We start from the raw sequence: 288,358 nt of genomic DNA, 5'->3' as shown, positions 1-288,358 counted from the left end.
ACATTTTAATAAAAGGGTTGTTTTTTCAAATATTCTTCTATTTTTTCTTTCTTTCTTCTTTTCTTTGATGCCCCACTTATATTAATGGTAAAATGATGGCTATTATCTGTAAAAACTATGTTCTCACCTTTCAGTTTTTACTCTCTTTGACTGACAATGACCCATTTTCAGTGCCTCTGATGATTCTGGAGTGGGGTTGCTGTTATGCTTCCTGCCCTAGAAGTGCTATATCAAAAATATTTTTGGCCTTGGACTCCATTTAGTCCTTTTAAAGACTTCAAATAATTTCCTAAAATTCTCTGCCTTCACACACCACACTCTTACTTTTCTGTAGGTCTCTATAGATACCTAACATGTTATTATGTATATTATGTTATTACATGTGTCGTTGTGACTATTTTAAAATTTTTATTTAATAACATCCATCTCTATCATCTGTGTATTTGTATTTTAAGACAAATATATGGCTTTAATTGTAAGTTATTTTGCTGTTTTGAGTGTCCTTTAATATTTTAGTTATGTTTTGGATACTGTGTTGACAAAATATGTGGGGGGAGGGCGGTGTCGGTGTGTACAGACATAGGTATTTACACACTGAAGTATTTACATAGAATTTACACACATGACCAAATATGCCCATTGCTGTTTCCTTGATCTCTTAGTTGAAAATGCCTAGAAGTAATTATAAGCTCTCTCTCTGTCTCTCTCTCTGTCTCTCTCTCTCTGTCTCTCTCTCTCTGTCTCTCTCTCTCTGTCTCTCTCTCTCTGTCTCTCTCTCTCTCTCTCTCTCTCTCTCTCTCTCTCTCTCTCTCTCTCTCTCTCTCTCTCTCCCTCTCCCTCTCCCTCTCCCTCTCTCTCCTGCCCCTTACTCCTTATGTTCTCTCTCCTTCTCTCCATCATGAGTTTGTGTGCTTCTTTTATGTTGCTGTGCTAGCAGACCTGGCTTAATTGGTGACCCTCAAGCAACACAGAAACCCCAACTCATAAAAACCAAAATGAGTGCTCCGAACCATATCTCTGAGTTTGGCCTCTGGTCTCCCAGACACCTACACACATGTGCACACAAAAAGACATAAAAAAAACATGTCAAAAACACTATTTGAAAAAACACAAAATAACACTGTGCTGTGTCTCAGTGTTTGGTTAGGGTGATTACAACCAGGGGGTCAGGCTGGTCTGGATGCTGTGTCTGTCACTCCTCTGTGACAACCTTGAAGTTAGAACATCATGAGTTTGTGTGAGCTCTCTCTCCTCTGAAGACCTTCTTCTTCTGTCACAGAATCTATGCTCATCTCCAGCTGAACTGGGAGAGGATTATCAACTAGATAAGATTTGTTTACTTGATGACTTGCAATGGTTTTAAGTAGACTGAGTCCTCCCCCTCCATTCAGATCCTGTGACCAAATCACAAGACCAGGAGACATCCAAGCTGCAGGTGTAAGGAGACACGAGGCACGGGACTGGAGGAATGCAGATTACAAGGTGGCAGGTAAGGATGGAGACTCTGCACTTCTTCCTGCTCTCCAGCCTCTTCTCCAGCTCTGGGTCTCATCAGGTCCTCCTGTCAGGGAATTAGCTGACAGAGCCATCTGTGGAGGCCTCTGTGGGTTCAAATCCAGGCTGCCTGGGTCATTTGAAATGTGACTGCTTTCTCCTTGGTCAAGCATAGCCCTACCCTCTCCAAGCGCTGCCACCCCCTCCACATTCATGCCCGAGTATGAAAAGATCAGCTGTCCCTCACTTATGCAGGAGACTCACCCATCCAGGCCTTAGACCTTTTAGGACTCTTTCTTTCCACAGCTCCTCATTAACTTTAAAGAATTTTAACTAAATTTTTTGTTGAGTTGTTAGCTGATGACTTCTTGTTTCAGATATGACTCATAAATACAGTATGTTTACTCAGTACACACAAATGCTATTGTGAAAGGACCATGTAATAAAATTCCAACAAGTTAATTTAAAAGCAAAAACAGACTATAATGATTAGTGTTCCATTCTCCTGTTTTTAGGTATTAATATTAGGAAAAATGATTTTTTTTAACTTCAGATGCCAGAGGTAATCATTACTTATACTTTGACAGATATAATTAAATATATTTTATCATTAGAAATTTGCTACATTCATAGTCATGGTCATATGTTGCCTGCATTTTTATTTTTAAAATAGAGTAAAAAGCCCATATCACTTTGCAATGTGTTTTCCAAACAAAATACATGGAATCTTATTCTTTGCCATTGTTCTGGAGAATATTTTTCTGTTTGGTAAACTTTATATTTACTGACAGTCCTAACTGATATCCATTTAGGTTGCTTCCATTTTAGGTACATTAAAGATTTTTATATTCATATCTTTAAATGTTAAAAGAGTACTTTATAAGGCATGAAATATATCAGAATATCACAAGTGCAGAATCTAGCAAATAATATATGTACATCTAGATAAACAAATGTGCATGTGGGTACAGTATAACATAAGAAAAGAGCAATAAAGGCTTGTCATTCAGGACTGAGGGAGGACTGAGGGCTGGTAATAGATATGAGCTATGAAAGGGGAGCTAAAGCTAACTGCTTTTCTAGTTCTAATTCTGTTGTGGAATTTTTTGTTTTTAGTAATGGATAAGTAAATAAAATATATTCAATACTAAAAGTGTAAAATCTAATGTGAAGCTCCACAGTTTTCATTCTGAATGCCAATTCTCACTGTGTAGAAGTTCATTAAGTTGTATTGACTTTGGGTCTGGTTAATTTGATGTGTGATGTTTTTCAATTCATTTTCAGGGTGTTTTTATAATAAAGTTAATAAAATTTTAAAAAGAAAAGAAGTACAGGTTTAGTAGCTATACAGACAGTTGGGCAAGTTCTAAAATTGTTAAAAATACTGCACTAGATCAAAGGGCTTAACCTTTGGTTTTTCCACGTAGGGGTCATTCACAGTCTTCTTATTCACTGTTTACATGCCTGCCAAAACATGAGTATAAATATACATAAAATAGATGAGCCCTAGATTAATGAAGTATTTTCTAAAGGAGTCAAACTCAACAAGAAGGAAGTAGGGCTGAAACATGATGTTCTCATTATTTAATCTTGAGCAGGACCATGTAGAATCATAGCTCCTATATCAAAGGTGTTATGAAAAATAGGTTCAAAAGAGTATTATTCATTTTTTTGGTAAATTACTAAACAAATGATACCTTTCTGTATAGAGTTTTTTCCTCTGTAAATATCAAACACTAAACATTGAGGACGCTCTATCTCTGTTGCATATTGAATGTATCAGTCAAGGTGGAGAAAACTAAACCCAAACCATTTCCATTCTGTGCTCATTCTCCAACACATTAGTACTACAGTCAGAGTCATTTTCTGGCAGAATCATGCCTGTTCAAACATTTATTGCTGCAACTGTTTGTACAGAGATATAATGACCAGGGAATGAAATTGGCTGGCATGATGATCTTGGGAGACTACGTAACACAAATGTAGATGGTAGCAAGCTCCAGTAACTCACCAGCAAGCCCTATCAAGTAAAGAAGTCACCTTAGATTTTTAGTCGATTCTGTGACCTCTGGAAATGCTTGTTTTTAAAATGCACCTGCCAGGACTGAATGGTGTGAAGATGTCTGAGCAAGGTAAAAAGTTGAAAGTTTCCTCCCGCTGGCCTCAGTACTGCATGCAGAATGTCCATTATGATTGACATTGTATAAGCAGGTGAAGTGATTACAGAGGCTACAAGCTGAGCCAGAGTGGTAGAAGAAAAAAAAAAAAAAGAAGAGAAGGTAGTGGCTGGGAAGACGGCCCTGTGGGTAAGATGTATGTTGTGCAAACAGGATCCCCATAACCCACATAAAAAGCCAGGTGCTATGGCACACATCTACAACCCCAGTCTGGGGAGGTGGAGACAGGGGAATGCCTGAGCATACCAGCCCCCTGAAACCAGGGTGCTCCAGGTTCAGTGAGAAACCTTGTCTCACCAAACAAGGTAGAGAATGACAAAAGAAGACAACCTCTGACCTTCACACGCACAAACATAAGCAACAGCACTGCACACAGAGATGTGTACACATAAGAACATGCTCACCCCCACATACAAGCGCGCGCGCACACACACACACACACACACACACACACACACTGGGGAGAGAGAGAGGGGGGTGGGGTAAAAGGCCTACTGAGATTCTGTAGTAAGAACAAAAGAAAGAATGTTAAAACCTACTCTGTCACTTTCATCAAATGCAAATCTACACACAGGCAAATGCCATGATACCCTCCCCCAGCCCCCACTGTCCCATTCTGTGTACAGAAACACAGTGACTACTCCCCTGAGACTGACCATGCTATTGCTGATCTTGTCTGTACACAGAGGATAAACAGCTAAACCATCGGGAACCACAGAAATAAAGGCTGACACTTGAGTTAATCTGTTCCTTCTATGTAAGGCTCAGCATTTCCTATTGTCCTAGGAAGGGCTCCCTCTCTGCTCCACCACTCCTCTCCAGCCTAATTGCCTGTAACTCCAGGTACAACAGCTGTAATGAAGCTAGATTGCAGTGTTTCCTTAGGGAGTCCTGCTTAAGGTGTCTGGAGCTTCTCAAACAAAGCAGGCAGCTCTATCACCTTTGTTCACTAAGTCCTGAAGGCTACCTACGAGTTTGGTGATAACCCATACTTGCAAAATTGATCCCAAAATTCGAAAGAACAACATTCAGTTATGTTACCCAGTGATACTCCTATAGACAAGCTGTTTGATTTCTTCTTCATACTGGACTTTTTATTTATACAGTTATGGAAGAAATGGAATAGGAAAGGTTGCCGGGTTACTGGAGACCTCTGCTAAGAAATTTCCATAAACAAGTCAGTTACTAAGGTTCTCACTAAGACTTTCTTCATTTCTTCATATTTTATCTTTAATTCTTATTATTTTATTGTTGTATAACATTGTATATTGCACTGAGTTTCATATGAAATTTTTATTTTAAATTACAGAATACTAAGTGTTGTAGAATTACCTTAATTAAAATGCTCATTTATTTAACAGGTCAATCAGCAAACAGAAGGAAGAGAGAAAGAGAGGGAGGGAGGAAGGGAGAGAGGGACAGGGGAGGGACAGAGAGACAGATGGACAGAAACAGAGAGAGGAAGAAGGAAAGAAAATAGACTGTAGCATCTCATTATAACTGTCACCCACAATTATGATGCGATGCTGGTTTTTCTGTCATAAACCAAACCCACAGTTAGATTTATGACTTAGAATCTGTTAATATAAGCAGTAGAGCTCAGAGATGTGAAATCATTTGAGGCACACTCAGATTTCAGATGAGAAGGATGAATGTCTCTCAATCCAAAGTACAGGCTCCTGGTAAGCACAGCACACAGCTTCTACCAGGAGAACCCAGGAGGTAAACAGATGGCTCCAGATAGCCTGAGCCACAAAAGGCAGACTTCTCTAACACAGGGGTGTATTTCTTTCTCCTTTTAAAAGGCCATGGCCTGCTAATCAGGAGGAAAGTCAATATGTGACTGCTTGTTCTATTTCTGCCTGATAATGCAGATAAAAGGCTTTCATTCTGGATATCTAGGAGAACACAAAGCCTGGGAGCGCTGAAGCATCGATTCGGTAGTGCTGCTAATTAAATAGTTTAATAGGCAATCTGTACCTCGCAAGATTGATGAGAATTTCACCTAGGCTCAGCGCCCACCACTTCATTCTCAGATGGTCATGTTCTGCCCAGCAGGAGAAAACTGACTCATTCAGTGTAGCCTGGTATTCTATCCATAATGCAGCCTCCAACTTCAATCCGTATCACACAGACCCATCAGCAACAAATATCCCTGCTCTCTGGCGATCACCTTTTCTTTGGTTCTTTTTCCCTGGTATGTGTTCATTTTCCTGTGTCCTCAACATATCTCCACCCTGGTTGAAAAATGTTCTTTCTGAAAGCATACTGAAGACCACTATTCCAAACTAAAACCGAGCAACACAGAAACCACACAAGGTCATCTTGACCAACCTTGCCTCCAACTAAGTATGTGTAGTGTTCAGTCCCTGACTTTCAGTCACCATAACTCAATTGCTTGTTTGTGGACCCTGACCTGTCAAAAACTGATTTACTGAAAAGCTTCACTTCCTGTGGCACATTTAATTTATGAACCATAAACTGAAAATTCTAAGGTGCACGATTCCAGACCCACAGGGTGCCCTTGCATCCCAACCAACACCCTTAGATACTCTTGCTGGAACACTTGCGTGCTGGCACATTTCACCCAACTCCTCTTCCTAAGCCATTACTTCTTTTCACCTATGTTCACACTCATCCATTCTACCTGAATAACATACAGATTTCCCAGAATTCCATCTTCATCCTTCAGTTTGTTCATTTGATGTATACTACACAGGCACACTCTCGTGCTCATGAAGTTCAAGGGTCTGAATCACTGATAAGCAGATGGCATTGCAATATTTATCTTCAGCTCAAATAGTTTCCCAAAGTTTCAGAACTGCTTGTTCATCTATTGTCTGTGATTCCAGTTTAGATCTCCCATGGGCATACCAAACTCAATGATTCAACAAAATTTCGTACCATTCCCGCATGGTAATTCTCTCCTTTGTGTGATACTTTTAAGTATTGGTGCCTTTATAAGCATAACATTGAAAATTTAGGGTTATCCTAAACTCATTCTTTCTTGCCCAACTACACACACACACACACACACACACACACACACACACACACACACACACACACACACAGAGAGAGAGAGAGAGAGAGAGAGAGAGAGAGAGAGAGAGAGAGAGAGAAAGAGAGAGAGGCAACAACCCCCCAAAAGTAGTTTATTCATATACATAGATATCTCTTGACCCTGTCTACATCATCTCTGCAGTTAGATTAGATCTCTTAACAAACTGTTGCCATCATCTCCTCAAGGGTAATTCTGTCTAATGTCTGTTTCTTGCCTGGCTTTCCTTGTTCTAGACAGTGACATCAAGATAGTATCTACAAAACATAATGACATTTCTGTCAAAGTCCCTCAAAATTTCAGTGTCTCTATTGGCGAGGGCTCACATTCTTCATGTGACAGGATCCTGGCTCATCTAGCCCTGCTTTCTTTCTACCACCTACTTATATTTTATGCTTCTGCGGCTGTTGCTGCTTAACAGCTCCTGTCTGTGCCATGCTCACATAGATTACCACTCATCATCTTCTTAGGATATTTATCATCATTTTATTTGCTTAAATAAGTTTAAATTAATAATCAAGAAACAAAGTCTGTAAGGATTTTTAAAAGACTGAACTTTTAATGTGTGTGTAAAGATTGTGGGACTTTTTAAGTTACGTTTTATATTGTGTTGTTAATATTAGCATGCCATTTGGGGATAAATGGGCATGTCAAGGTTCTAACTGTAAAGTGATGTGTTTGTGTGTGAAATTGAAAGGAATCAGTTATGCTGGTTAGTTTTTTGTCAACTTGACACAAGCTAGAGTTATCTGAAAGGAATCTCAATTGAGAAAATGCCATCATAAGTACAATCTGGTATTGATGTAACCAACCGTCTTATTAAATAAGAAACACAGAAACAATGTAAAAGAGAAAGCCAAGAGGTCAGAGCTCAGAGCTAAAATCTCACCCTTCCTCCTGCTGTCCCAGCTTCGCGAAAAAAAGACCTACTTCCTGTCCGCTCATTTTTTTATAGTATGTTGTTCTGCCTTCTCATTGGTTGTAAACCCAAACACATGACTGCCTCGTCACTGTCTGAATGTACAGCCCCCTAGGTCTTAAAGGCATATGTCTCCAATGCTGGCTGTATCCCTGAACACACAGAGATCTTATGGGATTAAAGGCGTGTGCCACCACCGCCACACTCTTGCTATGGCTCTAATAGCTCTGACCCTGAACACACAGATATCTATGGGATTAAAGGCGTGTGCCATCACCGCCACACTCTTGCTATGGCTCTAATAGCTCTGACCCCCAGACAACTTTATTTATTAACATACAATCAAAATAATAATTCTGTACAATTAGATTACCACCACATTTCCCCTTTTCTATTTTAATAAAAAGAAAAAGAAAGCAAAAGGTTATAACTAACAAAGGAAAACTATATACAAAAGTACAATAACTATATACAATATATACAAGTAATAAATACCTAAACAGGTATTTGACAAATCAGAGAAAATAATTCCATTATCTATCCTACTTTGGTAAATCCAAGATGTATCTAATGCATTTTCTATCCTAATTAATTTTCAACTATAACTAACTAATCTTCAACCATAACTAACTAATCTTCAACTCCCTCAGAGACCCAAGAAGGGAATAATATTAGCTAACAAAAATAAAAACAGGAAGTGCATGCAAGCAACTTCCCAAAAATTTTGTGAGTTGACAGAAACAGCCAGCTGCCTGGGCAGTCACCTGAGGTTTCTCCGCAGTGTTGGGGCATCATCTTCAGCCTATAGGCTTAGTGTATCTGACAGACTCATTTGTGAAGTAGGATGTACACAAGGTCAACAGTTCAACCTCACATTGGGTGAGAGCAGTCCACATACCAGAAACACCTGAATTCCACTAGTGTCCTGTCATGATTCAGGATTTTAAATTCTGGAAATTGTTGACAGTTTTTAAATTCAGCTGTCCATTCTTCTTGGCTGTGTATATATGGCTTCATCTCAGCATCCCCTTCTTCTCCACATCCCTCTATTAAATGCCAGTCTACTTTCGAGAGGCATGAGCTTTCAGCTGCTGTTCCATTGTACAACAGAATCCATCGGCCCTCTGCCTGTTAAGCTGCTTTGAAGAAAAGGGCACCGTACCTTTTCCGGATGCGAAGGCCATTTCAGGGATGGGGCCGTATTGTCCTGGCCTCAGAAGATGCCTTTTGATAAAGCCATAATCACACTTGTTTTGGCAAGAATCAGTAGTCCCTTGTTTCGTGTTCTGTCTGTCCATTTTGTCCTGTTGATTCGAGGATACTTTGTTGTCCAGTGGCTAACTTTTGCCAGAATGAAAGTTGACTCCATATGCAGTTTCTTCAATGCCCATATTTTCTCTAAAGTAGATTGGTACTGCCAGGAGCCGACATGTCTCAAAAAAGAAAAATTTTCTAAGTTATTAAAACATTTTAAATGCCATATTCTGTAGATCTCTGAAGGGTTTGAAGATGACCTGTCTAAAACATCTCTGCTCAATTTTTAAAACATATCTAATATGACTACAAGTTCTATGATAATGTCTAACTACTAGCTTTCATTTCTTTATATCCTAATAGTTGATAATAATAACATTCAAGGATCAGAAATTTGCATTACATTGTTAAATGGATGGAATAAATACAATTAGAAATATACATATAGCATTTTCTAACAATATCAATTTCAAATTTGTATACAATATAAAACAATCCAATCCAATGTAAAGTATTTAAAATTAGTAATTGTCTTTTTCTTTTCTTTCTTTCTTTTTTTTTTTTTTTTTTAAACAAGAACCTTAAATCTAATCTCCTTTGCTTAGCCTTTTTCCTAACCCTTGACAATAACTTGTAACCAACCCCCCTAAATACTGAAAATTATCCCAGACCCAAAACCCATTAAAAAGACCAAAAAATCACCCGCCCCACACCACCTCTTTGGGAATGTGGGCGTCGTATTCTTAAAATTGCTTCCTGCTGGGTATGGGCGAAGTTTTCTTTATCCTGAAAGAAAGATTTTAGGTTAATTGTCAAATTCTAGGAGAGGTAACTATATCCTTCATTATCCAGTCTGTATATAATGCCAAAGTTCAGGGTTTATCTCAAGTCCTTATTCAAGTAGTCTTTGAGACTGGATCATCTCAGCTAGTCATCTCAAATTTGCTCTGAGCACCTTGTCGTTCAAAGCTGATCTGTGGATGATGTTTGTCAGCTTAATGATATTATTATTGTCCACGTGGAATTGTTGTTGTTGTGGGGCCCCATCTTCTTTCTGGAGACTTCAGTTGATGTTAGGCCTGGCCGTGATTTCCTGCAGAAAACTGATAAGAGACTCGAACACAAAAACATATATGCAGCTAGCCTTTTTTCTAGAATTAGTTAGTACTCTATGTGACCATTCATATCTTAACAAAGTTTAAAATGTATATATATATTAATCTTGTAAATTTTGATATAAAATTTATACTTTGAGAAAAGTTTAAAGAATCAGAATAGAATCAAAGAGTTGAGATTAGTAATAAAATAGTCCCTTAATTAATTTTGCTTTTGTCCTGTACCATAGCAGAAGATGGCTCTTATTCTGGCATGATACAGGGAGTTTGCATTTTCCTTTTAACAACATGCTTGATTTTAAAGAAGGAGAGAGCCATTCTCCAACTCCAAAGTCAGCTTTAAATTTTAATTGAACTGGGACTGTTAAAAGACCAATAGTGTTAAATCTTTAAAGAAAAGCAGAAACAAACATTTAGGAAGACATAAAATTTTTTTTTAGATAATATATACCCATACACCGTTTCACTCTGTTTCTTGGGATAGATGATTTGTCCCTTTTCTTCAGTTGTCTCATTTGTCCAGTGTTCTTTAGATTCCTTAACCTTCATTCTCCTAAAAGACAAAAACAAAAACCTTTCCCAAGACTAATTTTGGGGATGTTCCTTTTTGGCAAGTTATTATCTGATTAAATGAAAAGGCATGTTTTATTGATACAAGTTAGTTTAAATTGAATGTTCATGCTGGTTGATGAACTATCACCTCCTCTAATTAAGAGGTCTCTCTTGTTCAAATCGAACCTTTATCAATTTTGATGGTACCCACAGCTTATCTTCTCCTGTAGAAACAAAAGCAAAACCACGTCCCCAATGTAATACATACCCTGGTTTCCATTCTGAGGTCAGCACATCCTTAAAGTATATAGGCTGATTTAATTCTGTAGTTTTTTCTATTATCCAATGTCTCTCTGCAGCTGTTGTTCCTTTCTCATTGGCATTCAGAAAATTCAAAGTTAGAAGAGCATTATGCAGTCTATTTCTGGGGGTTTTTGTTACCCATTTCTGTTTATTTAGCATATCCTTTAGAGTTCTGTTTGATCTTTCTATAACTGCTTGACCTGTAGGATTATGTGGTATGCCTGTAATATGCTTTATATTGTAATAAGCAAAAAACTGTTTCATTTTAACAGAGACATATGATGGAGCATTGTCAGTTTTGATTTGTGCAGGTATACCCATGATGGCCATAACTTCTAGCAAATGAGTGATTACAGAATCAGCTTTTTCAGAACTCAAAGCAGTTGCCCATTGAAATCCTGAATAAGTATCGATAGTGTGGTGTACATATTTCAATTTTCCAAATTCTGCAAAGTGAAACACGTCCATCTGCCAGATCTCATTTCTCTGAGTACCCTTTGGGTTACATCCTGCTGGTAATGGCGTCTGATTGTAGAAGGAACAAGTAGGACATTTCTTTACTATTTCTTTGGCTTGTTGCCAGGTTATGGAAAAATCCTTTTTTAAACCTTTACTATTAACGTGATGTTTTTTATGAAATTCTGAGGCCTCCAGCACATTTCCTATCAATAATTTATCAATCTCATCATTGCCTTGTGCTAGAGGGCCTGGCAGACCAGTATGGGATCGAATGTGAGTTATATATAAAGGATGATCCCTTTTCCTGATTGTATCTTGTAATTGAATAAATAGTGAAGTTAATTCTGAAGCATCAGGGATAAATTCTGCAGTCTCAATATGTAACACCACTCTTTCAGCATACTGAGAGTCAGTTACTATGTTGAGAGGTTCTGAAAAATCCATTAATACCAATAGAATAGCATACAATTCTGATTTTTGAACTGAATTATACGGACTTTGAACCACTTTACTTAAATTTTCTGATTTGTAACCTGCCTTTCCTTCTTTGTTGGCATCTGTATAAAATGTACGAACTCCAGATATGGATTTTGCCGTACAATTCGAGGCAAGATCCATTCAGCTCTCTTTATAAGATCAATTCTATTGCTTTTGGGATATTTGCTGTTAATTTCTCCCAAAAAATTACTGCAAGCTCTTTGCCAAGGTTCACTTTCTGTCCATAATTTTTCAATGTCCTCCTTAGTTAATGGTACGACAATTTCTGCTGGGTCTATGCCTGCTAATTGACGAAGTCTCAATTTTCCTTTGTAAATCAAGTCAGAGATTTTTTCCACATAAGTTTTTAATTTTTTATTTGGTTTATTTGGTAAAAATATCCATTCCAATATAATATCTTCCCTCTGCATTAATATTCCAGTAGGAGAACGCCTAGAAGGTAAAATAACCAAAATGCAATCCATCTTTGGATCAATACGATCCACGTGTCCTTCATGCACTTTCTTTTCTACCAAGGCCAATTCTTTCTCAGCTTCAGGTGATAATTCTCTTGGACTATTTAAGTCCTTGTCACCTTCTAAGGTTCTGAACAAATTAGTCAGTTCATCATTTTTTACCCCAACAATAGTTCGTAGATGAGAAATATCTCCAAATAATCTTTGAAAGTCATTAAGAGTCTGTAGTCTATCTCTTCGAATTTGCACCTTTTGGGGTCTAATTTTTTGTAGCTCTATTTTATATCCTAAATAATTAATAGAATCTCCTCTTTGTATCTTTTCAGGAGCAATTTGTAATCCCCAGCAAGGCAAAATTTTCTTTACTTCTTCAAATATTATTTCTAAAGTATCTGCATTTGAGTCAGCTAGTAAAATATCATCCATATAATGATAAATTATAGATTTAGGAAATTTTTTACGTATCACTTCCAATGGCTGTTGTACAAAATATTGGCACAGAGTTGGGCTATTCAACATTCCCTGTGGGAGGACCCTCCATTGAAATCTTTTAACCGGTTGAGAATTATTATAAGTAGGCACTGTAAAAGCAAATCTTTCTTTGTCTTTTTCTTGTAAGGGTATTGAAAAGAAACAGTCTTTTAAATCAATAACTATGAGAGGCCATCCTTTTGGTAACAGAGTAGGCAAAGGCATCCCAGATTGTAGAGAGCCCATTGGCTGAATTACTTTGTTAATTGCTCTAAGGTCTGTTACCATTCTCCATTTACCAGATTTCTTTTTAATAACAAATACAGGAGAATTCCAAGGGCTGGTTGATTCTTCAATATGCTGAGCATTTAACTGTTCTTCTACCAGCTCTTCTAAAGCCTGGAGTTTCTCTGTTGTTAAAGGCCATTGCTGGACCCATACAGGCTTGTCTGTTAACCATTTTAAAGGTAGAGCTGTTGGTGTCTTTGGAAGATCATCAGTTATTGTGCCCTGTTCTTGTATAATATGGATGGCTGGTGACCACTCATTAGAACAATATCTTCTAATATTTCTCTCAGTAACATGTACTGGTTTATGATTTGTTTCTGAGATTGGAGGGATGTTAATCTGAGTATTCCATTGTTGCAACAAGTCTCGACCCCACAGGTTCATAGTTATGTTAGCCACATATGGTTTTAATTTTCCTCTCTGTCCTTCTGGACCTATACATTCGAGCCATCTTGCACTCTGTTTCACCTGAGATAATGTCCCAATTCCTAACAGTTGAACGTTTACCTCCTGAAGAGGCCAAGTTGGATGCCAAAATTCTGGTGCAATTATGGTAACGTCCGCACCTGTGTCTACCAGACCAGACAACAAAACACCATTTATTTTTATTGTTAATTTTGGTCTTTGTTCATTAATAGAAGTTTGCCAAAAAATTTTCTTTATGTTTTCTCCTGAATTTTCTATTCTCTCTGTTTCATCATCCTGACCAGCATGATTTATTCCAATAGGCATTTGGTTATTTAATCGCTCTCCAGAGCAGGCATTTCCTCTATGGCTGCAGGAAAGGTTTGAACTGGATTTGCACTGGGGGCCTGCACGAGGCCCCTCTGGGAGTTTCCCGAAGACTGAGGCAAAGGATTACCCTGTCTGTCCTTTGTTGATCTACATTCGTTGGTCCAGTGTTTTCCCTTACCACACCTTCTGCATACTCCAGAAGGAAGGGGCCTTCTGTTGCCGTTGTTCCTTGAAGAAACATTGTTTCTGGGAATGACCTGTCTACAGTCCCTTTTCAAATGTCCTTGCTTTCCACATCCAAAACATCTAACACTCCTCAAACCTTTTGAAATTACTTCTCCTACCCATGTATCATCATGCTCATCAGCTTCAACATTAATTGTTTCTCTAATCCAATCTTCCATAGGTGCAGATCTTGCCCTTAATGGCCTGATTATTGTTTTGCATGCTGCATTCGCATTCTCAAAGGCCAAAGATTCAATTATTGCCTTACTAGCTTCTGAATCCGAGACCATTCTCTTTACTGCTGAAGCCAGTCTTTGTAAAAAATCTGTAAAAGACTCTTTTGGGCCTTGCTTCACCTTTGTAAATGACTCAGATTTTTTTCCTGGTTCCTCAACTTTGTCCCATGCATTCAAGGCTGCCGTTCGACATAAAATTAGGGTTTGGACATCATATAAACATTGTGTTTGTGCTGAAGCATATTGGCCTTCGCCCATAAGCTGATCCTGGCAAACTTGTATTCCTTTATCCCTCCATTGTTTTTCTATGTTTTTAGCCTCCTCCTTAAACCAAGTCAGAAATTGAAGTCTCTGGCTGGGTTCCAGAACACCTTGTGCGAGGTCCCGCCAGTCCTGTGGTACTATCCTATTATATGTTGACCAAGAGTTTAACATTTGCTTTACATATGGGGAATGCATGCCATAAGATACTATTGCCTCCTTAAACCTTTTTAAATCCAACATTTCAATTGGAGCCCAAGTATTTTGTGTAGCCATTTGATCAGGCATCTGCTGTACGGTTACAGGATAAATTAAGGGTGACTGTGTGAAAACAGGCTTTCTTTCTGCAACCTTATGATCCGACTTAAAACAACTTCACTGTTAATTTCTTCTGTCTGAATTTTTACAGGTTTAACAAGTTCTTCTAAAGCTGTTATCCTGGCACTTAAATTGACTATCTTTTTAAATATTAAAATGTGGATTATTATAGTGATAAGGTGCATAATTCCACCAATACTAATATTATATAGTTGTTCCATTGCCAGACTGCCTAAAATTTCGAACAAAAACCAATTTTCTTCCAATGTACACATAAAACCCATTTGTTTTTTAATGTGGAAAAAAATTCTCTTTTAGATAGTTTCCTTTAAAATATCTGATATATTATGACTTACCAAATCTGCGTAGAACAGTAGAAATCCGAGGGGATTTTCAAAGCAGCCACCTAGTGTCCCAGGTGTAAATCCAAAGAGAAAGAGAGAGAGAGAGAGAGAGAGAGAGAGAGAGAGAGAGAGAGAGAGAGAGCAAGAAAGCGTAGCTGGCTAAAGTTTAAATGCAGCCACGTGTTCCCTCTTGTGCCGAGTCAAGGCTTGGGTCTGGCTTCCTTAAGCTCCGACCACGTGCGTTGGCTTTACAGGCAGGGCCCTGTTCGGCAGGGCAGGTCTGAGTTGTTTGTAGCACCGGCTTTAAGCAAGCAGGATTTAAGCAAGCAGCTCACCGATAGTCCAGCCTGCTAAGAAGCCGATTGCCGCCGGCCGCCGCGTGCCGCCGCCGCCGCGGGCCGCCTGCCGCCCTTGCGGGAAAGCAGACCTGCCGCCAAGCCAAGCAGTTTTTAATGGATTCTTGTCACGTTGGGCGCCAGATATTGATGTAACCAACCGTCTTATTAAATAAGAAACACAGAAACAATGTAAAAGAGAAAGCCAAGAGGTCAGAGCTCAGAGCTAAAATCTCACCCTTCCTCCTGCTGTCCCAGCTTCGCGAAAAAAAGACCTACTTCCTGTCTGCTCATTTTTTTATAGTATGTTGTTCTGCCTTCTCATTGGTTGTAAACCCAAACACATGACTGCCTCGTCACTGTCTGAATGTACAGCCCCCTAGGTCTTAAAGGCATATGTCTCCAATGCTGGCTGTATCCCTGAACACACAGAGATCTTATGGGATTAAAGGCGTGTGCCACCACCGCCACACTCTTGCTATGGCTCTAATAGCTCTGACCCTGAACACACAGATATCTATGGGATTAAAGGCGTGTGCCATCACCGCCACACTCTTGCTATGGCTCTAATAGCTCTGACCCCCAGACAACTTTATTTATTAACATACAATCAAAATAATAATTCTGTACAATTAGATTACCACCACAATCTGGTTGTATTTTCTTAATTAGTGATTGATGGGGAGGGCCTAGTTCATTGTGGGAGGTGCCATCCCTGGTTTGGTTTCTATAAAGAAGCAGGCTGAACAAGCATATGGAGCAAGTCAATAGACAGGACACCTTCATGTCAGCTGTGGCATCTCTGGTCTCCAGGTTCCTGCCCTGTTTGAGTTTCTTCCCTGACTTCCCTCAGTGATAGACCTGGAAGTATAAACTGAAATAAGCTCTCCCCCATCAAAAAAGAAATAAAGAAAGGAAGAAGAGGGTGAGGGAGGGAGGGAGAAGGAGGGGGAGTGTTGCTGGAGAGCTTCTCTCCAGGTTCCCCAAGCCCCGCAGTCCCACAATCCACTTATAAAATAATCACTCAGACGCTTATATCACTTATAAACTGTATGGCCATGGCAGGCTTCTTGTTAACTGTTCTTTTATCTTAAATTAACCCATTTCTATAAATCTATACCTTGCCATGTGGCTGGTGGCTTACCAGCGTCTTCACATGCTGCTTGTCCTGGCGGTGGTTGCAGTGTCTCCTCCTCAGCCTTCCGCTTCCCAGAATTCTCCTCTCTCCTTGTCCCACCTACTTCCTGCCTGGCCACCTACTTCCTGCCTGGTCACTGGCCATCAGTGTTTTATTTATATAGAATGATATCCACAGCAGGGGAGGGAGAAAGGGAGGGAAGGAGGGAGGAATGAAAGAAAGAAAGAAAGAAAGAAAGAAAGAAAGAAAGAAAGAAAGAAAGAAAGAAAGAAAGAAAGAAAGAAAGAAAAACACAGAGTCTACAAAGGCTTTTTCCAAGACTTTTATTTTGTCTTGTTTTTATATTTACTTACTCGTTTTGTGGGGTGTGGAACATGTCACGTCATAGGACAACTTGTGGCAGCTGGTTCTCTCTCCTATGTGGGTCCTGGGGATCAAAATCAAGTCAGTAAGTGTGGGGGTATTGTGTCCCCCAAAATATTGTGTATTCTAATAAATTTATCTGGGGTCAGAGAACAGACAGCCACTAGATACAAATGCTAGAAAATGGTGGCACTCACACCTTTAATCCTAGCATTCCAGAGATAGAAATCCCTCTGGATCTCTGTGAGTTCAAGGCCACATTGGAAACAGCCAAGCATGGTGACACGCCTTTAATCCCAGAAAGCCAGCCTTTAATCCCAGGGAGTGGTGGTAGAAAGTAGAAAGATATATAAGGCGTGAGAACCAGAAACTAGAAGCATTTGGCTAGAAGATTTTGGCTGGTTCAGCATGGGGCTGGTTAAGCATTCAGGCTTTCGAGCAGTAATTCAGCTGAGACCCATTCCGGATGAGGACTCAGAGGCCTCCAGTCTGAGGAGACAAGACCAGCTGAGGATCCGGCGAGGTGAGATAGTTGTGGCTTATTCTGTCTCTCTGATCAACCAGCATGGACCCCAATAACTGGCCTCGGGTTTGATTTTATTAATAAGAACTTTTAAGATTCCTGCAACAAGTAAGCTTGGTGGCAAGTGCATTTATCTACTGAGCCATCTTGTCTGCTACCTAAAAGACAACTTTTAGCTGTGTCTCTGACCTGCATGATGAGTCTCTGTGCTCCTGTAGCTACTTGTGTCTTAGTCTCTATCACATTATTATAAATTTTCTGCTTAGAGATCATCTTCCCAGCAAATCTATAAGATTGTTATAATAACAACCACTCTTAATTAATAGTCATTTCTTCAGCCAGTCCCAAGGCGTTGCCTGTAAAAAAGTCCAGCTCAACTCTGCAGAGATTTCCACAGAACATATGGTGACATGTTCAGTGCATTCACTGTTTTAAACGAGTCTAGTTCTGCATTGCAGATAAGTCAGGTGGGAGGTTCCTAGCATTCTCTAGACAGCATACTGCTCTATTATTACTTTCGAGTGATAAACAAATGGGTGGTTATGAGTTTCCTGTTGGGATCTTCAACTTCTCCCCCCAATAGTATTTTGGGGTGTCTTAAGGAATGCTTCTTGGGCAGAGGGAGTTGTTTTGAGGGAAAACAACGAACCTGATAGTTAGGCATAGATTAAAATAACATTGAAATAACTCTCTTATATTTACCATACTCCTTTTCTTTCATTAAATTAGCCAACATAGGAGTTTTCAACAGTTGAAAATCTAGCTTCTTTGATGGACATTTACCATTTTTGTTTTAGCTGTACCTGCTAGTACAGCTAAAGTACCTATACTTCCAACTACTCAGGAGGCTGAGGCAAGAGACTCTCAGAATAAAAAAAAAGTGCAATATTATGAATTTAAATGTTATACCCCCAAATTAAAGTATTAGTGCTTCCACTATGACAGTGATAGCAAAATAATAATAAAATTTGCTTTTACATAATGAATAAAATTTTTCAAGTGATTTACAAATAATTTCCAAATCTTGAAAGAACTATGCGATAAATACTAATGCATATACTTTATATTTTGAGAACTTTAATTATATTAAACTTAGACATTTTATTCCCAACATTCAGTCATCTCTCTGCCAACTCTTTGTCATCATAATCTCCATAAAAAGGTGAACGAAATCACTGGAGAGAAGAGAGTACAGAGCTGGGTAAAACCGTGGCAGAAAGGGGCCAGCAAGGACGGTTCATCATGCTTGGCCCAAAGTAGTTCCTAAGATAAAGAAACAAAGTTTCAAAGTTTGTGAGGACACAAGGTTGTCACGATTCTTCCTTTGAGGTAAAGTTCCAAAGGGAAAAAGACACTGAAACCAGAATTAAAAGCAGGGATGGTTTCCCCATTGAGCAGTTGGGAATCTGACTCTCAGAATGGCCCCCTGCCCAGGTGAGGAGTTACATAAAGGATGATCACAGGCAGACTAGACGGGCTGCCTTGAAACTGTAAGACTGTGCCTCTTCAGCAAGGTCAAAAAGTGCTGCATAAACAGAAAAACTACAAGAGGGAGGAGATAAAAGGCCTTTTATCAGTAGCTACAGAACTCAGCAACAGACTCTGGCTGAGCAAACACTAGCCTGATCTGCGAATACCACCTTTGGGGAAGACCCTGGAAGATGCCCTCTAGGAGGCCAGTAGAAGGGGTCCTTCCAACCCAGAGACCTATGAGACCTCAGGTCCCTTTCTCCTATTGCTCAGGGCATCTGTGTCAAAAGGAGGGTAACCAGAAGGCAAGGCTGAGATGGAGAAAGCTAGTTTAATAATTATGTTAGATTCCTGAAATCAGTCCTGGTGCATGAAAAGTTGTGAAGTCACTTACCCCACCTTAAAGCAACATGCACAACATGGAACAAAGATTTAATACTTTTCACGAGTCCATGGAATGGCAATTGGAGAGGGCATATCCCCTGCCCCCACAACAGGAAGAGGGGGGGTCAAAAAGAAACGCAGCTGGGCTGGATAATCACCAATGCCATCTTAGTTGGGCTAAGAAATATGTGGGAAACTATCTAGGCACACTTTTGAATGTTTGTGAGGGCTTTTCCAAAAGAGATTGAGACCCATCCCAGTTATAGACTTTACCATCCCATGGGCCTGGACCAGCACCGAGGAAAGGAGGGGAGGAGCTTTACCAGCTGAGCATAGAAAGCCCCCTTGTGTATGCTTCCCGATCTGCTGTGGAAAGACTTCCCACCCCAGCAGCCAGCCACTAGAAAATCTACCTTCCCCGCCGCGCCCCGTTCCTTGAAATGGACTCTTGCGGTATGTTTGGTCATGGTAAGGAGAAAATTAACTACTCATCAAAATCTGTACAGCTTGGGTGTTCACAGGTGCCAGAAGCTGATGAGAACACTGAAATGACAATTTTAACAGTTTTCTCAGTGCTGAGTGTTGAGTGAGTGTGCATATGAGAAGTTCCCAGCAGACTCAGTCTTGGGTGAATTCACACTTTCAAAGTTTTACACAAAGGATTTATATATTATATTATATTATGTTATGTTATGTTATGTTATGTTGTGTTATATTATTATATTATATTATTATATCATATTATTTATTTATTTGTTTGTTTTGCAGTGCTGGGACTCAAACCCACAGCATGCTATACATACATGTCCTTATGAGCTACATCCTTAGTATGGAAGAGACTCATAGTAAGCAGCCAAGAAAAATCCATCTCCTGTGTATATCAAAAGGAGAAGAATTTGAAATGGTCTCTGTACATTGTCCACAATAAAGGTGCCTGTCCAGGAAAGACCAGAAGACTTTACCAGAGGCTTCTCTGAGATAGACAGAACACGATCTCTGTTTGAGATTTTGGAATTAGTTGTTTTTCTGTTACTGTGGCAAAGTACCTACCAGAAGGAACTCCAGAGAAGGAGGAAGCTGTAGTTTGGATGACAGCAGGGAAGGTATGGTGACTGGGGTGGCTGGTGGTGCACCTGGGTCCATGACAGTCTGCGATGTGACTTTACATAAGGTGTCAACAAGAAGAAGGAAGTCCAGATATGGAGTGGGATGACTCCTCACCCAAATAAGGCTTCCTCTGGCTAGGCCCTACCTGATTAAGGCCCCACAACCTCTCAACACAGCATGTTCCCCTGGGGACGGAACATTTAAAGATAGGAGCCTGTGAAACATTTATTCACCTTCCAGCCATGACAAATCCAGATACGTGTAAAACCTAAGAAAGAGAGCAGGAGGATACATAGTCTGAAAGGGATTAAGCATATTATAACACAGGATCTCAAGCCCACTTAAGTAAAGCAATTCACTCCCTAATTTTAGACTATTTACCTACAGGGCTCCTTATAGCCCCGCCAACAATGCTCTAGCAAAATAACGGATTCTAGTTGAAGCACTGATAACATTCAGGTAGTTCTTTGGGAAGCTCAAAGATAGAGAAACTAAACTGTGGGATTAGAGGGCTAGAAAGGCATCTCAGTAGTTAAGAGTACTTACTCTCTTGAAGACAACCTGGATTCAGTTCCCAGAACCCACACAGTGGCTCCCAAACATTTGTAACTCCTATTCCCCGGAAATCTGGCACCCTCTTCTGGCCTCCATGCAAGTATAACACTCATGCACATAAATAAAAATTAATATATTTTTTAAAAATGCCAGGATTAGGAAATTTTCAAGTTCTTGGTACATAGAGCTGTAGGAAAAGATCAATTCAGTAAAACACCTAAGCCACATTAACCCAAAACTCACACTCTGAGGTCCTATTACTTAAAATGGAATCATCAACACAAAATATTAATAAATGAAAGATGGTGAATTCTACCAATCATTAAGAGAAGACACGTTTTCTATTATCTACGATATCTTTCAAAATGAAATATTTGAAATTTCCTACCTAGTTCTGTAAGAGTGACATTACTTAATGCCAAATGCAAAGACTTTATAAGAAAGGATAATACACACCAATATTTCTCAATGGTGTAGGTACCAAATTCCAAAGGGAAGTGTTAGCAACTATAACCCAACAGAAAAATAAAGAATTTTGCCTGCTGAACAAGTGAGGTATATTCTGTGTAGCAAAATTGGTTTAAAATCTAATAATAAATTATTGTAGCCCATATCATAAAGCTAAATGAAAATAGCATGCAATCATATCAAATGGCACAAGAAAAAGTTTGACAAAAGTCTGGTTCTTCTTTGTGATAAAATTTCTTAACACACTAAGAGCCAAGGGGGATTGTTCAAGTTGAACAAACTTCTCCAAGTAATCCACAACTAAAATCATACTTCCCTGTTGCTATGATAAAACACCATGACCAAAAGCAATTTAGGGTGAAAATGGCTTATTTGAACTTACAGCAGTTTCAGAGGGAGACAGCTCATAGTGTCCAAAAGGCATGACAGCCGGAGCAAGGGCCCACCCAGCCTGTAGTCAGGAAGTAGAGAAATGACATATTCTCCACACACAGAAAGCAGAGAGAGAGAGAGGACCGGACATAGAGGTAATCTATAAAACCTCTAATCCTGCCCTAGAGACATATTTTCTACTCAAGGCTCAACCTACTAAAGTGCCCATCACCCTCCCAAACTGCATCACCTACTGGGAACTAAGCATCAAAAAACATCTGCTCATTTGGGCATTTTCTCTTCATACCACCATGCCAGGTTACAACACAAGGCAGTTGCTTATCTACACACCATCAACGAGCAATTGGAATTTAGAACTGAAAGCACAATGTCACTAACAGTAGGAATAAAGTAATTATATATAAATCTAACAAAATACAAGGAGGATGTATATAAAATCACCAGACTCAGATTTTAAAAATATCTAAGCAGATTTAAGTGGAGGTATGTTTCCTGTTCATGGGCTGGAAGTTTAATATTATTGCCATTTCTTGCCAGCTTGGTCTATAGGTTCAATTTAAACTCGGTCATGATCCCAACATGCTGATTTGTAGATACTGGCAAACTTATTGAAAGTTTATATGGAAACTCAGAAGACCCAAAGGAGCCAATACAGCATTGACAAAGAACAGAAACACAAAACAGGCGTTATCTGACTTGAAGGCATTTTGTAAAATTAATAACCAAGGCAGCATGGCATTGGAAAGAGAAGAGACACGTTGATCAATAGAACGAAGTAAGAAGTCCAAAAATAGACCCACACAATAAAATCAGCTAACCTTTGACAGCTTAGTGAAGCAAGGCAATGGAGAAACGACCCACTAACAAAGGCTATTAAAACAATTGAGTGTATGAACAGCAAACTAGACACAGACCTTTTATCTCATTGAAAATTAACTCAAAATCAATGATATACCTTAATATAAAAATTAAAAGTGTTAAAATTACAAAATTTTACAAAGATTACATAGAAGTGAACCTTCCAATAAGCCTTTGGTTGTTGGGGAAGTTCCAGAAACAACAAGAAGAACACTATCCATGAAAGGCAAAACAAGTCAAATTTTACCAGCAAATTTGTGCTCTGCAAAATATACAATGAGAGAAGTAAAACAGAAGCAAAGGTTTTTGGAGGAAATACATGAAAAATACAAATTTATAAATTGTATGTGTCCAAAATACAAAAGCAGCTCACTTATGTGTGTACATGCATGCAGAAGGGTGTGTGTGTGTGTGTGTGTGTGTGTGTGTGTGTGTGTGTGTGTGTGTGTATGTGTGTACGCATGCATGTGCACACATGCTAGACATAAACCTTGAGCATTTTCCTTAGGCACCACCCATGTTTTGTGAGTTGGGCTTATTCCTTAGCCTGGAACTTGCTAATTACCCTAGATTTGGTGGTCAGCAAACCCTGGGATCTGCTTGTGTCTGCCTCCTCAATGCTAGGATTGTAAGCAAACACCACTATACCCAGTTTTTCACTGTTCTTGGTTGGTTTTACATTTATATATTTTAATTTTGAATTATTAAATATTTGAGAACTTTATACCTGTGTACAATATATTTAGCTCATATATAACTTCCACCTCTCCACCTAACTCATCTCTATCTTTACCCCTCACAGCTTCATGTACTTCCTCTCTCTTGTTCTCACACCCCATAAACCAGGGAGTTCAATTTGTGCAGCCCATGTACTTGTGGATGTAGGGCCTAACACTAGAACATGGCTGACCTACAAGGAGCCACACTCTTAAAGAAAACTGACTCCTCCCTCAGCAACCATCAATGGTCAATAGCCAAGGGTGATGGCTCATGAGTATCTCTTTCCTGTATGCTGGAAAGCTGACTGCCTCTTATAATCTTCCCACCCATCTCTTGAGATGGGCTATAAGCCTTAGAGGGTATATATGTGATATGGTGTCCCATTTGTGACTAAATACTCCACATTCATTTATTCTCTGCATTGTGACCAGTTGTGAGTTTCCATCTTAATCGTTTTCCACAAAGAGCTGTCTCTGATGGGGTCTGGCAGCTGGAATCCTCTGGAATTCATGGGTGTTCTGAGGAGCTGAACTCAAGTCCTCGGGCTTGCACAGTAAGCACTTTACTGATCCAACTATTGTCCCAAGCCTAAAACCACTCTTAAGTTTCCACAATAGGAAAGCAGTTGTGAAAACTGGAGCAAAGGTCTTCACAGAAGACTCATGGAGAGAGATGACGAAGAGACAGAAGGGACAATATCAACTGCCTTTTCAAGGGTTGAAAGTTAAAACAGTAATAAGGTATCAACAAATAGATGGCCAACCTCAGACAGCAATAAGGTACCAACACACATAGATGGTTAACCTCAGACAGCAATAAGGTACCAACACACATAGATGGCCAACCTCAGACAGCAATTAGGTACCAACACACATAGATGGCCAACCTCAGACAGCAATAAGGTACCAACACACATAGATGGCCAACCTCAGACAGCAATAAGGTACCAACACACATAGATGGCCAACCTCAGACAGCAATAAGGTACCAACACACATAGATGGCCAACCTCAGACAGCAATAAGGTACCAACACACATAGATGGCCAACCTCAGACAGCAATGGCAATACTGATGAGGAGACAAAGATGCAACCCTTCTCAGTCCTTGTAAATGGAAACCCAAGTGCCACAACCATTTGGAAGACAGTTTGGCAGTTTCTAATAAGACCAGGCACATTTTTATTCAATGCAACAGTTACAACCTATGGTATTTATCCAACTTACTTTAACACTTCCTTTCACAAAAACCTTGCAATGAATGTCCTTCAGCTGTGAATGGTTATGTTAGTTTTCATATATCAGACCACTGGCATATTAACAAAAGTTGTTAAAAAAAAAAGAGCATAAATGTGGGAAGGTAAGAGGATGGGAGTGCATCTTGCTAGGCAAAGCTAAGCATTCTGGGAAAAATGCATACTACATGATTCTGATTCCATGGAAGTCTCAGAAAGGCATATGCCTGGAGACAGGTTATGGTCATGCCCATAATCCCCAGCACTTGGAACAGTAATGAAAGAAGAAAGTAAGTTTGTGGCCAATCTGGCTGATCTAGTGAGTGTTAGTCTAATACGAGCTACACATCAGGATGTAATCTCAAACACAAAAATAAAGACCAAAGAAAAACTAAAAAAAACTAAAAAAAAAAAAATGGAGCCAGTAAAAAGTTGTGATTTCTAAGAAATTTGGGGATGGAGAAAGAATTTAATAGATAAGTCATGAGACGTAGGGTAATGAAATTATTTTACGTGACACTACTGACAGGTACTTCATAATCTTCATTGTCAAAACCTGTAGAATTTTACAATAATAATTGATATTAAGAGATTTTTTTGTCTTGTTTGTTCATTTTTGTTTTTTTCTTTTAGAAAAATGTAACTTCGTGTATCTCAGAAACCTTTCTATTTTTTTTTTTTTTTTTTTTTTTTTTTTTAGTCTGTACTAGCAAAAGCTAAATCTACTATGCAGTGTGCTGCATGGCATGGAGATGCCTCTGTGTATGGTGGTGGGAATCCACCATGCTGTGCTCAAGCTCAAATGCCTCAATGTCTCTCTGCCATGGCCCACACGAAAGACACAAACTAGAAAGTTGCTCTTGGCTCCATTTTAGAACCCCTTTTTAAAGCTTTCTCAGGTTTTAGGTGGAAATTCTCACCCTACTTTGGAGTGCCAGATGTATTGATAAATCCACGGAATCTGCTTAAAGGGTAAAAGAATTTATTAGGTAGAAAAACTCACTACAGCATGAGAGATTTATCGTAGGGTCCTGGAAGGCCGAGTTACAGTCCCATGCTGTTCTTCTGCCTGGTCTGTCTCAACATCTAAGTCCACGAGGGAGAAAATAGAGCAGCATACTTGTGTCTCAGGTCTTAAGGGTAACCCTGAGCCATGTCCCAAGGGCAGGTACTTCAAGCTCATAGGTATATAGGACCGGCTACATCTATAGGGACAGTGCTTAAAGGTCATAGGTACAACAGTTATCCACTACGGAGATTCAAGAGATCTGACTGAGTACACATCTGTGAAGTAACCTCATGGTAGGGATTAGGTGCTGACTTGAGCCATTTGGAAAGTGAATGAAATGCTAGACTAAAGGCAGTCAAAGCTTCACCCATGCTGCAGATTCCAGTTGATTAAGCATTAGTCTCACTTTAGCACAGCCTTTCACAAAAGGCAAGTGTTAACACTTCTGCTACTACATGGTATATAAATGAAATGGAAAAATTAGATAGTTGGAGGGCAGATGGTGAGAACCAGCTGTCATGGTGGAGTTAGAATGTAGTTGTGGAAAGGGAGGAGAGTAGGTTAATCCCTACAGTAGTGAAGGACAATCTAGGAAGAGTTGGGAGGGGGTGAATATGATCAAAACACAACAAAAACATCAAAGCAATACGTGTGTGTGTGTGTGTGTGTGTGTGTGTGTGTGTGTGTGTGTGTGTACAGACATAGGTATTTACACACTGAAGTATTTACATAGAATTTACACACATGACCAAATATGCCCATGGCTGTTTCCTTGATCTCTTAGTTGAAAATGCCTAGATGTAATTATAAGCTCTCTCTCGATCTCTCTCTCTCTCTCTCTCTCTCTCTCTCTCTCTCTCTCTCTCTCTCTCCCCACCTCCCTCTCTCTTCTGCCCCTTACTCCTGTTCTCTCTTCTTCTCCCCATCATGAGTTTGTGTGTTTCTTTTATGTTGCTGTACCTTTCCATTGTTATGTTCCAGAATACCCTATCAAATCCAATGTAGGGGAGAAATGATTAATTTTGTCTTCCAGTTACAGAAAAGGACATAGAGCATCATGATGTGAAAATATGACAGTGAGCAGGAAAGGCTTAGAGGCAGGAGCAGGAAGGTGATATACATCTTCCAGCAAGGATCCACCCCCTCAAGGTTCTTTAACCTTCCCAAAGAGCAGCACCAGCTAAGGAAGAAGCATGCAAATATATGAGTCTATGGGAAAATTACAGATACATGTACTTGTATATATAAACATTTCACTTTTTTTTGACCCTCTTTGAAATTGGAGACTTTATTCAAGATTATTGCAGTGGAGTATTGTGATAAGGATTGAAGAATCGCCTCAACTTCAAAGATTTATTCCACTCTACAAATAAAAGACTGGGGATATGGTTTTTTTTGTATTTATTTATTTATTTATTTATTTATTTATTTATTTATTTATTTATTTATATGCCAAATGCCATTTATTGAAGGAGGAAGGAGGTCTTAAATATAGGCTTACAGCACAGTGGGAAAACCCTGGAGGGCAGAAGTTTGCTACCGATGTTTTCCAATCTTGTATCTAAGCTGTTAACGCCCAATATACAGTGTGTTTATATACATACATCAGTCGTCAGGTGCCCAGTCCCACAACTTCTGTGCCACGTTTACCCCAGCACATTTTGCAGGAAGGACTAATTGAATGTTGATGGTTTTGTAGCTGGATTGGTGTCCCAGTCCCGCCACTGGAAGATTTACCTGGTTACAGAAGATGGTCAGTTTAGGTTCCTTACCCCCCATTGCTAGGAGTGATCACTAGGTACACCTTTGTGGATTTCTGGGAGTTTCCATTGCACCAGCTTTCTACCTTGTTTCTGAAATGTCCCCCAATTCCAGTCCTCTCTCAGTACTCTCTCCCTCCACCATCCCTATCTAATCTATCCCGTTCCCATTTCCACTGGCCCCAAGTCTACCTACAAAAACTATTCTAGGTTGCCTTTGCAGGGAGATCCAGTTGTCTCTTTGTTACTGAGCCTCTCTGGGTCTGTAATAGCCATTTATAAGTGAGTATATACCACATTTGAAGCGTGAACTTAGTCTTACCAATAAAAACCAGGAGTCAAATACTGGGGTAATGACTTAAAAGATCAGAGGAGCAGAGGAGCAGCCAGCACAAGTGACTTCTTATCTCTCCAGATCCTCAGACTGAAAGGGCCAAGATCCTGTCTCAGTCCTACCTTATCACTTCCTCTCTCTGCCTCTCAAGTGCTGGGATTAAAGGCATGAGTGCTTGGCCTTTATGGTTAACTAGTGGCTAGCTTCATCCTCTGATATCTAGGCAAGCTTTATTTGTCAGAACACAAACAGAGTATCATATACTTCCCTCTTTTTGTCTAAATAAAAGCAAAGATTTTAACTAACATAGAAAAACTATATACAATAAGTACAATAACTATATACAAATATATATATATATATACATATATATAGGCAATAATTACATTAATAATGTCTAGTCCATTAGCAATTGACAAATTCAGAGAAAATATTCCATTATCTACCCTATCTTGGTGAGTCTAAAGTCTTATACCTAATTCACTTTCTATCCCAACTTGCAATGTTTGTCTTTTGGGTTCTGGGTTGTCCTACTCAGGATTATTTTTTATAGTTCTATCTATTTGCCTGCAAATTTCATGATGCTATTTTAATGACTTCTTCTATTTCCTTGGGAGTTATAGGTCTATTTAAATTGTTTATCTGATATTTATTTAACTTTGGTAAGTGGTATCTATTAAGAAAATTGTCCATTTCCTTTAGATTTACCACTTTTTTTTTTTTTTTTGGTTTTTCGAGACAGGGTTTCTCTGTGTAGCTTTGCGCCTTTCCTGGAACTCACTTGGTAGCCCAGGCTGGCCTCGAACTCACAGAGATCCGCCTGGCTTTGCCTCCCAAGTGCTGGGATTAAGGGCTTGCGCCACCACCGCCCGGCTAGATTTACCACTTTTATTGGGCTACAGGTTTTTAAAGTATGACCTAATGATTTCCTCTGTGTCTGTTTTTATGTCCTGCTTTTCATTTCTGATTTTGATAACTCAGATATTCTCTCTCTGCCTTTTAGTTAGTTTGGATAAGTGTTTTATATCTTTTTGATATTCTCAAGGTACCAACTCTTTGTTTCATTGATTCTTTGTATTCTATTTTAGTGTTGATTGACTCTTTTGTTTCTATTTTATTTCTTTCAGCCCTCAGTTTATTTCCTGTCTTCTATTCTTAATGGAAGTGTCTGTTTCTTTTTGTTCTAGAGGTTTCAGGTGAGCTGTTAAGATTCTAGTATGAAATCTCACCAAGTTCTTTACAAAGGCACTTAGTGCTATGAACTTTTCTCTTAACACTGCTTTCATTGTGCCCTGTAAGTTTGGGTGTGTTGTATATTCATTATCATTGAATTCTAGGAAGTCTTTAATTTCTTTTTTTATTTCTTCCTTAACACAGTCGTTATTTAGTAGAGACTGGTTTAATTTTATAAGTTTATGAGACTGTCCTTTGTTTCTGTTGTTGAAATCCAGCTTTATTCATGGTAGTCTGGTAGGGTGCAGGGTGTTCTTTCAAATTTCTTGTATCTGTTCAGACTTTTTGACTGAGTATATGGTCAATTTTGGAGAATGTTCTGTGAGGTGCTGAGAAGAAAATGTATTCTTTTGTGTTTGATAAAATTTTCTGTAGATACGTTCAGTCCATTTGGTTGATAACATCTCTTAATGCCAGTATTTTTTAGGTTTTGTCTGGATGACCTCTCTATTGGTGAGATTGGGGTATTGAAGTCTCCCACTATAAATATGTGGAAGTCAAGGTTGATGTGTGATTTAAGCTTTAGTAGTGTTTCCTTTATAAACATGGATGTCCTTGTGTTTGGGGCATAGATGTTAAGTATTGAAAAATCACCTTAGTTGATTTTTTTTTCCTTTGATGAGTATAAAGTGTCCTTCTCTGCCTCTTTTGATTGGTTTTGGTTTGAAGTATATTTTCTTAGATATTAGAATGGCTACACAAGCTTGGTTCTTAGGTTCAGTTGCTTGGGATATCTTTTTCCAGCCTTTTACTTTGATGTAGTGTCTATCTTTGATGTTGAGGTGTCTTTCTTGTACACAGTAGAAGGATCCTGTTTTTAAATCCAATCTGTTAGTCTGTGTTTTTTTATTGAGTAATTGAGCCCATTGATATTGAAAGATATTAATGACCAATGATTCTCAATTCCTACTATTTTGTTGTTGTTATTGGTGGTGGTGGTATTGTGTGTGTGTGTGTGTGTTTCCAATTGTAGGATTTTGTTGGTGTAAGATTATTATTTCCTGTATTTGTGTGTGTGAGTGTGTGTGTGTGTGTGTGTGTGTGTGTAGCTCATCTTCTTAGGTTGGAGTTTTCCTTCTAGTAACATGTTATGTCTGGATTTGTGGATACATATTGTTTAAATTGGACTTTATCATGGAATATCTTGTTTTCTTCATCTGTGGTGATTGAAATCTTTGCTGGGCATAATAGTCTGGACTGGCATCTCTAGTCTCTTAGAGTCTCCAGACATCTTTGTTGGCCCTTCTGGTTCTTGGAGTCCCCATTGAGAAGTCAGATGAAATTTTATTAGGTCTGTCATTATATATCACTTGGCCTTTTTCCTTTATAGATTTTAATATTCTTTATTTGTTCTGTGTGTTTAGTGTTTTAATTATTATGCCCTTGTTGCACACTGTAGAAGGGAGTTAACCCCATGTCTTTGATGCATACTGTAGAGGGGAGTTAACCCCATGCCTTTCTTGCACACTATGACAACCTTCACAGGGAGTGTGGGGTGGAAATGGGGGGAGCTATGGAGTAAAATTTTAGCAGAAAATTCTTGCAAATACAACTTCAAGCAGGATAAGATCAACATCAATAAGGTCACATCATGCTGATGGGATGAAAATGGTACTTTAACTCTCCTCTTCCTCCCCAGACCCCACACCCTCAGTCTAGTCATCAGAGAGACATTGCACAAACTCTAGCAGTAACTTATGCCAATGAATACTTAATATACTCCTTGAAATCATTACAGTCATCAGAACCAAGGAGAGTTGGGGAAAGTTGCAGAATCAATAGGACTCAAAAAGGGATGATAGGAAAAGCATGGGATCATGGGACAGAAAAGAACATTAGACAAAGCAAGACAAATCTGAAGAAACTAGGGCTTTAGTTACTAATGGGCCTGTGTTACTTTATTAATTCCAACAGAGAGCTGACTCATGAATGGATGATAGTGAAAGAGAAACAGTACAAAGTGTGTGAGAGATCCTTTGACTATTTCTTTAACTTTATAACTGTTTATAAAGGTTATAAAGGTTAATGTGATTTTTTTAAACATACAATCGTGTGAAATATCAGGAACTGTCTACTCCAGTGTGCCATTAACACGACTATCTCTGAGGGATGAGATAGCTTTCTAGCTGCTCACCAACATGCTCATCGGTCATTTCTGGTTCTCTTCACAGAATACATATTGTTTGTAACAGTGTCTTTAGCAATAAAAGGAGATTTCTTTAGTGTCAAAACTATAAAATATGAAGGTTATTATTATAAAAGTTGTCACATTAAGACTAGCTTTGAGATACTACATCATATTTGACTAAATTTAATATTTGAATTCCCCTCCAGCTAGCTCTCCTCCACTTAAACATAAATACTTATTTTTGCTGCACTTCTGGGTACAGTGCACAAAAACTGTCCATGTAAATAAAGAAATGAGTCATACAGTGAGTGGTAAAGCTCAAATCCTAGGTATCAGACTGCAAAGTCCACGCTACACTGTAGGAGGCTGACCAAAATATAACACTGTGGCTTGTAGCTGGAGAGTTTTCTCTCCGGGTCCCACCAATCCCCAGTAGTCCAACAGCCCACTTATAAAATAAACACACAGATGCTTATATTATTTAAACTGTTTTCCCTAATGGCTCAGGCTTCTAGCTATCTAGTTCTTACATCTTAAATTAATCCATTTCTATAAATCTATACCTTGCCACATGGCTCATGGCGTACTGGCATCTTCACATGCTGCTTGTCCTGGCTGCAGCTGGCAGTGTCTCCCTCTGCCTTCCTGTTCTCTCAGTCCTCCTCTCTGTTAGTCCTGCCTATACTTCCTGCCTGGCTACTGGCCAATCAGTGTTTTATTTATTGACCAATCAGAGCAACACATTTGACATACAGACCATCCCACAGCAGTGGCTTCCAGGCAAGCTACAGGACTCTCATGGCACATTCACTTGAGCACCTGAAATAACAAATTTCAGACAGTCTGACACATTCAGACCCCAATCAAGGAAACAGCACCGACAAGATCATAGCAGAAAAACACATGGTTCTACACAGTCATGGGATGAACACAAGTGGTATGAACATAGGGTAAATTTCTACATAAATGGAAGGAATGAGTTAAATTCCTTTTTAGTAGCTCAGAAAGACTATACAGAGAGATGAAATAAAGACAAAGTTAAATTATCCACATCAAAATAATTATTGGTGTGTCTTTTATGACCTTTGCCCGGAGCATTCTGGTAGATGTGGGCCAAAAACTTAATTACTATCTGGGTGTTCTAATTTATTATGGCTTGCTGCTAATTCTTAATCCTAGGATAAGGAGGATGGGACTGGTTCATTTATAATAGTCCATCTTTAACACTGTGGCAGTTAATTATCTAGTATCTGAAAGTACTCTTTCAAAAACTGGATCCCTAAGTGCTTCTTCTAACCTTCCCCTTCCTCTCTCCCTCTCCCTCTGTTTTTTTTCCTTCCATCCTTCCTTCCTTCCTCCCTTCATTCCTTCCTTCCTTTCTTTTTTTTTTGTGAGACACGGTCTCACTGTGTAGCTCTGGCTGACCTGAAATTTGCAATATGGACCAGGGTAGCCTTGAACAAACTCACAAAGATGTGCCTGCCTCTGCTTCCCAAGTGTGGAGATTAAAAGGCATGGACTTTTCCATGCTGAGTATCTATTTTCATTTCCAAACACAAGTAATAAAAATAGAGGAATAAAAGCTGAATATTGCTGAGTTATGAGTGAGTGAGTGTACTAGGGTTGTACAATTAGCCAGAAGCCTTTAGCAATTAGCTAAAAACTCAAATTGTTTCTGAAGGGCAAGAACATAATATTAAACAACTCAAATGTGATAATGTTAATTTACCACAAATATGTAGCATATAGTCATATGCTATACTGTATGGAATTAACTAAACTAACAACATTCAGAATGAAGCATACTTGTTACATGATGAGGCTATAGCTCAAGAAATGTACATTCCTGCATTTTACAATAAGAAAAAAAATAGGCATAACGCTAGTTGATTCAGCATAAGAGAAAGTACCAAAATGGAAAATAAATTAAAGCTCGAAAGCTTTACTTTTAACCAGTAGGAAACATTTTCTTTTTAAGTCAGATGCTCTTAGTGAAAATCCTAACAGAAAATAATTATTAAGTACATTAAAATTCATAAGGTTGATTTTAATTCATCAAAAATTTGCTTTTATCCCCTTACTCAAATAGCTTCTGTGGAGAACAGCCGAATAGATTTAAAAGGAAAAATGGAAAAGAAAGAACCCAGAAGCTGACAATAAGTTTAAAAGGTAAGAGAAAGGGGAAAACATCATTGACCTGGATGAAAACCTGGGAACTGAACTAAGTGTATGTGTTTGCAGAGACCCAGAGCACATCCTCTCCCACACATCAGACAAGCCTTCTACCCTCTGTGCACGTCTGTCTGTGCACAGGTACTCATGCAGCAGCTTTTCAACATACTGTTCTCCAGAATTATCTATGCCTGAGGTAGTACTAGAGTTAGGCCACATTAGGATGAGGGGCAGCCATGACACTCACATCCTCTTGTTCTCTGCACCATGTGTGTCAGAATCCTTGGAGCTATCAATAATGTGTGCAGCTTCTGAGTCTCATTTCTCATGTGTCATTTCAGATGGCAGAAACTCAGGATCCTCCAAGGTGAATCTCAGCACCCTAGAGAAAGTCTGATCCAGACCACAATGGTTAATTACAGTGTAAGATGTACAGTTACCAAGACACAGTAGTTAAGGTTATTTGCTTCTCTTGCAGAGGATTTGCATTCAGTCCTCAGCTCCCATGTTGCAGCTCACAACCATCTGCAACACCAGATTCAGCAGGATATGATGCCCTCTTTTAACCTCCACAGGTATCGCGTGCACATAGTTGCAAAACATTCACACACATAAAATAAAAATAAATAAATGTTCTTTAAAAGGTATGCCACTACTGAATGTAAAACTTAGAACAAGGCATAATAACACCTGAATTTGTTAACTTACAAATTTAGATTAAAAAATGCCTAAAAATATCACAATATAAATAAAATATTTAGCAGTATTGGATCAATTTCAAGTGGGTTTTAGTATTGTCTAAAATACTTTGTTTGCAAATTATTCTCTCTCTCTCTCTCTCTCTCTCTCTCTCTCTCTCTCTCTCTCTCTCTCTCTCTCCAAAACAACCATGACTGGTGGTGAATTCAAGATAAAAATATGAAAACACGGTATTGTCTTTTTCCAGGCGATTGTTGTGCTTTTATTCTCACCCCAAGTCATTCTCCAAGCTTTTTCTTTAATAAAGATAATTCCCTGGATAAAAGTAAAGAGGATAAAAGGAACAGAAATAGAAGAGTGGAGAAGCCTGTTGTATGCGGGGATCAGCAAGTACTTACTCTCACATGACAGAATGAACACTTCTATTGTTCAGCATATCTCCTGATTTGTTCGTACACAATTAGTACGCCATCATTAAATCTGAATGAACTGCTACTGATCTAGAACTGCAAAATCAAATTTTGGTTCACTGATTTAGTATCATTCAAGAACATAACTCAGGTGAACATAAAGTAGGCTGTTTTATACATTCTTAATTTAACACTATAAAAAAATCACACATCTCCGAATAAGTCAATAGAGGGGAAATAAAGGTTTACTCCTTCTAATTTACTCCTGTAGCTGATTCCATAAGAGAAAAACAAGGAAGAGATCTCCACTTACTCTGAGAGTTACCCCCCTCGAAAGTCAAAGTCTGACCGAAAACCTTGTTATCAAAGAATGGTGATAAAAGGACAGTGTGGACATGGAAGACCCCAATCCTCCACCCTAACTTCCGTTGTCCTCTCTCTAAGTAGGCCCTCCCAAGCTCACTTTGCTCCTTCAGAATTAATGGCCCCACAGTTACCCTTGGGCTTCCAAGTCTGTCCTTTTGGTAGCCATTGGTGTTCAGTCTCCCGATATTAAGTGGTAAATTCACATTTCTACATTGGAAAGAACACGGAGATGTCTTCAGTCCTCTGAACAGAATCTTTCTGCTTGGGACCACTTAAGAGCAGCGAACTTTGCCAGGTCGTTTGAGAACCACAGAACCAGTCTGAGTCTGGCTTCAAATGCATCCTCCCAGGCACTGCTGTTTGTCATTTAGCTGAATGAACAGACTGTACAACAAAGGGATCCGCCACTGGGTGGCAGCAGAAATTTGATAAATACACTGCATAAGGATAATTTTTACTGCCTCTGTCTCTGTTTGCTTAGCACATTAAAAAACAGCATTATTGTCATCAATTTATCTTTTGATAGATGATGCTCATGAAATTTATTGCTATGATGAAAACAGGATACTCAGTTTTGAGAAAAAGAAGCAAAAGAAACAATAAACTTTACAACTCAATCCTCTGTGAATACAGTATAAATGTTAATACTACTCAAGATGACTTCAGAGTTGAGCAAACATTAATTCCTAAATGTTAAAGATTTCCATTACTTTATATTTTGCTCAAAAAATTCACGTGTATTTAGAGAATAAACACTGAAGAATTCATAGAGAACAGAGTAAAATTATTTAAGATCTCTAAACTGACATTTAAATGTCAATAATCACTTGCTACTTTAGATAATGCCATGCTAAGAGTTGGTAAGGTGAGGTTGGCTGTGGCTTGTTCTATTCTTCTGATCTCTAAGCTTTTACCCCAATATCTGGCTCCTGGTTTTTTTATTAATAAGACCGTTTAGCAATTTGTCTTACAGCCATGTTCACTACATAATTATTGAAGTTAGTCTTACATAGTCTTTGGTTGTTTAATGTATTACAAATTATAGCCTTTGCCATTAATTATCCTGTCATAATTTTATTTAATGACTATATAATATTTCCTCCCACAGCTAAATCAATTTAAATAACTAATTTCTTTTTGTTAAATATTTGCCAATTTTTCAAATATTGACTCTTACAGAAAAACGTTGGTTTTGAAGGACAGGTAGTTGGGGGTGTTTAGTCTTCCAATGAGGAGTGGTAAATTCATATCACTATGTTGGAGTCTTTCTGACCTGTGCCTTCATACCTTTCTGATGGCCACCTTTTGCTTAGAATCACTAAGAGTGGCCCCATGTCACACCCTGAGGTCCAGGATTCTGAATCTTAACAAGCTGGCTGGGCCGTTTCAATGCAATGAAATTTCAGAGTCAATATTATGCTGAATAACATCATATATTCGAGGAACTCAGTGGTCATAGTAAAAAGGAATGCACACATGTAGGAAAACGTGTACACTGAAGTTATCTCAGTTTCTTTTAGTAAATGATGATGTGTCTTGAAGCTAGAGTCATGTTAAAGGGATGCTAGCAGTTATCAATAATTCATTTCTAAGTTTTGAAATCCAATTGGTGCTTTTATATACACTTTGATCTTATTCTTTTTTTTTTCTCCTGTCCCCTCCCACTCCCTTCCAACTGGTTGGAACCCTTCCTTGACTTAACACCCCACTTCTGCTGTCAAGTCTCAGGCATTCTAGTTTGTTCTTTATTTTCTTATCATTTCACCTTTCCCCTTCTCATTATACTCTTCCCAGTTCCATGACCCCATATTTATAGATACAGAAACCATATGGCCACCTCAGTAGGTGCAAAAAGTGTATTTGACAAAGTTTTATACACCCCCATGATTAAAGTCCTAAAAAAATAAGGCTGTATAGTCAACATACTAATAAATGGGAAAAAATTGAGAGTATTTGCTTTAAAGTACAGACCTGCTCAAAGGATCCTATTGTCTCCGCCCTCCTCCAATACAGTGCTTGAAATCTTGTCCATAAATATATGGGATCATTTACTACATATATTTTTTTATTTAATATATTACTATATCTAATATACAGTAATATGTAAGTACATACCAATTAATATATTAAACTTTAATATGTATTAATATATGTACATATTGATAGTTATTAATTTATTGCTATTAAATTAATTGTATCAAATATATCATTTAATATATATTAATTTTTTATCATACCTGTGTATTAAAGAATACATGAGGTATGTAGCTTTCTGAGTCTGAATGAGTTTTCTTAATATGATGCTCTTGAGTTTTAAGTTCCCTGAACATGCCATGATTCTATTTTGTGTGGCAGCTAAATAAAATTCACTATTGTAGCTGAAGTTTTCTCTGGTTCTGCCCAGCCCAATGGACCCCACCGCCGATTATAAAACAATCACTCAGAAGCCTGGTTCTGTTTCTCTGATCTTCCAGCGTTCACCCCAACACCTGGCTCCAGGTTTGTCTTTATTAATAAGACCTTCTAACAATTCGTGCTACACACTATACAGATGTACCACCTCTTTTCTTTTCCTTGTAAAGATTTGTTTGTTTTATTATGTGTATGTGTGCCTGAATGTGTAGATGACTGCTCCATACATGCAGGTGCTCCCAGGGCCAGAAGAGGGCATCAGATCTTTAGAACTGAAGCAGAATTCACTAGATCACTTTTTGTAAGTGAGCCGTTTTCACAATATTCATTATGTAAAGCCATGGGTATGAAAGTTACCTCCACTTTCTGCTACCTTTTCAAATTCTTTAGTGTCTTAAAGTTTTGCTGAGGTCCTTCACCGACTTGGTTACATTTATTTCAAAATATTTTATTTTTTGAAACTTTTATTTTTTTCTGATTTCTTTCTTTCTTTTTTCCTTTCTTTCTCCTTTCTTTCTTCTTGTGAGCATAGGCCATCTATATACAGGAAAGCTACTGATTTTTGTAAGTTGACTTTGTATCCTATATTCTACTGAAATTATCAGATCTAAGAGTTTTCTGGTAGAATCTTTGGGTTCTGTTATGTTTAGGATCATGTCATATGCAAACATGGATAATTTGATTTCTCCTTTTTCATTTGGAATCCTTTATATTTCCTTCTCTTGTTTTATTGCGATGGACAAGATTTCAAGCACTATATTGAATAAGGGTGGAGATTTTCAGGACTTTAATCATAGGGGCATATAAATCTTTGTGAAATACATTTTTTGCACCTACTGAGATGACCACATAATTTCTCTCCTTATGTCTATCTATATGTTGTATTACATTGATTCTTTCCTGTATGTTGAAATTACCTTCCATTCTGGGATGAAAACAACTTACTAATGAGGTTTGATCTTACTATGATCTCAAAAATATATTTGAAAGTATTTTGTTGAGAAATTTTGCATCTCAACATAATGGTCCGTAGTTTTATGTTTTTGCTATTTTTTTCTTCCAATTTGGATGTCAATAATACTTTTTCTTCTAAGTTCTATTTGGGTTTGGATGACTACATCTTTCTTAGGTTTGGAATTTTTTCTAGTATAATTTTACTCACTAGATTGTTTATGCCATTAGATTTTTGTTACATTTGATCTTTGAAATACCCCTCAGCTGTTGTAAGTTTGGGGCATATTTACTTATATTTTGTTGTTCCTACATGCACATGAAAATATCATTATGGACCTTATCATTCAACCTGAATTTTATTCTTCTGATTGATCTTGTCTGTTGATGATGATTTCTACTGTGCTTTTTTATTTGTTTGACTGATTCTCATTGCCAACATTTCCATTTTGTTCTTTTTAAATTTCCTTGTTGAAATTCTCCTTCACATTTGAATGTTTCTGTTCCAAATTGCTGAAATCATCCACTTTGCTAACTTCCTCTCTAAATTGATTTCCTTCCTTCATCCATCTGCTTTTCTGAGTCCTCTAAGTAGTCATTGATCCTTTAAAAGTAGGTCTCTGCCATATTCATCTAGCTTTCAGCTCTCCCAATGCCTTCTGTTTCTAGAACTGAGGGGCTTTGAGACTATGGGGCTTTGTATTGGCTTGTCTCACACTATTTGTGTTTCTCTGTTCTATCTTGTACATCTGCTAGGAAAGACGTGTCCTCCAGTTTTGATCTGTCCCCCTTCACCATTCTTTCTGTTTATTTTATTTTCTGTAGATCCTCTTGGTGTGTGGCAGGAATCTTAGAAGGTCTTATTAATAAAACAAACCCGAGGCCAGTTATTGGGGTCAATGCTGGTAGATCAGAGAGACAGAACAAGCCACAGCTACCTCACCTCGCTGGATCCTCAGTTGGTCTTGTCTCCTCAGACTGGAGGCCTCTGAGTCCTCATCCAGAATGGGTCTCAGCTCAAAAGCCTGAATGCTTAACCAGCCAAATGCTTCTAGTTTCTGGTCCTCACGCCTTATGTACCTTTCTGCTTTCTACCACCACTCCCTGGGATTAAAGGCTTGCTTTCTGGGATTAAAGGCGTGATGAGTCACCATGCCTGTCTGTGTCCTTGAACACATGGATTTCTGCCTCTGGAATGCTAGGATTAAAGGCGTGTGCTACCATTGCCTATCTTTTATGTTTAATATTGTGGCTGCTCTGTCTCTGACCCCAGATAAGTTTATTAGCATGCACAATATTTGGGGGAATACAATACCACATTGGTGAGTGAATTTTTATTTTCCATTTACATTTAAGGGAGATGTCAACTATAGAAAACAGATAGGTATGGTGATTTGATTGCAGTCCTTACATTAATTTACAGTAGAAGACACTCATACAGTTCTCTTGTATAAATAATTTCAGACACAGCAACACTATGGTCCTACTTGGGGTAATGTAGTTCATAAAGAACTAAAGGTATCAATATTAAAGTGGTGAAGAGAGGGAAGTCCTAAAAGCCTAAGCAGAAGAGAAACAAAATGAACACAATAGAACAACAGAAGTACAAAAATTAAATAAAACTGAAAATAGTAAGATGAAATGATAAAAATGGGTGGCCCGATGAAACTGACCTCATTGCTACTTAAGTATGTATATTCTCCACGTGGGATGGCATGTCTATCCCTTTCAATTGTCTTCCCTCTAAGATCCCACAAGTGGTAGAGGGGAGCTGCTAATCTCAGTACTTCAAACAAGTTAAGCTTGTGTGGCTTTTAAGACACTGGCATTTTTAGGTCAGAGTCCACTTTCTGCTGGAATTTCCTAGTCTGAGGCACTGACTGCCAGTTACAGCTGATGGTTGAGGCTGTTTATTTTTTATGTATAGCCCTAACAGGGATTCTGAGAGATATGAAAGGCCCACCTCTCTCTCTGTTTACCTTTGTCAGTTGGAGCTCTCTCCCACAGCCACCATGCCCCTCAGGGAACTACCAAGTCCTGTAATGCGCTCTCACAATTGTATGCAGGCTCCTGTGCCACACACTGCCTCTTTCTCTGCAGCCTACTCTGCTACAGCCATAGCTCCACATATACTGTACTCAGCTCCGTTCTGTCTGTCCTTCCCTGGTGGCACCTGTTTTCTGGATATGAGATCATTCCTGGACAGGCACCTCTGACTCTGGAGGAACACAGCATGGCTAGGCATGGGATTCACTGTTTGTGTGTAGAGAAAATCCCACTTAAGATTATTGATTTTTTTTTTTAGCTCTTTTTGTTATATGAATAGGATCTAGTACCTGCCTTTTACCCAGTCACACAGAAGTGGCTTAAAATCTGGCATCTTACCCGAAAGTCTTCATTTCCAATTGTACAATTCCATCTTGAGGGACACAGTAGAGATGATATTACTCTGTCAACACTAGAGATGATTTCTTGTAAGAATAAAAACCTAAGCATCATGCTAGACAGTTTACAATTGTTGTCTGTTTTACAGGGGTATTTGAAAATTGCCCTGCTACCGTCTTCACAGACAAGCTCCCGAGGTTAAAGAACACAGTATTGCAAACGTCGAAGTCTGCATTCAGAGGAGTCATTCTGGCGCTATGGTCTGCTGGGCTCTATGCAGAAACCTAGAAGTCTATAGAAGGTAGAAGAGTGTCTTCCTTGTTCAACACAGGGAGCATTTCAGAGCTGACACTGGTGCATACCACAGCATGCGCTGCGAGGCATTCAACTCAAGTGTTCTTTAGATTTTAAGCTTTTGCAATTTGAGATTGTTGACCACAGTGTACACATACCATTAAATAGTTTGGGGGGGAAATGTAATAAAATGCTCCACCAAACAAAAAATAAACCCTCTAACAAGTTTGTTAACATTTTCAGCTATTCCTATTTAGAAGGGGGGACTGCATGTTAGAGACTAAATCTGGATCACTTGGTGCCTGTGGTAATTTACCCAGAACTTCTTGGAAACAGTGAGTCCTTTTTCACTTACTGTGTTTCTCTCTTTCTTTTTTTTTTTAATTAATTTATTTATTTAATATGGAGATGCCTCTTTTCTTAGTCTCAGAGGTAGATGTAGACTCAAAGACTTGAGATGATGTGACACACAGGCCCTTTCAATACCTTACCTGATGGACAAGTAGTCAAATATTTATTAGAAGTCTAATGATGTATACATAGGACAAAGACTTGATTTTAAACATTCACAGGGAAAGTTTAGATTTTTTTGTTCTCAAGTTGGACCTTTGGAAATAGTTGGTCATTATTTTGCTATGTGTAAGATCCTTCTCCTCTTAGAGATTCTGGGAATTAAAAATAAAATTATGGGTCCAGAGAGACAGCTCAGTAGTTTAGGAGCACAGATTCTTCTTTTAGAAGACTTGGATTCCATTCCAGCACCCACATGAAGGGCTTGCAACCATTGGTAACTCTAGTTCAAGAGGATCAGATGTTTTCTGGTCTCCATAGGTACTACACACACACACACACACACACACACACACACACACACACACACACACACACACACACGGTATACTTACATGCATGCAAGAAAAATACTCATACACCTAAGACAAAAATAAAGGAATCCTAAAATCAAACTTGCATAAATTATCTATTATGAATCTGTACTGCTCCCGCTGTCTCATGTGTTAAAAGCTAAGTTCTCAGTGTAAGAAGTGAGTTTGAAGACTGGCCGTCCTTTCAGAGGTAAGGCCTGGCTTGAAATGGGTTCGTAGGGCAGACCTTTAAAAGTTATATCTGATCCTAGTCCTGCTATTATTTTTGCTTCCTTGTCTCCAGCTGTCTCTGTTAGCATTTCTATTGTTGTGAAGAGATGCCATGACCAAGGCAACTGTTATAAAGGAAAACATTTAACTGGGGCTGGTTCAGAGGTTTAGTCCATTGTCATCATGGCAGGTGGCATGCAGCAGGCACAGTGCTGGAGAAGGAGCCGAGAGTTCTACATCTTGGTCTACAGGTAACAGGAAGTGAACTATCCATGTACCACACTGGGCATAGCTGGAACATGGGAGACCCCAAAGTCTGCCCCCCCCTCCCAGTGATACACTTTCTCCAATGAGGCCACACCAACTCCAGCAAGGCTGTATCTCCTAATAGTGCCACTCCCTGTGAGCTTATGGGGGCCAATTACATTCAAACTACAACACCAGCTATGTGCAGAACACTTGCCACACAATGCTTCTGTCCTGGACCAAGTACCCATGCCTGTGTTGCTATATTGACTTACCATCCCTCTAAAATATTGAGCCAAATGAACCGTTACACACTTAAGGTTTGGGCATTATGTCACAATGAGAAACATCTATGACAAACAGCATATTGAGATAGAGGACATTTCCTTTGCTTTAGCCTCTGTCCAGCATATGCCATCATTGCTGTCTGTTGAACACATTTCTGTACCTTCAGGCCATAAGTATCTGGGCTGATTTAAATGAGAAATATCTCCCCTAAGCTCAGTTATATGAACTCTTGATCCTCAGTTGGTGGCACTGCTTTGGAAGGTTTAGGATGTGCTGCCTTACCACAGGAAGTGGGTCTTGATAGTTCATAGCTTCACCTTACTTCCAGCTCACTCTGAAGAAGCCTGGATATACTCTCACTGATGCCATGACTCGGGGAGACTCTTTTGATGCCTGAGTTCCCTCTCAGGGTCAGAATCACACAAGGGCCCTGTCCTTTGCCTCCAGTTCTACCTGCGAGACAGGCTCACCTTCTGGCTTACTGATTGCTTGATGCCCCATCCACCACTGGCAATTGGGTAAATCAACCTCTTGGTTGGTATAAATGCATCCCTGAGTCTGAGGAAGTCCTGCACTACTCTGGTACTCTTGGAGGCAGAGGTACCTCTAGCCAAGGTCTTTATGGCTACATCTAGCTCTCTACACAGGCCTTGCTCCTGATCCTTTCCCTTGGGTGAGATCTTATTCTTGAGCTTGGTCTTTTGCCTTTTCTCAAAAACCCTGGTACCAGGTACTGAGTCTCCTTAGGCTATCCGTCCTGATCCCTGTTAAGTGTGGTGATAATCCACTAATTGGTTGGTCTTACCTCAGTCCTCCCTGAGTTTTGGTGACACCCTGGGCTACAGGTTATTACTTTTTTCTCTTACCTATACTGTCATCCATACCTTCTGATTCTCCCCTTGGGATGTCTCTTAGAAAACCTCCAGCCCCTCCACCTGGCACCTGACCTAGAGGCTCCTAAACTTATCACTTTTATGACCAAATCTGACCTCAATACCCCTTTGATAACCACTCCTAATGGCACATGGATCCCAATGTTATTCAGGATCTTTGCAACTACTATAAGCAATCAGGAAAATGGAAAGAGATTCCTTATGAGAAAGTAGGCATTCTCTTACTTCCACTTTAGGCCTTCTGTCTGTGCTGGCCACTTGTCAAAGCCCAAATGTTGGACTGACTCTTCCTCTACCACTTTCAACTCTGCTGACTAACCTCCTTCCTACAGACCTCAAAACACAGCACCTTCACCATCACTACCTCTATCACCACCATATAGCCCTCCAATCACCTGCTCCTGTACTGTCCCAGTTCCTTCCTCTCAGCCTACTCCAGCCTCTGTCCTTCCTTTATGTGAAGTGGCCAGAGCTGATGACCTAGTGAGAGTTCATATGCCTTTCTCTCCGAGTAAACGCTCTTTCCCTCCTAATGGTAGCAACTTGTACCCATTCCCATCCTGGGAAGAGACCTTCTAGATAAAGTAGATATCCTTCACTCCTCACACATACACAAAGGCATATTACCTCAGGCCATCTACACTTAGTACACAGATGGCAGTTCCTTCTGACACAAGGGAGTCCAAAAAGCAGAATACACCATTGTCTTGGACACCAAGGTAATTGACACACAGGCCATTCCAGCCTGGACCACAAATCAACAGGCTGAACTAATACCCTTGACCTATATCTTTCAACCAACACAGTAGCAATCCCTAAACCTTTAAAGAGACTCCAAGTATGCCTTTCATATCCTTCGGTCACATGCAGTCCTTTGGACAGAATGTGAACTAGTAGTAACTGTTAGGATTCTGCCACGCTCCAGCTGCATGACCAAACATGTGCAGTTCAGAAGCTAGACAAGGGGTCTTGCGTCTTACATCATCAGTGTGTGTTGGTGATCTTGTATGCAGGGCATGGTCAGGCAACCTGCGCATGTATGGTGTGGCTCTGTAAACCCACCTGCACCTTAAAGAGCCTGACTTAGACTCCACCCTCTCTGTTCTGTTCTGTCTCCCCCAGACCTGGTTCTTCTCCCTCCACACCTCCTCCTCCTAATAAAGCTCTACTACTAGGTAGTCATGGCCATGCCTAGTGACCTTTCCATACAGCAACCAGCACTGCCACCAGAGCCATTTATCATTCATTTCAGTAACACCAGGAGAATCAATAACCAACTCAGACCAAATCAAGGCCATGCTGAAGACCCCTCATCTCCCCACAGCCATAGGAATTGTCCACTGCTGATCCCACCAAACTGACAGTTCCGTCATTCCTAAGGGAAATAAATGAGTTGACAAGATGGCTAGAGCTGCAGCCCTTGGAGGTCTGGATCCATCTCACCCTCCACAAGACATCCTTGCTTTACAACCCACATCTTTGCTATCATCCCCCAACACTTGACAAATTCTGTCCTATCTACACCAGATCTTTCATTCTAAGAGTCAAGCTTTGTCTTGCTTTGTTAAGATCCATCTTCAGCCCACTCCTGAGGAATTGTCTTTCTTAAGGCCATCAGTGTTTCCTGCAAAATCTGTCAAATGTCTAATGTAGTGAGTCACAAGAATATATTATATTCACCTGTGTATTAAAGCTATACTTTGACTAGCCAACGGTCTGTCAAAAGGCAAGCCATTTATTATGAATATTTGGTGTTATCCAGCATTTAATATTTCAGCTATCCTCTGCTATGAAATTCTTGCATGTCCAAATATTCCCAGACCATTTGAGAAACAGTTCAGCTCCTCAGACTTGCTGAACTTCTAAGTAACTAGCCCCCTCCAGCCTAGGAGACAAGCTGGCTGGAGAGGCATAGCTTTGTTTCTTGTGCTAATGAAGCTCAGGCCATGCCCTTGCCTTGAGGCCTAGTGGCTCTCCAGAGCAATTGACTCAGAGCAAAGGAGGTTTTATGTATCAAGATGGAAGGTAGGGTGGAGCAACATTCCTGAGGAGGCAGAGATTCACATGGTTGGGAGGGGGCATGTTAGAAGAAACAGGAAGTTTCTGTAGAGCCAAACAGAACAGCATGACCAGGGAGAAGGGAAGAAAGCAGAGGTTTCATAAACTTAAGGTAGAACTCTTGTAGAGTTCCTCAGAGCCAGGACTAGAGAGCAAGTAAAGATGGAGGGCAAAGAAACAGAGGATGAAGATGAGGCTGGAAGCATAAGAGATTAGTAGTTAACAGGACTATACAGCAGTAGAAGAGGACAAAGAGGAACTGAATGTCAGGGCAGAACTGAAGCTACATAGACAGGATTTCATCCCAGAGAAATATAGTAGATAGACAAAGAGCTTGGTGTGTATAGATATATTCCTGCCCTGAATGCCTGATGGAGCTGCAGCTATAAAGATAGAATTTTGTCTTAGAGGAATAAAGTTAACAGACATAAGAGCATAGTGTACATAGATTTTTTTTCCCCTCAGTTATCCCACACCGGACATAGTGTCTGACCTGAATGAACCCTGGGTAATCTACAGTCTAACCCTAACTCCAGTTACCATATCCCCCCTCTTCTACTTACCAGGCCAAGGGGTCTCTCTGAGGAACCAATGGGAAACTTGATTTTACTTATATGCTGACTGTCAAAGGCTCAGGTACTACCTGGTCTATGTGGACACCTTCTCAGGGTGGGTGGAAGCATTTCTTATCAACAAAAAAATTGGCACAAACTGTCATCTCTGACCCTTTCCTCCTAGAGATCATCTCTGGTTTCAGAGTCCCTACCTTCCTCCTATTAGATAATGGGCCTGAATTTACATCCCATATCTCCCAAATCCTATCCAAAGCCCTTAATATACCTTGGTATTTCCATAACCCATACCATCCCCAGTACTCAGGAAAGGTTGAATTAACTAATTGCTCTCAAAAACACCTTATTAAACTCTCACAAGAGCTTCACCTAGACCAGGTGAAACTGTCCATTAACCATTCTCAGGTTAAGAGTCCTGCCCAATATACCCAAGGAATGCTCAATCATACCATAAGGACACATGCTCAACTATGTTCATAGCAGCATTATTTGTAATAGCCAGAACCTGGAAACAGCCAAGATGTCCCTCAACTGAAGAACTGATAAAGAAATTGTGGTACATATACACAATGGAGTATGACTCAGCAGAGAAAAACAATGACATCATGAGGTTCGAAGGCAAATGGAAGGAACTAGAAAATATCCTGAGTGAGGTAACCCAGACTCAGAAAGACAAACATGGTATGTACTCACTCATAAGTGAATACTATATGTAAATCAAAGGATAACCAGACTGTAACCCAAAGCTCCAGGGAGGCTAGGTAATAAGGAGGACCCTAGGAAAGACACAGGGACCACCCAGTGATGGAGAAATGGATAAGATCTACATGAGCAAACTAGGGGTAAGGAGGGTAATGGAGGGCAAGAGTCAGGGAAAAGAGAGCTTAGGGGAATGGGAGGTTCTAGCTGGATCAAGAACAGAGTGGGAGAACAAGGAAAGAGATACCATGATAAATGAAGACACCATAGGAATAGTAAGAAGCAGAGTGCTAGATAGGTCCCCAGGAATCCACAATGATGAATCCACCATAATCTACTGGCAATGGTTGAGAGGGTGCCTAAGCTGACCTACTCTGGTGATTGGATGGCTAAATACCCTAACTGTCATCACAGAACCCTCATCCAGTGACTGATGGAACCAGATGCAGAGATTCATGACCGGCTCCCAGGTGGAGCTCCAGGAGTCTAATCGGTGAGAGAGAGGAGGGATTCTATGAGCAAGAGATACCAAGACCATGACTGGAAAAAGTACAGAGACAACTAGCCAAAATAGTGGAAACACATAAACTGTGGACCAATAGCTGAGGAGCCCCCATGGTAATGGACTAGGTCCTCTGAATAAGTGAGACAGTTGTTTAGCTTGAACTGTTTAGGGGGTCCCCAGGCAGTGGGACTGGGACTTGTCCCTAGTGCTTGACCAGGCTTTTTGGAACCTAGTGCCTATGGTGAGACACTTTGCGCAGCCTTGGCATACAGGGAGGAGCGGCTTGGACCTCCCTCAACTGAATGTGCCAGGCTCTGTTGACTCCCCATGGAAGACCTTTCCTTGGAGGAGGTAGGAATAGGCGGTGGCCAGGGGGGTTGCTGGAGGGTAGGAGGAGGGAGGACAGGGGAATCTGTGACTGATAACATGGGATGAATGGAAAAAATAAAATATTTTTAAAGTTAAAGAAAGATAAAAAAGAAATGTATGTGATAAAAATTGAGAAGTATAATATATTTTGAATACTAATAAAGATGATACAAAAAGAAAAAAAGAGCCCTGCCCAAATGGCCTCTGTCTGTCCTTCTTAGGTCATGTATGATGCCCGATACTGGCCCTGTCTTTCACCACAACCTCCCAACCAAAGTCTCTCCCTGCCCACTTACTCAGTCCTTTACTCTGTCATATTTGCTTCCTGCCATGGAACTTTACAGACAAGCACCTACCCAAGCCACACACTGACTCCTGTTCCTCTCTAGTTAACATCAGTGATTTAGTCCTCCTCTCTCCCATTGACCAACAACTTTCAGAACTTCCCACAAATGGAAGGGCTGCTTCAGAGTGATACTAACCACCCCCACTGCCACAAAGCTGAATCAGTTCCTCCACTTGGTTCATCTATCTCATCTTAAACCCTTTACAGTACCTCCTGAAAATGAGCACCCATTATACTCATCAATCCCAAGAGGAAGGTCATCCATCTACCTCTTATCTCCGAAGATATTTGAGATGAGTGAATAGTCACTCATTTCTCCTATTTTCTCTTCTTTTTCTCATTCTTCCTCCCTTCTCCTAAGCCTCCCAGGGGTTAACCTCCCTGGATTCCTCTGTGTTATACCCTGCCCCTCAGACCAACTCCTGTCTTCTAGCCCTCCAGTTGTTACAGCTACTGTTTCAGTCCCTGAACTTTGCCTACCAAATCTTATGCTGGTTTTGTGTATCAGCTCATCCAAGATTCCCAACTGGTAGAGCATCCTTACTCTTCAGAGTCTCAGAGTCAGATAGACTGTCTCACTGCTATGGTCCTACAAACCTGAAGGGGACTAGAGGAAGGACTCTGCTTATTCTTCCAGGAGCACTGCTGTTAAAACTAATGGAGCTTCAACAGACCCCTACAGCAAAGGATGCTTCCCTTCCTAACCCCTCTCCTTACTTATAACCCCTTGCCTGGACAACTCCCTACCACCCACTTTCCACCAAACCAAAGGCCCGTGATTCCTAGATTGCTTGGACCCTGGATGGTGGGAACCAACCTTACTCCGATTATATTTAATATCCCTAAACAACAGGAAGTAGCTCAAGGAGTATGCCATCATCTGTCCTGTCCCCATCAGCCTTCAATTTGACCTTCCTCTTCTAATTAATGAACAAAAAAGGGAGAAATGTTGAGCAAATCGAAAGTTTCTAGGCCCTGACCTTTGCTTAACTCCAGAACTAGGCTTCAGGAAATTCCCTTATTCCAACCCTCCCCCACTCAATGACTCAACCACAAATGCTGTATTTTTTTAAGCTTTTCTTTTTTTATTAAGGAAATGTTTATTCATTTTAGATACCAAACCCAGATACCCCTCTCTTCCCTCCTCCTGCCCTTTTGGCCTACCCCCCACATTCCCTCCTCCAACAAAGTAAGCCTCTCATGGGGAGTCAGCAGAGCTTGGTCCAATCAGTAGAGGTCCAGTTTCCTTCTCCTACATGAAGGTTGTGCAAGGTGTCCTACCATAGGTATTGGGCTCCAAAGAGCCAGCTCATGTGCCAGGGATGGATACTGATCTCAAGCAGATCAAGATGAACAACTGTCACACTTATGTAGATGACCTAGTCCAGTCGCATGCAAGCTCCACTATAGTGATATTTTATTTGTACTAAAATGTGATTTGTATGTTAATAAATAAAGTTGTCCTGGGGTCAGAGCTATTAGTACCATAGCAAAAGCTGGGTGGTGGTGGTGGTGGTGGTGGTGGTGGTGGTGGTGGTGGTGGTGGTGGTGGTGGTGGTGGTGCATGCCTTTAATCCCAGTACTTGGTAGGCAGAGCTAGGTAGATCTCTATGTGTTCAAGGATACAGCTAGCATTGGAGACACACACCTTTAATCTCAATACCAACTACAGAAAACCTAGAGGTCTGTACAGACAGGCAGTGATGAGGCAGTCATGTGGTTGGGTTTAGAACCAATGAGAAGGCAGAACAGAAAGTCTATATAAAGACAAAAACACAGGAAGTAGGTCTCTTGGCTGAAGTGGCTAGCTGCAACAGATGGGTAAGGCTCTTAGCTCTGATCTCTTGGCTTTTTTCTTTGCATTGGTTCTGTGTTTCTTATTTAATAAGATGGTTGGTTACATCTACATTTGGCACCCAACATGACAAGAATCCATTAAAAACCACTTGGCATCCCAGCACTCGGGAGGCAGAGCGAGGTGGATTTCTGTGAGTTCGAGGCCAGCCTGGACTACCAAGTGAGTTCCAGGAAAGGCACAAAGCTACACAGAGAAACCCTGTCTCGAAAAACCAAATAATAATAATAATAATAATAATAATAATAATAATAATAAATAATAAATAATAAATAAAAACCACTTGGCTTGGCTTGGCGGCAGGTCCAGTTTCTGGCCTGGGCAGCCTGCCTCTCTAGCTTGGGCCCATGTCGGCTTGGTCTCAGGCCAGACTGACCGTAGCCCCAAACGGTTACATACAGCTGTTGCTACTCATTTAAAGCTGGTGCTATAAACAACTTAGGCCTGCCCTGCCGAACAGGGCCACTGCCTATAAAGCCAGTGCATGGTCAGAGCTTAAGGAAGCCAGAGCCCAAGCTTGACTCGGCTCAAGTGGGAACACGTTGCTGGATTTAAGCTTTTAGCCAGAACTTGTGGCTGTGCTTTCTTGCTCTCTCTCTCTCTCTCTCTCTCTCTCTCTCTCTCTCTCTCTCTCTCTCTGGATTCACACCTTGGACACTAGGTGACTGTTTTGAAATTCCCTCGGATTTCTACTGTTCTACACAGATTTGGTAAGTCAATTAAGATATTAAATATTTTCAAGAAAACTATTTAAAAGAGATTTTTTTCCAACATTAAAAAAAATGGGTTTTCTGTGTACATTGGAAGAAAATTGGGCTTTGTTTGAAATTTTAGGCAGTCTGACAATGGAACAACTGTATGAGAAGATTAATATTGATCGAATTATGCAGTTCATTACTTTTCGTATCCTCATTTTACTATTTAAAAAGATAGTCAATTTAAGTGCCAGGATAATAGCTTTAGAAAAACCTGTTAAACCTGTAAAAATGAATTACAGAGAAATTCAAATTCAGACAGAAGAAATTAGCAGTCAAGTTGTTTCAAAATTGGATCATAAGGTTACAGCTACTGGATAAATTAAGGGTGATTGTGTGAAAACAGGCTTTCTTTCTGTAACCTTATGATCTTGGTGACGAGAATGGACAAAATACTTGGATTCCAATTGAAGTGTTAGATTTACAAAGATTTAAGGAGGTAATAGCATCTTATGGCATGCATTCCCTATATGTAAAGCAAATGTTAAACACCTGGTCAACTTGTAATAGGATTCTACCACAGGACTGGCTGGAGCTGGCACAGGCGGTTCTGGAACCCTGACAAAAGCTCCAGTGGCAAATGTGGTTCAAGTAGGAGGCTAAAAATAAAGAAAAACAATGGAGGGATAAAGGAACACAAGTCTGCCAGGATCAGCTTATTGGAGAAGGCCAATATACTTCAGTATAAACACAATGTTTATATGATGTCCAAACCCTAATTTTATGTTGAACGGCAGCCTTGAATGCATGGGACAGAGTTGAGGAACCAGGAAAAAAAAACTGAGTCATTTACAAAGGTTATACAGGGCCCAAAAGAATCTTTCACAGATTTCTTACAAAGATTGACTTCAGCAGTAAAGAGAATGGTCCCGAATTCAGGAGCCACTCAGATAATAATCGAATCTTTGGCTTTTGAGAATGCAAATGCAGCATGCAAGAGAATAATCAGGCCATAAAAGGCAAGATCTGCACCCTGGAAAGATTGGATTAGAGACACGGTTAATGTTGAGGCTCATGACCATGATGATATGTGGGTAGGAGAAGCAATTTCAAAAGGTTTGAGAAAAGGTTACATGTTTTGGATGTGGAAAGCAAGGACATTTGAAAAGGGACTGTAAACAGGTCATTCCTAGAAACAATGTTTCTTCACGGAACACTGGCAACAGAATACCCCTTCCTTCTGGATTATGCAGAAGGTGTGGTAAGGGAAAACACTGGACCAATGAATGTAGATAAACAAGGGACAGGCAAGGTAATCCTTTGCCTCAGGCTTTGGGAAACTCCCAGAGGGGCCTCAGGCAGGCCCCCATAGCAAATCCAGTTCAAATCTTTCCTGCAGTTGTAGAGGAAACCCCTGCTCAGAGCAACTAAGTAACCAAATGCCTATTGGAATAAATCATGCTGGTCGATGAGGAAACAGAGAGAATAGAAAATTCAGGAAAAAACATAAAGAAAAAATTTTGACAAACTTCTATTAATGAACAAAGACCAAAATTAACAATAAAAATAAATGGTGTTTTGTTGTCTGGTCTAGGAGACACAGGTGCGGATGTTACCATAATTGCATCAGAATTTTGGCATCCAACTTGGCCTCTTCAGGAGGTAAATGTTCAGCTGTTAGGAATTGGGACATTATCTCGAGTGAAACAGAGTGCAAGATGGATTGAATGTATAGGTCTAGAAGGACAGAGAGGAAAATTAAAACCATATGTGGCTAACATAACTATGAACCTGTGGGGTCGAGACTTGTTGCAACAATGGAATACTCAGATTAACATCCCTCCAATCAAGAAAAAAATCATAAACTAGCACATGTTTCTGATAGAAATATTAGAAGGCATTATTCTGAGTGGTCACCAGTCATCCATATTATACAAGAATCAGGGCACAACAACTGATGATCTCCCAAAGACACCAACAGCTCTACCTTTAAAATGGTTAACAGACAAGCCTGTATGGGTCCAGCAATGGCCTTTAATAACAGAGAAACTCCAGGGTTTAGAAGAGATGGTAGAAGAACAGTTAAATGCTCAGCATATTGAAGAATCAACCAGCCCTTGGAATTCTCCTGTATTTGTTATTAAAAAGAAATCTGGTAAATGGAGAATGGTAATAGACCTTAGAGCAATTAACAAAGTAATTCAGCCAATGGGCTCTCTACAATCTGGAATTCCTTTGCCTACTCTGTTACCAAAAGGATGGCCTCTCATAGTTATTGATTTAAAAGACTGTATCTTTTCAATACCCTTACAAGAAAAAGACAGAGAAAGATTTGCTTTCACAGTGCCTACTTATAATAATTCTCAACCAGTTAAAAGATGTCAATGGAGGGTCCTCCCACAGGGAATGTTGAATAGACCAACCCTGTGCCAATATTTTGTACAACAGCCATTGGAAATGATACGTAAAAAATTTCCTAAATCTATAATTTATCATTATATGGATGATATTTTACTAGCTGACTCAAATGCAGATACTTTAGAAAGAATGTTTGAAGAAGTAAAGAAAAATTTGCCTTGCTGGGATTACAAATTACTCCTGAAAAGATACAAAGAGGAGATTCTATTAATTATTTAGGATATAAAATAGAGCTATAAAAAATTAGACCCCAAAAGGTGCAAATTAGGAAGCTGCTTGCATGTACTTCCTGTTTTTATTTTTTATTAGGTAATATTATTTTCCTTCTTGGATCTCTGAGAGAGTTGAAGATTAGTTAATTATAGTTGAAGATTAATTAGGATAGAAAGTGAATTAGATACATTTTGGACTTACCAAAATAGGATAGATAATGGAATTATTTTCTCTGAATTTGACAAATACAAATGGACTAGACATTGTTTAGGTATTTATTACTTGAATATATTGTATATAGTTATTGTACTTTTGTATATAGTTTTTTTGTATGTTAGTTATAACATTTTTCCTTTTTATTAAAATAGGAAAGGGGAAATATAATGATATTTTATTTGTACTGAAATGTGATTTGTATGTTAATAAATAAACTTGCTATTAGCTATAAGGCTCTTAGCTCTGATCTCTTGGTTTTCTTCTTTGCATTGGTTCTGCGTTTCTTACTTAATAAGATGGTTGGTTACATCTACACTCCACAGCTGTTGATCTAAATTTCATGAGTTCCCACTAGTTTGGTTTGGTTGTCTCTGTAGGTTACCCAATCATGGTCTTGATGTCCCTTGCTCATAGAATCCCTCTTCCCTCTCTTCCATTGGACTCCTGAAGCTTGACCTGGTGCTTGGCTGTGTATCTCTGGATCTGCTTCCATCAGTCACTGGATGAAGGCTCTATGATGACAGTTATGGTATTCACTGATCTGATTATTAGGGTAGGCCAGTTCAGGCACCCTCTCCATTATTACTAGTAGTCTAAGCTGGAGTCACCCTTGTGGACTCCTGGGAACTTCCCTAGCACCTGTTTTCTCCCTATCCTCATGATGTCTCACTCTATAATGTTATCTCTTTCATTGATCATCTACTCCATCCCTGTTCCAACTCAATCATCCTGTTCCCTTATGTTCTCTTCCTGCATCTCCTACCCTCCATTGCCCCTCCTCCCCAGTTTACTCATGGAGACCTCATATATTTCTCCTTCCCAGAGTGATCCATATATGTCCCTCTTAGGGTCCTCCTTGTTAGCTGGCTTCTCTGGAGCTGTGGGTTATAGTCTGGTTATCCTTTGCTTTGCATCTAGCTTCCACTTATGAGTGAGTACATACCATGTTTGTCTTTCTGAGTCTGGGTTACCTCACTCAGGATGGTATTTTCTAGTTCCTTCCATTTGCCTGCAAATTTCACAATGTCATTGTTTTTTACTGTTGAGTAGTACTCCATTGTGTATGTATACCACAATTTCTTTAGCCATTCTTCAGTTGAGTGACATCTAGGTTTTTTCCAGGTTCTGGCTATTACAAATAATATTGCTATGGCCATAGTTGAGCATGTGTCCTTGTGGTATGATTGAGCATTCCTTGGCAATATGCCCAAGAGTGGTATAGCTGGGTCTGGAGGAAGATTAATTTCCAATTTCCTGAGAAACCACCATACTGATTTCCAAAGTGACTGTATAAGTTTGCACTCTGACCAGCACTGGAGGAGTGTTTCCCTTGCTCCACACCCTCTCCAACACAAGCTGCTATCAGTGTTTTTTATCTTAGCCATTCTGTCAGGTATAAAATGGTATCTCAGAGTTGTTTTGATTTACATATCCCTGATGACTAAGGATGTTGAGCAATTCCTTAAATGTCTTTCAGCCACTTTAAATTCTTCTGTTTAGAATTCTCTGTTTAGCTCTGCAACCTATTTTTTAATTGGACTGTTTGATATTTTGATGTCTGGTTTCTTGAGTTCTTTATATATTTTGGAGATCAGTCCTCTGTCAGATGTGGGGTTGGTGAAGATCTTTTTCCATTCTGTAGGACGCTGTTTTGTCTTATTTACGGTGTCCTTCACCTTACAGAAGCTTCTCAGTTTCAGAAGGTCCCATTTATTAATTGTTGCTCCCAGTGTCTGTGCTACTGGTGTTACATTTAGGAAGTGTTCTCCTGTGCCAATGCATTAAAGACTATGTCCTACTTTCTCTTCTATCAGGTTCAGTGTAACTGGATTTATGTTGAAGTCTTTGATTCACTTGGACTTGAGTTTGTGCATGGTGATACATATGAATCTATTTGCAATCTTCTATGTATTGACATCCAGTTATGCCAGAACCATTTGTTGAAGATGCTTTATTTTTTTCCATTGTACAGTTTTGACTTCTTTGTCAAAAATCAGGTGTTTATAGGTGTGTGGATTAATGGCAGGGTCTTCATTTCAATTCCATTGATCCACATGTCAGTTTTTATGCCAATACCAAGCTGTTTTTAATTACTATATCTCTATAGTAGAGCTTGAGGTCAGTGATGGTGATGCCTCCAGAGGTTGCTTCATTGTACAGGATTGTTTATGTGTCCTGTTTTTTTTTTGTTGTTGTTGTTTTATTTTTCCATATGAAGTTGAGTATTGTTCTTTCCAAGTCTGTGAAGAATTATGTTGGGATTTTGATGAGGATTGCATTGAGTCTGTAGATTGCTTTTTGGTAAAATTGTTGTTTTTACTGTTAATCCTACATATCTGTGAGCATGGGAGATCATTCTATTTTTTGATATCTTCTTCAATTTCTTTCTTCAGAGACTTAAAGTTCTTGTCATACAGGTCTTTCACTTGCTTAGTTAGAGTTACCCCAAGGTATTTTATGTTATTTGTGGCTATTATAAAGGGTGATGTTTCTCTGAATTCTTTCTCAGTCCATTTATCATTTGTATATAGGAGAGCTACTGATTTTTTTTTAAGTTAATCTTGTATCTTACCACATTACTAAAGATGATTATCAGTAATAAGAAATCCCTCATAGAATTTTTGGGGTCACTTATATATACTATCATATTATCTGCAAATAGCAAAAGTTTGACTTCTCCCTTTGCAATTTATATCCCCTTGATCTCCTTATGTTGTCTTAGTTCTCTAGCTAGGACTTTGAGTACTAGATTGAATAGATATGGGGGAGAGTGGACAGCTTTGTTTCATTTCTGATTTTAGTGGAATCCCCTTGATTTTCTCTCCATTTAATTTGATGTTGCTGTCCACCTGCTGTAATTGCCTTTATTATGTTTAGGTATTCCTGATCTTTCCAAGACCTTCATCTTGAAGAGATGCTAGATTTTGCCAAAGGCTTTTTCAGCATCTAATGAGATGACCATGTGTTTTTTTTTCTTTTCTGTTTGTTTATATGGTGTGTTACATTGACAGATTTTCATGTGTTGAACCATCATTGCATCCCTTGGATGAAGCCTAGTTGGTCATGGTGGATAATTTTTTGATGTGTTCTTGGATTTGCTTTGCTTATATTTTATTGAATATTTTTGCATTAATGTTCATGAAGGAGATTGGTCTGTAATCCTCTTTCCTTGTTTCATCTTTGTGTGGTTTGGGTATCTTGGTAACTGTAGCCTCATAAAAAGAGTTTGGTAAAGTTCTTACGTTTCTTTTGTATGGAATATTTTGAAGAGTTTAATTGCTTTTTCTTGTCTTTCTTTAAGTGACTTATTGATTTCTTCTAATTTTTGTTTGTTTTTTCCTCAATTTTTTTAAATGGAATTTTTCATTTCCTCTTAAATGCCTCTATCATCTTCATAAAGTTACTTTTAAAGTTGCTTTCTTATACTTCTTCTATGTTGTGATGTTCAGGTCTTGCTGTTGTAGAACCACTGGGTTCTAGTGATGCCATATTGCTCTTTATGTTATTGTATGTATTTTTGCACTGGTGTCTACCCATCTCTTCCTCTAATAGGTGCAAGAGGTGCCAGTGTCTGAGTGAGCTTCTATTGGTCCAATCTGTACTTGCTGTGTCTGTGTTTCAGGGGGGTCACTCTTGATCCAATTGTCACTCTTAGTCTAATTGGAGCTGGGGGATTCTGTGTCTTACGGAGCTGCTCTTGGTCCAATTTGAGCTGGCAGATTCCATGTCTCAGGGAGCAGCTGAGGTTACAAGGGGATGGGTGGGCTTGGGATAAGGAGTGGGTCTTGTAGATTGTAGGTCTGATGGGGGCTCTTGGTGGGGAAGCCTACCTGCAGGAGTCTTCCCTGCTGGCTGGTAACTGTGGTGGCAATGAGTGGGGGTTCTGGGACATGGGTTGTTCCTCATGGCCTAGGTCCTAGAGGTAGGGCTCTTTGGATGGTGGAAGAGTAACTCATCTCTCGGTCCAATCAGAGCAAGGGCAGTGATGTGGGGGGGTTCTCAGGCATTTGTTGTGCAGTGCACAAGTTGTACCCAGGGTCTAGGTCCTAGAGGCAGGACTCTCTATAACTGCTATACCTTTCCACCTCTATGTATGCATGCTCCAACTCATCTTATATAAACCACCACCATGTCTCAACTCACTATTGTCTCTTACTCTTGCTGAGAGGTAGCCATTTTGGTGTCTTGGCTTAATGTCTCTAGTCTCAAGTGAGAACTTGCTGTGTGATGTGATTTTGTGGTTAACTCTCATGCTACCAAAAAGCCTGGGTACCATTTCACTCTCTGCTTCATACTTGTAGGTTAAAATATAATTGCTCAGCTCCTTTTTCCTGTCACTATGCCTGCTGCTTGCTGCCATGCCTCCCTGCCATCATGGACCCTTATCCTTTTAGAATCACAAGTCAAAATAAATTCTGTCTCCCTTAAGTTCCCTTAGTCATGCTGTTTGATCACAGAAGCATAAAGTAATGAATATATAATTCTAGCTGTATCACAACAAAGTATCTCAGACCAGGTGGGTACAGCAAAATGAAAATTACATTTTCATAGTTCTGGAGGGTGGCCATTCAAGTGCTGGGTTCAAGGGTTTCTGATGAAGGATCTCTTCCTGCCTTGTAGATAAAGATCTTCTCAATGCATCTTGATATGACGGGTCCTGCTGTGGGATGGTATGTATGTCAAATTGCTCTGATTGGTAAATAAATAAAACACTGGCCAGTAGCCAGGCAGGAAGTATAGGTGGGACTAACAGAGAGGAGAACAGAGAAAACAGGAAGGTGGAGGGAGTCACTGCCAGCCACCACCATGACAAGCAGCATGTGAAGATGCCAGTAAGCCATGAGCCACTTGGCAAGGTATAGATTTATGGAAATAGATTAATTTAAGATATAAGAACAGTTAGCAAGAAGTCTGCCATGGCCATACAGTTTGTAAGCAATATAAGTCTCTGTGCTTACTTGGTTGGGTCTGAGTGGCTGTTGGACTGGTGGGTGACAGAGATTTGTACTGACTGTGGGCAAGGCAGAAAAATTCTAGCTACACTGGTCCTTTCTGCTCATGTAGAGAAACAGGTGTGTATCTCTTCCTCTTCCTATCAGATTTACAGTTCTGCATTAATCTAACCCTTAACTCTTAGCAAATGCCTATTTTTTCCTATTGGTACACATCTCAGATACATTGTGGGGTAGGAACAGAAACAATTCTGTCCTAAAAAAGTCTCAGTGAGAAAAGTCTCAGTGAGTTCTGCCTTGAGAACCTTCTGTACATTCACAACTTCCATACCTCTGTATAAAATTCCCTGGGCTCCAGTGCCACTTTGAGATCTTTGGCAGCAGTTAACTCTGCAGCTCACAGATGATTGATCCTGTATGATAATGAGTATTCAGATGGGTAATACCTGGAGGGTGCTCACCAACCTAAGACAGAGCTCCTGTGTGGCCTGGGCAGGTGTCTCCATGACTGGTAAGGTGACCTGCTGACATCCCACGCAACCTAAGTCAGAAGCTCATTTTTTAATAAAAGGGAGACCTGTAGGGACCTGTGTTGTCCCCGTCCCCCCCCCCCCCCCGTCGTCCCCCCCCCCCCCCCGTCGTTCCCCCCCCCCCCCCCCCCCCGTTTTGGGTAACTGTTGCCTTGCTTGCTGACCTTGATATCCTCCCTATGCTAATTCCCTGCTGGGTTCCACCCTCCTGAATGCTTAAGGGAAGTTCCTTGTTTGTGCATCCTGCATAATGGGCATTAACAGCTTAAATGCAAGATTGTAAAACATCTGTAGCGAACTTCTGCCCTCCGGGGTTCTCCCATTTTACTGTAAGCCTATATTGAAGACCTCCTCCCTCCTTCAATAAATGGCACTCAGCATAAAAAAAAAATCCAAAACTCATGTGCCTCCCAATGGGAGGCCTTGCCTTCTTGTGTGTGTGGGGGATGGTGAGTGAGTTGGGAGGTAGGCTGGGGGGGTGGGAGGAGGGAAGAGTGGAACCTTTAATTGGTGTATAAAATGAATGAAAAATTTTTCTTACTAAAAAAAAAAAATTTCCCTGGGCTCTTATTGTATTTCCTTTTCCTCTTTAGCACTTAACATTTTCAAAATTATTGTCTGTGTTATGTATTTAATAAAACACTCATTGCTTTGCTCTCCTTCTCTAGTAAAGCAGAAACTCGGGGTTTTTACTGTTCATTGCTGTATCCATGGCATTTTTGATAGAGACTGCTACTGAAGAAAACATAGCATCAATATTTACTGTGTACAGCAATGTTGACTGTGTTACACCTGATGGAAGCTGCTTGAGATGTCAAATTAGGTGAGATTCCAGGCCTGTTCCTGAGTTCTTTCTGTTCATTGACATTTATAGGTCACTGTAAATAAATGGTAGATCTCTAAAACAGTAAAAGATGACTCAGGGCATTATCAAAGACAAAACAGAGGTCTCTATTATGCACAATCGAGGGAGACATTTGCTTTCCACACAAACCTCATCAGATTTGGATAAATCTACTTGTTGAACTACAAGTTGGGAAATCAGAGTTTTCATTATTAAAATTATTGTGCATTCTTGGCAATATTTATACAATCCAACTGTAAATCAGGAAAACAGTTAATCTTTGTGTTGAAATATATTTTGAACATTAATCCTCACAGACATGAGGTAAACAGCATCAACCCTTCTGACAATATTTTAACACAGAATCTTGCTAAGAACAATCACTTACCCAGACCTGTTTTTCCTTTCTGACATATTAGTTTTGTATGCATTTCAAAAAATATTTACTATGTCTTGGCCATAGAGATTTCTAAGTCAAGAAGTGTCACATTTAATTAAGCAGCTAATGGTTTTTTGTTTGCTTGTTTTTAGGTTTTTTTAGCATCATCTTGTTAATTTGAATGGAAAATTATAGGAAAAAGACCATCTTTATTTAGAAAATCACATTAATTTTTTTGCTTGGAGTCTAGAAACAAAAGAGAGAAAATGCATATTGCTGCCTGCTAGTACAATAGTGAACACAAAATGTAATAAGCAGATGCTGGTTTACCTTCTTGGGTGCTGCATCATGCATGGCGTGAAACCACAGTCCTGAAGCAAGCTCGACCATCTGTGCTGTTTGCTCCAGATGGGTTGAAAGAGATGACAAAACCATTCTCTATACACAAGGGCCTTCTCTCTTTCCATTTTTCCACTTTAAATGAGAAAAGTCTAATTAGACACTGAAGAGATTGTTCTTGCTTATACGACATTGCTAGTTTTGCTTTGAACCCAGAAATTAAATTGTAATTTCAAAGCAGACTCATTACAGTAGTTGCTGTTATCTCCATTGACCAAACATGGCAGACAAAGACTTAAGAGAAGATTTACCTCATCTCAGTGTCAGTGGGTCTAGATTATGGCTGTTTGGACTCCAATTCTTAGGAGGACATCATGGCAGTAGTAGCTGGTTGAGGCTTCTCAATTCCTTGATGGATGGGAAGCAGAGAAACAGGGAACACAGGAAGGGGCCAAGGCAGGGCACAGTGTCAAGAACACACCCTCAGTGATTCATTTCCACAAAGTAGCCCACACCTCCTACCTTGTACCAAGTTACAATAATGTAGTCATGCTCTGAACTCATTGGGGGATTGGTCCATAGATCAATCAGAGCTCCTGGGATCTATTTGCCTGGAGGCACCATGACAAACAACCTCAGAGCTGAACTTCTCGGATAATATCAGAGTTTCTTTTTCTTTTTTTTTTCTAACAAGACAAGGTTTCTCTGTGTAGCCTTGACTGTCTTGGAATGCACTCTGTAGATCAGGATGGCCTTGAACTTAGAGATCTAGCAAGAACATCATTTTATTTTATTTTATTTTATTTTATTTTGATTTTTCGAGACAGGGTTTCTCTGGGTAGCTTTGTGCCTCTCCTGGAGCTCACTTGGTAGCCCAGGCTGGCCTCGAACTCACAGAGATCCGCCTGGCTCTGCCTCCCGAGTGCTGGGATTAAAGGCGTGTGCCACCACCGCCCGGCAAGAACATCATTTTAGTATACTTAATGTTTAAAGATCATCAGTTCTTCTCCTCCATTATTATTATTATTATTATTTATGTGATGCTAGAGATTGAACCCAGGGTCTCCTACACACTATATAGGCACTCTAACACTGAACTACAACTCTGATTTTATAGAAAAATCCATTTTTAATATTACTAATGTCTAAATAATTTGTATATTTATGAAAAAAGGGTTTGAGGAACTCTGGTTTATGAAAAGGTCTTAACCCTTAAAGAGAGATTGCTATATGATCAATGATCTGGGGTGTATTCGGAAGCTGACAGAGAATCTATCATCACCATCCATGGGACTGGCCATTCAATCTGTCAGGTGTGGAGCTCATGACCTTCAAGGGTAACCTGAAAAGGTCTCACATATTTACTTTCTTCTTTTCCTAAAGCTCACTGGACACATTTTATTTATATTTCTGCACATAAAATTAAAGTTATTTTATTGTCATCATACTAGCCTGCATCATTTCATGATTACAGATTTTTAGATTTTTCTTAGAATCCATAGAGCCTGCCAGAACCGGTATAACACCGATGGAGTCTTGGAGCAAGTAAGAAACTGGGTTTGGGTCTCTGAAAAGCCTTTGAGTTCCAAGGCATTGTGGAATGTTCTGCAAGCCCCTGAGTCCTTATTACATATGTATTAAAGTACTGTTCTACATAACATTTGTAGGGACAAATGTGATAAATGTGTACTTCCTTACACGTGATATAAAGAATGCCAGTCACCATTGTATAATTTGGTTTTTAAAAATAAAATACAGTGACTACCTGCAAACACACTGGCCACTCCAGCCAGGAAAACAGGAAGGCTGACTGCAGATCTTAACTTCTCCTTCTGCTTCTCCAAATCCGATCCCTCAGTCTGCAGCAGAACACCTGGTACAGCCTCTCTTTCTCCCATCCTGCTCTCATCTCCAGAAATGCACATCACTGTTTCTTCTCCTCCAAACTCCCCCTCCCATTGCTTCACTCCATCCTTTAACAGCAGTAGGCACTCCCTGGAAATCTGCAGGCCACTAGTACCAAGGAAGCAAGCAGGCTAAAAGCAGATCTTCATTTCTCCCTCCATTCCTCCAAGTTCAAACCCCAGCTCTAGAATAGACCTTTTGCTGTGGACTCTTCTCACTCCCTGGGCCCCCCATTCCTAGGTGACTAAGGAAATTCTGGTGAAACACCTGCTTTCCTCCTTTATGTGAAGCCCCTCAACCACCCCCAGGCCATGCCCATCCCTAAGTGTCAGGTCCCAATGTCTAAAAACACATTTTACCTGGAGCCTTAAGTGCCCAACCCTATCAGGACCACAGAAGATTTCCTACAAGGCAACACATAGACACCACACCTTCCTAAGAACCAGAAAGGAAATGCAAATCCAGGAACATCTGTCCCCCACAACAAACCCAAGACCATATTTCAGCAACCAGAATTAAAATCTTCCCAATCCCTGGTGCTTCCAGATACCAGCATAAAAATATAACCAAAACAGCCAGAACAATATGTGTCCAGTAAAGCTCAGCAATCCTACCACAGGAATCCCTGAATATTCCAACGTAGTTGAAGCACAAGAAAAGACTTAAAACAGCATTTACGAATATGATAGATGTACTTAAAGAGGAAAAGAATGAATCCCTTAAGGAAATCTATGAAAACATAAATAAACAATGGAAGGGAAAGAATAAAACCATTCAGGACCTGAAAGTAGAAATAGTATCAGTAAAGAAAACCCACACTGAGGGAAATCTGGAGGTGAAAACCTTATGAACTCAAACAGGAACCACAGTGGCAAGCTTCACTAACAGAACAGAAGAGATAGAAGAGAGAATCTTAGGAGTTGAAGATACGATAGAAAAAAAAATAAATGCATCTGTCAAAGAAAATGACAAATCTAAAAATCTCCTGGCACAAAATAACCAGAAACCTAGAACACAATGAAAAGACCAAGTTTAAGAATAATAGAAATAGAGGGAGGAGAAGAAATCTAGGTCAGAGGCACAAAAATATTTTCATTAAAATCATAGAAAAGATTTCTAACCTAAAGACAGAATTGCCTATCAAAAGTACATGAAGCATACAGAACATCAAATAGATTGGATTAAAAAAGAAAGTCTCATTGCCACATAATAATCAAAACACTAAATGTACAGAACAAAGAAGGAATATTAAAATCTGCAAGGGAAAAAGACCAAGTAACATACAAAGGCAGACATATTAGAATTACACATAGTTCTCTCTCTCTCTCTCTCTCTCTCTCTCTCTCTCTCTCTCTCTCTCTCTCTCTCTCCTCTCTCTCTCTCTCTCTCTCTGATTTTTTTATACATTGAAAACAATTTTTTTTCTCATGTAATATATCTTGATAATAGTTTCCCCTCCCTCCATTCTATCCAGTCCCTCCCAAACTCCTCTCCCCTCCAGATTCACCCCTTTCCTGCCTTTCATTAGAAAAGAACAGGCTTCAAGGATATAACTACCAAACATGACAAAATAAAATAAAACAAATACCATCACATCAAAGCTGGAAAGAGAAACCCAACAGCAGGATAAGAGCTCCAAGAGCAGGCACAGAATCAGAGACCCACTCATTCTCATACTCAGGATTCCTATAAAAATCCTAAACTAGCCGGGCGGTGGTGGCGCACGCCTTTAATCCCAGCACTCGGGAGGCAGAGCCAGGCAGATCTCTGTGAGTTCGAGGCCAGCCTGGGCTACCAAGTGAGCTCCAGGAGAGGCACAAAGCTACACAGAGAAACCCTGTCTCGAAAAACCAAAAAAAAAAAAAAAAAATCCTAAGCTAAAAGCTGCAATGTATATGTAGAGGACCTGGTACAGACATATTAGGCCCTGTGCTTACTGCTTTAGTGTCTGTGGGTTCATATGAGTCTTGCTTAGTTGATTCAGAGGACCTTGTTCTTCTGTGTCTTTCATACCCTTATACTATTTCTTCCTCTTCTTCTGCAGGCGTCCATGAGCTATAAAGAGAAGGCTTTGATGGAGACATCCCATTTAGAACTATGTGTCCCAAGGTCTCTCTATCTGTCTCTCTGTCTCTCTGTCTGTCTCTCTGTCTCTGTCTCTCCCTCCCTCTCTGCATAATGTCTGGCTGTGGGTCTCTGTATTTCTTCCCATCTGCTGCAGGAAGAAGTCTCTCTGATGATGACTCAATAAGACACCTATGCATACATATTGCAGAATATCATTAGGAGTCATTTTATTGTTACTTTTTTTCTTTTAGACTAGTAATATTTGGTTTTACCTACAGTCTCTGTGCTATCTAGTCTCTGCTTCCTGGTCACTCAAACAGTACCAGGTATGGGTTCCTTCTCATGGAGGGAGTGTGCCTTAAGTCAAATCAGACATTGGCTGTCTACTCCCACAAGATTTGTGCTACATTGTCCTAGCATATATTGCAGACAGGACATAGTGTAGGTCAAAGTTTTTTTGTGGCTGGGTTGCTGTTTACATTTTTTCTTTTGGTAGCCTGCAGAGTACCTTCCCACACTAAAAACACCAGAACCTAGAGGTGAACACTCCATGTAGGCTCCAGTTTGACTTCTCCATGAGAAGTTCAATGAGTTGGGTGGGTGTTGTCCTCAGCAATAAAACCCTGCAGCCAGTTTGCTAATAGCAACCCACTGTCTTAATAACAGCCAAGGTTGTTTGGGGATTTTCATGGAGCCCTCTTGGCCAACAACTCAACTGAATGCAACTCAGTCCTGGTACTGGAAGACTCCTTTGGTGACAAGAGTTAGACAGTTGGGACTTTGTTACCCCATTATTAGGAGTCCTCATTAGGACACCTTCATATACTTTAGGGAGATTCCACAGCACTAGGTTTCCATACCGTCCCTCATATGTCCCTCAATTCTAGATGCTTATACCAGGCTTTTTCTTTTTGGCCACCAAGCAGTTCCCAAATCATTATGTGGAGACTTATTATTAGTTTTGAATCCTCAGCCTTGCTTAGGCTCATTTCTTGAGAGCTCTTCTAACTTAAATTAACCTGCTTCTCTTTATCTCCCTTCTGCCTTGGGGCTTTTTACTTTTCTTCCCTTCAGTATATTTTACTTTCACTGCTTCTTGTGAGAGAAGAATGGCTGCTGGCTGGCAGCTGCAGCTTCTGGCCTGTGGCATTTCTCATCCTCTCCCCCTCCTTTTCTTCTTCCTCTCTTATTTATTCTCTCTTCCCAGCAGCCCTGCCTATCCCTCTCCTGCCTACCTATTGGCCATTCAGCTTTTTATTAGACCAATCAGGTGCCTTAGGCAGGCAAGGGGAAACAGATGCAGCACATCTTTACATAATTAAACACAGATCCTTATATCATTAAACAAATGCAGCAGAAACAATGTAACACACTTTTACATAATTGAAGTAATATTCCACAGCATAAACAAATGTAACATATCTTTACCCAATTAAAACAATATTCCATAACACCTGCCTCTCCCCACATACCCTCCCCCAACTCTATATCCCCTCCCCCTTCCCACCTGATTATCTTATTTGCATTCTGCCCTGCCCCTACTCCACCCATAAAAATCTATTCTAATTCTCCTTTCCAGGGAGACACATGTGTCTCTCCTATTCCCCTCCTCTACACCTAATCAATGAAACAAAGAGTTAGTTCTTTGTGAACATCAACAAGACTGACAACCCTTATCTAAACTAACTAAAAACCAGAGAGAGGATGCCCAAATTAACAAAATCTGAAATGAAAAGGGGGACATAACAGACAGCAAGGAAATCCAAAGAATTGTAAGGACATACTTTAAAAACCTATACTCCACAAAATTGGAAAAAACTAAAAGAAATGGGGAATTTTCTTGGTAGATACCACTTATCAAAGTTAAAGCAGGAGCAGGATCAGAAAAGCAATTTGAATAGATCTATCACCACCACCACCACCCTGAGAAATAGAAGCAATCATTAAAAGTCTTCCAACAACAACAAAAAGCCCAAGGCCATAAAGTTTTATGGCAGAATTCAACCAGATTTTCAAATAAGACTTGCCATTAATACTATTTAAATTATTCTACAAAATAGAAACAGAAGAAGTATTTCCAAATTCATTTCATGAGGACATAGTTACCCTGATACCTAAACCCAACAAAGAAAGAAAATTACACCAATTTCTCATATAGACATAGGTGTAGAAAAATTCAATAAAATGTTTGTAAACTGGATCCTGGAACACATCAAAAAGACCATCCACCATAATCAAGTAGGTTTCATCTCAGAGATTCAGGGATGGTTCAATATATGGAAATCAATAAATGTAATCTAGCAAATAAACATTTCTTGAAATGAAAATTTCTTGAAAATGAAAGAAAAGAAATGTGAACATGTAGATGTAACCATCTTATTAAATAAGAAACACAGAGCCATTTGCAGAGTTAAAAGCCCAAAAGGTCAGAGCAATACCTAAGAGCTAAAAACCCTTTCTTACCCTTCACTGCTGCTGCTGTCCTTCCTCTCAGCAAGAGACCTACTTCCTGTCTGTCTGTCCTTTTATTGACTTTCTGTTCTGCCTTCTCATTGGTTGTAAACCTAACACATAACCTCCTCATCACTGCCTGTCTGTACAGACCTCCTGGCCTTCTATGGTTGGTATTGAGATTAAAGGCATATGTCTCCATGCTGGCTGTATCCTTGAACACACAGAGATCTGCCTAGCTCTGCCTCCCAAGTGCTGGGATTAAAGGCGTGTACCACTACTGCCCAGCTTCTGCTATGGCTTGCTATTAGCTCTGACCCCCAGGCAACTTTATTTATTAACATACAAATAAAATCACATTTCAATACAAATAAAATATCACCATAGGATCATCTCATTAGATGCAGGAAAAGCTTTTGACAAAAATCCAACACTCCATCATAAAAATCCAAAAGAGGTTAGAGATACAAAGGACACACTTAAATATAATAAAGGCATTTTACAGCAAGTCCATAGCCAACATCAAATTAAATGGAGAGAAACTCAAAGCATTTCCACTAAAATCAGGAACTAGAAAAGTCAGCTCTCTCTGTATCTCTTCAACATAATACTTGAAGTTTTAGCCAGAGCAATAAAATAACTGAAGGAGATCAAAAGGATACAAATTGGAAAGGAAGAAGTCAAAGTGTCTTTATTTGTAGATTATATGATAATATGCACAAATCACCCTAAAAGTTCCACCAGGGAATGCCTACAGCTGATATACACCTTCAGCAAAGTAGCTGGATACAAGATTAAATAACAAATATCAGTAGTTCTCATATATACAAAGGACAAACAGACTGAGAAGGAAATCAGGGAAACAACACCTTTCACAATATGCTGAAATAATAGAAAATATCTTGTAGTAACTCTAACCAAGTAAGTAAAAAATTGAGTGATTAAAAACTTCAAGTTATTGAAGAAAGAGATTCAAGAAATCAGAAGATGAAAAGATCACCCATGTGCATGCATAGGTAGGATTAACATAGTAAAAATGTTCACCCTACCGAAAACAATCTACAGATTCAATGTAATCCACGTCAAAATTCCAACACAATTCTTCACAGACCTTGAACAGACAATACTCAACTTCATATGGAAACACAAAACATCCAGGATAGCTAAAACAATCCTGAACAATAAAAGAACTTCTGGAGTTATCACCATCCCTGATTTCAAGCTGTACTGCAGAACTATAATAGTTAAAACAGATTAGTATTGGCCAAAACCAGAAACAATGAAATTGAACTGAAGACCCAGAAATATATCCAAATGCCTATAGACACCTGATTTTTGATAAAGAAGCCAGAAACACATACTTGAAATAAGACGGCATCTTCAACAAATGGTGCTGCTCAAACTGGATGGCTGTGTGTAGAAGAATGCAAACCTTGCACAAAACACAAATGCAAATGGATCAAAGTCCTCAGCATAAAACCAGATATACTGAATCTGATAGAAGTGAAGGTGGAGAATAGCCTTGAACTCATTGGCACAGAAGACTTTCTGAACAGAACACTGATAGCACAGGCACGAAGATCAATAATTAATAAATGAGACCTCATGCAACCGAAATGCTTCTGTAAGGCAAGGGGCACCTCAGTTGGACAAAGCAGCAGCCTATAGAATGGGAAAATATTTTTACCAGCTCTACATCCAATAGAGGACTAATATCCAAAATATGTAAAGAACTCAAGAAGCTAGATATCAAAAAACAAATAATCTAATTTTATAAAATGTGGTGCATATCTAAATAGAGAATTCTCAATAGAGGAATCTCAAATGTCTGAAGAACACTTAAAGACATGTGTTCAACATTCTTAGCCATACGGGAATTACAAATACAAATTACTTTGAGATTCCATCCCACACCTGTTAGAATGGCTAAGATCACTAACACAGGTGACAGCTCATGTTGGCAAAGATATGGAGCAAGTAGAATACTCCTTCATTGTTGGTGGGAATGTAAACTTGTACAACCACTAAAGAAACCAATGTGGAAGTTCCTCAGAAAGAAGGAAACAGATCTTTCTCAAGACCCAGATATACCATTCTTGGGAGTATACCCAAATATGCTCAATCCTATCACAAGGACATTTGCTCAGCCATGTTCATTGTGAACTTATTCATAATAGCCAGAAACTGGAAACAACTTAGATGTCCCTCAACAGAAGAATGGGTAAACAAAATGTGGTATATTTACACAATGGATTATTACTCAATGTAGTTGTTTAAAAATGGCCCCCATAGGCCCACAGGGAGTAGCACTATTAGAAAGTATGTCCTTGTTGGTATAGGTATGGCTTTGTCTGAGGAAGTGTGTCACTGAGGGATGGGTTTTGAGATTTCAGAAGCTCAAGCCAGGCCTAGTGTCTTACTGTATCTTCCTGCTGCCTAGAGATTCAGATATAGAACTTTTTGCTACCTCTCCAGCACCATGTCTTCTTGTATGCCACCATGCTTCCTTCCATGATGATAATGGACTAAACCTCTGAATTGTAAGCCAGCCAGGGGTAGTTTGAATATAATTGGCTCTCATAAGCTCATAGGGAGTGGCACTATTAGAAGGTGTGACTTTGTTGGAGTGGGTATGACCTTGTTGGAGGAATTGTGTCATTGTGGGGGTGAGCTTTGAGGTCTCATATATGCTCAAGCCATGCCTTGTATCTCAATTTACTTCCTGTTGCCTGTAGATCAAAGATGCAGAATTCTCAGCTTCTTCTCCAGCACCATGTCTGCCTGCATGATGCCATGTAGGTAGGCCATGATGATAAAGGACTAAACCTCTGAACTGTAAATCACTCAATTAAATGTTTTCTCTTATAAGAGTTGCTGTGGTCATGCTGTCTCTTCACAGCAATAGAAACCCTAACTAAAACTGGAGTTGGGGCCGGGCGGTGGTGGCACACGCCTTTAATCCCAGCACTCGGGAGGCAGAGGCAGGCGGATCTCTGTGAGTTCGAGGCCAGCCTGGGCTACCAAGTGAGTTCCAGGAAAGGCGCAAAGCTACACAGAGAAACCTTGTCTCGAGAAAAAAAAAAAAAAAACAACTCTACCAGGGACTGGAATATTGTGGTGATAGGCCAGACCATGCTTTTGTTTGGAGGAATGTGGAAGTTGAATACTTTAAGTGGGGCTTAAGGGCCATCCTAAGTATGAACATGGAAGACAGTGGTGCTGAGGTTGATTTGAAATGTGGGGGAATGACTTAAAAGGTTTCAGAAGAGAATTTCAGTATGTGTTCTAGAGACTGTTCTTGTGATATTTTGGCAAAGAATATGGCTGCTTTCTGCCCTTGTTCAAAAGATCTGCCTGAGGCTAAGTTGAATAATTATAGACTAACAGCTTGGACAGAAGAGATTTCCAAACATCCTAGCATTGACTGTGCTACATGGCTATTTGTAGCCAGTCTTATGCAGATCTATAATGAAAAGGAGCAAGCTGAGCAAGGAAAAATACAAAATGTACACTTAGAGGAGAAAAGGAGCACCAGGAAGTGTAAACAGACTAAAGAAAAGCTTGATGCTAAGTGGAAAAAAGGGAGTGGTGACCTCAGAGCATGACCCCATCCAGCTAAGCTTCAAAGTTGTGAAAAGGAATTAAGGAACAGCTTAGGATCAGGAGTGGTGGTACACTCCTTTAATTCCCAGCACTCAGTACTTGGGAGATGAGCCAGTGGATCTCTGAGTTCAAGGCCAGCCTGATCTACAGATCCAGTTCCAGACAGCTAAGCTTAGGCAGTAAGGAAGCTATCAAAAACAGAACGCTTGTGAACATATAATTGAATGAGGGGTCCATGTTCCAGCCCCAGGAAACAGCAAAACTTGGCAGCTTCAGCCAAGTGGTTCTGGCTTTAGAGTCAAGGATAGAAGAAAGGGGGTACATAATCTCCCTCTACTGCTTAGGAAAGCCACTGAGTCTAGGCATGTGCCAGAGGTGTCCCTGTATGGAGGCCTAGAGAGGCCATTGTATGAAGCTGTGAAGGTTAGGCCTGGATTGCCTTGAAGATCCCAAAATGTTAAAGATGTCAGAATTATGGGATACCTGCCAAGGAAAGCTGCTCATGGGGAGTGGAGCCAGTCCAAGAGAAAGAAGTGTGTTATAGTCAACAAAGCTGAAAAGCATCTCTTCATAGCAATAAAAACTGTGGGGGGCCCAAAACAGCTTGACCACACAGCTGCCCTGACAAGTTTAGAGGCCCAGACACAGCTGCTATGACAGGCTTGCTAGCAGGCAACATCCAGAGTCAGGAAAAGCCATAAGCTGACCCCACCCAAAGAGGGCCTACATCTAAGGGGAAGTACCTGACATTCCAAACATTCCAACCATTAGATAAGGTTAGATAAGATGGCCAAATGTCCCTGAGTCTAGCACACACCTATTTTCTGTTTAACCGATACCCCTAGACAAATGTCAACCAATCAAGGTCTTGAACCCTGGAAATTTCCTTACTCCAACCTCTGCTATGATAAAAACTCTACCCCACCTGTGCTCAGGGCTTTCTGTTCTTGCCTCTGCATTGGACAGACAGAGAGACCAAGCTCAGAGCTTGAAAATAAAGGCTCTTTGCTTTTACATATAGGATTTGGTCTTTTGGGGGTCACAGTGATCTGGGCATAACAATCATGAAATTTGCAAGTAAGTGGATGGAACTAGAAAAAAAATCTTTCTGACTGAGATATCACAGACCTAGAAAGACAAATATGTTATGTATTAACTTGTATGCACGCATTAGCTGTTAATCCAATGATATCTAAGCTATAATCAATAGAATCAAAGAGGGTAGGTATAGAATAAGGGACTAGAGGAAATAGATAGATCTCATTAGAAAAGAGAAATGGAACAGATAATTATGGATGGACTGGGAACAGGGGAGCCTGGAATGGGAGGATCAAATGGGGAGAAGGAGGAGAGGAGGCTGTAGGAGGAAATACTGAAAGAGACAGCTAAAATTAAGGGACATTTGAGGAGTAGTATGGATACCTAATAGAGTAGAAACTTGTTAAAATAAACACTTATATGAAGGTGATCTAAATGAAATCACCAAATAATAGGGGAGACAGAGGCTCAGTGGCCATCTCCTGTCACCAAACAAACCTTCTACATCCAGGATTGGGTTATATTGTTAGCCAAAGGTGCCCCATGGGAATCCTCAAACCATCCAAGCTGTTGCCAAGACCATAGGTTGCTCTCCACAAACTCATGGCAAAGCCCAGTTGCTGAAGATATAATACACAACTCACTGGATATGGAGAAGTTGATCTGGAGCCTACACAGAGCCTTCATCCCTATGCTCTAGTGTTTTAGGTACAGAAAGGCATTCTGAAAGCTATAAAAGAGAAAACTAAACACCAACCCAGCCACAAAAACTTTGACCTACAATATGTCCTGTCTGCAAGATATGCTAAGGCAATGGTGGCACAAAGCTCATAGGAGCAATCAACCAACATCTGATTTGACTTAAGGTGCCCTTTGTGAGATGAGACCCATACCCAACAATGCTTAAATGACCAAGAACATGAGACTAGATAGCCAAGGGACCTAAGGTTAGACCAAATAATCCTAGTTTAAAAGCAGAAAAGGAAAATGTTGTGACAAATGATTTCTAATGACATTCTGCTACACTCATAGATCAGATCATTGTTCAGCCACCATCAGAGAAGCTTCCTCCTGCATCAGATGGGAACAAATACAGAGACCCACAGTCAGACATTATGCAGAGAGTGAGAGACTTTGGAACACTCAGACTTAATGGGATGTTTCTGTCAAACCCCTATCCTCAGAGCTCAGGGAACCCTAGAGAAAAAGAAGCTAAAAGAATGTAAGGGCCATAGGGCATGGAGGACACCAAGAAAAACAAGGCCCTCTAAATCAACATGAGCAGAGCTCAGGTGAACTCACAGAGACTGAAGCAGTATGCACAGGGCCTGCATGGGTCTGTTCCAGGTCTCCTGGGTATATATTATGGCTTCCAGTTTGATGTTTTTTTGTGGGACTCCTGAGTGAATGAACAAGTGGGTCTCTGATGCCTATGCCTTCTCTTGGGCTTTTTTTCTTTCGTTGTTTGGTCATGTCCAACCTTGATGTGATACTTTTGTTTTATCTTATATTTTATTTTCTTATATTTTTAAAAATGAAGGAAGGAAGGAGGGAAGGAGGGAAGGAAGAAAGGAAGGAAGGAAGGAAGGAAGGAAGGAAGGAAGGAAGGAAGGAAGGAAGGAAGGAAGGAAGGAAGACCTAGCCAGTAAGGTAAAGGTTAGCAACTGAACTATCAGTTATACCTGCTGTGAGAGGGAACATCTGTTTTCTTCAGTGGAGTGGCCCTGGGTATGTCAACCCCTCCAGGACAGGTTCAGGAGTAGTTGACCAACATATAATGGACTCCACAGATTTTGTATGCTTTTATTTAGTTACAGGTTTTTGTGTTGTTGTTGTTTTCTTTACCTGTGGGTGTTGTTTTATTTTGTTTTCTTGGTTTTGGGAGTTTTGTTGCTGTGTTTTTTTCTTTCTTTCTTTTTTCCTTCCTTCTTCTCTTCCTTTTTTACTTCTTTTCTTGTTTTTGAGAAACAACTTAAAGTTGGGTGGGTAGGGAGGGGAAGAGGATCTGGAAGGACTTGGAGGAGGGAAAGAATATGAGCAACATATATTTAAAATTTAAAATTGTTAACTATCCATGACCCACTGGGCACTTTCCAGGCCTGAGCAGAGGAAGACACAGATGGCTCCTCTCTGCACCTTGTGGTCTAGAGGGGCCGTAACTATCCAGGAGCCTTTGGTGCTGGGCAGTCCATCACCATCATCCCAAGCCTGTGGTTTCTAGACCCAAGCACACAAGAGAGGAAAAACAACATCTCTGTGCCATGCCTTGAGGCTGGGGTGGGCAGGACTAAACCAAGTGCCACTTGAGACTCAATCAGGAGCCCATCAGGCATCAGGGGACCATATGGTGAGCCAGTATAGGGTGGAGAAATAGAAGAGAGACAGAGGCAGAACTGTTCTTGGGCTGGGGAGGGAGGCATATCTGAAGAGGTGAAGGTGGTGAGGAACAGGCTGATGTAAATGACCTTCTTACCACCTGAGTCCAGGATGAGGTACAGGCCCTATTTCCAAGAGCCAAGTCTTGCTTCGAGATGCTGAAGCAGCCAAGAGTCTCGGGTGAAGTTGAAGTCTGTGGCTCCTGTCACAAATGAAGGTAGTGCAGAGCCTGTAGTCTGGGCAGCAGCCTGGGGCTATGGGTATTCAAGGGCCACATGGCTGTGGGGGCCATGCCAATCTGGATAGTCTGTGCTTCTTCCCAGGGCCACAGTGGCATCTGGGCTTGGGCTACTGCAGAGGATCATGTCTGGCACAGCTGAGGTCTATGTTGATGTCCAGTGGCCCATGTGACCATCAAAGGCCACATGGATACCAGAGGGTCTAAGCTACAACCTGTGACCATGATGGTGTCCGGGGCTGAGCCACTACTGGAGCCATGCTGATTTGTTTTGCCAGCACGGTCATCTGGGACCATGGTGTCATCCAGGCCAGGGCTGTTGCCAAGGGCCGTGTCAGGGTCTATAGCCCTACCATAGCCAGGGTCTGTGTTGATGTCCATGACTTCTGAATACCACTGAAGGCCATGCTGATAACAAGGGTGTGGTGATATATTAGTTGTGCTGAAATGTGGTGGTACTTTATTTGCATGTTAATAAAAGTTTGCCTGGAGATCAGAGGAAATAGCAAGCCATTTTAAGTAAACACAAAAGTCAGGCAGTGGGGGCACAGACCCTTGTTCTGATCACTTGGCAGGCAGGGTCTCTGTGTATTCACAGTTATACTAGGGAACAGAGCCAAGCCTGGTGACACATGCCTTTAATTCCAGTACCAACCATAGAGACCTGGAGGTCTGTATAGACAGGCAATGACAAGGAAGTGAGGTAGCTGGGCTAAGAGCTAATGAGAGGGCAGAATAGCAAGGCAATAAGGCACAGGTTAGATAGGAAGTAGCTCACTTTTGGTAGCTGCAGAGCTGGAGAGGTAAGGTTGGTGGCTACCACTATTTCCCTAATCTCTAAGGCTTTCATATATATAATTTTAGAACATTGCTGTCTTCAATTTCATATACACATATACTATATGGTGTTTACATTCCACCTTACTTTTTAAATGAATATAATATTTGCAATTGTAACCATTTTTAAGTTCACAATTCAGCGGCATGAACTACTTTCAAGATACTAATTACACTCATGATATTCATTACATTTGTTCAACCCTATATTTGGCTCTGTATTTTTTATTTAATAAGACCGTTTAGAAATTCATCTACACAGGGGTCTGGGCCACAACCTGGAACCATGTTGGTGTCCAAAGGCCATGCTGTCACGGGGAGGCATGCCAATCTGGGTGGTCTGTGCTACCACCTGGGATCATGGCGATATCAGAGCCTGGACCACTACCTAAGACTGCTGTGGGATCTGTGGGATGTCTTTCTGTATGCTGTGAATATGTGTTGTTATGATTGGTGGATAAATAAAGCTGTTTGGCCAATGGTGAGGCAGAATAAGGTGAGGCGGTACATTCCAACTGGAGAGAGAGGAGAAGAAAGGAGAGTGGGGCAGATGCTCTGAGCCAGCGCCAGGAGAAGCAAGAGATGTCAAAGTACTGGTAGGTCATGAAGCCACATGGAAATGCATAGATTAATAGAAATGGGCTGAGCTAAGTTGTGAGAGCTAGCTAGCAAGAAGCCTGACCTATAGATCCTACAGTTTGCAAATCATATAAGCCTCTGTGTGTTTACTTGGGACCAAGAGGCTGTGGGACATGGGTGGGAGAGATTCGTCCCAACCACAGGGCCGGGCAGGACCAGAGAAACTTCTGGCTACATAGGACCATGTCTGCGACCATGGACCTACCACAGCTGGGTTCTGTATTGATGTCTGTGGCCCATTAGGCCACCAAACACCACATGGATGCCTGGGGTCTGGGCTGCAGCCTGTGGCCAGGTAGGCATCTGAGGGTCATGCTGCTGCCAGAGCTATGCTATCCAGATTGGCCTGTACTTTCACCCGGGGCCATGGTGTCATCTAAGGCAGGGCTACTGCTGAGAGCCATGTCTGGGTCTTTCGTCCCAAGGCAGCCAGGGTCTGAGCTGATGTCCATGGCTCCTGTTACCACTGAGTGCCATGCGGATGGGATGATCAGAGCCTGGTCAGCCTTCTGAGACTACCTCAGTGTCCAAGGGCCATGCTGCTACAGGGGCCATACTGATCAGGGTGGCCTGTTCTGTCATTTGGGGCCATGGAGACATCCAGGCCCAGGTCACTGCCTAGAGCCATATCTGAGTGAGTAGTTCTGCAGCGGCTGGGGTCTGGAGTGATGTTCATGGCTGGTATTAGCACAGGGGGTCTGAGGAACCCCCTGTGTGTAAATCTGAGAGTCGTGCTAAGCCAGCCCTGCCTTTTGCTGGCCCTGGGATAAATGGCTCTGCCCCTCACTGCACACTGCAGCAGGAGAGCTGACCCTGCCTCTCAGGGGAGAGCTGCCCACCCCCATGCACTTGAGAAAAATGGCTCCACCTCTCATCATGGCTGTGCAACTCACCAGGGCAACACACTAGAGCTGAACCTATTATCGGGGACACAAGTGAGCTGATTCTGAGGGCTGGAGAGCAGGAGAGCTGACACCATCGCTCCATCTGTCATGTGGTGGCCTGGGTGGGAGAAACATCCCCCCCCTCCCGCCCAGCTCACCCATTGTCACCTGCAGCAGGTGACAGAGCTGGCCCCGGGGTCATGAGACTGGGAGAATTAGCTCTGTCCCTCACTGCTGCTACACACAAGAGAGAGGGCTCTGCACCCCAGCTCGGCAGCCTACTAGAGCTGACCCTTTTGTCAGGGACACAGGTGAGCCAGCCCTGGGGACATGAAGGTAGCAGAACTAACCATGCCCCAGTCTGCCATGTTGTGACATGGGTGAGGGAAAAATGCATTCCTCCCTCTGCCCATTGCTGCCTGCAGCAGGCAAGAGAGCTGGCCCCAGGGCCATGAGAGTAAGAGGGCTAGCCCTGTCCCTCACTAGCTGCAGCACACAGGAGAGCAGACCCTGCACCCTGTCTGGACAGCACACTAGAGATGACCCTGACCTTGTTGTGGAGAGGGAGTGTGCAGGGAAGCCCAGCTCTCCAGCTCTCCAGAGCAGGAGAGCTGACCTCCCACTTCTCCCCATACCCACTGCAGTAGTCAGGAGAGAGGGCGTTGTACCTCACCTGGGCAAAGCAGTAAAACAGTGAATGGGCCAGATCTGGGGACTTGAAAACAGGAGAACTGGCCCCGCTCCTTGCAACAGGCCTCACTGGGTGATCTAGCCAAGGCAGTGCTGGAGAGCTCACCCTGTGAGGGACTATGAGGGCAAGCTGGCAGGTGGACCAACTCAGCTACCACCCAGGCCCAAAATGAGGGCTATGAGTTGGTCCACTCCGACCTACACCCCATCTATGAATATTTGGAGCATGGGAAAGGGACAAACCTACAGATCCAAAACAGCAGGATCTCCACAACACTGGACAACAGGATATCCAAGAGGAGCCCCAGGGAGAGCCCATTATCAGTGGTACAGCTGAAGCCAGAGGCCTGGAGCCACACCAGTGACTCACAGCAATGAACACTTACAAGTAAAGGTGAATGGACAAAAAGGTAAACTGTGTGACTCAATGGCCACACTACAGCTTCCACCATGAGATTCTGTTTTTTAATTTTTATTATTTTTTTGTTCGTTTTTGGTTTTTCTTTTAAATTTTGTTTTTTTTTTTTTTTTTTGGGGGGGGGGGCGTTGCAGGGCAGAGGGCATAATGAGATGAGCTGCATGACCTGAAATCCACAGAGAATCAATAAATATTGAGGAAAAATAATTTTAAAATGGTTAAAATTGTTTTAAATAATAAAAACAGAAGAAGAAAAAATCCTAACCAACACAAGGAGCAAAGGCCCTGGTTTGGAGGTCAAGGGTTCTTCCTCTGGCCCTGAATTTGCAAGGCCTTCTGAATTTGAGTCTCTTCAGTGAGATAGTCCTATATTCTGTGCATCCTGGGGTCAGAGCCGACAGTGTTACTCCAAGGAATATCCCAATGCCATTCTCTTGAAATTTAAAATGAAATATCTGTTCTCAAAATTTCCTACTAATAGGTAATACTGATTTAACAATTCATTAAAGGCATGGATTTCAAAGTCAAACGATCTACCAAGTGTTTAATGGCTATGTATCTTTAGCAATTTAATTTCTGTGCATCTTTAGTTCATCCATTTTAGGAATAATACTACTAATAGCAACATTTTCCCCATAGGGCTGCTGCATTAATGCATCAATACATACAGAGAGCTTAACTTGGTACCTAGTCAGTACTCATTACATGCTAGCAATTTTGATGTCCATTCCTTATATGCTACTATTTTTAATGTAAAACACAAAAAATTCTGATAGTTTGATCATATATCAGCCCAAAGTCCAGGTTTCTATAATTTTATTTGTAAAATGATGAATATAATACCAAGGACATTAAAACTATTTTCCCTAAAAAATAAAAAATAAAATAGAGCCTGCATTGTAGGAATAATCCTCAGAAATTTCTGTGTCTGGCAGAATATGTAGTTAAAAGTGTAAAAAATTTATGCAAAGAAAAGTATAGGAAGAGAACAAGATTCTTTTTATTTTTGAGATTGTATTTTAATTACAATATTTTCCCCTTCCCTTTCCTCTCACCAAGCTCTCCTATATAGCCCTCCATGCTCTCCTTCAAATTCATAGCCTCTTTTTCTTAAATCATTATTGTGTTCGTATGTATATTTTTGTACACACACACACACACACACACACACACACACACACACACACACAGACTCCTACATATAACCTGTTGCATCCACAAAATGCTTCCTGTATGTATATTTTCAGCAGGGACCATTTGGCCCTGGACAATGAATTGCTATGCTCTTCCCTAGGGAGGACCACACCTCCAGCTTTCAGCTATACACAGCTGCCTGTATAGTCAGTCTTGATCAGTCCAGGTACTTCTGAAGTGAAGCTTTTGTAAAGAAAAGTTTGCACAAAAGCATCTTTCCTCCATCAAGAGATCAATAAAAGGGAGAGGATGAGAAGGAAAAGGAGGGGGAGGTGATGGGGATAGGTGAAGAAAAGAGAGAAGAGCACAAAGGAAAGCTGAAAGAGGAGAGGAAGGGGGTGTCTCACTGACCCAGAACTTCACCAAGTATGCTGGATTAGCTGGCCCTCCAGCTTCCAGAGATCTCTCTTTGCCTCTGCAGCACTGGGATTACCAGGGCACTCCCGTGTTGGCCCTTCTGGGGATCTGAGATCTTCATACTTGCAAGGCAAGAGCTTTACTCACTGACCCAACTCCTTCCCTCCACACCCTCCGTCCTGTCTTCCTGATGCTTGGCCAGTCTGCAATAAAAGAAACCATCCGGCATATAGCACTCTACTTTGAAGATAATTTTCAAAGTTTCTTTTTTTTTTCTTTTTCTTTTTTTTAACGTTGACTGTTTCTTTTCAAGATACCAACTGATTTCCTGTAACTTTTTCTCCACAGAGAAATCTTTGATAAAGATTTTTATATAAAAATGTGTAGTACTAAAAGCAAGCAAAAATAATGTTGAGTCTACAGGGTAAAAGAAGAAACGGTATGAAATAACTTAGTGGCTCCCCTTAGAAGCTATCTTGGGGAACTCTCCCCAGCCCTTTCAATTTATTTTGAGATTTGGAGTGATAGGCAGGTTTTTACATTATAATATTTACATTTTATGCCTAGTTGGAAACACACAATCATTGCAAGTTCTGTGTGGTGAGAACACTCAGAAGTTTCTCTTTCCTCATGATTGAGGTGGCCCCACTTTCTTAGGTCAGGAAGAAGAAATGGATACCAGACACCAAAAAATTAAGCAAAATATTATTAGAGCCTTGATCCTGCACACTTCTGAATCTGTGTTCCTTGATTATTGAAGGATGAGAAGTCTGCATACCTGCTTCCCTGAAGTGAGACTGACTTGGAATTGGAGATGTGTATTTGGGTCATGAGTGAAGTCTATTTTCAAACTAGAAGCTTGTGATAAAGATGAAAAATATAACAAACTGTGTGTAACTTTCAAGTCTCTATGATATTCTTTGAAAGTAGCCAATATTCTGATCCTTATGAGGAGTGTCCACTGATCTACTTAGAAAAAGCCCAAAGGGGAATTCTTAGACATTCCATTATGCTTTGGGAAGCTTACTTTGAACCACCCAGAAATGGTTTCCCTCAAACTTATATGAGGGTTGAAGAGCTGGCTCAGCAGTTAGAGTGCTCACTCTGTAAATGAGGGCCTGAGTCTAGTTCCTCAGCACCCATGTAAATGCTTAGGCATCTGCACGCACATGCACATGCATACTCATATGACCCCACACATGCAAAAAAGCATACACATACATACATACCACACACATATGTGCTTCTCTCATATATGTATGCCTTTGTGTGTGAGGGAGAGATCTGTGATGTGAGATAGTAAGTCGTCATTTCTGCTTAAAATAATACCATAGAGATGAATTTTCCCATGAAGGCACACAATGCACATCAAATAGGCCCTCCGCACTGAGAGTGCAGATGCAGGGAGCAGCTTCATCCACACCGAATCCCAGCCAATCCCACGACATCTCTTGATTTGTTGCATACCTCCTAGGATTGACCAGTTCCTTCCAGGATTTAATAGTTACTTTTAACATCAGTTTTTCTTATGAACAGGCACCATGATGGGTATCACTTAACATAGTTACAAAACTTCATTTGAAATAAAAGTGGCAAAATAGCCACTTTAGTGGGTCACTCTACTGACCAGTGAGCACCAGTGGCATTTAACTCCATGAGTGACTCGGAGAAAAGTGTTTTGAGGGTCTAGCAGTCATTACTCACCTTAAATTTCTGTATTAGCTATGACATTTGATGACTCCAACTTTTCATTTTTCTTATCACTCTGGAGAACTGTGTGCTTGGCAGCTGAGATCTTAGATCTAACTGATTTAGGGCAAAAATACTCCAATTACTTTTATGGACTGAGAAATATCTACTAGGATTTCTATCCAGTTGTCTCACACAGAAGAAAGCTCATAAATCACTGTATCAGTCACTTTCCTAGTGAGGTTACTTCTAATTTATTCTTTTAGATTTATTTATACTTTAGGTGTATGACTGTTTGGCATGCATGCATGCCTGTGTACAATATCAGTGCAGTGCCTGGAGGTAGCAGAGATGGTGTCAGAGCCCCTGGTTCTAAGTTATACATGGTTCTAAGCTGTTGGGTGTGCTGGTAATTAACCTGGGTCCTCTGTAGAACAAGGGATATTCTGAGACACTGAGAAATCTCTCTAGCCCTGAGAGTATGTTTCTAAAAGTCTTAATTACATTTGATTATACCAAGATAGGCAGGTTAGAACTAAGGAACTATGAGGCCCACATAAAGGCCATGATGGACACAAATAAATAATTTATATCATCAGAAAGATTGTTACTCAAATCAGACCCTATTAATAATTAAAAGGAATTTTTATACAAAACTGTATATCCATATCCACCTTATGAAAATGAATAAACTAAAACATATAAAACATTCAAGTCATTTTACATAAATACCAACCTAAGAAATGATAGTTCAATTTTTTCCTAAGGAATTTTTTAAATTAGGGTGCATGCGCCTGTGTGTGCGTGTATGTGTGTGTGTGTGTGTGTTTGTGTGTGTGTGTGTGTGTGTGTGTGTGTGTATGCACCCTCAGGGACCAGGAGAACATGTTGGATCTACTGAAACTTGAGTCACAAGTTGTCGTGAGTCACCCAATGCTGGTGTTGAGAGGCAGAGGTGGTGGTCCTCCTCAAGGGCAAGAACACTGAACTGTTGAGCTCTCTCTCCAGCCCCACAGTGTGCTAAAGGTGATATGGTGGATTTTGTACTGGACTAGGTCTGTGGAATAAAGTGACACAAGCACATACAAAAGCCTGTGATCGTAAAGAAAATGAACTAGGTTGCTAACTGGTTAACAGTTACTGAAAATAATACACCGCAACTTGGACCCAGGCTCCAAAAGTTAAACATCCTCTTTCGCCATCTGGTGGTCAAAGACAATGTTTTCCACGTGCATAAAGCACAGATGTGCTGAGTTAACAGCCAATTATGTTTAATGGTTTCTGATTCATCTTACCAGAAAGATGTGCATATTTCCTCAACCTAGATACACACAACTGCAGCAGTTCTGCTCTAATGGTTCATAGCACTGTATACACATAACTACAGCTACAATAGTTCAGCTAGGACATAATATTAGCCAGAACAATTCTCTTAAAAAGACTACTCTCATTTTGTAAGATAAAAATTCTGGCAGTAACAACTTATTTTACAAGAATACTTTTGATATAAGAAATTAAGATGTTTTTGACAAGGCTCAAAAATTGCTGCAGACTATATGCACAGCAGACATTTTTTTCTGTTTTTACTGTTACCAATACTTACAATCACATGTTGACAGTTCTTCACACCAAAAAATGAATAGATAATTCAATGGTATATGCTTTTTCTCTATGTTTTCATGAATAGAGCGTTCAAACCTCATGGCATTAACAAATTCAAATGACAAATGTTTCATGTTTTCATTTCTTTATTTTCTCCAGAATATTTTGATACTGAAACCAAATTCTTACTTGGAGAAAAGGAAAAACATAGAAACATAGAGAGACAGACATTCCATTTAACTTACATTATCATGAGCAGTTACTTTTGTAGGCAACACTTTTTATTCTTTGTAGAAAAGAAATAAAAAAACAAACAGCACCATTAAAGAATGCATGATCCCTGAATTCTAAACAAAACACTGCCTAAAACCTTCTTCTGAAATGCTTGTTGCAGCCAGTCACATTTAGTCAGGTATCAAAGCAAGCATACCATTATTCAATTGTAGCAGTCTCCTGGATGAACTGCTCCTCCTCCTGAGGGTTTTACACACCTTTCTGAGTTTTTCCTGTGGGAATAATATATTCTTTGGTAGAGGACTGAAGGAGGGTTTTGCTCTTGCGTATGCTGATAGGAAATGTCTGTGTACAGTCAGGGCCTGGGCCCCCAGTCTGTGTGTGCCATGCTTGCTGTGTTTGGGTGGACTTCACATTTTGCTGTTTTACTGGAGGAGAAAATTCCGCCTTTGAACAAAAAAAAGAGGCATTACAGGGCTAATGTCAAACAGATGTAAACATTTAGAATACTGACCCAAAGAAAGAACAGTCCACAACAAACACATTAAAAAAAAAATGGTACTGAAAACATGAATGAGATCGGATTTCTGCGAAGCAAGGAAAGGGTACAGCAGAGCCAGGGAAGGGGAAACCGGGTAAAGCACTTTTCTGGAACATTCGTGAACAGCACAAACACAGCAAAGTTTCTCTACAGTCTAGATTATTCTGTGACTATAAAATATAGTTCAAAGCTAAATAGTGTATGCTATTAAAAAAAGCAGCTCCTTTAAATTATAGTAAAAATGCCTTTTGTTTGCTTTACAGTGACAACCATGAGGACAGAGGAAGCAACACAACTCTTACAGTGACATTTTGGCTACATAGGCCCCTGACAGTGGATACGTTCTGTCCCAGGACTCTTCACATTGTTCTCGGGGAACACAGGTGGACCTCGAGTCTGAGCTCTGTGTGTTCGATGGGGTAGGTATCCCAGGCAGCTGTTAGGATGCTGGGCTCCCACACCAGGCTAGGGCCAGGCAGTGGTCAAGCTGGGCTTCAGCATCTAACACCTGGACGCCATCACACCCCACCCAGAGAAGCTGGGAGACTGGCCACAGCAAGTTGTTTTTGTTTGTTTGTGTTTTAAATTGTGCGAGTGTTTGTAAAGGAGTCCGGCTTGCAGCATTGTGTACTCTTGAAAGTACTATTTTTGACTACATCACGAAGCACCACAGGTACCAGCTGATTTCTCTATGCTTATTTTGAACTGAGTAAGAACATCCAAGGTCCAGAAGTCAGCTGTGGTCCTACAGCTCACCCCAGAAACACATACTGCCATGAAGTCGTTCTAGCAACCTGGCTCAGGCTCATAGGTTTTCAAGTTTGTTTCTTAACACTAGGCCTTCACAGGGAAATAGTCTACATAACTATGGTGCTCTGGTCACTGCATTTTGCATTCTCACTTTGGGGAAGGAAAAATATTTTCATTTTGGAAATGAATTTGCATCAGAATGCTTTTATTAACATGCCCATTAACTAGCTAAATGTTTTATACACCTCAGGCATATGCATATCACATGGAGGGGAATAGGGGCATGGTAGTCTCCTTCCCTCCCCTGCTTCAAAAGTGCTATTTTGAGAAATACATCCTTTGTGATTAAAAATAAATACATGTTACACGTGCGAGTTCAGTTCCTGATAGGGGACTAACAGCGTCCAGTGACCAGGAAAATGCACACGTACAGTTTGCACATTACACCACCACAGCCGCGTAGTAAATAGCAGTGCTGAGCTGCACACACGCACGCAAACACGTGGAATCAGGAAGCCGGGAAGCTGCTTGCCTAATTCGAATAGGCTGGCTTTTATATAAACGTGAAATGCACACCTACAAAATACCTAGCCCACATTTTGCTCCTGAATTTCATTACTATACTCACTCCAAAGATAATGTCTCAGGAAAATAAACAATAAGAGAATGTCCAGAATTTGAACCGGGGCAGAAAAGAAGCTGGTTCTAGAAAAATTATGCTCTTTGGACCTGGGTGACAGAATCCATGCACTATCAACATTTGAATTTCCAAACTTACTGTGTGAAATATCCAAACATACAGAAGGACACTTTTCTTTATTCCCAGGAAGCAATTGGCAGGCAGTATTCAACAAAGGTGCAACTGACAATGAGCCCAGGGTCCCTCCAGCCTCAACTGTCCCTCTCATACAGAGTGCAAAGGCTTCGGAGACTTGGTTTTCTTTAACAGGTGTCAGGTACTGACGCTGTAGTTCAGAATCTGCTGGTGTAGACAGTATCTGGCGCTGGAATAGCAGCGATTAAATAGGAAGGGGTAGGCATGCAAGTGTCACTGTGTTTTGGGGTGCCCCGCTGTGAGGCTAAGAGCACAAGCTTCATAATTAAGATGATATCATACCCAAGCAGACCATAAGGGCATCACCGATAAGCACAGCTACACCCAGGCAGGCAGGCAGCTCACAGCCTGGCCCTAAGGTTGCGGTCCTTGGGCTATAGCTAAGTGCCTCACTGACTTTTCCATCGTCAATAGACAGATTTCAGATGAAAAGGCAGGGACAGGACTGAAGCACAGGGCCACTGCCACAGGCAGCCCTTTCTTTGCTTGTCTTTAAGATAAAGGACCTTTCGCCTTCAGGAATTTGTTAGAACAACGTCTCTGTCACCTAAGGAAATTTGGCAACATCACAATAATAGATTTAGAGGAAAGTACCCCACCCCAGTTATTATGTTTTTTTTTTTTTAAACATAGTGGTCTTTGTTTTGTTTTTTCAGGAATGTATGAAGGGTTTCTACTCATTCCAGTTCACTTTTGAAGATACATTTTCAAGGAATGTCAGAAATGTTTACGTTGACAAGATGATCCCACATGAAAATATCTTTCACTCTGACCCTAGACACAAGAGATTTTTCCCTCTGAATTCTTTAATTTTTAAGTCTACAGGCACAATCAATGAACTAATGGCATTTGCATTTTGTGCTCTGAGTCTGAAGTTAAATGGGTGTACTTCTCCTTCCTTTAGTCTTGTGTGCTTTGGAGCTTGGTTTGGGGAACAGAGCCTTGTCAGGCACAGCTGTCTCCAGTGTGAGAGTAGTCAGCAGATGGAAGTAGCTCAGCTCCCCAGAGTTTTCACGGGATAAACACTGAAGATAACTGAGATGCAGTATTCCTTTTCCATCCCCTCTCCTAGGTCTGAGGAAAGAAATAGCAACACATGCAGGAGGGAGCAAGTTTTGAAAATAAGGGTTATTTCAGAGTCAAAGACAACCGTGTAGTCTGGGAATCAAGAGGGGAGAAATGGTTCTGAAAAAATATTACCCTTCATTCAGCCTTCTGTAGTTCCTATCATCAGTTCCTACCAACTTGCAAAAGGAGGTGGCCCATCTCTGCAAAGGTCAGAGTGCACTGGTGTGAATAAGGGCAATAGTTGCTTTCCACACCCACAGTTTCCATGTGGTTATTGGATTGGAGTGATTAGAATGGTTATTACCTTACATCATCAACCCACTATACATGCACATATAGCATTTTATTGCTTATTTCTAATATCAGGGCATGGATTTTCATATTTGCTCTTAAACCCACACGTGGAACACCACAATACTCTGGTCCCATGATTACCAGCCAATGGACCTTACATTATTGGATATCCAAGGGCTAGAATCACACCACCTATAGCACGGGGCTCCGCTGTCAATTCAGTCACAATGCATATTCAACCACAATTTGTGGACAGAATCCAAAGCCAATTCAGGTTTGTTTTTGTCTGTTTCTGAGAAAGAGTAAGAAAGGAGGAAAGAGAGCTGGTACAGTGGATGCCACTGACACATCCTTCATGCACTTTCTGTGATCGGGGTAAATAGGAAGAATCATATCTTTCGGCTCCTGCTCCTACTATGCCTCGAGCCACTGGGTATGGGTAGGTCCCACAGCATCACCGCAGAAATGCTTGCTGTGATGTCCAATCTATGGAAAGACACCTGGCCAACTTAGGTCATGTTTGTCATAGTTTTTCAACATCTGCATATCTGGTGATTAGACAACTCAGGTTGCCCTGTCTAGGCCTGGATTGAAAGAAAAAAGAAAAAAAAAAAAAGAAAGAAAAAGAAAAAGAATGAGGCAGTGATCTGTATACACAGACAGAAACACATCAAAGCTGTGAATAGCGACTGAACAGGCAAAAGCCATTCCTGCGTGCTGCATCTTCCCCTGTATGAGAGAGGTAAGAAAACAATCACCTAGAAGAAACAGATGACTAAGCTCCTCAATGAGATATGCCAGTATAGAAGTCAATGCCTTATTTGACTCCTTGCTAATCCTGTTAGGCTTTTTCATGTTAAAAATGGGGGGGGGGCACTGCATCTTTCACTCAGCTCTTATCGGACAACCAGGCAAGCTACACAAAGTTTGGAAGGACCTATGCAGTCGTCGTGGCAAAAGGCCCCACAGCCTTTGCACACAATCATGGCTTTGAGCCGGCAAGAGCATTTCAGCTCTAACTCGTCAGTGTTGCTATTGTCTGCAAAGTTCTGAACGGGCATCTGAGTGTTCGGACCTGCCAGGCCTGTGGTGGAGGCAGGGCTGGAGCCACTTCCCAAAATCCCAATGGACTTTTCGATGGCAGATGCTGCCCTTTTGAAACTTGTGCTCCCAAAGTGTATGGTCGGGTAACTTCCACAGAGCGGTTGTTGCTGGGGCACTGGGATTTTTTGAGCAGCTAACTGGGTGAAAGGCTTTTGAGGCTCAGAGAGCAAGTAGGAAGAAAAATCTGCATTTTTCAATGCAAATGCCTTCAGCTGCTCTTTCACTTCATTCTGGTCATACGAAACCTGTTTCATGCCCAGTTCACAGCTGCTGCTTAAACCTTCCTCAAAAGAAAGAGGTTCTGATTTGATATTGCTACATATGCCAGTGGACTGGGGCCAACTAAGTCGCTTACTGGTTTCCATGGTAACTGGTGGTTGCTTTTGATCGGATGGGACTTCGACAGTAGGGAGCGGTGGAGGTAGTGGAGGGGGTGGAGGGGGTGGTGGGGGCAAGGCCAAGGGTGGAGGGGGTGGTGGAGGAGGTGGTGGTGGAAGTGGCAGTGGAGGATGGACCACTGCTTTGCTTGGCATTGTGTGTGTGGTGCCTCCCCCGTCCTCGCCTTCCTTTATGGGCATGTTGGGGGACAACATATTGGCTAGTCTTAGCTGGTGAGGTGCTGAAGGAAGATTGACATCTCCCAATGCCTTTTGTTCAAGATGCCTATTGAAGGCGAATGCACTGCAGCCCACTGGGGTCTTGGGAGAGGTCTGTAACAGAGCAGCAGTGGGAAGGGGTCCCCTGGCAGCCATGGGCATTTGGTAGAACTGCTGTCTGTGTGAGGTACTAGTGTCAGCGTGGAAGCCATCGTTTTTGTTCACATGGAACAGGCTCGGCTGGAAGCTACATGCAGGCAACAGCCGTTTCTGTTGTTTGACCTCAGGGCTGGGCATGATCCTGTTGGCCATGGAGGACTTGCTAAGCCGTTCTTGCTTAAATGGCTGGCTGTGTCCTAGTTGACTCACGCCTGGACTGATGACGCAGGGTACCGCTTTGACATCTGGCTCCATCGCCATCTTCCCTGGCTCACATTTAACTTGAGCGTGCTCTCCCACCGTCCTGGCTGCTCTCTTTTTGGGATGGTTTTCTCGCTTCCTCATTTGGAGTGGTGCTAGAGTTCCTGCCAAATAGCCTTTACCGTCTGGATTTGGGGAGCTGGACGGCATTTCCACCAGGCTTCTCTCCAGCCCTGCCTTACCCGCTGAGGTAGTTTGAAGGGGCAGAGGGAGCCTGTTGATTTCCAGTTTGGCTCCCAGTCTCGGCTGCGGTAACACCTTTTCCAGAGGCAGGTTGCCCTGCAGTAACTGTGTCACCAGTGGGTTGTTCGCTTCCACGGAAGACAGGCGGCAGCTTGAGCTGCCTGCACTCGGAAGTCTTTTCAGGGTGTCGGTAGCCAAGGAGATAGCCTCTTCCGCGGGGCTCGTGGCGGAAGGCTTCGTGGCCTGGGTTTGTTGACCACTAACACTGTTTGTCACCTCTGGGGCTGGAGGAGGACGCTCAGGGCCAGGGAAATCCTCCGTGTCCATTCTAAAACCCTTGTCTACTTCATGGGGTTCGGGCTTCACAGGAAGACTGACGTTCGTGATGAGATTCCGAGGGTGGAGATCTGACACGTGTGCATAGTTGGCGTGCTCTGTTTTGACAGCCTTCGGCCCACTCTGCTCGGGATATTCTTTCTGTTTACTCGAACCCGAGTGACTAACCACAGGCTGTCCCGTGTTTCTCACTGGCTCTTCACTCCAGCAAATCCGGTTTCCCGGGTTATACTGATTGCTACAGGTTGTGTCTGTTTCACTCTTGAAAGCACTCGAGTTCCGTGCCGGCTCAGCAAAGCCATGACTAGGCGCCGCCACTTCATTTAGTTTATCCGGAAGAGCAAGGGGCAATTCTCGATGGCTGGTGCTAGTGGCCTGAAGTGTCTTACAGTCCTGTTTAGCTGTAGAAGTAGCAATGAAAACAGAACCATGGTCAACACCTTCACTCGTGACCTGCTCAGGTCTACTAATGACTGACACCTGAGGACATGCCACAGGCTGTGTGGGTATGTCTGTCCTCACTGGCCTACTCTGGGGATCCAAGCTTGCTTCTGCATTTCCAATGGAGACAGTCAGAGACAAATTGGAGGTCAGTGTCGTGCTGTGGTCCACAATGACTTTACATGGAATCGATCTGTTTAGGGTGGCTGGGCCAAAGCCCCCTGGTGGCTGCTGAGGTTTTCCGGAATTGTCTGTCCTGTTTCGAGGCCCTGAATTTTTGTCCAAGCTTTCTCCACTGAGTTTGGGAGGACTATCGTAAGAGTTTATAGTGAGCATGTTTCCCGAAAACATCGCGATGGGTGGACGTGAAAGCAGTGGATCAGTGACAGCCACTGAGTCGCCACAGCTGAGAGCTGTTCTCACGGGGGCACTGATGGACACCGTGGCCTGGTCTTCACTCCCAGACATGGCTATCTTCTCAGAAGCAAATCTGTTACTAATCCCCGCGGGGGGAATCAAGACAGAGCTAGTGCAGAGATGGTTTGGCAAAGTACTTCCAACAGTGGGAGCTGGCACAGATGTGTACTGACTGGACACTAAGTTAGCAGCCTTGCTGCTGGGTACAAGCAGGGTCTTACCATCCGTGGAGTTTGACCGTCCAGTACCTTCTGGAGCAGCTGGGATAGGAGTCCTGTCGATACATTTTGGTACAAGGGCTATGCATGGAGTGTCAGATCCCTGGATGGATTTCAACAGGCTTATATTACAAGCAGAAATCGTACTGTTTGCACTGTCAACAGACATGAGGACAGAAGATTTGTCAACAGGACTCACAAAGGGATGCTCTTTAATTGCTCCCGACACAGCAGTGCTGCAGACAGACATAGGGACGGGGTTGATGGGATTTTTATTAAGAAGCATGGGTACACTGCTATTTTCAGAAGAGGTAGATGAGACAATTTTCTCAGTTAAATGTGACACAGGCATGTTGTCATCAGAACTATGCACAGACAAGTCAGTGGCAGTTTCTGGAATGTGAGGCGGGTTCAGAGGCTGCTGTAATACAGTGGTGGTCTCCCGGAGGTGTGTGGGCTTGTTGCTAGGAGATCTGCAGTTTGGATTGATGATGATGACACCAGTGGAACCTTCCATTTTTGTTTCAGGGGTAGAAGAGGCTTCCATATTGAGAGGTTCTTCCTTGGAGCTGAGAGTGGGCAACCGGGTCTCCTTGGGGGGCTGGAAGAGGTGGACTCGGGCCTGATGCTTTGCAAAGAGCTTAGCTTTGGTCTGCTCCTTGATGTGGGCCAGGGTTCTTGCCTTCCCACCCTCTCCTGGGCTTCCCATGGCTCCTGAGACAATGCTTGCTGCAGCTGCAACTGCAGCAGCTGCAGCAGCCTCACGCTGGGCACGAGCTTGTTGGGCACGGGCCTTGATGTCTGCAAGAGTCCTGGCTCCTGTGTTCCTACCACTGCTGACTGATGGGCTAGTAGATGCTCGGGACTCTGCTTTGGAGACTGGCTGGCTCTTGATGATAAAAGGTGGCCCAATTTTAGAAAGCTGTATCTGAAAGAAGGAAAAGATGGCTAGTATTAGTATGCAACCAACGAGGAAGATTGCGAGGTATGGTAACCCAACGGGAGGAGGAGGACCATGGATGTAGCTTGGCTGGTAGAGTGCTTTCCTAGCATGTACAAAGTCCTGGGTTATATCACTGTAGCCCTAGCACTCAGGACAGAGAGGCAGGTTATTCTCTGAGATCTTGGAGTCAGCCTGGTCTACATAACTAGTTCCAGGCTATACAGTGAGATCAGATCTCATCCTAGGCTATGTATTGAGCTTAAAGCAGGCCTGGCCTCCAGGAGAACCTCAGCCTTAAAAATGGTGGTTAGTGGGTAGGGGTGAGCTGCATTCAGTCATAATGTGGATTATTGAAAGATATCTCAATGTCTGAATGAATCTTTAGGATACAAAGAAACAGCAAATGCAGTATGAATGTGACAGTGAAGTTTTCATTTATGAAGACATCAGCCAGTGATTTCATTTAGCAGGACTTGAATCTTCTTAAAGTCATGTATAAATAGAGCAAATATTATGCTTCTTAGCATAAGATTAGATCATACATGGTGAAGCACACTTATGATCAGGAGGACTGTGAGAGTCTGAGGCTAGCCTATGCTACATAGTGAGTTCTCAGTCACCCTGGGCAACATGGAGAGACCCTGTCTCAAAAATAGACAGATGATAGAGAGATAGATGATAGACAGATGATAGAGAGAGAGAGATAGACAATAGATGATAGACAGATGATAGATGATAGATGGATGACAGAGATAGATGGATAGATGATAGGTAGATAAATGAGATAGACAGATTACAGATTAATAGATAATAAATTATAGATACATAGATAATACAGATGATAGATAAGATAGATAAACAGACAGAGCAAAAAGACTTAGAGATACTTACCTTTAAAATTATCTTCCCTGCTAGAGAAAAACAAACCATCTAAGCTATTTTCTCCTAGTTTAATCTCCCTTCATTTAGTTCAAAGAAAATAGCTCTGGCCAAGAAGCCTGAAGATCACAGCTCTCTCACCCTGGCTTTTCGTAAAGGTGACCATCCTCTGGAAGGTCACTGTGTGCCTCATTGGCTCCAGGATCGGAGGGTGGTATGGTTTTGACGGACCAGTTAGCTTGCTGCCTAATGTGTGTAATAAGCATACTATGGACATTTATAAATGAGTTCAGTTATTTCTGGTCAGTGGCTTTCTGTAGACAGAGGATGCAGTACTTGAGATCTGTACTGTCATGGCATTTTCATAAAAGCAGGAGTGGTTGACCGACTACTTTTGTGTTTCAAAAGATATGATTTGGGATTTCTTTTAGTATTGACCACCTAAAGGTATACTGTACCTGTTGCCCAGTCTACATTGCTTACCTAGTTTTGCTATTTAATAGGCTAAAAAGTCATGAACTCATTTGGGAGACACAAGAGCCAGCATGCACCCTCCCAGGGTAAGGCTGTGATGACCTAATCACTAAGAAAAATTTCAGTTACAGTTTGGGGACTGGAAAGGCTCTGGTTGTTGCCTTCACTTCCAATGGATGTTATCTGCCCAGGGATTAGACAGTGACAGGAAGTCTGTGAACTCCTAACTCTGCTGCTCAAAGGAATCTGCTCTGTGTCTTTCCCTTTCCCATTTCGAACAAGATTTTCCTAGAAAACTTTTATCTTTCTCTCAAACCTATAAGGATATTGGCATTATAACTTCCTGACAGGTACAGGATCTTCCCACCTGGGATGCATTTCTGAACCTCCAGTAGAACATCCCTTCTCTCTAAGCAATCCCTTTTCTTATGTACAAACTGCATATAAACCATGCTCTCCAATCCATGGCCAAGAATCACCTATTTGCCAGAGGGATTACAGTTTTCAGTTTTATGTTTCCCTTAGTCTAAATAATTAAACACGTTAAAATTCTACCTAGATATGCTTTATCAAGAGATCACATTCAAATACTAAGTGAATAGTTTGTCTTTCTGTAGACATATATCATCTATCATATACCTGCCTAATCCATTAATATATATTTAAATGAAGCATGTAACATTTAGAAAATCAGCTTTTGATTAGAAAAATAACATGGGTATATCTAAAAAAAATAGTTCCTTGAAAACGTATATTTATGTTTTTCTTTCTGTGGTTTAGAAATTTAATAGCAGAGTGATGTATTAAGTGGTGTTTACAGTAGACGTTTTAATGTTTAGAATCTTATTTAATAGACATGGCTTTCTTAAGTAAAATAACTACAACCACACTCTTAAAACTCAGGCTTGTAAGGATCCTGAATCACCTATACGGTGGGGTGTAGCAGAACAAACTGAGAGGCTGGTACTTGTTAAAAGCTTAAGATGTTCTTAATTCTACAGTTCCCTGTGATGAGGACATTATCCACTGTGTACACATAAACTGGCATAGGCAAAAGCCACAAATAAATATGGAAAAGCATAGAAAAATATGCTACTAGAGATTTATTTTGAATCAACCTTAATTTTCAGTTTCCTCACCCACCTACAACGTGTTTAACCTATGTATTTTCTTAAGAGACAAACTGATCCAGGATAAAATAAAAGCATTCAAACAGGGTTATCTGTCCAAAAAGCTTTATAATTTGGTGACGTCTGAGGCTTCTTTAATATCTTGGGAACTAAATTTTGGATTTCTTGGTGTATCTACTGCATTCTCTCTCAGTTAATAAAGAAATTTTATTAATTTGCATAGGAAATATTCAAAAGTGGCCCAAAAGACATGTTCCTTATCCTTGGCGGTGGTGGTTGGGTGTTGGATCTTCATCTCTCAGTCCTGAATAGTCTTCTGACCACTTTCCCCAAACCTGTGGAACTGTAACATACCTTTTACACTCCCCCAAGTTTCTCATCTGTATCTTAAAATCCTCAAAAGTCCTGCTCTCTCCATGTTGTGTAGGATTCCCTCGGCCCTGATGTTCTCCACAGTGCTCTTAAATCCTGCTGCCAAAGCATATGGGTGGTTCAGGTCTTCTTGCATTGGCTCAATGTATAGTTTATGATTTAAAAAATGTATGTGCATGTATATGTATGTGAGCCGCATTGTGCTTGCAAGTCCTGTGGAGTACAGAAGGCATTGGATCCCCAGGAACTGAAGTTATAGGTGCTGCTGAGCTACCTGATATGGATGCTGGAACCGAACATGGGTCCTCTGCAAGAGCTGCAAGTGTGCTTAGCCACCAATCCATCTCTGAAGGCTCCTCTATGCAGTTTTTTAAAAGATAATTTAATGACAGAGTTGGTATGAATAGATTAGTTTATAGTTTGCTATATGAAGCCTAAAAAGAGAAATATCTAATTAATTTCTGAAAATTAAGTTTCTAAAGAGGAGACCATATTTCCAGAATAGTCTATTTTAAAATACCATACCTTAAGAGGGGGCACCCTAGGCTCCTCTCGTGGAGGCTGCTCTTTCTCAGGTGAACTGCAGGATGCTAGGCTTCGGGCTGACTGGTCCTCTTCTATCCTGGGTCTTTTCTCTTTACAAATTCCAAAACTATGCTCCACAGTTTTCCTCTTTGATATCTCTGATTCTCTACTTTCAGTTCTTATCCCATCAGGTGACTTGGAGGGCTCTGCTGTTTTGGAATTATGTGAGGTCTCCAATCTATTCAGTATACTGGTCTGCTTATGTATTTTGTTTCTTGAGCCTTCTAAAAATGGAGCCTTATCTACTGGTGGGACATACTGCTTTTCCTGGAGTTTAGCTGGTGGAATCTCATTCCCCTCAGTCTCTGTCTCCTCAGAAAAGACAGGGACTTCTAATGGTGAGGACACCCCTTTCTTTTCTGTTCTTTGCAGGACACTGTGGTTTTTAACCTTCATCATTTCTGGAGAGGGAAGTTCTGGGATAGAAGGCGGGTAGAGCTTCTCCATTTCAACACGAGAGTGACAAGGTTCCTGACTCAGAGTCTGGCTGTGCAATTCTTCAGGTGGGAGTGCTTCAGGCACGATGGAAGAACTCACGCTGATGGGTTCCGGGATGTTGGACAAAGGCAGAGGGTGGGAGATAAGGTTCTCTCCCAGGGGCTTGGTGGGGACAGAAGATTCATCTTTCTGTGGAGAGGGAGCTTCTTCAGAAGCTGAAGGTGACTTTCTCTGTTGATGCATCATTCTTTCATTCATGGAAGAGTTAGAAATTGGAGAAGTCTCTGCAGGGACAGGCAAATTGGATACAAAAGGCGTCTCAGAGGTGAGAAGCATGGAAGACACTGAGGAGGTTTCTGATGTCAGTGGTAAATCAGACATTGGAGATGCTTCTGATGTCAGAGGTAAGTTGGACACTGGTGATGCCTCGGATGTCAGAGGTAAGTTAGACATTAGAGATGCTTCTGAGATTTCGGGTGAGGTGGCTAGTGGAGAGACTTCTGACATCAAAGACACATGAAGGCTTTCATCAGCAGGGTTTCTCTGGCTGTACTTATCTGTATTCTCAGTGCTAGACACCTCAGAACAGAATGTTGTTTCCAGAGAGGCTGGAGTGCATGACTCTTCGGACGTGGATTGTGTTTCCCCACCTGGGGATGGAAGGCTGGCACATGCTCCCCCTGGGCTCTCAGAGGAGAAGGAAGTCTCAGAGACACAAGCATTTTCCGAGAGCTGTTCTTCAGGGTCACTCTGTAGCTCCATGTCTACAGCGATTCCCTCATTTGGAAATTGGCTTTCCAGAGATGGCTCTGCTCTCAGGGTTATAGTGCTGGTCACTATAGTGGTTCCTTGTTCCTTCTGTTCTGCATCAAGGATATGAGTGACAGATGAAGTGCAAGGAACAAGAGAGTCACAGATTTCTAGTTGGTCAATAACAACTGACATTTCTTCCTGGGGACAGTCCAATTTTTCATCTATCTTCACTTCAATATGAGGTAAAGTTTCTAAAATATCATTCATTACAACACAGGACTCCAAGCTATCTTCAGGGACTGCTAACTGAGGCTCTTCACAAGAGGTGGCTGGACTTTCAGACTCCTCAGAAAACTCTGGAATGGTCTTATGATTTTCATCTTGGCATTCACAGATACTCGTCTCTACCTCTTCTGCCACTTCCTCCTGAATCACAGATTCCTCCGCAATAAAGATGTCTTCTGTTTCTGATTCTGTCATTACATCCTTCACTGGAACCTCTAACATAGGGCAAATGGTAGTGCAGAAGTCAGGCTCTGAGGAAGCTGAACTTTTCATGATTTTTGGTTGCTGTTCTTCTAATGCTGTCTGTGCAGAAGCACCCGGAATGCCAGAGTTCCCATGTGAGGAACACCCTGCAGCTCCATCATGGTTGGGTCCAGAAGTGAGCTTTATGGATTCTTCTCTGGACATGCCCAATCTGAGCAGAAATTAGAGACATCATTATACAGTCATAAAGCAAAAGGCTCAGATTGGTTCTCTTACAAGTTCAGTATTCAATAAAAGTAAATGTATTGACTTGATCAGAAAACCACTAAGTCACATGATTAATTTATGTGAAATAGTTCCTGACATAGCCTTAGTGCTACCCTTATACCTAAAAGAAGCTTCAGCTAATTAAGAAAGGCAATATTTATTTTATAAGCAAAGAGTTATAAATCTTACCAAGTATTAGTAAAGGGAATTTGAATGTTATAAATAACAATGAATCAGAAAATATGGCCAGAGAATCAAAGAATAAATAAAATCCTATTTTTTGAAGTCAGAAAATAAAAAGATGTCTTCATAATATAAAAATTATAAAGACTTTAAAGTATGCAATGGAAATGATTAATATGAATGGAAATTTAATAAAATATATCAAATTTTAAAATTGAAATGACTTCTAAAGATTAGATATCTTAAAAACAATCTAAGAAATGCTACTCGATATGCCATGTTTGGTTAATCTCCATGGGAGGCCTGCCCATGGAAGGAGGGAAAACTGCACTTGGGTTATAGAATATAAAGTAAAAAAAGGAAATGCTACCCAATTTTTTATCTTGGCATCTAATTGTCTAATTAAATATGAAGAATAATAAAAGAACTTGGAGTTATTCAAGTTATTCTGCCAGATGATACTTGTGTCAATCAAATGTGTGTGCATGCCTTATTATGAAGACATTTCATACAGGACAGCAGAGAAAAATTCCAAGATAATCTACTCCAACATTAGGTATCCAAGCAAGGCTAAGTGTAATTATAGTGAAGTTTGCAGTGAGTCACTGTTTTCTTCATTTTAAGTTGCAGCATCAGCAGCAGATGGTAGAGAAATGCATTATAAATGAAGCCAAATTGGGGTGCAGGCAATGAAAGGTTTGGATAGCAATATTCTTAGAAAAACTTAGAGCAATAAAAAGACAAATGGTGCCAGTCAACTGAAAGGGTCTGGTGTATGAGAGCAAATCTCTCATACAGTGGGGTATCTAGGTAATGTAGGAATAGTGAAATGAAAGAGGAAGTTATTGTCATGTGTCAGTTCTCCAATATGAAATTAAGATAGTAAAGAGCAAAGAGCAAGCTAAGTGACGCCATGGAGTGAAAAACCAACCTACTGATGGTCTACAGCAGTGGTTCTTAAGCTTCCTAAGGCCATGGCCCTTTAATACAGTTCTTCCTGTTGTGGTGACCTCAAACATAAAATTAGTTTCATTGCTATGGTATAACTGTAACTTTACTACTGTTATAAATAGTAATGTAAATATCTAATATGCAGGATATCTGCTATGGAACCCCTATGAAAGCATCATGACACACAGGTTGAGAACCACTGGTCTAAAGAAAGAAAAAGCTCCAGACTATAAACTTGTATTTCAGAGCATGATAAACATGGTGGGAAGTTGTTACTCATGGAATGGTAGCTGTCATCTTATGCCTCTTCATCAAATGTTCTTGGGAATCTGGGAAGTATCCAAACCTCTTGGGGAAAATGTGCATACTTGTGAATTTTTATGAGAATTATTTATAGAATTAAGATTTTGAGCTACTTATTGAACTTCATTATATAAACTATAGTATTCTTTATCTTCACTTTCCCTGATATATAACCTTTTATAATAACAGCAGTGTAGATGCATCTATGGGTGGGCTTCATGTCCTTCATAGTTCTTAATGCTGCCAGGCTTCTAGATGACCTAGTTTCTTACAATGTGAATTTCTGGGTTCAACTCCTAGAGATGCTACATCAGTATATTTATTTCAAGTGGGTCTTGAAATCTGTGTGTATGTTTAAATTTTCCATTGAGGATTCCTTTGATGTACCTGGCTTAAGTAATACCATTAATGACAATACATGAAGACATATTATTAGCCTGCCCCATTTTTGAGTTTTGAGAAAATATATTAATTATCTCTATTTAGTTTTGCATGTGTGTATGTGAATGCAAGAACCCTGCTAGAGCAATCAAAGAAAGAGTCCTCATTATACTACTAATGAGGACAATTCATCAAGGGTAGCCCATAGTGAATAAGAAGCCTTTTGTGTATATGTGAGTGTGTATACGTGTGCTATGTTTCATGTGGGTGCAGCTGCATGTGTGTGCATGTGAACATTGGTGTGTGTACATGCAGAGACTAGGGGTCAAGCTCCAGTGTTATTCCTCAGACATGGCTTTATAATATTTAGTTATTTATCTATATATTTATTTAATTCTTTGTGTTTATATATCTACATGAGTGTATGTGTATATACAGGTGAATGTATAGAAGCCATAAAAAGGCATCTGACCTCTTGGAGCTGGAGTTATAGGTATTTTCAGGATGGCAAGTTTGTCATGTGGGTATTAGGAACCTCATGATTATACAGCAAGTGCCCTTAAATGCTGAGCCATCTATTTGCCTCCCACCGTTCATGAGCACGCACGTGTGTGTGTGTGTGTGTGTGTGTGTGTGTGTGTGTGTGTGTGTGTGTGTGTGTGTGTAGGTGTGCGTGCATATGCATGCAACTTGGCCTTTGATACAGGTTCTGGAACTGACCTTTGAGCTGATGAAACAGAAACAGGTAAGGTCAGCTGACCAACAACCCCACCTTCCAAGTGCTGAGGTTGTAAATGTGCACACACACCTTTCACATTGGTTCTGGAGCTTGACTGAGCCCCACATGCTCCCCCAGGAAGCACTTTATGGACCAGGCTTTGCACATACAAAGCACCTTTAGCAGGAATTCCTTATGCAGAAAAGCTCAAGTGAGATTCCTGGGATTATTTTACTCACTGACAGAAGAAATTTGTGAAACGAAACTAAATGGTACAGAAGACATGACCTGAAACCATCTTTGTGTCTTTCATACAAGCATTAGTCAGAACAAGTTCTTCTACAAAGACCTGGAGCTACAATCAATAGCATTTGGATCTCCTTTCCTAGAAATCTGATTATCTGAGACTGAGATTCTTGGCAAACCATGTCTCTCTGCTCAACAGTATGCAGAGGGAAACTGCTTTCAGGTTAATTCAGTGACTACCATATATCCATGTGGTTACTATTGTTTACTTTTTAAAAGAAGCACGGCCAGGGAGATGGCTCAGCAGTTAAACGTCCTAGCCATACAAGCATAATGGCCAAAGATGGATCTTCAGAAACCATGCAAAAAGCTGGACAGAATGGGGAGCGCCTGCAATCCCAGCACTCCTCCAGTGAGGTGGGAGGCAGAGATCGAAACTCAACGGAAGGCTCCAGGGCAGGCTAGCGCCTGGAGTTCGAAATGCAATGGCTGAGACCCCGAAGCAACAAGGTGGAAAGGAAAAACCGACTCCCTCCAGTTGTTCTCTGACTTCTACAAGGTGCCATGCATGATGTTTCTGCAGGCGCGCACACATCACACACACACACACACACACACACACACACACACACAATGTATTAAAAAAAAAGTAAACCAACTCAAATGCATATTCAAAATATTCAATAAACCCAGGCTACACAGATAAAGTGGAACATAATACCTCAGCTTCTCTCCAACACACACTTACTACAATGGACACATGAAGTCAATATTTATAAGAAACAAGTATGAGAACTAAATGTTTCTAAAATTCCTTGTCTTTGCAATATTCATTAATGAATATATGTGGATAAAAACTAAGAGAATTTGATCAAAACCCACTTAAGAAAATCACAATTGACTTCTTTAGGATTCCACACGTGATTTTTGGTCTAAGATGAATTTTCATGAACATGTTATAAACCTTGAAAACCCATTTTTAAAATTGAAGTGCTGATATGCCACTATAATTTTACCTGCGATTTCGTACACTGGGGGACCATTGCCTTTTATCACAGGTTTATTAACTTTTACAGCATATGAGGGTGCCATGTGAAGCAGAGAATTACATTTTCATTTCCTTCTAAAAGAAATGAGAGGAAAGCTCTAGTCCTTACCTTTCTCCATAAAACCTCTCAAAGAATTTTTCTTTCCAAGGTTCTGTTTTCTTTTCCTTCTCAATTTCTTGCCTTATTCGTAATTGCATTTCTGGGGTAAATTCTCCTAGAAAGAAATTGGCAATAAATTGAATTAAAATGGCCATGTCCTCTGCCAATTCAAAAAAGACCACATGTCATTCATTTGAGTAAACTTCACTGAATGTTAAAGGTAAGATGTGCAATGATCACATTTCTACTATTCCCCTTTTATGAACATCGCTCAAATGGTCATTTCACGTTAGACCAACTCTAAAATATTTGGTGAAGGTATTACATGCTATGGGCTGCAAATGAAACTGTATATCCACTGTCCTGGAGGAAATCATCCTGATGGAAGCAGAAGGCACATAATGGACTATGAAATATTGTCAAAAGCCCTGTACAGGCCATAAGAATAATATATGCATTGAAAGTAGAGAGAGGGCAGCACTTAATTTTTCCTAAGTCAATTAAAGAGAATTACATTTAGGAGTTGATTTTTGAGTTCACTTTTAAAGGATGACCAGGCTTATGTAAGTGATTAGATCACAAGGCATGGAGACATGAATATGCATATTTATGTCCTTTTGAGTGGCCAATTCTGAGCAGAACATCGGATGAAATTAAATAAGAAAGGAAGGCTGGAGTCAATTACCCAACGCACACCCTAAAGAGAGATCAGTATTTCCTTCAGGAGACAGGAGCTCCCGATGGCATCCCATGGTGGCAGAGCAGAACCAGGTAAATAGTCTGGAAAGAAAGTGACAAGATGGTGGAGAAATCGTAGGACTCCTGCCTGAACAGCATGGAGGGGAAGATGTTACAAGTGGGCCAGAAACAGTGAGGATGCCAACAGGCATCTGATTAAAAGTAGAGTCGCAGATGCTTTCAGTTTTAGAGTACCCAAGTGTGAGGGTCAGAGGACGGTTCCGAGAGAGCAGAAGGAAGAAGAGAAAAGCAAGGGGAAGTCCCAGGTTTAGTACAGAGTATTTGGGCTGGGACTTAGAGTGTGAGCAATAAGCAAGTGAGATCTACAAACACTGGAAAAAGACCAAGGGTGAGGAGCGAGGACCCATCAGAACTGGAAGCTTATACAGTAGCATGAACCTAGGAGGTAACCAAGGCTGCTTGGAGCAACTGTACTGTTCAAAAGAAAGTGTTATTTTAGAGATGTCATCATTTACTATGAAAAAGGAGTAAGCTTAAGGAAGCTGTGAAAGGGTGTGAAAATACAGGCCCAGGGAACAATTTAAAATATACTATGAATGTCTGAAGTTTCCTGTTTGATATGAAATACAGTAAAAGGCGCAAATAAACTAGAATAAAATGCAGTGTGAGGAAAGGAAGTGACGTGTGAGGACTGAGAGGAAGGTGTGAACTCTAGGGATCAGAATTCGCTAGGAGGAGTTCAGGTATCCAAGTAGCACCAGCAAGGGGGAACAAAGGGCATACAGTGCTGCATTTGATATTCTTAGTCTTTCCAAAACCCTGGGTTGAGTTTAAAGAAAGGAAATGCTGACAGAAGCTTCAGGGAAAAGGAGTGTCAGAGTTTCCCCAGAATCCAGGAGATGTAGAAAATACAGTGGATTACACTATGTCATCATTTCAATGATATTAATCAACATGCATATGAAATGTCTATGATATACTACACATTCTTCAAAAATGTTGCATATTAAAAAGCCTACTATCATCAAAGAATTAGTGAGCTCCTTTAGAAAAGGGTGGAATTGCACTAAGTGAAAAATGTATCTCAGGGAGGAGTTGGGGAGACTTGGAAGTCAGAGGAAGACACCAAGCTCAGTACAGCATGTTATGGTACACTCTTCAGAGTGTGTACTCTACAGAGTGTGTGTGCTCTACTGTGTGTGTATTCTACAGTGTGTACACTCTACAGTGTGTGTAGTCTACAGAGTGGGTGTAGTCTACAGTGTGTGTACACATGATGTGTACTCTACAGAATGTGTGTACTCTACTGTATGTGTACTCCACACAGTGTACTGTACAGAGTGTGCTCTATAGAGTATGTGCACGCTGCAGTGTTAGTAGTCTACAGTGTGTACTCTACTGTGTGTGCACTCTGCAGTGTTTGTAGTATACAGAGTGTGTGTACTCTACTGTGTGTGTATTCTACAGTGGGTGTATTCTATTGTGTGTATTCTACAGTGTGTGTACTCTACTGTGTGCGTTCTCTGCAGTGTTTGTAGTCTACAGAGTGTGTATACTTTACTGTGTGTGTATTCTACAGTGTGTGTATTCTATTATTGTGTGTATTCTACAGTGTGCGTACACTACTGTGTGCATACTCTACAGTGTTTGTAGTCTACAGAGTGTGTACTCCACAGTATGTGTACACTATAGTGTGTGTACTCCACAGAATGTGTGTACTCTACAGTGTGTATATTCTACACAGTTTACTGTACAGAGTGTGCTCTATAGAAAGTGTGGACTCTGCAGTGTTTGTAGTCTACAGAGTGCATGTAGTCTATAGAGTGTGTGCTCTACAGTGTGGATATTCTACAGTGTCTGTACTCTACTGAGTATGTGTGCACTCTATAGTTTGTGAATTCTCCTTAGTGTGTGTATTTAACACAGTGTTTTCCACAGAGTATTGTGCTCTACAGTGTGTGTGTACTCTAGCATAGTGTGTGAACTCTAGCAGTGTGTGTGTTCTCTAGCAGAGTGTATTGCTAATATGTGTGCTCTGACAGCATATGTGCACTTTAGCATAGTACGTGTGCTCTAGCAGAGCACATACATTCTAACATAGCACATGTGCTCTAACAGTGCTCTAGCAGTGTGGGTGTGCTGTGCTCTAACAGAGCATGTGTACTCTGACACAGTAAGGCACTGAAGCAGAGTGAGTATACTCTAATATAGTAAATGTGCTCTAGCATAATAGTACATGAGCACTCAACATAATATGTGTATTTTAGTAGAGCATGTGCATTCCAGCATAGCACAGGCGCTCTAGCACGACACATGCACTCCAACACAGTACCTACATGCTAAGACAGTACATATGTCCTAGCAGAGCATGTGTACCATAACACAGTACCTACATGCTAACACAGTACATATGTCCTAGCAGAGCATATGTACCATAACACAGTACCTACGTGCTAAGACAGTACATATGTCCTAGCAGAGCATGTGTACCATAACACAGTACCTACATGCTAACACAGTACATATGTCCTAGCAGAGCATGTGTACCATAACACAGTACCTACGTGCTAAGACAGTACATATGTCCTAGCAGAGCATGTGTACCATAACACAGTACCTACATGCTAACACAGTACATATGTCCTAGCAGAGCATATGTACCATAACACAGTACCTACATGCTAACACAGTACATATGTCCTAGCAGAGCATGTGTACCATAACACAGTACCTACATGCTAACACAGTACATATGTCCTAGCAGAGAATATGTGTAGTTGGAAGTTTTCCTGGTTCTGCCCAGCTCCTGCGGCCCTGTGGTCTCACAGCTGCTTGGACCCAAATAAACACACAGAGACTTATATTATTTTCAAGCTATATGGCCTAATGGCTCAGGCTTCTCACTAGCTAGCTCTTACATCTTAAATTAACCCATTTCTATAAATCTATACTTTGCCACATGGCTTGTGGTTTACCAGTAGTTTACATCTTGCTTCTCCTGGTGGCGGCTAGCAGCATCTCCTCTGTTCTGTCTTTCTCCTTCCTCCTCTCTAGCTAGAATGTCCCGCCTAACCCTAATCTGCCTCACCATTGGCCAAATAGTTTTATCAACCAATCAGAGCAATACATATTCACATCATACAAAATGACATCACCCATCACATGTGAACTCTAACATAGTTCCTATCTGCTAACCCAGTACATATACCCTTGCAGAATATGTGCATTCTAACATAGTACCTACATGCTAACCCAGTACATATGCCCTTGCAGAATATGTGTATTCTCACACAGTACATATGCTCTAGCAATACATGTGCCTTCTAACATAGTACCTGTGTTCTAACACAGTACACACGCTCTAGCCTGTCACATAATAACAGGAAACTGAAATTTACCTTCTGCCAGTCGCTGTTTCCACCCTTGTGCTGCATATGCAAAGAATTCATTATTCAGAGCTGAAGTACTGAGGCGTAAAATTCCATCACTTCCCATCTAGGAAATAAGCGGACAAAACAATAGTCCATCAGAAACGATTCAAAGTGAAAGCATGCAAAGGAGAAGCAAAAACTGAGTAGTACTGAGTGTGTGTGCGTGTGCATGTGCATGTGCATGTGCGTGTGTATAAAGGTCTGATGTAGGAGGAAAGAAGGAAGGAAAGGAACTCAAAAAAAGATGACTCCTGGGGCATCAATCGCATGCCCTCTCTTGCTGACTTCCAGCACAGAGACAATTAGTTCTGTCCCTGACTGTAACTGCGGACTGACTACAGAGGATAAAAAGATGAGGCAGTGCCAAGCAGCTAAGCATGAAGTGACTGGGAATGGAGAAGTCTGAAATACAAAGGCTGAGGGAACGCATAGGTGGGCATGAGGAGTGAAGGGCAAATCTATGCACAAAGTGGAACTGGTGTGTTGTGGAGAACCTGAGGACAGGGTCTTCTTCCACTCTTCCAGCACCCATACGAGGAGCAAGCAAGTAAGTTCATACAGCTGACACAAAAAAGATCTGTTAAATTGTGTGCATACATGTGTGTGCTGTGTGTACACTGTGGTGTGGATGTGGAGGTCAGTGGATGCCTGACTGAGTTGTTTCTCTCCTTCCACCTTGTGGATCCTGCCCATCCTGCCAGCCCACAATTACATGTCACACATCCACATTTTTAGTGTTTTTTTTCTGCACTCTATCTTCATCCATAGAAATAACCATCTTAAAGATTTAATGCAAGGACTCCATGAATATGTCTGAGAAGTCAGCATTCAGGAATAAGGAGGAATATGGATTCTGAAAACACATACTGTCTGTCCAAGACTGGATCATGAAAAATCAAACTGAGGAAAGGCGGACATCGGGAACATGAGAGGGCTGCTGACTAACTTGAGGGCATCACCATCTAAGAAGAAACTGGCAGCCACTAAAGCAGTCAATGCACCAGACACAAGACTTCATTCATTCATTGTTTACTCTCCATTTTTACCATTATTTAACAGATACTTCTTAGATCACCAGTATAAGCTTACATACCTGGTTCTTCTGTGGGTGCTAGCGATGAAGAAAAAGTCCCTCTCCTTAAGTTCTTAATCTATTCCACATGGAGAAAATGATTGTTTCTTCTATAGCCTTTCTATTCATCTAGTCCTGTGTGGTTGGGATGATTAATATTGACTGCCACAAAATCTAGGATCATCTTGGACACAGACCTCTGGGCAAGCCTGTGAAGGAGTTTCTAGACTGGGCTAATTAATACAAGAAGACCCACTCTGACAGTGTGTGACACCACTCCTGAATGTTGGGAGCTGGAATGCAGAGAAGAAGATGAGCTGTGAGCCAACGTTCATCTCCACCTCATTCCTAGCGGCAGAGGCTTTATAATCATCTGCCTCATGCGGCCATTATCACAATGATGAACTGTATCCTCAAGTCATGGTCCAAGATGAAGCCTTTGTTCCTTCAGTTGCTTCTTGTAGGGTATTTGGTTACAGGGACTTGTAAAGTAAGTAATATAGTAGCTGTGGTATAGCTTTATGGTCAGCATTGCAAGCTCTTACCTTTTGTGAAAAACATCCCAGCCATTATATCTTTTGAATGGATAATTCTAGAATATCACTTTCAGAATTTGGTCTAACCACTGAACTATTAGGCACCACTGGTGGTAAGTCTTCAATGGCTAGGATATGTGGATCTGAGAGCTAAGAATAGAATGAGCTAGATGAGCTAGTTCCAGGACCCACTTGCCTTTTTCACGCATCTTGTTCTCTAAGCTCCAGATTCAGTAACATCTGAAGCCCCGCTCCAAGGTGAATCGCTTCTACTGGGACATGTTGCTCATTTAGGTACTACTGTTATTTGGGGTCATGAATGCCCTGTGCATTGCAGGAAAATTAATAGCATGCCTGATGCAAGAGCTTCTGGCAGCAACCCCTCTCTAAGATGCAGTATCTAAAAGTGTCTCCAGATACTTCTAAATGTAATATGGAGGCATTACCATCTCTAGGTTAAAAACAGTCTACTAGTAGACAAAGTGATGGGTTAAGAACACTATGGTAACTAAGCTTTGCCTGGATACCTTGCATCTCTCATGTGGTAGGACCATAAGGCAAAGAAGATCTACTACACAAATGGCAGCATCCAGAGGCAGAGGGCTGCTTTTCCAGAGAGGGACTGGTAGGATGATGCTGGGAACACTGACCATTCACTGGCACATCTTGGTGCATGCCAAGTAGGACCAATGCAGTGATCAGTGGCAAGATGGCCATAGGCTCAGATGCCTCAGCGGTGATGTCCGGGCCCTGCTACCAGGTCTACCAGCAGAAGAACTTGTCTAAGGACACTCATAAATGGGTTTTAAGAGGAGATAAAAGGAATGTCAAACTGAAACTAAGTCCAGCTTAAGACCAGTGTAGACTGTAACTAACCCACCAGTTATCATCCTTGTTCTTTCTTTCCTTTTTTTCCTTCTTCCTTCCATCCCTTTATCCCCCCTCCAAGTACTTGTGACAGAGTGGTCTTCATGTGACACACTGCAAGTGCTACAAGTGCTAGAATAAACCAGCAGTGGTGAAACTCCATCTGTCAAGAAGCCTGTGAAATACATACCAGTCAGGATAATGATTGGATGCCCTAGTCCCACCCAAGTCTTGGACTTCTGCTCAAGTTCAGATGTCACGAAAACAACCTGAAGGAACAACCTGGGAACAACTCAGGTCCATGGGAAACAGGAATGATTGCAAGTAAATAAGACATAAGCCAACAAATTCAGGCTTTAACCTCTACCTGGGATTGGTCTACTGAGTGCTTCTCAAGTAAATGTGAGGTTCCAGGTTCATGGTCTCCAGGTCTAAGTTTCCCCCTTCAGTTTACATCTACATGTCATGGCCTTTTCCAGTCTGAGCCACAATCCATGGAACCTGTGAGGCCCTACTCTAGGTACCAAAAACCTCCAAAATGTTGGTCTCAGAAAAGCATTGTAGATCTAGGCCTGCAAAGGTGGCTGGAGGAAATGGGCAGCAGATATGGAGATATCACTAAAATGCCATTGGAAGATTTAGGGGACAGATGATCAAAGGAAGGCAGGGCTTGGAGATACTCAGGATGGGGGAAAGTCTTCAGGATCAAGGAGATGAACACACCGTGAGCATGTTAGAGGAAGCTCCAAAATCCCCAGTATCACTCTGGCAGGAGTAGGTTAATATCTGCCCTGGAAGCCAAGCTTGTACAACATCCAGGGATGTTACAAGTATGTTTAGTGATATGTCTCTAAGCCTGCAACATGGACAGAGGCTGCATGTGGGCCTTGGTGGTGAAAGAGAAAAGCTACCCCATTGAGAGACATGAATATGGAAGTAGATCCTTGTCTCACAGGTGGATTTAAAATAAGATTAGCAGGTGTAGGGCAAGTTCCCCACAAAGCAAAGGAACCTGTGCACGGAGGAGTCCATGTACACAAGGCACAGTGAGACAGGTCTAACTCATTCTGCATTTGGGGATATGCACGGAGCTGATGCAGCTTCAACAGTCTATGCAATGTGCAGAATCCCACAATGGTTTCCTCGCTACCCTTATTTTGGTTAGTGGAAGATTTGAAATTTCTCTCTGGCAGCTCACATCCAGAATTTCTGTTTCACATATTCTGCCAGGCTGGGGGCTTGGTTACTAATTTTAAGACACAAAGAAACAGCAGATCCAGATTAGCTCTGACAGATTCTCAAGATCTGAGCACATGAAAAAGCAAGTGTGATATAAACACATTCGAGAACATGGAAGCTGGCCCTGGAGGAAAATCATTTTCTTTTCAAATAGAATGCACATGAAAAGTAAGGTTCCCGGCCTATGTAAGACAGCACAATTAAATACCGCGGCTAAAATAGACTTAAGAAATACGTGCCAATAAAACTTTTAAAATACACGATTAATTTTATGGCCTTTAAAAAATACTGTCTGAAAGAAATAACGCTTTAATGAACTAGAACAATAAACATTTCTGAAAGGTTAGTTATTTATTGATGAGCTATAAATTCTGATTTTTTATTAGCCATGATAGAAACATTCATTCTGAAAAATGTTCTCTCATGATGAAGTGTCTAGCTAAACTATTGATCAGCTATTCTTCCTTTTAAATTAGCAAGGGAAAAACTGACCAATATGATTTCTCTAGGGGAAATAGTAAGAGTAAAGAAAAATATCTTCATGCACAGATCCTGGCATGATGTAAAGATTTAAACTCTTTCTTATGAGTTTATCATCTGCCTTTGACATTGGTTATCAAAACATTTTAGCTGGTTAATACATTAATACATGTCTGTAATCGTATTCTTGGTAGGTTCAGGCAGGAGGGTTACTGTGAGTTTGAGGACAGCCTGGGTACTTAGTGAATTTTAGGCCATCCTGGTCTCCAGGGTGAGAGTCTTTAAAAAAATGACAAAAACATTTAGGAATAGATGGATATCAATTAGAATTCAAAGCATTAAACAAACACTGCTATTTAAACACTGTGCAATATTATCCAATATTTAAACTCATAATTAATAAAATAACATTTTAAATTATTTGTGTTTGGGGGGGTGGATATGGTAGGTAGGGTCTCATACAGCCCAGGATGGCCTCACCCTGTTGATAATGATGAATTTGAACTCCCCTTCTTCTTCCTTCATCTCCTAAGTGCTGACACAACAGACCACCAAGCTAGACATGGTTTTTAACACTATTTTTCTTTTTCTTATTTTGTTTCTCTCCCAGGTGATTCCCCAACACAGTCAGAACACTCATTAGAAGAACAGTGAGGGGTGGGCTGGATGTGCAAAACTGGCAAACAATGACTCACAGCTAGAGACACATGCACCTTGGATTTCATCCTATAGTCAGTGGAGAGTTGTTCAAAGTAAAGAGGAAGCCCGAGGAAAAGAGGCAAGTTAGTGTGCACAGGTAGCAAAGGGATGGTTTAGGCAGTGTCAGAGTGGCCTCCCTTGTACTCGCTGTTAATAAGGGACTAACTCCAACCACACATGGAAGAAGTGGGAAAGAGCAAGGCAAAGGATAAAAACAGAATCCTCAGGTGTGAGTGAGGGAAAGACAGGGGGTGAGGCAATCCACTACCATGGTCAGAATGGCCAGCCCTGGACTCCATACAGCATTCAGCCCCCCCCCCCCCCCCCCCCGCCCCAGTGGAGTCAGAAATCTTTGAGGCCTCAAGCCAGTCACGATAAAATCTGGTATTTCAAAGGGACAGTTCAGACTTCTATGTGGAAATAATATAAAGCAGAGCTATCTGACAGCAATAAAAACAATGTTCATGTGTGAATTTAATTTTTATCTCTGCATTGCAAAAGAATAAAGAAACATGAAGTTATTTCTAAGAATGCATTTTATTTAATTTGACCTACTAAAAATGTTATTTCAACATGTAACTATTTTCAAATATCATTTGTGAGATATTTTATATTCTCTTTGAAAATTATTTGTTATTCAGTTGTTCATGGCACCTCCACACAGAGCAGCCACATCTCCAGTCGTGAACAGCTGTGTGGCTGGCTACTGGGCACCCTATTGAACAGTACAGCTTTATACAACAAGGACAACCCAGAATCATTAATATGTTGTGATGCTGAGATTGCTATAATCCATGAGAAACATGAGAGGAGCTAGGACCGGTTGCAATAAATGACATAGTAGTCCACACCTTTAACCTCCCCACCTTCCCCAGACTAAAGGATCACTAGGGCTTGCCAACCTAACCCCAGATTTAGTGAGTGACTTTGTTCCTAGGATAAAGGAAACACCCACCACCACCACCACCACCACCACCACCACCACCACCACCACCACCACATGAACAAAGGTAAAAAGCTCAGTATTAGGAGAGCAATTAGAACAATCAGGTTTAGCAAAAAAAGGCTTAATCATAAACATGTATGTAACATGTGTATAAGACTCTCCAAGGAATGTTATCCAAATTATAAGAGGGTTTCAGGTGGAGCTCTGAAGAACACTTATGATAGAAAGTGGGGAGGAGAAGGAGACACTATTTGGAGGATGAAAAAAAAAAAACCAGGGGCAGGTAGAAAAATAGAGCAAGAAATATCATAGGTGTAAGGAGAGGGAGTGTTGGGGAGATGATGTCTATCATGTATGTGCTAACCCAGGTGTAAGGGGAGGGAGTGTTGGGGAGATGATGTCTATCATGTATGTGCTAACCCAGGTGTAAGGGGAGGGAGTGTTGGGGAGATGATGTCTATCATGTATGTGCTAACCTAGGTGTAAGGGGAGGGAGTGTTGGGGAGATGATGTCTATCATGTATGTGCTAACCCAGGTGTAAGGAGAGGGAGTGTTGGGGGGGGTTGATGTCTATCATGTATGTGCTAACCCAGGTGTAAGGGGAGGAAGTGTTGGGGAGATGATGTCTATCATGTATGTGCTAACACAGGTATAAAGGGAGGAAGTGTTGGAAAGATGACCCAAAGATCATGTATGTGGTAATATAAGGTGAGGGAGTGTTGGGGAGATGATGTCTATCATGTATGTGCGGACACCCATCAAACCATTTAGAATTATTTAGGTCAACATAGTATGTAGAACACTGTGTAAGCTGCTGTTTCCATTAAAGATAATCAATATGGTCTTTAGAGGAAAGGAGCTTAGACAGTGGACCACTGAACAGGACACTGATTCTAACACAGTGTCATGCAGGAAAGGAATGAGCTCTGAGCTGTTGTCACAGAGTCACTTATATCCTAGTTGGTCAAGAACTCTGGTGTGAATTAAAGTGAGATCACTTTTCTCTAAAAAGCGAGTTTTCATTTTTATACCCCATCACTCAGTGGGATGTAGACAGCTCAGGAGACTTGACTATATATGCTCAGGTTTCACTTGCAAGAGGGAATTTCTTCAGAAGTACATGAAGAGGGATAAAAAGGGACACTGTTAAGGGGGAAAGAAAGTATTACTAAAAGAAATATGATACAGAAATAGGGTAAGAATGTGCTAAAGAATGCTTCTCAAGTGGTGTTTGATAATCATTTTCAAATATAGAATAAGCCAATATCCCCCAAACTGTGCTTTCCAAAACAGCTGATATAACAGATGACCTTAGGTAAATGCATCTAAGATAAACTTTTTTCTTCCAATAAGTACAGTTTGTGCCTACTATTAAATATAGTTATTTTTTCCTATAAGCATTCTCTAGTATGCTAGAAGTTTTTATGGGTTCTTATGCATAAGAATGGGTTATGTACTATCTACAAAACTTATCAGCTTGTAATCCTTTTACAGAGCAATTATTAATATCTTGTGGAGCAATTGCTTTCTGAGAATACAGTCAGGGAAATGACACACAGCAATGTGTGAGAACAGTCAGGAATAGACAAACCATTTAAGTCTAATGAACGTGTTTGTGTTTCCTATTAAATCCCCGTTTAGCAAATAAATGAAAACATTTTAAGATCTGGAACCAGAATAACTTTCTAGATGTTTCCAGAATGGCAGATTTAAACATTCAAAGTAATCATATGAAATGGAAAAAAAATACCTGGGAAAATGGTATCATAATCCTTACTCTAGTCCCTAAAGGTCATCCAGTTAAAACCCCACTGCACTGCAGACAGCAACTCTTGCATGATCATGGCTGCTCAGAGTGCCTGGCAACGAGTGCTCATCTCTAAATAGGACATCTTTCTCATGTGCCCACCTTACCAAGGCTCAGGGAACAGTGTGGCAGACAGGACAGAAAGACCACAAGAAACAGAAGTAGTGGAGGAAGATGAGAAATAGTGTTTCCTGGATATGGCAGGGCTGTTAAACTATAAACTCGTGGTAGTTTTGCTCCCCTGCATAGGACCTGCACAAGATCAATCCAGCCAGTATTCTAGCATGGGTAGGGGAAAGGTCATGAATCCCCTCCCCTATCCAAAGAGCTATTGACAGCTGATGGGTGTAAGGGATGGAGAGTCATTTTTCTTCAGGGATATGAGCCCTGGTAGGCTGTCCATGATCTACTGAGTAGCCCCACACTCATGCACATATAGACAGCAGTAACTGGAGCCAGCAGGTTATACAAAAAGAGGACATGAAGCTGGGAGAGAGGTATGTTGGAGAGAGGGCCATGGAGAAGCTGGAGGGTGAGAATAGGAGGTAGATGTGATAGAAAAACATTGTACATATGGATGAAATTCTCAACAAACAAATGCAAACATTATTTAAATTTCATCGCAGGCAGTTTCATTATTTTCTATTCTCTTTTTAATCTTTATGTGCACAAGCAACTTTTTTAAAAAATGAGATTTTCATTATACAGACATAAAGACATACAAGAATTTTTTTAAGTTATGTCATTTTCATCCTTTCACCCAATTTAAAAAATGCACAGAATCAAAGTAAAATGAACAAAAGAGAAACTTTGGAGAGAAAATATTATGAAAAAAATCAACATTTAGATGGAAAAGTGGAAGGCTTTTGTGTCATAATTGTTATGACAGAGTTTCAAAGCTGATTTTCATAATAAAAGCCTCCCCTGTTCTCTGCTGAGATGATTTCCTTTCTTCCCACTGCCTGCTGCTTTTGTGATAGGCACTCAACACCAGGATGAACTCAGGAGGTACAAAGTTCAGCAGAGAAGGTCAGGAGCTAGATCTGCTGCACCCAGGAGGAGGCTAGCTGTCATTTTGAACTAGAAGAAATTCTGGCAGAGGAGTGGTCCGGAGTATAGAGCATCTGATTACTGAGATCTGAATATATGTACTGAAAAGGGGCTCCATAAAAGCAAAATGGATTCTCAGTTCTCAGGTAACATAATAGGAAATAGACTTGTGGAAAATGGTTCTCTCTCCTCACAAAAAACAAAGTGTGTGTGCATTTGTACTGTATGTACATATGCATAAATTCATATGGATATTTATTTTATGTGTGCATGCATTTATAAGTATATATTATACACATACACACATAACTTCTTTTCCCTCTCAAAATCCATGTTGTAAATAACTTAAAATGAGGGCCTCCAGCCCAAACATTCAATTCTGTTACGATGTTCAACCAGATGTTGGGACGGCCATTCCTTAGAACAAGACACACAGGAAAGTAATTTTGTAGGCCTCAGTGACCAGGAGAATGGAATTTATTTTCTAGCAGGAATATTTTTTTTCTCATAATTTCAGTTTTGAATTTCAGCACATGCAATGGGGAAACAGTGTCTGAAAGACACAGAGGCCCCTAGCAAACAAATGGCAAAGGAGAAGCTCAGCCCTGGGCTGTAAACGAGCTCAGTTACTGAGTGTCCACTAGGAAGCTTGCATGAGTTTTCAGTTACTGTCCCCAGCAATTTGATCAGAAACAATAATTACTGTCCGGTGACACTGACCTGTACTTTTGATATTCTGAGCCCCTTTTATTTACTTGTTTTTAATTAATTTTTTTTTCATTTTACATACCAACCTCAGTTCCCTCTCCATCCCCTTCTCCAGCTCTCCCCACCTTCGATGTCCCCTCACCCCACCCCCCATCCACCCCTTTGGGGAGTGAACAAAGTCTGGTATACCAAGTGGAGGCAGGATCAAGCCCCTCCCCTCTGAACCCCCTTTAAATAAATACTCTGCCTTCAACTTGCCACACAATGTGGGCTAATTTCAATAGTGTTTCAGCAGCCTGTTCAGAAGAAAGGTAGCCTATGGCAGAATCGGTGGAAATGAATAAAATAAAGACATCCAAAGATAAACACACACCCTCTGGCAGATGAATCTAAAATTAGAATAGTTTGCTTAGATATTCAAGGAGCATCTACTTCACGACATATCTGTAGACAACTTCTGGCCACACCTTGGGGCCATCTGACAGGCATTTGTGAGAATTGGTGCTTTCAAAATGACCTAAAGGCAGATAATAGAATGTGAACAAGTCTTAGCAAATATAAAAACGTGTGCATATAACTTCCTTTGTTGGTTTTCTGAGATAGGGTCTCTTACGTAGTAGTCCAAGTTGGCCTTGTATCCCATGTGTAACCAAGGATGAATTTGATCTCCTGGTCCTTCTACCTCTATCTCCAGAATTCTAGGATTATCTACCACACTCAGCTTGTGAACATTTATTAAAGGGTGGCAATGTCTCTTTTAATTATTTCCAGTGTTGCCTCTGTGGGAGGGGAAGGGGAAAAAGCAGACTTTCAGTGTACTCAGCCATTAAACAGAACATGAATGTTCTAGCTGGTGAAACTTAAGCTCAGTTCTCACAGAGATAAAATAAGGTTATGTTATAACTGGTGAGAACCCGTGAGTCACTGTTTCTATTTGTAATACTCCGAACAGCTGTGTTTAAGTGACTATCTATTAGTCACTCATTTCTTTAACAAACACTTCATAAGCATCAACTACGTGCCAGGAACCATGAAATGGACAGACGGCTTCTGTTTCCACAAGAGCCTGGGCCGCAGAGTAGAAAAGGGAAGGATTCAATGTTGGCAATGCAGAAGTCCTCAGAGTGGAAAGGACATTAGGAGAAACTCCCGATTTTGGCATTGGTCTGCTTTCTTTCCTTCTTTGTGGCTTATTAAATATCTTCTCCCTACTGCACCTGCTTCTGCCCATACTCATTTTAATAACGGCACCTTCTCTTTATTGTTCAATAAAACCTAGAACCAATAATAATAACAACTGTCATTAATTTAATGCTTGCGACAACCTCGGTCTCATTTTGTATTCATGGCTATAACAAAATTTCACAGACAGGAAGCTTATAAACAACCAAAATTGATTTCTCAATTTTAGAGACTAGAGACTTTAATATCACAGTGTCTATAGATTTGGGGTCTTGGAAAGGCCCATTTCCTGGCTCACAGATTATGTCAGCCAGCTATCTAACATCAATCAAGCTAACTTCAGTCATCTTATCATGCTCTCAAAAGTCACAACTAATGCCATCATCATGGGGTTGGGATTTCAACATATGTAATATTATATATCATAAATAATATTTTATAATAGTATATTATTATGTATAATATAATATATATTATACAATATAAACGTGCAGAGGGACACAAACATTCAGACCAAGAATTAAGGCAGGATCTAGCCCCTAGAAGGCTTCCTTTCATATGATTCTAAAGTGCTTTCCGTTAACATGAAGGTATTCTAGCTATTCCTTTTGGTCAAGGCTGATGTGCTAGGCACCGGGAAGAGCACAGAGAAGCTGGGGAAATGAGGACTCTGTGTGGCAGTGGAGAGAAAGCACAGCAGCAGGGTCATCCTTGCTGCTACTGTTGCTTTAATTCTTTTTGGTTGGAAAATTTTTGCCCACAAAGTTCATCTCTCTGCAGTTCAATTCCATCATCAGTCAACTTGGAATAACTAGTAGTTTACTTCAGAGTTTTAGTGAGGGATAAATAAGTACACACAAAATGCACTCAAATGGCCCTGGTTTGGACAACAGTCTCATGAGGTTACTGAAGGGCTAATAACATGAAAGCCTCAGGTGGACTGAGAAGCTCTGGACAGGAAAGCTGACTTCGCTGATAAACACCTGTGGACTGTTAGGATGCAGCAGGCATCCTTCCAATGCACACCTGTGGACTGTTAGGAAGCAGCAGGCATCCTCCCATGCGCACCTGTTGACTGTTAGGATGCAGCAGGCATCCTTCCAGTGCACACCTGTGGACTGTTAGCATGCAGCAGGCATCCTCCCATGCACACCTGTGGACTGTTAGCATGCAGCAGGCATCCTCCCATGCACACCTGTGGAGTGTTAGGATGCAGCAGGCATCCTCCCATGCACACCTGTGGACTGTTAGCATGCAGCAGGCATCCTCCCATGCACACCTGTGGAGTGTTAGGATGCGGCAGGCATCCTCCCATGCACACTTGTGGACTGTTAGCATGCAGCAGGCATCCTCCCATGCACACCTGTGGAGTGTTAGGATGCAGCAGGCATCCTCCCATGCACACTTGTGGACTGTTAGCATGCAGCAGGCATCCTCCCATGCACACCTGTGGAGTGTTAGGATGCAGCAGGCATCCTCCCATGCACACTTGTGGACTGTTAGCATGCAGCAGGCATCCTCCCATGCACACCTGTGGACTGTTAGCATGCAGCAGGCATCCTCCCATGCACACCTGTGGAGTGTTAGCATGCAGCAGGCATCTCTCTACCATATCTACCACTTTGTAACTGCAGAGGAGCTACCTGATGGACTCTTCCATCCCAACTCTTCTACCCTGTAAAACCCCAGTTCCCTGAGCCACCTGTGCACTCCTGAGGAGAAACTGGTACCCTTCATTGCTCTGATTAAAGGGCAATCTGCCTCTGGAGATGCCTGTCTGCTTTCTTCTGTTTCCATGTGGACTCTATCAATCCTGATCTAACAGTTAAGAATAATAACAACTATTTAGTGGGAATCTGAGACAAAAAAAAAAAAAAAAAAAAAAAAAAAAAAAAAAAATTCGAGTTTGAGGCAGCCAGCTACATAGTGAGATCTTTTTCTCAAAAAATAAAATAGAATAAAATAAAAGAAATAAAACTTGGTTAGAGGGTATGACAAACCCTCTGTACCACCGTGAAGTGCCTCTAATATAGTGGTAATCAATCTTCCTAATACTGTGACCCTTTAACACAGTTCCTCATGTTGTGGTGATCCACAACCACAAAACTATTTTCGCTGCTACTTCATAACTGTAATTTTGCTACTGTTATAATCACAATGCATATTTTGATTTTCTATATTTTCTAATTGTCTTAGGTAAGCCCCGTGAAAGGGTCGTTCAACCCCTAAAGGGGTCATGACCCACAGATTGAGAACCACTGGTCAAATTCGTCAAAAGCTTGTATAATTTCTGACCCCTTTTGTGCACAAAAAAACTGTAATTTACTCCTAACTGACACAAAATGGGAGTGGTGATTGTCACATGAAATAAGGGTCATCCCAGGCTGGTGGCAATCCCTGTCTTCCTAGCTACTATGGATGTGGAGGCACGATGACCAAATTTAAGATCACTTGTGATACAGATTGAGTTGACAACCAGCTTGGATACCTTGAAAAGACTTCATCTCAAAATAAAAAGTAAACATTGGCCTTACCATATAGCTCAGTGATGGAGTACAGTACAGTATGTGAAAGGCCCTAGGTACCAAAGAGGAGGAAGAGAGGAACATGTAGAGGAGGAGAAGGACGGAAGGGAGGAAAAGAAGAAGCCATTTAAGAAAGGAAGACCCGGCCGGGTGGTGGTGGCTCATGCCTTTAATCCCAGAATTGGAGAGGCAGAGCCAGGCAGATCTCTGTGAGTCTGAGGTCAGTCTGGGCTACAGAGTGAGATCCAGGACAGGCACTAAAACTACACAGAGAAATCCTGTCTTGAAAAACAAAATGAAACAAAAACAAAAACAACAAAAAAAGGAAAACACACACTATTAACTATCTGGGGAAAGGAGCAGCCCTTTAAGAGCTGAATGTTTCACAGACTCAGAAAAATAAACACTGTACACCTGGTATCCTATAAGGAACCTAGATTTAAAAGTGTGTGTGTGTGTGTGTGTGTGTGTGTGTGTGTGTGTGTGTGTGTGTGCTGAAACTGGAAAGGGGATCATGAAAAGCGAGTGAGAGATCTCAGGCAAGGAGGGAAGCAGGGTGAACACCTGTAATAGAAGGCTGAAATGGGGACAAAGCAGACAAAAGCCAGTTCGGAGGGAAGAAGCTTGCCCGACAGACCCTGCACAGAGGTGCCAGTTCCCTCCTGAGTCAGGAGAAGCAGCCTAATGTCTGAGTCCTGAAGATGCTAAGTGCGCACTCACTGAAGCTGCAGAACTGGAGGGTGCTAGGACCCAGAAGCCGGCGCAGGGCCCGTGAGGAAAACTCACTTATTACTTCTTCCTTCTCAGGGGACAGGTGCTCTCTGTTGAAAGTCTGGCTGTTGTGGGGTATGTATGCTTCGTGTTTAAAAATACAGGGAGACAATATAAGAGATCAAATCCTTTGGCTCAAGTAGCAAAGAGAGGTGTTATAAATGGCAGGTTTTAATCTCTAGGAGGGCAGGAGCTTAAAAAAATTCAATAAGCCCACTTCTTGTGTATTTAAAATGTGCCAGTATCTGATACATCATGAAACACAACCCAGTGTTTAGGTAATCCTGCCTACTGGATACTTTTATTAAATGATCCCATAAAAACCATCCAGATCCCAGGAGCTCCTCTTACTACTGTCCTCTCTGTGTAGTGAGAAGGAGAAAGGGAAAGAAATGAGCTCCACTGTCTGCCTTGGTCACCAATACTAGTAACAACTGCTGCTGGGTACAACATTCCACTGTGGACCATCTATGTCTTCAAGTTAAGTCAACCAGCTACAGGCAATCCTGAAATTGGAAGGTACCTTTCCTTCTATTAAGCCTAGAACAATTTAATTGTTATGTAAAACCAAGTTCCCCTAACACTCTAAAGACATCCTTTTGAAATATTTGAGACATTCCACCACTCCATCTTCCATACTTAAGTCACTCAGTGTGTCCCATGGGATGGGTTGACAGTCAGAAATCTTCTCTGTCAAAGCCACTTCCACATCTTGACCATACTCTATAAAAATCCAGTTTCTTAACAGATTTTAGTCTTTATTCATTATTCAAACACATGGAACTGCAAAGTTTAGTTTGCTTGTGGTAAGATTAATAAACAAAAGATTTTAGCATACTGTCCAACAAATAACACATGAGCATTAAATTTAATAAGAGTAAAATCAATAGTAGTCATTTGGTAAGTGTTTGCTTTGTGACCTTTCTCTTTTTCCTTTGAATGTGTTTTAACTTACGGATGGGGCCACTCCAGTGCCCCAGCTGCCACCCTTCCATGACCACCTTAAACTCTGAGCCAAACTAAACCTCTCCTCCTTTATGTTTTTTTCTGCCATGTACTCTGTCACAGCAGCAGAGAAGTAACTAAGAAATTGATCTGAATAGTATTCATTGTGCTATTTAACAAATTCTCTATGATATTTTCCTTTCTTCTTTCCTTTCTGCCTTCTTTTTCTTTCTTCTGTCTATCTGTGTGATCTGTGTGTCTTCCTCTCTCTCTTTGAGGGCAACATCTGCCCATGTAGCCCTGGCTGGCCTCTAACTCACAAAGATACTCCTGTGCTTCCCAAGTGCTGGAATTAAATGCATATGCAACCACACTTGGGTCTTTCCTTTCTTAAAACACAACAATAACAATATGGTTTGCAGGTATCTCAGGCTGGCTTTGAATTCACCTTGGACGCTAGACAAGCTATAATCTCCCAGCAACTCTCTAGTGTTAGTCTCTAGTACGCCAAGATCACAGGTGTGTACTACCACACCAAGCTAGTTTGTCATTTCTTAAATATCAATGCTCTCAAACATGTCTCTGAATCTTAATGGAGATGTGAGGCAATCTAAACAAGCTCCATTTGAAGGAACTATAAGGCTTAGATCTAGAGAGTACAGCCAGAGTGCCTAACAGATGTTTCTGATTCTGACACTGATATATGATATTATCATGTATAAAGTTCACATTTGGAAACTATGCAATTGAGTAACAAAAGTTCTTCTTTTTAAGACTGTAAGTGAATTTACTATTTTGTATCTGGCTGCGGCAGTGGCTGTGGGTTGAACACCTCCATAAACTCTTACTGACTTACTGCTTCCTGGTCACATGATCTCTACTATCATCTTTTGAGTTCCTGTTCCTTAACCTTGAGAACTACCACCTAGGCCACAATGGATGGGTTCTGAGGTCAGTGCTCAGGACAAAGTTACTCTAGAGAGGAATTCTATAACATAAGATGACCAGGCAGTTACCTCTTCCATGTGCAGGAGAAACAGACAGGGTCTAAATATCAGAAGAGAGGTCAGAAGAGGAAGAGTGATGTCCTAGCATTACTCAGCTGAGGAGCAGAAGTCAATGCATTTCTCGAACTCTCCTACCAATCACACAGGGTCCCCTCCCTCCCAGAAAATTTCTATTTATTGCAATTGAGCCAGGCCAAAGTTACACAACCAGAAAGCAGTACACCAAATAATCTATTACACGCTTACCACTTTAAAAATAGTGTGCATACAAAATTCTATTTACAAAGAAAAGTTAAAACCATGAAGAAAGTCGGATTGCAAACTAACAACAAACCAAGGGTTCAAGTTTAAGACTCTTACAGAGGTAAACATTCTCTAAGTCTCAAAATACACCTTTCAACTCACAGGATGAAATGCCAATCATGCCAAGAACAAGCATCTAAATGGTTGCTCCCGTGGTGTAATAGATAACATCACCTGATTTGATATGTCATGATAAACACAATGATAGCATGTCAGACCATTGTTCCTTTACCTCCCCAATTCTCCAAACTACTTCTAGAACAGCATACATGAGAGACGTCCCTGAGGGAAGAGCACATTCGTGAGATGTGTTCCAAATTTGAGGCCAAGCAGACGCCTTAGCACCCATGTAAAAAACCTATGTGTAACCTCAGCCCTGGACACACAGAGACAAGAGGGGTACATGGAGCTTTCTGGCCAGCCAGCCCAGGCAAATGGTTCAGTGAGAGACCCTGCTTCAAAAATCAGCTGCAGAACCATTGAGGAAGACACATGAAGTCAATGTCTGGTTTCCACAAGCGCTTACACACACATGTATATGTATGCACATAATACAAACACAAATACACACACACACACACACACACACACACACACACACACTGGAGCTTTCTCTAGCAAATGAGCACTGCATTACCCAAACTTGAGGGTGCTCTGAAGAGGTTCTCCTGTGAATAAGCTTCAGGAGTGAGATGCTCACAGTAGGAAATGTCACCTCAAAATTTCCAAACAATAGCAGATTGGAGCCCCAGAGAATTACAGACCTAGAACAGACTTTATCAGTTAAGCACTAAATGCATGCATCTTTATAAACTATAATTTAATGAGCATCTTACCATTCATTGATAATGGTGAAATTAAGAAGTAGTCCTTATGGAAATGGTCCTTGAATATTTACAGAATTATCCCTGAAGTTTTATTCAAGTGTTTGGCATCCTGATAGGCAAACTTTTATTTTATCATCTTTTTTTTTTTTTTCCATCACAGGCAATTTATTTTGTTCTATTCATTCACAGTTAATACAGAAAATACTTGGAAACATTTCCATATAATGTTTGACACAGAAATCATCAAATAGAAGTATACAATGTTGACAGGAGACAGTACATTTATTTTATCATCTTAAGACAAGACAAGGTCTCTGTCCATATAACACTTTTTTTTTAAAAGATTTGTTTATTTATGTATACAGTGTTCTACCTGCATGTATGCCTGCAGGCCAGAAGAGGGCACCAGATCTCATTACAGATGGTTATGAGCCACCATGTGGTTGCTGGGAATTGAACTCAGGACCTTTGGAAGAACAGCCAGTGCTCTTAACCTCTGAGCCATCTCTCCAGCTCCCCCATATAACACTTTGTTTGTCTTTTTCACTTGCTCTTTGGAGCCTCTGAAGGAAGTGTCAGATCACACACAGGATCTGTCCAAAGCATTCCTGGCACAGTGGCTGCATCTAGCCCCTTTCTCTTTATGACCTGATAGTCTTCTCTTTACCAATTTGTTAAAGTTCTATTATTAAACATATATTCAGACATATTAAATACAAATAAATCATAGCTAAGACAATTAAGTTATAACATCCTAGGTGGTCTGTAGATATTTAGCTAAAAAATTACTGTTCTTAAAACTAAAGATAACGATAGAAAATTACATTCTTTTTCACAAAAAAATGAGTAATCTCAATGTCAGATTGAGTGTTTCAATAATGACAAGTCCTCATTGGGTCTACCTCCTCTAGCAAAATCACCCTTCCATCCAGTTGCGTTGATTTCAAGCATAACTTAAGGCTGCATAAGATGTGAATAATCTCTAAGTGTTATTTACATTAGGTAACAAGACAAGGTAAGTCTTATTGGAGAGCAGAACACATGGGCAAGGCTCCTTTAATATGTGCATGCTCCTGTGTGATGGTGGAATTGGGCAAGTCCACGTGTCAGAGGACTAGGAAGTATCTTTAGGAAACTTAAAGCTTCAAAAGCAGGGGAAAGAATAAACTAGCAAGTTCTATGAAAACTCCTCTTAAATCAGCATGGTGGTGTATATCTGTATTCCCAGGAGCTGAAGGAGGGAGGGAGGCAGGAGGTTCATTTTGAGGCTATCCTTAGGCAGGCATAGTAGCTTATGCGTCTTTGTAACTCAGGAGGCAGAGGAAGGTGGGTGTCTGTGAGTTCAAAGCTAGGGTGGCACACCTGGCAGTGAGTTCCATCCCAGGCAGAGCTACAGAATGAGACTCAAAGAAACAATACCTAAAGGTCAACCTGGGCTCCATAGCAAGTTTTCGAACAACCTGGGTTACCTGAGACCCCATCCAAAGAATTTGATTTTTATAATATTAATAAAATCAAGTGTGGTGGTAATCTAATTGTACTGAATTATTATTTTGATTGTATGTTAATAAATAAAGTTGTCTGGGGGTCAGAGCTATTAGAGCCATAGCAAGAGTGTGGCGGTGGTGGCACACGCCTTTAATCCCATAGATATCTGTGTGTTCAGGGTCAGAGCTATTAGAGCCATAGCAAGAATGTGGCGGTGGTGGCACACGCCTTTAATCCCATAAGATCTCTGTGTGTTCAGGGATATAGTCAGCATTGGAGACATATGCCTTTAAGACCTAGGGGGCTGTACATTCAGACAGTGACGAGGCAGTCATGTGTTTGGGTTTACAACCAATGAGAAGGCAGAACAACATACTATAAAAAAACGAACCGACAGAAAGTAGGTCTCTTTTCGAGAAGCTGGGACAGCAGGAGGAAGGGTGAGATTTTAGCTCTGAGCTCTGACCTCTCGGCTTTCTCTTTTACATTGTTTCTGTGTTTCTTATTTAATAAGACGGTTGGTTACATCTATAATCAAGAGTGTAAGAAGTCTTTGTAGACCCAGGGTGAATAAAAACACATTCGTACATGGAAGATGTACAAGCTACTCACAGTGCTCAGATGAGCATGAGCACTGTGACCTTTTGTAGATATGAAGTAAGAAATGAATAACCAGTGACATCATACGACCTTCACACCCCCGTGAGTCATTTACTGAAAGGGTGTACTAGGGACTGTAAGGGACTCCATAAGCTAGAATCCCTCCCCCCTTTCACTCAGCTTGTTCCTAAGTTTGATATTTACAATTTTTATCTAAACATGCTCTCAAAACGTGGACCAGAGACTCAAAAAGGTCCCAACCTTCTCAGAATAAACTTGACTCAAGGCAACATTAACAAGACAGCAGAAACAAACAGGGGTAGGTCCTTTGAGTCCATTATATGCCATATGGGTAGAAAGACCAGGAAAGAGGAAGTGAGAGGAGAGTGAAGAGGGGCAGGGACATGTCTGTCATGCTTCCAGAGAAGACTAGAGACTCAGAAGGAAAGGCAGGGGTCTGTAGCTGAGTGGGAAGGAACTTGGACACAGTAAAAAGTTTGTCTGCTCTTCAAGGGAACTATTGGGGTAATAAGAGAGATGCTTGGCCTGTTCTGGAGCTAGCACCAACCACATGTCCTCAGGCATATTGTTCTGACCATATGGAAGCAATTACAATACAAGGTCTCTAATGTTTCTTCCAGATCCGAAGTTCTAGAATGTAAGCAAACTGAAGAAAGGGACAGTGAGCGTCACTGGCCTCAAAGAAGAGCCATTTAATGGGATTGGTGAAGAAACGAGGTGTACACAGGCTGAGTGCCAAGTGCATAAAGGGGTGATTCTGTGACCTGCTGACAAGGACGGTAATCTGAGCTGGGTGTTGCACTGAGACATGCAAAGGGTACTGCAGTGGAGGCCCTGGAGTGAGCTCCTACTGAGAACACACAAGGCAATGGTTCTGAGGAGAAAAACTTCAGAAAAACAAGAAACACCACGTGGAAGTATTTGTGGGCTCAGTTTCCACAATTAAGGTGGGCAAAGAGAAGGGAGAGAGAAGACCTGCTTTGAGCACAGTCACACACCACGGGGAATTGCCTCACGCACCATATGCCTTCCAAATGACTCAGGGGATATGTATGCAAGTAAAATGCCTGCTGTGGTCAGAAACCAGAATAGAAACTAGAGTTTTTGCATGGGTTTGATATACACTGAATTTTAATGCTAGGGGAATGAATGTAATCTGTTATTTAAAAAAAATTGTACTTCTCCATATGTTCAGAAACTTTTACAAAAGTTCGTGATACTGCAGTAAACACCACTGCAGCATTACGTGTATGTGTGCCTGTGTGTGCCTCTGTATGTGTGTGTGTGTGTGTGTGTGTGTGTGTGTTATATGAATGCATGTGCATATATATATCCAAGTGCACTTACCTATGTACACACATGTGGAGGTCAGAGGCCAACACTGAATGTCCCCTCCTTCCTTCTCCACCTTAATTTTTGAGACAGGATCTCTTACCGATTCTAGGGCTTTCGAGTTCAGATAACTATTTGAACTCCAAGGACTTTCCTTGGTCTCTGCCTCCTCAGCACAGCAATTACACATCTTTGTTACCTCACCCAGCTTTTACATGGGAATAGGGGGTCCAAAATCAGGCACCCTGTTTTTGAAGTAAGCACATTACCCACTTACCCATCTTTCTAGCCTCAACTGTGGTGTTTCTACTAAAAATGAGGACAACTGTGTAGCCAGTGATGTACAGGAGGGGAGAAGAGTCAGGAGAAGCTCATGTTCCAACAGGTAAATGACCCAACCACTGTGGCCATACTGTCTACTTGTGGGCTAGAGTGAGAGGAAAATTCCCACCATGTTTCAGACAGCCTTTGGGGGTACTCTTTGTTATAGCAACATAACCTACATCTTAAATAAAGGCACCCATAAAACAAACCAAGTAAATGTACACATGTATGTAAATGTACAAGTATGTATACACACACACACACACACACACACACACACACACACACACACACGCACGCACAAGTACTACTGGCTACCATTTCAGAAGTTTCTTGAAGCTCTGAATCATTTCTTAATACTCCGAGATAAACATTTTATGGTAATCTTAGCTAGTTAGGATGTCTCAGGAAAACTAGTTAAAGAGACATCAGAGAGGCCTTTGTCTTGGAGCAGTCATAAGGAAGCTCATTTTGTCAGCTAAGATTGTAACACACAGGTGAAATGGGAGATCGCTGTGCAGTGTGAAATATGATTAAATGATTGGCTTTTCCCCCAGTGACCTAAATTCGTTCATATCTCATCTCCATTCTCAGGCCTGCAAGCAAGCAATCTTAATGAATGTCAAAGCTTATTTAAGTGTGTCACAGCAAATACCAGGGGCAACAATCATTTAAACTCTAAAACTACCATGTTATTTGCTTTTAAATAGAGAAAAAAAATCATTAAACACCATTATTCATATTCTATTTCTGTCATTAATTAAAAGGTAGATTTCTAAAGCCAACATTTTTTACAATAAATGGATGATATGTAAAACAAAGAGACACAATCATTCTTTATGACCAAATACCATGAAAAATATGTCAAAGGAATATGAAAATTCTAGGAAGAAAACAGCAACCATAGGCTTACCAATGAGTCATACATTCTGGCCAAAATATTTTTCATTTCCATTTGAATTCAATATCTCACTTTAATAAGCAAAAATGATATCTAAAGAATCATTGATAAGCTTATAAACTAGAAATCTGGGAAGTAGGGAGAGCGCCTTTGTTTCACCTAGAATTAAAATACAAGGATGTGGGGATGTCGTGTTATAGATCCACTGTCATTCTTTTTAGTAACTGCTGAGATGTGTAGAATTTTAATCTTTCTGACAGAAGTTTTGTACTGCAAATGTGGTAGTGTGAGCCCTCAGAGGACCTCCTGGGGCAGGGATTCTACTAAGCAACGCAGCCCTGATTCTGCCCTGGATACCCACATTGCTTCCTGATTGAGATCCAGAGCTATCTCATCACACCATGTGCTTGCACCCACAGGACACATACAATAATCTGACCATGCAAGCAATCAAGTCAACATCTAATTTTGTTCAAACAATAAAGGAAAGGAATAGCTGTTAAAATTTAAGCTGTTTAAAAATCAGTTACCAGGCCACAATTCATTATCACAGTAACTGAAATCTGCTTCCATTTAATTAAATAATAACCATATTCTGACAAGTAAAGAATTTATCATTTGGGAATTTGAATTATCCATGGTAGGATATTCATCTTGTAATATGAATATAATGCAATTAATAAACAGTATGCATAATTGGGAAGCCAATCAAATTTTAGAAGATTTTGAATATTTTAAAAGCAGGTTTTAGGCATATGGTACAGAATCAAATAAAAAAATATAATGAAAAAATATTCATCAAATTTGCATATAGAATAAAAAAGATTGCTACTGTGAATGTCTGTCATGGACATAAGAAATAAAAACTAACTGATGTCCTCAAAAGGAGTAGAGAAGTCATATCAATAAAACAAATATAAACATCTGTTAACAAAATAAAATATAATTTATCTTATCTAGAAATCAATTTGAGGGAAACCATGATATCTGCAGTCATTCTATATTGATACAATTGTACTGTTAGGCAAAAATAAAAGAAAATAAACAAAAAAAATCTAAATGAAATAAAGCTTGCAACTTTTTAAGAAGTAATTGTAACAATACGGTTGCTGAAACAAGATTCGAAGAAGTATAACATCAATAGACATGCTAAGATAGAAGTGGGAAATATCAGGGACCCCCACCCCTAGACAACAAACTACAGTCTACTAAAGAATGCTGAGAGGGGGAGAAGAGTCTTCCCCAGAGATGAGCATACCAAATGGTTAGTCCTAAAATCACATAAATAAAACTAACATTAAACAGACTGATCAGGTTGCATTTATATATTTAGACACACATAAACGTTTTCTTTTAAACCTTTGGCAAAATAAAATTATGTGGTACATGGGCAATACTTATGCCCCCCCCCCTTGTGTTTGTTAGATGCCTCTATATTGCTGCAATGATGAGCCTGCTCATTGCCATTGTGGTAAATGTAAGCACAGAAATACTGTGCGGAAGGTGCTTATCTAGTCTGGTGCTCATGGGATTCGGGGAGCTTCAAGTTTTGGCTATGGCAATGGTATGTCTGCTGCTATGTGGCTTGAGGCTTTTGACAGATATGATTTGTGTGGTCATGAGACTACGGAATGCAGGCTCAACTGTAGCAGATCCTGTCAACCCATTTTCAAAGCTTCCCACTACTCTGACCAAGATGAGAGTTCTGTTTCTCTTACAGCCGTCGTCACAATGGTTTTGTGTAGCACGAATCTTAAAAGTTATTAATAAAATCAAACCCAGGGCCAGGTATTAGGGTGAATGCTGGAAGATCAGAGAAGCAGAACAAGCCACAGCTTCCTCACCTCGCCAATTCCTCAGCTGATCCTGTTTCCTCGGACTGGAAGCCTCTGGAAGTCCTCATCCAGAATGAATCTCAGCTGAACTGCTGCTAAAAGTCTAAAAGCTTAACCAGCTTATCCAGGCTAGTTCCTGGTCCTCGGGCCTTATATACCTTTTTGCTCCCTGCCATCACTTCCTGGGATTAAAGGCATGAGTCACCACGCCTGGATGTTTCCGGTGTGGCTTTAAACTCAGAGATCCGGATGGATCTCTGACTCCAGAAGGCTAGGATTAAAGGCATGTGCTACCACTGCCTAACCTCTATGTTTGATATTATGGCTGTTCTGTTCTCTGACCCCAGATAAGTTTATTAGGGTGCACAATATTTTGGGGAACACAATATCACCACAGTTTTGTGTTTTCATAACATCCATCTGCATGAGTAGGCAGTTGCCCTGCACATTGTGATTTCATCTGTGAAATGTCAACATCCAAGGGAAATGAAATTTTAGAAAGATATTACATATAGTAGTACAAAGCAGCTTCGAATGAATAAATGTGAATGAAAAGTATGTAAGATATAAGTACCCGTGTGTGGTTCTCAATCTCTCAGCTTTGGGGATTTGTCCCCCAGATCCCATGTGGCAATGTTTAAGGCACATGTTTGACTCTTAAGGATGTAGGAAGTGGATGCTATCAACATCTGGTAGGTAGCAACCAACTATGCTAGTATGTGTCCTACCACACACAGAAGAGTGAGCTCAATCCCACAGCAAAGGAATGAATGCCTGGAACAAAATGTTAGTGCTGAGGCTGAGAATCCTATAGTATCTATAAAACTATAAAATGAGAAAGAAAAGTAGTAAAGAAGACATAAGTAGATGGGGATATAGGCTCTCCAATGCTTATGGCCTGGAATTTGGTATAAATATCATAGACGTCAAGACACTGTGAGACTGTCAGGGTATGACAGGTACATTCATTATCTGGACTGTGGTAAAGGTTCTGTGAGTGGCATCCTAGGTCAATATTGACAAACTTGTACATTTTCAAAATGTTTGGTTTATTTTATTTCAACTATTTATCAATAGAGATATTTTTAATTCTTCAAAGTTATTTTCAAATGGACTACATCTAACAAAAGTTATCAAAGTTCCACAAATATTGACAGAACTGAATCTCTAAGTTTTCTGAAAATTTCTTGGCCCTGGTGACTTTTCAAGTGATTTTTCTTCTAGGATTTTGAAGTATTATGGTATAAATATTCTATAAAAATATAATATTTTGTAACTCATTTTAAGTTTGGTGCCTGAGACCTGTAATCCCAGTTACCTGGGATCTGAAGCAGGAAGACAGAAAGTTCGTGGGAGTTCAAAGCCAACCTACATAACTTAATGAAATTCTGTTTCAAAATAAAGAATACAAAGAATATGGTATGTAGCTCAGTGGTAGAAAACCTGCCTAGCATTATTTGAGACTTAGGTTCAATGCTCAGTACCTATAAAGTAATAGGGAAGGGAAAGAGGCCAACATTTTCATCACCAGAACCCATTAAGGATATGAGAAGCAATTACAGGATAATTTCTCTTCTATTAAAAACATAAAAACCATGAACAAATATTATCAAATTGCACATGGATGCAGACTGCACTTTATTCTAGGAACTAGAGGTTTCTTCAATATCTAAGGAGCAACCATACTTTCTTAATGTTTATATAAAATAGGAGAAAAAACTATCCAAATAGATGTATGGAACATTTATGATTAAATGTGGAAAAAAGGGCTGGGAATAGAATAAAAAATTTCACAATATAAAGTATATATTAGTGGGACTTGCTTTAATAAACATGTGTCAAGATAATAAGATTCCTTATTCTAGAGATTTAAAGGTGTGGTAGGGGCCAATGGAAGGCTCAGCAGGTAAGGTCACTTGTAGCCCAACTTGACAGCATGAGTTCAATCCCCAGGACCCATATGGTGGAAGAAAAAACTCCCTAGCTGCCCTCTGATATCCACAGGGACACAATGTCTTACCTGCGCCTGTAATCATACACACACAGACACACACACACAGAGATACACACACACACACATATACAAACAAACAGGAACAACAATACAAATTTTAAAGATGTGCAGGATTTTAGGTATCAGTACTTCTACTTAACACTGTATTGCATATAGTGAAATAAAGAAAGAAGAATAGTACAGGCACTTAAAATAATGACTAAAAGTCCAATTATCATAGTTATAATGATCTCCTGAGAGGATTTCCCACCAACATGTGTACTATTAGAGTAGATGAATTAAAAAATTCCCTAGAAAACAATAAATGTACAAAAGCTAATGCCTACAGTAACAAAACCCAGAAACAACTTAGAATAAAAGACTCAACAAATCCATAGGGACAGATGTTATGATATTCCCAAGACCTACCCCAACAGAACTGGGGAATATCATTGAGATAAATGAAGGAAACTATCAATAAATGGAAAGGTAAATTCCAGTTCTATTCAGGGCTTCTCAGATGCACTGTGGTTAACTTTACATTCTCTCCAACCTTGGTCTATGTTAGATAGCTTCTCTAGCAGCAGTGTGCTTGTGTGGAAAACTGTAAGATTGCTTCACACTTTTTACGAAAATCTAAGGATCACCAGTTAAGCAAAGTGAACAGGACAGATGAGCTGCCTCTGTGTGATAAGCTCCCCAATAAGGACTGGACTGCTTTGGTGTAAGTATAAATGCTGTCTACAAATGGAAACGTGTATCTGATCAGTTGTGTTTTGACAAGAGTGACAGAATGTTCTGGTGGTAGAACTGGACTGTAATTTTAGGAGGAGGAGAAGAAGAGGGTTCTAGTTTTACAGAATGTACATTTTAAATAATAACATATTTCTGCAGCTGCAGAGACGACTCTGTGGTTAAGAGTTCTTGTTTCTTTGCCCCAGTTTGGTTCCCAGTACCCATGTCAAGTGGTTTGCAATCACCTGTTCCTCTAATTTCGATGTATTTGATGACCTTTACAGACACCCTCACACATGTGGCACATACCCAAACAGACATACTCATATTTACATGGATAAAAGATTAAATCTTGGGTTGGGGATTTAGCTCAGTGGTAGAGCATTTGCCCAGCAAGCGCAAGGCCCTGGGTTCAGCCCTTAGCTCCAGAAAAAAAAAAAAAAAAGAATCTTAATTTTATTCTAATATTTTATGTATTTATCTGTTCTTTGGTGCATGTTAAACATCTAGAGTTTAAAATTGTTTTTGGTGTAAAATAACTCATTTACATAAAGTAAAAGCTTGTAGAACTCCATTGATAATGACTTAAATTTAATAAAATTATCATACATATTAGGTACATGGAATATATTTTTTTTCTTATTTCGGTGGTTGTTATTTGTTTGTGTTGAGACAGGATCTCACTATGTAGCCTTGGCTATCCTGGAACTCACTATGTATACCAAGGTGGCCTCAAACTCAGAGATTTGCCTGCTTACCTTCTGAGTTCTGAATTAAACATGTACACCACCATGCACAACAAGAAACAATTTTCAATTAAATAAAAACTATTTACCATATTCTCTAGATTGGAAAACAAGTCTGTCTAAAGTTGGCATATGATATCCTAGAAACCCTTTTTCTTAAAAGAAATATATCTAAAACAGACACCTGAAACAATAAAACTAATATTATTGTTAGAAACTTAACTTGTTTTCTGTGACAGAAAAGCTTTACAGGTATCTTAAAATATCCAGAAATAAAAAAAAATCTGTATTTTTAAGAATCAAATTTACTTATACATAAAAATAATTTTTATAAATCTAATAGAGGCTATGAACCTTTACAAGTAAACTCAGTGCCACATTAGTTTAGTTCATTTAATCCTGTTTAATAGATTTCCCTTTTCTTTTTTCTTTTTTAAATTTGCTTCCCTTTTGATGGAATTTCTAAATGGATAGAGCATTAGAGGAAGAATTTAAATGAGAACACAGAGTACAGAAAGTGCTATTCTGGAAACATTCCCAAGAAGAGATTAAAAAAGTGGGAATTCTCAGTATTGGAAGCATCTCCCGGGTCTTCTGTCAATGCCCTCTTCCTTTCACTTGCCTTTATTTAATAACTCTGCTGATGACAACATACAGAATTAAAACATGCTTCGGCATGAGCACACAAACAATGAGGTGAATCTGTCGAGGCTGGACGCAAACTTGCTCTAGATAAGAAAAACCTCCTCAGTACCACTAACCTTTCCGATGTGGTTTATCACCAATGGCAGCAAGCTTCCCTCTCATAAGCTACTCTGCCATTTTCTGACTCTCCTTCCAGATGTGTTCAGGCACTGCATCTGTTTATTAATTTTGCCCCCACTGAGAGCAAAGAAACTACAAAACTAATAGGCTCAACAATTAACACGAGCAAAGTGCAATTATGTTGTGCCTGCTGAAAATGTAATGAGGATATCATGTTGTTAGAAAGAAAAAATAGAAAATTATTACTCCTCAAAATCATCACCATTGGTGACACAATAAATAAATATACAATTGAAAAAAATGTTCTTCTCAGAGAAAATAGCACAATATTCATACAAGTACTTATCATGGAAAGTGTTATACTCCTGGGTTGGTTTTTAGATCATCTGCCCTTTAATAACCCATATTAGAGGTTTCTGTGATATAAAAATTTATTAGTAATACTGAAATGATCCTTTTTGACATCTGAATGCAAACTATAAACTAATATGATGTGAAGAATATAAAGCAGTTTTTGGGGTAGATTTACTCAGAAATAGGATGCTATTCTGAGTCTCTTCCAAAACATTAATATTGAATACCAACTACATAACAGCCCATATAGAAAATAAGCATGCATTATTAAGTTGCTTTTGGGAAAAGGGTGGTTTATTTAACAAATGGCTTTGGCATACTATTAGAAAAAAATAAACCAAGATTTGATACCAAAAATAAAATGTAACATTACAAATCCAAAGGGGGTGGAATTTGACTTGCAGATTGGTGGCGTGAGGATCTGGAGGCTGAGGTGCCTCAGGTAAACCAGCAGAGCGGGGAGAACTATTTTAAGAAATAGTCATTTAGAGGCTACAGATGTGTGTTGTTGGTATACGGTCAGTGAAGAAGGAGAGTCATTTGAAGAACCTGCTGTGTCTTGGTAGCCACTAGGGCCTGTGCCCACAAGCCCTCAGCCACACTGTCGGCCATGGAGCTTCCCATGGGCAAGGCTCCATTGTAGACGACTGTGGCTCAGAGGGCTGCTCTCAGTTACAATGAGGAGAGGGCAAGAGAATGAGAGAAGCCTTCCAATTGCCCTTCCCATCCTAACTCCAGGTTATGGTCAGGGAACCTAAAGTCTGAGCTAGTTCAGCCAAGTGGTAAGGAGTTCCTTTGTTCTGGGGTCCTGAAGACCACTTCTTCACTGTGTGGAGGCTCTAATAATACAGGAAGTCACACTGAGCAAACTCAAGGTTATCTCCCCCACTGAAAGCCCTGCTCTAAAGTGCCCGTGTCACCCCTTACCCAGCTTGACAGCAGTGACCCAGACAGAGAGGAGACCTCCTTAATTATAGCTCCCAAAGTCCTCTGAAAAGCTAGTTCTTAGCATGCAGGAAGTTGGAGGCTGAGCTTGTACTCCATACAGGGAGGCCAAGCCTGTACTCTATACAGTAGGGGTTGTGCCTACACTCTGTACAGTGGAAGCCTAGCCTGTACTCTATACAGTAGGGGTTGTGCCTGCACTCTGTACAGTGGAGGCCTAGCCTGCCCTCTGTCTGTACAGTGGAGGCTGTAGTGAGGAACATCTAGCAGCAGGAGACTTGCTGGCACCCTGAGAGTAGCAATCTAAACTGCAGGCCAGTGCCTTTTTTTTTTTTTTTTTAAGAAACGATTGAGAATAGACCACCTGGGATCTGAGCCACCTCAAAATGGACCCCAGAATCATCCAGGAAAAGAATCCTAATTTACTTGGATAGAGTGTGAACCACAACACTGATGAAAACAATAAAGCAATCAGGAAGCAATTAATGGGCCCTAAGAGCTGGGTACGATATCAAAGAAGATTGTAAAATCTTGAGTACAGTCCTATCAACCCATTAATTTTATCCCCACTGCTTGCCAAGGAAAGAGAATGGTTGATAGCAGCACTACAACGTTTGTGAACAGCTGATGAAACAACTCTGAGACCATGGACCACCTCACATAAATCAACTGTTATACCTCTCCTCACAAATGCAATCGAACTCCTAAAGGGTCTTGCAAATAAGGATACAATGAAGTTAAAGGCAAAAGAAACAGTCTCCTTTTGTAAGGAAGGAAGATTTTAAGTAGCTACTACATCTATTAATTTAATTTAATATTTTATGCATCTGGATGTTTTGCCAGCATGTATATATGTGCACCTTGTGTGTGCAGAATTCCCTGAAAGTCAGAAGAGGACACTGAATTGCCTGGACCTGTACAGGTGTGTGTCACCATGTAGGTACTGGGAATAGAAGCTGAAGCCTCTGGAAGAAGAGGCAATTCTCTTTTGGTCCAGCTCCGTAGCACCTGAGGTAGTTAGTATTTTTAAAAGCTGATTTGTCATGAGGGATCTACCCCGAAGAGTGGATGAGTACCTTTATCTCATCAAACACTCATGTGATTTCTCTATCAAATAAATTTAGTGGCTTTCAGAAAGTACACAAATTAGAAAGAAATCCATAAAAGTTATAATTCTTAGTAAGTGATGTGGCTATTTATTTATCTGGAAAGCTTAGGCATGTAAAATAAAAAGTAATAAAGAATTATCAATAGCATAGTAAAATGTCTAAAAAAGGGACACTTTATATACTTCAAATATAACTAACATACTGTGAAAGAAAAGACCCCTTTAGAAAAGTAGTTATAAAAAGAACAATAGCCTCATTGTACTTAATAAGAAACCCAGGGTCTATTTCTTCATCCCCAAGCTTTTCTTCACAAGGGGGGAATTAATGAGTTTTATTCTAAGGATTCTTTCTGGTTGGCCTTATAATAGCTCTAAGTTGTTCTTGCTAGTTCAGATCAGCTGTAAGTGAGAAACGTGGCTAGTTCTTGGCTTTTGCCTCACTCGGTCCACAGTTTGCCTATGAATGAGGGAAGGCCCCCTGAAGACACATCACTTCTCTTGGCTTTTTCCTCTCCATCACTGAACTGGCTGCTGCTGTTTGTTCTTCTCTGAAGAGCCATTTACCTTTATGCAGTCATTAAGATGCAGAAGGCTCAAACCTCAGTCATCTCATTGTCTTTCTTTACAACCCATGTTATTTATATCCAAATGTTTATATTTAGTTCTGGGGACTGAACTCTAAGTCCAACACAGGCGAGGCAGATGTTCTACCACTGGATTACAACCTCAGGCTTGATCCATGGTTTTAATTAACATACATATATAGGTGGTACGAATTATTTTAAATTCTACCTAGAACTGTAGTTCAACATCCAAACCACTATAGCTAATGTGTTGTTTGCAAATTCTACATAGACTTCTCAAATGTAACTCAGATCTGTGTTCAAATTTGAAAACCTTCTGTCTTCATCCATTTGTGTTCCTGCAACAAACTCCAGTAGACTAGCTAATAGATAAAGAACATAAATGTATTCATAGTTATGGAATCTAGAAGTGGAGCCCTAGGCACCAGCAAAAAAGTGTCTAATGAAAGCTGATCTCTGCTCCCAGGGTGATACTTTGGTGCTCTGTCCTTACTTGGTAAGGTAGGTGCAAGGGTGGAAAAGCCCTGTGAAACTTACGTTACAAGAACACTAATTCCTGACAATGGCAGGATCCTCAGGATTTAATCACTTCCTCAAAAGCTTTTGCTCTTAATACTGTCATCATGGGGGTCGAGTTTAAATGTATGGATTTGGATGGACACACACTCCAAATACAGCACACTTCTCCCAGGTTTACCTATCTCAGAAAGTATGAGCATGAAGGTGGGTGTCAGATAACTAAAATTCACAGAAAGAGGAGATAGCACTGGATGCAAAATTCATGAGTTCTTCAGCTGAATGCTAAAGGCATTACCTTCTTGCAATATATTGGCTGTCTTTTACGTATGAGAAAGCTAGTGTTCTTAGATTCAAAATAATCTTTCATTGCTCTTTACTGTATGTTCTTGAGCTTTCCAGATAAAGTGATATGTAAAATTACCAGAGAAAGGCTGGGTAAGAATCACCTGAAATGAATGGAGTTAGCAGTGCCCTTTGCTCATACAGGGTCCTAAATGATGTCTGTTCCCACCAGTCAGACTGGAAAGCATGTGTCCCTGTAGTAAAGAATAATTTACTGTGAACTAAGTGCTGGTACGTTTGCATCTGCCTAGGATCTTAAGCTTCCAAAATATCAAGCTGCTTCCAGATAAATATATCACTCTCACTTCTGTTCTCTTTCAATCTCTCTTAATCTTCCCCTTCTTACTCTAATTTATATTCCCAGGGAGCTCAGTGCACCTCTACTAATCCTACAGTCTGCTAGACTGTGAAGTCATGACCAGCTCATGAAACAGAATATCCCCATGTCTAGCACACTGCTCAGCCCACTGTGGTAAAAATGATTTGTAAAATAAATGAATTCTCTTGATGACATCAAGTTTGTTAATAGGTATCACTGAGAACATTTTCAGTAGATTTTGGATTAGACATAGATATGGATGTGACTTTTGTCAGGAAATCTGTTGGACCTCGCAAGAGTCATTCTGGTCATCTCAGGAAAAAGTACATGTTTACCAAGTTCATGCTTGACCAAATAGGAGCCCAGCACTTGTGAAGAGTGGAGACTATTTCTTTAACAAGAGGCATCTTAACCATATACTTAGTGATATAGACCTATAGCCTCTATAGACCACAAGGCAACCCCAGAACAAACACATCTCAGGAATATTTTCTGCAGTTGGCTTCTATTGTAGATACTATATCCCCAGGAACATTCCAGAAAGCAGAAGCTGTATTTAGATGTTTAATGCTGGTCCCCATCACTAAGAGCTAGTTTTATGAGCAGGGCAAATCAACAGTCCACTGACAGTTTACCTCCTGAGACACCACCCTTCATTAGAGCAAACTACCTCATGTTACTCCCATACTGCTTTCAGATATTAGAAATAAAAAAATAATTAAATATGCACATTGATGCGGAGATCCAAACACCACTCCTCAGGACTCCTTACTTATGTCTGAGTGTTTATTCCTTCATGTCTTCTTTGATGTATTTTATAAGTGGAGTTAGGGTATTTTTTCAGACTAGTTTTTAAGTAGGACTAAATAACCACTAGGGATTGAAAGGTGATCCTAGGAGTTTAATTGATATTTTTTTCTTCTGTCGACCTTTAGGAGTTTCTACATAACATCTGTTCATCATAGTCCATGCTTGCCTTGATATGAATTAAATCTCACCATCTATGTGCTGTTCCTTTCCACATCTGTAGCAAAGCTAGTGGAAGTCTGTTACTTATGCAAGACTCTCATTTTCCCTGCCTGAATAAAGCTGAAAGTTAAGTTATAAATATTTTATTAAATGAATTAGACAGCAAAGGGTAACTATACAAATATCACTTGGCAACATAACGTGTCAGTAATAAAATATGGTAGTGGTAGTGGATTAGGCACAGTCGAGAATACCCTTTCATGCTGGGCAGTTACCACATAACATCCGTATGTAGGGTGCAGAACATGTTTTATCATAAGGAATGATGTTTTCTAGGCTGAATGTGTTGTGTTCCCCTGTTAACCACACTGAGCATGGGAATAAAAGAAGTTCCATTTGCTGAATTGTCCATTATTGGCAACTCAGTCTAATGTATACATTATCTGACATAAGGTGAAGGTAGACACTGGTTAATAAAATTGGATGTTAACCACAAGTGAGCTAAGAAGTGAATAATGTAGATAAAAATCAGCTGTTTCCATAAGTCATTTCCATATTATTAAATAAGCTATGTATACTCCCATGCTTCCCTTACAGTCTGAATGGCAAGAATGGGAATAGCAAGCCTCGGATTGCAAGGATATCATTGGCTATGTATGATTTAGTATCACCAGTAAGTGACTTAGGCAAGACGGAATAATGGATTTCCTAAGTACCTTAAGATATGCTTTCAGAAGCAGGGGAAAAGCCAATGTGTCCATTCCATTAAAATAATTACATTTCAAGTACACGCTTACTTCTACCTAAAGGCTTAAGATACTAGTACTTTTCATATCTTTAATACATTTGAATTTTATAATCTTTTAGGTAAATTGACATTTCATTATATATGCTATTTGTAGAATAAAATAACAGTATAATTTTTAAATCAATATATACAGTATGTGGAGCGATCTCTAAGAGGAGCTTGGCTTATTGAAAATGTATGAGCTATTTCCATGGAGGAAAAAGAACCAAAAGCCCTTTCCCATTTGCATTTATAAAGGCTTCTTTAAATATATACACTGATGCCAACATAGCCATCAGAAATCAATAAATCACATTCCCGGCTGCAGTAAATGCTTGACACACACATTCATTTTCCTGGTCCAAAATTCTCTGTAAAAGGACTGTGTAAATGTTCCATTTTAGTTTAATGACATTCTCCACGGTTAAAATTATGTGCATTACTGCCAGTGAGTGCAGATAGGATTTTAAAGTGCCTCTACTGTATATATCCTTCAGAAGCTAACCATTTAGCAGACCATAGACACTCAGCTACAGACACAGAACGACAAGAACAACAACTTCAAAGAGTCCGAGAGGACTGAAACACTGCAATTACCACTGAGTCAAAAAAAAAAAAAGGTATCATCTGTTGGGATGCTGTTGGGGGATGGTCTGATAAAAATTTGCAGACAGCCCTGCTTGTCCTGATGCCACCAAATGGAGGTGGTGAAGATCATCACTTAAAAATGACTCAGGTGACAGACCCGACAACAACCTATTCATCAGCAAGCTTCAATTTGAAAGTGTAATAAAAGCCTAAATATGACTCCACTTTAGGTGACATTTATTCCACCAGCTGCCATATATTTTTAAAAGGTCACAAAATTGTTCTATGTAGACACATTGATAAAGTGCAAATTCTTAAAGGAAGATTTGCCATGCATCATCAGGGAGGCTCTAAAAATTCTCCTACACATCTGTGGGGAGAGAGGGAGAGAGAGAGAGAGAGAGAGAGAGAGAGAGAGAGAGAGAGAGAGAGAGAGAGAGAGAGAGAGAGAGATGCACAGCTGGCCAAAGAGCCAAGCACTGAGGTTTTGGAGGCATTCTTTTTTTTTTCACATGGGGCCTGGATGAAGGGTGGCTGGATGAAGGGTGGGTGACTTCTACGCCTTCGTTTCGTTTGCTCTGGCCAATACAATCCTGACCCTCTGGGGTTTTCTCCCTTGAGGTCAGAATCAAAGTTCTGTGACTGAAGAGAAGAATTTTGATTTGTGCTTAATTGATCATATTCAAACTGCCTGTTCTCTATTTCAATACTTCACAGTTAATATGCTTTTCTCCCTTGAAACCTACAATTTCTCTTTCCCACACTTCCAGTTGGTGCAGCTCCACCCCGATCTTACTAGCCTGAGCCCCACTGCCAGCCAATGAGCACCTCCCAAACTACCCCTCTCCATCTGCAAAGCCATCATTTGAGATTTAGGAAACTATCTCCCTCTTGAAAAACCCATATTTCAGAACATCTGTTACCAAGGTAACTGCACAAAAAATTATTTGGCATTGTTGGGGTGAAAACAGGTAAGGAGAACAGTTTGTCAACCACCACTTAACCTCATCATCAACATTACTCAGTTGTCAGTTCCTTTGGTATATTGAATCTTTATGCTGGTCCATCGTGCTGTCTTCCAACATATCTTCATTCTCTGAGCAGACAGAATCACTCTGCACTGCACTTTCACACTTAATTATGTCCTCACTCTTTTCCTGCTCCCAATGATCTCAGGAATCAACCAACACATGTGTGCATGTACTATGTACACACACACACACACACACACACACACACACACACACACACACACACACACAACCTTTCCTTAATAGCCTTCTTTTTAACTGCTCTTGGGTTGCAAGCTATAATCTTAGTTACTAGGAGGCTGAAGCAGAAGGATCACAAAATCAAAGCCAGCCTGAACTATACAAGCCAGACTGTCTAAAAATAAATAAATAAAGGAAGCCTGGAGATATCACATGTGGAATGATGGAACATGGCTTCCCTAACACCTGTTGGGGCCTAGGTTTAATACACACATATATACAAAAAATATCCATAAAAATTTAATTTTCCTTGCTATTATAATCCAGCCTCTTTGAATTTTGAAATTTTAGTCAATAAATAGAAACATCTCTTCTATTTTAAACTCATCAGTAACCTCACTATTTAGGTCAAAACATATTGAAGTCTACTTTCCCAAATGTACAAGAAGTCACATCTGATATTCTTAAAATCTTCTTCTCCAAATCCAATTATTAAATGTTCATAATTTTATTTCTAAAAATGCTGAGGATATAATCACAATGTGACTATTTTTTTATCTCAAGATTTTGATTTTTATCTATGCATATGTGCATCTGTGCCTGTCTTGTGTGTGCAGATGACTGCACTGTATCCCCTGGAGTTGGAAGTGCTACCCAGCATGAGGGTTGGAATCTGAACTCAAGTCCTCCAGTGGAGCAGTAAGCACTCACAACCAAGGCGTCATCTTTCCAGCGCCACACTGTGACGATTATTTGGGACAGATCTCTCAGTGTTAATGAGGTCACCAAGGAGATTTTCTATCTAGTATCACTGCACCTACAATAAGCAAAAGGAATACTGTAGTGCATCCTCAACTTGGTGGTGATCTGTGCACCAAGGACAGCAAGAGGCATTTAGAGAATCATCTATACCAGCTCCTCTAGCCTCCAGAACCATGAGAAAAGATTTTTTTGAATCCTTTGAGCCTCTTGGTCTGTTGTATTGTGTTACAGCAGATTAACTAGCTTAATTCAACACCTCATGAATCCAGCCTTTTTTATCCTGTAATGTTTCAGTCAGTTGTTCATTTCATCCCTTCATACATTTATTCATTAATCCACTCATTCATACATCTTCTTATTCCTACATTAATTCATCCACTTCATTCATTTATTAATTTATCACTCATTCATTCATCCATTCTTCCTTTTGTTCATTTACCATTCATCCACCTGTTCATCCACCCATCCATCCATTCACCCATTCACCCATCCATCCATCCATCCATCCATCCATCCATCCATCCATCCATCCATCCATCCATCCATCCTTATTTACTGACTCTCTTCTTATGTGCCACACACATTGAACAGAATAAAGCTACTATCTTGGAACCTTTATGTAAATGAAGTCACACAATGCACACGTGGGAGAAAATACACAGAAACATATATGACAGAGAATAACTAAAGAGGGTACCTAAAAAGGCAGATGAATCAAGAAAGGCATGTAGTTGCAAAACACTATCTTCTAGGCATAACACAACCATTTCAATCATGACTTCACAGAGGCTGTGGTTGCCTATATCAGGTCTGCTCAAGGTAAGACCTGTTAACAGGCAGTCCTGGGTGAAGAAAGAGCTTATAGGGCTAAACCTCTACCTGCTAAATTCTTGGCTGTTGATGGATTCCTGGGAAGGGGAGTCATAATCTCTAGATGTGCACCTACTGAGGACAGTTCCATGTGCACGGTCACTCAAATGGCCCTAGTAAAACTTAGTGGGTTGGTTCACAAACAAGACAAAAAATCATGGACATGAGGAAGGAACCTGTAGGGAAGACAGGGGTAACAAATATGAAAGATAAGAAAATGTGGGTTGATGAGAGTGACCAGATTGTGTTATATCCATGTGTGAAATTGTCAGAGAACAAATTTAGTTAAAAAGAAAGGCCTTTGTAAAGCAGTAACTTTGGGTTCTGATGGGTAGAAGTGAGCTGATCTGACCAACAGTGGCAACACAGGCATGGGAGATTACAGGCTTACTGCCCGAGTAACAAAGGGAAGACTGCATTGATCACCACAGCAAAGGGTGGGGCTCGGTCCCCTTGCTTCCCTTCTCCACCAAAGCTCTTTATAAAAAGTAAACCTATTCATGCCACGCCTCACTAAAAACATCCTGGCCTAATCTAAACCGTTTAGGGATCCTTAGGTCTTTCTGAAGCCATTTTTCCAACTCACCTTCATAGCCTCAGTGTCCTCACCTGATAGCTCCACCTCACACATACAGCTAGACCCCATTGCCTTCTCTGCTTTGTATACTGGGGACAAGGAAGATCCTGAGGGGAAAGAGCATGAACTTGGATTTGTATTATCTGCTCTTCAGATGCTGATTCCCATGATTGTACTTGGAGGAAGTTAGATTGGTTTGGGTCTTGCCTTTGATCTTGAGTTAATTGGGTCTCCTCTTTTGCCTTCTGAATCTTTCAGGCCTGAAGTTTAGATTGATATAATCCCTCTTCTCTATGTGTCCATATGAATGTGTGAGTGAGTGAGTGAGTGAGTGAGTGTGTGTGTGTGTGTGTGTGTGTGTGTGTGTGTGTGTGTGTGTAGTGAGGTGAGGGGCCAGTGTGGTATAGCACAGAATTACAGGCTAATGCGGTGGGGTAGGGGGTCAGCAAAGGAAGCACTTGGACTAAAGTTTCAAATTTGGGGTTGATTTGGAAATACCTGCATGGAGGAGTGTCTTGATGGACAGCTTGATGGACAAGGACGGAGCCTAAATGAGGTGGGTGAGCAGGTGGGCCTTGTCTTCAAGTCAGGGCTTGAATGTGATGAGGACTCATCCACACAGGGGAGGTTACCTGGCCTATATGGAACAATGACTGCTTATATGGGGATAATGTCAAGCATTTAAATATATTAAGTATAATAGAAGCCAGTTTCTTGCTATCAGAGAAGGGGGACAGCCTGAAAGAGTAACACTAGAGTGACCACAAGGTATTAGGTCAGTTTGAATTCATGGTTTACAAGACAGGAAGCTGTATCTGGAGATAGATGTAGATGTGGATTTTGTACTGGTTACACACTAGATTCACAACTCTCTACATGAATGGTCCTTGAAGCCAATACAGAGTTAAAGAGCTTTTCCCATATGTGTGTAGGCACATATATATTTTGTGCCTATATGTATTGTCCAAATTAGTCCTAGATCTGGAAGAAGCAGTACCCCAACTGTGAAAAGCACCCTGTCATGAAATCTGGATTTCTAGATTCCATCCTGCAGTAAAGGAAATCCTGGTTTCTTGATGACAGGGTTCATCCTGGACTGGTACCAAGAATGTACAAAATGAAATCACACCACCTTGACCTTGATGTGCTTCACAGTAAGGAAGAGCTCAAATAATAACAGGGACACGTCTGTGAGTACAGGAGCCCCCTTTAATGGTCTCCTATTGCCCGGATGTGGGATAATTTCAGCATAATAACCTATTAAAAACAGAAAGCCACGAAGTTGTGCAAATATAAATTAGTAAGTGGGATGTTTGAAGAGCAAGAGGATATTTACATGGCTAAAATTAACTTCTTCAAAATACTATTTGATTTCAAAGAAGGAAGCAGTAAGTTTTTCATTAGGGAAACTGGGCAGCAGCATGGAAGAACACAGATTGATTTACTGTCCCCTTCCCACGGATTGTAGTACCAGCCCAGATTGGCTTACAGTTTTCAAATGTGTCACATTGCAGACAGTGGAGAGCAGCATCAACATTTAATACACTTACAGATCTGTACGTGGTCTTTTGTTGATCAAAGAGATCCCACTAGGACTCCTGGCCAAATATGACTGGAGCTCAAATCACAAAGACACCATAACATCTAACCTGCTTACACTAGGTCTATGGGAAGGAAGTCCTCATTTCCTTATTTTTATCATACATACTGTGTGTCCAGCTCCCACTAGCCTTATCATTCATCTTCCTCGCCTCTCACTAGTTATCTTCCTCTGCCCAACAGTCCTCTTTCTGCCTTGCCATCACATACATTCCATTAACTCTAATATCCTAACACACTGGGTGGGAAGAAGAGTAATCCACCAGCCTAGAAACACTCTGAAATGCACCTTCTAAGGGTTTATGGTCATTTTATAAACTGGATGATGAGGAGCAGAAGGAGAAGGAGGATAAGGAAGAAAGGAAGGAAGAGAAGGAAGAAAGGAGGAAGACACAGAGGGGTCTAAAGGCGAAGACAGAGAAGAAGGTAAGGAGGAGAGGGAGGAAGGGAATGTAACAATCCCTGAAGACTGCAGTGTTCCTTCTATGGTTTAATTATGGAGCAAATCAGACTTTTGGCAGTGGAGGCATGGATCTAGAGGACAAAGTGAAGATACCCTCCTTACTCCTGAGGTAGAATAGAAAGCCAGGGAAAGTACAGGGTTATGAGAAAGACCAAGGTTGGACTCATTCAGGGTAGTATGGCTGTAAACTGCATATGAAAAGGGACAGGAACCCTCTTAACCGAGAATCCAATAGAAGCCTCTAACCACCTGAAACAAGAACTCTAGCACAATTAAAACCTGTTGCACACAGAGTTAATATTCCCTTCATATATGGATATTATTTTAAAGGGGCAATGACCGAGCCTTAAGTCTTGAAGGTATATGATCTTAGGTGGGGTCCCATTCCTCCATAGAGGTGGCCTGAGAATCTCAAACTTAATTTTGTTTACAGTAGCTTCCAGGATCTCTTTTATCTTATCAGTCATTCAGGAATTACCAGTAATAAGACAGTAGTCAAGCTCCCGCACAATCCTGTATATGCCTTTGTATGACTAATAAAAACAATAAGCAGGGAATCTCTTTCAAGTCCTGCTTTGTTCTGAGCACAGCCTTTCCTCCCAAGCCTCCTGCTTAAACCTATATTAAGGTATGCTTAAGACAATTTCCAACTCTTCTTCAAACACTAGCTAGTTCTGAAATCATGGCAGAGTTCAAGTCACAAATCTCAATTTGTCTAGAGTCAAAGTCCTTAAAACTCTAGGGGGAATTCTTCAGGCTACTGGGGATACGAGTGGGGAGCTGTGCCTCCTTTACCTGTACTTCAAAATGCTAACAGTCCTTGGCCGGGTGTTGGTGGCGCACGCCTTAATTCCCAGCACTCGGGAGGCAGAGGCAGGCGGATCTCTGTGAGTTCGAGGCCAGGCTGGGCTACCAAGTGAGCTCCAGGAAAGGCGCAAAGCTACACAGAGAAACCCTGTCTCGAAAAAACCAAAAAAAGAAAAAAAATGCTAACAGTCCCTAGTCTCCACCTCTTATCTTTCTGTCCTCTGCCTAAAAATAATCTCCATATCGAAAAGGTTCTCTGTGCCCTATGCCTTCCCTTACTTTTTCTTACGTGCATCCTTCAACATGCAGGTTCCCCTGTGGTGACTATGACACCTCCCTATCTCATCAAATTGCAGAGCTGACATAAATAATTTTGTCTACTTAAACCTAATTCATCATCTATAGTTGCAAGCTGAAGACAGCACCCCTTTCATACAGAGAAAGTGTCTTAATCCAATGTGTTACAAATGCAAACTCAATCTACCGTCTCTTCTGAGGATATGGCTAGTTACCTGGCACACATTTATTCATTCCTGCATTGTACTCTCTAACAAAATTTCTTAGAAACATAACTTTAAAGTGTCTCTGACCATAACACAAGTATATAACTTTATGGCAGTAGCAGTGAAAACACTGTTCCAAGGGCAAGACCTCATTGACTCAAGCCTGTCTTTGTCTTCCATTCCATTAGCCTCAGTCATGGTTGGATAAGAGATCAAGTGACCTCAGCAGCAACTGTGAGTGTGAATCTTGGGGCTTTGTTCTAAATACTGGGACAGGGGCTGGAGAGATGACTCAGAGGTTAAGAGCACTGGCTGGTCTTTCAAAGGTCCTGAGTTCAATTCCCAACAACCACAGGGTGACTGAAAACCATCTGTAATGAGATCTGGTTCCCTCTTTGAGCCTGCAGGGATACATGCAGGCAGAACACTGTATACATAATAAATAAATAAATCTTAAAAATAATACTGGGATAGATGCATTTTTTCCCATGAAGGTGTGACAAGAGGTAAACACATATTTTAAAAATTCAGATAGTGATTCTGTCACAAAGGGACTTATATTTAAAACATCAACTTTCTTACAAAATTCACTTAGTTAAATAATGCAATGGTTCCTTTACAATAACTGAATCCCAAGATAAACAACCAAAACCATGCCCTAATACATGAAGCCCTATTATCTTACATACCTGGAACCAATAAATCCCCTTAAGGCTTAAGTCAGTTTAGATGGATTTTCTGTTACTTGCTATATAATACGTGAAGAGTAAATTCAATGTCAACTGCTGTGGGATAATGCTTTGGTACACTGGTTTAATAAAACGCTGATTGGCCAGTAGCCAGGCAGAATATGCAGACAAGGAGATTTCTGGTAAGAGAAATGCTGAGTCAGGAGACGCCAGCTCTGCCGTCCAGGGAGCAGCACATAATGGCACACAGGTAAAGCCACACAACACATGGCGACATATAGATTAACAGAAATGGGCTGAATTTAAGTGTAAGAGCTAGTCAGTGATAGGCCTTGAGCTAATGGCTAAGCAGTTATAATTAATATAAGCCTCTGTGTGTTTACTTGGGTCTGAGAGGCTGTCGACCGGGCGGAGCACAGGAAAACTTTAGCTACAGTCAACTACATGTAACAAAGTAATAAAACAATTAGAAGTAAATAAATTATGATTGGAGACAAACAGTCCTATGAATAGAGTTGGGAAAAGGCAGAAGAGCAGGAGGTTGGAGAGGTTGGCTTCATGGATGCTAACAGTGGCAAGACAAAAGGGGATATATAGCTTTTTATATTTAAGGATGCAATCATGTAATGAACTCCAAGGTTAGGGATCCTACAGGGTTGTTTTAGGCTGGTAAGGAGGCAGAAACTTGGAATATTCAGGAAAGGAAAACATGAGAGTTAGGAATTTCAAACTTTGGGTAGGCGTCTTCACCCAGTAAAACTCCCAGGGATTTCATGTAATTATAGACCCTCCCATGGGCTCAAATAAACTGATGCAATCAGATTGCATTCTCCTGCCTTCCTCACTCATTCTAGTCTAGGAAACTGGTATTTGTAGCAATCTGGAAACTTTTAAGCTAAGCTCAGGGATCGGTACCATAGGCAGCTTGTATCAAGTCAGCCACACATTATTCTTCCAGGCGACATTATCAAGCCCACTTTGTTCAGAGGAAACAGGAACTACTTTTTGTAGTGTAATAGAGGGAGAAATGGGTAATGAGAGGAGAAGGGAGAAAGAGGAAGAGAGAAGGGGAGAGAAGAGAAAATATGGTCCAAATTTCTTTTGTCCAAATGCTGACAAGGCCAATAGTGGGCTATGTCCTTCCAAAATCCCAAAGACAAAATCTTAGTAGTTTTCTGCTCCTTCAAGAACCCCACACCACAGACAGTCTGCTATTTGGACCTACTGTGGTGAAAATAAGTATAGAATTCTGTGTTTTCTTTATATTTCCAAGGCTAATTCCCAAGGTCAGACCACCATTTCTTATCTAAACAACTATACTGTCTGCATCCCAGTCCCCCTTTGTCTCACCTGTCCTATCCATTACTCACAGGGCTACTGGCTCCTGAGAGAAAATAAGCATTGCATGTTTATTAACCCTCTCATCCTCCTCTATGTCTAGGCACTAATTATATGTGTGCATCACTTCTTACTTGAAAAAAATCTTTGATGGTTTCTACTGGTTTCACACAAAGTTCCAAGAATCTAGTTAGCCTGAAACCAGGTCTTTTTTTTTTTTTTTATTTTTTCGAGACAGGGTTTCTCTGTGTAGCTTTGGTGCCTTTCCTGGAACTCACTTTGGAGACCAAGCTGGCCTCAAACTCAGAGACCCGCCTGCCTCTGCCTCCCGAGTGCTGGGATTAAAGGCGTGTGCCACCACCGCCCGGCCTGAAACCAGGTCTTAAAAGTTTGCAGGGCAAGGTGCCTTTTTTCACAGTATTCTAGAATTCCTCCCAATGTCAGTCATACAGAGGACTGAATCTACCGGAAAGTCATGTGGGCAGTTTGCCAAGGCCAATCTCTCCTTCTGGAAGATGCTCTTTATGGTAAAAGCACTTTTCAGTGCTTCCAGGCTCCACTTCACCCTTCTTCCCCACTACAGTTTTCTCTAATACTGCATTTGGGTTGACTGCTTTCATCTTCAACGACTGTAGAGGACTTCATGCTTCTATTTTGACACTGATGTGCTCCAGTCGTCTTGCTAAATTTGGTGTAGACCTACACATCCATTAATCTTACTCCTTAATTACAAAGAAAGGGCACTGCATTGCAATGTGAGGTTTTCTGCTCCCTTATGCCTACCCACACAGCTAACTCACACACTCCCTGCATTCATCAAGTAGACAACACTCAATGCATGCTCTGTAAATATTTCTTGAATAAATAATCTCCCAAAGGGACAAATGTTATTCACGAGTGGGTATTGTGCCAAATTCATTTATATTTCTTTCTTACAGTAGCTAGGAAATAAATGGAGTAATATAAACTGCTGCGGCTTGAATAAAATATCAGGCTCACACCATGGTCTCTTGGGTTAGTGCATCTTTGGCTAAATCTAGGGCAATTTGTTATTTCTTCATTTCACTAGTACTTACTGAGTATGTGGTATATGCTACACCTTAGTGTAAACAATATAAATCACATACATGTCAAAGTGGAGAAAACAACTGTGTATGCTAATAAATGAATCTCCAAAGGTTTTTCTTGACTCCTGAATTCCATTTTCAATCAAACAAACAAATAAAATGACTATCCGTGGCTCATCCCTATAAGTTCTTTCAAAGGTTGTAAATCAAAACTGAAATCATATATTTTTGAGGGGGAAGAAAAGGTAGAGAAAAAAAGCCAGAAAGAAGAGTAGGGTGAGGAGGAGGAAAAGCAGGAGCGATAGTGAAAGACAAGGATAATGATGACTATATTTTCTTCATTTTTTATTTTATTGCCAATCCCCCTCAAGCCTTTCTTTCTTCCTCTTTGGGAACTTAAATAGTATACTGATTATTCCTGCTATCATGTTTCCAATGTTTGGCATTCCTTTCCAGTATTGAGAAATTACTTTCTTAAAAAGCAGTTGGAAGGGAGACTCTTCGGGAAGAGGAAGTTGACCAGCACTAGGTGGGGTCAAGGATCCAACAGATGACAAGGGCATGGATATGATAAATGTTATTATACACATATATAGAAATTTAATAAGGGAAATCATCATTTTGTACAATCACTATACACTAATAATGAGGGGAGAAATGTCACCTAACAAAGACAATTACATGGGAAAGTATTCAAAAGCAATGGTATTATTAGATTGTACTCTACTCAAAAGACCTCGGCTTTGACTGCAGGTAGCTGAGGACAAGGCTGTTACTTCAGCTCAATACTAAAGGAATTTTCCAGAGTCTATTTCTAGTGTCTTTATAAAGTTTACAAAGTCTACTGTTCTTCTAATAACAGAGACTCCCACTGGTTAACTCTTGATTTCTTAATTCAAAAACCCATTTTGTTCCAATTCTGTTTATATCTGCAGGTTAAAGAAAGATTCTTACATTTGTCTCTGATACTTCCATTTGCATTTGTGCTTAGAAAGGCACTGTGAGCTTCTATTAGTCTAAGCTTGTCCATTTCTCCTCACGTTTTAGCAATCTGTAAAAAGTACATGCACCCAAGCACAGTGTATTTAATCATTCATGACATGAGCATTGATTAAGCGGTTACTGTCTATTATCTTTAAGCATCTAAAATATACTGGAGACACAATAAAAGATGATGATTTTCTTTGTCAACAGTGGCAACCCCCGCCCCAATGAAATGTATCTGAAGTCAAATTAATCTTTTCAAAAAGATGAATATATTAAAGAGATATGTAGAAATTTTAACAAGCTATTAGTTATCAAAATGAAATTTATATGAAAAGAGGTGGGCAAGTTAGTAGAAAACTAAGCCATATAGAAAGCTATCAAAATCATTCAGAAAGGTATAGAAGTATGGAATCAGTGTTGCCTAATTCAGTTCACAGATGGACCTGTGTGTTCAAAATATAATTTCATAAGTATACATACATTAGTTAAATATATGAACTGAAAAATGCAGCATCAGAATTTACTGAAATAAGAATTACAGAACAATGGATATATTATGCCAATAAAAAAGAATCACAGAAAATATGTTTTCAAGATAGAATTTAGTAATTTTTGTGAGATTTAACAAAAATTCATGAAGTTTTTTCCTTCTCTTCCCTTACAGAACAGTTTAGAAGTTGATTGATGCCTCCTTTTACATGTCTATATTTGTATTTCTTTACTTTAGAAGCTTTCTAAAAATATATTTAGGGCATCTCTAGTTATAGCAAAAAGATTAAAGGTGATTATTTATAGGCACCATATTCTTGATGATGGGCACTCAGAAGGAAAATGCAAACACAAATTTTAAATGCCATTTGGAAAGAGTTAGAATAAAAGCATTAACATAATTTCTCAGAAACCCTGTTTTTTCTTTCTTTTTTTTTATTACCAAATTTCAATATTCCTTCTAGGCAAAGGAGCAGCTACTTCAAAGATTTGTTTGATAGTAGAATGTTTGATTTTTCTCTTTTCCTTTCCCAATGTGGGTAGGCTGAGTTTTCATTCTACTATAGTGTACTGTGATTTGAATTTTGAGTAGGCTCATTACTAAGAATTTTAAAAATAATAGTTCCATTTTGGCAGACTAAAGGAAGGACTAAACCAACAGCAGCAGTAACTGAACAGAATAAATAAATTATATACTACATTTTGTAAAGCTGTCCACTCAGACACCAGTCGCCTTGACAACAGACTGCACTGTATGATGGGGACTGGAATGGAAGGTGTAGAGCTCCACTTACCTGCCTGTCCACTTCTGGGAGCAGAAGCAGAAGATACTGCTGAAAATGCTGTGGGAAGGAAGCAAAGGTGTGCTTGTTTATTAATGCCCTCAGGTTAGTGTTGACGAGAATCGATCCGGGGGTCTCTATGTCAATGTCCTCAGCTTTGGTCCATTTCAAGTGTCCTGTGATGAATAAAGGAAGAAGTGTGGATTTACTAAAGTGAAGAAACACACATGAATACATGTATATATGTAACCACTGAACAGATCTATCCAATAATTAGTTTATTTCTATTGCTTCTAAAATGATTTCCAGAGAAGAAATAAAGAAAATAAAACATTTATATCTACCTTAGCTATATTTCAACCAATAATTATTTAATTAAATTAGCATCAGGTCCTAATTTTAAAAGCCTTGTAATTATGAATGCCTTCCTTTTTCTTTGGTTTTATTTTTCTGAAATAAGGTCTTACAGTGCAATCCGTGCATGCCTGGAGCTCACTGCCAATTCACGCTAGCCTTGAGCTTGAGGCTATCATCATACTTAAGGATCCTGAGTATGTGGTACAGGTAATTATAAACTGGAAATTGATCAGAATTTTTGAAACATTTAGCAGCATAAATGAACAAAAATTTATTATGGTCTCTAAAACTCAACTCGAATGATAGCAACACCTCATTAATTTAATTTGTTTATTTTGCAGTGCTGGGCACTAAACACAGGAGCCTTGACTATGCTCAGCAAATGCTCTCCAGCTGAGCTGCATCCCTGCTCAGTACTCCTCATTTTAATAAGCAGACAACAGCAACAGCAGTTGTGTGCTCCCACTGTGTTTCAAACGGTAAGCACAGATAATCTTACAAAATTTCCTTGAATGGAGTTTTTGAGAATGATAATTTGAGAAGCAAATGCTGATAAAAATTCCAGATGCAAGATCCACTCCACAATTCAAGGCATCCTGGTGTCCAGTGGAATCTGTGTATAGACTCTGTAACTGGAAATCACGACAAATGAAACAACAGTCTATTATAAGGTATTATCAGCTGGTATGTACAACAGAAGAAGGAATTGCTGGGTACTTGAACTACCTGTGATTATAGAGTATGCATTGAATCAGAGGTCAGCACACTATGGTCTCTAAGCTACATCTAGTCCCATGCCTGTTCTGCTAAATAAAGTTTTGCTAAGATACAGTCATTCCTGATAATTTCTGGACTGCTCTGGTCTGCTTTTGCAACATGCTTCACAGTGGAAAAGCTGTAACAGAAATCCAGTACGCCGTAAAACCTCTACTACTTATTTTCTGGTCCTTTACAGAAAACAAGCAATGTGTTGATCTTTGTTTTAAATGATTAAACAAAAAAGAAAGACTAAAGACAAAAATGCAAGGCGTGTCAGTCAGTTGTGAGCCTCCCTGTTAGTCACTACTGCCAAAAGAAGCTTCTCTCAAAAGGGTTGAGAACAGAAATAATCTATGGGTATAAAGACAAGCATTCAGGAGGCAGTAGAAGATTATGTTCATTTATCAGAACAATAGTAGTATATTCTCCCAGCCATGGGGGATTGAACCAAATTACAATACCAGGTGTGAATTCTGTCTTGTGGAGTTTGCTGAGAAGTTATCAACAATTGATTGCTTTTGAGGAGAGTTTTTTTTGTTTTATTTTGTTTTGTTCTGTTTTATTCAATTTAAACCATTGATAGGCTTCCCATGTTCTCATGGATGGCCCTACATCCATGTGAACGTAGGCAATAAAAGAGCATATGAATTTGGGATGGAAAAGGGGTGGTGGTGGTATATGGGACAAGTTGGAAGGGGGGATTTGAATGGATTTGATCAAACTATGATACACATATTGAAATTCCCAAACAACAAATTAAAAGCAAAGAACTACAGGGACTGCTACACATGGTCAGAATGCCTATCTACAGTGCTTTAGAATGAGAGGCTGAGGATGGCAGAAAGTGATGCCTGAAATCTTTGAGGGAAATATTTTTAATATAAGGGCTCTCAGCTAAAGCAGAACACCAAATCTCATGAAAAATATGTACTCGCTCCCATTTCCATCTAAGTTGAAACATGTCCAAACATCAAATTTAAAAATTCTCTGCAGCCATTTTGTACAAGAACTAATCATAAGGAAGAGCGAAGAGATGAACAGAGAGTTTCTAATAGATCACAGAGACAGTGTGCTGTCTTCACCAGACCAAGAGAAACAAAAGATCAACTTAGAACGTCATTAGTAGCTGTGTTTTTCAAAATGGCAACTTTCAAGAACATTTAAATATCCTAAACAGAAATCCTATTCCTAAGAATATTTTGATGATAGAGCTATTACTGGATGTGATTGACCAATAATTTCTATCAAAGAAGGGAATGCACAACTGTATCAGCAACGGGGAACTAAAAGTCAAATAATCATGAGTGCTTTGATATAAATACTAATTTTAAGTAATACCACTAATGACTAAGAGAAGTTAAAGCAAAGTGGAAATAAGTTATGTATATAGAAATAAGGTGCACTTGAAATGAGAATATGTATAAAACATGGACAATGGAAGTAAGTTTTATTAAAACTCTACAGGTAGCCTCAGAAGAACATAAAAAGAACAAATTTCCAAAACAATAAACAGAAGAAAAACATCAAATGGCAGGCATGGAAGAATAGGAAAGAAAAACTAAAATTAAGTCCAAGAAAACCACAACAAACATAACCAAAATTTTATATGAGGCTTAAAATGTAAAAAGTCCAGATATCTATTGCTTTTAAGAGATAAAAATTCACCTAGATAAGCTAAAAAATACTAATAACAGATTGAAAACAACAAAAAGAAACAACACCACATTGACTTAGCCAAGAGAACAAACATAGGAAACATTGCTGAGAATGGAACTGGCCATCCATTGCATGTGTAAGGAATGACCTGAGCCTCCGAATAAACAGGCCAGGTTCAAAACATGCAGCTAAGAGAAGTAGGAAAACAAACTGTCGCTACAATGGCAGAAGAGGTCTCAACAGGCATGGATAAATCTAGCATATCAAATTAAAAAGTAACTCTAAACACACAGAATGCTTTCATAAATCAACACCTATACTCATGCAATAAACTGAAGACAGTGAACCGCACTAAGCTATCAGAGGCAGGCACTGCACTGTCACTCAAGGAATAGCAAGGAAATCCACCACCACTGACCAGTGAGTCTCCATAAATACTGCAGCACTGGCATAAACCCACAGTGCTTTCTCCAGTGGAAAAGGTCTACTTTAAGCTTCACAACACAAGGCCAGCAACCCTTCAAGCCTGCCCACATCTAGTATATGTTTCTCAGAAGTTGGAGAAAAACAATGCCAGCATTTATAAAATGCTGTGCTAATTGATTTTAAAACTAAATTGCCCATTTCAGTGTGGGAGGGGAGAAAGTTTGAACATTCAAGAGTTAAGAGCTCAAATCATGAATTTAATAAAATAAGCACTAAATAAAAACTCAACAAAGGAGCAGAGATCCATGTGGTAGAAAAGAATAATGATAGCTATCAATATTAAAAGGCTGTATTTTTTTAAAATTAAGCTAATAAAATTAGAAATTCCTGAGGAGAAACTGTATAATCATAAATAGTAATGAAAAACATGGACACAGTTCTAGACACGAAACTGATTTAATGGGCAGATATAATTAAAAGCAGATTTTTTTAAATGAACAATACAGCATTGTGAATTTTTGACAATATTGCTGAATAAAGATAAACTGATTTTATTGTATGCACATACTCATGTGTAGGAGGAGTAAGCATATATGTGGGTACACATTCACATGTATGCACATTTGTGGGAAACTAGTGTTGACATGAGCTGTCTTTCTCAATTGCTCTCCACCTCCTATTTGGGGACAGTCTTTCACTGATGCTAGAGTATCAGCAACTGGCTAGGCTACATGACAGTGAGCCCCACAGATCCTTCTGGAAATGGGATTATAAGTGTATGCCTTCATGGCCAGCTTTCTACATGAGTGTTAGAGATCAAACTCAAGTCCTCAGGCTGGTACAAGAAATACTTTCTCTACTCAACCAAATCCCCAAGCCCTAAAACTTTATGTTTATACATTTCTGAAGCTAACTTTAAGATAGAAAATAAAGTTACACATAAAAAAGTTACCAGTAGGCTTTCTCTCATATACAGTAAGCAAAATATAAACAGCTTAATAATTAACTTAAGGTAGTGTAGGTAACTTTATCGTTATCCTAAGCTCTCTTAATGAAAAGTGAGGAGGAGGAAGAAGAGGAGGAGTGAGGAGGGGAGGGGGAAGGGAAGAAGACGAGGAGAACCACCACCACCACCCTCTCCCCTGAGTGGCACACAGTCATTTATGACTAAACCAAATAAAGATGTATTCTCAAAATGTCCACCTAAGCAAAGCTATGTTTTATAATTCTGACAAAAAGACAGAACGGCTTAACTAAATTTGCTCTTATAGAGAACGTTTAATTCCATTTTAATTATCCTCACACATGTATTCTTAATTGGCTTAAGAACAATCCAATTATATATGATTGTCTTATCTCATTAAAGCTGGCACTGCACATCTCCCTACAGTGCCCACAGAAGGAAAAGCATGAAGTCCCCTTAGTGTCGAATTCCCAGACACTTTGCGTGGAGGCCTGTGGCAGAAGAGGCAGGCAGAGAAGACAGGAGAAGCTACAGAAAGGCTCAGCACTACACACTAGAGGCTCCATTTTGTGATAAAAATCGGGAGCAAGTGTCCAGCCAAGGTGCTGGTAATTAGTCCCTTGCTTAGTGTGCTCAGAGAGTTCTGTGGTCACATCCTACTTGGGCACATGCATTTGTGGATCAGGAGGAGTGTGCTGGCTTAAAGACTCAGTTTCTGATGGCAACATACACAAGTAAGGTGTCAAATGCACCAAGAAAGAGGGAAGAAACACACACACACACACACACACACACACACACACACACACACACACACACATACACACACACACCAGGCAAACAAGAGGAAAGGCCCAAACAAGTAAGAGTTCACAATCAATTCTAGTATACCCCATGTCTAAAAAGACCCCCAAACAGGCTTGACAACAGGCATCTTTATCTGCTCAACCATCTTCACGGCTCAGGTTGTTTTCATAGTTTTAGTAACTCTGGAGAGCTATAGACAGATCTGAAGGCAGTTTTATCAATGGGAGGTTTCCATTTTCACATGTTCCCCACCGCTCTCTTTTTTAAAGATATGTCCAATTGATAATCACTCAAAAATGGGAAATCCAGTTCTCTCCAATAGAGAGAGTCTTAAGGCCACTGTTGGCCTTGCAGTAGATGGCCAACAAAAACCAAATTTACCAGCAGGCTCTTGGTCTCCTCAGGTCTGACAGGACATTTTTTTTTTTAATCAACCTGACAGGTCCCTTGCATATACACTATGGCATCCATCTTTGTGTTTGTGTATCTCTGTATCTATGTATGTATCTTGAGCTTGTTCTTTGGATCTTTTCCTTCTGGTTGTTCTCTTTTTGTTTTGTCTTATTGCAATTAGTTTTTGCCTTATTTTATTTTAGCATTATTCTTTAAATGCCTGTTTGTATTCTAAGGAGAGACAGAAAGGGTGTGGATCTGGATGGGAGAGGAGGTGAGAAAAATCTTGGAGGAGCTGGGGGAAGGAAAACCATAATCAGAATATAATGTATGAAAGAACTCTATTTTCAATAAAAAAGAAAAATTCTTCTGTTTCTTATTTATCCCCACTTTTAAAAAACTTAGTATTTTTGTTAAAACAGAGTCCTGGTATATATAATCTCTGGAAAAATACATAATATTAAGCAATGCCAAACAACTTTTAGAAAACAATGAGGATATTTTGAATGACATACAGAATTATTATCCAATTTTCATTTTTATTTTTCTGCATGAATTTATTTTTCAAATACGGAACATTCTTTAAAACCAGCAGAATTTTAATTCTGTATTACAAAAAGATTAAACAAAAAAAATTAATGTTGGAAGGAATCCCAGAAGTTGGGTTCAATGAGGACATTATTAAAACTCCCTCAGAGACATCCATTAAAGGCTTGGGCTTGTTTAACAAACACTTTTAAACTCCTACTGTGTGACTGGGTAGAAGGTACAATTAACAACTGGCTTAGGTCAGTGACCCTGAATTTAAGTCACTTATATTTTAGCTGGGGTGGGGGAAGATATGTGAAATTACAAAACATGAGAGAGGAAGGGGTAGGAAACAACGCAGAAGATAGTTAAGCCAGCTGAAACATTCCACAGAATATGACGCTGGTAGATGAATGTGATCCCATCTTGGGGCACCCAAGAGAATGTCAAGCCAGCTATCTATGTGACAGTGACCACTGATCCAGGTTCACTGTCAGCAACAGTGATGGACCGCTCCAATCCATGCTGTCAGTCCTGAGGAAGGCTGTACATATGTGGGTGGAGGGTGAGTCAGTGCATGTGGGATAATTAGAAGTGACTTTTTATCCTGCTAGGGGAATCTTACCATGAAAATGAAAATTTAGGCTTATACCATGAAGTCTCCTTTTGACTGCTTTTAACCTTGCTAATTGAAATTAGAAGAAACTTATGGTGTATGTTCCAATTTAAAATAGTTTCAGCACATAAGGAAAGCTACCCATTCTGAAAAAAAGGCCAAGTAAGTTCAAAGCAGTTCTGACACTAAAGTGTATCTGAGTCAGGTGGGAGAAACGGATGAGGTGGTACCCCCAGCTGGCGTGGGTGGGCGTGCGGGGGGGGGCATTCCTTCCTTCTGATTCTGCATTTATACATGAGTTCATTTAGAATGCTCTTCTCTAAAGACACAGCGTCATCCAGGGAGACAGAAGTCATTGAAAACTTACTCCTTATTTATCTTGACTGACTCACTAGCACATTCAGTCGACATATTCTCTCCCTCCCTCATTTGTCCAATATTCTCTCAGCAGCCACCAAACGGAAGGGCCACAAAAGGTGTGGGAGGATGACAAGGACGGACAGGACAATCTCTATTTTAGCAGACCCAACAGCACCATGACAAGGAGAATACCAAATATCCTGACTCTAACAGAACATTTTAAAAATCACTATCTGGGCCGGGAACATGACTCAGCAGGACAGGATGTTTGTCATCAGTCCTGAAGACCTGAGTCCAACCCCCAGGAACTGCATGGTAGAAGAGAACCAACTACCAGAAGTTGTCCTCTGACCTCCACATGCATGGCATAGCTTGCATGCACCCACCCACCACCACCCAACAATTAAATATAATAAAAATTTTTTTAGATAATTTAAAAAGCTGGACGAGATGATTTGTCTGAAGATGGTCAGCCTGGGGATTCTTTCCTCTACTTCGCCTCAGTTTTCATTTCTACTGTTGGTGTCTATTAGAAGGTTAATGAGCACTGCCGACTGCATTTGACAAACTAAGCCCCTCTGTTCAGTGGCTTGCTAGCTTCAGCAGTCACAGTTGCTTCCCAGTGATCACAGGCTGTTTCTACTTTAGACTTATTTTAAATCCCAACACTTGCTTCTTTGGTTTCATACAGTGTTTGCCAAGAGATCTTAAAAGTGCTACCTCTTTTTCCATGTGCAACTAGAGTGCCTGTACTTTAACACTTAGGCAGACGCTTCAACGGATATAGAATGAGGTGGCTCCCCAGTGAAAACTGCAGCCATTGGATGCAGGGTAGCTCTGTCTAAGATGAATGGTAGAACTGCAGATGCGCATGCCTGAGCCTGGATCTTAGCTGTGATGAAGCCTTCTTAACCTTCTGGAGCTCAGACTGCAAATGGAAATCATTTTATTGTATACAGCTAAAGAATTAAATGTGACATTATATCAAACGTTACCCAGATGAGTCCAACCAACAGGTGCAGGATAGCTTTGAATGGAGCTCAACATGAAATCATAACGTCAATTAAAATATTATGAATGCAGTTCTTAAGTGTAAACTTTGTAGAGGACAATTCCCTGTCCTAGCTTTAAAAGGCTGACACATCTGGTCATCCTTTAACCACGGACTATGATTCTTTTCATCTCTCCTAGAAAACAGCATCATTATTCCCACTATTTTGTCCTTGCATGCAGCAAAATCATCTAAGAAACTACTCACAACATGTGAGATGGCCCATTGTGTGCATGATTACCTAGAGAAGCTGCCTGTCACCCTGTCTTCCAGTTGACCCTCAAAGTAAAACAATAAGACAATAAACCCCCAAAGCAATTCTGATTCTCTCTACTTTAGTATGGACTTCAAGGTGATAATCATAACACATAAGATCCCAAATGGAAAAGATCCAAGACCTGGGGCTTCGGATAACACAGCATGACCCAAGCCAGGCATGCCAAGGAAGATCATCCTAGATACTGTCCTTGTATGTCATTAATTTTGCTGAAATTGTAGTGGATTAGTAATCAACTAATTAATTTCGAGATAATATCTTACTATGCACTATGGAGCCCTGGCTGGCCTCGAACTCACAAAGATCTGCTTGCCTTTGCTTCCTGAGTATGGGAATCAAAGTCATTCACCACTCCACCCAGCTTCATTTTTGTTTTGGGAGACAGTTTTGCTATGTAGCCATGGCTGGCTAGGTTTTCACTTAGACTTGAATTCCTGGCAAAGCTCCAGCCTTCAACTCCCAAGTGCTAGGATCACAGAGGTGTGCCACCCTGCATGGATAGCACACTCTTGTTAATTAAATGTCACTGATCTTTAAATCATGCCTTGGTTTGTCCAGAGAATGAACTAATACACACGTGTGTGTACACATGGCTCAGATGTCATTCTGTATGTGCCATTCAGAATTTCCCACTTTAGGAATTACTTTAAACACTCAGACCAGAAAAACCTATCAGTGTGTGTGTATGTATGGTGATTACCCAACACAAAGAGACACATTTGGGGTTGTAGGAAATAACTATAAAAGCCTTAGAAAATAGATAACCATGCCATATTAAATAATTAAATTAAAAATTGCTACTCCTTTCCCACAAATCTTTTATCTAAGGATCCACCAGTCCTACCCCAATGCTTTTTAGTGAAAGTGTGTCCCAGGATTTAGTAAATTTTCTAGCATACAGTAGGCAATAAATAAAACTATCAAACCAGTCAACAACTAGTTACAATCTGGGTGAATTTACCAAAAATAAAAATTAAATAAATAAATAAAAAGAGGACTACATTGAGAAGCAGTTGGCAGGAACAGTAAAAAAAAAAAAGTTCAGGTTGGTAAGTTCATGGTTTTTACTGACTACCATTATCAAATATTCCTGTGAGTATGAGGGAGTTGTGGCAACATGGGGTTACATGGATTGTGCACGCGCGCGTGCACACACACACACACACACACACACACACCCTCACACATCATGTGGGTATGCATGCATGTATGTGCATGTGCATGAAGAAGAAATGGCTTCTTCAATTGTTCTTCACTTTATCACTGAACGTGCTACTGCTCAATGATTGGCTAGACTGGTGACCAGCAAGCTTGTGACATGCCTGTCTCTACCTCAACTCCCCATTAGTGCTAGGGTTACAGACATGCAAGACCATGAGGTAGCCTCTGGGGATTTGAACTCAGGTCCTTAGCATTTTGTGGAAGGCACTTTATCACACACTGAGATATTTAAGCACTACACTCAGCTCTCAAATATTCTAATGCTCTAGGTTATATCATCATTGTGTCTATTCAAAGGTAAAGTCAGTGGGCCCAGGTCCCTCAACAAGGTGTGTAGGGGTTAGTTACAAGTGTCAGCTCAGGAAACACTCATGTTTGTCTTAATTCTCATACTTCAGTACACTCCTTGCAGATCCTTACTAAAGCAAAAGCAAGCATCCAGAACAAAATCCACTGTTAATAGCAAGATCATTGGACAATGTCCCCCACACCTCTCAGGAATTGTATACTGTTTCTGTTTTGTGGACAGATGCTACTGAATATTTCAAGCATCTCAAACAAAAACCAAGGCAGGGCAACCCTACTGCAGCAGACCCCATGACAACACATTCTCCAACTAAATACATCCTTCCAAAGAGCCTCATTTTCCCAGAGTCTAGAATATCCTAATAAAGGAAGGCCACGATACAATACTGCATGCTAGAGAGAATCCTGGTTACACAGGTAATTACTTGAAAACATATTTCACATTAATTTTGCTATCTTTACCCTCTGCTTTATCCAATAACATTATATTTTGTTTCAAGCTTGAGACTCAACTGAAACTACAATGCTTCCCAATTTAGCAATTTTTTTTTTGTTTAGATGAACGAAGGGTATTTTCAGTTTTCTTGTTTAACCACTAAAAAAAAATCCGTTTTTTTTTTTTAAAGACATACATCTCTGAAATATGAACTGGTACTCACCTAAACCAGACTTTTTTAAGCGTTTTAAGTGCTGACTTGTTTGTTTTCCAGTGGGAGATTTTTGCCCATGTTTCATTTCTTTATCTGAACTGTCTGCTTCCCCATTTTTAGACTCGGATCCTAAAAAAGGAAATAGTTATTATGCCATTATCTTTCTCTCCCTGTCCTTGACAAGAAACATCTAAAATTGTTTTAAGAACCACAGATATAATCTCCTTTTTCTTTTCCTGAGTTAATATACTACCTTAGCCACAATCTGATTCCCCTATTGGATATAAAGAGAAAAGGCCAATAAATCAATCAACCTGGACAAAAAGCAAGAGCAGATGGCCTAATAGCAGAGTCTGACATGCATTCACTGATCAAACAGCTTTTAAATGAAAGAGTTGGATTTTTGTAAAAACACATGAATAAGCTCCAACACTACCATGCCATTTAGAGACGATATCAGACAGAGAGAAGGATGAAGGAAGAAGGAAATGGAAGAAAAGGAAGAAGCAGACCTTAATCACCAGCATTTACTGAAGCAGGTACAGAAAATGCAAACACTAGGTCCATAATGAATTCAACAGTTCACAGCTGATAAAGTGACAGGAGGCAAATTAGAAGAGCAGGTCAGGGCTTCACCGAGGTGACAAGGATGTCGCGAGAACACAGACACTCAAAGGATTCTAGGCTTCGCTGAAAATCAAATTCACACTCGAGAGAAAAACTACTTTCCGTGGTGTTGCATGCCAGCGTGTGGTCCAGAACTCAAGTTCAACATTCAAGAGAAAACTAATGCAAGGACAGCAAACCCACCAGCATCAGGATCCATCTCTCACACCTACTGACATTAGCAAATTAAGTCACTCGATGAAGAGGCCAGTGCCTTTAAAACACAACAATTGGGAAATACTCTACAGTTTTAAATTACTGAGAGAGTCCAAGATAGGAACATATCTATAATACAGATGCACATTATAGATATATGGACATACGTATAAAACTGAACCTCACATGAAAGTATCTTTTCAATTTAAAAAAAAAATCAAGCCATCCCTCTCTGTTAGGAAGTCTCCTCCGGGAAGGAACTGGTCAAGCATACAATATTTTAGCTCTTTACCTGAAGGCGAATCCGACTGCTCATCAGACACCTTTAATGGTGTCAAAACAACACGAGGAACAGTCTTGTTCACCATCATTGAGACTCCATTTCTTCTTTTCTGCTGCTGCCTCAAAGCCTATAAAACACGATAATAAAATATAACATAAAAACGTATCCACAGTGATTTCTGGTTATTGAATTACATGATCCACTTGCTCATGACTATCTCCAATCCCACAGAGCCCCTGACTTGTCAGGATTCTTGGTAATCACCTTTGTCCATTTTCCCTCAAAAGCATAAAATTGAGCTTTGGCAAAGGGGTTTAAGCCTGAGGCCATTTTCGGTCTAATTCTGATAACAAAACACCACGGAACGGCTTATTCTACCTTAGCAGTGTCGCTTGAAAGCCGGTGGAACTTGATACTAGGGCTCCCAAGTAAAATAAATGTAAAATAAATGTTTCAAAACCAGGATAAAAATATATGTGTCTGCACTTCTCTCGCAGGTGCTCTGTCTCCTGTGCGCTGCTCAGTCAATCAGTTAACACCGGGTGTCATCAGTATGTACGGCATGTAAGAACTACTGTATTGATGCATTCACTCAGCCGTGGGGAGCGCTGCACAAAATCACCGAACATGGCAGGAATCATTTATTTCTGTGAAGGGAATCAGTCCTAATCTTGGAAAGCTTGCAGCCCTTGGCTTCTGTCTGCTTGACTTTGGCATTAACCTTCAGAACACGAACATGACAGGGTTTGGGCAAATCCAAGAAAAAATAGATAGAAGAATAAATCTCTTCAAAATGGGAATGCTTTGTGTTTCATAAATGAGTCCGCCATAGTGATGATAATATAATAAAAGGCATTTGAAAGTTTTGAAATACAGTTTTATCTAGCGAATCGCTTTATGCAGAAAATTACCTGTAATAAAAAGGGTTTTAAGCACACGAAACAGGAAAAGCCATTAAAAGCTAAAGCCATAGGAATGCTGAAATTCCTCAAAAGGTTAAAAGGCTGGCCACAGACTGGTCTCAAATCTTTTTGTTCCTGGTTTCTGTGCAATTTCTACTAATTTTACCATGTCTCAGTTATGATTAATGTGCTCTGACCAACAGTTGTCACAGTCTTCTGAAATACTGCCTTGGCTGTGTATTTCTTGACTGTCAAAAATAATGTGCTCTTATTTATACAGGGTATGAGCTGTATGTTTCACTCGTTGACCATAAGATTTAGCAATCACATAGTTACAGAAATGAAAAATTAAACAATATTTGGAGGCAAAGTCAGATGAGATTTAAAGCCACATGACAGATGGAAGAGTTGGAGAATTTATTATAAATGATATATTTACTAGAGATAACACCCTGGGATTCTTATATTTAGAGAGTTTTTGTGAAGTCCCAGGCACTGTTGAGGAACCTGAGAAACAAAGACTCCATCCATCCATCTCATCTTAGCCTGCTGTCAATAATATATTTAATGAGGCCACATGTGCCATAAAGTATTTAAGAATTTACTCTTTCTTCAAGCTGTGTATGTAATTGGGCATAAATTGTGTAATATACTTGCATAAACCTTTCTCGTCTTTTATAAAAGAACTCAAAGCACTCTGTAGGTATGAACCTAACAATACAAGAGAATTAGGCAAATCAGTGCTTCCAATTACAACCGAGGCCTTCTTCACCCACTGTGTAAATCTACACAGGAGAATAAAGGCAGCCAGTAAATATAGCAATGAATCTCTATGTGTCCAGGTATCGCCAACTTCAATTCCTCCTGGCGAAATATTAGCCTTCTAAAAATACCCTCTCCGTGTGAGCACGTGATGTCAGGGGATTATATTATGGAAAGTGTTGATTAACTATAAAAGAAATTAACTAACTAATGGCCTAGACCTGTACAGAAAGTCAAAGATACCATGCTTCTTTTCCAATTCGTGATCGGTAAAAATAAGAATACATAAAAACTTTCACCTTCAGTTTCTATAGCTGAGAGGCCTCTACAACCAAAGATTTAACAACTGGATAGAAACCATGGCAGATGGAATGCAAGAATAAAAACCATGGCTGCTGTGAATTATTATCAGGTAGGATAAAGAAATACTAACATGGAGTCCATCCAAATGACATTTCATAAACATGTAAATTTGAATAATACCTTCCAAAACACTATTTTAAAAAATAATGAAATGCCCCACTGAGCACTGTAGGCAATACAAACTACATACATATTACATAAACAAAATTGTTTTAAGTATATGAGAAGCATACATGGTTCTTTGCTATGCCCTTGCAAAACAAGTATTGGGGCTGTAGAGATAGTTCAGAGACTAGGAATATTTGTCATGCAAGTGTAAAGACCTGAGTTTGAATCCTTAACACCCATGTAAAAGCCAGACAAAGTTACACACCATTGTTGTGTGGTAGAGACCTATTGTAAAGGGGGAAAAAACAGATAACAACAGAGGAAGATAGAGGAAGACACCAAGCATCCTCTCTTGGCCTTAATATGCATACATACAGGCACATGCCCCTGAAAACACACACACACACACACACACACACACACACACACACACACACACACACTATATTTAATTCCAAGCAGCACTCAGAGGTCAGACAACAAAAAAGGGGTCATGTCTGTTTCCTATGGCATCAGACTAAAGCAGAGTCCTGATGCCACAAACTACAATGCATCTCTTTAGACTCCATCAGCAGCTGTCCAGAGGAGTCCAGCTCTTCCGAGGAAGAAGAGTGTATTTGATGATGGACACTGGGCACCCTACACACACAACATAATGATGGACACTGGGCACGCTACACACACAACATAATGATGGACACTGGGCACCCTACACACACCACATAATGATGGACACTGGGCACCCTACACACACCACATAATGATGGACACTGGGTACACCCTACATACATATGATGATGGACACTGGGTACACCCTACACACACAACATAATGATGGACACTGGGCACCCTACACACACAACATAATGATGGACACTGGGCACACCCTACACACACAACATGATGATGGACACTGGGCACCCTACACACACAACATAATGATGGACACTGGGCACACCTTACACACACAACATGATGATGGACACTGGGCACCCTACACACACAACATGATGATGGACACTGGGTACCCTACACACACAACATGATGATGGACACTGGGTACACCCTACACACACAACATAATGATGGACACTGGGCACCCTACACACACAACATGATGATGGACACTGGGTACACCCTACACACATATGATGATGGACACTGGGTACAACATAACATTAACAAAAGACAATACAATGCTGTTTACAGTGAGAGTCATCAGATAGCCCAGATGTCTCTAAGTAAGGGTATTTCGACATGCTTCCTGCCTACTAGGAACTTGGACACCTGGTGGCACAGTGTGCCTTTCCTTCATGGAAAAACAGACTGTTCTTTGGTAAAGAGGCAGTATATAACTGTCTTCAGTTATGCTCAAGCCAGCAACTCCAACTTCCCGCATGTCAATTCTTCACAGTTCTCTGAAGAGCACTGGAAGTATGGAGAGGGAAGAGGAGAGCAGAGGAAGAGGCTGAGCATGGGTGGTATGGAGAGGGCAGAGGAAGAGGCTGAGCATGGGTGGTATGGAGGGGGCAGAGGAAGAGGCTGAGCATGGGTGGTATGGAGAGGGAAGAGGAGAGCAGAGGAAGAGACTGAAGTAAGCAAAGGCCTACACCCCCAGGGAGGCCAGAAGCTGCTTCACCAAATCTAATCCTTGTAAGCTGATTTCTGTAAGTACAGAGATTAAAACCAGGGCCTTGCACAATCTATGCAAGCACTCCAACATTGAGCCACATTTCAGCCTTCTGTAAATTATATTTTGATACAAAGTGTGACCACATTTCCCAGTCTGGGCTTGGACCTGCAACCCTCCTGCTAACCATGTCTGACTCAAATCTAATTTTTTAGGTCCATTTTTCTGTTTATAAATAATGTGTTAAAATAAGGTAACTCCAGACCACAGGCAACCTGAGGTCAGCAAAATGTGCTATCTGCTAAGTACCACCATGAACTTATCTGTATACCAGGGGATGATGAACACAGCCAGACTCCTTCCACTGAAGCCTCTGGGTTTTTGGTGGTTCTCTTTCAAATCAGGAGTGTCTTTTTCATAGTACATGTCCCTTGGAATTTTGGTTTATATATATATGTATATATAACGAATATACATTATATAAAATAAATACAAAGAGTCTTAGCATAAAGATATTATAGAATTTATTTTCCTTAGAATGAATTTTCCTTAACTTTAAAAATACATCTATGTGATAAGTTAAGGAAAAGAGATCAGGAAAACTTGTTTTGATACCTATGGCGGTGTGTGCATACAAGGGTGCCCTGAAAGAAGGAAAATGCTTTTCCATTGTGACATCATGGAAACACTGTTTTATTCTCCACTAGGCCAGTGGTGGTCCTAGGGGTTCATCTACACTAAGGTCCTAACTTCAGCATTAGCTACTTGGTCTTACTGCTTTAGTCTACATTCATTTTAGGGGTACAGTACCACTGAGGTACCTCTACTTGTCAGGCTACTCTCTATTTTGGAATGCCAACAGACTGCTTTATTGAACAACTCTACATCCAATCCTTTTAAAGCCAGAAGGAAGCAAACCTAGAATCTAAATAAATAAGCAGATGGGAGGTCTAGAACACTCTGAAATGAATAACTGTCCCCTCTGGCTGGCCATAAGCACAAAGTTCTACAGTTGGTTATCAATGCCAATGACAGGAGGTGCAGTGGCTTGAATGCCAACTGACCCTAGTGGCATTTGAACACTTGGTCAACATCTGGTGACACTTTTGGGGAGGCTTAGGTGGTACAGCCTTGCTCGAGAAAGTGTGTCACTGCAGGCCTCACAGTGTGAGGCGACTTTCTTTACTTCATGCTTTTGGCTCAAGAGGTGAGTTCTCTGGCTGAAGAGATGCAACTTTTTCCGGAGTCCCCAGTTCAATTCCCGGGGTGCACATGGTGGCTCACAGCCATCATTACGGGTATGTGATGCCTTCTTCTGGACTCCAGGGGTGCGTGCCAGGCATACAACTGGTGCACACACATGCACGTAGGCAAAACATTCATATGCATAAATATCAAATTAAATTAAATAAAAATGTCTCTGAACAAAGTAACTATAACTCCACACTTCTGGTTAGCAGTGTCTTTCTGTGAGAGGGAAAGGAAACTGCCAGCTGAATATGCTTTCTCTACAGAAATATACAGTGTGATGTTTTCTTATAAAACGACAGGAAAAAACTTTTAGATAAACATTTCATTTTAGACAGAAAGCTTTCCAGATAATGCTCTAAAAGAAAATAAAGAAAGAAGGAAAGTCATCCTCGTGTCTACTCTAATGGGAATAAATAAACTAAAGCTCAGTACAAGAAGCTGTTGTGTTGACTTTGCACTTTAAACAAAAAGTGTTCACTGCATTTTAATAGAGAAACAACACCAACAATGTAACTTAAGAATGTGCAGAACGCAGTTAGCCCCTTATTGAGAATCTGAAAATATCAGCGTCAATGACTGCTAACACTAAAATAACCAGAAGTGCACACATGGGGAACAGCTGTCTGTGTCCAGCACCAGCAGCAAGCGTTGTGACTGGTGACAGGAAACCACCACCACCACCACCATCACACAGTAAAGTCCCCACGATGGTTTGAAGGTAAAAGGAATACAGGTATTTTGGAGCAATAACAATATTCTATCCAATAGCCAAGGTACTAAGTTTCTATACATTTCCAGCCTACAAGGACATTGTGGCCAGCAGCTTTGAGGTCAAAGAACTTGCTTGTTATAGTGTCATTCTATGTCAATAAGTGAGCAGCTTAGACCTGTGATGCTGTGTCTGGCTTTGCTTGCAAGAGTTTTGTTTTCCTGTTTTAGTCATTGTTTTTACTTATTTGTGATGTGAAAGCTCCTGCGTTCTTAGGAATTTGTTTTCACCTCCTTCTTTCTATTGCAGCTCAATTGAGTCAGAGCACACACACACACTTTAAGAACAAGTTTATTAAGCAAAGCAAAGTAAAAGTGCACTCATAAACCCAGAGAGATATGGGAGCATGCTGACCTCAAAGGACACTAGAAGCATATTGGGTTCTGTAGTGTGGGACTTTTTTTTTTTTTTTAAATTTGTATAAATATTTATGAAGTGGGTTGACATTCATGAGGATAAGGTGATCTTCTCTCCCCAGTTATGGTAGATCAGATTCTCTATTTTAGGGCATTTCATCCCATTATCCTTTTGAAAGCCTACAAGAAGACCTAAATCATAATGTAAATGGCATTATAATGAAGCTGGGGTCCTCTGAGGATTCAGCCTGTTCTTTGGTGCATATGTGTGCTGATGGAGAAAGTCCCCTGGCACCTGGGTTTCTCATAAAGCTGGGAAAAAAAACCAACTGCAGCTTCAGAGATGTTTAACCATAGGAGGGCGAGAATGAGAATGTATTTTTCATGAATTTTTAGTGGCTAATGTAACTGAGAGTGGGCCATCATTACGTGTAGGTACTGAACACAAGCAGTCTGTTTTTGGAAGTGGTATTCCTAGTGACCCCCCTGTGTTACGCTCCTAATGTCATACAAAAACTTAAGTGTGTATATTTCCATAAATAGTTTCAAAAACGTATATGCTCAATAACATACCATATGCTGATAGGAGGTATTGATGATGAGGATAGAATCTGAAACTGCAATTTTAGATTCAAGTGTTGTCTCTGAGAGTTACCAGCTTCATGGTCTTGAACAACTTAGGTTAATTCACTGGACCTGGGTTTATTTGAAAAATAGGCTTATGGCTGGGGATGGTGATACACATAGGATGTGGGAGCAGGAGAATGGGGATTTCAAGGCCATCCTTAGCTACATGCTAAGTTCAAGGCTAGCTTGGGCTATATAAGACCCTCTCTCAAACAGCAATAAAAAAATAAAAAAAGGCACATGCGTGCTTGCATACTTCACAGGGTAATAATGTAAATATCAGTTCATGTAATAATCACCAAAGTGATTTAGCTGTCTTACATACTATGATTATGATTTGTGATTGTTTACAAATACATGGGACATATATTCACATACATGAAAACATGTGCAGACATATATGTACATGTTTATATGGTAGATATAGATAAAAATTCTATCTGGTTATAATCTTTCAACTGTCCAAAGCAAATGACAGATGCATATTGTCTGGGGTTACATTAAGCATTTTGGCATTCAGCAATTACAGGGATCTCAGTAAAATTCTGCCCAGGAAGCTTTTCTTTTGAATGTCATTTACAATACGAATTAGTGATTAATGGAACATTAGCATATCCGACCTATATTGAGCCACATCTACTTGGCTGCTAATTTGCTACTTGATTCTAAGATAGAAGTTCTAAGAAAGGAATAAACAACTCTTTCCCATAACTGAGAAGCTCACAGGACACGCTTCTAAAGACAAACTTTAAACTGTAAGCAACTTGTGCTTCTCATGAGCACATGATCTACTACAAAAGAAAAGAAAGAAAAGAAAAAGGGAGAAATCAAGAATCACCAACAACACTGCTAAGTCAAAGTTGTACAACATTAATAATTGTTTAGAATTCAAGTGATACGAAGCTGAAATAATGAAAGTGAGAGAAAAATGACACCAACATCCATCACAGAGATCTGAATGTTCTCTTCCCATTCATGCCCAGCACGATTCACAGTCTGCACATCTTCTAGGCCTCACACTTTGGATGCACACGTTTCATTTATGATCCAATTTATGTTTCTTAAATGCCACAGCCACAAGTGTCCAATTCTGCACTCTTTGTTTTGTGCTGTTTAGTATTTTATTGCCTACATCCTATTTCCTATTTGCTGCTTGAGTGGGCATCTGCTTGGGCTTGCCTACCTACTCTATCCTTTATTTCACAAATTAAAAAGGGTTATCAATGCCAATCGCAGCTTTGCTCTGCAGCATCTAAAAAACGTTTCATAAAATTCATGATATGAATGGCAAGTTACCAAAGAAGCTTAGCCCTCTGCAGGAAAAACACTGTCAGTACCTTAAATATGGATGGGAGAACCATCATTTCAGTAATTAATACAGAATAGAAAAGTAACATAACTCAATATTAAAATGCTCAATTTCCTTCCTGAACTTCCTCCTTTGAGGCAGGACGGTGGGTAGAAGCATCCCAAATCTACAAGTGAATGTTAGCTGCTATGGCAAGCCCACCAGCAGAAGTAGTAGGACTGCTGAAAGTTGAAGACCAGCCTGGTATTAACAGGGAGATGTGATCTCAACTAACAAAACCACCACAGTGGGAGGGTAGGAAGATAAGGAAAAGGAGGGGGAAGCTACAAGAGTATCAGGGAGCAACTTGGCTGTTGGGAACTTTGCTCAAGCTGCTGTGGAAAACATCATTTCTCCTTTCCTAGTTACAAATACGTTGCAGGAGTTGGAACCCTGTTCCTGACTTCCATTAAACACAGGGCGGGCAGAGTTGCAGGATGAAGCTGACACATCTAGTGTAACCATGACTCCACAGCCCATCTAAACATAGGAGCTTTCTTTCTCCTGTGTTTCAGGACCTGGTGGTATGGTGACAGCAGTTGACACTCACCAAGTGGGGATCACGGGGCAACCATGCTCTATCACAGCTTCCTACATATCATCTTGATTATCCCTCAGATCAATCCTACGTAAAAAGTACTCTTCCTGCCCCCAGTTTTGATGGGATGTAGAGCATCAGAGAGGAAAGTGGTTTGCCTAGATTCTCAGAACAACAGTGATTTAAACCAGGTTGTGCCAGTGCCCAGAACCCAATACTACAGCTATTACCTCTACCGCCCCACCATCAAAGCATGAGGCCACACAGGTCAAGGCCAACAAGGTCAGTTAACTTCTGTGATACACAGATGAAGTTCCATTCAGTATCGAACAATACTCATTACTGCGGCAAATGCTAGATAAACAGGATGATCATAAACAGAAATATAATTTCCAAATTATATAACACAATTATAAGCCCAACTGGATTTACTATGTAACACACACACACACACACACACACACACACACACACACACACACACACGTTCTTACATGACTCCAGGCATATTTCCTATTCTGTTTTACATCAGAGTTCTTAGTCCAATCAACACCTAATATTCAATATATAGTAAAATTATTATACTAAATATTACAGAAACAGCCAAATCCAGAGTTTGATTTGTTACTGTTTGATTTCAGGATCCTGGTTACCTTGTTTGGTCCGGGCGCACCACCCCCGTAACCTTGCGTAGGTGGAACTGGAGGGCTGAGTGCACAAGGCAGTCTCTTACCTGTTTCAGAGCCTTTTTGGTGTGCTGCTGGAAGGAAGACACCAGTTTGCTTTGCACTGCTGTGTTCGTAAGGCTGCAGTCTCGAGTGGAAGGTACTTCATCCGTTACCTGCTTCGTACACACTAGAAGCAGAGAGAGATAATGATATTACTAATTTGAATTCCTTTTTTTACACCCACTGTAATTAACTCACTTGGAGCTTTCTCTAGCTGAAAATGGATACTTAAAATACAGCAAAATAGCACAGTACAAGGAGACATATCTGGATCCAAAGAGGAGGGATCATTTAGTAACTGCGGCCACAGTTCCACTTAACTGATCTAGGGGGCTGGGCTTTCATTCCCACAGGAGATTGTGTCTGCCTTAGAGCAAGCATACGACATACAAACAGTCATGTACCTGCCTTACAATGCAGGGGTCAATGGACACTATGTCTATCTGCATATGTAGATCCTACATTGGAACCATCTCAGTGAGTGAAACTGTTTTAAACAAACTCAGGTCCACAGATTAAAACTCTGATTCGTCTTCCCACTAGCCAGTCCCTGGAGAATCCATGGAGTCCCAGACTGTGTTTTTCTTCCTATGGGATAAGATCCATGATGCTTGCTATCAATTCAGTTTACCCTCTACATATAACAATGAGTTCTGCAAATTTTTTTTGTCAGGTTTGGGCTTTCCTTTAGCCTACCCCACACAGGAAATTTTCTCCATACTGCTATTGACAAGTGCTGTCCTGAAGGGTGACCGCAGAGCATACAGAGTCTACTGCTCTGTGAACCGTTTGCTGCGAAGCTCTTCCTCGGCCGTCCTTCAGTGGGGAGGCTCTGGGCAGGAGCACAGGGAAAGACCCTGCTCTCCATGCACTAGGGGAAGGGGAGAGATTCACAGAAGCAGAGTGAGGCAGTGCAGAGTAAGTGGCAGAATGGAGGCATATGTCAAAGGCAGGAGGCAAGAGGAAGTTTCATGGAAGAAAATAACCCGAGAACATATTGTCAAAGCTCAAAACAAGACTTTTTAAGGGCACTGGGTAAAGAGAAGTCAGGACTATTTTCCAAGTGATGACAACTTGGGGGAGGAGGTTCTGAACAGAATTTTAAAGAAAACTATAGAAAAAAGACTATTTAGTTATCAATAACCAGCACATGCCCTCAAAAAAAGAAAAGATAGCTGTTTTAGTCCAAAATGGATACACTCTTTACGTAAGATTTGCTTTTGAAAGACTGGCATATCCCACCTAGAAATGAACATGTAATTAATTAAAAAGTTTTGTTGAAATCAGAGTTAATTGAGTTTTGTTTTAATACAGAAGGTAATTAGAAAGCCAAAATGAACATATTTAGCAAAAAATGTTAATTACTGCTAATTATTTTTCAAGAAACTTTACATATGGGATCTCAGTTAGTTCTTAGAGTTTATTTGTTACAAGAAAAATAAGTCATTTCCATAAAGGGCAGAGAGAAAACTAGAGCTCAGAAAGGCTCAGAAAGTCACATACTGTTACAGACAATGAGATCATACTTGGGATCCCAGGCTAGCCCAGTCCCGCAGCTGACTGTTTTCTACCAAAAGTACTGTCCCTCAAAATGAAGATCTGATGGTAAAAATTCCACATTTTAAGAATTAGAATTTAGCTGCATGATGTTGGATGTACTAAGTGGAAAGTGAATAGAGATTAGAGGATTAGGTTATCCAGTGGTAGGGTAACAGAACCAGGAAGTACTATACTAAACACATTTTGGCATCTGCTTCTGGAAAGATGGCTCACTAATGGCTTTTTGCTCTTCTAAAGCACCCAGGCTTGGTTGCAAGCACCTGTGTGGGTTGGAAAACAACTGCCTATAATTCCAATTCCATAGGGTATGATGGCCCTTTCTGAACTCTGCAGGCAAGTGTTCACACATGTTCATCAACACACACACACACACACACACACACACACACACAGAGAGAGAGAGAGAGAGAGAGAGAGAGAGAGAGATACACACACATGCAGATAAATAAAAATAAAATCTTTTAAAAAAAGATCTGGATATACATATAGAGACAGAAGTCTTTGAATTAAAGATCAGATGGCTTTTTTTTATGCTTGATACAGTAGACAATTTTCACAAAGACAGTCTAGATGTTCTAGTATAGACCCCCTTTATAACATGTCTCGAGTAAACACTGGGGACCAGAGGACCAGGCTTCTTTCCTTGAAATGACTACTGCACTGGTCTGGTTGCTGACACTTCAACAAAGATTCTTTACCAATAAATACCCACCAGATCACACTCCAAAGACAGACCTATCTGTCCACCAATTATACAGATTCTGTTTTTAATATTCTGAAGTCTCTATAATGTGTGACCAGGCAAGGAGGTGACAGAAAGGTGGCAGACAGGATATATCATCCTAGTTGGACCAACTAACAGCAATGGACATAATAAAAGTCTAGCTAAAAGTAAAGTAGACATTAGCAAATATGCTTTATGACTTCTACATTCTTGGTGGCGCCTCTACTCAGGAAACTGAAAATTTAGTGACCAGGTTAATGGAGAACCAAATGAAGTCCGCAGGTAATGAGAAACTCACAGAAGATATGAAATTGCTTTAGCTCATTGAAGATGTAAATTCAAATTTACTATCAATTTATTTATGAAACACTTTTAATGGTACATCTTTTTTAAATAAAAACTTTAAAAGTTTTATTGTTTTACTTTGTTTATATGTGTTTGAGTGAAGGCATGTCACAGGCCTTGTGTGGAGGTCACAGGACAACTTGCAGGAGTCAATTCTCTCCTACCATGTGTGTTCCAGAGATCTAACCCAGGTCCTCAGACTTGTTAATAGGTGTCTTTAGTGGCTGAGCCATCTCGCTGGCTCAGAATCATCAATCTTCCAAATGTAAACTTCCATGCAGCGGGATCAAACAACAACAGTTTCTGACTGAGCGCTCCCACACCTTTGTGCCCTTTTCATTATCCATCTGCTGTGAGAGCAGGGTGCACCTGTGTGTTCTTCCGGAAGAGAACAGCTGCGGCTCTCACCATGCTGCCTCTTGCCCTCTGACCTAGGACACCCTCTTTATTAGGAAATCTACTTTAGTGTCAACATGTATGTTTTAGCTCTGTTATTGTCCTGTGTTTATTTGTAGTTATTCACAGCCATGTATCAAGAGTATGTTCAATTCAGAGCTCAAAATGAAGGACTTGGGGGTGGAGAGATCAGGCCCCGAGGAAAACCATAAAGTGCATTTTCAAGCTAGGCCTTCCCTGACCCCGAATTATTAGCCTTCTCTTTGCCCTTCCTTCAAAATTCAATGCAGTACCACCAATAACACCACGTTTCAGCTACTGTCCCCTTCACACCTCCAATTGATCTTGACATGATTCTCTGGGTCAAAATGGTTTTCTCTAAATATCTGCTTCTGATTAAAAAAAAATACACTATTAAGGGGAAAGGAAGTGCACTCAACAATAAAATCTATGAATGATTATGCCTTGGCATTGGGTATGGACGTGTTCATCCCTAGACCCCAATCGGTGGCTTATAATGGACATATTTAGTTTTAAGCATGGACAAATGTAAACCTAAAGATTACTATGAACATCTGAGTTAATTCATTCGTTCTTTTGCCAAACATATGAGAGGAGGGTAGTAGAATGGGAAATACCCATCCACTGAGGAAATGGATTATGCAGATTCATATTCTGACAGAACACAAGGCTTTCTTTCACCCTTTTATACTTATTTTGCAGCTGTCATAGGAATAGATGTGATAAATAACTGGAGGTCTGAGTATTCATCCAAGAGGTGGAGCTTGGATTGTGAAAGGCAAACTGAAGATAAGTTGATGTCAGAGGAGAGATCAAAGGAAATTCCCTGTAAGTGAAGTTACAACAGGAGCCAGGAAATCGGACAACGGGGACAGATGATTTATCCAATAAATATCAAACCTTGACATGAGGCTTAGAACCTGATATCTTCTTGGCATTTAAGACAGAATGGGAGCTGGGGTTTTTCCTTTCTTTTAAACTATGTTAGTGTGATCACAGAATTAATGACAGGTCTTTGTATGTCAGAGAAGCATGGAATTTTAAAAAAAGATAACCTGCCCTTCTCACAGATACCATAAACGAATACACTGAGAATGAGGAAACAAAAACAAGGATGTGCATTTTCACTGGCCAAGTTGGTGTTCAGTATTTCTTAAAAGGTACAGAGATACCTTTGCATACTACATTTTGTCTCCCCAAATAAGGCAAACTGAAAGCACAGTTTAATCTTCTAGTTTCAAACTTGCCTCTCGGCTATCACTTTACACACAAGCTACCCACTCCTTATTCAAAAGGACTGAAGGCAAAGGTTATAGGCAGCCATGAAGTCTTCTTAACAACCAGAGACAAGGTGGGAGTGTCGCAGACAACTGTGGTCTCTTTTTCTAGGTGTCTCCAAGTTATCCTCTGGCCTCTTTTTCATTCCATTGACCTTGAACATGCTATTGCAATAGTTGATGCCATACAACCTGCATATGTTTAAAGTTGAGTGGTCCCATGAAGATCCCCTTCTAATCCACCGTTAGCTCACTAACAGAAGAACAACTGCCCCACAAATCCAGCTTTGATCTTCAACTCAAGACACAAATGAGGGAGGAATCAGAAAGTAGACTCTATCGATCTGCCTGTATTTCCGGTCTCACGTTGCGCTGGCTTCTACAACCTCCACCACATCTAAGGTAGCCAAGGAGGGCATTTAATGATTCTGGAGCACACGCCCCTGCTGTTTGTGGCACTTACTCTCACTGTATCCTTCCCAAGGAGTCTTCCCCCGTCACTCAGCCTTGTGAACTGATCTCAGAAGATCAAACTCGAACAGCCTCTCCAAAAGCTCCCCTAACTGCCTCTGCAGAAGCCGTGCTTCTTCCTACCACACATCCTTGGAAGAAGTCAGGGGATACAGTCCCGACTGTCTCTGCAGTGATGGAATGTACTCTTGCCACAGCACCCAAGGGCTCAGCAACTCAGGACTTACTTATGTGCAAAGACAAGCTATTCCATGTTCATTACCTTTGAAGTTTGAATCTGACTTTCATTAAATTCATTTAAAGTATCTATCATTGCAGTTAACTTTTAATTATTGCTTATATCAAGAGATGAAGGAAGAGGAGAAAAACACAGCTAGAAATTATATTTTAATTATAGAAAAGCATTTATAAACGTTCTTAAAATTGGGGGAAAAGCAACCTTTTGAAAAATTAATCTATATCTATCTATCTATCTATCTATCTATCTATCTATATATATACATATATATATATATTTCTAAAGTCAATTAAGACAAATAGGAAAGCCAACTTAAAGAACATTCCTCACAAATGAGTTAGCAGTTGCAGGGACCAGTGCTACGCATAAATGTATTTTTCTGTACCACCCTTACTTGTTGCCTTGCTTTAAGAGGAAAGCCACAATTTTATGGGTTTTGTGCAAGGAAATAAAAACAAAATTTCAAAGTCAAAACTAAAAGTCATTAAGCTACATAAAAAATGGCAGAAGCAGTGTGGGCACGAACAACAGTGCATGCCAGGGCCGGGACCGTATTCAGTCACTTCCATACAGGCTTTTCATTCTGTTCACCACTGTGCATCCCACTAAGTCACCCCCATAAGCAACAGCGATTTGAGAGACCTCTACTTGAAGTGCCTCCTTCAGGAAAGGGTGTGGACTTCAACTCGTTTCATTTCTATCAATTTTCTTCTAATTCTCCCTATTAGTTTCCTAAAACAATCACAGACGATGCTCTCAAATTCCAATAGGTTCCTACAAAAATGCCACATATATATATATATATATATATATATATACTGTCGGCAGAAAAACATCACAATGAATAGACACCATATCAGAGAACTGGGACAACACTGTGGCCACCATTGGGGCACAGTAATTCTCTAAAAGTGGGCTGGGTTTTACTGTCTATTTATTAATCACTAGTTCACACATACAACTTTTACTAAATACGTTCTTCATGTCCAGAACAAAATGAAATGCAGAAAGAAATGGGGTAAACAGGCTTCATACATGTGCATTATATGTTGAACAGATCCCCCTCAATCCCTCACCCTCCCTTTTCTCTCCTGCCTTTAGTCCTTTTTAGTCCTTCCTATTAGTTCCCTCTGTTCTCCAAAACAGTTTCTATTTTAATTTCATAGTTAAATACATGTACATATGTATGTGTATATGTGTGTATGTATGTATAGTAGGACTGAAAATTGAGAGAAAATATGTGATATTTGTTTCTCTGAATAGATTTAAGTTCCTTGGTATGATAATCTCTAATTGGAACTGTAGACCATTCTCAAAAACTGAAGAACAAAGAGTCAATAAACATACAAAAATGCTCATGATTCAACTGTGGGACCACGAGGTTTAACGTTTACCTTTAAGTCATCATATTGTATGTTAGATGCCATTGTGACAATGTTTATTAAGGTGTGCTTCTATGGTTTCTTTCCCCAGCTCCCCCTACCCCCTGCACCCACCTTCCACTCATAGCTCCCCACAGATAGACACTTTTCCTCTTCCATGTTCAATGCCCCCTTTGCCCACCCTGCCTTTCTTTATCACTTAATGTTGTCTTCTCTCGACCTTCTGCCTGGATTTTTAGATGTTATTCCCACTTACAGTTGATTACATGTATATGTACACATTATAAAACCACACTGTTTAAAAACTATTCTTTTTTTAAAGAACAATGGTGTAGAGCAATTAATTCCAAAGAAAACTATGCCAATAGAAACATAATCGTGATAACTATACTTTGTCTTGAAAGATCAATAAGCGAGTGATTCCAGAGTAAAGCCCACATGGGAAATTGTCCAAAGGTCTCAACTTGGATTACAGTGTGTTTTGTGCATAGTACTTACATTTGAAATTGTGTAAGTAGATATTCTGGATCAATGCAGCAACTAAAATGCATGCCAAAAAGTATAAAAACTGACATAAAAAATAACAGGAAACCCATTTGACCCCAATTAAAATTTTCCTGGACTTCAATTCATTCAGAGAAAGGTAATTCCTTAATCCTTTTTGGATCCAGCCTAGGGAGAGATGTCCTCTCTAAAGTTATTCCTGTGTCAAAGTGGGTACAGTCAATTGGGCCTAAGGAAGTTTCCTTGTTGCATTAAAAAAAAAACACTCCAAGGGTATGATATGCCAAAACAAACTAGCAACAGAGGACTGCTAGCAATAAAATAACGGAAATAGCAATTTTCTCAAGAAACTGTTAAAGAACAGAGTCTCAACATTTTAACCATTGAGGCTCTTGACATTATTTAGCACAATAATGTGTATGAATAAAATATAGCTGAGAGAATGAAATTCTCACTATGTTTCCAAAATCTGCTTCATTAGCTCTGTGGAGCCTTATTTTAGGGGAAAAAAGTAAACCAAAAGTAATCATGAAATAAGATGCTAATATTATATTTTACTAGATTACTTTTCTATTGCAATGGTAAACAACATGACCAAAAGTAACCCAATGAGGAAAACGTTTCATCTTACACTTCCAGGTCCATCACTGAGGGAAGTCAGGGCAGGAACTTAAGGCTGGAATCTGAAGCAACAACCCTCAGGAAAGCTGCTTTACTGGTTTGTTCTCTGGCTGGCTCAGACAGTTTACCTGTACAGGTTAAGACCATCTGCCTAGGGATGGCATAGCCCCAGTGGTCTGGGCTCTCCTATATCTATTAGCAATCAAGAAAATGCCCCACAGACACGCTCAAAGGCCAATCCAAAAGAGGCAAATTCTTCAATTGATGGTCCTTCCCCGGTGCATCAAGTTGACAATAAAAAACTAATTAGGACATGCATGTGTGCATGTGTGTGTACGAATATGTCCTTGTGTATGCATGAGTATGCTTTGTGTGTGTGTACACGCATGTGTGCCATAAAAGACAATGCTGTGAATCTCTAGTGATTTTGTGGCTAATACTGATAAGCAAATTGCAGTTGCCTATCACAGAACCAGGTATACCATAACTGATCTAGAATGTCAACAAATGGTTAATAAACATTTTGGTTTGCCCTGGGTGAAACACTGAAGCTCCAAAGGTAACTAAGAACATTTCCCACACAGAAGATGTACCTACAGGAAACTCCCCTTACAAGTATTGATTAGTCAGCCATTCTGATTTAATTATGCTAATATCTCTGAGTACCCTTTAAAGTATCCCTTTAAACATATATTAGACAATGAGAAAGCATCAAACTAAAATGATGTATTTAACAAGAAAAGCATACCTAAGGAGTTCCACCTTACAGATGCCTAACTCCCATCCTATCATAAAATCAGTAAGAATTTCTCAGAATAATTGAAATAAAGAAAACCAGATTCTGTTTGTATGAGGTAAAACATACCATAGGCATTGGGGGTGGGGGAATGTGGAAACCTAGTGCAGTGGGAACTCCATGGAATCTATGAGTGACCCTAGCAAGAACTCCTAGTAATGGAGGATATGGAGCCTGAACCAGTCATCTTCTGTAACTAGGCAAGGGTTCCAGTGGTGGCCTGGGACACCAGTGCAGCCTACAACCTGTCCTGCCTGCAAGATGTGCTGGAGTAATGATGGCACAGAACTTGTAGGAGTGGCCAACCAATGACTTGTTCAACTTAAGAACCATGCCATGAGAGGGAGCCCATGCCCAACACAGCCTGGATGGCCAGAAACCAGAGGCTGAATAGCCCAGAGACCTAGGATAGAACCAAACAACCAGCAAATAAATAAATAAATAAATAAATAAATAAATAAATAAATAAATAAATAAATGATTTCTAAAGATATTCTGCCATACTCATAGATCAGTATCTAGCCAAATTGTCATCAGAGAGGATTCACCCAGCAACTGATGGGAGCAGATGCAGAGACCCACCACCAAGCACTTGGGAATGGAGCTCAGGAACCCCAAGGAAGATGGGGAGGAAGAAATGTAGGAGCCATAGAGGTTGAGGACACCAGAAGAACATGGCCCACAGAACCAACTAAGCAGGGTTCATAGGGGCTCAGAGACTTACGCAGCAATCATGGAGCCTGTATGGGTCTGACCTACATCCTCTGCATGTATGTTATGTTTGTGTAGCTTGGTGTTCTTGTGGACAAGAAAGCTAACAGTGTACAAGAAAGCTATCTGAGCCAGCCAGAGAACAAATCAGTGGGGAGTGTTTCTGGCTCTTTTGTCTGCTCATGGGACCCTTTTCCTCCTACTGGGTTACTTTGTCCAACCTTGATATGATGGTTTGTACCTAATCATATTGTAACTAGCCATGAAGAGTTTGGTTGATATCCCTGGGGGCGGGGGTGGGGGGGAGCTGCTCTTTTTTTAAGGAAAACAGAGGAGAAGTAGATCTGGGGGAGAGGAGGTGTGGGGGTGGCTGAGAGTAGTGACAGAGAAGATAAAATAAAAACAATGCTAAACAACAACAAAATTGCATTGTATTGTAAGTTGTTATGTGTACATGTGTATACATATGTTGTTATTGTTGTGTGTGTATACATATGGGTGTGTATGTTTGTGTTTACATGCACTTATATGTACAAACATTTGGAGAGCAGGAGTTAATTTCTGATGTCTTTCCTCAAACTGTCCACCTGTTTCTTGAGACAAGTGTCTCATGGGGACATGGGGGCCACTGTTTATGCCAGGCTGGCTGGCCAGTGAACCACAATGATCTACCTGTCTCTACCTTCCTAGTGCTGGGACTACAAATATGTACCATCATACTCAACCTTTAATATGCTTAATGGGAATCAAACTCAGGTCTTTATGCTCATGGGGAAAGCACTGAGTTATTACTGCAGGTCCCCAATTATTTCTCTTATAGTGGCATAACACCCCAGATCGTCAATGCTACTCCATTTCCTGGAATAGCTGCATAGAAATAGAACAACAGACCCAGAAAATGAAACACAGGAAAGACCACAGAAAAAAATATAAGAGCAAAAGGCTTGTGTGGGCCAATCTTCACTAATGGACTTATTGCTAATCACGTCATATGTCAGAATGTAAAGTATCAGGCAGGGTACACAGATAGCTGTTTGAGAAACAGTTGTAAAAAGTCACTTTACAGACAGAGAAAATGGATTATCTGGCACCAGCAAGAACGTACAGTTTTTAAAGAGCATGGCTGCCTTGTTCCGATGTACATGTCTCTGATGATATAAATCAAAATGAGCTCGTTAAGATGAATAATTGGGGGAATACCTTTAATTGTATTTTTATGTGAGAGGGAGCTTGTTTTTCTTATGAGATCACACTCCTTCTCATCTTTATCGTTATTATGGAATTTTGCTCTTGTAACACAAGAGAAGTTAGGAAATGATATGTAATGGGGGAACTTTATCTGCACTGAAAAGCAAACTTTCTCTTCCCCCATGGCTCAGAGCTGTTAAAACTGACTAAAACCCATTTATCCATGAACTGAGTTCACAGTTCAAGGAGGGAGATGTAAGAAAAAGAGGCCCCTGATGGATAAAAGAAGTGGAAGTAATATCTAAGTCTTGTTTGAAGGAGTGGGAGGGAGTCACTTGGAGAAGACGAAGGGGGTGGTGGGGTGATGGTAACCAGCTGTTCTCCATCACAGGGCAGCAGAAGAAAGGAGAAAATTGTTTTAATTAAAAGCACAAAGACTCAACATAAGGAAATCCTTCTTTGCTATAAAGGTTATCAAAAACACAGAGGGAAAAAACCTAAGAGGGCTGGACTTGAAGATTCCTACCCTCCCTGGACATGTTTAGGAAAATGTCTCCTTAAATGGACTAGGTACAAGAAAAGTCACAGCAGAATGATCTTTTGAAATCTCGTTTATTTCTCATGAACTGTGAAATCCGTGGGCAGGGATAAAAGCATGAGGAAAGGGAAGGAGTGTGGGCAGAGGAAGTTTGACATCCCACCAATGGTCAATTCTCTGAAGAGTATTCCCTTCCCTCTGTACTGTCTTCCATATGTAGCTAAAACAACACTATTTCCACATACTTAAGTTTCTGTAGCCCACCAAAGTAGAGCAGGTGCCTCCACTGGTTAACAAGCTGTTGATTAAAATGCAGAGATGTTGGATAAGGGACAAGTTTGTTTAACCCAAGGAAACCAGGTGGCATGGTACAAACCCTGAAGGAATTTCTTTCTCATGCCCACAAAATTCTCAGGAAGGGATGCCAGGCAGACAGTGGCAACACTGTCTCTTCAGTGACCAACTGGAAGCCTGCCTACAACACCCTGCATATCCCACCCCCCAAATTAAAAAAACCCACATGTGTGCAGACACTTAGCATCTTGCAAAGTAGCACAGTGGGGCACCACAGGCAAATAGAAAAACAAGACCCTGGGGTAGTTAATCTTTATGGTTAGCTTGATTCAATTTGGATTCACTTAGGAGATACACTTATGGGTGTGTCTTGTAAGGGTGTCTCCATAGGAATTTAACTAAAGAGGAAAACCTGCCTTAAATGTGGGCTGGACCATCCCATGGACTGAGATCTGGAGTGAATTAGAAAGGAAAAACTGAGCTGAGCACCAGCATTTATCTTTGTCTTCCTGACTGTGGGAGGACCATGAACAACCGCCTTGTGTTTCCTGCTCAATCTGTGAGCAGAAAGAAACCCTTCCTTTCTTAAGTCACCTTTTTCGGGCATTTTGTCACAGCGACAGGAAAAAGTAACTAATTCAGTGGGTAGATAGATCTAGTTACTCCAGTCATTCCCCTTGCACCCCTGCTACCCTCCGCCTCCACCCCTTCCCAGTGTGAATATGCTATATAATTAGGACACACTGTGAGCACTCCTCCAGCGGGCCTGCGCCTTCATTAGAAACTCGCCCACTTTCTCCACGAAGCTCCTGGTCTCTGTGTGACTGATGCTTCAGCAGAGATCTTACCCATACACTTGAGCCATTTGAAAGCAACTTTCACTTTTGATATTAAAAAAAAAGAACCCCTCCAACTGTAACCTTTGAGCCAATGAAAACAAAGAGTGAGCTGAACAGAGTTTCATTAAGTTAACATAACTCTGCCAAGAATCACACAATCAGAAACCCACTTATAAAACTGGCTATAAAGAAGAATGAAAAGGGGTCATATAAAATTCTTGAAATGGTGAAATCATTATACATACTGGGATTTAAGGTCTAAACAACATTGGATATATGTTCCTGTTTTTCTCCTTGTCCCTCCCTCCCTCACCCCCTCCCTCCCTTTCTCCCTTCCTGCCTTTGTTCCCCCCTCTCTCCTCTCCTCTCCTCTCCTCTTCTCTCCTGCCGTCCTCTCTCTCCTCTCTCTGTAAATGGAGACTTTAAAAATACTAATTCCCTGGCCTTAGTGTGGCTTCCTCTCTGAAGCCATTAGAGCTAATAGCAAGCAGAACTTTTTTTTTGATCTTTGTAGATGAAAATTATACATTCTCCAGTTTCCTCATTAAAAGAAAGGGGTCGGCTTGCTGTTTATCTTAAGCATGAAATATATTACAGCTACAAAAGAGACACTTTTTTTCTTATTAATAGCAACTTTTAAGTAGAGGATGAAGAGGGTAAAGACTGTCTACTGGTGATATTATTAAATATAAACTATTATGGACTCTGCAAGAGAGTAACGTATTGTAAACCAACTTAACATGTGAGGAAAGCTATGATATACCTCTGTATTATGCTCAAAAATAACTCAGACACAAACACACTCATAAATCTCTGCCTGAAATAGACCATAAAATTCATAATATTTTCTTTGTGTGACACAGATCTATACTGATATAGGCATAGCTTGTCATGGCTTGTCAACACAGATGTATCAACCGATTCACCTAAATCACTCTTTGATCTCCAGAGCTTAGCTTGTAAAATTTGAGCAGTCTACTTTCTCAAGTCTGTGTGTTCAATATTTGTTCATATGAGGGACACAAAAGTCAAAGAGACATGGGCATAGTCATAGTTCTTTGTCCCATAAATCTCACAGCCAAAATTGAGAATTGTTTCAACAGAACTTTAATAAAAGTATCTTGGCAAAGCACCTGCCATTTTCTAAGAACCTGTTCTTGTGGCCAGCTGACTCCAAGAGAAGGTTTAAGCAGGACATCAGTGATATGAACGCTACTACAGGAACTGACATCCAGATACTATAGACTGATGCTTGGTATTGTTTTACCCCTAAGATTTTTTTCAGTTTATTTATTTATTTATTTGCTATTTATTTATTTGTTTGCTATTTATTTATTTATTTATTTATTTATTTATTTATTTATTTATCTATTATCAGCTTGATACAGTATAAATTCTTAGCCCAATATTGAAATGTTCCATTGAGGCTTGCCCAGTTAATTGAGTAAAACCAAAACTTATTATAAGCCACAGTCATCCTAGGGGTCCCCCCTGCTATATAGCCTCCCTGGTTCTGTGGGTTGCAGTCTGATTGTTCTTTGCTTTATATCTAGAATCCACTTGTGAGTGAGTACATACCATGTTTGCCTTTCTGGGATTGGGTTACCTCACTCAGGATGCTATTTTCTAGTTCCATCCATTTGCCTGCAAATTTCATGCTGTCATTGTTTTTCTCTGCTGAGTAGTACTCCATTGTGTATATGTACCACGTTTTCTTAACCCATTCTTCAGTTGACAGGCATCTGGGTTGTTTCCAGTAGATTTATTTTTAAGTTAAGTATATGTGTACATATCTCTTCATGTTAGTATAGGTAAGAAGAGGGTGTCAGATTCCCAGGAGCTGGAATCACAAGCACTGAAGAGCAAACTCTACAGGATCAGTAGGCACTCCTAACCAGTGAGCCATCTCTCCAGCCTCAGTTTACTATTAGTCAATGTAACACACTTCTTCCCAGGTATCTTTGTTTCCCTCTCTGATGGTGCAACAATTAATCTTTATTAATTTTAAATAACTCGGTGATGCCAGACTGAGTCTTTCAATTGTGCCAAAGGTATCTTACCAATCACTGATTATTATTCCCCTAGATACTTCTCAGTCTCTACACCAAAGAAGCAATGGGAGGGGCCACAGATAGAACAGGTAGTGGGTCCATCTCTCCAGCTCCTCTGCTTTTCTCTCCCTTTTCTCCCTTAGATCCATATCCACACATGTGGAAAACTTTCTCAGGGGGATGATCCGAACACCTGAGGGCTCACATTGGCAGGGCAAATCACCTCTACCACTAGGTAATAACTGTTCCCTGCTTTTCCAGGCAGCACATCAGAATGGTGAGAACCTGGCTTTTGGTGTCAGATACACATCTGGGTTTGGATACAATCTGAGAGGTCCCTAAGACTGTTCTTTGTGATCAAATCAAGCAAGAGAACCTATAAATACCATCTGCATCAGAGGAATGCTGTGAATACCAAAGTTCGTGCAATGTGGGCTATTTGCAAAGGCTGGCATCATCAGCTCTCAATAGATTTTCACTCTCTAGGTTTTCCACGCTACACAGGGTACTTTTGTGGATAGGAAATATGCTTGTCCTGCAAGAAGCAATTATGGTTTGCAATAAGATACAAAGGTGGGTGAGCCAAGGAGTACTCAAGGAAATAAGCTATTTACTATTCTTTCAGCGATTTCCCCAAAGCAATTTCCCTAATGCAACTTCAAAGGAGAGGCCAGGAAATCTAATTTGGGTCACATTAGCTGGATATGTGCAGGTCTGAGCTATTCTGTGAAGTACCTAATCACATGTCAAATTAGGGGAGTCTGCTTATCCCTGCTTTGACTTAATTACTGGCTGGGGTCTCCTTCCCTTTCTTCTATGCCTGCCCTAAAATCCTTGTCTCCCCTGGAATTCTGGGTAAGTCATTAGAAAAACTTCTGCAATCTCAACATTTTCTCCAAATCATTACTTTGCTTCTTGATTGACAAATCTTGGCTCTCTCCCATGTACACCAGGACCCCAAGATACTGCGACACGGTAGACTTTTGTCTTTTGCACATATCTTGTACTACTGGGCCTCGGAATAGGGTAGGTGACCTATGTGACCCTCACTGCTTCTTTGGACCATTCTTCTTCCCTGTTCCTTACTTGACCCCAGCACTGCGTTTTGTGCCATCAGAGCATATGTATCCTGAGTGACTCACTCTGGGTGCATGTAAAAGTTCATTTATTCGTGGATCTGTCCAAGTCCAACCCGATGAACCCTAAGTTTACTGGAATTATCTACAAGGACACAGGTGACTCAAAGGCAGTTAGATCACAGAGTAAGCCCTTCACAGCCAGCCATTCACCTCTTACAGAGAAAGGGGCCACCATTGTGCTCTTATTAGGCTTGATCGGGTGGGCACTGCTCCTGGGTTATCACAGCTGGTCTACTTAAAAGTAGCCCTGCCAGTGTCCAGTCCAGGTGAAATAGGTATGCACCAATCACTAACTCCTACTCTTAGCTACCCGTTCTGGCCAACTCCAGGGTACCTTCCATTTCTGGAAAATTTTAGCTCTCACTTGGTAAACATTATCCATACTATTTCTATCATATTTTTGGCTTCAATATTCAGGATTACTCTTGAATACCATAATCAGGGACTCTATCAGTGTTTATATCTTTGTTCTAATTTAAAAATGGTAATTTTTCCTCTAGGTAAGCCCATTCATCCAAGGCACTAGTAACATCTGTCTTAAAAACTATGGTGACCATAAATCTCTCCTCTATATACCCTCCATTCCTTCATTCCTATGTTGAATCATCAGCCACACAACAAGACCTCAATGGCAGTCAAATCTACCTGTGTACATGTTCAGTGGTCTGAACATAACTGTGAGAAATCACAATAGGATTGCTGTTCTAGTACACTCAGCATTGATAAGCTTAGGGAAATGGCCTTAATGCTATCAGATGCATGGGTTGACTTAATCTTCTCCTTAAATCTCTGAGCATGCTTCCCCTCTCCAACCTTTGGCTACCGAACTGACATCCTTTCCTTAGAAAAAGTTGAAGCAGGAAGGGCCTTCTTTGGGCCCCTCCCATGTCTGTGTACTCACCCACTTGCCCTTCTACTCAAACAGCCTGACTTTTCTACTGCCTGCTTTCCATCATGCCTGTGCCTTTAGCTAAAACCAGCTTCTTCATCTGCGTAGATTTTCGTCTTCATCAACATTCTCTCCTCTTGTTAAGCACATGGCAGTGCCCGTCCCTCCCACTAGATCCATTTCTCCTCCACTGGGATTTTCCTACCAGTAAACACACAATGATTCTAATGTTTTTTTCTTCGTTAAGAAAAAAATAATAATTTATCCATTATATCCCCTTTCCAAGTATTTTCCCACTTCCTTTTCCTCTCCTTCAAAAATCCTTGAATCCTTGAAACTGTCTGCAGTCCTTCCAGGTTTCCTTCTCACTCTCAAGAACCCATCACATGCAGGCTGTGATCAAAGTCCCCAAGGCTGTTTCTGTCCTCACCGAGTGCATCAACAAAGCATGAATCTAGTAGAAATGTATTCTTCCTTTTCTCCTCCATGGTTCCCATCTCTCTCCCCCTGTTTCCCTCCCAATTTCTGCTCATCTCAGGATAATGTTTCCAGCCCAGATTGGTGTCAAACATCCAGGTAGATAAGGATTACAATGTACCTGATCTTAATCAAAAGCTAAGCAGAGTTGGAGTGGTTAGTGCTTTTATGGGAGGAAGTATGGACATTTTTGAATCTCTGTCTTCTAAGAAACACATTGTTTCACCCTTTTCTAGAGTCTCTCCAATCTGTAGACAATCAAGTGCCCTCCTTGAGATCATGAACCTCCTTTTCTTCTGTTTTTGAGATTTACCTTTAGTGTCCTCAACCAATTCCATGTCTACAAATGATTGCAGCCAATGGAAAATCTCTAGGTGTCTATTCTCTGCCCAATCTTTCCCTGGCAATTTGGTGACCATTTAACACATCTACCTGAACAATAAAATACAAATCGCATGCCCCACACCCCCAACCTGAGCTCCTGTTCAATAAACCTTCCCCAAACCAATTATCATTTGGAAACCCAGCATTCTAGTTGGGACAGCTACTATTTATCATCAATCTGACATATCCAGAATCACCTCAGAGACATGCCTTTGGGTATGTCAGTGAGGAAGTTTCTTGATGAGCTTAACTGAGGTAAGAAAACTCATCCAAAACAACTGGTTGCACTATTCTATGGCTAGAGTCTCAGGCTGAATTAAAAGAAGCAAGTAAGCCAATCCCCAGCCTTCATCTCTCCCTACTTCCTAACAGTAGATGCGATGAGATAGCCGCTTCTGGCTCTTGCTGCCATGACTTCCTTACCCTGGTGAACTGTACACTCAAACTGTGAGCCAAAATAAACCCTAAGCTTCTGCCCAACAACAATAAATGTAACTGATACATAAGCTAAGGTATTAAGAATGCTCTTCTTTGATTACTCACATCCAAAGTCTAGATTCACCCTCAACCCCTTTATCTTAACTCTACATTTGTGAGCAGCTGCTGTTGGATCATCCCTCACATATATCCAGAAACTAATCACTGCCATCCCATCCATTGCTTCTCTGTCCTTTCCAATGTCCTCACCTCCCCATGCCCCAATGGTGACAAAAGTCTCCAACTGCCCTCCCTATTTTTTGCCCTTGTCTCCCAGTTTCCTTTTACTTAGTGATCTTAGTAGAATCCAGTTGAGGCCATTGTCTTTCCACCTTAAAACCGTACAAGGGTTCAGTATCTCATGTAAAACACGATCTGGATACCTGAAGATGCTATATAATGTGGCTGTATGACTTTGCAATTTACTAAAATCCCCCCTGTGCACCCATCTCTTGCTGTTTGGGGAACATTCCTGGTACTCTGCTACCTCAAGGCCTTTGGAATTGCTGTTCCCTCTACCCAGAACTCTCGGGCCTTAAACCTCTGCTCTCTCACTCCATGAAGGAGTTTATTCATTCCTCAGTAGACACTTGCTTATTCATGTCCGAGTATCAGTTGTCACCACTGGACAAGAACAACTTTTATATACTTGCTTTGTAATTGTCTGTCAAAGTACTCAATTTTCACTAGCAAGCTGCTTTATTGTTTACTGCTGATGAGAACTGTGCTTGGTTCATAGAAGATAGAAGCATATGTTGAGAGAGAGTATGCTGACTGTGTATACTGTCATACACTCAATCAGCACAACATTAAGACTGACTCAGGCAGACTCTCCTCCACCGTGTATGAAGACAGGAAGAGGCCATACTAACCAGTTCATCCAGGATGCCAGAGCTGCATTTTTCTGCCTTGCCAGAGGACTACCCTGGCAGTAGGAGGAGGGCTCAAAAGGGAGAGAAGTAGGGACATTGAGTCAAACGCAGGATAGTGAAAATGTATGGAGCATTGTAGCCTTTCTGGTAAGACATAATCTGTTTCACACGCGTGTCTGCAGTTCAAATAGGAGTGAAGTAGCACCCAGCTTCTAGGGCCTCTAAGAGGCACAAGCAGTTCAAGGGCTGTGGTGTTCACTATGCTAGGAGCAAAATGAATGACTCCTGTTGTTACTGAAATGCAATATTTCTACAAGGCTTGTTTGCCTAAAGATAATTTACTAATTCCTATGAGTCCACAGATGAGACTTTAATTCTACAGCCTTCCTCCCCAGTCATCATATGTGGGCAGTTGTGGGACCAGCGAATTGGCTGGGAACCAGCACAGTGGCTTCTGTGAAAGGAAAATCTAGCTGACATTGTCTTGATTCTGTGAGTTACAGTGACACTATCTAGCCTTAACTTACGAGAACCAGGGCAGTAACAAGAACTAGAACCACCAGTCATAAGATGCTGTTGATCTTAGCCCACCCATTGAAATAAAAGCAGAGACACCAAGCAGGAACCCTCTATCACTATAGGGAGGAATATGCAGATTCTGGTAACATCCAAGAAAGTTATTCAAGGAAACTGTTTAAAATAACGAAACAGGAAAGGATGTCGGGGTTTTCTTTGATGCTAAGTTTTTATATAAAAAATGATAGATGATAAATCTTAAGTGATAAAAAAGTAGCAGAAACATCACATCTGTAACGGTGGAGAAAGCAAGTAGTGACTTGACATTTGAATGACAGATACAGCTTTTAAGAGAGCAAGGGTGTGTGAGTCACTCACCCCTATTCTCCTCTCCGTTGGCACTGGCCTCTGCCATCTCAGTGCCATCCAGGTCTGGGTCACACACTAGATCCAATGTTCCATCCACTGGGCATGATGACTCCTCTTTCTGTATTATTTTGAAAACAAACAAACAACAACAACAAAAGATTTATAGAGGTGTATTAGCAACTGAATAATATTTTTAGAATCCTGAAGTATTATCAGAGTTATATCTAATTCAGAATTGTAATATTGATTATTATTTTTTTAATATAAAAGTTACTCCTTCGGATGGAAGATTGAAAAACATTAAAGCATTGAGAAAAAAACATCACCGTGGTTAACGTCTCTGGACAGTCTTCTAAAATTTACACACAGGGCTGGAGAGATGTCCCAGTGGTTAAGAGCACTGGCTGCTCTTCTAGTAGTCCTGAGTTCAATTCCCAGCAATCACATGATGACTCACAGCCGTCTATAACTGTAGTTCTATGGGGTCGAACTCCCTCTTCTGGTGTGCATACAAGCAGACAAAACACCCTTCTACATAAAATATATAAATAAATCTTAAATAAACCTATACAAAACTATGTGCTTTTGTCAGGTACAGACTGCATTTTCTCCATCTTGTGTTCCGTCCCTTATAAAGCAATGACACCGGGATGGCAACTCAGAATTTTGACCAAGAAATGGGACACCCAGGAGGCTATCAAAAACAAGTGAAAAAAAATGCAAGCAATGTTCATGAGCTTGTGTTATTTTCTAAAACACACAATGTGACAAGAACAGAAGGTGTTCCTCCTCACGCAAGACTTTCTTTGCAGGTGTAACTCTTGACATTAAAAACAAACGTATCAAAGGAAACTCATGAACTTTATCTTATTAAAGTTCACTTAATTAAACATCACTTATTAAAGCAATAACTTCTTTTTAACTTGGGTAGTCTACTGAAATATACTAACTTCAATTATTCTAGCAGAGTATAATTATTCTGGTAGATCACATTCTCAATTGCTTTAGCAAAAGCTGCTGTCCTGAGGAATTTTCTTTTCTTTTCTTTTTTTTTTTTTTTTTGGTTTTTCAAGACAGGGTTTCTCTGAGTAGCTTTGCACCTTTCCTGGGACTCACTTAGTAGTCCAGGCTGGCCTCGAACTCACAAAGATCTGCCTGCCTCTGCCTCCCGAGTGCTGGGATTAAAGGCGTGTGCCACCACCACCCGGCCTGAGGAATTTTCTGTTCTAGATGACACTTCCCATTCTCAAGAGCAATGAGGAGTCCACCAGATAATTAAGATTCTTTCATCCAAAACATATTCTAATATTTTATCTATATAGCTCATATTTTTTATTTTTCTTTCATTTTCTCTCTCTTTTTTTTTTCTTTTTCTTTTTTGAGACAGAGTTTCTCTGTGTATCCCTGGCTGTCCTGGAACTCACTCTGTAGACCAGACTGGACTCAAACTCATAGAGATCCACTTAACTCTGCCTCCCAAGTGCTGGGATTAAAGAGTGTACTAACACTGCCAAACAAATGTTTATTTTCTATAGCTATATTCTGTTTATATATCTATACAACAGACATTTATTATTGCTTTCAAAAACCAACTTCTTGAGCTTACTATTTGCTACCACACTGAATCTATGATTTAAATCAGTGCAACTTCAAGCAGAAGGGGAGATTTTCTTCTTTTTATAGAAGGCACACAGGTGCAAAGTGTACATAGCTGACTGTAATAAAGTCAAGAAGTGTATGGTCACTGTGCTCACCTAAAACTCCCAGCTGATTCTCTGGGATGATTCCCTATTAATGTCAAAGAATCAAGAAGTTCCAAGGAAGCCACAGCTATTTTTTATTATCCCATGTTATTAAGTGAAACCATGGTTTTACTTAAAGAAATCCATCACTGTTTATGCTCCACACCAAATCATTTGTGTGGGAGGTGAAAACCTTCACAAGCACAGAGGTCATTCATAAAGATCTAATTGTGTTTACCTTTATATATTTAAAAATATGTGTGAACCACAGTAAGAATACACACAGTATGCAAAACCATTCAACTTACTTTGAGAGCATAGAGGCCTGACTTTCCAGGGATTTTGAAGAATGTCCCATCCCCTATTCGAGTGTTAGTGTGAAGCATGGCATTCAGACAGGCTAAGGGAGAGGTTCCACTAGAAAAAGAGAAGTGTGCAAAAAATGAGCCCAGCTGAGACACAACGGATTAAGCCAAACCATTCTCTGAGTCTGAGAAAAAAAAACAAAAAACAAAAACTACCTCCTTACATGCCATTTAAAATACACTGCCACCCTTGAAAACATCTACATTACAATAAAGAGCCAGTCCAGCTTCCCCAAAGTTAATCAGATTCATCTGTTTTACAGGCTTCAGGCAAAAAGTCTCCCAAACTCAAATTATGCTTTTATTCACAAAGCGACCAACACTACTTTAAAGAAACCAAAGCTCAAACTTTTATGTGGTGTTATTTTGCAAAATAACATGATGAAGCCTCAGTTTTAAAATATTACAGACAACTTGGAAGTTGCACTTGAGTGATCAAAAAAAAAAAAAAAAAAAAAAAAGTTCAAGGCCTGCTTCATCTTATAGGTTGAAAACAACAAAAGAATAATAAGAAACCAGGGGAGAACTGATTTGAAATTGTAAGTATTTAGGCTGCTCCTTGTGTTGAATTGCTCACATGGCAAATTAAGAATTTACATTTATGTTCATACCTCTGCTATAGCTTCTACAATGTCAACCTTTCCTTGGATATGTGAAATAAAGGAATGTGTGTTAGAGCATTCTGCCCAAATAACAATTACATCTGTAGTAAAGATGTAATGAAATAAATTGTTCAAGCAATATCTAAAAGAAAGCATACTACATTAAATTAATGGTTGAATGTATCAGAGCACACATGTACAAACATTTGTGGATTATATGGAAACCCTAACAAAAATGTTAAGAAAATGTACACTGTGTGCATATTGCATTTTGTTTACAAGTTAATAACTCTGAAAGCTGGAATTTAAATGTATAAATACTGCTTTGAGTTAATTATGTGTCTTTATGCATATTATTTTCTACTATTCCAAAAGATCAGTACTTGGTCAAATCAGTGTTGATTAGAAGCCCTACTCCACAAACCCCTTAAGAGTCATAAGCGTTCAACCCCAAATGTTTTGAAACAAAGGAGCCTTTAAGATGTGAAACTTTCAAATTTTCAATTTTAGGTAAAACTACAAGTTCATGCTACTAGCTTTTTCTAAAAGCCAAGATGATCAAATCTCTTATTTACTATGAATGCTTTCTGGTAAATTGAAAAAGACAAAATTGCTGAATTGCAGGAACACTATCAAAAGTCAGCATGGCTAGGCATTGTGGTCCGGAAGGTTTGGGAGCATTATAATAATGTGAGTATTCTTTATTATTTTAAGAAGCAGCTTTTCTGTGCCAACATATAAATATAATTCCATTGGGCTTGACAGGAAAACAAGAGTCCTAATATAAATTTGGTCGGAGAACAATGTGGCTGTAACATTGTGACTCACGTGGGAACAGTGCTATGGTCTTATGTAACATCTCTCCTCATGAAGATCCTACAAGCTCACTGGCCTCATTTCATTATTTTCCCTCATGAAAAATGTTTGCTCATATGTAAGTGGGCCCAGCCGTAGCTATAAAGAAAAATAGATTCATCTCCCCAGAACTATCTCTCTACAAATGAATTCCAGATAAATAATGCAACACATGTTATACTGAACACTGCAAAAATATGTGATTTTTATACTCTACTCTCCAGACAAAAGCACAGAAAATTTGAAGCTTGGAATGATTGTGCCAGATTTCAGGAGTTTTAAATTAGTAAAACTGTCAGAAATGCAGAATCTCTGCAGGGACCTGACAAGATGTTAACATGACAAGTCACATAGAATCCAACCCATAAAAATGACACAATGTAGATCTTTAAAACCATAACTTAATAGCATTGTCCACTTAACAGGAAACCCCACAATAGTCTTCCTGTCCCCCATACTATGTTCCTGATGTACATAATTCAAAGTATGTAGATTCAGAACATTTAAGAGGAATGTAGATTTAAAGGTAAAAAAGAAAACAGAACAAATATAACATCACTACAGTTTCTAAGGTACACATATTCTAAGGTACACATATTCTAAGGTACACAGGATACTAGACAGCTCTTGCCGCTTTATGCTATGGTTAATGTCAGCATAGATGCTAAGGACTTCATCTCACACAAATGATAAGCTCGAATGAACACAAGTACTTTATTAAGTTATACTGTTTACTAACTTCAAATGCTCAAGATTTACCATAGAAAAATCTTTTAAAAAAATAATTCACAATTGTAAGATAATATAGCTCTAAAAGTCTCAACAACTGGTTTAATTTCTCCAAATATTTCCCAAAAGAAGCATATGAAATTTGTTTTGATTTAAAATGACATTATATTCATATAAAACATTCTTGCAGTTCAAATCATTCTAATTAGCCACCAAGATTTAAGGTATTAATTTCATTTCTATTAAAAAAATCATTATTTTAGTCTATCTCATTTAAAAACAATCAGAGTTTTCATCTGAAGATACCAACGCTTCTTAAAAGGAACTGATCAATACAATGTAATACACACAATAGGAACATACACCTTAAAAATAATCTAACCCCTCCCCCTCTTTACTTATGGCTATTAAATCTCAATTCCATAGTTTAGATAATGTAACCTCCTTTTCTTGAAAATCAAGTGTGCGATCTCACTTAACAGCTATACAAAAGGAATAAATGAAAGCCTTATTTGTGCAATTTTATTATTTACATCCATAAAATATGGAATGTCATGAACAGAACTGTGGCTACGAAGGAGGGTGAAACAAATACATTGTACATGTCTGCATCCCCAGACATTTCTGTAAAGCAGATACAAAGATTAATCCTTGTCCACCATAACTGAATGCACAAGCTCTGAAAGGGAACATGCATTGTGGGTGGAATCATAAAGCATCAACGTTTTAACAAAACATCTCAGAGATTTCAGCCGCTACTTACTTTCTAACAGGATGGGTGGGAGGAACGGTGGCATCCATTTGTGGAGGGAAAACAAAGGACAAAGAAGAAAACAAAGTTAGTTTTCTCATATGAAGAACGATTTATCTCACCATGTCAAAAATAAGGCCATGTTCAAGAATGGTACTAAAACCTTGGACTCAGCTGCCTGTGGGAGGTTGGGAAGGAGAAAAGGACATTAGGCTATAGGGTGACTGTGACTCCTTCTCTAGCACTAGATGTTTCCATTTTGCTGACAATGTGCATGTATATCCATATGGAAAATACAGGAAGAAGTAAATAAGCAGGGTATGTGCGCCATTCCTCTTTTATACAGACCCTGTAACTGGGCCGTTTCCTAGACACCTGCCAGGGTAGACCTACTCTACGTGGTTGCTTTTCCCCATGGACTGTAGGATTGTGGAACCCTTCTGGTTTGTTTCATTTCCCACAACCCCTGAAGCAGAACAGGGGTGGAATTTGGAAGCAGGGAGCAGGCATAATTTAAACTGTCTAGACATCAAAGAACCCCCAGAGACACTTTGCACAGCCCCGGTGCTACGTGAAATACAGAAAAACCATTTCTTTCTGTCATCAAATTGCTGATGGAACACATAAAATTTACTAGCAGTGAATGCTGAGTGCTAAGAATGGACAGCTTGTCTACTTAAGTAATGTTAAAAACTAGGAAAGATGCTGGGAAATGTGATTGAAAGAATATTCATGGATCTGACAAAGACTATCTCAATCACAGGTGTCCATTCCTTCACATTTAAAAATAGCATTTCAGAAGAATATTTAAGTCACACAGATATTAAACTATTTTAATTTTGTTAATGTGGCTTTTGATAAAATGTTAGAGCCCATTTCTGGTAAGTGTTTTTAAAATCTCATTTTCAAATATATGAATATGAAAAATTAATGCTATGTGACATAAGTCTAAAAACTTAACAAGTTCAATAAGCAATTATGAGGAACCCTTATTAGAGAAAAAGTATGCTAAGTGCTATTAATATAAATAATTATATGCTCAATCTCCTTTCAGAAAGGAATTAATAATAGCTTCTTGCAAATATTTCCACTGTAAGTTTGAAAATATATTTATTTTATAAAGAACATTTTAAAGAATTGATGTGAGATCTGTTGATAGAAGTAATTGTTTAAATGCAGATAGAGTATCCTTCTGCTGTGAAAACTGAACTGCTTATGCTCAGAAAGTGTACACTTAACTCTATGTTAAATTTTACAAATCATGTTCTTCAAATATTAAAGAATGAATAATGGACCCTTGGTTACTTAGCTATTTGTATATTTACTAGGCATAGGCCTGTCAATGGAGAAGAATTAGCCACATTACCAGTAAAGGAGGTACTTTCTAGGCACACTGAGTAACAGATTGTATGTTGATGGATAAATCAGTAACTTAGATGATTGAAAACACCCTGGAAAATGCAGAACATACTAACTTGCTGCTGTGAAATATTACTGTCAGTAGAAACTGAAATGCTTTCAAAACTAGATACCTGTGAATACATTATATGAATAATCTATGCATGTAAACTATCTAGGAAATGACAGATGAATAATCCCAGCACAGACTGCGCATTCACAGGCCTGCTACAACTCTGACATTTGATTTTTGAGAACATCATCTTCATGATTTGTGGAAGGAAGTCTCTAGAGAGTTCAATAAAGTCTGAGAGGTGGGGAATAATAAGATTGGAATTCAGAGAAATATCAAATAAATAGGAACCAAACTGACTCAAATAAGAGATGGCTCAAAGGAAGATACTTTGTAAATTTATATGTGAACATATCTACATCATATGTTTTCAGTGCTAGATATCAAGCCCAGAGATCTGTGTATGTTAGGCAAGTATTCCACCACTGAGTTATATCTCCGGCCCTTCCACAACTTCCAGTATTCATTATATCTCTAAGGGAACATTACAAATGTAGTCCGAATGCTCCTCTATCAAATAGAGTCATGAAGGCAAGGGATAAGAGTTTACTTATTATTTTAACTTAGTATCTACATGGACAGCAAGTAATCTAAATCCATTCTAAGTATAAACAAAGGATATAATCTATATTATATAGATTTTCAAAAACTGTCAAAGAGAAGGCAAGGTTGTCCCTGTCAATTACAGACACCCTGTAGGCTCTATGCCACATATGCCAATTGAGACTAGCAACTGTCCCATACAACTATGCATGTCATGCACTGTGATGGTACCTGGACTAGTAAGGAAGGCAGTAGAATGCAAGTAAGACTCTGGACTTCTGAGACAGTTCTAAGAATAACTGAGGCTGGACCCTTTGCTAAATGTATCACATTTAATTGGCCCATCTGATCCAGGTCCTTCAAATACAAAATGTTCAGAGATGAAGTCACTGTGTCATAGAGGACTACTCTGAGACTGAACCAAAGCATGAAGAGGATTGAGGACTATATATGGTACACTGCAGGAATTCAAGGACTGTCTGAGCTATTAATAGACGTCCTACCATTACTACTCAAAGTAAGCAATAGCTTGGTGTCCAAATAATGTCAACTGGGAAGAAATCGGCATTCAGAGTTCATGTGAAAACTTGGGCTGTGTACAATTTTATTTAACTTCTAATTTTATTTTTATCTCATAGCAAAAATTAAGTGAATACATGCACATTGGGATACTTGGAGAATAGCCTGTTTTATGTAGTGAGGAGAAGATAGCAATGGATCTCTATTATTATGACCATCTTTTATTCAAAGCATCTATGATATGTCTAGGCTTTCACAATCTCCATAATCCTAACAGTCACCATTAAGTGTCAGCACACTTCTCAGGTCTATAACTGTGACTGAGGCTCAGAAACTAAGAAAGACATCCAATAACAACCAAGTACTAGGCCAAATTCTAACTTCATTCCCAAGTCCATGCTCTCTGCACCATCTGACACTCAATTCACAGAATTGCCCCTTCCACTGAATACTACATAGATGGAGGAAAGATACAAACAAAAGCCAGATACTGTTGATGCAAAGGTAGCTAAGCCATCTTCCCCTAACACAGCATATTTTAACCACTTTCTGAGGGTTGATTTCAGATGTTATAAAGAACTGGGTTGTAGGAGGTAATGGTTGCTTGTCTTCAGGTAATGCTCATCATGAAAATTAAGGAAGAAAGAGCTTCCAGAAAACAGAGTAGAGAATTCAGATCCATAATTGAGATGCCTCTGCAGGACTACATCATTAAAGAAAAAAATTCTATTCATTGAACAAACATTTACGCAAACCCTATATAAGTCAAGCTAATCCTCAAATAAATTTGCACTCTGACAGTGCTTTGCACATAATAGAAATGTATGCTGAGCTGAGATGAATTTTCTGAGTACATATGAAAGGACAGGGGACTCATGAGAAAGGCAGCCTTGAGGCATGTTTCAAACCAGAGGAAAATCATTTGGAATTTAAATACTGTCTTTAGTATATTCCAAGGGGATGACTGCCATCAATTAAATGCAGCAATAGCTAACCCATGGACACTTTGTACGATTTCCCACCCATGACAAGCCAAGGAACATATTTCCAAAAACTGGTCTTCCAAAAATAAAATACTAAATTTCATATACCAGTGAACAGACATTAAATCCAGCATTGTAGATTGGTGTTATACCAAACGGTAATTACTCCACCCACAGCTGATCATCCTCTCATTCCACGTGAGAAATGGTTAAAACAGCAACAATCCCACATTCACCTATGGGATGTTATATGAAGTGATGCTTCAAAAATACCACACAATCACTTTAGAGAACACGACTCTTTATGTTCCCTCCTCCAAACTCACCAAATATATCAACAATACATATCAAAATTACAGAAAAAATACATTTTAATTTTTGCTTCCTATCCATATACTAAAAGAATACCTCAAAACACAGCTATGAGTGGTGTCTCCTATTGTGTTATGCCAAAAGTTTTCCCTGGACAATCCTATCCATATTTATGTGATTGGAATCACTAGGAAAAGTACATAGGCAAGTCACTCCTAGAGACATTTAATTTGCTGCCCAAATGATAAAATCACTTTTAAAGTATATAAGACATCTATTCTTAAAGATTTTTTTTTTGTTTTTGTGTGTGAGTGTTTTGCCTGCAAGTATATGTATGCACTACATGCGTGCCTTGCACCTGTGGAGACCAGAGGAGGATGTCAGATCCATTAGAAATAAAGTTTAGGATGGTTGTGAACTTCCATGTTGGTGCTGGGAACCAAACCTGGGTCCTCCACAAGGGCAACAAGTGCTCTTAACTACTGAGCAATGTAGCTAGATAGATAATGGAATATTTTCTCTGAGTTTATCAAATGCAAATGGACTAGACATTGTTTAGGTATTTATTGATTGCATATATAGTATATAGTTATTATACTTATTGTATATAGTTTTTCTTATATTAGTTATAACTTTTTTCCTTTTTATAAGAATATAAGGGGAAAATATGGTGATATTTTATTTGTGCTGAAATGTGATTTTAGTTGTATGTTAATAAAGTTGCCTGGGGACCAGCTAAGAACAAGCCATTAAGCAGAAGTCTGGTAGCACATACCCTTAATCTGATCACATGTCAGGCAGAGTCTCTGTGTGTTCAAGGACACAGCCAAGTGGTGACCTGAACCTTTAATCTCAGTACCAACTATAGAGACCTGGAGGTCTGTATAGATAGGCAGTGACAAGGAAGTCATGTGGTTGGGTTTACAGCCAATGAGAAGGCAAAACAAAAAGACAATAAAAAGACAGGACACAAAAAGAAGATCTCTCTCTCAGGGGAAGGATGGCAGCAGCAGCGAGTGATAAGATAAGGTGGTCTTAGCTCTTGGCTAATGCTTGATCTCTGGGCTTTTAACTCTTTATTTGGCTCTGTGTTTCTTATTTAATAAGACCATTTAGAATTACATCTACAGAGCAATCTCCCCATTCCTTAAATATCTCATTTGTCACATAAACATGAATTAATACAATGGTTTATCCCCTATACAGATTTTACAAATCAAGAGATATAGCCAAGAACTTCAGGTAGCACTGAAAAATGTACCTATGTAAATTGAGAAAGGCATGTTGTTAAAATTGCATTAGCAGGGGACACACTGAACAAGGAAAACACTCTCCTCCTCTTCACTGCCGACTCTTCCTCACTGCTTCTAACTAAAGAACCTTAGATTATTCTGTGTCTTTTACCTGTACAAACCCCCGCAGAAGTTCATCTTAGATTCACATTCTTTACTTTCAAAAATCCTAATTCACCCTTACTCACAAGAAGAACACCATCTCTAAATGTTCTCCCTGATTTCAGTACCTCCTGTTTCAATTTGTCCTACATACTCAGCCAAGCATTTTGCTTCATTAAAACACATGTATAGTCTCCTCCAGCTGCAGCAATTGGGGCCTGTTTTTGTTAACTAATGACTCCTTCTTCTCTATGAAGGAAATACAAAGTGTACTGACAACCAAGTCTCGTTAATCCGCTTGGTACCTATCTCAGCTTCATGTGCTCCAACTCTCAGACTATGCTCCTGAGGGGGCCATGCTTCTGTGGCTCTCAACACTCTGCTTTGGCTCATGGGAAGCCACGTGGCTAGAATTACCACTCTCACCAACAATGCTTCATTTCTGCATTCAAAGTATAAATTCTAAAGGAGATTTTAAATACTACTTACATGGTGACAACTTTGTACTTCAGAGAGATCCCCTTCCTCTGGGAACAACTCTCTGTTTCTTTCTCTTGCTTTGTCTTTAAAAGCTATTTACACAGTTTACCTTCCCACCCTGACCACTTTCAACTAGTTTGAAAACTCCATAGGGGAAAAAAACTGATTTATCTTTACACTGACTGACCACCCACCTCAATGTACCCTGAAGGTGTTTATTATGCTAGTGCTGTTGCAATCACAAAAAGGAAGACACACAAACCCTGAATGGGTATCATCAACACTACTTTTTTAAATAGCTACTATCAGGTAGTCTAGGGTAGACATGCTATGCTTGCATGCACAGCAGTCCTTCCTTTTAGGCTCTCTCCTCCTTATTAATGTGATTGTAGTATAACAATCAGATGAATGACAACTAGATGAAACCATCTCTGTAGTCATAGTGGTTTGGAGTTTTGCATATTTTTTTGGAGCATTCATATATTCATAGAAATATAGAGACAACATATGTAATTTTCAGTTGGAATGTTAGCTGTGAAAACATAAAAACAAATAACTCATATATACCTAGCCTCCACAAGGACAGAGCCTGCTGAGAATAAAGCTAGCCAGAGTAAAGTAAAACTAATCACGGAAAGAGAAGAGGGAAGAAAATGAAATTCCTGAAACATCCTACATCAAGCATTAGAGATGAACATGGGATGCCAAAGTTAAATAAAGAAAAACGCCCTGCTAACTTTTTTTTTACCTGACTGGTAGAAATCCTAAGACAGAATTACTTAATTCAGCCAAGCTATGATTTCCTCATCGCTCACATGGTGAGTTTAATGCAAGTATAGGATTTTTAAAAATTATCTTATTACCTTTACTTATTTATTCATGTTGTGTAGGTATATACATGTGAATGTGTGCCATTAAACATGTGGAACTTATAGGCTAACTGGTAATGGTGGGTTTTCTCCTTCCACCATGGAGTCCTGGGAACCGAACTCAGGTAATCAGAATTGGTTGCAAGTGCCTTTAACCACTGAACCATCTCATTGGACCAACATAGGCCTGTTTTATGGCTCCTCTAACACATTTATAGTTGAAGTTTTAAGTCAATCTGTAATCATTACACTACTAGCTTTTCAAACTTTATTCCAACTGGGCACCTGCCTGCATGTTTCCCTCATGTCAATGTTTTTTGTTAGTGAAAACACTAATGGTTTTACCTGTCCATCATAATGTCCCCACCCACTACAAGCATTGCAGCTTAACCTGACCTGACAGTGTTAGCTTCTGGCTAGTCTGACACCATGGTGTTTGCTGCTGGCATTCTGACTCTATTAACCATTCTCTGTACTTCCCCACACAGGCCCTGCCAGCCTTGACTACTCAGAAAACATTCAGGGATTGTTGATAAGCTAGCATTTCATAATTTACAGAGAAGAATAAAATTGGAAGCTTGGCAATTCCAAGAATTGGGTGAGCCTATCCAGACATGAGGATTGTGAAATATTCTTCTGAGAATATAAGCTGATATAACCCAATTAGGAAAAACATTTAGCAATATCTAGTGAAAAGAATCTGCATGTTCTGTAGATCAACAGTTCTATGCTTTGGTATAAGCTCTAGAAAAAAATCATGTTTTTACTGAGAGTTACTAGCTACAGAAAAAAAAATTATAAATGATCTAAATGTTTACTAGGATATAGCTATGAATATAGATAAATATGTGTAGGTAATTTTAGTAAAATATGGAATCTAAAGTATAATAATATTTAGATAACCTTTGATATTGGTTGCTTCTGAGGAAAAGGAGAAGGAGTTCAAAGAGAAGTCAATGTTTTTTATTGGGATTTCTTAAAAATAAATCAGAGACAATATGACAGCATGTCTACAGGTTAATTATAAGTCGGGTTTTTCTTTAGTATATAAGAATTCTATTTATTTTCAATTTTTTCCAAAATAGAAAATAGACTGACTGCTATTACTAGCTATTCACAATTCTGCCTACAGTTGTCACATTTTCTCTCTGGATTTTATTTTTAATGGTTATTTCATACAAGGAAATAAGTATTTATTACCATGGGAAGTGTAAAGGCACTTTATTATAAACAGGTAAAAGTCCTCTCAAACTTTCCCACCCACCCCCCCAAAAAAAATTTTCACATGCTACATCAGAAGTAGCAATGGTCTTATCTTTTTATAAAATCTGCACACTCAATACTATGGACTGGGCAAATCTTTTTCTTATTACATAATGACAGGCTTTTCTTTTTGCTATGACTAGGAGATTTTCCAGTAGGAAATGTTATATTTTGGGCTTTTAATAAGTGATAGAATCTTAGATGACTTAAAAAAAAAATCTCATATAGACATACCAGGTAACAATTTACAGAACAGTTAAACAGTGAAGTAATATAGGACATATAGTTTACATGTCATCTTAACTGCTCATACAGTGAAGTAACAAAGACTTGTATACACTGATTATTGTATAGCCATCTTTTAGAAACGAATTTCAAAAATTGAGTTTTTAACTGTAAGGGTCCATTAAAAATGTTGAAAAATACCTTCTAACGTAAGTACCTAGTCAATGATGCATAGTATCAATCTTTAAACCTGTGCTAACCTAATGGAGGGTGGGAGTGAAGAGGTTACTCCAAATAGAGGGAAAAATCATACAGGAGAAACAAATGGACAGGATAGAATGCTCCACAAAGCCCTTTGATTAGCTGCCATTTCTAAAGCAGTGCCTTTGAGAGAAAGTTATTGAGAGATCAGAGTCAAGAGAGAATTATGTACCATGGTGCATGAGGTTGGTATAATTTTTTATTTTATTACTTTTTATTTTTTTGGAGATTATAACATAATTATACCATTCCCCTCTTCCCTTTGCATCTTCCAAATGCCCCTCCTTGCTCTCTCACAAATTTATGGTCTCTTTTTTCATAATTGTTGTTATAAGCAACAATTTCTAAATACATAAATACAAACTGCTCAGTCTGTATGTTACTTGTATGTGTGTTTTCAAGGCTAACCATTTGGTAGTGGATAACCAATTGGAGTGCACTATTGGAAGACTATTTCCTTTACTTTTTGCATTCTGTTGTTGTTTGTATTTTTTTATGTAGGGTTGAGACCTCCTGGGCTTTCTATCCATCCACAATAGCATATCTATTGCTGTCCTTGTTCAGCTCCTGTTTAGATAGTCATGTGGCTGAGATTTTATGGGTATAGCTTCCACATTTCTAAAAGACACAACCTCACAGTTAACTCCCTGTTCTTCTGGTGCTTACAGTTTCCATCACCTCTTTGGCAATGTTCCATGAGCTACAGTGCCAGAGTTATTTTGTAGATATAACTGTGGGGACTGAGCTCCACAACTCTTCATTTTGATTAGTAGCTGCGGAGCATACTTTAATAGTAAAAAAGAGCCCTCTAGTTGGGCTTAAGACTTATTCAACATGAAGAAAATCATACTTAGTACAGGAAACCTAACCAGCCTAGGGCTAGTGAAGACATGGTATAATCTTTCTGTATGTCTGTTTGTTTGTTTGTTTGTTTGTTTTATTTCAAGACAGGGTTTGTCTGTATAGCCCTGGCTGTCCTGGAACTTGCTTTATAGATCGGGGTGGTCTTGAACTCACAGAGATCTACCTGCCTCTGCCTCCTACGTGCTGGGACTAAAGGCATGTGCCACTCACCACCTCACTGAGTTAACTTGGTATACTTTTTAAAAATCACAGCAAACAGCCCATTCTTCCTGTAGGAGATGACAGTGGGCCTGTGAGGGTCTTTAACATCTGACAGCATGAGAAGAGATTTCAACTTCTAGGTCAACCTAGAAGAAAATAGACCAATGAGGAACCCATACTATTGGCATGCGGGAGAGATGACAAGAACTCAACCAGCACAGCCATGGTAGAGATGTGTTAGGATGTGAGGGACAACTCAAGGAACTCGGGATGGACAGAGAAGTCATTCAGCTCCATGGCTTACCTAGCAAGCGTGGGGCCCTGGGTTCTATCTTCTGCTAAAAGCAAGTGAAAAGGGCACTGACTACAGATGTCAGATAAATGTCGGGGGTGGGATTTAGGATTGTTTCAGGGACTACAGGTAAGCTGCAGTATAATTAATTAGGGTGGACAACACAGAAGAGAAAGGGTTGGAGGCAATAGGAAATTTACTTATGGACTTTGAAGGTATACAAAAATCCTATATACACGTCAGAGTTAATGTTGGGATTGGAGATGAACACTGGGGACCATCAGCATACAGAAGACATTTAGGGTGGAGACACCTGAGACGTGTCAGACAGGAAGAAGGAACAAAATTACTCACTTGAGTTAATTATATTCCGACCTTCAAAAAACATCTTAAAAATATTCCTGACATCAAAGAAAAGGGAAAATGTTATAAAGATTTCATTATAATATTATTAGATATACTCTAATATAAGCACATGATCATTTCAGAAGCCGGAATAACTCTCAATTTGCCAGTACAAATAACCTATGAATAGGAATTAACTTAGAAGATCTTGCCAGGAAGATCTTAATATAATTTTCCTTTTGAAAATAATGTAAGAACATAACTAAATATTTGCCCATGGATGAAAGAGAAAAATCACTTCAGATCACAACTCCTCAAACATTTTAAACTTTGCATTTTGTAAAATGTATCTAAGTATCATACAAGAATATTTCATGTCTATAACACACTCTTTCTGATACTATTACAAAAGCACCATAAATAAAATGTTAAAGTGTTGATTGGTTAAATGTCTGTCTTCTTGTTTCATTCAGTGGTCTTCAACCCTTCTGTACATTAGAATTTTAGGGAAATTTTTTAAATGCCAATGTCAGGACTCTACACCTACTAAACAAAGTCAACAACAAAATGTCAGTGAGGCCCAAGCATTAGCGTTTTCTATTATCTTTCTAAGTGACCTTTGCTTGCAATCAGGGGTCCCACTGATGCGACCTGTAGACATCTACATTTATGCACAACTGAAATAAGTGATGGTAGGAATCTCTCAATCTTTATTTTTTGTTATAACTCATGGTATGTTCTTAGGATATGTTTGTAGAGATGGAGTAATTAACTCCTAGAATATGGGTTTATAAAGACCTCTGTGAAAAATACCAAGAGATTTGAAAAGAGTTGTTTTGGTTCACACCTTCACGAGTGAAAAATGAATGGGTAGAAGCATCATGCAGAGATAAACCAAAGTGCATGGACTGATGAATTAATTAGACAAACATGTAAACGGAATAATCAGCAAGGACAGGTTTATCTTATTTTATTATTGTTAGTAAGACCAAATGCTGACCTTCATACCTGTTTACTCCTTTGTTTTATATATTAGCACACCTCTGTGTATATTCCTGGGCGGTGAAACTCCAAGGCCATTATATTTTTCCTTTTATTTTAATCACGCCTTCTAGGGCATTTAAGATATTCACTAAAATATTTTCTTTGTGAGTTAATTGTCATTTGCTTTGATTCCTCATTCGCAAATGCATGAGAAGCCCTGGGATGTTCATCCTTCCCTTTGTACTTCCCAGCTGTTAAAGGTCATTCCTTATCAAGGAAGAATCTTATAATTCTTATAATTCTTCCCCAATGGTATGAACGGCTGGTATCTGAATTTTCTACCGTATCTGTATCTTTATCAACATCAAACCCACAAGCACGATAGTTCAATAAGAACTTATCATTTGCCATGGCTCCCTACAGTTCAGAAAGGAAGAGAGGCGCTCCCCTGGCCGTTACCTCAAGTCTGCTCCCTCCTCTCTTTCTGTCTCTGGCTGTATTCATCTAAAATTCCTTGATCAGCAGAATGTCAGGAGAACTCAGCTCAGAATTTTGCTGGCTATGAGGAAATTTTTACCTTTAAATGTTTGATAAAGGAAACGGCTAAAAATAATTAGAACAGCCATTGCTGTTTAAGACTGATGTTCATAACAGTGATTTAATTTAGCATTTTTTCTTTCTTTAACCACTTATATTTTCATGATACTTTGTTTACTGATGTCATCTTTGGTTGGACATATGAAAATATTTAATAAACACACTTTAATAAAATGCTTAGTGAAATTCAAATATCATAGTATTATGCTGGTATGCTGGTATAAATACATCATTAAAATATGGAGAGAATTATATAGTCAAAAACAAACTATTTTATGAAAGACCTAATTTCAGGATAAGCCTTCTTGTGGAAATTACATTTTGAAAAGGAAGCACTACCACAAAAATGTGAATTCAAGTGTTGTTTTCTTCCCCAAACTTAGTATGTGACACATAAAAACAGCAATGAAGTATCAGCAGCAGGTCTAAATGACATACAATCCACACGACTTTTGTCCTAATTCCATCATCATGGAAAAGTGATGCAGAAGAGATCGAAGTTGACTGCGGGGATTTCAGAAGTGCTTAGGCATGGTACAAAGCAACAGAAACAGTTTCAATTCTGGGGTGAGGTGCCAGTATGACAAAGGAAGGGATGAACAAGATCAATGCAAATGTTTAAAGAGACTATATAGCAATTGTATGTGAGTGTGTGTGTGTGTGTCTAAGTGTGTGTGCACGTACACGTAAATAAACTTCTGCTTTACTATAATAAAATATTCCTTAGGAGAATATGTATTTTGATAATCCCATGAAGAGAAATGTAGTTTTGTATAAAACAGACTTTTGAATACTGAATTTGATAGCAATACCAACATTCCAACCAGGGCTACAAAGACTTCCCCCAGAGAACAACTAACTCTAGTCAGGATAAGAGAGCGAATGGGACATAACTACAATCAAGGTAGAGAGCAGGAGAATAGTAAACAGGTAAAAGTTCAAGAAATACTACTGCAAACCTATGTTCCCACTTCCCTGACCAAATGGCAACTCACTTACGGCTGTGAATGCTTTAGAACACTATTTCTCTTTATGCGAAAGTGAGACAACTGCTCATATCTGCCTTCATTGTATAATCTTCCCAAAAATCAGGATGGAGAATATCACAGCTTCTGGGTATTTGTCAGACATTAAGTGAGGAAAGCCCTAGTCTACTCATTGAAAGTGAATTAATAGTCCAGAGGCTCCATACTGCCACTTACTTAAGCTTTCAGGAAATAGTTCCTTGATGGGCCTGCCACCAACTTCCATGGAATCAATATTCCTTCCAGCTAAGGCAGGATATCTTTAGGTGCTGCATTTATCTCTAAACACTGCTTCATGAGTTGCTAAGACAGTGTGGCTACTGAGCATAGCTCCATTTAAAGTGCCTTTGGGGTGAAGGGAGTGTATGTACCCTTAGATGCCAGTAGTACCAGCAACATCAGCATATTGTGAGAAGCTAACCACAACAGCTTAAACAGCCTACACACACCGTCCTATTGACAATGACAGCTTATAAGCATAGTTGTATTTGGTGTGGTTTAGTTGGGGCGTGGGGGGAGGGAATCCATCCAGTGCTAATAACTCCCAACCACATTAAAAGAAAAACTACCTGGAGGCCTCCAAGCTCTGTGAGAATAGAAAACCATTATGACATCTGCAAGCAAAACACCCAAATTCTCTACACATTGTTCCATATAGCTCCACATAGGAAAAAATGTGCAGATATACAAAAAAACAAAAAACAAAAAACAAAACAAAACAAAACAAAACAAAAAAAAAAACTCTTATAAACTGTAAACACTTGGTGTTTGCTTTCAAGCATTGCATTTGCTTGAATAATGACTATCTGATCGACTTCACGCATTGATTCTTAAAGCAGTTTCCTGGGATACAACATAAGGTATCATTATTTCATTTTTCATACACACACAGTGAACAAATGTCAGAGCAAATCCGTAAACTCCACATTCTAAAAGGGTAAACATTTGCTGACCCTAAAATCATTCCTTTTGCCACTGGGCGTGACAAAGGGGAGCTTTAAGCAAACTCTGGAAGTTTTCAAAATAAACATTAAACTAGTACATTCCTTTGTCTCCCATTTCCTCCTCGGTTTGTTCTTGCCTCCTAATAGGCATGTTTTTCTTCTTTCCCCCCCTCTTTTCTCTGGGGACCCCCTCTTCAAATCCAACATTTTCTTGTAGCCTATTGTGATGGAAAAACAAGCCAAGGCTCACTCCTATCTCTTCCTATTGGAATTGTGAGAAGTTAGGCAATGTACCCTACCTCGCTCAGCTTCAATTTCCTCATGTATAAAATGGAGAAACAGCACCCTCTTTCTCAATGTTTCTGTGAGGATTTAATGAACTAAAAAATAGAAAGCTCTTGGCCCTGTGCCCGACACTGATCACTTACTGCACAAATGTGAGTTTCCTGCCCTTTTGCCAGGATGACATTCAACCAGCAGCTCTAATGATATTTACAGACACACACACATCTGTGTTTCCTTTTGGGCCTCTACCTGAACTTCCTGTATGTTCAACACTCAACACACTTCATTCCCTAATGAAAATAACTGAAACAATATTATACGAATAATTAGAAATGAAGAAGCACCAAATTCCCAAAGAACATATCCAAAAGAGATGACACTTTAGCAAATTCTTTGTAAAATCCAAGAAAAATGAGAGGCAGTATGTATGCTATGATATTCCCTAAAAGTACAACCCAATTTGGTTCTTAGTACAACAGTCAGAATAATGAGGTGCTTTCAGTGAAGACAAAACTATCCATTCACCCTTAGCCTCAAAAATTATTGTAATCAGGCTACTTTCCTCAGAGTCCTAACCAGATGGGGGATAAGGAGACTACAACTTCTATAAAGAAGACCATGGAGATGTAGTCAGTATTCACAGGGAAGAAGCCTTGGGGATACTTCAGGGGGAAAAATTATTTCTATCCAATAGTATTGGATGGATTTTACGATTAGATAAATTTGTGTATAACATATAGCCACAGTTGACAAACACTCTAATTTAAGCAGAAAAATTAAAAAGCACTCTATAGCCTTTCACATTTTCACTTCCCAACAAATCCCACTTTCTGAGTTTCCATTCTAGTCTGCATTGTCACACCAGAGCAGCAGAAATGACGGATGTGAGTGACGTCAATTGGGGAATCTCTCTCACCACCTTTTCACCCAGTCATTCAGCTCACACTGCCTGGCCTTCAGGCATCCTGTAACTCTCTCATGTCCACTAGATATGAATAGGGGAAATGAGTGACTGCTGTGGGGTTCCATACAGGAAGACCCTCAATGTCCATTTCACCCACAACACTAGCTGGTACCTACCCGGAAGGAATGAACGGAACCACTCCAATGCAATCCCAGCCACTCCTGCTAGTTCAAGCATTCGGGTCAGCATCACCTCATGACCACCACGAAAGCAGCTGAGGCTCTAATACAATCATCATGGAAAGGTGTCCCAAATCCTTCATTCGAGGAAGAGCCTTCATACACACCAACGCTGTCTCCAAGCCATGCCGGGGTCTGAAACCAGACTGGAAAATATTATATATGTGTATATATAGTAAAACTCCCACAAACCACTCTTCTACTATGTCATATTTATTTACAGCCACTGAATCCATCTCTATATATATGTATCGCCTTTTCAGGGTGGAGATAAGTATACTCAGGGAAATGTCCTTTCCAGTAGAAGGGATGCGGTAAACCCAGGAAGACCTGGTGCTGCCCCGTAAGGCGATTGAGGCAATCCCAAATGGAACATACTTTGTCCTGAAGGGAAGAGAGAAAACACAATGTAGGTTTCCAAGCCTGATCTTCTAAACTTATTAAACAGGATCAAATGATGCTTATATATTTCTAAGGAGTCTTAGCTGTCCCAGGGAATAGCAGTGGCAGATTAACTTTTGAAGCTCCATTTGATTTTACTAAGCATCTCTTGACTTGCCACGAATCTCACTGTGTGGGCAACTCTTTCATAATCCTAGTTACCATAGCCTCAAATGCACTCCTAGACTGTTAACTATGAAGAGCTCTAGACACAGGCACAGGGCTCATAATCTTAGGCTGAACAACAACTTCAGAAGTGTAAATGATCGAGAGCCCACCCAAGAGCTATTACACCTTAAAAAGTAAAAAGAATTAAAACTAAAACAAAATATTTTTATTCTCCTTACTGAAGAGGTTTCTCAAAAGCAATGTGGAAGACACTGAAGGGAGAGATCTCAAGAATTAGACAGAGAGTTAGCTATTCATATTTTCTTGGGCCCTTTGTCAAAAGACTGAAGACTAGCTCCTTTTCAGCTCATTCCTTAATCAAAAATCATGCAATGTTGACAACTACCTACAATTCAGTCCCACCCCAAAATTTCAGCAAGTTTCTGTTCCCAGGATATATTCAGAATAAAATTATTTAGATCACCACAGCTTCATTGTCTATGTACTTACCCTAAATTATTAATTTTTTTATATAAAGCAAACTGTGATGTACAAACTCTGTTATATTCAGTTTCATTTGAAGCTAATGGAATCCTGCCTCCCTATCTCCACTTGACTTCCTCTACTGGCCAGGTGCATCTCATGCCTGTCAGTAACATTCATTTTACATTAAAATGAAAGAGCTTTAAAATGACCATCTGCTGTATTACCCCTGCTGCTCATGTTATATATACTTTCACTCACAACTCAATTATTCTGCAGATGTCAAATATTCTGAGATCTTTTAGATGGATTTGGACCTGATTTCTACCAAATATAGTACTCATTATGTTTGTCTTAACAAACTTCATCTCATCTCATAGAAAGTGACATGCCTTTCACTAAGACTCATATAAAGAATGACTGACTCATCTAAATGGAAAAAAATTCAGAAAATAATATTTTTAAATTCATAGGGATATAAAAATAAAAGGATAATCTATTAGTGGCACAGGGATATAAAAATAAAAGGATAATCTATGAGTGGCACAGGGATATAAAAATAAAAGGATAATCTATTAGTGGCACAGTTCAAATTTACAATCAAGCTGGAACTTAGTATTATGCCACTCACATTGGAAGTCCTTATATCTGCCATATGACTGACCCCTGGCTGCACAACCCAAGTTTCTGACCACAAAACACTCAAAGAATAAAACTTTTAAAGCCATCTTGTAGGCAGATACTAGCCATAGGTATCTACAAGCAATAGATATTTGATCAAATAAATGTCTGCTGTGATGTGTACCATGATCCAAGAACTGCATGGAAAACACAAATATAAAAAAGGCGTGTCAACAGCTTTCTAGGAATTTAGCTGGGTTTAGAAAAACATGAAAATGAAACAACAACAACACTTTGAAGGCTTCCCATGGAACAGAAAGAAAGGAAATTAATTTCTGCCAAGGGACTGTGGAAAAGTTTCCCCAGGGAAGGTGACAACCTGGATCTTAAATTACAAACAGGAATTATGGTGATAGTGGCCATAATGAGCAGCCAAAGCATTAGGATCTATGAAACTTACCAAAACTTTAAAAAGCACTACTCCTAACTAAAATATATTCTATGCTATATGCAGTTAAATAAGCAGTAAATCAATTTCAGTATCAAGGAAAACTCTTAACACACTGTGAACATTCAATAAATATCAAAATGTAAGACTCAATGACAGGACATGAATAACTGCATAGATTTAGCAAGGAATGGTTCCCTACACATACAGAGGTAGACTTCCTAAGATGGTGTTCTTGTTCTCTCTTGAAATCTATGCTCCAAAATTTCATTTTCTGTGCTTAAAGCTTCATGAACAAATTTCGAGCAAAACTTGGATGACTCTAGGAATCTGATTAAATGAAGAAGGATGCCTTGCCACTGCACTGCACATCAGGAAAACCCCTTCTCCTAGAATCCAAAACACTTGGCTTCTGTTCCATGAACAAACAATTGTTTTAAGTCTTGTCATGGAATCTTAATTAAGAACACAAACTAACTATAACCCTCTTTTAAATTCTGATAAAATTTTATAGAAAATAAGAAGAAACAATCATATACATTTTTGAAATTTAAAGCATTTGAAAATAGTGTGCCAAAATGCTACTGTATATTATTTCACAATACAAGTTGGATGCCATTCCATCATGATTAGCTGTTTTCAAGTTACAAATAGAGCAGCCAAAAGTGAAATTTTCTATACCAAATATCTTAAACTTGGCAGCACATTTTCCAAGGTTTTCCAAATGACTTTATCTTTGTAACAACCTTACGATGCAAATAAAGTTGGATTTACCCTATTTTACTGGAAAGACAAGAGAAAAAGACTGAGTGAGTTATCGAGGATAACACATTATGTTTAAAGCAGAAATAGAGCTAGAATTTGCATTTCCATTCAGTCAATCAGAAAATTTCATCAGCTCATTATATGAAGGGAACCACAGGAGAAAGAAAAATCAATGAGACATAAATTCCACCATCAATGAAATGGCAGTCCTATTACAACATGGGAAATTTAAGAGCTTATTAGACACCACAGCAAAGGAACACACACATCACATTAGCATGAAATGGCAAGGATAAAATGATAAATGGAGGCTGGAGAAGGAAAACATCACATTTGAACTATGCCTTGAAGGTAGAGATGGAAGGGGTTTTCACAAGCTAAGTAGAGTCTATAGACCTAAAATATGTGGAAAGTGCATGTAATGTGCAAGAGTGATTTCTAAATGCAAAAATGTTGATACATGTCTAATATAAATCAAGCACAAGAAGTAAACCAAATGAAAATTAAGATGTGAGGGAGGCTGGGACTAATTCCAAATTAGGGCACGTCCTTAAGTTTCCCTCCTCTCTCCATTTCTATCTGAGAACACACCTATCTCCCTTAGAAGTGTGCCAAAATATATCCCCTAGCTTCCCTTTCAGATCAATAGAAATGTGCATCTGGCATATGTGGCATTGGGACAATCGATACATACTCCCAGAACATGTCTCTAAAGTGATTTCATGCACTCTCGCTTCAGCTACAGGTTCTCTTGGACTATTAGGATTAAAACAGAAGTACAGAGATGGCACAGCATCATGACACAAGGACCTGGGTGCATGAGTACTTGAAAGACAGTGCTATCTATCTCACTGTCTCTTGGATTCCCTCAACAGATGTTAACCTGGGAAATGAACTCAAGTGTGACTAACCCATTTGTCCATAGCCCACAATAGCATAGCAAACCTACACATTAGCTTAGAGTCATAAGTTGTGGTTTAAGAGCAACTACAAATCATTTGTTTGGTCTCAGTTTTCAACACCCATGAGAAACTACCTGAAAGTATTAATTACAAGTGGCTTCCTAAACTCAGCAATACACCTTTATAATCTGTTTTAAATTTTATTTTCAAATTTTACTTTATATTAACCATATATAATATAAAGGGCAGTATCAATTTCATTCTACAACTGAGGAATTAAACAGTATATGATGAATTAGTTTTAAGTGAGATTTGATAGCCTCAAATGAAACTGAATTTAACCTTGCTTAATCATAAATTATATATAATATATATAAAATTCAGTGTGGTATGAGATATATATGTATATATATAAATATATATGTAAATATGCACATATGTATATATACATATATATGTATATATACATACATCCTATACCATGCTGATAACTAAAAATCCACTCATAATAAGACTCAAATGATTATTACTACCAGGAAAACCTGAAAAATGATTTTGCTTCAATTCTCATTAGGTAACAAGTTTCCATTTACCTGTGGGGCTCTTCATGTCATATTATAAACAAATATTATTTTAATATTATTATATCTAAATATATAATTGGTCTTCATTTTATTTGTATATCAATAAGAAAGAGATATAAGTACAAATAAGATAATACCATAATATTTAAAAACATGAATACATAATAGTCACAAACAGGTTCAGTGGGTAAATCTGAGAAAAAGAAAACAATGTGGGTGCCGTAGGACCCTTTTGATTCAATGTCTTGGCCCCTGCCTCATATATCTTATCCTCATATGTCCTTGAAAAATTAACTGAGCTAAGGAAGGTCAGAAAAGTGTTCTTTCCATTTCATAGCCTCACTGACCCTGGCTGGGTTCAACTGACTTTCTGAATCAGTCCATGGAAGAAGCACAGGACTATCAATTCTGACCCTACCTTGGGTAAGATGTAAAGGCAAAGAAGAGCCCACAAAATCAGAGCTAGAATTTTAGTTATACATGTACATTTACAATACTACATTTCTTTTACCTTAACTCCTGCCAACCAGTTCACAAGCATGTACTACTGGAAGTCAACACAATGAATGCAGGATCAGGCTGGTCTGTGGAAACCCATTGGTGGATGAAAAACATGTGAAAGACACATCTGTCCAACCAGAGCTTAAAGCAGGACATCTATCCTTTCTTCCTTGGATAGTCTTATCCTGTACCTACTATCAAGCTTTTGTAGAGTGTCCTCATATTTCAAACTGACCAGTCTTTTTGAGGTTGAGAGAGAAGCCAGATATTCACCAACTTTGCTAGTGAAGACAGAGCATGTCCTTTTTACAAGCCCAAGTTTACTTGTCTTTAGACACAAGAGCCTAAGGCTGTATGATCTGTCAAGACTAGAAACAAAACACTATAATTCCAAGTGAATATCCAGTCATAGCTTAGCTTATCCTAAAGCAGAGGGGCTTTGAAAGATCTGACTAAAGGGGAGTTTGTGTTCATATTAGGTCTCCAAGCCATTTTCAAGTTGGAAAAATACTGACCTCAGTAGATGGTCGACTGTAGAAATCAGTCCTGACCCTGTTTCTTTAGCAACAACAGAATTCCCTCCGTTATTTAGAATCATCCTCCCTTATGTTCTCCAAGAAGAGAAACAGTTTCTAAATAAAAGCTAGACACTGCTTGTGTGGGTGGACACAGGGAAGAGGAAGAGTAGCCTTTAAATTTTGGGCACTTGTCTGTTTCAGGTTGTTCATAAATGCATTGAGATTTCTTTCAAAATTCTTCATCCCCTTCATTTAAAAAAAAGAACACAGTACAACTAACCTATTATACAAAGCAATTTATAAAATATTGAACATGGAAAGTGACAACTCTTTTTTTGTAATATGGAAAAAAAGGGATGTCTAAAGATGATAAATACTGATCTCAATCAAGTTAACTTCTCCAACACTAAAGTTGGATTTTTAATTGGGATCACTAAGCTGGAAGTGGTGGCACACATGTTAGCCCCGGCATGTAGGAGAAAGATGCAGAAAGAACAAGTACAAGGCAATCTTGTCTATAGAGCAACTTTGGTGACAGCTTGGGCTCATGAGGTTCTGTCTTGTTTATGAATTTCTATTTGGTCTTATTAAATAAAAATAACACAGAACCAAATATAGGGGTGAAAGAGAGATCAGGGAAACAGGGAAAGACACCAGCCAACCTTACCTCACCAACTCTGCAGTTTCCAAATACAGCAACTTCCTGTTTACCCACACCTATATGCCTTGCTGTTCTGCCATCTGATTTGCTCTCTCCGTTCAGCTACACTACTTCCTCTTCCTACCCAGCTCTGTCACTTCCTGTCCCTCTGTACAAACCTCCAGAACTCCGTGGTTAACTAGCTTTGGAATTTAAAGCATGTGCCATCACACCTGGCTCTGTTTCCAGTGTGGCCTTGAACATACAGAGATGCTGCCTGCCAAGTGACAGGATTAAGGGCATGTGCTATCATTGCCTGACTTCTTTGTTTACTTAAAATGGCTTGCTATTTCCTCTGATCTCCAGGCAAGCTTTATTTATTAAAGCACAAATAAAATATCACCACATTTCAGCACAAATAAAATATTACTACATTTCCCCTTTTTTGTCTAATAAAAATAAAAAAAAATTTAAAAAGTTCTAACTATTGAATCTACTCTGAAGAAAAAAGATAAAGAAATGATAGAATAAAGGGTAGATTATTGAATCTACTCTGAAAAGAAAAAAAGGAAGATGGACATCAAAGACACTCCATGTGGAGTTTATCTTCTTCTTGGCAAAAACAGCCATTTGAGCAAGAAACTGCTCTTGCCTGGACTACTGGTAATAAGTTGTATAAACTGGGCATACAGAACCCATAGGAAAATGACCATTGAATTTGCCAAAACAAGGCAAAATGGTCCTTTATGTTCCTGGTTTCCAGAGGAGACTGCCAGACATCCTACAGGACACAGGAAGAAGCAACTGAGAGACTCTAGGCCTGTAGGTTGAAGAATAGATGCCCTAATGTTACAGAGGAACTTGGGTGAATGTCAAGGCAGGCAGCTGTCTCTGTCATTCTAGATGTTTTGGAAGTTGCTTACAATGCTCTTCCTGTTTACTTAGGTAATATATCTTTCTGGGGTTTTTGATGTAGTTGAAGATTAGATAGTTATAATTTTCCTTGGTTATGATAAAAGACAAATTAGATATGAAACTTTAGACTTATAAATATAGGACAGATAGAATATTTTATTTAATTTTGCCAAATACAAATAGATTAGATATTGTTACTGTAATTCCTGCTTGATAACTGTTCTATTATTTGTAATTTTATTACGTTAAAGTTAAAACCTTCCTTTTTGTTTAGAAAGAAAAGGGGAAATGCTGTGGGATAATGCTGTGTACACTGGTTTAATAAAACACTGATTGGCCAGTACCCAGGCAGGAAGTATAGGTGGGTGAGCAAACTAAAGGAATGCTGGGAAGTGGAAGAGCAGAGTCAGGAGTCACCAGCCAGACACAGAGGAGGCAAGATGTGAAGGCAGAACTGAGGAAAGGTACCAAACCACATGGCTAAAAATAGATAAGAATTATGGGTTAACTTAAGTGCAAGAGCTAGTCAGTAATAAGCCTGAGCTAAAGGATAAGCAGGTATAAATAATATTAGTCCTCTGTGTGATTATTTTATAAAAGGTTGTGGGACTGTGGGTGAGAGATTTGTCCCAACCACAGGCCAGGCAGGACACAGGAAATCTTCTGCCTACAGTGTCAAAAAAAGTCTTTTTCCCAGCCTTTTATTCTGAGGTAGTATCTGTCTTTGAAGTTGAGGTGTATGCAACTTGCATGCAGCAAATGGATGGATCTTGTTTGGATGAGAGAGAGGAGGGATTCTGCAGGTGAGGGACATCGAGATCATGATGGGAGGACATGCAGAGATGACTGGCCACACTAGTGGAAGCCCATGAACTGTGGACTGGTGGCTGTGGAGCCCCCATGGGACTACACTAGCCCCTCTGGATACAGAAGACAGTTGTTTGGCTCAAACTATTTGGGGGGCACCCAGGCAGGGGGATCAGGATCTGTCCCTGGTCTATGGGCAGGCTTCTGGAATCCAGTGCCTGTGGTGTGACGCCTTGCACAGCCTTTGTGCAGTGGGAAGGAGATTGGACCTGTCTAGGCTCACTGTGCTGGGTTCTGCTGACTCCCCATGGGAGAACTCGATTTGGGGGATGTAGGGATGCGGGGTGGCTCAGGAAAGAGGGCTGGGGGGGAGGAGAGGAAATCTGTGGATTGTATGTGAAGTGAGTGGAAAATTTCTTAATAAGAAAAAAATTTGAAATTAGAAAAAAGCAAAATCCTAAAACCAAAATAAAAAGTGAGCTGTAATAGTTGCATTTGTTCCTGACTCATCATTTAGAAGGAGATGTTAGGAATCTCAAAGGGAGCTTCAATACCAACTGCAGCACAGAATAAGTTCAGATTTTAGTCATTCTCTTGACTAATCATTAACAACAAGATGTTCCAGTGACTCTTAGTGAATGCTGTTATTCTATTTCAGGTAACCAGCAAGTCCCCTTCACTGAACACACATTAACTAGAGAACTAAACAAAAACCATTTACACAAATGGCTATATTTCATGAAGGAATGATAAAGAACAGACATGAATCCTAGATAACCACAGCCTGGAGGTTCTGTGTATATTAGAAAAGGAGAAAGCCCTGTTTTTGTACCCCTTTGGAGAAAAGCAAGTGGGTGACAGGAGGGCTATTGACAACTGGTCCTAGTAGAAGCTATAAATAAACAGGGCACTACATGGTGATTCTTTGAATAAGGAAATGTCCTTAAGAAGACAGTAGTGCACTTCTAAGATTATACTCATATATTTAGCTGGACCTCCTATAGTTTTCATATCCATATCTCTCAAAAGACAAAACCAAGAACCAAGCCCTCCATACTCCCACTGACATGTGGTTCAAATAAACACCATCTATTTTCATTCATTTTTCCCCATAAGCATCCAGACTACAATCATCTAAAATCAATTTTTCCATTATACATACATTTTGTTAGCAACCATGCTTTGGCTATCATTAGCCCATTCCTTAGAAACAGTTCTAAGATAACAGTAAAAAAAAAAAAGTGATAGTTTTACAGAGTCCTAGATCTCTCAATCCCCAAACACATTTTACACCTTTGTAGCACTATTCTAACACAAACAATAAGAAGCTGTATCTGAAGTATGTATTCTGATATTCACAGCTCAGATCCGCACTGCAAGTTACCACCTTTGCATCCATCAGTCATGGCATTTAAGATATGCCCAAAGCTGGAGCGTCCACCACATATATGTGAGCTATGAAATGTCCTTCCCCCACCCACTGACCATAGTTACAATGAAACCGTTAACTTGTAAAGTTATCTGAACATGCTTATCTCAAGCAAGTCTTGCAAATCAGTGATAAACTTCAGTATTATGTATAATCTAATAATTTAAGACACCAAGCTTGTATCAAAACAACTACGAAGGATGGGATGTGTGTGTGTGTGTGTGTGTGTGTGTGTGTGTGTGTGTGTGTATGAGCTCATGTGTATGTGTGTGATAGAATCAAATCATTGGTAACTTTTGAATGTGCGTGTGCACACATGCATGTGTATTTATATGTGTGGATACAAGTATGTGTGGGTGTACTTGCAAAAGTGTGTATGGGCGTTGGCCAGAGGTTGACTGCAGGTGTCCTCCTCAGTTATTCTCCACTTTTATTTGCAGAGGCAGGGTCATGAGGAACCTGGAGCTCACTTACTTGTCTAGTTCATGTAGCCAGCTTGCCTACGGGATCCTGTCTCTATCTCCTGAGCTCTGGGATTGCAGAGATGCTGCCATCCTTCCCTGGCTTCCCTGTCTCAAGATCTGAACTCACTCTTGCCCTCACTCTGGCGTGACTAGCACTTTGCCAACTGAGTCGTCTCTGTAGCCCAGGTTTTTTTTTTTTTTTTTTCTTTGATTCAGGCTAAAAAGGGTTAAAGATAGGTGGCTGTGGTATCAAACCCTGGGACCTCAAAACTCATGTTTATCACTTGTACTGACTAGACATTATCAAGTTACTCTTAGTTACTTCTTTGGCTTCCATGTTTTTAATCCCCAAATGGGAAATGGCAGTATATCTACCCAAATCAAAGCTTACTTTAAAAAGCTATTAATAACTGATGTAAAATGTCCTTAGCATTAGGTATAACCAGAAAAACCAATAAATTCTAATATTCATTTTATTATCAAAACCCTACCATTAATTTTCCTGACATAACTACATAAAACATAGCTTTTTCAGCCCCATGCCAAAAAAACAGAAAAGAAAAATGGATACAAACATGGGAGTCCCTCCCTTAATGAACTTATAAATTCAATACTTAGACAAATAGTAACTAGCATATTGGAACATCATACATTTATGAAGACTTGGAAAAATCAAAAAAGTTCCCAAACACAAAAACTTTAGAGAGAGCATGCACTGTGTTACATACTTGTTTTACAAAGAAGAGATTTCTTTACAAAGAAAACTCACACTGAATAACTCTCAAGGAATAGACCCTAACTTTGCTCATCTGTTTACCACAACAACCGTTAACAGTCTCAAGAACACAGCAATAGCCTAGGAAGTGTGAGAAGAACCAACTTTGTCTGAAAATGTCCTCCCAATATTCCAGGCATTTAAAGTAAACACTGATTAGACCCTTGATTGAGTGGCCTTGTTTAATGATCTCTGTCTTGGTGAATTTCATTTCCCTGATCTTTCTGCTATTCCTCTCTTCTCTCATTTCTCTAATATCCTTTGTATGTAAATTCTAAGTGCTATAGCCACCCACAATGAAGACTGAAACCAGTTGAGAGTATGATTGGCAGCTTGACAAGCTCTGAAGGCAAATATGAAAGTTTGGACCCTATCACATGTAGAACAGGCACGTATAATATACATGTGATGGATAAATATAAGTATTATACACACATATGTGTGTTAATCTCCTGAATTTGAGACAGAACTGTAGACAACAATTGGCAGTTTGATTTTGCTTAAGTATGTAGGAGAAAGTAGAGGGTAGTCTTTTTTTACCTTAAAGACTAGGACTTACTAGGAATCATTTACTATAGCTTTTAGAAATCGTTGCTCCACAAAAATCTCTTCCTTTTTATTGCCTGTAAAAACAAATCAATGCTAAAAAGAAGTCCCCATGTCAGCATACCAAGTGTTTTGCATTTGAATTATACCATCACATTCAAAACACTGAAGCAAAACTGAAACTCCTTTTGGCGTGTGACAGTTAAGAATTCAGAGCAATGAAATGAGAGATGAAGACAAAAGCAGCCTCACAAAAGGATTAAATAAGATCACCCTGTAAGTGCTGTCTTCTCCATGCAGACTTTTACCTGCACAGGATACTTGCTTGGAAAGACTCATGCACAGAGTAATTTCACATCCATTTCTGGTTCCATCTCTGCACTGAAATATTTATAGGGTATTCAGTGTTTCTGGGGTAAATTATACCTAGATCTTGGTAAAGCTGAAATCACTTAAATTACCTTTTTTTGTTCAATTACTTGGAAGAATGGAGAAAGAAAGCTTGACAGAATAAAAAGATGTATTAAGCAATGGCCATTTCGTAGCTGTAATTGCACAGCTTAGTGGATATTGATGCCTTCAGGGCTGTGGGCAGTCACCGCAGCTATTTTTACCAAAGGCTTCAAATAAAATCCAAATCAAGTCATATTATTTAAATACACATATTATGCTTGAACATCAAACTTGAGCATTTCATTGGTTAGTGTGTTAGGAATAACACAGGAAAACACACATTCACAGTGCACTTGATGGAGACACAGCACTGTGCTTGGGCATGTTGTTATAGATACCTTCTAAAGCAACCTGGATAACCAAGCCCTAGAAAACAGTCTTGCTGAATCTCAGAGATTTTGGAAATATTCCAAATTCTGAATCACTATTACTGATCGTATGTTGCTGTCTCCCAGAAATTCACAGGATAAATCCTTAGACCTCAATGTAACTGTACCTCAGAGAGAAAAGGGTGGAGCTCTGAGCTGACAGGATTGGTTGGTGTCCTCATAAGAAGCGTCTGAAGAGTCTTTGGCAACTCTTGTGTCTATCTCAAGAAAGACCAGGTGAAGACCAGTAAAAAGGGGAGAAACAAGACACAGAGGTCTCCAGAAGAGGCACCACTGCGCCTCGATCTGGGACTTGGCAGCAGGAGCAGACTCAGTCACTCTGGATGAGACTCTAAACTCGGAACAGGAAAAGTTAGCCTGCATCAGTGTAGGGCATGGCTTCTGACAAGCACTGCAGTCCAACTACACAGCAGCGAATTGAAAAATGCCAGTAGAACATGTTGAGTGTGCATGTAAACATAGATATCACACAGACACACACACACACCAGATATATACACACATGCACACAGCATACATACACATATACATACATACATGTATACACATACATAGCACATACATATACCCATGAACACTGAGCATATACTTACACATATGAACATAAACATATATGCATACACACACATGTACACTCATATACATGACACATATTTTCATGCACACATGCTATACACATACATATGCCATATATACACACATCACACACATGCACAGATGAACACATGTCATACACATGCACACATAGAACTTAATGAATGCCTTGTGGTTTCTATCCTCTATCATTTATTTATTCACTTATTCGTTTTGAGAAAGGTTCCCACTATGCAGGTCAGGTTAGTCCTGGCATCAAACCCTATCTTCTAAATCCAAGGAAACACTGGGGGAGGTTTCATAAGGAAAGGGAGACCACCAACACAGGCCGAATCATCAGATGCCTGCTTTGAGGGCGTACAAGTGCCCAAGTCCAGTTTGGCCAGGATTGTTCAAAGAAGCTCCGAGCTTCCAGAGAAACATTCCACATCATCGCGTGTTAACTTGAGAATGGCTTTACCAATAAGAAGTAACCGTGTCTCTCTCAGGAATCACTTCAAGAGCTGGCGAGACGGTTCAGGGGTAAAAGCACTGTCAATCCCCACGATGTGGGGCTGGTTCCCGGCTCCCTCCTGGCCGGAAGGTAGAACTGGCTCCAGCAAGCCGCCCTCCACTCCACGGTGCCATGTGCCTGCAAACACATTTGTGCTCTCTCTCTCTCTCTCTCTCTCTCTCTCTCTCTCTCTCTCTCTCCCCCCTCTCTCCCCTCCTCTGAATAAATATGTAAATAAATGTAAGAAAATTTTAAAGAATTATTTCAATGATCTTATCACTAAGCAACTGTTTAGGTTTAATTTGACAGACTATAGTCATTTTCAAATAGTGATACTCATATTTAAGCTGAGTACATAATCCATATTAGATCATTTAATAGAAAACTAATTACAAACAGAAAGCAAAATGTCAACAAAACATTTAAATAATTTTTTTTGGAAAAACATACATAAACGTCCAAAATCCAAAATTTATCTACTTATAAAATATAAAACATGCTTTCTTCTTTCATTTAGAAGCTCTGTATTATCAGAATGCCACGGATTTATCCAAATAACATATTAGCATTAAAGTACTGTCCCTAATTTCACGCAAATTTCACAGAATAAACTTAGTACTTGTTTAATTCATTAACTCACAAGCTATCATATTGGCCCCGGAATATTTTTCAGTATCAGCTAAGAGATGCTACTGTAGATGACAGTAGATTCTGGAGGGAAAAATGGATTTGAAAGTTTTTTTTTTTTTCTGGAACCAGGTGTTCAGATAAGAAAATGGTACAATAACCTATATAAAAAATAAGTATTCGGTTATTGGGGGGGAAAGTAGAAATCAGACAAAGAAAGATGTAATCAAGAAGCAAGGCTGACATGCCTCAGGGAACAACCTGGCATGGCATAAGGGGACAGAGAGGAGCTAAGAACGACTCGCATGCAAATTTCTAGTTTGAGCAATGAGTAGATAAAATTAGACACCAACAGGAACTAGATCATTCTAAGTGCTGGCCTATACACACGTGCACACACATAACCATATGCAAATTGTCCCGTGTTTCTGTTTAATCATGCCATTGTCTCACACATCCCTCTCACAGTGGCTGGCTGTGCACAACGTTTCCACAATGAGAGAATTAGATGTTAACAAACGGCAGGGCTGACACCATACATGGACACTGTAATTCTAAAAATGCTCCAACACAAACAAACTCTGCCACCATTTCAGCATAAAGGGAAGGCTGCTAACATGGACACTGGAGATAAGAATTGATTTTGTAATAGAAATTATTTGTGTTTCTTATCTCTAGACAAAACATTTCAGCACCCAGGAAGAATCACCTCCTATAGTGCTAATTAGCAACGTAAATCTAACCAAGAGCAATGTCAAAGGACTTTATTGTTTGTCTCTATATGTGGTAATTGAATTTCTGACAGTTTGTCCTTTAAAAATGCAAAATATTTAATAAACCACAGTTTAAAGTGGAGATCCCAATTTCCACATATCATCACTAAGACTCACAGACAGAAAAACATAAAATGCAATAAAGTAGGAGGTAACAGCAAATTTATTCAGAAAATGATCAGTGACAATTTTCATACATGTTAGAAGAATCACAAAACCTTGGTTTGTCAAATGAATATTTCACACTGTAAATTCTAAAATGTGTCTGCCTTCCGACTAACACTAAAACAAATAGTGTTTGTTTATAAAACTGGGCAAGTGTCCCTACTGGGATATAAAATTATAGGCTGCTATTCTATAAAATTATGATGAAATCTTTTACATGATTTTATATAATAAGGCATCTATAGCAGTGTAAAAACATTCAGAAAAAAATTACTCGGTCTCTAATCCTTACAAGAGTGAGTTGATACTTTCTCTGTGTGTGAGTGTGTATGTGAATATGTGTGTGCTCCTGTAGAAGGGTATGTATGTATGTGTGTGTATATATGTGTATGTCTATGGGTATGCATAGGTTTGTATGAGTACACATGTATGTGTATATTGTGTATGTATGTATTTCCTAATGACACTATTATCTTTATTGGGAACTATTTACCTATTCTCAAATAGTATAAAAACTACAATATGACTCATATCACATTGATTACTGGTATCTTCTAACAGTGCATAAGTGGTTGGTACTCACTGGTGAATGGTTGCTTTGGGGGTGGGGGCTTGTTGGTTGAGTAATACAAGTCAAATCACCTTGCAGCTCTGACTATGCCCTGCTAACAGAACATTTATTCACTTATTGAGAATCACCTTAAAAATTACATGACATGGGATAGCAAGAAACATCCTGAGGTACCAAAGCCACCTCAGTGTTGCTCCTAGAGAGGCAACTTCTGAATAAGCAAGTCAAATATAGAAAATCAGCAACGAGACCGTCTGCAACCTTCCAAAATACATGGGCTGGGTATAGCTGTCATTTCTGACTGCAAACCAGAGCCTAACAGTTTCCCATCCTGACATCCTGGAAATATTCAGCTGAGGAGCTCATAGTGTATCAAACATTCATCCACAACATAGCATGGTGGAATGTGCCCACCATCCCCTCTATCCAATCAGCACAACTATTTGATTGTAAGATTCTGACCATTGGAACAGTTCTCAAAACAATTGTGACTGATCAGTTGTGACAACCAATAGCTCTGAAAGACCTAAATCTAAGAATCATCAGAATTAGTAAACCATGAACACAGATGGACCTGATGTTTTATAATACAAAACTAGACTGAGAAATTACTTCATCCTAGTATATGAAGGGAGAGTAATGTTTACCAAAGATACCTTCCCAGAATACAGAACCTGGTTTACAAAAACTGTACTGTGATCACATTGACCAACTTTCTAACAACAGTCTGACCTTTTATTATAGTCAGATACCTTAAAAAATCATACATGGAGTAAGTATTTCATTCTGACTTTTCCAGAAAGAACTTAATCATGGTTTAAATATTTCATAAATAACATGGAAATGACACACAAAATCTGTGTTCTTTTTATCATGGTACATAAAAATATGTAACTTAAATGTTGCTTGCAAAGAGGAAAAGTCTGTATAAAGTCTCATGAGTGTCAAAGAAGCACTAGTTCGTTTGTTAAATCTATTCTAATATCCAAATTAGCTGGGTCAAAATAATTGACACTGGGATTTTTTTTTTAATTACAAATTTAAACCAGTGGTTCTTACAGTGTCTAAAATTAAGCCATGGAACCATGCTTCCCTTGTACATAGGCAATCTTCCACAGATGTATGCACAAGTATTTAAAGGGGGTGCTGCAGACTAGTTAGTCCCTTTTTGATTTCAAAACAATAGTTATTGAATAGGATATAAACTACCACATGTTGGTTTGGCCTACATGAATGTAAGCCAAAGTCATCAATGGGAGCCAGAAAGTTAACATGTTGAGAAAGAAGACTATTTATTTAACAATTATTTATTGAGAATCTTCTGAGTGCCAGGAGAGTCAGATGATCTTTCTGCTCTTAATGAGCTCAGAACACCTACTCAGAACACCAGTGCAAAACCATAGTCCCGACAGACAAACTGCAGAGGTGACCCTGGCTCACAGAAAAGGAAAGACCCCCCAGTACTTTACATGCATGGTCTTTGTTAAGGACGTGGAATGCTGAGAGACTCTGCAGATACTTTGTTAGAAATGCTGGGGACATTGCCTGTCACCCTTAGAGTGCCACTGACACATCAGTCACCCCAAGATCACTGTCCTGTACTTGATCACGCGTATCCTAACCTGTTTGTATTTCATAAATAAAACATCATCAATAAATAATGAGAATTAATCAGCCAGAGTTGACCTTCTGATGATGGAATTTGTAAACGTTACCTAAGAAAAATAGATACAGCTACACTTCATTTATTCAGCTACTTTAAATATTTGGAAACATCTAAGAACTTCAAAAGCAGCAAAACAGTACATTAAGCAGGTAAAAGAAATGTCAGCACCTGTTCCCTTAAACAACACATGTGAAGTATAAGATGGTTCCAAAATCACATGGAGTCTATGTAGGTTCGCATTAGAGGTAATTCTAACAGGCAACCAAAGACTAGAAATCAAGGGATGAGTGAACAGAAACACACAGGCTGCAAATAACAGATCACAGCTGACAAAAGAGCAGAAAGTGAAAGACACAGAGAAATGAAAACATGAAATGCATGTCTGAAGCCATTCAAAGCAGAGCTGGCTTTACAGACGATCGTACAATGATGGCAATGTTTCTCTCTGCCTTTCCCTCCCCTCGTGCACACAGGAGCTGCCTGCCGGAGTTCTTTTAATAATAGTACCAGCCTTTCAGCACTTGTAACACAATAATTTTCCATACAAAAGGATGCGTTAATGATGCACTGAGTGGGGAGGAATTTAGGACCACTCAAAGTTGTGTGTTCCATTCCGGTGTTCTTAATTGCTCTGTGAAGACATTTTGTTTTAGAGTTTTGACTGGTTTTGCTAACTGCATGAATGTAAGATACTTTCAAGCACAACTCTGCAAAAAATAACATTTTGAAAGCATGACATGTAGCACTATGACTATAATGGCAATTAAAATACTGTTGAGAACCACACTGCCGTAAACCATAGGTAGCAGGCTAAAAACAACAGTGGTAGTCACTCCTTTGGATAAGAATGTCTGTGTGTATGTAGTGTGCACATGTGTACATGCTCATGAATGTGCGTGTACAACTGCACATGTCTGTGGAATCCAGGGTCCAATTTTGGGTTTCTCTTATCACTCTCCCCTTTATATTTTGAGACAGTCTCTCTCTGAACTTACAGCTCATAGAATATGCTAGGCTGCCTGGCCAGTGAACTCTGGGGCTTCTCCTGGTCCCACTTACATAACACTGGGATTATAGGCACAAACCACCACCCATGCTTTTATGTGTTTATTGGGAAACAAACTCAATTCCTCATGTTTGTTCAACAAGCACATTCCCCACTGAGCCCTCTCCTCAATCTGAGATGGATGGCTTAATGAGTGAGTTTCAAACATAATTGTGTTAGCAGATTCCCTTGCGATGAGGCCTGTGCATGTGACATGTTTCGACTGTGACTCCTTCTTTCCCTTTGGCCGTGGTATGAACATTTTCAATGCTTTCTCAGTAGCATAAATATTTTTAGGCTTATTGACAGGTTGGCAAAGAGAAACTGTCAATTTTCCCCATCATATTCCCTAATCTCTCATGTTGACATGCAGCAGAAACCAGGATCTCCCGCTGTGGGGCTTTGGGCACTGTGAGCAAATGGCCTCCCACCAACCGTCACCACCACTGTGGAAACAGACTGATAAAACAGTCTAGTTATATCATCTCACTCCATTTCTTCATGGAGACTGGGAAAAAGGCCCCAAATGGAAATGAAAACTTGAGCACCTACACCCCACTGACTGCGACATCTACAGATCTAACTTACAAAAGATGCCATTCAGGCAGCTGCAGACTAAGGGCACTCACACTTCAAATTCAACAAGAATCATAGTGAAATCCCAGTGTAAGGAAAGCTGGGCTCAGGGATATTCATTCCTCTCTGCCTGTCTATCTCAACATCAAAGCACTAAAAGGTACCTCAGTAGGTTTAATTCCCATCAAATTATAACCATTTGTGACTATAAAATTGTTATTTCCACAGCTTTCAGGCAGCCAACTCTTACAAAAGTCTAATTGATGTAACACAGCTAATGACAAAGATATCTATCAACATGATTATTGTGTTATGTTCAAATATCTTTCTTTTTCTTGAGTGGTGTCATCTGTGTGGTTCTAAACAGCTGGCCAAAGCCAAAGCTGTAAAAGTAATACATAAATATAACTGACCATCACAACAAAATGTGGTACATTCATACAACAGGAAAATTATTTGACAACAAAAAGTAATGAACTCTTGGTGTACTTTACAACAATCATTTTTGAAATCATAACACTGGAGGGGGGAGCCAGAAAGATATATTTACATGAATTACACTTACAGAAGATGTCAGAATAGAAAATCCATGGAGATTAGTGAGTACAGTAGTAGGGTGCCAACTGGAGAATGGTAAGTATAGGACTTCATTTTAGGGTAATGGGAATGTTCTACAGTAGTGAGGTGACTGCAGATACAAGCCACCAAAGGGCAAACTTTATTATAGGTGACTCCTATCTTAATAAAGCCACTATTAAAAAATAAATAGAAAGTCTCAGTATCTGATAAAAGTCACTCTAACTAGATGTCTTCAATATAAAAGGACTAAATTTTCAGCCACATTTTATTAGCCCTTTGAATTTTATCAGAGTCTGCTCATCTTTATATCCCAGGATCTATTAAGCCTGTAAAAGTGTTTCTCTTCTATTGCTTAATTTCAGAAACATTATCGCCTCTTGAGGGAAAGAGGAGTAACTCTGATGTGGAGCTAAACCACAATGCCTTTCTTTGTTACCAACAACTGTTCAGTATCAGTCCACCAAAGGTGATGTATTACGTTAACAGGCAGCTCTGGGGAAACCTTGGGTCACCCGAGTGTTTTGTTGCAATCACAAGAGAATTTGTGGGAAGTTAGTCCACCATCAACTACAGTCTTAACTAGAGATGTCCTTCTTGCTTCACTAGTGGCAGCCATTAGTCAGCGAGACAGAAAATGACTTAAAGATAGATACTGACCTTGTCTCTTTTAAGCCTTCTTTCTGAATGACCTCCAGAATCTGCTTTGCTGTCATTGGGGAGTTGGGGTGTTTTTCTAGTGCCTAAAAAAAATTTAAAAAAAAAAATGAGCATGAGACATGAGACTCCCAGGTTATTGCATGGCAGCATGCAAAATGAAATGAAAGCTTTACAGAACCACCCGTTCTCTTCTTTAAGTTCTAAAGAGGAAGGGAATTTCAGACCAAAATAAGTTCTCACTGCACAGCTCAGGAGACCAAAGTGAGAATTGACATTTTTCCCCATCTGAACTAGGAAATTAACAACTTCTGTCAGATTGGGAGTTGAATTCTTAAAAAAAAAAAAAAAAAAGATGTGCAAACCCTGGAAAGCAAGTCAATTAATGTATGCAAGGTTCTTTATTTGAACAAAACTACTACTGTCCCTTAATATCAGCTGTGCCATGGTTAATGACACATCTTCAGGCTGATAAAAGTGTTTATTCCTAGAGTCCTGGAAACACACAGCCCAAATACAATAGCAACAACCAAAATGCTGATCAGAAACAACCACGTGAGATTCAGTTTGACAAACCTTGGTGGCATGTGTAAAAGGAAAAGATAAAACCTAAAGCTGAGAGAAAGAGGTGCCAAAGCCCCTCATTGCCATGTGCTACGCTGGATCAGCTCAGTTTCCTTGCCTTTGCCGTTCCCCATTAACGTCAAGTGAGCTTCTCCCTCCTTCCACCAAACCCCTTTGGCCTTATGAACTCCGTCCCATTTTCCTTCCCTCCTCTTCTGCCACACTCAATCTTTGGGGAAGATGCCTGTCTTAAACCAGGAGCCAGAGAACACATGAAGCCACTGATTACTCCTCAGACATCAGCATCAGCGTGCGAAACAGGTTCTCTTCTATTTAGTCAGGCCTTTGGGTCCATGTGGCAGAGGCTGTGATGCAGCAAGCACTGGGCCCAAATGCACAACTTTACAGTGACCTTCTCCCCAAGGGTAGAGGACAGCCATTGAAATATCTTAGTGGGGCTTCATGCATAAGCCATGGCCCTGTGCTTAACAACACTAACGTTTACATTTCTCATTGTTTAACAGAAGGATCACAGTTACTAAGAAGTAATAGGGTTGGACTAACAGTCTTGCTAATCTGTTCAAAACAGGTCCGTGATTTCTTCTTCTATCAATGACCAAATTTTCATTATCCCTAATATTAGCAAAGATTGATGTCCACGAGGGCCTGCCAGTGAGCGGTAAACAGGTGGTCGCTCTTCACCTCAGGCCTCTCCTCAGTCTGCTGTTTGCAGTTCCCAGACAGTTTTCCCATTGCCTATCTCTTGATCATCACCACGCTAGCAACTAGCAGTATTTTAAAGGATAAAAAAATATTAGTAAAGTTAAGCAAAGGCAACAGGTATGTCATGAAAAGGAAAACAGTCCCCACAGGGGATGGCACTGGAGAGTCAAACTGAACATGGGAGGGGTAGCGGAGCAGCTTAGGGGAAGCCACACAGGAGGAAGAGTCCAGCACACAAATATTGGAAGAAAGTGCAATGAGGAAACCACATAACAGGGCTGAGAGGGTGTACTTGATCACCTGGAGAAGGGGAAAGAGAAAACAGACACAAGAGCAAAAAAAGGTAATTGCAAGCAGAACAGTATGTCATTCTGAATTACTGAAAGGACAAGCTGAGGTCATGGGGACTCGACAGGGGTTAGGGTCACCCCACATGCCTGGTGATGCTGAGAACCTAATGAGCTCTCACAGTAGATATGAGCAGAACAACATTAAGCAATCATGTCCGAAGGAACCAGGGAAGACAGGATGGTGAGAAAGGAGGAGGACAAGACAGCAGGTAGAAGGGGGAAACCGAGCTGAACTGGTGCCATCTGAAGGCAAGCTCATTCACTCTGGTAAAGGCCTGAAGAAGAAGCTATCCTGTCCTGGACAACATTTTAACAGAAATCTAGGCGCATTTGTAAGTGAGGTTTACTCACTGTGGAGGATCCCCTGTTTCTCTTCCTGAATACAGGCACCTCAGCACCCTGGGGCAGCTCCTCCCAGCAACTGAGAAAAATTGAATGGCCCTGTTCCCTTCTCTATGATATCACTTCCTACTCTACAAAGGAAGCAAAAGCACCAAGAATTACATCAGGAAGTTGAAGAGAGGCAGGGAGGTGATGAGACCACAGAGAACAGCAGAAGCAATCCCTCCATCCCTGAAAGATAGAGAAAAGAGAAAGTACAAGGTTCCTGGGTGTGAACAAGTTTTACTGAATACTAGCTCAAGATAGGGAAAGATTGCCTTCATAGAACACAACATTGATATCATCAAAATGATGTAGCACATGATAGAGACATGATCAGACTTGGGTAAAGCATACTGCGCAGCGTTAGAGCTGGAGAAGCCTCACTCAGGGTACAAGTGCATCCCAAGCTCTTGGGTCCACACACATCAGCCCAGCAAGCTTTCAACCAGGGGGTACTCCTTGCCTTCCTATTAATTCACCATACATGCAAGCTTTCCATTTTTTATTAAAGCTTCTTACACATGTATATTTTAATTCATAAAAATATATTTCTTTCTAATTTCCTTTTAATAACATTTTGATTAATTCTTTGAGAATTCCATACAATGGATTTTGATCATATTAAGCCCCAACTCCTTCACTTAAATCCTCCCAGATCCACCCTCAACTTCCCATCTTCTTTTTTTTTCCTTTCTTTTAATAAACCTATCTACTCCAATTTGTGCCGTCCATACAGTTGGTCCTAGGGGTGGAGTTGTCCAATGGAGGGTGACTGGTGAGAATAAATAACTATGGAGTGCTCAGCCACAAACGCGATATCTATATCACAACCCCTCTCTGAAGCTCATGGACCGTCTCTGAAGAATGGACGGAAAGACCATAAAAGCCAGAGACTTGGAAGGACTAGAGCAAACCAGCGCCTTCTGAACATGACAGGACCACTGCCCTCATGAATACAAAGCAGCTGCTGTTGCCTGCACAAGACCAGCACACGATCAAGCTAATCAGCATTTTAGTATGTAACGAATTTAGATTTTTATATCCACGTGAAATTTTAACTTAACCTGCACCTCCATTTATTATTAGTCAGCCATGTTTCTCCAATTTGATCTGCTATATAAGTCACACATGGTTATGTTGAGATATCCTCTACCATGTAGAGTGAATTTCCAACATGGAAATCCTATATAAAACACACACCAACCCAGAGAGAGAGAGAGACAGACAGATCCTTGCTGGGCTGGACAGGAGCAATCAGAGCCACATGCTTGCTCCCAGATCTTGGAATCCTGAAGGCCTCTACACCGGAAACCATTGCTCTGGAGGCTTGCCCAGGGTGGCTGCCAGTTCTGCTAACCCACGAATTGCTACAAGAGCTGTAACATTTCAAGAGACTTGAGTGTTAAAGAACACTGGAAGCTCATGATTCCTTGCTAAGTGCCTAATTGCTTACCTCTTTAGGGGAAACTGAGATTAAAACTGAAACATTTGATTAAATCTTGAAGGAATTAGGGCCCAGTGTTTCATTTAATATTTACTTTAAAACCTTTAATAAGCTTTCTATTGTCTTATTATTTCAGCTGAAACCGTGAGTAAACTCTGCTATATTTTCACATTTTATTGCTAATGCTACAAAAGCCACTTAATCGTGTTAATTATTATCTATATGAACTGGTAATTGAACTCCTAATAGCTCCAAGAGTACTACAGTAATGGACTGGGTTTTTTGTTTGTTTGTGTTTTGCAATAATATTAATTGTTCTCCTTCTGAATACTTCTGATTTATCTCTCTTTCCAACACTGTTTACTCTGGCTAGAGAGTGAACATTTCTAATACATTCTAAAATAGTGTGTCTTGAATTGCTTTATCATTTATTTCCTCTTATTATCACTATATTTTTCTCAGGAAACCAATACTCAAAATGATTAGCATCAGCACTGGAAGAAAGGATGGGTACAACTGACCAAACGCCCCCGCCTTCTCTGCAGGAGTCAGACTGTGTCTCTGTGGCCCATCTTTATGTCAAGGTCCTTCTACCTCTCTGTGAAACAGGCTTTCGGCCCACGTTGTACCTATACTTGAGATTCTACTTCATTCTTACACTGTGGGAGCTAACTTGCTTCTCTCGTCTTTTCACTTCTTTCTACTTTCTTCTACATTGTTAAGCACAAAAGGTTTCAGATACAACACGGCTTTTTGGAAAAGTGACTCCTCATAACCAGAGATATGGAGGATAGACATATCCTGCATCCATTGGCTTTCTAATGGCACATTCTCTTTTATTTTCACCGGAAGTGAGCAAATTCACAGAAGTAGCAAGTGTGCCATTGGACTTCCCCCTAAGCTCATACAATCCTAAGACAATCTCATGACAGATGACCTCTGCAGACGACCACATGGCCCAGTAGGGGTAGAAAAGGACATGTCTATATGTGTCTATATTTAAGGAGGAGAATGATGGGGCATCACCTAAGGTATGAGCTGAGCTATGTGAAAACTGGGGCTGTGTTTAAGTACTTCTCTGATCCTGGATCCCAAGCCAGTCATTTAAAGGTTTCCTCCAGAATTATTTAGTGTCTCTCAGATGGAAAACTCATTTTAAGTGTCTCTAAGATAAACACATTAGACCAGAGTCCACTTGAAGGTTAACATTTTGTCTCTTTGATCCCTACATAAAATGTCCTGAGAGCAATTATGTATTTGACTAAAAAAAAGACAAAAACAAAACTTCACAATTTAAAAATCATTTCAGAGTTTACTTTGTGTGATCCTAAATGGATATCAATGGTCAGGCTTCTTCCCTTCTTTTGCTGACATTAGCGCATGGCATCTTCCCCTAATCCACACTGGGGCTGCTCATCACAGGGTTGAGATGTTAGAGGCCTTGAATCCCGGACAAAGGATTAAGGAGTTGGAGCTACAGAGCACTTTCACATAGCATATACTATTTTATTTGTTTGCATGTGGCATATTACCTTATTTGATTTTTAAAAACAACTCTGTTTGAGGCACAGAACACACACACACACACACACACACACACACACACACATGTTCTTTGAAATGGGAAGGGTTGAATTAACAGGCTCAGGGCCATAAAAAAAAAAAACTATGAAGTGAACGAACAGAGCTTGCACATACAGTAGTAATGACAAAATGATCGAATTAGGGAAAGCAGCTAATACCAAAGAACACCTGTGTGCTAGGTCCTCAAGAAAACTTTCACATTGGACCAACAGACCCCAGAATTCCTATAGTCTTTTCCCATTTATACTATGCAAACTTCCAAGGTACCAATGATTTTGTCGTAACTAGGATTTAGATCACTGGCAGCATTCATAGGAGAAAATGAAATCTATCTAAGATCACAGCACTTTGCCAAATGCCCATTGTCCACAGCTCAACTAGGTTGTTCTCAACTCCTAGCATATTTGGTTCCTAATTAAGGGTTTAAAGATGATGCTTACAATTTTCTGTTCTATTTGAATGTACTTTGTGGGAAAAAATTACATGCTGCATCAGTATTCATGAGTGTGTGATGTAAAAAAAAAAATCACAGAAAGTATCCCTGAGAATCAATCCCACTGTATCCAAAAGCAGCATTTCAAGATCCCACAGTAACTGGCTGGACAAAGCTTCTGGATGTTTGTGTCTACCATTTCTACTAGTTAAGACCCTCACAAGCACATGGCATTTTCCAAAACTGAGCTTTTACAACTGAGACATTAAATACAAGGTCCACCTCACAAGCCTTCTCCACCACCTCACACTTAAGATTCGCCATTTCCTTGAACTTGCAGATAATGGTTTAAGCAGTATGCTTCCTCAGTAGCACCTGCCAAACCCGTCACTAATTAGTGTCCCTGCTTAATGATATTCTTTCCAATATACTACAAGCCTCCTGAGATCAAGGACCTTGGTCCTCATTCACGTCTATATCCATAGACCGCAGCTTTTGCTAAATAGGTTTCAAAAAATCAAGGCCAAGGTAATTTGGAGAGAGGGTTTGATTAATTCTGTATTTGGGGTATTTTATAGAACAATGATGTAGGCTATGAGTTTCAGAGTCAGATAAACCAGGAGCCCTTAAGCCACTGTCTGATGTTAGATAATACGTTTAACCCCCTGAGTCTCAGTTTCCTCACTTCATCATTCATAAAAGTGTCCTGAGGACTGAATGAGATAATGAATGGGAAGCACTTATCATTCCAATGAGCCAAATGACTTCCTACAGCAACGACAGTTAATAAGCTAATAGCATTCGGGGGGGGGGGAGCACTTTGTACTCAGCCTTGACACACAGATCTTGTCAATACCTTCCCCCAACACCAAAAGGGGGGGGAGCTCTAAGAAAATGATGAACAGTTGTGTTAACCCAATACTCTCAGTCCTCATCCTCCGGCCATGGCCAAACATAATTCACAAGAGAACCTACACTGCATAGTTCCTAGTGTCGGCATGGCAGGTGTGATGTTTCCATTACACAGAAGAAGTGAAGAGGGAAAGACTTAGAAGGTACATACACTCCCAAAGTAACAGTGATAATGATTGCTTCAATGGTATCTCTGTCTGTCTCTGTCTCTGTCTCTCTCTCTGTCTCTCTCGTGTGTGTGAGAGCACACATACACACATAGTATTATAAATATAATAAATCTTTTTTCAGGAAGCAATTCTCCTAGGACAGAACTCTGCAGCCAGTCTACTCTACGCAGAGTCTACTGGTTATTAAAACATCTTTTCTGTGCATCAAGTATAGTTTCTGCTTTCCTTTTACTTCTTCCAAATAGTCTTGATATATTCTGAATATACAAGAATTATGTAAAATGAAATTATAATCACTATCTAAACATGCAATCTTAAAAAAAAATCTTCGGGGCTAGATAGATGGTGCATTGGTTAAGTGTGCTGGCTGTTCTTCCTGAAGATCAAGTTTGGTTCCCAGCACCCACTTTGGGAACCTTACAATTGCTTATATCTTAAATCTTATGACCTTTTTTAGCCTTTGTGGATATCAGTGCACGCGCGCGCGCGCGTGCGCAAATGTGTGTGTGTGTACATGTGCAGACACACACAAATCTTCAAAATCAAATAAATAAACTGTGTTGAATAACTTCACAAATAGCTTCCATTAATTATGTTAGTCGCACAATATGCTATTGTGCATTTTTAATGTGACAGAGGTTAGTTTTTTAGATCAATGAAAGTTTATCTTCTCTCATCAATTACAAATAAAAGATTTTCAGTTTCTACCATCCAAATCACCCTTCATTGTATAGTCTTTGGTTTTCCAACATCACAAAAATATACATCTCTAAGAATGATACCCATTAAATACATCAACTAAATCCTATGAGAAACAAATTGTTTCATTTAGTAAGTACATAATAGGGGGAAATAATAAATTGATGTCTGTCTTTTATAGGCGACTACAAACTAGTGTGTGTGACGCCTGTTCCTGTCAACAGCTATTTCATAAAGACTATCCATGAAAACTTCTAAGTATTTTGAAATTTGCGTCTACAATTCTGAAGCTATAATTGGAGAGCTGTGATATATTTTCCCAGACTGACATGTATACACATATATATACATATATATATACATATATATATACATATATATATATGTATGTATATAAAAGCACATGCATCCATACATACACATCTTCCTCCAACCTACTTGTGCTGGTTTAAATTCACTCCTGTAGCCTCTCGAATCTTACCAGTCACAAATATTACTATCCAATGTAATTTCTAAATTACCTCCAGAAATCTCCTCCACCAGATTTCCATGGGCCTAGAAGAAAATCTATAAAAACAGCCACTGATCCCGGGTAATTTTACCCTTTTAACTGCAGTCTATTGGTTTAAGCTTATATAGTTCATCTGCAGTCATTCTCAAGTCCAGCTGTTCAGTCTCCCTTTTCATTCCAAGAGACCCACATACTTGGCAAGTATGATTTTGATGCACATCTCTACATTATTCACAGTGGACTCAAACAGGGCAATAGAAAACAAAGTCTGTGGCTGCCAGTAGGAACCAGTTCCAGACTGATCATGATTACTCAATCAATATTCTTGGCTATAGATGTTCAATCTGCTGCAGAGTCATTTAATTATACTATCAGTCAGTTCATAATTGTCCATCACTTCTAGGAGAGTTTCACAATAGAATCAAGTCAAATAAGTGGCAGAAATTTAGCTTTAACAGGCATATCTTCCTGGTGTGTAAGTCTAATAATCCTATCAAAAGTAAATTAATTTAGTTTGACATGAATTAGCTGAGAGAATTCATCATGCCTTCCAGGGATCTTAACTTCCATTTGTAAGTGCTTACAGCCATCTGTTTAATAATTTCTAGAATTTTACTTAGAGTTGGGATGAGGCTTAATAATTCTGATTTCAAAAGTTTGGCCCTCTTATCTTCTTAAAAACAATACCAGAGGTCTGGGAAAATGGCTTAGTAGATAAAGTGCAGGTTGCACAAGCCCAAAGACCCGAGTTCAAATCTCCATGGATCTGGATGTAGAACTACATGTCTGTCATCCCAGTGTTCCTAAAAGGAGATTGGAGGCTGTGACAGCAGAATCCATAGATGCTTGAGAACCACCTAGTTTGTATATAGTGGTGAAAAACAAGGAGATCATGTCTTAAGGAAGGACCAACACCTGAGGTAATCCTCTGATTTCCCTGAGTGTACACTGCAACATTTAATTCTGTACTCACTCATGTAAGCACGTGCATACACACATATACTCACATAGATATCATATGCATACACATATAACATACACACACACACACACACACACACACACACACACACACACACAAACTTTTAAAACCTAATAGCAAATACTGACATTAAAGTTACTGTGTATCAGGCCTCACGCTACCATGCATGTAAGCTCATTTACTCCTTGTAATAATATCTCCATCACATAGGGCCCATTATCAACCTCAGTTTTAAAATGCAGGTAAAAAATCTGAGAAGGTTTGGCTGCTAAGGGGCTCACTGAACAATCATGCAGACCTGAGATTAATGCCCAGCAGGCACTTCCTTTTGAATGTAGTTGTGTGCACTTGGAATCCCAGTGCAGAGACAGGCATGGGGGTCTCTGGGGCTGGCTGGCTGGCCAGCCTAGCCAAATCAGTGAGCTCCAGTTTCAGTGAGAGACCCTGTCTCAAAAAAGTTAATCTGTTCTTGGATATATTTGCAGACTTTTTCCCAGTGCCTGTCATTAAATTCCTTCATTGTTTCTTACTCCCTCTAAAGCTGATGTCACACCCCCTCAGCATTACTTTCCTTCCTATAGCTCCTTTGAAGTAACCTTCACCAATTAAAAAAAAAAAAAAAGAAACATAGAATGGAATGTTTCTGGGAAATACTGTCTGATGATGGAGTTTCTCTTACAGGAGAAACTAGAGCGTTTTCCTAATATCAAGACCATTTTAAAATGTAGAGTTAGTGAACTCAGAGTCTATCAGATCAACTAAATGGGTCCTATTTCTAAAGTAAAAGAATTGCCACATACAAAAATATTCAGGGTCTTTCTTTGGTAGAAATCTCCTTAATAAGGCTTTCATAAATCAAACACAGAATATAACAAGTTATATTATGTGATATCTCATAAAATTATATACATGACACAAAAATATAATTGGAAATATCAGATGAACTAATCCAGGTAAATCTTTCCAAGATCTAATATTATTAAATTATGACTATATGTCTAATCAAGGGTTTACTTATATTATTAACTATGGATATAATTCTAAAAAACAGATTTATAGATGATGGGCTTAAGTGATTATCACGTATGTGTGCCCACAAGATGAGAGCCTGTGCATGTGGAGATAGTACCACAGTGGAGTCCATTCAAAGGCAACCTCTGAAGAGGTGTTGTTCTAAGGTGGCAATTTCTGGAGAATTTGAGAATCTTTAAAATGTGCTAGTGTTAATAGTAGCAGCTCCCAATTACCTGGAGAAAGGGAACTTCAAGTGAAGAATTGCCCCAATCAGACTGGCCAATGCCTGTGTCTGGGAGAGATTGTCTAGACTGATGATTCATGTGGGAATGCCCAGTCAACTATGGTTAGCACTATCCCATGACAGGTGGGTCTGGGCTGTCAGAAAGCTCGCTCAGAATGAGCCAGTGAGCAAGAAACATTCTTCTAAGGCTCCTGCTGCCCCGCATCCCTCATCTATGGACTGGTCCTGGGAGTGTAAGCTGAAGGAAATCCTTCCTGCCCCTAAGTTGCTATTGATGAGAGTGTTTTCTCACAGCAACAGAAAAGCATATTGCATTTTACATCAAAAAATAGGGTGGAGAGCAATTAAGGAAGCCAAGTGATGTTGACCTCTGGCCTGAACACAAGCCACACTCAAACATACATACAAATGCATATGCACGCACCCATAAACGAAATCAACATTCCTGCCACATGAAAATGCCCAACACTAACTCATACTACTGAGGAAAGTAAACAAACTGAAGGTGGAGATGCACGCTGTTCTCTGACTTCTGGATATTTTTCAAGTTTTATTTATTTTTATTTTAAGTGTATGGCTGTTTTGCCTACTGTGTGTCTATGTACCCCACTGCATGTAATGACTGAGGAAGCCTGAAGCCATCAGATCTCCTGGAACTGGAGTTCAAGATAATTGTAAGCCACCGTGTGGGTGCTAGGAATTGAACCCAGATCCTCTAGAAGAAGCATCCAATCCTCTTAACCACGGAGCAATTTCTCTAGCACCATGACTTCTGTATTTAAAAATACAAATGGCTTTTAAAAATCTTTAATCTGTGTGCTTACAAAAACTAATAGAGTAAGTTTATGACATCATTTATATACCACAGTAATTATACATATATTTGTTTGATGATGATTAATAGCTAATTTGAAGTCAGTTCCAAACATAACGAGATGTGAGTACTCTGAAACTGAACTAGTCATAGGCTATATACTCTGATACACAGTAGCAAACAGGAAATAGAGGTGGATTGGCTTGTCTCTGACGCAAACATCAATCTTCATTCAGTCTAAATAAGGGAAACTCCTTAGCCTTGTTCCTGAGCACTGGTCTGAAATGACACAGCATTCAGATGCATCTGCCAGAAAGAATTAGCAGCAAAATGTATCTTCAGATAATTATATAAAATGACTGTTATATGGAATTATGTGATTCTGCCCACTTAAATGTTGAAAGAGGACAAAGATAATAGAGCTTATGATGTCGCAGTTCACAGCGGGCTTTTATCCTGACAATTGCATCACACACCCCCCAAGCAATTCACTAACAAATATTTACCAAGCATATCCATACACCATAATGAAATAAAATAAAACACACCATTCCCATCTCTACAGACATTTAACGCTGGCCTAACGATAGTCAGTGGAAGGAGGGGAGCTTCAGAGGAAAGACACAAAGCCATCTGTCCGTCCACTCCACTCAAAATGTGCTCTCGGCTATGGAGAAAGGGTGCCAGCCTTCCTGGTGACCAGCAGTCGTGATGTTACTCAGCTGCCATGACGTGTGATCGATGTGGAACGTGAGCTTGTGTGTTTACTAGGGTATGCCCACACCCCACTCATGGCAAGTTCTTAACAGAAGCTTTGCCTAATGAATGAAAAGGTGAGCATATCACCGGGGAGAACCGACGGCTTAACTTATCTGATATGCCCTTCTGCGGGTGTCTTTTTCCATTTCCATCTGAATGGGAACTGCCATGTTGGGGTACTCAAGGCATGACTAATAGTGGGATAGAGAGAGGGTTGAGCGGGGTACCCGGGCAAGGCCAATCACTGACCTCCATGGTAAAGGAGTCTCAACATCTGGGCAATGATGTCATGGGACAGGGAATGGGATCATAATGGTCATGTTCCTCTCTATGTGGACAAAGAAGGTTCAGAAAGCAAGTCTACTGTGTGATCAGCAATAGGAATTTTAGAAAACAATTCTTATACGCTACATTCCCTACCAGCTACCTTAGTGTTGGCCGAGCTCTCCAGCCCCTCTGTCTTATGCTGGTTTCTAGTCATGCCAGTTGAGCTATGTGCTAGGAAAATGAAGACTGCATTGATAGGAGCACACAGCAAGAAGAGCTGCTTTCAATCAACCAAGCCATCAATATCTATTGATATGAAACATGGCTAGGTCTCATTAAAAGAACAGCAAAGTATCGATACCAACACAAGACTACTTATGAAATCAAACAAACCTCCCTAAGCTGATTTGACAAGGTAAGTTCTGCTTACCACCAAGTTGAGGGCTAATTGTTCTATAATAACTCATTTTAGCACCAGGATGAAGAAAATTATTAACTGTGATATAATTAAAATATTTATCTTCTGAAAGAGAAGGACTATAGAGAGTCACCTAGAAGCCAACTCTGAATTAGCCCTTGCAGAAAGCCTTTTTAACACTTCTCCTACAGCTTCCCATTCATTATTCAATGACACCCAAAGACAAATTGCACCACATACCATTCTCCAACACTCACTCAACTACAGACAGTGAGCACTGGTTTCTCAAGGAACCAGTTTCCCCAGTATAAGCTATCCATAGGAAAATTCTGAGAGTGATAGTAACTATTCTTCTTTTCAAGCTTAATAAAACTACCTGATGTCAGGCACGCAGAACATGTTAGATGGTTATCTATGCAGAGTGTATGATGGAGAACTGAAATGGGGAGATGAAATTTTGTTGTATGGCCCCCAACAGTGAGAGGCAGCCTAACATAAGAATTCTGATTAAATGCCTGCACTGATGTATAAAGGCCAAAATTGTTGTGAATAATGAATTTTCTGTGAAAATTAATGCCTTCTGCAATAAATTATGCCAGTGTTATAAAATTTAAAGTACAATGTAATAAGTTAGGGGTTGTGTATTTATAACTCCACCCCACTTGAGGAAATTCCCTTGTGTAAAGTCCTGGGGTTGGCTATGGGCTTCTTGAAGAGTTGGAGGCTGTTCATCTGAGTTAGTTATAGTCAACAGGGATTCTATCAGCAGCCACTGAATGCTGTCTACTGTATTTAATGAAGAATGGGACTCATAGGGAGAAGTCCAAGGGACAGTGAGCTCTGTGGACAGGGATCTCTGAAGCAAACTGGTGAGGAAATGAACCCCTTTAGTGGGAATGCTTCTTGTCCAGCACTCATCTAAAAAAAGGGGTAGATGTTAGGAAGGATGGAGGGATAGGGCATGAGAGAGGGAAGGAGAGAGAGGGGAGGAAGTGAGGGAGGAAGGGAGGGAGGGGAGGTGGAAGGGAGGGAGGGGTGAGAGGGAGCTGGGTTGACAGCGCTTGCTCTTTTCTTCCCGCTGGCATGAAGATCTATCTGGTTGCACCTTTTCAATAAGACACAATTTTTGTTTTCTTTTTTTGGAAACTTGAATACATTAAAAATATGCCAGAGCCCTTTTTCTATCTCAAATATCTTGGAATTCAATTCTGGTTAACAATAATTGCTCTGTTCTTGCTGGATCAAAACTGTTCCTCTTCAGAAGACAGATGGAAAGAAAAGCAATTATTTTATAAGGCAAAAATATAAACAGAATTATCTAAGAAGGAACACAGAAGCCTTTTCCTAGGAATAAACAGTTCTCTATTATTTTCTGGCTTAAAACATCTAAGTGCAAACACTAAAAAGATACTGAAAAAATTATTTTAACATGATGCAGGAAAAAAGAGGGGCTTAGCATTGTATCGACTCTTTAAATACATAATTAAACATTTAGCATCTCATAAACAAGAGTAAAAAGTGGCCTAGAAAAAAAAAAACTGGTAAGCTATAAAACCTGTATTTCTCATTGTAGATCAGGATATGCGATGTTGAATATCAGCCCCCAACTGTCAGTGGATCTAAATAAATAATAGTTTGTGCATATGTCTATCTCTAGCCAAGACCCAGGATAATTACAAGTCCAGCCTGCCGCTGGCTCCTGTAGTTAACGGAGCTGGGGAAGAAATGGACAAATCAAACACAGACCTGAAAAAATCTTCAAGTCAGGGGTAAACCGACCTTTATGGTCATACCTAACTTCAAGATGGCAAGAAGTATGATCCTACCACCTGCTGTCAAGGAGGCAAAATTAAAGAACTATTCATTGGTATGCTTGCTGACTCTTAAGAAATGCTTCAGTGCCCATGCATTAAAGACAAAGATTTCCTTAGTGGTTTTCTAAAAGATAACCTTTTTCTTTTCATAGAGATGGTTTTGTCAACATAAAGGTGTGCGCACAACACATGAGGGGAAAAGTTATGAGACAGTGGGTATTTCTACATCATTCTTGTTTTCTGTATGAAAACCCTCATGAGATCAGTCAGTCATTGTACATAACTGCTTACCCTTCATCCTTAGCACTAAAATCAAAGAATCTCATGAAAACAATGAGTGAATAAACTCTATTGAGGAAGGGCTTCCTTGTTCACCCAGGTTTTTAACAAACAACAAAAATAATGTATTTAGCCGGGCGGTGGTGGCGCATGCCTTTAATCCTAGCACTCGGGAGGCAGAGCCAGGCGGATCGCTGTGAGTTTGAGGCCAGCCTGGGCTACCAAGTGAGCTCCAGGAAAGGCGCAAAACTATGCAGAGAAACTCTGTCTCGAAAATAATAATAATAATAATAATAATAATAATAATAATAATGTATTTAATTTTCAAGAATTCATTTCCTCCTTAGAAGCTGGAGTGAATGAGCTGAGAATTTGGAAAAGCCAAAAGTGGACTCATTGAAAATTGAAAACCAATGCAGAACCTGGACTTCCCCGTGAAAGCTGTCTTTTTCCATAGGACCACAGCCACCTAGTGCCTATTTAGCTCTTTGAATTTGGCTGGGAAAGACAGGAGGAGTGACAAGGCCAGTACATAGACATCTGGGGACACTGGGGTGAGGAGGTAAAGTTTTCAGCCATTTCATGCTTTTGCTTGTTATTTTTTCTTCATTTTCTCTTCTAAAGAAAGGTAGATCCTAGAATCAAGGTGTTTGTCTGCTTAATTAACAGCAAGCAAATCTGCCCAGAACTCAGTGAATCAATACCAACCCTCAGCACCTCTACCTCCCTCCAGCTGAAAGATAAAGGTGGGAAATTTCCATGAAACTGAGAGAAATTGAAAGAGGGTGAAGAAAAGCCAGAAATGTTTTGAATCACTGTATCTGACTCACTAGGCGAGGGGAGAAGAGCAGTGTTGTTGAATGAATAACAGAACATGCCAGCTATCTCCTGTAGGATCCACAGACTCCCACATGATGTTAAGAGTCCTTACTTAGCTGATTCATCCGATCTCATCTCACCACTCACAGGGAGGAGTGAGATTCACTCCATGGAGAAGAAGGGCCTACTCTCTGTGGTTATTTTAGCATCCTCTAATGGTGATGGCTAATTCAGGAATGAAGGGCAGCATTTTAGACAATGAATACAAATATTGACTGTATTCAGAAAGTACCTGCAAGCCTCAGTAATACATACTTCAGTATGTGAAGATCTAAATATACCAGATCCGAACTGTTTTAAATTATGCTACAAATCTATACAGAGACCACTTGCAGGTAACTCTAAAGAGATTTGTCTGTGGGGAAGAACAGAACAGAAACCATCCATGGTAAATTCTGGCCTCTAAGTCAGTAAAGTTGGTTTAGTAGAAACTCACCAAAGGGATGTTAAGTGTCTTTGCAAAAAGCTGTCTCAACTGTAACATGGTTTAGAGCGAGATCAAGATCTAAAAATAACATCAGAAACCCTAGGTAACTTTACATCTAATTCACTCCTGTCCCACTTACAACTGAGTGAGTTAACCCACCACTCACGTGATACAGGAAATGACATCCACGATGTGGTGCCCAAGCATCCCTGCCATTTACCTTTCCTTGATACCCAAGAAGGACTTCCCTCTGGTCCACGTGATCTGTCATCTCTGCCATTAAATAATATTACCTTAATCTTGGCCATGGGCCTCTCAGTCAATCAAGGACAACATGAAGTCTTCCCTGGGGCTGACATTTTAAAAGTGATGGGTCTAGGGCCAAGGTAAGGGGAGAGAAGAAAGGGAGAGAGTGAAGATGTGCTTGATAGCAGCACAGCTCAGCTTGGCGGATGGAGGTATGTAGGGCCCAGAACAATCTTGTCTTCTGCAAGACACTGAGGAGAGGAGCAAATACCTTGATGACATTCTCTAACCTCTAACCACTTACAACTGAAGTCTATTCTCAGATTTCTCATTACACTGAACCAGTCTGGGTTAAACTTACCTCATTTGCAACTCAGCAGGATTGAAGTGACTGACCATTTAATTCTTCATTTTTGTTTTTCTTTTTTCACTTATATTATGAGTGATACTCCTAATGTGTCCTAGGTTTATTTATAGGATCCAGTATTATAATAAATGTAAGTTGTGTGCTTCAGTGTCACACTTTTAAACACCCAACAAAAATTGGTTTTAGTGAGACAACACTATTGCTTGGTAGTATACACAGTGTTCGGGAGTTAGTCCAGTTCTTCATCACTATAACAAGTTATCAACTTACTAAAAAGAAAAAAAAAGTTACGTTGGCTCATACTTTCAGAGGTTTCAACCCATCCTTGGTTGGTCCCTGTGTCTTTTGAGCGTGTGACCATGTAGCATGTCACAGCGGGCATGGCAGAGGATTCTACTAATCTGACAGTGAAAGGGGGAGAGGAAAGGAGACCAGAGCCCCACAGTCCTGTTTGAGGGTATGCCTTTCCATGGACTAAGGACCCCATTAAGCTTCACCTCTTAAAAGCCCTTCTACCCCCCAAGTAGTACCACAGACTGGGGATAAGCTCCCAATACATGGTCCACAAGAGGATGTCCCAGGTCAAACAACAGCACTGTTCTTTAGTGGCAGTAACAGTTTGAAGTAACTAAGAAAGTGAGAAAATTGCTCCCAACGAGAATGCTCAGCTCTCAAAGGAGGATGCAAAACTAAGGTCATGGTATTTTATTTACATATACGACAATGATTTTAGCTTTGGAAAATATTCTTTGTTTCATAACTAATATACCACACAATTATTTTCATCTGAAAGTCATATAGTCTTTGGAAATCTGAGCTGTATCCTACTAAAATAACACACATAAGTTTAATTTTGGTTACAATATTTCAACTGAATTGACCAAATTTACATTTACAGAGAATAATCTCATTTAAGACCTAAGAATTAGTCTCTTTCTTTTCTTTTCTTTTTAGAAGCCAATTACCAAAAGTATTATATAGTCTGTATCTTATTTCATTCACATTGCACCTAGTATGTTAATGTTGGAATGAAAACTATCAAACCATCAAGTTACACTCATTCTGAAATAAGAAGTAACACTAGCGTGCCAGCAGAATGTTGACACTGACATTTAAAATCCATAGAATATCAAACTGATTCTTGGAAGATCTGATCTGTTTGTACACCAAGAACTCAGCCATGACATGTAGAAACACATTAAGAGGACACGTTGCGTGGAGCCTCAACTCTGTAGGAAACTTAAAGAGCTCACTCTATCAGCTCCTTAGAAACACCTCCTTTGGATTAATCACTTAGTTCAAATATGATCAAAACCAACTCAGCCAGTAGTGCATCACTTGGGAACAATTATGAACAAGAAAGTAGAAGGAAAAAAATGACACTCTACTGTAAAAACTATAAAATGCATTGAGAAAACATGAAAGAATTTTTCTAAGAAGGCAGTCTTTTTATTTGCCAAATAAAAAGAAAGGAAACTGTGTGGAGAGGGGATTTCAAAAAGACAGAACAAAAAGTCTAAAGTCAAGACAAAGTTTGAAGAACATGATGAACTCTGAGATCTGATGGGTCTTGAACACTAGAGAGTTGGAATGCCAGTGGCCGGAGGGTGCAGTAATGAAGCAAGGAATGTATAAGGAGACAGACCTAAAGGCCTTGAAATGTGAGCAGTCTCCATTAGCACTTCCAGACTCACTGGAAGATAGATTAGCCTTCTCCATATAGTTGTATGTCCCAGCAAGCCGTGTCTAAGTTCCTTCCCAGTAGAGTCCCCTTGCCTGCTAACTTCTGGATAGCTTTGAAGAGTGAAGTATGTCAGAATGTCTCCCCACATGGCTTCTCCTTGTAGGCTGAAGCTCCATTCTGTTACCCAAGGTCCCAGCTTTTATCACACAGCCTTGTCCTAACAATGTCACTTCACTTGAAGTCAGTCACCACTCCCCTTTGCCTGACCCTGTAAGCCTATGGATTACAACAACTTCCTGATGCTGTCGACTCCTGGTATTCTGCATGGTCCATGGCTATCTTCTTCCACTGTGTCCTAACTTTCTCCATCACCCCCTTAAATAATACCATGTATTGATATCAGGGATTAAGATGGACTCAAGGGAGATACCACAAACCAATTTTCCTTTTAAGTAAGTGGTTTAGATAGGATAGAAGCGCTGATGGATTACAACCACCTGTAACTACAGTTCCAGTGGACCTGACATCATCTTACAGACTCTGTGGGCACCTGCATGCATGCAGTGCACATATATACACCCAGGCATGTGTGTATGCACACACACACACACACACACACACACACACACACACACACACACGTAATCTGAAGAGTTAAAATGGGTGATATAAAGAAGGAAAATTGGAATAAGAGGGGCTTTAACTGGGAAAGCAGGGTAATACAAATGGAAGGGAAGAAGGGGGGATACATGACACTAAGGATGTGTGTAAATACCATAGTGAGGTTTAATTATGAAAGACACTTCATACTTCAGATATAGAACTTAGGGGAATCAATGTGGAGCTAACCTGGAAACCTCCTGCTTGAGGAACAGTCTCACCGTATCTAAAGCTATGCAAGCTGCCAAGGAAGGAAAGCAATCAATATTCCTACCCAGCCCTGCCCAGCTGTAAAGCCTCTGAACCAAAAGGACTAGTCTAGCAAGATATTCCCAATGGTGCAATAGTCACACATATACCTTGGAGATAACCAAAGCTGTCTAATTGGAGTTGAGGCCCTCTCAACAGGAAAGAATTCATACCTGGTGCTGTAAACCTAGTGAACTGCCTGTGGCTGACGAAGTCATGAATCTTAGAGGAGGAACTACTACTGCCACTTTCCTAAACCAGAATAATTTTTAACTGCATTCCAAATAAGACTATTCCAAATATCCTTATTTCCATACGTAAGTAGTACTGCTCCTTACCCTGCATCTAAAAAGTTTCTTTTGACAGGAGATGGAAACTATTACAAAAATTCACAATTGGTAAAAACGCAGAGAACCACAGATTCTGGAGGTACCCATCCACAATGAATGCATAGACAGCACAACCCCTACACCTAAGGCTTAGGGAACACCCTGGAAGAGAGGGCAGAAATAGTATAAGAACCAGAGGCCCAGGATAGATGCTGTAACATTTTGTCTTCTATAGAGGACAGGGAAGCCATACTCAGGAAATCTTCACAACACAGTAGCCTAAACAAGAACAGAACAAGGCAACACCTTGGATGGGGAGAATCTCACAGTGCCCCACCTCAAAATGAAGAGCTAGAGATAATAAACGACTGCTGACAGAGGAAGAATCAGTCTTCTCCAGTGATGACCCCACCCCCCACCCCCCGATAGGCTAGTCAGTCCTAAGAGATCAGCTCTAAGCACACATACACATGTGCAACAGTAAATGGAATATATATATTGTGTCTGTCTGTGTGTATGTACATTTATGTGTAACAGTAATAATTAAAGAATAAGAGGTCATGAATTTGAGAAGGAAAGGGGACATGGGAGAGTGGGAGGAAGAAGAGGAGGGAGTGAAAATAATAGGAATACAGAACTCATGTATGATATTCTAAAAAACTTAATTAAATAAGAGCTATAAAAATGGTAGAACTCAGTGATAAGGTCGCTCAAAGGAAAAACTATAAGGCATTAATGGCAACGAGAGTTTTCAGCAACACAACTGTGAAGCTGGTGTGGTTTTCACGACAAGATAAAAAGAAAGTGGACAAGAGTTTCTGAGAAGAAAGGTAGGCAAAGGCAATGAGCTCAGTGTTCCTCACCTGGACGTCCTTATTGCCATGAAAATATAAATGGATATATTTCTACCACAGGGACTGTAGGAACCATACATACCTCCCCAGCATTCCCTAGTAGATAGGGAACAGCCATGATATCTAGAGCCTGCCAGTTAGATTTCTGCCTAATAACTTGAACATTGAATCTATGATGAAAACACAGATGGTTATGACGCTTTCATGATTACCTACCCCAGCACAGCAGACAGTGACAGCAGTATGTAACAAGAGCCACCAGCAATGAGGAAAGCATCGCCACAAACACTGTGCCACACAGAGTCTTCTGTAAGCATGGCCTCGTCTGTGTGCCCTTCTTGTCCTGTCTCTGTTGATTCTTGACTTTTAAAAACCTGCTTCTCCAGATCCTCCATAAGAATGATATGAGATGAACTACTTTACCGCTCCTTCCATGCCCATGTTTCTGCCCAAGTTGTCAAACTTGGCTCTCTAATTTTGAAATCTGTAGCTGTGTCTGATAAAGTCAACATTTTCATCAGTGCATCCTGTTCAGCATGAAGGGAGTCATTTTTATATTGTTCTTCTCACATAATATTTCACTCATAATCTACAAGTGCTAAACTTACCAAATATTAAAAGAACCTATACAAGACTTAAAAGAGCTTACACTCTGGTAAGAATGCAATGCAGTAAGTTCTATATGAAACCATGATTCATGGGAAGTTAGTGACAATTAAATGCATTCTAAGTACCATACAGAATCTAAAAAAATTACAAATTAACATTGAAGAAAGAGTATTAAAACCACAAAACTTTTAAGGATGAAAGAATATGGAACAACTATCAGACACAAAAAGAATATTATCTAATAAATCATAACAGGCCACATTCACTTATACATGAACACAAGAAACAGCTCTAGCACAAAGGTTAATCTCCATTGACTTTTTATAGCCAGTTAAACTATCATTCACGGGAGAGTACCAATTGGGTTGTCTTCATTCTGCTAAGTTTTTATGTTTTTTAAGTGAAATATATTTTGAGCTTTGTAGGGAGATGTCTGTCTTTTTGAACTGCAACTCATATATTTGGGAAATAATGCTTCCAAGAAAGTATTTAGCCACCTTTGTATCAAACTGTGGCTATATTATAATTCAGTTTATGATGAAGGATTCTAGAAAACAGCATGAGTGACCCAAAGAGAAGTCATCCCTTTACTCATTCTTTCCTAACTGCTATAATGTCATGTGAGTCTATGTCTCAATATGAGGAAGCTGGGCAAATGACTCAGTTAAGTGTCAGCCTCACAAACAAGAAGAAATGAGCTAAATCACCAGTACTCAAGTAAAAGCAGCATGCACCTTACTCCCAGTTCTGGGAAGGTGAAGATGGGAGAATCCCTGGGACTCACTGCTCAGCCTATCCAATGAAACTCAAAAGGAGCAGATTGAGGGACAGATGTTTCTTTAAAAAAAAAAAAGAGGTAGCAGGTTGTACTTACATACAGAAAGGAGAGAGAGAGAGAGAGAGAGAGAGAGAGAGAGAGAGAGAGAGAGAGAGAAATGAAAAATAGTCCATATATTTCAAACAAAGCATGGGGCCATATGGGAAGGTTTGGTGGAAAGAAAAGAAAATGAGAAATTATGTAATTATAATCTCAAAAGAAAAAACTTAAAAATAACGTGGAGAGCAATAGAGAGAGAGATATCCTGTTTGATCTCCAGCCCCCATACACATGTGCACACATGCTTATGGACAAGCTCACACTTACATATACACACAAAATAAATAAATTTTAAAACAACAAAATGACAATGTTTAATATATATTTTAAGTGAGGACCTATTATAGACAAAGACTGTGTTTAGATTCAGAAGGCTAAATTTTAAAAGAGTAAAATAAAAACTTACGTTAAAGGGCTTAGAAAGAAGAGGAAGTATAGTGCCAGAAATTATGCTGATCCCGGAAGTTGAAAAATAAACTTAACTAACGTAAAAGAAAACTAATTATTTGTTTAAAATAATATAAACCCAAGAATACAAAAAAGGTGCTAAACTGCAAGAGGGTTTATGTGGTGTATGACAGGCAGGGCATGCTAATTTCTGCATATTGTCAAGGAATGCAAGCATGCATCACTTTTACAACAGCCCTGCTTTATTGAATGGGGCTCTGTATGGCTGGCTGGGCTTTAGCTTAAAAGACATCTAAAACGTCTTTAGGCAGAGGACTCAATAATAGCAGATCTGTTCCTGAAACTCCTATGCAGCTTCAGGGAGATTTGGAAGAGATTAAAGACCAAAAAAAACTATTTGAAATGTCAGAACTAAGTAAACTGTAGTGAAGGAAAGGGGGTCCAAGGCTTAGATACACACATACAAGTCCCTTTAAGACAGGCATGTTGTCACATTCTCCTTGTGTGCATGGCACATTTGCAGGAAGTATTCAACAAATATTTCAATGTATCTGACAAATTTCATTTGAAGTGTCCACAGTACCTAGGGACAAACAGTAGAAATCATTCATATAAATTCGAAACTCGGAGAAGATGAGGGCTGACATTTCCACCAGGAGAACTGCCAATGAGGTGTGTGAGAAAAGTTCAGAGATGCTGAGCCGTAGAATGAAATAGGGGCCTGGACAAACCCAAACATGTCCTAACTAAAAGAGCAATGCATAGCAGAAGGGGAGGATGCAGTAGGGCAAACTAAGAAGAGTGTTGGGAAGAGAACCAGGACAGAGGCAAGGACACTTGACTAAGCAAATTAACGGAAAATCTGGAGTTAGTTAAAAGAGAGAGAAAGAAATGAAACGGAATGTACACACGAAACATGCTGTGGCCATCTCTTCTTACAAAAGCTTGAAGATATTACAACATGCATTTCCCCCTAAAGACTAGAACTTTCCTTATAGTGTTTTTAGGATAAGTTTCTCTTCAGGATGAGGGTGAAGGGAGTGTGGAAGCTCATGGAACCCTGACACCTAGAGAGTAATTTACTTCTATGGTTTTAGCCAAAGGGTTTTGATATATGCACAAAGTCCACATGCATAGCATTTATTTAAACATTAAAATTATAAAAATAAGAAATTTATTTACTACATCAAGAGTCCATAATGACAAAACAGACAAATAAGGCCAAAGGCCCAATCTCAATCACCATCTCGCTGAGATTTCTAACAGGGGTTCTGCATTTTAGTTGATGAAATCCTAGGCACACTCCCTCTCTTGTGACTACATTCTATATCACCTCTCCTCTAAGTCACAGAAAACTGGAACTCATTCTTAGCTTTCTGATTTATTTGGAAATAAACTGTTGCATAACAGTTGCTTCGGAAGAAAAAATGCTCACCACCAAAATACCAGCTACAGATTTATTTTTAAAGTAGGTTTAACCATTTTTCTCCTATTTTTTTCTGTTTTCCTAAACTCATACCTGCTCATTAGGCAAAATAAATCCATGATAAATAATTGTATCATAAATTAAATGCATATGTGCACATGCTTAGACAAATTTTTACAATTTTTAATCTTGTCTACAAAGTATAAATTGCAGTACCTCAGAGAATTCTTCAAGTTCCCAAGTTTTGCTGAAGCTAAGGTCTCAGATGTCATTTAAGTTATATATTTCAGCTATTAAAGTCAATGTTCTGACAAGTCCTTTGGCTCGGATCCCAGGGCATGAATCTGCCTTAAACCGACATAAGAATGTGTCAGAGGGCTATATGTCAATCAACCTAGAGAAGAGCCTAGTCCCAATTTGGTATTGTCAGCTGCAGACATTAAACCCAGCAACAGTTAATTGTTACCACTTCAAGTGGAAATACTGATGGAAGAGGGGAGGAAGGTGTCTAGGTTCAAGAGATAAAGCTGTTAATTGCCACCCGTCTGTGTAGATTTGTTTAATAATAAAAACAATGTGTCTAATCATATAATGTTTCTATTTGTTCCCTAAGGGCTCTTCAGAGAAACTTTCAGTCCCGGGGAGACTTCAGCTGCTACCAACTGTGCAGGGACAAAAGAAGAGCAATCCAGGCACTTGGTGCAGGCAAAGAGCTCAAAGTAGTTCTGCAGACACAAGGCCAGGGAGGAGTCAAGAGCTGGACACACAGCTTTTTGAGTCAAGAGCTGGACTCACAGCTTAGGGGAAAAGTGGAAAATGTCAATTCCTCACAAGTGACAACTTCATGCAGAATTCTGACACAGTGAGAGAAGACTTGTAGGGGAGGGAGGTAAGGATAATGAGAGGGGAAGGGAGAGGAGGACAGGGAATGGAGAAGAGAGGACTGAAAAGAAGGGGTCCTTAAAAGCAAGGAAGGAGCCTCCTGGTGGAATTGAACCCTCACCATGCCTGCCAGCAGCAAATCAGTTACTTCTTGATCAGGTAAAATGGCCATGTGATCAAGGAACAAAAACAGCGAATCAGGATAGAATTAAACATTTCTAAAATGATGCTGTTCATCCGTGCCCCTTAAGGATCCACAAGTGGCACTGACCACGTCCTTGGACACTGGCTGACATAACTCTAGCTACCTTCCTCATCTCGAGAGCATGCTTTAGGGAGCGAGTGCAACGCAGTGCTCTGTGCGAGTGTATGCGTGGGCATTATTCATGGAGTTTTACTTTGCTTCATTTGGTAAAAGAAATACAACAGAATTAAGTTGTATTATTTTTCTTTTTCATAACCTTTAGGGCCAATTAGTGGGTGGATCCAGAGACATCTGTCTGGCACCCTCTTTTGCTGGAAAAAAGAAAAACGTTATGTTACAAGGAAGAGTTCTTTGTCTTGTACTTCCCCGTGGGGACAAGAGGGAGATAATCCTCCACCTCACCTATATGTCTGCCCCACACTACAAAGCACTACCCTGCCTTTTAAAGAATTCCAAGTCTCTCTCCTAATTGTTCACCCTTTTCTGTTGTATTGTAGGTCCATCTCCCAGCAATTTTCTGACTAGACAGAAATTTCTAGACTTCTCTGCTCACTGGACACGCTTTCGTTTCTCTTCTTAGGATGTTCTTCTCTCTTCACCTGTTTAACACCCAAACCCAGTTTCAACTCATCCATTAAGCTCTCCAAGATTGCCAGATACCACACCGCTTCTCTGCTCTGTGGACCTGTATGTAAACCAGCACCTGCCTTATTGTTCAGGTACCACCCACACATCTCCTTAGTCACCTTCCACCTAGTCACTCCTCCATCGAACTGAAGTTCCCTTCTCAAGTCCTCCGTCCCAGCAGTTGAACCATCTAAAGAGTAACCCACAACATACACCTTACCAGGTATATTTTGTGTTTCTAATGCATTTGGGAAAAGTTTTACAACGTTTGCATTATTGCATGCTGTGTGTACCTCGGTGTTTCCGGGAGCAATGTCTCTCAGGTCCAAGGTCTCCAAAGCTAAAGGAAGACCATTTCTGAGAGTCAGTAAATCATCTGCCACCAAAGTATTTTTCAAAAAAGAGACAAACCTAAAATATAATCAGTTCTTAAAATCCACTCTCACGTCAAGGGGGAAGAAAAGTAACTAAACACTAGAGCTAAGTTTCCATGACTCATAACTTTAAGTACACTTGGCTCTTATAAACTCGAAGCTGGTTTCTTTCTAAATAAGCATGGAGTAAAAAACAAACCCTCTTTTCTAGCTTTCAAATTCTAATGTGAAATTTAAGTTCCATATTTGAAAGAAGAGATGATGAGAGACAGACGAGCATGGATGATACTAAGCGGAGTCTCAGAAAACAGCTGAATCAAACCAAGAGAAGTTGGTGATTGAAACCAAAACTCCATTTGCAGCAACCGAGGAGCTGGGGTCGGAGTCAGTGAGCACATGCACAATCATATGCATACAGTGGATAGTAGACATCATGGGATGACCCCAAATCATAATTCAAAGCCACCTTTTCCGTGAAGAGGCCTGAGGACACCCCAAATTTAAGCACCAATGGCACAATGACAAAAATGCACAGAGAGGTTCCAACTCATTATCATCTCAGAGAAATTATATTTATTTCCACAATACTGAGACAAAGACCAAGTAACCAATAACTCAATAATTATGTAGTTTTCTGTTTTAACAGCTCTGTTTTAAGAGAATATTAATAGTTTATTTAGGATGTCGTGTATTGTCTAAAAGAATTTTTACTATGTAAAGCTTCCTCATAGATTTCCTTTGCTTACTAATACCTTCCATGCAATTTAAGAATGATATGATTTATCAATTTCAATTTACTCAAAACCTTCAGTAATCCTACTATAAAATAAAAAGGTATTTGTTTGTTTTCTTCCAATTAGGCAATTTTATAGTTTAAAAAATTATGTCACCAAAGGTCACCTTGAACTACCATAAATAAATAAATAAATAAATAAATAAATAAATAAATAAATAAATAAAGGAAACAAATTAAACTGATCAGTGTCTGAATGAAGGCATCTAAACTATAAGTAAATCACTTGCCATACTGCCAAACACAGAGCTACTGTCAAGTTCAGACTTATTTTCACGTGCCACCGAAACTAAACAAAGATTGTATGGAATCAAACACATAGAAGGAAGCTTGGAACAAATGAATAAATTGAACCATTATCTTAAAAGCAGCATTCCCTCTCGGAACAAAACAGAAGAAACTATCAAAAAGCAGTCCTCAAAGCCCCAACATTTTTGCATGTCAGAAAAGAAAGAATTAAACTAGAATAAATATATAAATAACAGTATGTTCTGTGTTAAGCCAGTAACAAAGAAACCCCTCAGAGCAGTGAAACAAAGTCCCGTCAAATCCCCATTTCTTACAAAATAGCAAGAAGATCTTTTCACAATGGTAGAAACTGTATTTATAGTAACAGAGTGAAGAGTTGAGATAAAAGCCAAAAGGATTAAAGTCAAAGCCTCAGCTAGATGTGAGTTATGGTTTTGATTTTTATTCTTATTGTGGTCTGCAAATATTAAGACAGAAAATACTTCCATTTGATTGGGGGATCCTCTGAGACTCTACAACCTCAGAAAGAGCAGATGAAACAGATGAAAACGCATCTGGCTGGGGAGCAGACTCCATATTAAATGGCAATGCGCAAAGTAACAACTACAACTGCAGAAGGCCATGGGGGAGGGGCGTGGAGGAGGCTAAAGGCTGAAATTCTGCAACTGATGCAGGGCAGGCAGGCAGAGAAAGGGAAGCAAGAGAGGGAGAGGAGTGGGGAGGGGTGGTATTACTATCTTAAGATGGCAGCCTGTTTATAACTACTGCATTCCTGAAAACAGGAGGCAAATGATGACCCCATTCCTTCCCTCCAAAGCTAAGCAAGCCCACCACATACAAGCATGACACACCCAGAGGAAATCCCACAGCTGGTCACTGCATCTCTATCTAAAACAGACTGCCTGGAGCTGCCACTCAAGAGTTACAGAGCTGGAGCACTGTCCACTTTTCTTACAAAGAACGCAGTCCAAAAATTCTGTTGTCAACTAGAAATTCTTTCTCACTGCAGAAAAATTCTTCTTCCACATGTTTTTGTTTCTCTTCAAATGGAAGCAAAGCTACATTTTAAACACAAGCTTTGGGACACACTTAAAATATCTTATTTCACATTTTCTCTCCCCTTGTGTCTTTCTACTAGAGAACACACACACACACACACACACACACACACACACACACACACACACACACACACACTCCGGTAGATTATATGCATACACAGCACGAACTGGAAGATTATCCTGAAAGTTAATTGAGGTATTCCATCTTTAGTTCACTCACTGCAAAGAACCCAGTGGCATATTCTTCATCCCAGAACCCAGTGGCATATTCTTCATCCCATTCTTAATCTTTACTTTTCAAATCAGATGCCTGGTTTAACATTTGATGGAGAAGGGTAAAAAGTCCCAAACAAGAGAAAAATCAGTGGGAGCACACTGAAAATATGGAATGACATTGTCTATCTCTCAAACGATTAAAAAAGGATTTTTTTCCCTAGAGTGTAAAGTAATACTATTAAGTATAAAAGTAAAGATCTTTATCATGCAAGTATGGACGAGAGCTCAAGTGCACATGCCCTCATGCAATCATAGAGAGAAGAGGAAAAAATGTGGCTATTGCCCAAATGGATCGATTTCTCCTTTATTCACTTAAATAAGTTAAGAATTATCATAATTCACTTTTACAAATCACGAATTTCTGAAAATGATATTTCCAGTACAATTACTTGCTATTTTATCCAGTATTTTATTTCAACTGTCACATTTTGAACACAGAAACATTTGTACAACTACCAGGGGAAAAATAACTTGAACCAAATTGAAAAATTACCATAACTACTAGTTCAATATGTCTGGTTAAAATAGAGACATCTGGTCTATCATTAAAGCTTTTGTGTTGATGACTTCTAATGTGTCTTTGCCCATTAATAAACTTTGCAAGAGAGGAAAGAAAAAAAAAAGCAACTTTCAGCAACAACCAAAAGATTACGAAATCTATTGCAAGACATATCAATATCTCTGTTACCGTTCAGTCAAATGAAGCTCAGTTCTTCTGAGAATTCTTCCACAGACTGCTGGAATACAAATGTCTGGTTCTGAATTCCATCAGAATAATGATATCTATTAAATAATTCTCTGCAGGCATGGCTAATTCATGAATCGTTATTTTTAAATATTTATAAATCAACCTCATTGTGCGGTTGTTTAAAATGTATACACTGAAACTCTATAATAGCCCTTGATTACTACTCCAAGGAATCTGAATAATGTGTTTTCAGAAGCCTTGCACACCCACACACAATTCTGAATTAATGGCCAAGCAAACAATAAGTAATGTACTTGTAAGCTGGGCAAAAGTCCCACTGATAAGTCAAACTGGCATCTACTTAACACTTCCTGTTCACTCCTCACATATTCCCCCACAACTAAGTTTCCCAGCCCAGGCAGTTCATTAAAGAGTGGCTATCATCTGCCCATTCTTCCACAGAGAGACGGACTTAGTGATTAGCACAATCACAGATGAGGGCAGAAATGATACCAGACACCAAGGCCAAATTAAGAGATGAAGAAGTAGAAGAGCTCGGCCACTCCCGCTCCCAATAACCAGACTACAATTCAAAGGGACTTTTGTCACTTCTTGGCAGGGCAATAGGGCCGATCATCTAAAACCCTTTGCTAGAATCCAGAGACACAGCAGCAAGGCCCTTCAAGGAAACTCAGATAATTACTTTTGACAAATGTTCTCCTTGAGCATAAGACTTACTCAGAACCGTTTAAAAATGACTACAGTTATGCTAAAACAGTCTTTAACATCTCCAACCCAATAAGCATCTTTGGGTCTCCACATCCCACCCCCAATCCCAAGGCATGCAAACTGCTTTCTTTTGGCCAGTTTATAACAGATAGCAAGTTGGTGAATAAATATTTGATTTATGCAGTCGAAGCTCTAAAAGGCTGAGCTTCGAATGCAATGCCTTGCGTTCCCGTGAGACTCGCTGTACAAAAATATCCTTTTAAAACACATACACACACATAAAAACGTTTACAGCTGTCCTTTAAACGATGGGGGGGGAATAAGAAAAGAGACCCCCCCAAGAGACACACAAACACACACATACATATATACACACATGCACCAAAACCAGGATGCCGACGCCCCTCTGCCAACCAGCATTTCTATAGAGACATTCTTACGATGATTAAAACCTAAGCTCCGAAAGGTTAAAGAAAAGGAATACCAGGCCAGTTATGCCGCCCAGCAAGCCAGCGATAAAACACACGTAGCTGCACACTCCTAATCTCCCAAGACAAATGTCACTGACCCAACTTCACCAAACACACACACACACACACACACACACACACACACACACACACTCAGGAATTGCACACGTGCAGAGAACGTAAGGCACAGACACCGTGGCAGAGCACAGTACCTACAAACAGCGCGAAAGGGGTCCACACAAAACATGCTCGCACAGTGTCCTCACGGAATGCACACGACACGGCACACAGACACAGAGCCCTAGCCCACATGCACACGCCTTCCAAGTGCGAGTCGGACACACACGGTGCATGCACGTGTGGAAGATCTGAACTCACAAACGCGGGACACACACACAGACACCCGGACTGTGCACGGAGTTATTGATGAAATTCCAGGGGGTGGAGGGCCGGGGAGGGAGTGGTAATTGCCACACAAAGGTCTCCTCGAGAGCGGTAGAGAGGGAAGTGCCCCGCACCGTGCGCTCGGAGATTCACCGGTTCGCGGGAAGCGCCGCGGGACTCCCAGCGCCAAGTCCCGGGAAGAAGTGTCCCGGGCGGTCCCGGGTGCGCGGGGCGCGGGGTCCCCGAGATAATCCTGCGCCCCTCGGCGCGCGCACGCACACGGGGACCCCGGCAAGCCCACTCCCGCGGAATAACAAAGAGCCGTAGCCGGGGAGCGGGGGAGCGGGCGGCGGCTCCGGGCGAGGGCCGAGGCGGCGCGGGGCGCGGGGCGGGGCGGGACGTACCAGGCGGGCAGCCTCGGCCCAGGTGCGGTCCTTCTTCTTCCTCTTGTCTTTCATGTTTGCATCTCATTGATGGTGCTGAGGATGACGTGGGGGGGATTCCGCGGGTGTTCGGGGTGCGGGCGCCGAGACAATGACCCAGTGACCCGGTGACCCGCACTCGCGCGGCGGGGGGAGGCGCGGGCGGCGGCGGGAGGGACGGAGCGCGGCGGGTGGGGGTGGGGGACGCGCGGCGGCGGCGCGCGGGGCCGGGCGGGGGTGGCGGGACCAGGCGGGGGCGGGGCCGGGGGCGGGGGCGGCGCGGGCCGGGCTGGCTCGTGCGGGGCTCGCGCTGCGCGGCGGCCGCGGTGACAGCTCGGGGGATGCTCCGCTCGGCCCCGCGAACAACAATACACTCTGACGTCACGGGGAATGGCGCCGCGCTCACACTCGCGCTCACACCGGCCCCGCGCGCGCACCCCGCGCACACTCGCCGCGCGCCCCCTCCTCCGGCCACGCCCTGAAGCCCTGGCCGGACCCTTTTCCTTCCCCGCGGCAGGCCCGAGAGCCGCTAGTCCCGCAAGCTAGGGGCCAGGCGGCCCACTCCGGTCTACTCTGTCCCATCAAGGCCAAAACCGGCAACCACGATGGGTTTGGGAAGTTGGGGGGCTCTGCGATCCGCAACTGGGCGCCCTGTCCTGAGCACGCGCGCGTGCGCGCACACCTCTCTCTCTCTCTCTCTCTCTCTCTCTCTCTCTCTCTCTCTCTCTCTCTCTCTCTCTCTCTCTCTCTCTTTCTCTCTCCCTCCCTCTCCCTCCTTCTCCCCCTCCCTCTCTCTCCCCCTCCCCTTTCTCTTCCCTCCCTCCCTCTCTCTCTTTCTCTCTCTCTCTCCTCTCTGTCTCTCCCTCTCCTGTCCCGGTCCCCGGTTCTGCGCACCTCTAACCCTGCCTCTGCTACGAGCGGTGGATTCCCAGAGCTTTGCGGAAGGGAATCATTCTCCTCTGGCACAGAGCTAATATTGAACAAGCAACTTGATACTGTGCTGAGCCACCTACAAGATCTGAAACAATGGGAGCCCAAAAGAGGCTTTGAGGATCGATGTTTCGCTATACTTAGCATAGCAGTAATTATGTTCTAAATACCCTGTAGCCATCATTCCTAGTTTCTAACTTGTCCATGTTAACAGCGGTACAACTAGCTTTTGAGTATTTTCAGAATTACAGACGATTTCCAGGTTCCCGATGTGTGGAGAGTTGGGCGGGGGCTCGGGGGTGGGAGGGTGGTATTCCTGTCAGGGAACTACAAAAAAAAATGTGGTAAGACTTCGAAGTTTATGGTAACTTTTCCAACTTCTTATGCCACTGATGATCTGTTTAGGTTAATAAAGTTGTTGTTAATCAGATAATGAGAAACTTTCACACACACACACACCCCATTAATCATGTGTGTATTTGTCTTGAGTATGTAAGACAAAAGGTCACACCTACGGGATTATTTATCTAAAGTTATTTCCTGAATGTAATGATATGTAAATAGAACCGTGCGGGTTTCTCAGTGGCCATCACCTCATCTGATCCTCAGCAATGCACTTAAACACACTTTCCTCTCTACTGAGCAACAGGAGGAAACCAAGAACACCGAGATGGATGCAAGCTCTCTGGGCGTAAAGAACCCAAGATTTCGGTCCTAATTTTACTTCGAGGTGTTCTGTACTATCGTGATTACAAGTAATGCTTGTCTAAGAAATGAACACGCAGGTCTAGAAGGAACACATGTGCCTGAGAGTGAGACCAGACAGCACCAGGTGACGAAGTAACTGAGGCCATAAAGGTGCTTGGTTACCAACAATTAAGCAGAGCCATTACATGACCATAAAGATAGATGTATGTTAATTCTTTAAAAATGATTGTTTTATTAATTAATAAGAATAGCAAAAAAGCTACACACCAGCTTAAGGAAATATCCAAAGATTTATTCTTACTACTTTTGTTTACAAATCAGATTTAGAAAGCACACTGATATTATTCCCTGGGAAAAACTTTACACTTGTGATTTGCATAATTCTAACCAGGTGTGTCATGGTGTTATCTTACATCTCAAATATATTAAATTTGAGTCTTGCTCACATCTGCCTTTATTCCCAAGAATTATCTTTATAAGTACAGTAATTGATACACCAAGGTTTTTTATTATAATGTTTTTTTTTCTTCTTTTAAGCAAACAAATCATAGCATGAAGTTTGTTGTTTTTCTGAAACATAGTACTTTATAAGAAGTTTGAGAGCCTATTACAGGACAACTTACATAACCAATTATTTTATAGAACATGCAATGTTCATTTCATATAAAGAAACTATGTGTTGTCCCACTTAGGCAGATTTAAACTGATGTTTAAAAAAAAAAAGCCATGGGTCTCGAGTCCCTTCGATGACAGCGAAGTGAAAATGACAATTCTGAGCTGACACTGGGACACTGATTCTACTTTGGGGAACTTCGTATTAACCCCACATACCAGGTGAATCTGATTAAAGACTGGTGGATGTCTGTTCCAGACTGACACACTTGAGAGGCAGGCCTTTAGAAAGGCCCCTGTTTCAGAGAGGCCACCAATTCGGTTCTTTCTTCTGCAATTCAATCTATTCAGACATTAGCTTTCCTTAGATGATTTCATTTTCTTGATGTATAATGTGAGTGGAGTAGGAGAGGGGGAGGCTATATATAAGAACCAGTTAAAACACCTTTTAGAGATTGGTAAGCTATATGAATACCATTTAAAAGTTTGTGTGTGTGTGTGTGTGTGTGTGTGTGTGTGTGTGTGTGTGTGTGTGTGTGTGTGTGTGATCTATGGGAAGGCATGTGCACATGAGTGCAGTGCCCCTGGAGGTCAGAAAAGGGCTGAGACACCCTAGAACTAGAGTTACAGGCAGTTGTGAGCCAAGCTGCCAGCAGTGGGTGCTGGGAACCAAACTCAGGTCCTCTGCAGAAACAGCAGTTGTTCTTAACCATTGAGCCATCTTTCCAGCCCCTTCTTGAATATCTTTAAAAAATAGAATATGATAAACTTGCCAGGAAATGGGCAGGTAAAATTAATTGACAAATAGGAAAATAATTCTCTACTGGGAAAATTTAGGTAACTTTTAATAAAAAGAGGTCACTAGAGGTGGGATTTGAAACATATAAGAATACTTGCTTTTGGGGGAATGGCAATTAACAAACCACAACAATAAGAGCCTTTTCCAAGCAAGTGTAGTAAACATCAGTCGGGACAGTTAAAAACCAGGGGAATGTTTAAGTGGATAGATGATATCTCCCAAGTGTGCTAATATGATAAACTCATATCAGCTCTTGTGCATTCTCAAGGACCTTCCTATGAGGAATAAGAACTCAAACCCGGGGCCTAGAAGGGCCTGTCTACAGAGTCTTCCTCTTCTAATTTCCCTTCTCAATAGTACAGCCATTGCCCTTGCTCCAGAGCAGGGCAGTATGTAGCAATACCCTCTGCATGCCCTTGATCTCTTCATCTCCTCTTGCTGTTGGTTCTGAAGTCATATTCCTCTTACCTCTTCCTACAGACGTTTCATATGTCATTTTAAAAACATTGCATCGTGGAGGCTGGACAGATGACTCAACAGTTAGCATTTGCTACCCTTGGAGAGGATCTCAGTGAATTTGGGTCCCAACACCCAAGTCAAGCAGCATATAACTACCTATAGCCCCAACTCTAGGGACTCTCATGTCCTGTCTGACCTCTGTGGACAATCTTAGATGTGGCATACAAACACACAGATACATACACACACAGACACACATGAGCATATAAATAAAAATAAATGTTGCAGCTTGTTAAACAGTTAATGAATGTTCAGTGAATGCTAAACTTAAGTATTAATAACTATTTATTTACCTACAGCAATGTAGAGGTGATAGTATACTGAAAGGTGGTCAAAGTTCACATGAGAGGTCAACATCAAACAAAGACAAACTTAAGAATTTGGGGACAAAAGTTATGCTGTGTCTCTGGCCCCTTGGGAAACTCAAGACTTCACCATGGTCCTATGCAAAGAGTTTATGAAAGTTTGGGTGTTCCTAGATAGAAAGAGTGGCTGGAACTGTGTGGTATTCAAAGACCATGTGTAAGCCATCACAGACTCCTTAGTTGGACGTTGAAGGAGGAAATCTAGAATGAATGAAAGCACTTTCTTTCTCCCACACAGAGAACAGCAGGTATATCAGCGAACAGAAAGTGGAATGGGCTGGGAATAATAAAAGATGAGAGAACTAAGCCAGAGTAGCAAGGAAGAGAGTGGAGGCTTTGGGTCATCTCTACAGTCAAGTAGCTTGCATTTTGTCTCTCAAGTATTTTTATTATGCACAAGGTGGGGACCACAGAATTCTTCAACAAGAACATTTAATGGCTCCATTTCCCCTAAGTACTTTTTGTTCGTCATCAAGATCAAATGCATCTGGAAAGTCCTTAAGAGTGATCCCCCTGTTTCCTGTGTCTACTGCTCAGCCCACTGAAGCTCCAGCTTGAAGTGAATTACTTGTCTTAGGGTGCAAATATTTATTGAATTAAAGTATTAAGAATTTGCTAAAGTGATCCTTTTTATTCTGAGGGCAATAAAAGCTCCATTGAATCCAGAAGTATTTCAGTGATTTTTTTAAAAAACATTCTCTTTCTCTTCCAGATTTCACTTAATGTTTCATGCCTAACATAAAAGGAATAATATGAAACCAACATGTAATTATCATTGATTATCTATAGTCAGATATTACAGACTATAAGTTCCTGAAGGCTAGTGACTTTGTATATCATTCTAATACTAGTTGTCCTTTGCAGTGTTTTTACAAATTTCTATCTCTTGATGTGTCCATTTTAAGCCAGATTAAACTTAAACTACAAATCAAAGATTCAGACCCATTTTGGAAACCCAGAGCTGATACTACATTATCAGAGATTAATTTTGTCTAGACCTGAGGTGATGCTTTTAGTAGGAATGAATGGGTTAACTGAAATTATTTATTTTTTAGAATCTCGAACAGTCTAGTAATTGGGGATTTCAACATAATCTGGTTCTATTTTCCTGTAAGTAGCTATGAAGAAAAGAACAACATGGGTTTTTGGTTTTTGCAAAACTCTTTAGTTTATTTTCATTGTTCATGTCATTTTTGGTTTTTAACTAATTGGGAGTGTTTGAGACTTATTCTTAATTTTCTAGTCAGCTTTTACTGTTAGATCTGGCTTCACTAATTATAAGAACATTTTTGTGATAGATCTAGACCCTTAGCAGCCAGAGTGCTCTTTAAATGGAAGAGAATTAGGGAAACATAAGCTAAAATATGTTCATAGCTTTCTTCTTTTGCACTTTGTTAAATTGCTCTCTCTCTCTCTCTCTCTCTGCTGTTTTTATCTCTCTACTTCCTTAGGGCAATAACAAACTGGGCTTCTGAGTAGGGTCCTTCATTCAAGAATTTACCTTCCCCCTTTAAACCCTTAATTAGGCATAGAGAACACAGTGTGATTTATGGCCTGGTGTTTAACAGGCTCACACTTAATCCATTACACAAAAGGGTTACACATATTCCCTAACAGCAGCCCTCATTAGTTTATACAAAATGAAAAAAAAAAAAAAAACACTTAGAAAATGTAAATAAAGCTTTGCCTGATAGTAACTTTTTATGCATATGCCGTGTGATTCGAATTTCAACACGGCAGCCTAACAACTTTTTGCTTATTTTCAAAGTTACAAATTAAATTTCTCTAGGTAAATTCTAATTCAGTCCCACTTTTACTGGCTAAGAAGGAAAATTACATGCTTCTAAATTCATCTTTGTGTGAAAACAATGTTCTTAGTTCAGGAAGACGACTAGAATTCTGATTCACAGTTCTGTCTCAGAAACTACACCCAGTTCAGTGGCCGTGTTGGTCCTATTACCAGTAGCCTGCTTCCCTCTTTCTGTGTTTAACAAAAGCCCAGCTTTTGTGATTGAGACTTCCCAAAGGAGAACTTCAGAGGAATCACTAACAAGTCATTCATTTCAGTGATTTTTCTAATATCTGCTGTTTTAAGTTGTACAGTAACTCCCTCTTTATTGTATCCATAGCACTAAAAGCTCACAGGAAAATGTAAAGCTATTTTGCTACATTTACAAGGAAGGATGAAGGAAAAGATGGGGAGATGTAGGTCCTTTTGTAACAGAAGAATTCTTATTGCTTTCCCATTGAGTTTATTGCAGGGGGCACAGCACTGCTCATCTTAGCCAACGCACTTCCAGTAACCGTGGGGTGGCATGATGGATTAGCTAACTAGCAGGAGTAACTGGAAGGTCTCTTAGGAGCCCATTGTGGCAGGGAAATGACATCCAGTTGTGCCCGTGTGCACGTGATGAGAGAAAAGAAGGGAGAAGGTGCAGGAACAGCCACCCCAGTGAGAGCCACCTAACAATGAGGAAAGGGGGGAGGAGGAGGCAATGGCCTTTCAATGTTCATAATCTCTCAGGATTTTCATCATCCCCAGAAGGCTTGGGGTGGTGATGAAGCCAAGCATATTTATTTTTTGTATGAGAATAAAGAGATCCAGAAAAAGAGATCATTGCTCACCTACTCCCCCTGGCTTTCCACGACTCTGTCACACTTAGGTAAGATGTCTCCAAGGAAAGGGATCAAAGCTAGTTATGACATTCAAATGTCAAAATAGTGAGTCGTGCCTTTTCAAAATACCTGGTAAGAATAGTCTGGTAAGAATTTTGATCAATGCACATTTTTAGCAGAAAATTCTTTTCTCTAGAGACCTTCCCCAATTTTAACCCCAAAGGTGATCAATACAGTAGAAGACCCTCCAAAAATAGCAAGAACACAACCTTTCTATCTAATTTATCCTCGTCTAATTTCTATATCATAAGATTGGCTCTCCCTACTTGGTCTTTGTGACTGGTTTTCTATACTTCTCTATGCGGTAAAGAAATAGCTCATGCTGGAAAATTTGATTAATGTTTTAATTTCTGTTCTTTTTTGTGATATATAATGATTTCAACATGTGAAAGTCTCAGGTTCAAGTGATGACTTTGAAAATTGTATATACACTCATAACTATCATTCAAAAGAATATACAAAACATTCCTACCACCCAGAGCATTCTTCCTGTCACTGGTAGTCACTGCGTCGACTGCACTTTCAGACTGGCTTTAACTTGCTCATAGACTCTTAATATTTTCCTGTCAGTCACTGTCTGTTCGTGTTTGCAATGGCAGCTGGTGCACTTAATGAAGTTATGTAAGTGTATGCATTTAATTTTCTGTTATAATTAAGGCCAAGAAATTCTTGCATTCTCCAAGGTCAAGAAGACACACTCTTACCCTTTTGCTCTAGGCATCTCACTTCTGTCGATAGTGTAAACATAATTAATTTTTGTGAATAGGATGAGATCTAACATTTTGTGTAACTTATTATTATATTAATTCATTGAATTCCTTTAACATTTTTATCACACCAAAGAAAGGACCTGTGTGGATCTATTTCTGGCCTTTTTCTTTTATTCTACTTACCGGTTTGATTTATTTTATCTGCACCAGTAAGAAACTATCATGATTGCTGAAGCTTGGTGGGGAGTTGGAAAAAATGTAAATTCTGAAACTTCCTTGCTTTTGTATGCATTTTCTGGATGATTGCATTTCCATACAAATTAAAAATTTGGCTGTGTTTGTTATGGATGGACTTAAATTTAGAGGTCAATTTTAAAAGAATAGTTCTATTAGCCACATTGAAATTGGTATATTCATGAAGTTAAAATCATTTGAGAAACTCAAATGGAAAACACTAAATTTAACTGGTATATTTGTAAAATTGCAGTATTTTTTCAGTTATATTTTAGGGTTCTTAATGTAGAACTCTTGGACAAGCCTTTTATATATATTCTCAAGTCTTGATCATTTCTACTGCCTAAAATGTTACTTCGAATTCTGGTTTATTTACTAATACTGTGTATGAATAATAGATTTTAAAATAGTGATCTTTTGTATTATAACTTTGCCAAATTCATTTATTGGTGCTATATAATTTCTTATTTGCACTAACATTACTTGAAAGTATTGTGTTGTATTTCTTTTCTGGTTCAATACATTTTATTTATTTTTCTTGTTTTATTACACTAGCTAACATTTTTCAAATAATTATGAATGCATATGATGGAAAAACATATGTAAATATCTATCTTTGGAGTGAAGAAATAAGTGCTTCATTTAAAAGTTGAGGAATATTTGTTTACACTGTATGAAGATGTGTCGTTGTGACTGATTTAATAAAAAACTGAATGGCCAACAGCTAGACAGGAGTGATAGGAAGAGGAGGAGGAATCTAGGCACGTGGGGATGCTAGTCAGACACAGCATGAGTCAGACACACAGAATGAGATAGAGGTAAAAAGCCAAGTGATAGAACATAGATTAATACAAATATGGGCTAATTTAACTTATAAGAGCTAGTTAGAAATAAGCCTGAGCTATAGGCTGAGATTTCATAATTAATAAGAAGATGTCACATCATTATTGGGGAGCTGGCTGGCAGAACAGAAAAAGACTCATTAGGCTTGTGTTGTGTTAGCTATGTGGTGGGTGAATATGCCTTTTATCTGACTGAAAAAACTTTTCTATTTTTTTTTAGAAGAGCTAACAGTCCTTACTGTTCTTCACAGTGTGAAAATGTTACATCTTATTAAGAGCATTTCTTCAAATACTAAGTAAGATATTTTCCTAGTCTTCTGTAAATATAGCATGTCAGCTACTATTATACCATGTTTACTGTAAACATAATTCATATATTAAATATAAAGATACTTTTCCAAAATGCTGGATTCATGTCTTTGTTATTTTGTTGATGGTTTAGTCCTGATGATTAGAAGGGAGATTGGTCTTTAATTTCCTTATAATATCTGTAACGTGATATAAATACAGTATTATTGAACTCATAGTGTAAGTTGCAATATTCATTCCTACATTCTTTGTAGAAAAGATAAATTGTATTAGAATGTTACTATTTTTCTCTTAAATATTGAATAGAATTTGTCGTTGAACTTCATAGAATTTGGGGTATAATTGTGTGTATACCAGTTTTTGGTAACAAATTAAATTTCATAATAAAGGCTGTCAATTTTCTCTCTCTTTTCTCTTATTCATGTTTCACTAAAGCTATGTACATTTTATTGGTAGTTTGGGATTTAACCAATGTGAATATGGGAAGTTAAGATGGTGTAATTGTTATTTATGTAAATGTATGATGTTATATGTCCATATCCTTAATCTAGTGTTATAATCCTTTGATAAACCTCCAAAATGGTTTCCTCAGCCTACTTGAAGTCAAAACTAGCTCCCACCAGTAGGACATAGAACCACATATGTATAGTCTGCCACATCTGGATTCATTCTCTTAAAATAACAATAATATATTTGTCATTTATCTATTTTATTATAGGTATAAGTAGTTTACTTCTATTTATAAGTAATATTATATTTATGATTATACACTTTGTCCATACAACACCAATGCTGGGCATTTACAATGTATCTACTTTTAGATGATTATGTAATACTGAGTATGTTTCTGCACAAATATTTATGTGGACATATGTTTTCATTTTCTTTGCTAAATACCCACAAGTGGAATTCTTGTTCTATGTTGTGTATGTTTACATTTCCAAATTAATGCATCTTATTTAAATATATGTTTCCAAACTAGTACCTTATGTTTCAGTGAAAGTTATGTTTAAAACATTTACCTAACTTTTTTGGATTTTCTGTAATTTGTTGTTTTATTATTGAGTTTTAAGAATTCCTCATATACTTTGAACATAGGCTCCTCTCAAATATCTGATTTAAAGATGTTTTCTCTTTGTAATTGATCTTTAGCTTTCCTGACAGTAGCTTTCAAAGGGAAAGACCGTTTTTATGTCGATCAAACCTGACTGCCCTGTTCCTTTGTAACTTGCTTACAGTATCATATCTAAGAAAATTTAGTCTAATTCAAGGTGATTTACTTATGTTTCTTTCTGGTGTGTGTGCTTGGTTTTGAGCTAGTGTGTAGATTTTGTATATGGTGTGAGGATCAGAGCCCCGGCTTGATACTCTCTACCTGTGAAGGTTCAGTTACTGCAAAAGCCTTTGTTAAAGAAGATACACCTTATAGAAACATCTTGGTACATTTGTCAAAAACTGAAAATCCCTCACTTCTTTTTCAAACCCACTTGCTCAGTTTCATTGACTGTGTTTTTCCTGATGTCAATGGCATACTTTCTTAATTAATGTATTATATTTTAAAATATAAAGTTAGATCTCTGCCTTTGTTCTACCTTTTGAATTTGCTGCAGCTCTTCAAGCTTCATTAAGTAAATCAGTTGACAACTTCTATCTCAGAGAGCAGGCGGGCACAGCTATTGGTAAGCAGTGCCTATCAACTACCTCCCTGCCTTCTCATTTACATTGCTTATGATGAAATATTTCAGTCATCTTCATCTCTTTCCTGTGAGCAAAAAATGTGCTCACTTTACATCTGGCTGCCTTTGTAATTTTTTTTCTTATTGGCCACAATCTCCTTGTTTACATTATTTTTATTGTGATATATTCATCTGTTGGCTTATTTTCCATTTCTGATTAAGCCTTTGGTGGTTGAACCACAACACCAGTCACTTGTTATCAACAGTTTCAGAGGGAAAGTCACAGCAATAACCATTACCTACTGCAAAATTTCCCTCCTTGGTTGTACTGACAACACCAGCAATCAGTGGTGGTAAAGACAAATGTTTAGAAGGCAAATTGACAGGCACATTCATTTTACAAAATTATGATAGTAGCATCTCCCTACATCCCGTGTGACACCCCAGCATTAGGTTTTTTCCATGGTTTACAATTCCAAATGTGAGTTCCCCTCTGTGGAGACTTAAGACCAATCGGAAAGCAGTGGGCTGCACCTTTAACAGTCATACCACTGTTGTACGAGGAGACACATTTTGGCTGGTATGTTAGTAGTGTAGCACACAGTAACCACAGGCAAACAGTTCTGTCGGTGTCAGTTCCCCATAAGCAGCCTGCCTCTAAGCACATAAAAAAGCAGCGAGTGGTTCAGTTGTCACATTATTCCAGTCCTGTCCCTGCTTCATTTTCCCATGTTTTGCAACCAAAGCATGTGATTATTACATCAACAGGGCTTGCCATCTAGTTCTGGTATTTAACCAATAGCATTGACAGTAGCCTTTATGGTTTGTGTGGTCTTAAGAATCTCTCTGGCCCACAACTTGTTGGGATATAACCCACTTATAGTAATGGGATTTTCACCTGAAAACCATAAGGCTCTTGGAGGTGACTTTTCCACCCATTCAGGGTGACTTACTTGATTTAAACTCTTTCAAATATTGCTTCTAGTGTTCTTTCAGATGACTTTCCAAATCTATAAGACTCAAGGGTTAGCATTAATGGAACCTTTGTAGAGAGAATGGTCAATGTATCTGAAAGTCTATTGTCATTGATTCCAGGAAAATACAAATTGGTCTTAAAATCCAGTGTCCAGAGGCTCAATATTAGCACAATATTTGACTTATCAAATTTTTAAAGTTAGCAGGAACTAATCAGCATGAAAAGTTCCTATAACTTACGTAAGTTATTTTTTAAGAGAAAACATTGTTAGATACAGTAGTATGGATGGGGCCATTATCAGTATAGCCCTCAATAAGCTGATCATTTTTCATGAGCCATATGGCCTCTCCATGTTGGGATGTTTCTATGGGGTTACTGTGATTTTTTTCTACCTCCACTACCTTTGTGCAGCAGCTGTCCTGCAATACTCAGCCCAGATTGGGGCCCACATGGAGCAGGGCCGTTCATCTGCCTGCCACTTAAGCTGGCTCCTAGTTTGACAGGCACTGAGCCCATTCTGTGGCTATTATCCATACACTGGCATTGCATCTGGCTGATGAAAAGACTGTAGGTTGGGTGAACAATCTCATCCCCAATAGACTTTCTCTAAGGAGAAAAATGTATGCAGTGTTCTCTAGGGGAAACTGTCCACATCAAAGACAAGCTCAATTTTTTCATCTGTACTGTTGGCCCTTGCTTCTATCACCTATTTGGGGAACTGCTTTCAAGTCTTCCAGAGGCTCATTAGCACAGCATTTATCTTGTCGGGTTCTTTTCCTTATCTGTAAATTCTAGGAAAAGATTCTGCTTAGCATGAATCTTGTCACAAGTCAGATTATCTGTGTCTTACTTCCCCAAAGAAACCCATAGTATTCATATTATTTGACTATTTCATACATGCATACAATATATTTCTATCATATTCACTCTTGACTCCTCCCCCAACTCCTTTTAGTTCCACCCCATCCTTCCACACACTTTCAATTTTGTGTTCTTTTTATTTTATTTTTATAACCCACAAATTTTGTTTGTGCTGTTTATATACTCATGAGTATGGGGCCATCCGCTGGTGTCTGGTTGACTTACCCAGGGCTGCATCCTTGAAGAAAACTGACTCTTCTCAAAAGCTTCTCCACTAACAGTGGGGATTGGGGAGTGCCTCTCTGCTGCACACTGTGACCTTTACTGGGTTGATCTTGTATAGGTCTTCTGTTAACAAGCATGACTGCTGTGAGTTCTTGAGTTCAGCAGTCCCAGTATATCTAGAAGACACTGTTTTTCCTGGTTCTCCCCAACATCTGGCTCTTAACAGTCTTTTCATCTATCTTCTGCAGTTTTCTCTGAACTTTGACAGGTAGGATGTGAGATACAGATGTCCCATTTGTGGCTTAAGCATTCTGTAGACACTTATTCTTTTTACTTTGAATAGGTGTGAGTTCCTGTGTTAAGCACTGTCCACTGCAAAACAAATTTTTCTGTTGAGTTCTGAGAGCTCCATTAATCTTGGGTACAGAGATAAGAATTTCATTTTGATACAATGTCGGCTTAACCAAATAGTAGTAATATATTCACCTTTGGGACCTATGAGCTCCCCAATCATGCCTTCTTGGCAAGATGTGCAGTAGCAGCCATGCACTTCTTCCTGTGGAGTGGGCCTTTCATCCAATCAGAAAGTGGTTGGTTATTCCCATAACATTTATGGCACTACTGCGTCTACCAACATATCTGGCCACACTTGTCCTTGTTGGAGCTCACGTAGTTCACAGCTGGGTAAGACTGTTGATGAATTTTCTCCTCCAGAACCTGTATAGTACCATCTGGTACTAAAGCTAGTCAGCAGAGAGGAAGTTTCCCAATCACTACCAGTTTAAGTTCTCTGTGTCCTATGACCAAAATTTGTGATGTCTTCAGTAATAATAGGGTTTTAGTATCAAGTTCTGATTGACAACCAAGACAGCAATAGCTTGTATTGTTTTGGGGATCTCTAGGACACCCCAAACCAAAAACCAAAGAGAAGGTATCTCACACATGCTAGACTTTTGCTTTGGAAACCTACAGTTTCTAGGACGAGCATTATCTTCCCTATAAAAGATGCATATATCAGGTTCCCATAGTATTTTTTTCCCCTTTTTATTTTTAAACTCCACTCCTAAGTGGTAAAACAACTTGTATGAGTCTGTCATTGTTTTTCTAAAGCCTCCTCTACCTTATAAAGATCACATCTCACCACGGAGCTGAGTAAATCTACTTATTCTATTCCCAGTCACTGCTGAATTATCCTCTTTCTCAACTCTTCTGTAACTATAGTTCCAAAAGGTCTGGTGACTAGGACAACAAACACTGTCTCTCATGTGTCTGCCCTTTTTCTATTCTCTTAATTTCATGTTAACAGAGATGATGAGCCACTCCATCAAGGACTCTTACTGCCTCAGATTATACAGTCTGTTTTAAAAAGGAGTGAGTATTGTATTCCTTTGTTTTTCCTTTTCACAGGACCCAGAATGGTTTCATATTCTCCTATGTCCTATAGACTCACAGACCAGTTTGTGAGAGGATCTTTCATTTTTTGTCTAAAAGTCTTTCCTGATACATACAGTTCAAAGACAGAATATCCCCTGGATAGTATAGTTTCTCATACGAGGTCATTACTATGGTACCCATTTCAGTGCAGAATCATGGATTTCCCTAGCTCTACATTATAGGCTAGACCTGAGGGTACCCCTCACTTCTATTTTATTCTATCACTTTTCACTACTTTTTCACATGAGCTCTAAATTTTTGGATCCCCAATGTAGTAGAAGAGGCCCATAAGGTTGAGGAAATTGGCTCAGACCAGTTGCCAAGGCATCCATATAACATATTCCTTAAAAGCCAAACTAGGGTCTGCCTGATGGCCTAGCAACAGGAATTGTCAGAGTTCCTGATCACTGTCAAAGGTCCTGATTGATGGCAGAGTTCCTGATCATGCCCAGCCAATGAAGGATGACCACACAGACTGGGCACTGGAGGAGCTCATATAAGGCCATCCCTGTTACTGAATAAATGAGTTTGTTATTTGCCTTCAATGGACTCCCAGTGTCTATGTCATTGACACCATGCCTTCTCACTCCCTCCCTCAAGGGAGCCATTAGAATCCAAGCTACACCCCAAAATGGTTCTTATCACAGGTCTAGTTTTTATTCTCTTTTTCTTGCATCTCTCCAACTGTAACAGGTAGCGAGCTAGCTCTTCCATCTCACTTTCTATTTTCCCCACTTCTCCAGTCAAATTAGAAGCAAATACAGAAGACAATACCATGTGCCCTTTCCCTTCATATCCCCTCCTTATACAGGCAAGGTTTTTCAAGGCAGGCAAAGGAGCCTCAGTAGCATGTTTTATACCCACAGCCAAAGCCTGCACACCACGCTCACAATTGAGTCCCATATGTCCCTGTTTCAGTGATTGCAGAACGTTCTCTAGTCCATCATCTTCTTGGAAGGTATCTGGGTACTCCCTAGGAAGCATCGATGCATTCTTTCTTGAAAGCATGCCACTCCATAACACATAGAGGAAGATAGTCTCCCTGGGATTTCCCCTCAGGAATGCTCTGTCTGCAGACAGATCACCCTCAATCACATGTTTTAACACCTACAAGAAAGAGCATGACACTGCCATTATAGCAAAGAGTCACACTATACCCCTCCTCACAGGGAAGGTAGGCATATTGGGATTGCCCCACAAATGTTCTACTCTGTGTGTCTTCTTGCTCATGAGCCATGTGAGTTCTTGTTCTCATGCCAGTTGTGATGCATGGCTTTTCCTAGGGAGACAGATACAAGCATGTACATCCTATATAGGGCACCAACAACAGACCAAACTCCATTCAAGGCTAGCTTGGCGCACCAATGAGATTGTTAGAATGACTTACAGGACCACAGGTGACTCTGGCAGCTTCACCACTGAAAAGCCCACAGCAGTGTGGGTAATAACTCACAAAAGCAATAGTGCTTGAGTTCTTTGCAGGACTTTTAGGCAGTTCCATGGAAGAAACAACACTCCCTGCCCCCGTGTGTGCTGGAACTGTCTGTTGTTCACATAGAGGTCTCCTGATGTCGGTTGTTGTTGAGGGGTGTTTTGTTTTGGTGTGTGTGTGTGTGTGTGTGTGTGTGTGTGTGTGTGTGTGTGTATGTGTGTATGTTTGTGTGTGTGAGAGAGAGGGGGGGCGGCAGTTTTGCTAGCCTCCTTGCTTCCCTCTATGTAGAAATGCTTCATCTCGTGGAAACAGCAGCATCCTATTTGTTTTGGATAACTAAACCTGACTTTACTGGTCAGGTATGTTTCTGGAATTTTGAACATGTCTCTCTACCTGAATTAAATGCTTTTCTAAAGACTATACTAAAGTTAGGGCTATGGGAAAGGAAAGGTATGGAGGTAAAGTGTCATCTCGATCACATCTTATCAATGGATATATCACTGGAGATACTGACCTTCATCATCTGGCTATGGAGAAGTTTGAGTTCCTCATCAAAAAGTTTTTTGCTGGGGCCTGGAAAGATGGCTTAGTAGTTAATAGCACTAACTGCACTTCCAGAAGACCCAGGTTCAATTCACAGCACCCACATGGCAGCTAACAATTACCTGTAACTCAAAGACCTGACACCCTCACACAGACATACATCCAGGCAAAACTCCAATGCAAATAAACTAAGAATAAATAAATTACTTTTTTTTAAAATTTCTTTGCCTTTCATTTCAATGTTGAATTTTCAGTATGGAAGTTGTGATGTGCAGGAGAGCTGAAGAAGGACCCAAATCAACATAAAGTTTTTATTTGCATCTCCTTAAGAAATGCATGTACCCTTCCTATTTATTTATACACTCATTCTTTTTTTAGTATTTGAAATTATAGTATAATTGCATTTCTCCCTTCCCTTTCCTTTATTCAAGCCTTCCAGTGTACCCCTCCCCAATCTCCTTCAAATTTATGGACTCTTTTTTCATTAATTGATATCACAAGCATATACATATACACATATACATTCTTAAATATAACATGATCAGTCCATGTAATAGTACTTGTACGTGTGTTTTCCAGGCTAGTCATTTAGCACTGGACAACCACCTGGTGTGCTCTCCCCTGGTAAAGATTACCTCTCCCATTCCCAGTTTTCTCAGTTGCCCACAGTTCTTTTATTTAGTACTAAGGCCTCGTGAGCTTCTCCCATGAGACTTCCTCACTTTGGCGTGTATATTGGTATCATCTCTGTTCAGCTCAAATTTGGACAGTCATGTTGATGAGAGTTTATGGATGTAGTTTCTGAAACTACTAGGAGACCTAATTTCACAGCAGTCTCCCTGATCCTCTGTCTCTTAAAATATTTCCTCCCCCTCTTCTAAAATGTTCCCTAGGCCTTAGGTGCAGGAGTATTTTGTAGATGTATCCATTGGGACTGGACTCCACAACACTAGGTGTTGATTGGTTGTGGTTTTCTGCAGTGATCTTAGACTGTTGAAATATAAGCTTCCTTGATGAGAAGTGAAGACTAAACCTATCTGTGGTTAGGAGTACATATGTTTATAGATTTTTGTTAGAAATTATGTTGGTTTAATAGATTAGTAGATGTAACTGCTCCTCCAATAACCACAACTATACTAGCACTAAGTAGTTAGGTGTAGTAGGTAGCCATTCCAGCTTTGATCTGAAAGTTCCAAGCCCCATTGAGGCTTCTGTAACTGCCACGCCTACAAGGTGGGGCCAAGAGAGGACCCTGAAGACCAGAGATCCAGATGTGCTGGCTCTCTTGGTTCCTGGACCCTGGACCCTGGAGGTAGACCCAACAGAGTTCTCCAGAGAACACGGCCGGACTGCGCCACACCTTTCCTAGACCCTGAAACCTACCTATTCCTTCATTTGTAAGTTATGCCACTAAATAAACCTCCCTTTTAACTACGTGGAGTGGCCTTAATAATTTCACCAATAGTTAGGGTTCAAGTATAACACATAATTTCCCTCTTGTTGAACAAGTCTTAAGTCCAATTAGAGAGATGTTGGTTCCCACCAAGGTATTTGTGCCATTATTGTAACCAGTAGGGTTAACATGCCATGGTAGTTTTGATGTGGTTCATAGGCATGATAGCTGGGTAGGACTATTGATTGTCTCCTTCCTTTGGAAGTTTGCATGACACCTTTTAGTATCAGGAAAGCTATTCCTAAGGGAAGGAGCAATCTGGTCAGTTCCAGCTCAGGAGTCTTGGGACCTGTTTCTAAAGTGCAAGCTATCTTTAGCAATAGGGGCTTATCATTCATCTCTGGGGCAAACCAAGAGCAGTAGCAACAAGCTATATGCTTGGGGGATCTCTTAGACAGCCCAAGCTAACAATTAAAAAGAGAGTTTCTCTTGGCTGGTATTGAGGATTTTGTTAGGCTCTTGGAGAAAGCACTGTCAGACCAGAGGAAAAAAACTTATTAAAACTATGAGGGGGGGGGGGGATTCCGTGGCTGATATGTAAAATTAAAAAAAAATGAGATCTGAAAAAAGCAAGTCAAATGAATAAAAAGTCCATTATAATAATACTTAAATTATTTTAAAAAAGAGTTGTAATGAATTGTTATAAACAAAAAACTATATATGTATATTTATACACTGAATTACATACATTATAGGGTATTTTTTCCAGACAGGTAAATAGTTAATAGTATAATTTGTTGTGGCTTATTCAGAAATCTATACTGTTAGTTTACCCTCTTCCTTCCCTCTTCTGTATTTACCTTTCCTCCTGTAAGGACTCCCTATTTTCTCATTGTCCTCTCAGATCACTTATATCCTGCTGTTCCCCTTTACCCTCTCCTTACATTGTTTTGTATTTACCTACGTCCCCTCCCTAAGGGGGACTTGCTCCTCAAGTCCCCCATTCTAGAAATGGTCCTGTTTTACTTTCCTGGTTTCTGTAGTTATTACAATATATGAAGTACTCATATTTGAAGATTTGGAGCTACTATCCTCCAATGAGAAAAAAAATTAACATTTTTCTTATTGGACATGGGTTACTTCATACAATATGATGTTTTATAGTTCTATACATTTACTTACAAAGTTATCTCATTTTTATTTACAGACGAATTATATTCCATACTTATGTATGTGCTTATTATATAAATATATGTATAATAAAATGTGACTTTTACTATTAATAAACATTTTATTATCATTTATCAGTTGTGTTTCCATTTCATAGCTATTGTGAATAGAGCAGTCATGAACATAACTGAGCAAGTATCTGTAGAGTAGGATGTTGGACCTTGGGGCATTGCTATGGGATGTTCTATATACTGTGAATGTGTTGCTCTGATTGGTTGATAAATAAAAAGCTGATTGGCCAGTAGCCAGGCAGGAAGTATAGGTGGGGTAAATGGACAAGGAAAATTCTGGGAACAGGAAGGCTGAGTAAGTAGATGCCAGTGTGCTGTCCAGGGAGCAGCATGTAATGGCACACAGGTAAAGCCATAGAACACATGGCAACATATAGATTAACAGAAATGGGCTGAGTTTAAATGTAAGAGCTAGTCAGTGGTAGGCCTGAGCTAATGGCTGAACAGTTTTAATTAATATAAGCTTCTGAGTGATTATTTTATAAGTGGCTATAGGGTCTGTGGGGCTGGGCAAAACCAGAGAAAACTTCAGCTACAGGGCATTTGCCAAGGAGTGGTATAGCTGGGTCATATGGTAAATTTATTTTGAGCTGGTTGGGAATTTTCCACATTGATGTCTACAGTGGTTGCAGCACTTTGCAATCCCATTAATGGTGAACGAATGCTCCATTTGCCCCCCACCACATTTCCTCCAGAATTTGTTGCAGGTTGTTCCATTAATCTCTGCCATTCTGACTGGAGTAAGAGGAAATCTTATTTTGATTAGCATTTCTCTAATTACTAGAAATAATGAACTATTTTTTTTATTTATTTTTGAGATATTTCTTAGCCATTTTTTTTTCTTCTTTTGAGAACTCTCTATACAGGTCTCAGGTCCATTTTCTGAATGGGTTATTTATTTTTATTGATTTTTTGAAGTCTTCATATATTCTGGATATTAAACAATAGATGTATAGTAGACGAACATTGTCTCCCATTCTTCAGGCTCCCTCATCACCTGAATGTTTTTTTAGCTGTGCAGAAGCTGTTTAGTTTCATGAAGTCCCACTTGTTAATTATTGGCCTTATTATTTGGGTAAATGAAGACCTACTCAGGAAGTCCTTTTCTACATATAGGGAACTACCTGTGTTTTCTTCTAGCTGTTTCAATGTTTTGGGTTCCACATTTAGGTATTTGAATCATTTGGAATTAGTTTTTATTCAAGGTGATATATATGGGCTTAATTTCATTCTTCTGAACATGAATATATAGTATTTCCAGAACAATTTGCTGAAGATGATTTCTTGTCAAATATAACTGATATTGCATGAGCTCACGTTTGGGTCTCCAGCTATGTTCTATTGGTCTACATGTCTGTTTTTGTGTCAGTCACGCTGGTTTCATGATATGGCTCTGTAATATATCTTAAGGGATTGTAGTCCCTTCAGCATTGTTCTTTTTGCTCATGGTTGTTTTGGCTATATGAGTGGTCTTGTGGTTCCATATGAATTTTAAGGTAGTCTTTTAAATATATACTTCTGTAAAGAATGGGATGGTGATTTTCATTGGGTCTGCATTGAATCTGTGAGTGGCATTTGGCAGTATGGTCATTTTCATAATGCTAATCTATCCATCCATGAGTACGGGACACCTTTCCACTTTCTAATGTCTTCCTCCAGCTCTTTCTTCAGAGATGTAAAGTTTTCATTATACAGTTCCTTTATTTCCATGTTTAAGTCTATTACTGGATATTTTATTTTCTTAGAGATGATTGTGAATGGGAATGTGTCCATGATCTCCTTTTCTGGATCTTTGTTGGCGCTGTATAGAAAAGCTATTAATTTGTAAAAGTTGATTCTGTATCTTGTCACGTTGCTAAATTGTTTATTTTTTTCTAGATGTTTTCTGGTAGAATTTTTATAGTCTCTAATATACAGTGTGCCACCAGCAATTAGGGACCGTTTGACTCTTTCTTTACCTATTTCTACCACTTTAATTTCCTTCTCTTGCCTTATTGCTCCAGTTTGTACCTTGAGCATAATGATAAAAAAGGTGTGGAAAAAGTAGACATGCCTATCACATGTCTTAATTGTGTGATGCTGTTTTAAACTCTTCTCCATTTAAGATGATGTTGGCTGTGTGTTTCTTACATATAGCCTTCATTATGTTGAGGTATGTGCACTGTAGTCCTACATTCTCTGAGAATTTCATCGTGAAGCCATGTTAGATTTTGTCAAATTCTTTTTCTGTATCTATTGAGACAACCATGTGATTCTTGTCCATTTTTGTGTTTTATTTGACTTGTGCATGTTGAACCATTTCAGAGATTAAGCCAACTTGGCCATGGTATATAATCTTTTTTATGTATATCTCTATTTTATTGAGTATTTTTGCATCTATATTCATCAAGAATGTTGGCCTGCAATTTTTTTCTTTGTTGTTGTTTTTATGTCTTTATCTGGTTTGTGTATTAGAGTGATACTGGCTTCATACAAAGGTTTTTGGAGTGCTCCTTCTGTTTCAATATTTTCTCAAATAGTTGAAGGAGATCTGGATATAGTTCTTTGAATATATTGTAGAATTCTGCTGTGAATCTATCTGGTCCTGGTCTTTGTTTTAGCTGAAAGGCTTTTTATTACTATTTCAATCTCATTTGTTATAGATATGTTTATATTGCTGACTTTTCCTTCATTTAATTTTGGTGGTTTGACTGAATCCAGGAATTCACCCATTTCTTTTAGGTTTTTCCAAAGCATAATGGAGTACATTTGAAAAATTCTCTTATAATATTTTGAATTTCTTTGGAGTCTATTGAAATCCTGTTGATTTCTGATTGTTACTTTTCATACTCTCTTTTGATTAGTTGGGATAAGGGTCTGTCAATTATGTTTATCTTCTCAAGGAACCATCTCTTAGATTTGTTGATTCTTTCCTTTGTTTCCTTTTCATTGATTTCAGCTATGATTTTTATTTTTTGCCATCCACTAAGCTTGCATTTGGTTTGCACTTATTTTTCCACCTTCCTGAGTTGCATTATTAAGATATTTATTAATGCTCTTTCTGATTTTTTTAAATGTAGGCATTTGTTTAGAGCTATAATTTTTTTTCTTGGAAGACTGCTTTCAGAGGTTTGGGCTGTGTTGTATTTTCATTTTCATTTAGTTCCAGGAAGTACTTTTAAATTTCTTTCTTGATTTCTTCTTTGATCCATTCAGTAATGAGTTGAATAATTTCTGTGAGGAAGTTTTGCCTTGATTTTTAAGTTTTCTTACATTGTGGTTACATAGGATAAATTCAAAAAAATTCTTTTTGAGTTCGTAAAGACTTGTTTTGTGTCACAGGATGTGGTCAATTCTAGAAAAGTTTCCCTTTGTTTCTGAATATAATGTGTATTCCTTAATGTTTGGATAGAATATTTATAGATATTTGCTAAGCCCACTTGATATGTGATGCCTATTATTTATGATATTTCTCTGTTTATTTCTTGTCCAGCTGACCTCTCTATTATAGAAGGAGGATTGTTGTCAATCTGTGTCTTTAAATCCAGGAGTATATTTTTAATAAAACTGGGAATCTCTGAGTTTGATGCATATATATTTAGGATGGTAATGTCCTTTTTGTTGCTGTTTCCTTGATTAGAATGAAGTATCCCTCTTTATCTTTTCTATTTTAGTTTGAGGTCTACATTGTCAGATATAAGAATAAGGAAGCCTGCTTGTGTGTCTTAATCCCATTCTGATTGTAGTACTTTTATCCAACATTTTACTTTAAGACAGTGCCTAGATTTAAAGCTAAAATGAGTTTCTTGTGAGCAATAGATGGATGAATTTTGTTTCTTGATCCATTTGGCCAGTCTATGTCATTAGATTAGACAATTGAGGCCATTAATGTATGTGTTAATTGTGGTCATGGTGTTGTTGATTTTTGATGTTTATATTCTCAGTGGTATTTTGGTGTTTTTTTTTTTTTAAATGTGGCTTTGTATTTCTTTACACAGTCTTTCTACTATGCTCATTTCTCTCTTCTGCAAGAAATAATGCTTCCTGAACTTTCTTTAGGTTTGGTTTGTAGGATATAATCCTTTTTAGACTGTTTATGTCATCAAAAGTTTTTCTGTCTCCTTCAATTATTTCAGATAGTTTTCTGGGTGTATTATGTTAGTTTCACTGTTGTAGTCTTTTAGGTCTTAAGATGCATTGCTCAAGACTCTCAGGCTTTTAAAGTCTCCACTGAGAAATCAGCTGTTCTGATATTTGTTTTATCTCTTAAAGCTTTCAATTCACTTTCTTTATTATGTATACCTACTGTTTTGTGATATGTCATGAAGAGTTTCTTTTCTGGTCTTATCTATTTCATGTGTTCTCTGCTTCTTGTATTTGGTATTTGTATGGGTGTGTCTTTACTTGGTTCAGGAAAGTTTTACCTTTTTTTTTTTTTTTTTTCCCCGAGACAGGGTTTCTCTGTGTAGTTTTGGTACCTGTCCTGGGTCTCCCTCTGTAGACCAGGCTGGCCTCAAACTCACAGAAATCCTTCTGACTCTGCCTCCTGAGTGCTGGGATTAAAGGCATCTACCACTGCTGCCCCACTTGTCTATGACTTTGTTGAAGAACTGGTGTATAATATAGTCTTGGGTTTCTTCTCCTGCTTCTATACCAGTAATTCTTGGTTTGTTAATAGTGTCACACATTTCTTGTTTGTTCCTTTCCTGTATTCTGTATTTTGCCTGATTCTTTCTACTTCTAAGGTTTTCCTTTGAATTTTCTAATTGTGCTATAGGGTTTTTCAATTCCTCTTTATTTCAGCTTGAGTCCTCTTCAGTGTTTCCATCTAATGATGAATTCTGTTCTCAAGTCATGGATTGTCTCTGTCATTTCTATTAGCCTTATGTCTTAGTTATGGTTTCTATTGTTGTGAAGAGACACCATGACTATGGAAAGTCTTATACATGAAAAACAATTAATTGGGGTGGCTTACTGTTGCGGTAACACCCATGCTACTGCCACCCGTTCATCATGTCCCAGTGAGGAGCTGTGAATTAAAAAATAGAGACAAGAAACAGTGAATCATTTTCCACAGCAGAATGCTGAATACCCTTTATTGAAGGAGGGAGGAAACCTTAAATACAGGCTTAAAGCACAATGGAGGAACCCCAGAGGGCAGAAGTTCACTACCCAATGTTCTACATTCTTGCATCTAAGCTGTTTACACCAAATGCAGGATATACAAACAAAGAACCTCCAGTGAGCATTCAGGAAGAAGGAAACTGGCAGGGAATTAGCATAGGAAGGACATCTGGTCAAGGTCAGCAAGCAAGGCAGCAGCCACTCACAGTGGGGGGCCAGGGCCCTACAGGTCCCCCCTTTTTACTAAAAAATGAGCTTCTGACTTAGGTTGTATGGGACCTCAGCAGGTCACCTTACCCGTCATAGAGACACCTGCCCAGGCCACACAGGCACTCTGCCTTAGGTTGGTGACCACCTCCCCCAGGCATTACCTGTCTCTGAATACTCATTATCATACAGACTCAACCATGTGAGCTGTAGTGTTAACTGCTGCCAAAGATCTCAAAGTGGCGCTGGGCTTGCAATCTGTGCAACACAGAAAAGACCAACAGAAGTCCTAACCCACCGATAAGCCAGTAGGCTAAAGGCAATTGAGCCATTCCCTTCCTTAATAAGCCTTACTGCAGACTGGAGTCCTCATAAGGTGGTATCCCAAAAGCAAATGGAACTTGAGTATATAAATTTACATTTTCAAAGCCAATCGAAATGTATATAACTGTTGAATTAAATTTAACATGTCCAATAGAATGAAAGATTAATTAACTGTGGTAGATACTTTTGCTGCCAGGGTCTCCATTGTGCTAGCTATAGTAACCAATTATAAAATAGCAATCCCAGAAACAATAGCAGCAGTGGCCATCACTGCTATAACAGCAAACAGCAACAGTGATGTCAGATTCTCTTCTGGAGCATGTGAGCATCATCTGTGTCTAACTGCCATGGTCCACTGGCATGGACACGGCTTCAGGAACACGAAACGCCAAGGCCCATTTTTCTTGATCCTAACATGACTTAAGCTGGCAGCTCTGCAAAAGAACAACTAAGAACCATAAAAAAAAAAAAAAAAAAAAAACAGCAAACAAACAAGGAGCAGAACTAATGTTCTCATTAGGGGCGCCAGATATTGGTGAAATTATTAAGGCCACTCCACATAGTTAAAAGGGAGATTTATTTAATGGTGTAACTTACAAATGAAGGGATAGGTAGGTGGCTGGTTCTGGGAAAGATGCAGCATAGTCCGGTGGTGTTCTCCTGAGAACTCTCCTCCGTCTACCTCTAGTGTCCAGGGTCCAAGCAGGAAGAGAGCATGGTGCATTCTGATCTCGGGTCTTCAGGGCCCTCCCTTGGTCCCACCTTGTAGGTGTGATAGTTACCGAAGCCTCAATGGGGGTTGGAACTTCCGGACTAAAGCTGGAATAGCTACCCACTACAGCTTACATTTTCAGAAGTTTAGTCTGTTATCATAATGTTGTGACATGGTGATATGCAGGCAGACATGGTACTGGAGCTGAGAGTTCTACAAATTGATAGGCAAAAAGTGGTCTGAACCACTGAGCATGTCTTAAATATACACGAGACCTCAAAGGAACTGTGTCACTGTGACCTCCAATAAGGTCACACCCACTCCAACAAAGCCAGATCTCCTAATAGTGCCCCTCCCTTTGGGGGCCATTTTCTTTCAAACCACCACATTTTCTGTGTATGAGGTTTTTTTTGGGGGGGGGTGGGCACCTCATTCAGGCATTTGTTCTCCATATGTTCTTTCTCCTTGATTTCACTGAGTTGTTTTATGTGTCTTCTTTAAACTCTTTGGATTCTTTGATGAAGTTCATGCTTGCTCTTTTAAATTCTATGTTCTAGATTTCATCCAGAAAATTCTTATTGGTATTGGCAAGCATTTCTGCAGAACTGATAGAATTTGGAGAGAAGATACTGCCTTGATTTTTTTTGTTAATGTTTTTGGTATTCTTGCAATGAGAGCTGGGCATGTGGACTTCTTTTGTGGGTTCTGAGCCTGTTCCAGATTGGAGAAGAAGAGAAGGTATGGAGATGGATTGGGTCTAGTGCTTGGAAATGGTATGGGTGGAATGAAGTCAGGTGCACAGAGGTGACAGACTGGGCTGATATTCAGGATGTGCTTCCTGTTCTAAGCCTGGAGTATGGAGTAGATCTTCAGTGAAGGAAAGGAAGGCCAGACTAGGGTGGTGCAGTTGTTGTGGGACCCAGGCTAAATTCCATGGGTTTCAGTAAAGTTATGAGTGGGACAGTCAAGCATATTCACTCACCAAGACAGAATCTGGAGAAGGACATTAGGTATCTGAGTACCAAGCAAATAGAAGCAGTGCAGAAAGGACCTTTGGGTGGTTGCAGATAGAGTAGGTCCCAGTGGAAGCCTAGAGCTTGGGAGTTGTCATAAGACTGGGTGGAGTTCTGGGATTTTGGACTTTGTGGAAACCCAGACTTCAGCTGCTGTGCAGGCTCCAGTGGCCAAACTAGAACTAGGTTAGAGTATTGATTATTATGGGACCCAGGCTAGCTCTGGTGGGTTGCAGAAAAATGAGAATAGGGTGGTCAGGAGTACTCACCAGGTTAGATTCTGGAAGATGATATGAGAAGTCTGGCTATGGAGTATATATACCCATTCCTGACACCACTGTGCACTTGTAGATACTTATTTTATACTGTGAGTTAGACACTAGTGCACTTTTATTTTGATGCTCAAAATACTACATTTTTGGTGATGCCTATAATTCCTCTCCAGCTTGAAGACTCTTCTGGATGAGTTTTTGTGTTCTTTATTTGCTTTGTTGTTTCTGACATACCCTCTGTCTTAGTTAGGATTTCTATTACTGTGAAGAGACACCATGACCACAGCAACTTTTAAAAAGGAAAACATTTAATTGAGACTAGCTTACAGTTTCAAAGGTTTAGTCTATTATTACCAAGGCAAGAAGCATGGCACCATAAAAAAGCACAGATATGGTGCTTAAGAAGGAGCTGAGAGTTCTACATTTGGATCCACAAGCAAAAGAAAATGAACTGTCTACCAAACTGGGCATAGCTTGAGCTTAAATGAGACCTCAAAGCTTGCCCCCACAGTGACATACCTTCTTCAACAATACAACACCTATTCCAACAAGGCCATACTTCCTAATAGTGCCACTCCCTATAGGCCAAACATTCAAACACATGACTCCATGGAGCCATGCCTATTGAACCACTATACTATACCCTCTGTACTGTTTCTCTCTCTCTCTCTCTCTCTCTCTCTCTCTCTCTCTCTCTCTCTCTCTCTCTCTCTCTCTTTTGTTTTTCTGGGTGTTTTTTTTTTGCTTGTTTTACTTTCTGATGCTACACACTGTTCCAAACAGATCCTATATTTGTCCTCAAATCCAGTGCTTCTTCCAGGAGTGAGGCTGATCCTTTGGCTAGAGAAATTACTTAAGAGAGTAAGGGCTGCATGACAAGTACACTTGTTGTTAATGTGATGTTAGATATGTTACTTTTAGTTCTCAGTGTAAGGACATATGCACATTTGTGTATTAAGTGACAGACACTCACATACTCATCATTATTTCCAGATGTTACTATCTGTGTCTAGATTAAACAAAATATGAATTTCTACATACTAATATCTCCATTAATATGATGCCTCCATGTCAAATGGATCATTTCTGGCCCAGCAATTAAAAAAACCCTAGGTTCTCACCAACTTTTACCTATATATTCAATTGCTCAGTTCCAGCATTTACTCAACCCAGTTATAGTGTTAAAGCATAACCCACAGAAAAGGAGTGGAATAGCCAGGATACAGTCCTCTCGTACAGGTCTTGGTGCTTTTAATATTACATAATTCATTTATCTACATTGTTAATTCATGTTTCCTTCTGCCTCTTCCAATGATGTTAGTTCATACACTTGTAGCAAAGGTTTATTATTTGTTCAATCTGCATTCTACTTTGCCATTATATAATGTCATATATTTCCCTGTAGGGTAACATACTGAGCATTTTTCTTGTCTTAAAAATCCATTCTTTCTCATGTACTCAAACTACTTCACAGCAAATCCTTTGAAACTATCTTTTTTTTCCTTTTTCACAGAACATCATATAATTCAGATTCTCAAGTATTTCACTTAGTTAGACCATCTTTATTCACTTAATAGTAGGCACTTAAGTTTCACATAGATCTTCTCCTGATATAATAACTATTTTCTTTTTAT

At 39.9% G+C, this 288,358-nt stretch overlaps 1 protein-coding gene and 1 long non-coding RNA gene across 7 annotated transcripts; one reads left to right on the top strand and one right to left on the bottom strand.

The window, feature by feature from the left end:
• Positions 1–82,492: 82,492 nt before the first annotated feature.
• On the bottom strand, positions 82,493–260,792 carry Asxl3 (ASXL transcriptional regulator 3). Of its 6 annotated transcripts, none has more exons than XM_028887710.2 (13): positions 260,591–260,792; positions 230,072–230,154; positions 226,262–226,264; positions 192,543–192,651; positions 190,502–190,610; positions 171,419–171,540; positions 162,041–162,158; positions 160,936–161,055; positions 150,568–150,731; positions 104,159–104,255; positions 100,071–100,176; positions 94,125–96,075; positions 82,493–90,729 (listed from the first exon to the last, which is right to left on the bottom strand). In XM_028887710.2, exons 1-13 carry the CDS (start codon positions 260,642–260,644, stop codon positions 86,983–86,985), a joined length of 6,783 nt encoding a protein of 2,260 aa, XP_028743543.1. In that variant the 5' UTR covers positions 260,645–260,792; the 3' UTR covers positions 82,493–86,982. The 6 variants fall into 6 exon arrangements, with proteins under 6 accessions (XP_028743543.1, XP_028743545.1, XP_028743547.1 ...); XM_028887712.2 differs by lacking the exon at positions 260,591–260,792 and adding an exon at positions 232,057–232,629; XM_028887714.2 differs by lacking the exons at positions 226,262–226,264; positions 260,591–260,792 and adding exons at positions 210,221–210,223; positions 210,474–210,682 and having other exon boundaries at positions 230,072–230,156.
• Positions 241,883–254,680, top strand: LOC119086244. The gene is made up of 3 exons (XR_005089469.1): positions 241,883–242,337; positions 244,781–244,995; positions 254,062–254,680. It is a non-coding gene; the product is annotated as an uncharacterized LOC119086244 (long non-coding RNA).
• Positions 260,793–288,358: the final 27,566 nt, after the last annotated feature.

Source organism: Peromyscus leucopus, chromosome 19, assembly GCF_004664715.2.
Source record: "Peromyscus leucopus breed LL Stock chromosome 19, UCI_PerLeu_2.1, whole genome shotgun sequence".
Classification (NCBI taxonomy): Eukaryota; Metazoa; Chordata; class Mammalia; order Rodentia; family Cricetidae; genus Peromyscus; species Peromyscus leucopus.
The sequence above is the reverse complement of the archived record's forward strand: the minus strand, read 5'-3'. Positions and strand labels throughout refer to the sequence as shown.

Bases quoted from the DNA above. Each gene is read 5' to 3' on its own strand.
- Asxl3 (XM_028887710.2), bottom strand. From the start codon at position 260,644: ATGAAAGACAAGAGGAAGAAGAAGGACCGCACCTGGGCCGAGGCTGCC. The intron at 96,076-100,070 runs GTAAGGACTAGA...ATTTCTGCTCAG, and splicing joins GAGAGGTTTTATGGAGAAAG to ATTGGGCATGTCCAGAGAAG. The intron at 90,730-94,124 runs GTATGGTATTTT...TCCTTCTTTCAG, and splicing joins CTAGGGTGCCCCCTCTTAAG to ATACAGCTTTCTAAAATTGG.